At 40.0% G+C, this 288,358-nt stretch overlaps 4 protein-coding genes across 18 annotated transcripts; 3 read left to right on the top strand and 1 right to left on the bottom strand.

Moving 5' to 3' along the window:
- The first annotated feature begins 13,102 nt into the window (after positions 1 to 13,102).
- On the top strand, positions 13,103 to 60,488 carry FAM241A (family with sequence similarity 241 member A). The gene is made up of 2 exons (XM_070372011.1): positions 13,103 to 13,432; positions 53,820 to 60,488. The coding sequence occupies exons 1-2, from the start codon at positions 13,262 to 13,264 to the stop codon at positions 54,063 to 54,065; spliced, it is 417 nt and encodes a 138-aa protein (XP_070228112.1). The 5' UTR covers positions 13,103 to 13,261; the 3' UTR covers positions 54,066 to 60,488.
- Positions 60,489 to 111,713: 51,225 nt separating this feature from the next.
- Positions 111,714 to 150,179, top strand: AP1AR (adaptor related protein complex 1 associated regulatory protein). 3 transcript variants are annotated; one of them, XM_070372009.1, is made up of 10 exons: positions 111,714 to 112,100; positions 123,628 to 123,676; positions 125,205 to 125,231; positions 127,802 to 127,827; positions 130,428 to 130,524; positions 131,707 to 131,805; positions 133,891 to 133,949; positions 134,636 to 134,709; positions 135,802 to 135,930; positions 149,087 to 150,179. In XM_070372009.1, the coding sequence occupies exons 1-10, from the start codon at positions 112,018 to 112,020 to the stop codon at positions 149,272 to 149,274; spliced, it is 831 nt and encodes a 276-aa protein (XP_070228110.1). In that variant the 5' UTR covers positions 111,714 to 112,017; the 3' UTR covers positions 149,275 to 150,179. The 3 variants fall into 3 exon arrangements, with proteins under 3 accessions (XP_070228110.1, XP_070228109.1, XP_070228111.1); XM_070372008.1 differs by lacking the exon at positions 149,087 to 150,179 and adding an exon at positions 138,642 to 146,360 and having other exon boundaries at positions 111,724 to 112,100; XM_070372010.1 differs by lacking the exons at positions 127,802 to 127,827; positions 149,087 to 150,179 and adding an exon at positions 138,642 to 146,362 and having other exon boundaries at positions 112,040 to 112,100.
- Positions 146,745 to 154,487, bottom strand: TIFA (TRAF interacting protein with forkhead associated domain). The gene is made up of 2 exons (XM_014481139.2): positions 154,167 to 154,487; positions 146,745 to 148,076 (listed from the first exon to the last, which is right to left on the bottom strand). Exon 2 carries the CDS (start codon positions 148,050 to 148,052, stop codon positions 147,495 to 147,497), a length of 558 nt encoding a protein of 185 aa, XP_014336625.1. The 5' UTR covers positions 148,053 to 148,076; positions 154,167 to 154,487; the 3' UTR covers positions 146,745 to 147,494.
- A 9,766-nt stretch (positions 154,488 to 164,253) lies between these two features.
- On the top strand, positions 164,254 to 287,255 carry ALPK1 (alpha kinase 1). Of its 13 annotated transcripts, none has more exons than XR_011464450.1 (16): positions 164,254 to 164,452; positions 182,932 to 183,057; positions 223,695 to 223,874; positions 228,264 to 228,418; positions 257,515 to 257,713; positions 263,380 to 263,439; positions 265,846 to 265,932; positions 266,881 to 266,957; positions 268,905 to 269,000; positions 270,756 to 270,860; positions 271,664 to 273,788; positions 275,933 to 276,086; positions 280,478 to 280,640; positions 281,171 to 281,357; positions 282,373 to 282,599; positions 282,683 to 282,815. XR_011464450.1 is itself a non-coding variant. In XM_070372000.1 (16 exons), exons 4-16 carry the CDS (start codon positions 223,754 to 223,756, stop codon positions 282,880 to 282,882), a joined length of 3,729 nt encoding a protein of 1,242 aa, XP_070228101.1. In that variant the 5' UTR covers positions 164,254 to 164,452; positions 166,344 to 166,431; positions 182,932 to 183,057; positions 223,695 to 223,753; the 3' UTR covers positions 282,883 to 287,255. The 13 variants fall into 13 exon arrangements, 10 of the variants coding, with proteins under 10 accessions (XP_070228101.1, XP_070228099.1, XP_070228100.1 ...); XM_070372000.1 differs by lacking the exon at positions 282,373 to 282,599 and adding an exon at positions 166,344 to 166,431 and having other exon boundaries at positions 282,683 to 287,255; XM_070371998.1 differs by lacking the exon at positions 282,373 to 282,599 and having other exon boundaries at positions 282,683 to 287,255.
- The last annotated feature ends 1,103 nt before the right edge of the window (positions 287,256 to 288,358 follow it).

The raw sequence follows: 288,358 nt of genomic DNA, 5'->3' as shown, positions 1-288,358 counted from the left end.
CCAGCCCCATCGCTACCAGACTGAAGTGAGTGACTTACCCTTTCTAAATGTCATTAATAAAATATGGAGCCTGGATGGGCTTTAAGAGAACTTCTAATTCTAGAAATCTATGTATTATTTTACAACACTGATTATTGAATTATTCAATGATGTCCTCAAAGGCTCTTAAAGTTGGCTTTACACTAAGTGGTTCCTGGACATTTCAAGTTCACATGCCTGCTTTCTAGAATATTGCCAATCTATTTCTTAATGTTAAATTATCAGCTATAAAAGTAGTGACTGACAGCATCCCTGCTGAAAGCAGCTCTTCCCTCTTCTAAATTTGCTATTCTAGATGTACACTGTAGGTATGGAAGTTAGGTAGATAAGTAATCTTCCTCTCTTCTGAATTACATAGCACTTCATGTGTAATTCCTTATGACACTTTCCTCATTCTACACTGCTTTATTCTTAGCTGTGTAAATGCTTTATATGGCTTATTTAAGCACCTGAGAATATGAAGAGTCTCAACATTCTTTGCACTACTCCTCATAAATCATTCCATACACAACTACCTTGCATACAAAATTTAGACAATATATAGGTGTCTTTTTGCACCAGGACCGTTAGAATGTGAATAGACTGTGAGTAAGGACCCAAGTAGCATTTTTTTCTGAGTAGAGGAACTATAATATAGTGCTCAAGAGGCTTAACAGTCTTTCAGAAGATCTTTTGCTTAGTTCTTTGTTCTCAGTTGGGTTCTGGATAGATAGGATTGTTAAGAGGCAGAGATAGAAAATAGGAAGACATCGTTAGAGCAAGAAAAATCAAACATATTAAAGTACAACTTGAGAAAAGAGGCAACTACCAAGTAAAATATATAGATGGTCCCCTGCTTTTGCATGTAATGCAGTTCTGAAAATCTATAAGAGGGTTAACTGTGTACATTCTCAGAAAGCTAAAAACTACAAAAAATCTTTAGGTACATTTTATTGGTGTAATTTGAAAAATATGTCTAGCAATATGTATCAATTATTTATTTTTACTTTCCCTGATAAATAAACCTCACAGATAACTGAACAAACTTAAACTAGATAGTGTATTGTTAAGGCCAAAATTGTGCTATTAGGGACATGCCTGATGAGTTTTACTGTTGTTAAATCACGACTAAGTTTATGAGGCCTATACTGCTCATGTTTCAACAGAACTTTAATTTTCTAGCACGTAGCTTTCATATCTATAAAAATTTTATATCGAAGTTCAACTGAATAGTTAAATTGTCACTATTGTGTTCAGAAAAAGAAAGCAATGTGGCCAAAACCGAGTGACTGGCCCTCTTCCTCTAATGGCTCAAAACAATCTTTTTCCAGCTGCTGAATATCACACCACCTGTGTTATCTGTGAGTGTCAATTAATGACATGGAAATTATAGGTTTGACATAATTTCAGAAGTTATGACTTCGAACTACCTATAATTTGAATATTTGAGAAGACATGTAATCATAGAATTTTGACTTTGTTTTTTAGTATTTAATGTATAATGTGTCTATGAGGTAGAAAAGAGCCAGTTAGTATGTACAAAAGATCTAAAACTTTTGCATCTCCAGGGTCTTCTATATCTCTATTTCCTACTTGAATTCTGTCCTACATGAACTCTGTAAAAGGGTTTAGCCATCAGGGGTTTACTGTTCTTTCTCGATTTTTTTTTTAATTGGAGTTTAATTGCTTTACCATGTTGTGTTAGATTCTGCTGTACAATGAAGTGAATCACTATATGTATACATATATCCTCTTCCACTTAGACCTCCACTTAGACCACCCCACCCCCATCCCACCCATCTAGGTCACCACTGAGTTGAGCTCCCATGCTGAGCTCCTATGCTATACAGCAGGTTCCCACTAGCTACCTATTTTACACGTGGTAGTGTATATATGTCAACCCTAATCTCCCTGTTCATCCCACCCTCCCCTTCCCTCCAAGACCACACGTCTGTTCTCTATATCTGTGTCTCTACTCCTGTACTGCAAATTGTTTCATCTGTGCTATTTTTCTGGTTTCTACATATATACATTAACATATGATACTTATTTTTCCCTTTCTGACTTACTTCACTCTGAACCACAGACTCTAGGTCAATCCACACCTCTTCAAATGACCCAATTCCATTCCTTTCTAGGCCTGAGTAATACTCCATTGTATATATGTATCATATCATCTTTATCCATTCATCTGTCAATGGATACTTAGATTGCTTTCGTATTCTGGCTATTGTAAATAGTGCTGCAGTGAACACTGGGTCTCTATGAATGTCTGTTTGAATTATGGTTACTCAGGGTGTATGCCCAAGCAAACATCTTTTTGCTCTTAGTTTACTAGCTATAAGATGAGAATTTTCTAAATGTATTTTTAATAAGAAACTAAGGAAGGCAGAAGGCTTCAAAAGAAGCACAGAAATAGAATGAGTTTTACAGGGTAAGGACTTTTAAGCCAAATCTAATCAAAAGTTAGATACACCCAAATCAGCTCAAACATTGATTTTGTACCCACTACATACATGACTGCAGCCATGAAATTAAAAGACGCTTACTCCTTGGAAGAAAAGTTATGACCAACCTAGATAGCATATTCAAAAGCAGAGACATTACTTTGCCAACTAAAGTCCATCTAGTCAAGGCTATGGTTTTTCCTGTGGTCATGTATGGATGTGAGAGTTGGACTGTGAAGAAAGCTGAGTGCCGAAGAATTGATGCTTTTGAACTGTGGTGTTGGAGAAGACTCTTGAGAGTCCCTTGGACTGCAAGGAGATCCAACCAGTCCATTCTAAAGGAGATCAGCCCTGGGATTTCTTTGGAAGGAATGATGCTAAAGCTGAAGCTCCAGTACTTTGGCCACCTCATGTGAAGAGTTGACTCATTGGAAAAGACTCTGATACTGGGAGGGATTGGAGGCAGGAGGAAAAGGGGATGACAGAGGATGAGATGGCTGGATGGCATCACCGACTCGATGGACGTGAGTCTGAGTGAACTCCGGGAGATGGTGATGGACAGGGAAGCCTGGCATGCTGCATGTCATGGGGTCGCAAAGAGTCGGACATGACTGAGCAACTGAACTGAACTGAACTGAACATTCATAACACTTTATAATGCACAAAGGGTAATAGTGGGTCTTCCTTCTGGAAAGTTCTATTCCAGTTAGAGAGACAAACTCATAAATAAAGGAGTTGCTATAATGCGGTAATGCTAAGACAGACATATGCACATAATACTGGTTTGCTAACAGGCTTGATGGAATATTTCATTTAAATCTAGTAATATTTCTCTCTCAGCCTTAAATGTATTTACTATCCAGTTGTCAACTTCACTTCCCATTTCTGAAACTCGCTCTGTTTGTCTTTCAGACCTAGATCAGAGAGGTAAATGCACAGCACTTGTGCCATCACTCATATCTCTCATGCCACTGCAGTTATTCTTTCCCCAGAAGTTCTCACAAGCTATCTTATACAGTGTACCAGGCAGCCATGAAGAATAATTGGCACGTGAGATGTAACCCATCTGCTACCCTTATCTAGTTTTACTTCCACTAGTACCCTGTTGGCAGAAGCTACTTGAAACTTTCAGCACGGGGTCTAATTTCTTGCCCAGCCAAAAATACATACTCTTTCATTTCTGTTTCAGCTTTTTGCATTCCCTTTTGGGCCAACCACAGATTTATTTCCCATGTGAGGAATCTAAAGGTCCAGCATTATTTGGAGAGCACAGATAACTATGGTTTCCTACAAGAAATGGGTAGCACAGATAACTATGGTTTCCTACAAGAAATGACAAATCACACACATCTCATGTGATCTCTACTCATATAATAATACTAATATGCTTAATATTAATACTAATTAATAGATGCCAATAATAACTGTATTTTGAAAACATGATAACTGAGGATTAGAGAGAGCCAGGATTGAAAATCAGGCAATTCCTTCTAACCTTTTGCTTTGGAGAATAAACCTCTCCAACAAGAACAACTTGACCAATTGGGATAAAAGCGAAGGACAGCAGCCAAGACACTCAGGTTAAACCTGGAGGTGAAGTCACATAGAAACCATAGAGTTTTAAAGCAGGAAGGGGTTTTTCAAATTGCCTAGTTAAACTTGCTCATTTTACTGATGATGAAATCCAGTATCAGAGACTTTAAATGAACTGCCCACATTTCTTCAGCCTGCGAGTAGCAGAAGTACTCATTTCTTTTGTATCCCAGTTTAGAGCTTGTATCACTAACTTTTTCAGTAAGTGACAAAAAGCCAAGCCAAGATGATGTATGAAGAAAGAGATGGGGAAGAAATGGCATTATTGTGATAATTTATTGGCTAGCATATTTGAAAAAACTACAGGATACAGGGATAGCTCAACTTTTGGAGTAGTTAAAAGCTGGCCTTAAGAAACTCATCTCTCAGTCATGAATTCTGCAGGACAGACTTCATTCTCAGGCTCTATAAGGTGGTTCACTTGTAGTTTCAAGCTCATATCATCATGCGCCAATCCTGTAGACAAGATCTGCTTTTTCTACAGTACAAAACCGCCAAAATTGAGTTTCACTGGCCATGATGGACCTGACTGGGGCCATGTGCATATCCTTAAACCAGGTCACTGTAGCCATGGGAGGTAGGAAGGGTAAGATGCATTTGAATTACTTAGTGAAGTTCATATTCTCCACTCCTGGACCCAAGAATAGATTTATCTTTCTCTGAAATCACAGACTGAGAGTGAAAGAAAGTTGAATCAATATTAAAAAAAAAAAAAAGTTGAGGTAATGTTAACATAAGAAATAAGAAGTAGGTACAGATAACAAATGGCAAAATCTACAAATTCTACATCCTATCCATAAATAAGAGTTGAAAGAATAAAGGCTAAGAGAAGACAAAAATTGCCTTTTTAGAAACATCCAAAAGACTGTCTTGAGGGGAAAAAAAAAGATTAATCAATTCTCTCGTATTTCAAGAAAGAACTGAACCAGTAGGCAGAGACAAGAATACAGATTCAACTCAGTAGATGTAAAGAACTTTCTAACAACTAGAGAGATCCAGTAATTGAACAGGTGGCATCATGAAGTAATGAATTTCCCATAGTTGGAAGCCTTCAAACAGAAGGAGGGTGACCATCTGTTAAGAATGTTATAGAAGGGATCCCTATACTGGGTGGGAGTTTGTTCTAAACTGCCTCTTAGATTCCTTCCAACTCTAAGATTCTAAATTATTGAGAACAGCATGAATAAAAGATCCAAAAGTCCATTCAAGAACTAAATTATTCAACAAAAGGTAATAGAACTTTCAGCTATGAAGTCAAGTCAACCAGACTTTTCGTGCCAACCATCCAATTTTACAAAGAAAACAGAAACAGATCTATAAAAATGATTATTTTTAAATTACAACATTAAAATAAATTTTACAAGGAAACACAAAATCCAGAAAGCATTTACAAAATTTCTCTTATGAATTTTATCTATACGTTCACATAATTTCACTTCTGTCAGCTTTATCCCCTAAGTTGAACAGAGTTAAGTTCCATATTACTCTTTTTATCTTCCCAGCTCCTGAGATGTAGGATAGCTAAGTGGCTTTGTTACCATCAGGCTGTGCTTTTTCATTTAACATTTTATTAAATATGTTTACCACAATGATATAAAATCTTCATCATTACTGTTATAAGGTCTCATACATTTAATTGTTGGTATACCATAGTTTTGGAGAAGGAAATGGCAACCCACTCCAGTGTTCTCGCCTAGAGAATCCCAGAGACAGAGGAGCCTGGTGGGCTGCCATCTGTGGGGTCACACAGGGTCAAGCACGACTGAAGTGACTTAGCAGCAGCAGCAGACCATAGTTTTCTCAGCCATGTCCCTATTGAAGGGCAGGCTTCTCTCAATTTTTTACTATAGTTTTGCCTTGAACATCAAACAGTTTTTTTTTAACCTCTTTTCAATTTTTTCCTAGGTCTGCAGTTGGGCAAAAGGGTATGGATATTTTTATGATTCTGAATATATCCCATATTCAGAATCATAAAAAAAGAATACCATCAGTTTGTGGTGAACTAGCAGTAATTGATTTAACCATTTCCCCAAGACATTGTCCACATTAGGCTTTATTCAACATTTTAAAAACTGCTAATACTTATTAAGTAGCACTTTATAATTGTTTACATTTCGATTTTTTTCTCTACTAACAAGTTTGAATAGCCTTCTCAACTCTTTTTTTTTTTTTTTTAATGAAAATGCAATTCTTAATCTACTTTGCTACCATTAGGAGGAAACTCATAGTACATGTGGGTGCCAAGAAGCCACATCAGAAAAAAGGAGTAAAACAGTTAATGTAAACAGATTAGGCCCAAGATGGAATCACTCATGCTAAACCCTACCTTGGCAAACCAAAACTTAATTGCTTTGATCCTTGGAAAAGGCAGGCCTAGGTCAACTGATCAGTGCTTACTTGTCCAGCACAAGTTATCTCACCAGGCTCCAAGACCTCCCTTTGCTCCATGTAAGGGAATAACCCTGCTTTAAATGGCAACCCACTCCAGTACTCTTGCCTGGAAAATTCCATGGACTGAGGAGCCTGGTAGGCTACAGTCCATGGGGTCGCAAAGAACCGGACATGACTGAGTGACTTCACTTTCACTTTCAACCAATCAGCAAATGCCCAGTATAACTTTCCTGTTCCTGCTCACTTTGTTCTATAAAACTCTGTTGTACAATTCTTTGAAGCTTCTTTCTATCTTCTAGATTGGACACTGCCTGACTCATGAATGGCTGAATAAAGCCAATATTATTATTGTTTTTGTTTAGTCGCTAAGTTGTGTGCAACTCTTTTGTGACCCCATAGACTGTAGCCCTCCATGCTGCTCTGTCCATGGGATTTCCCAGTCAAGGATACTGGAGCGATTTGTCATTTTCTATTCCAGGGGCTCTTACCAACCCAAGGATAGAAACTGTGTCTCCTGTACCAGCAAGCAGATTCTTCACCACCAACCCACCAGGAAACAAAGCCAGTAAGATGTACTCAATTGACAGAAGCTCTATAAAGTCAGCAAAAACAAGATTGGGAGCTGACTGTGGCTCAGATCATGAACTCCTTATTGCCAAATTCAGACTTAAATTGAAGAAAGTAGGGAAAACCACTAGACCATACAGGCATGACCTAAATCAAATCCCTTATGATTATACAGTGGAAGTGAGAAATAGATTTAAGGGCCTAGATCTGATAGATAGAGTGCCTGATGAACTATGGAATGAGGTTCGTGACATTGTACAGGAAACAGGGATCAAGACCATCCGCATGGAAAAGAAATGCAAAAAAGCAAAATGGCTGTCTGGGGAGGCCTTACAAATAGCTGTGAAAAGAAGAGAAGCGAAAAGCAAAGGAGCAAAGGAAAGATATAAGCATCTGAATGCAGAGTTCCAAAGAATAGCAAGAAGAGATAAGAAAGCCTTCTTCAGCGATCAATGCAAAGAAATAGAGGAAAACAACAGAATGGGAAAGACTAGAGATCTCTTCAAGAAAATCAGAGATACCAAGGGAACATTTCATGCAAAGATGGGCTCGATAAAGGACAGAAATGGTATGGACCTAACAGGAGCAGAAGATATTAAGAAGAGGTGGCAAGAATACACAGAAGAACTGTACAAAAAAGATCTTCACGACCCAGATAATCACCATGGTGTGATAACTGACCTAGAGCCAGACATCCTGGAATGTGAAGTCAAGTGGGCCTTAGAAAGCATCACTACAAACAAAGCTAGTGGAGGTGATGGAATTTCAGTTGAGCTATTCCAAATCCTGAAAGATGATGCTGTGAAAGTGCTGTCAGTATGCCAGCAAATTTGGAAAACTCAGCAGTGGCCACAGGACTGGAAAAGGTCCGTTTTCATTCCAATCTCAAAGAAAGGCAATGCCAAAGAATACTCAAACTACCGCACAATTGCACTCATCTCACACGCTAGTAAAGTACTGCTCAAAATTCTCCAAGCCAGGCTTCAGCAGTACGTGAACTGTGAACTTCCTGATGTTCAAGCTGGTTTTAGAAAAGGCAGAGGAACCAGAGACCAAATTGCCAACATCCGCTGGATCATGGAAAAAGCAAGAGAGTTCCAGAAAAACATCTATTTCTGCTTTATTGACTATGCCAAAGCCTTTGACTGTGTGGATCACAATCAACTGTGGAAAATTCTGAAAGAGATGGGAATACCAGACCACCTGATCTGCCTCTTGAGTAATTTGTATGCAGGCCAGGAAGCAACAGTTAGAACTGGACATGGAACAACAGACTGGTCCCAAATAGGAAAAGAAGTACATCAAGGCTGTATATTGTCACCCTGCTTATTTAACCTATATGCAGAGTACATCATGAGAAATGCTGGGCTGGAAGAAACACAAGCTGGAATCAAGATTGCCGGGAGAAGTATCAATAACCTCAGATATGCAGATGACACCACCCTTATGGCAGAAAGTGAAGAGGAATTCAAAAGCCTCTTGATGAAAGTGAAAGTGGAGAGTGAAAAAGTTGGCTTAAAGCTCAACATTCAGAAAACGAAGATCATGGCATCTGGTCCCATCACTTCATGGGAAATAGATGGGGAAACAGTGGAAACAGTGTCAGACTTTATTTTTTTGGGCTCCAAAATCACTGCAGATGGTGACTGCAGCCATGAAATTAAAACATGCCTACTCCTTGGAAGGAAAGTTATGACCAACCTAGATAGCATATTCAAAAGCAGAGACATTACTTTGCCAACAAAGGTCCGTCTAGTCAAGGCTATGGTTTTTCCAGTGGTCATGTATGGATGTGAGAGTTGGACTGTGAAGAAAGCTGAGTGCCGAAGAATTGATGTTTTTGAACTGTGGTGTTGGAGAAGACTCTTGAGAGTCCCTTGGACTGCAAGGAGATCCAACCAGTCCATTCTAAAGGAGATCAGCCCTGTGATTTCTTTGGAAGGAATGATGCTAAAGCTGAAACTCCAGTACTTCAGCCACCTCATGCGAAGAGTTGACTCATTGGAAAAGACTCTGATGCTGGGAGGGATTGGGGGCAGGAGGAGAAGGGGATGACAGAGGATGAGATGGCTGGATGGCATCACTGACTCGATGGACGTGAGTCTGAGTGAACTCTGGGAGTTGGTGATGGACAGGGAGGCCTGGCGTGCTGTGATTCATGGGGTTGCAAAGAGTCAGACACGACTGAGTGACTGAACTGAACTGAACAAAAGAAAGAATAGAAATTAATTCCAGGAAGAAGGGCAAATTTTTCCTTCTCCCAATCAGACCGTGTTCTCTGGGATGGCTATAGAATATTGAGAAACTGTTGGTTCCACATATTTCTGATATAGCTTCCTTAAAATAAAGGAACAATAAAGGACATGAGTGTTCTCTAGTAAGTTCCTTTTCCTTTAAACTCATGTTATCCAGAAACAATAGTTTTTCCTGGAATTTTAAGATTCCAAACATCTCAAAAAGTATTTCCCATACTGAAGGCTCTGCTGAACAAGAAAGAACACAAATTTTAAAAATGAGAGGCCAAAATTAAAGTATAGGAAGCATATAATAACATCATAGTATGTCAAAATTAAACTGAAAAAATGAAGTTTGGCTCAATTTCTATAAATAACTGCACTTGCTTCTAACACTATATTACTAAATGAATACAGATCACTCTGATTCATTTTTTCTTCCTAGAAAGATGTACACATGAGTGGAAGAAGATTTAAAATAAGATATTAAAGGTGTGAAAGTGAGAGATTCAAAGTCCTTGTTCCCACAGCAACTGCACAAGACACATTTGCACTACACAGGCCACTCCTGAGAAAAGAATCTGGTTTTTACCACTTACTAATCCCTAGGAAAACACAAGGTAAACACACCAATAAAATCACAACTAAACTACATTACAATTTGAGATCAACAGGTTATAGTTGCCTAGGTAATAAAAAATCTTATATTTCTCATGGGAAACTGGCAGTAATAGCTTTATGTATTTATTATTCATACTATGCAACAGAGTAAAAAGGTCCCCCCGATAAGTTGCACTTGAAAGTATGTGATCTGTGATGCAATCTGAATAATGTCTTTTGTATAAAATGCTTCTACTGGGTTTTTGGGAGAGATGAGCCTCTAAATCTTTAAGAAAGACCAAAGTCTTTATAAACAAATAACAGTTCAAAGAGGAAACTCATGCACTAAATAAAGGATAGCTACTGAGAAAGAAGGTTCTGAAATCAGTTCTAGGCAGGAATCAGAGAATTCTGCCCAACTTTTGCTGAAAATTCTTGGTGTTTGCCAGGAAAAGCAGAATAGAATTCAAAAGAAATAAAATGGAACCTTCACGAGAGGAGGAACCTAGACCTGAGTCTAATGCCTAGAGGTATTCAATAAATATCTGTGAAATAACTGAAAGAATACACTTCTCAAAGAATCAAGAAGCGGGACTCTTCAAAAGATCAGACATATATTCTAAAGCACTTTAATAAGACTTGTCCCCTAAGTTGAACAAAGTTAAACTGTATTATTCTTTTTTCCTGGCCATATACACACCCTGTGCCTTCTGAGTCCTCATGTATACAAGAAGTTTCTGTTCACTCTGTAACCTGAGTGAAGCATGCATAGCTGCTTGATTTACCAAGTTAACAGATAAAAGCCAAAATAGGGTGAACTTCAAAATGTGCCTTAAGCTCCACAGAGTTGGTAGTAAAAGCTGATATTCTCTGTACCACTACACATAATCCTGAAGTTTTCTTAAATATATAAAGTCTTTTTTTTTTTATAAGAAACGCTGCTTCTGCTGCTGCTAAGTCGCTTCAGTCGTGTCCGACTCTGTGTGACCCCAGAGACGGCAGCTCACCAGGCTCCCCCATCCCTGGGATCCTCCAGGCAAGAACACTGGAGTGGGTTGCCATTTCCTTCTCCAATGTATGAAAGAGAAAAGTGAAAGTGAAGTCACTCAGTCACGTCTGACTCTTAGCGACCCCATGGACTGCAGCCTACCAGGCTCCTCCGTCCATGGGATTTTCCAGGCAAGAGTACTGGGGTGGGTTGCCATTGCCTTCTCCGTAAGAAACGCTACTAAGAGCCAAAGCAAAATTTTCACAACAGAATGGCATTAGAGGAAAGCAATGAGGGCCATCAGGGAATGCCCTTGGGTTCCCATGGTGACATTTGTTTCTGATTATATGTATATAACATTAAATACTTTCCTCCTGGAGTCTAAAGGCTTTTAAGAAAGGAAATAAATCAGATTCATTTTCTTTCTAATTTGTGATATCCAAAGGCATATTTCCTGGTTTCTGCAGTCCTAACTACCAAAGCCAGGAAACAGGTCTTTAAAATAAGCCTTTAGGTTCCTGCCTATTTTAATTCCCTTCTCTGGGCCTAAAGACATTTTAATAAAAGAATCAAATAACTCCCTCTTCTCCATACCTAGGCATGTTTACTTTCCATTGAAACATAGTCTGCTATTATATCTATCAATAGTCTATATTTTCTCAAAGTTCAGATAAGAGATTTACAAAATTTGATATGGGATTTAAGTGCCCTGGCTTCCATTTAACAAAATGGATAGGGGAGTCTAATGTGTATTTTTCAACCACACCAAGCAATTAACTCAGTTCTGAAACTACCTATCTGGAGACAAGATCACAGATCTCAGAGGCCAAGGACTCAGTTCCACAAAACTGCTGCCCGCCTCTTCCCTTCCGTCCAACTCCCCTCCACCCCACCCCACACACTTCAGAGGCCAATTGCAAGTCCAGGTTGTAACTTGTGCTTCTATTAATACCAGCCAGCTATATAGTGAAGGTTCCCTTGATCACCCTCTTTGGGTTCCGTTAGTTTGCTAGAGCTGCTCACAGAACTCAGGGAAGCATTTACTTAACCATTTTATTACAAAAGATAGTACAAAGGATATGGGTAAACAGTCAGATGAAGAGGTACCCAGGGCAAGGTGTGTGGGACAAGATGCAGAGCTTCCATGAGCACTCTAAGCTGCCCCTCTCCCCCCATTTCCACCTGTTCACCAACTCGGAAGTTCTCCACACCCCTGTCCTTTGTGTTTCTACAGAGGTTTCAGTATGTAGGCAAGGCTGATTAAATTCTTGAGCTTTGGTGATCGACTCAACCTCAGTCCCTCTGCCCTCCCAGGAAATCAGGGGATGGGACTCAAAGTTCCAATCCTCTAATCACAAGGTTGGTTCTTCTGGGAATAGGACGCATCCTTAAGTTTCATAGGGGCTACCAAAAAGTTACCTCATTAACATAACAAAGGACATCTTTATCCTTCTCACCACTTGGGAAGTTTCAAGGTTTTAGGAGCTCTGTGCCAGGAGTGGGGACAAAGGCTATATATATATATAAATCATAACACCACAAGTAGAAAGAAAAAGAATTATAAACTAAATGTATCCCCCACACTGAGAGTGATAGATTCTTACCATTTATAGAAACATACACAAAAGCAGATACACTACCTATGGTCCCAAGGCTTTGACAACCAACACACACCAGGGAAGCAAGCACTCAACATATACCTTTCAGACCTTCGGAGAGACACCGAAAGGAGGCAAAAGGAACGAAATAGACATAGAATGTGTATTACTTGCAAGGATGGACAGTTTACTCAGGACAGGCAGCCAGCAGCGTACCCAGGCACACCAGTAGTGCCAGGCAAACCCAGAAGGGTCTCGCTGGAGTGTCTGTGTGTGTTTGACACACACACACCAACATACGCTCTCCTCTCTCCCTCACAAACGCATACATCCTGTCTTTCACAGTCTCTCTCTCACAGTTCTGTCTAGTAGGCTCTCAGTCTCTCCTATGCACACACCATCTCTTACACAGTCTCTCACGGTTGTTGTACTGCTCATACACAAAATTTCTCTCTCATAGTCTCTCACACAGTCTCTCATACACAGCTCCTCTCTCTCATACACAATGTCACACACACACAGTCTCTTAACGTACAGAGTCACACAGACTCCCTCTCCTGTCACACTCGCACGCGCGCGCGCGCCCTTGGCCCCGCCCCTCCATGGCCCCGCCCCCATTCGGGCTCCGCCCCGGCGGCTGAGGGCGGGGCGAGCCCGTGACTCGAGGGGCCGAGCCTGGCTGGTACTTGTGGCGCCCCAGCCGGCGGGGCGCGCTCTGGAGGCGCCTGTCAGTGGCAAGCGCGGACGATCCTACGGCGGCCCTCGGGCATTCGGTCGCTGCCTCCGGCTTGGCGGCCGTCCCGGGCGGCAGAAGTTGGCGGCGGGATGTGCTCGGCCGGGCAGCTGCTAGGCGGCGGCGGCGGCGGCGGAGGCAGCGGCGGGGAGCGCGACGAAGACCGAGACGCACTGGCGGAGCGAGCGGCGGCGGGGACAGAGCAGGAGTCCGGGGCGAGCCCGCGGCGGCGCGGGCGGCGGCCGCTGGAGGAGCGGGAGCAGGTGAGCCGGGCGGGTCGGCGCGCTCCGGCCGGTTTCCCGAGCCCCACGCGGCGGCGGAGGGAAGTGGTCCGAGGGAGGGCGGCGCCCGGGCTGTGGTCGGCTCGGGGAGCTGGGCTCCGCGGCATTCCGGGAAGCCGAACAGTTGACCCCGAGAGCAGTTGACGGCGCGCTCGGGGCGGGCCGCGGGGTCGCGTGCCGAGGGCCGACCCGGAGTCGCGTGCCTGGCTGGGTGAGCGCCGCCCTTTCCCACCCGTCTGGCGGAGAGGATTCTCAGGCCAGAGCCCAGGGCTCTGGGGAAGTGCCCTCCATAACGGTCACTTATCTGAAAGCCTTACATGTAAACACTCTTCCATTTGGAATAGGTTCCCCGGGGCTGTGTTTTAGGGGCCAGCGACCCCCTCCCGCCTTCCATCTTGGCATTTCTGAACACACCTAGCGCCTCCGTACGGTGTAGGTGTATTTCTGTAGCCATGCAGTCAGTATCTGAAGGCATGTGTAGGAGCGAGTATTACAATGGATGTCTTGACGGGGACTCTCCCAGAGCAAGTTTTTCACATGAACAGAAAGGAGATCTAAACTTGCATTGAAAAACTGAAAACGCTGGAAAATTGCTTTTAGTTGTTACCAAAGGGGGAAAAAGCATGAGTCCAGCCATAATAAAGAAAAGAGAAGTTGGGCAATTTTTGAAACTCTGACTTTGCTTTCAATAAATAAAATATGGTGATAATAGGCATTATAGCATGTATCTTGACAATTAGGCAAGACGTTTAATGAAAGAAATTGAATTATCCCACATAGTGGGATGAATTTTCACCATCAAATACAGTAGACCTTCAAAAATACCCGAGATTAGTTTACCCTCAGAATCCCATTAAAGCGCAAGAAATAAAATTATCCTTTGCCTTTATTACAGGGTATACTGTTGAGATCAATTGATGCCTGTCTTCTCTCATTATCCTTCAGCATCTTTTTGCCACATTTCACAAACTCCAATATCACTAAATGCATTAATAGGTAATTTCTCTGCCTTGTGTTTAGGAAACAGAAATAACCGTGTGGCAGGCACAAAATATGCCTTAGCATTAGGTTTTCTCACCATGTGGAAGTGTAATTTTTCATTCTTTTGACGATATAGGAGATGGTAACTGAAGCATATAATTGGTAGCTATGAGATCTTCCTAACTAGTTTCCTGATGATTTTCCCCCATTAATTGTACCATGACTCAGTAGCTAAAGGACTGTTTCCTCTTACTTTAGTTGTTCAACTGGCAAAGTGAAGAAAACAGCAACAGAAATTCCCTGGGGCAGGGGAAATATATTTGAACTGAAGGTCCCAAAGTAATTTTCAAGCGGTTGTAAGAGAGTATGTAAAATACTTCATCTAAGCTTTTGTGGATTTTTCATCAGCAGCAGCTCTGGTCTTAACGGAATTGCTTAGGGTACACAAAAAGGGATGAAACAAACAAAAAAAGAAACATATACCCTAGAAAACAGATATACTTTACATACCTGCCTCTATCATTGTATGTCATGGACATTTATTTCCCTATACTCCTGTGAAAAAGTTATCATTTTATTTTTATCACATGGTTTATTTATGTACTCTAAGCCCACATACACAATACTTGAAAATTACACCTGAGATATGCATTCCCTCCTAATAATATATATGCACCAAAGAACTTCTCATAAGTAAGTCAAAAATAAACAAGAAATTGATACAACCCAACCCATTGGTATAAGAAACAAGCTATTGTGATATATCACTTCTTGATAATGAAAAGTGTTAGTCTCAGTCGTGTCCAGCTCTTTGCAACCCCATTGACTGTATCCTACCAGGCTCCTCTGTCCATGGAATTATCCAGGTAAGAATACTAGAGTGGGTTGCCATTCCCTTCTCCAGAGGATCTTCCCAACCTAAGGATGGAAGTCTCCTGGTCTCCTACATTGCAGGTGGATTTTTTGCCATCTGAGCTATCAGGGAAGCAATAAATGTAGCTTTTTTCAAGTGCTGAAAATGAAACTTAAATTTTGTATGCACTGTCTTGTAATGACAGTAGAGACATAAAGATATTTGAGGAAGAGGTAAATGAAATTAACAACTGTAAAACATAACTTAATGAGTTGTTTTAATTTGCTTTTCTTTAGGCAGATAGTGTGTGTGTGTTTGCTGCTTTAAGGACACGTGGACTCCAAATTACAAATGGAGTACTTTTGAAAACTTGGTTTGTAAACTTGTTGTTGATATTTGGAACTTGGAGTGAACTTTTCCATAGAAACAATGATATAAACAGAATCAAAACCAAAACTAATTAGCTGGAAATGAGACAGAGGCCATCTCCTTGCTGTCCGTTCTGCTTGACACACTCAATATTCCAGAATCTGAGTAGCCTCATGGATGTTAAGAGAGAATTGGTAGCAGCGGCTACAGTAATAGCAGAGGCTCCCTTATATCTGGACCAGGGTAATGGGTGGTGTGTTCTTGAATGCAGTAGCTCCAGAAGGCACCTGACTTCTGCTCCTCCAGCTCTTCCCAAGATTTTTGTCAGTCCCTAATTTTCTGTATTAAATCCCTTTCTATTTCTAGTTCTTTCACAGTTTGCCCTTACCTGGTAATTTGATGAAGCAGGTTTCTTCCTTTGGCTCTTTCCCAGGCTAAAGTCTCCTCTACATACATCTTTCCCTTCACTTTTTCTTTACATTGTTGACTCAAAAGCTCTTGCCCTTCCTTCAACCTGGAGGGCTCTTACATCAGCTTTGATTATACCAAATGTGTCTTTGGCTCATTGTTATTATGATACCAAATAAAAATAGTATTTATTTCATGTAGTACCAAAATACTGGTTATTTATATAGGTGTTTTCTCAATAACTAAGATCTTGTCAGCGTTTTTTTGTTTTTTGTTTTTTTTTACAATTTATCCTTAAATCCTACTCCATCTGAGAGAAAAACTAAGGTTCCTCTGTCCTTTTGACCTGAATCTTTCCAGGTAGGATAATTGACAAGGCAGCCTGTGTCCTAGGAAAGGAGGACTTGAAAGACTGGACCAGGTTCCCCAGATGAAGGAACTGTGTTAAGTCTGAAGTAGGAGTTTGGCATCAAAAAGAAAAGCCAGGAGACAGGCAAAATGCCCAAGGAACTGAAGGGACAGGACATAGCTGTCCTGAATGTGTGTTGGTAACTGTGTGCATGCTGCTGCTGCTGCTAAGTCGCTCAGTCGTGTCCGACTCTGTGCCACCCCAGAGACGGCAGCCCACCAGGCTCCCCCATCCCTGGGATTCTCCAGGCAAGAACACTGGAGTGGGTTGCCATTTCCTACTCCAATGCATGAAAGTGAAAAGTGAAAGGGAAGTCGCTCAGTCGTGTCCGACTCTTAGCAACCCCATGGACTGCAGCCCACCAGACTTCTCCATCCATGGGATTTTCCAGGCAAGAGTACTGGAGTGGGGTGCCATTGAGAGATGATCAAAATATGTTCTGACTCTGAATGCCAGGTCCCTTAGAGTATCTGCCCTGCTGTATACCTAGAAGGTTAAAGTTTCTAGTCCTTTTATTACATTTATGTGCGTAATGTGAGTGGCATCCACTCAGACGTGGCATTTACAACCTGAATAACCTAAGATGTCCCTGCCATCTTAGAGCATAGAAAGGTACCACTGTTCTTGGATTGACTTTAGAATCATTATTTCTAGCTTTAAGGTCTTCATGATTATGTGTTATGTACTTTGGAAAATGTAGAAATATAGAACAATCTAAAGAAGAAAACAAGAGCATTTGAAATCTGAGTAATATTGTGCTATAAAATGTGAAATATTTGGTGTTACTGCATTCATATATCTGTGTGTATGTGTGTATATACACACATTTTTTAACAAGGTTTAATGTAATATTTGAATGTGGTATCTTGTTTTATCTACTTAGGCATGTTATGCCATTTTCCAACTTTATCAAAAATTCTTTGCAAAAATTATTTTTAAGGCTGCTTAATTGTCATTCCCTTAATACTACATATTTAATGTGCTTTATACATAATACTGCAGTAAAAATCTTTGCTTATAAAGTTCTACCTTGTTGTCACAGTTCCTCACAGTTCTACCTTAGAATAAATTTCTAAAAGTGGAAGGCCTAGGTCAGTAAGTCAAACTCTTTGAAGTCTCTTGAAACATCCTAAAGAATTACATTCAGGAAAGCCTGCACCAGTGTACATTGAAGTCTCTTGAAACATCCTAAAGAATTACATTCAGGAAAGCCTGCACCAGTGACATTCCCAGAATGTCAGTTAGAAGCCATCCGTGTCAGCAATGATTTAATTGGTAGATTAATCTTTGCCAGTTTCCGTTCAGTTCAGTTGCTCAATCGTGTCCGACTCTTTGCATCCCCATGAATCGCAGCACGCCAGGCCTCCCTGTCCATCACCAACTCCCGGAGTTCACTCAGACTCACGTCCATCGAGTCGGTGATGCCATCCAGCCATCTCATCCTCTGTCGTCCCCTTCTCCTCCTGCCCCCAATCCCTCCCAGCATCAGGGTCTTTTCCAATGAGTCAACTCTTCACATGAGGTGGCCAAAGTACTGGAGTTTCAGCTTCAGCATCAGTCCTTCCAGTGAACACCCAGGACTGATCTCCTTGCAGTCCAGGGGACTCTCAAGAGTCTTCTCCAACACCACAGTTCAAAAGCATCAATTCTTTGGCGCTCAGCTTGCTTCACAGTCCAACTCTCACATCCATACATGACCACTGGAAAAACTATAGCCTTGACTAGATGGACCTTTGTTGGCAAAGTAATGTCTCTGCTTTTCAATATGCTATCTAGGTTGGTCATAACTTTCCTTCCAAGGAGTAAGTGTGTTTTAATTTCATGGCTGTAGTCACCATCTGCAGTGATTTTGGAGCCCCCCAAAAAAAGTCTGACACTGTTTCCACTGTTTTCCCATCTATTTCCCATGAAGTGATGGGACCAGATGCCATGATCTTCGTCTTCTGAATGTTGAGCTTTAAGCCAACTTTTTCACTCTCTTTCACTTTCAAGAGGCTTTTTAGTTCCTCTTCACTTTCTGCCATAAGGGTGATGTCATCTGCATATCTGAGGTTATTGATATTTCTCCCGCCAATCTTGATTCCAGCTTGTGCTTTTTCCAGCCCAGCGTTTCTCATGATGCACTCTGCATATAAGTTAAATAAGCAAGGTGACAATATACAGCCTTGATGTACTCCTTTTCCTATTTGGAACCAATCTGTTGTTCCATGTCCAGTTCTAACTATTGCTTCCTGACCTGCATACATTTCTCAAGAGGCAGATCAGGTGGTCTGGTATTCCCATCTCTTTCAGAATTTTCCACAGTTGATTGTGATCCACACAGTCAAAGGCTTTGGCATAGTCAATAAAGCAGAAATAGATGTTTTTCTGGAACTCTCTTGCTTTTTCCATGATCCAGCGGATATTGGCAATTTGATCTCTGGTTCCTCTGCCTTTTCTAAAACCAGCTTGAACATCAGGAAGTTCACGGTTCACGTTTAGTAGGCAAAAATTATCTTACTGTCATAAGATATTGCTAGAGAGGTTTACTAGACCATTCATATATTTACCGAGCATCTGCACTTTTCCCCTAGATTTTAAAAATGTTATTTATTTATTTATTTTTGGCTTCGCTGGTCTTCCTGGCTGCACACCAGCTTCAATAGTCATGGCTCTGAAGCAGGTGCACTCTTACCATACCAGGGATTGAATTCGTAGCCCCTGCATCAGCAGGCAGATTCTTAACCACTGGACCACCAGGGAAGTTCTGCATTTCTTTTTAATCATGGTCTTTGACCATTTTTTCTTTTGGCATTATTATAAGATATTAATGCCATATTTCACATTGCTTATAATTATTTTCCCTGCTTGCTATTTGCTTTATAATTTTATGATGTTTTTGACTTAGAAATGCTTTAAATTTTTATTAGCCAAAGGAATACTTTTGGAAATTTAATACACACATCTTACACCCTCAAACATGCACACACACACACACACACACACATACACACACATATATTTTTATATATTTCTTTAGAACATTCTTTCTAATCCTACAGTTAATTAAAATATCCACCAATGTTTCCTTTATGTGTGTGTTTATAGTTTTATTTTTATTTTTTTACTCTCTGTATTTAATCTCTTTACAATGACTTCATGTATTGTGTGAGGTATGGAACTAATCTTATTTTCCCCCTAATCACTGAATAATCCACTTTCTCTTTGGGTTCACCATCCTTTATAGTAGTTATAAATACTGAAATAAGCTTTTACATTTTTCTGTTGGCATTCTGAAGGGGGGTTCTTTTTCCATATCACATTTTTCCTGCTGGTTTTTAACTATTGGTTTTTATATATTAGTTTTAAACTAACTACCTTTCTGAATTCTTGTATTAATTCACTTTTTAAGAGTGTTCGGGGGATGAAGCCTTTTTTATATTATGTATTTATTTGGCTGCTCTGGGTCTTAGCTGCGGCGTGTGGATCTTCTGTCTTCATTGCGGCTCGTGGGTCCTTCAGTTGCAACAGGTCAGCTTTTAGTTGCAGCGTGTGACATCTAACCAAGAATCAAACCTGGGCCCCAATGCATTGGGAGTGTGGTGTCTTGGCCATGGGATGATCAGAGGAAGTCCCTATTAATTCTAACACTAATATATACTAATATCTCTTAGACTTCTAGGTGTATAATCATCCACTCTATAGATAAGGTTGATTTTGATTTCTTTCAAATGGTAACGCTTTATTTCTGCTTCTTGCCTTTTGCAGTCTTGGAACTTTCAGATAAGTGTTGGCTTATAGATATTTACATAAATAAATGAAGGAATGTGCATAATAGCATTTAGCAAAGAATGTTCCACAAGATCATCTGTTTAAAAAAAAAGTGGCAGCAGCAGAAAGCCTTATACCTACTCTTTGATCTGTCATTAAAGATATGATTAGCAGTACATATTCTAGATCCAGAATACCTAGGTTTGAATCCTCACTCTGCTACTTACTAACTGTAACTTTGGGCAAGTTAATTGACCTCTGGCCCTCAGTTTCTTCATCTGTCTAAAGGGGAAAATAGTTGTGTCAACCTCACAAAATTGTTATACGTATGTATATACATATATATATGTGTATATATATGCATGTGTATATGTAATACATGTAGAATGTTAGAGTGGTATCTGGCTATAAGCATGTAAGGGTTAGTATTTAGACCTAATTTTCAACTAGAATCCTAACTAAAAAGAAATCTGAGAAATGTTGTTTATAAGTTTTGCACACTCCACAGTTAGAAAGCTGGAATAGAACAGTGCTCCTCAGCTTTAATGTGCAAACAAAGCATCTGTTGTTAAATACAGGTTATGATTTCGTTGTTCTGGGGTGAGGCCTGAGACTTTGCATCTCTCACAAGCGCTTCAAGTGAGGCTGCTGCTATGCCCGTGGACCACACTCTGAGTGGCAGGGAGTAATAAGCATGCCAGCCCACCATACTTTCCCTTCAACATGGTATCAGTAATAGAAATGTAGAAGTTATTTTACTTTTTACTATTTCCCTCGAAGGGTATATTTGAACTCTAGGTAAAGTGTAAGAAGCCAACAAGCCTTGGTTCCCCAGGCCAAGTGATTTGCTCTCAGTCTTACAACTGTCTCGTACTAGAACACACCAGAACCCAGGTCTCCAAACTCCAGAGCCGGTTTTGTTTTTGTTTTCAGAAATAAGAGCCTTCACCCATGATGGAAGAACAGTCTGATAAATCTGCTGCCCCCCTTTAGATTGTGTAGTTCAAAAACAGATATCTGTTTGTACCCACTTCCTTTCACATCTTTTAAAAACAGTCTGCAAACAATACTGTAGCAAGTTCCTTGAGTTTAGATGAACTTGGCCCTAGACGTAATCTAATTTCTTTCCAATGGGCATCTAGTCAGTAGAGTAACTCCTGGGATAATTTTGTATATGGTAGATACCTTTTGTTCATTTTTGTCATTATGCAAGGGTGGAACCTCTAAATCAATGGCTCTTAGGGCAATTAGACTCACAAGGGGCACTTGGCAATGTCTCGAGAGACATTTGAATGTTAAGACTGAGGAGGTATAGTACCATTGGCATCTAATAAGAGTCCAGGGATCCTGCTGAACAGCCTGTAATGCACAGAACAGTCGCCTACAGCAAAGCATTGTCTGACCCAAAATGTCACTAGTGCTCAAGTTGAGAAACTCTGCTCAAAATGAATTATGGTTACCGTGATTTGAGTTGTTGAAAATGCTCTACTGATAGATACTCCAGTGGATACGTAATAATTGTTTATTTTCTTGACACCTACATTCCAAACACGTAGTCTCCCAACAGATCTTTTCTCACATCTTTTCTTCAAGCAACTCCTTATATGCAACTTTCTCCAGTTTTCTTTCCCTCTCTGTTGGAGGATGGAGGGAACAAAAGGTGCTCACCAAACTAAGAAGGTATCTCTAGAGACTGAAAGAAACAAGGCAGGCAGTTCCATGTAATCAGTGGATCACTATATTATAGGGTAACTTGCTTACAGAGTGGGATTGAGGAGACAAGGATATGCGAGCATTTGCAGCTGCACTCCACACTGCCAAGGGGCCACTGAGACAATTTTACAGTTAACCTAGGGTATGGGGGTACATGCTTGGAAACAGGAAGTGCTTTCCTAAGTCAATATTTATGAATAGATAACTAGTCTTGTGGACACAGGGAATAAGTCAGTGAAGGTTTTCATCATTGTTTGGGGACTACAGAGCAAGAGGCCAGCCTGGCCCTAATGATTATTAAACAATGCTGATTAGCTCCAAAGCCCTTGACAACAGAGAAATGACTTACTGCACAGTACAGTCCTGGGTGGGGTCAGCAGAACAGGAGGAACCCTGTGGGCCCACAGTGGAGTCACTTATGCCAATGGCCACATACGTTCATGTTCTTTTTCTGCCCTTCTCTGCTACTACCCATCTCTTTTTCATCTCTCCTTACTGAGTGTCGCACTCTCCTGTTGCCTTTTATTCTTCCTCACCTCCCATCCTAGCCACTTTTTCTTCATTTCCATGCACCTTCTCCACCCCACTGCCGCCTCTCTTCTATAGAAGCTGATGTTGCAGAGCAGTGGAAAAGGTATTGGAGTGTGACTGTTCTAAGTTTGAGTCTTGGCTTTACTGCTTTATGGGTCTTATCATCCTAATAACTTAATCCCTCAGAGACTCAGTTTCCTCATGTGATGGGTATAATTCTATCTACTTAAAATTCTTATGAGGGTTCAGGAACATTTTGTGTTATGAAAGACCTACCATATAGTAAGCCCTCAGTGAATATTAGCTACCTGTTTTACCCTCATCTTCTCTCTCATCTTTTTTCTCTGGTTCCCTTCTTTTTCTTATCTAACCACATCATAGAACTATATTTTTAGTCTCTGCAATTTTCAGATTTATAGAATAAGTATTATTTATTGAATAAAGTATTAAGATTTCCTAATCTGAAAATCAGATAAGTATTTCATATTTCTTTTTTTTTTAAGTAGATTATGTTGCTTTTTGTATAGATCTCTAGTTTGATTTTTTTTTTTTTTTCTTGTTGTGGATCACTGATCCTTGATGGGAAAAATACCCACCCTCCTCTGTTCATGTTGTTCTCAATTTACTGATCAGAAGTGGCAAAGCAAGGCTAAAGGGAAAAACCGAAAGTAGTTCTATGATATTAACCTTGCACCAAAAGACCTAAGTAGAAACTATGTCTTTTTTTCATATTTCCTTTAAGCTTTAGCCACACTATCTTTAATTTCTGTGATCTCTGGAGTCATAGTGTTATCTTGCAATAACAGCCACATATCTTCAAGAAACTTTGAGTCTCTACTAGTCATGTTTTGGTTCCTAAAGAGTGTGGTGTATTCGTGTGTGTGTGTGTGTATGTGTGTGTGTGTTTAGGGGAATTAACAAGATAATCAAAGGGTAGTTTCATTTGGACAAAGAAACTGAATTTCTAATTAAGTTAATGCAAAAGATACTTTCTGTCTTCTGATCTAATTTTTCCCACATCCAGGGGGATTTTTTTCTGTTGTTTTTTGTTTTTCTACTTAACATCATTGGCAGCTATGTCTTGTCTTGGCTTAGGAAGAGGAAATGATTGGCTTTATTTGTGGCTGCTGTTTTCTTATGGCAAAACTAGAGCTTATCTGATCAAAGGGAACGCATGGTCCAAATGTTTTGAACTTTATGGAAAACGAAGGATAAAATTATTATTAATACTTTATATCAAACACAGTGTTAAGAAAATTAAGTTTCCATTTGTGGTTTTTACTATATTCCTTTGATATAATTTTTTCTAACATTGGTGAGTTTTTTTTTAATTCCCTCTTCCAATTAATCCAAAAATTTTTATTTTTGTCTTTTATCCTCTTCATCAAAATTTTACTGGGATGTGTGCACACCACCTACAGAGGCAGGGAATTTAAGGTGTATTTCCCATGGCTGGCAAATTTCATGAGTTTGATTAAATTCAGAATTCCTTATTCCATGGTTTTCAGAGATAATAAAATCTAACAGAAGCTGTTGTCATGCCACAAATTGAGAATTAAGAAAAAATTCATTTTTAAGGAAAAATGTTTGATTTTGGCTTCTTTAAATAAACAAACTGTTCCATCTGTGGTAGCAGCCAGCATACTTCCCTATATGTACAAGGTACTCAATAATGTCACCAGAAACTTCATTTCTTTAAAAAAAAAAAAATTGATTTTAGGGTAAGTACAAAAGGTAGAAAATTTTAACCTGCAGCTTGAATCAGTCATACTCTTCACTTCATGGCCTGTTATTATCTATCGTTAGTTCATTCATAGCATTAACTTTAATTGATTTATTTTTTATTTAATTTAATTAATTTACTTCTTCATTGCAGAAATGTTCTCTTCCACTGCAGTAGGCAACTCTTTTAATATGCTTGGTAGATATGGCTGAAATTGTGTGTATATTTTTTAATACTTGGTTTCATTTGTCTAAGTTTGTAACTATGATTTTAAATACTGAATTCTATTGGTTAAAATGACAATGAAAGCAAATTTTAGTATTTTTCCATTTATAGTAATTTCAAAAACTAATTCAAGAACTAGCTGATATTCTCAATGATTTGTATCCATCCTCCCAAATGGATACAAAAAAAGTTTTTCTCCTTTATTGGTTATATGTAGTTTAGTGTAAGATGAGAAGGCAATGGCACCCCACTCCAAGATTCTTGCCTGGAAAATCCCATGGACAGAGGAGCTTGGTAGGCTGCAGTCCATGGGATCGCAAAGAGTCGGACACGACTGAGTGACTTCCCTTTCACTTTTCACTTTCATGCATTGGAGAAGGAAATGGCAACTCACTCCAATGTTCTTGCCTGGAGAACCTCAGGGATGGGGGAGCCTGGTGGGCTGCTGTCTATGGGGTCGCACAGAGTCGGACATGACTGAAGCGACTTAGCAGCAGCAGCAGCAGCAGTGTAAATAAATGTTAAAACTTTGCATTTAATTTAAAAGTGACAAATTATAAATGTAATAATAAACATGTTATAAATTATATATGGTGCAGCTAGGTGAAGCTTTACATACTTAGTAAAAGTTTATATTTAACATCTTGTTTTTGTACAGTTTGTAGGCAATAAAACCTGCGGTGACATTTAGTATCCAGTAAGGAGGAAAACATGTCCAGCATCACTGGAAATAAAAGAAATGCAAATTAAAACTATTAGAGATAATATTTCACCTAGCAACTTGATCATTTTAAAAATGAATAATGTGGATTTAAAGAAATAGTTTACGAAATAACAATACACTGAAGTTAGAAGTAAAATTGATTTGGTCTTTCTGGAAGGAAATCTGGTATGAAACCTCACAGGTTTGATCTACTGCTGTTGCTTCCCACTTTAAAGTTGTAAACACTGCAGAACAGGGAGGCTAAGTAATATACTGAAAGTATCACAGCTAGAACATTGCAGAGTTGCGATACAAACCCATGCTAAATAACTATCAAGCTAGTGTTGGTTCATGAAATTAATTTAGTGAATTGTGAACAGGATAGGATAGGACAGAAATCATTAGAATGCTTCACATGTGGTATGAATGTCATTTTGTGGAACTTTAGTTTATATGTATTAGGTCAAGAAATAAAATATATCTCTTATTGTGGATCACAGTCAAAATCACTGCACTAGCCCAGACAGCTCAGTTCTGTCTCAAAGCCTCTGCCTGGGTTCTTTTCCCCAGATATTCCTTTGGCAAATCTTCATATCATTGGCTTAACTATAACCTCTCTGAGATCCCAGCTCTGCCTAATGTAGGCAGTCCAACCCATCTTCCTCTCTGCCATTACTCTGTTTTATTCATAGCCCTCACACTACTTGATATTATTTTGTTTGTTTGTTAATATATTTATTCTCTGCAACTTCCCACTCTCCCCTTCACAGGCTCACACAGGAAACGTCATCTCCATGAGAGCAGAAATTGCATATGGCAAATGCTTCAGACAATTATTTTGGCATTTGTGAGGTAGTATAGAGTCTATAAAATTTTCTATCTAAAATGACACTGCTGGTATAAATGCAGTTGATGTTTTTGTTGAAGCAATGTGGCTTCCCAGGGGAAACTTTCATAACAAAAATTAGTTTTAAGAGAGAGAGAACTTTTTGTATAACAGGAACATATTCTATTGTCAGAATCAACAGAAAGGAAATGAATGATGTTAGCTGTGCATTGAGCTAAGTTCAGTTCAGTCACTCAATTGTGTCCAACGCTTTGCAACCCCATGGATTGCAACATGGCAGGCCTCCCTGTCCATCATCAACTCCCAGAGTTTACTCAAACACATGTCCATTGAGTCGGTGATGCCATCCAACCATCTTATCCTCTGTCGTTTCCTTCTCTTCCCACCTTCAATCTTTCCCAGCATCAGGGTCTTTTCCAACGAGTCAGTTCTTTACATCAGGTGGCCAAAGTATTGGAGTTTCAGCTTCAGCATCAGTCCTTCTAATGAATATTCAGGACTGATTTCTTTTAGGATGGACTGATTGGATCTCCTTGCTGTCCAAGGGACTCTTAAGAGTCTTCTCCAACACCACAGTTCAAAAGCATCAATTCTTCGGCGCATTGAGCTAAAGATCCCTGTAAAACAGTTGTAAGAATTTAGGCAAAGATTATGTTCCTTGATGTGCTGTATTTTAAAAACCACAGTATCAAGAAGGTGAAATTTAACAAACAGGATCTTGGAATACTAACTGGCATTAATTTATGTAAGTGGTCAGAACTTGCTATCTTGTTTTTAATTTTTCTTGAACTAAACAGAGGAAAGACAGTAAATGAAATGCATAACTAACATAGGTTAAAATTCAGATCAGCCATTTCAATAATAGCAAAGTTGAAGGATAATTTTCAAAAAGAGGTAAAATTATAATGCTCATTAAATATAAAATGAATACATGTTAAGGGGTTTATTTAGCTCATCAGTAGTGAGGGAACCAGACAAATGTGAAAACTGCTTCAATGGAGAAATCAGTCAGAAATGTATATGGAAAAAGGTATGTTGAAATGAATTTACAAATAGCCGAGAGACTGGCTTTTTCCATAGGTGGGGTGGGAAGACAGTTGAACCTCTAATGGAACAGAATTTGTCTGTCTGTTAATAAAAATTATTTGCATTGCTGTTGGTTATTTATAATTTACCAACTTGTAAAATATCTTGAAAGTCATAAAGGCTAAACATTCTTTTAAACGATGCACAGTTTTCCATGGAGATACCCATAATTTTTTTACTTATTCTTAATTTTCTTATAGTATAAAAAAAAGTCATTTCCAAAATGTGCTACACAGAGTAGATTAAATTGTATATTGTGAGGGCACTTGAACTTTTCCTTTACAATGTCTCGTGTTCTTGTGCTGCTATAAAAGATTAATTCTATTCTAGTCTTCCATGGTAGTACTGTACAATATACATTCAGAGTACATGTGGAAATGCATGATTTATATGCATGTGAAAAGCAAGGGTTGATTTATATTTGAAGTTCTTTCTGCTGAGTTATATAACTGAAATTAACCTGATACTAAGATAACTACTGGGGCTTTCCTAGTAGCTCAGCTGATAAAGAATCCGCCTGCAATGCAGAAGACCTGGGTTGGGAAGATCTCCTGGAGGAGGACATGGCAACACACTCTAGTATTCTTGCCTGGAGAATCCCCATGGACAGAGGAGCCTGGCGGGGTCACAGAGTTGGATACAACCGAGTGACTAAGCACAGCACAGCACAAGACAACTACCAAAAGCAAATTTTAATAAGAACAGGATGGCTGCTCCAAGGATTCCATATTCATGTCTAGTTTTTATTCAGCACACAAATCCCAATTGCTTGTTCCTAGCATTCTAGCATACTTTCTCCATGTGTTGAATGGTTATTGGTTTCACAGACGATTATGTCTTCTCAAGAGTTTCATGGGAGTGTAGATGTTCATTTAGTTTAAGCTTTTAAATTTAAAGGAGGGCAAGAATGAAGTGATTTCTTCATAGAGAATTAGCCAGTTAATTATAACCATTTCTGGTATCCATAAAAATACTCAGTGGAAAACACATGAAAATAATATATGAAGAATAAATTAAAAGAAGACACTAAACTTCCTCCTTCATTATTCAGTATGTGAAGTTTATTTAACAGTAACATCATGAAAATGGCATAATGATTCTTCCATTTCTGGATGACAGCATTTTCCTTTTGGAATTTAAGTGATTAAGCATTTGGAAATCAGTCTTTGAGCACTCTATATTAGGCTACTAATTTAAGACTTCAGTTGCTCCAACAACCTGGCCATACACTAAAGACATTTTCATTATTCATTTGTATCATATGGAACATCAATTGCTTTAGCAACTGGTAATAGTCATTGTATTATAGACAGTTTTCTGTATTATTTGTTTGTATTCCTTGTTATTTATTAAGTATTATTATTTGTTTGTTCCTTATTTTCTTGGTAGTTTTTAATTCATTCATTTAAAACATTTAATGAGCTCCTATTCTTTCCTGGGCAGTGCTGTAGGCACCCAGAATACAAAGAAACAAACAGAAAGAGGCCCAAATCTCTCCTGTCTTTAATCTCCCGTTGTAGGAAGGAGACAAAGACAGTGAGTCAATGAGCAAGTACATCGGTGAGTTATAGTGCTATGGGAAAAAATAAATGGAAGGTGGGTAGAGAGTATGTATAAGGGATAGGGCTGCTATTTTAAATAACATGATCACGGAAGGGCTCACTAAGGTAATGTTTGAGCAGACACTTCCAGGAAGTAGGAATTACTTGGCTATACCACGCTTGCTTTGAATCCCTGGAGGATAGAACCCAATTTGAGGAGAACCCAATTTGAGATGTAATCGTGGTTACATCTTTCCCCAGTCTAGACTCTCAGTTATTTCTTATCCATCCCCCATTCCAGGTTTCTATATTTCATTACTGTTTTATTCATTTGTTCCTACTATAAACAAATTCAACTCCCTTGTAGAAAGATGAGAGGAAAAAGTAAATTAATTATGGACTTAAGTAAATTAATTAAAGACTATATCTTTTAAAAAGTACCTTTCTTAAGTGTTATATAATCACAGCTTATGATGCATTTGTTTAAATATTTTGCTTTCTTCTTAATATACCTGATTCCTTTGTACTAAGGTCTTTAGAGATTTGCAGTACAGTTTATTGAGAAGAGCTTAGAATTTATAGTCAGAAAATTCCTGTTTTCCAAAACTCAAATTCTGGCTGGTTGTATACTTCTGAAAAAGTCACTCGACCTCTAGAGTCTAATAATACCCACCTTATGGTGTTTTTGTGAGGAGCAAACACTTGGAATGTGTATTTAATAAGTTTATTGAACAAATGGCTAATAAGGAATAAAATGGGGATAGGATTTTATTTTTAAATGGGGGAGGATCAAAACTAGAGCAATTTTTTTCTGAAGAAATTAAAAATATTTCACTAATAATTTTCTCTTAGCAAGGGTATGATTTAAAATGAAAGAGTCTTCAGCATATAAACTATATAAGAATTAATAAAATCATTAGAGTACATGAAACCTCCATCAAGAAAGACTATAGGGTAAGAAGAGAAGACAGACTACCCATAAGTTCCTGAGAAGATCCAGCACAGACTCAGAGGGGAATGAGCCGGCAAAAGTAGACCAAAAAGGAGAAGGGTGATGAAGACATCTAGAATAACTAGCAGTCTTCTTGCTTGTACTTCTGGATTGTGCAGTTTACTAAGGTAGTGGACCTGTGGAGGAAAACCAATATTAAGGCAGATGATTATGAGTTTGGGACAGGGGATGCTGAGTTTCAGGTCCTCAGTGAAGAGGAACTAAAGAGCCTCTTGATGAGAGAGAAAGAGGAGTGACAAAACTGGCTCGAAGCTCAACATTAAAATAACTAAGATTATGGCATTCATTTCCATCACTTCATGGCAAAGAGAAGGAAAAAAAAAAAGTGGAAGCAGTAATAGATTTTATTTTCTTGGTCTCCAAAAAGTCCCTGCAGACAGTGACTGCAGCCATGAAATTAAAAGATGCTTACTCCTTGGAAGGACAGCTATGACAAACCTAGACAGTGTATTAAAAAGCAGAGACATCATTTTGCTGACAAAAGTCTGTGTAGTCAAAGCTGTAGTTTTTCCAGTAGTCATGTACAGATGTGAGAGTTGGACCATAAAGGCTGAGCACTAAAGAATTGATCATTTCAAATGTTGGTGCTAGAGAAGACTCTTGAGAGTTTCTTGGACTGCAGGGGGATCCAACCAGTCAATCCTAAAGGATTCAACCCTGAACATTCATTGGAAGGACTGATAACTGAAGCTGAAACTCCAATACTTTGGCCACCTGATGTGAGAGCTGACTCACTGGAAAAGACCCTGCTGGGAAAGACTGAAGGCAAAAAGAGGAGGAAATGGCAGAGGATGAGACAGTTAGATGGTATCATCGATTCAATGGACATGACTTTGAGCAAACTGGGAGATAGTGGAGGACAGAGGAGCCTAGAGTGCTAAAGTCCACGAGGTCGCAGAGAGTCAGACACAACTTAGCGACTGAACAACAAGATCAATTCAGTCACTCAGTCATGTCCAACTCTTTGCAACTGCAGCAGGCCAGACTTCCCTTTCCGTCACCAACTCATGGAGCCTGCTCAAACTCATGTCCATTGAGTCAGTGATACCATCCAACCATCTCACCCTCTGTCATCCCCTTATCCTCCTGCCTTCAATCTTTCCCAGCATCAGGGTCTTTTCCAGTGAGTCAGTTATTCACATCAGGTGGCCAAAGAATTGGAGCTTTAGCATCAGGACTGACTCCTACCTGGGTCCAGCCCCAGTAGGATCCAGGGATTCCCTCCGGAGACGGCGTCAGCGATTAAAAGAATAGATAAAGAGATAAAGATAAGGAAAGAATTTTGCAGTTAAGAAAATAGAGGAGAGAAAAGAGGCTGATATTCCTTGGTTTACGCAGAAAGCCAATAAAGCCCCAGCACGGGACGTGCTCTGTTCACGTAGGCCAAGGTGCCCTCTCGAATCACGGAAGGTGCCCCACCTTAGGCACCTTCTCAAGTGGGTCTTAGGAGCCCAGGCAGGAAAGTGAACACAGAGAGCCCCTGTGCTCCATGGAATCAGCCTGAATAGGAAAAGGAAAGAGAAAGAACGACATGGGGAGACCAAGCTTCAGTGAACAAGGCCCACACTTTATTTTTCAAAGTAGTTTTTATACCTAAAGTTGTGCATAGAGACTAAGGGGTGGGGTGGGGAGTGGGGGTGGCGGGGAGCGGGTAGAGTCATGCAAGGTCAGCAGTCCTTGATTCTTATCGAAGCCAGGCTTTCTTTCTGCAAACTTATATGCAAAAGTTTTAGGTGATTTACATCATCTTCTGGCCAGGAAGCCTGTTAACATTTTATGACCCTTTCTTCAGAAAACTTATTTTTCTCTAAAGGTGATTATTCTAAAGTCAGGCGCCACCCTCTGAAAGCATTAGATAAAGTTGCATTCCTATAGGGCAAAAGTGGTGGACTATAACAAGAAAAGAATTAACTCAAGGGTCCAAGGTTACAAACATTAAAGCTACTACTTACATTTCTATACACCAACTATATGAATCAATACACTCCCAGGGACACAATAGGTAAGGGATATGGAAACTTGGCAGCAAGCATTAGCTCAACAAAGAAATCCTCTACTAGTTCTATTTTAACAATTTTAACTCTCTGAGAAGCTGTGCATTGTTAGAATATCTTAAGCTTTCCGTGCCTCTCGTGGTTGGGAGGCTGTGAATATGAACAAACCTGTCAGGCAAGCTAGAAAAGTCATCAGAGGGGTTTGAATTGAAACACTCCTATTACACCCAGGAGACTTATTATTAACTAGGTTTTAAGTTGATTTTCTTACAGAGAAAGGTGGTCAGGGATAGCCCCCTGTTAATGTCAGAGGAGTTGGTGAAAGTCGTAAAATAGTAAAACAGACAGATTCTGGTTTTGGGGTAGACGCTCAGGCAGGCCCAGAAGGGCACCCCTCGAGTTCTGGCTCGCCTTGCACCAGAACTCTCCCACATGACCTTGTCATGGGTGGAGACTCCCGTGCTGGCTCCCGGTAGACTCCTTTAGGATTGAATGGTTTGATCTCCTTGTAGTCCAAGGAATTCTCAAGAGTCTTCTCCACCACCACAGTTCAAAAGCATCAATTCTTTAGTGCTCAGCTTTCTTTATAGTCCAACTCTCACATCCATATATGACTACTGGAAAAACCATAGCTTGGAGTAGAGGGACTTTTGTTGGCAAAGTAATGTCTCTGCTTTTTAATATGCTGTCTAGGTTGGTCATACATATAAGTTAAATAACAATATAACAAGGGTAACAATATACATTCTTGACATACTCCTTTTCCAATTTGGAACCAGTCCTTTGTCCTACGTCTGGTTCTAACTGTTGCTTCTTGACCTCTATACAGATTTCTCAGAAGACAGGTAAGGTGGTGTGGTATTCCCATCTCTTTAAGAATTTTTCACAGTTTGTTGTGAGCCACACAAAGGCTTTGGCATAGTCAGTAAAGCAGAAGTAGATGTTTTTCTAGAACTCTCTTGCTTTTTCGGTGATCCAACAGATGTTGGCAATTTGATCTCTGGTTACTCTGCCTTTTCTAAATCCAGCTTGAACATCTGGAGGTTCATGGTTCACATACTGTTGAAGCCTGGCTTGGAGAATTTTAAGCATTACTCTACTATCATGTGAGATGAGTGCAATTGTGCCATTGTTTGAACATTCTTTGGCATTGCCTTTCTTTGGGATTGGGATGAAAACTGACCTTTTCCAGTTCTGTGGCCACTGCTGAGTTTTCCAAATTTTCTGGCATATTGAGTGCAGCACTTTCATAGCATCATCTCTTAGGATTTGAAATAGCTCAACTGGAATTCTGTCACCTCCACTAGCTTTGTTCGTAGTGGTATTTCCTGAGACTCACTTGATTTCACATTCCAGAATGTCTGGGTTTAGGTGATTGATCACACCATTGTGGTTATCTGGGTCATTAAGCTCTTTTTTGTATAGTTCTTCTATGTATTCTTGCCACCTCTTCTTAATATCTTCTGCTTCAGATATCTACATAGAAATGTTGAATATGCAATTGAGCATACAAGTCTAGAAATTTGAAAAGTTGCCTTAACTGAGAAAAATAAGAAAACTATGAATCTTTTATAAAAAGTACAGGTCATTTTCATTGTTAGGGGCAGCCTCAGCCGTGTTTGAATATGGTGATTTGAGTGCATATCTTTGCTTATATATTAAGCAGCTTAATAGCAAGGAGTATAGATTATTTGCTTTCTGTACCTCACAGCACTTACCTTGCTTGTGGTAGGCATCCAGTTATTATTTATTGAATTGAACTGAATTGACTAAAGGATTTATTTTGCAAGCCAGATTATTCTGCGAGTCAAGGACTGTGAGTTATGAGAGTTGGAGTTTAGTAATCAAAGACTAGTGGTACTCAGGGAGGACGTGACACACACCAAGAACAAGAGTATGATTTCCTGAAAGTAAGCATCTGTTGGTCTGGCAAATCTTTCAGATCTGTGCAGGCTTGCCACAAGTAGGGCACAGCACATCTTGCATAAAACGCAGGTACAAAACAGGCCGAGAGAAGATTGTAACTTTAGAACATGACTATAGGCTTTATTACAGTAGGCAGAAAACCTGTCATTTTCATTATATTACTATTTACCTAAGATTAAACTAAGTAATACACTTTATTATAAAATAAGGTAGCTTATGTAGATATACTATTTTTCAAAAAAAAATGTTTTCCATAAGAAATTTTATAAACCCACATACTTTTATTTACAAGACTAGATTCCTACAAATTCTTTAGTGTCATAAATAAGGAGAAGCAGTTAAATTTTTCACCACTTAGTCCAAATGGTTGATTGCTAATGCAATAGACATTTATTTCATTTCATAAGAAACTGCACAGAAGCGGTTATTTCAGAATGCAAGGAAAAAATATCAGCCAAGTCACTGAATCAGACAAAAGTGCAGTATATAAAACAAGAAGCTGTTATTATACAGAACACAATAAACCACTCATGAACATTGTTATGTGAGTGGCATTTTCATAGCTTTTTAAAACATTGTCCCATTCGTAAGTACTCTTAGATTTTCTGTGAGACAGAAATCCCATTATAGATCTTAGTAAAAAATTAATGATAAAAAGCTAACCATAGAGGAAAGAGGGAACTTAATTCTAACAAGGATGGTCCATATTTTTGCCTAGTTTTAGTATACATAGCAGCCATATTTATCTTTAAGTCTTTAAATATACTATGGAAAAGATAACGTAATAGCATAACCAAGTAGAATTTTCAAATTTTCATAAAGCTATATACTTCCTTAAGCCTAGGAATAAACTTAAAACTCCTACGATAAAATTTAATTTTAAAAGGGGGCATTTCCAAAGTCATAAATGTTGGCTCTTTCAATAGGTATGGTCAAGCAACTGGGACAACAACAATGGACCCAGTGGTTTTAAGAACCAGCCCTCACCTACTTAGTGCTTCACATTCTGACAAGTGTCTTTGATTTTGTAATGTCTTTTCCTTTCTTGATTTTGTCTTGGAAGGAAGTGTGACTTGCCTGATACACAAATGTTCCAGTTTCAATCAGGATCTCCATATTGCTTCTTTTGCTTTAGGAATTAAAGTATGTTACAGTTTAAATCCATTTTTGTATTTAAATTTATGGATGCAGACATTTGGAATTATGAATCTTGTTTAACCTTAAAAATAATAACAACACCTCTAAGGAGGAATGATAAAGTAGGAAAGATTTGGAACAATAAAAATTTGGAATTGGATGGGTAGTTATCAAGAGGTGACCCCCTCCACTTATGTAGGAGTACCAAGATGCTGAGGCAACATGATTTTGTAAGGAGGCATCTGAGCAGTTTTTACCAACACCACCACCATGTAGCAGCTTAGAAGGAGCAGGGAGACTGGAGGTTGCTGGAAATCTGAGAGTGTGGGAGAACATGTAGCTATGAATTTGTGGTTGAATGTAGACTGTGGGTTCCGCAAGGAGAAAGTAAATAGCTAAATCTAGAAGTAATCCAGAGGCTTTTAAATTTTATAGCTACTTTCTTACTGTCTATTTGTTTATCACAGTATGACACTATCTCTTGAATATCTTTTGCAAATGTGAGACTCCTGCCCATTTAAAAGAAAGCCTCAAGATATTTTTCAAAACAGGTCTTTCTTTTGAGAGGTCTAGTAAGATGGTGAGGTGGATTGAGAGAAACAAAATTCTGATGTTTTGGAGGGGGAGACTTTTCAGGCTAAGTGAAAGTGAAGGTCGCTCAGTCGTGTCTGACTCTTTGCGACCCCATGGACTAGACAGTTCATGGAATTCTCCAGGCCAGAATACTGGAGTGGGTAGCCTTTCCCCTCTCCAGGGGATCTTCCCAACCCAGGGATCAAACCTAGGTCTCCTGCATTGCAGGCAGATTCTTTACCAGCTGAGCCACAGGGAAGTCCTTTCAGTCTAAAACCCCTCTGAAACTGACTTCCAGCTTGTTTCTGTTGTTGTTCTTGATCCTTCATTTTGCCTCTCCTTAATTATAATCAATCAAAAATCATTTTATTAAGAAAGGCAGCCTTTCTGTGATCATTGGAGCACATTCTACTGTATTAGAAATTCATTGTTCATACTGTGAGGACAAGAACATTTCAAGGGGAAAGAAAAGGTGTTTATTTTCTGTCCAAATAAAATACATGTTTCTCTCAAGTGGTGGAATTAAGAATTCGATGTTGGTTTGGTTTTTAGTTTTAAAGAAAGAAAAATTTTAAATCTTAGTCAAATTTTATCACAATGAAGACCAGTTGCTATATTGTACAGTGAGTCAAATGTAAACTAGTCAAAGCTATTTTTAAATGCCATTATTTTTATTGAATATAAATTAACCAAGACAAAGTATAACTTTGAACTGCTGTTAAAACTGATGCATTAAAACAAATAGAATGTGAGTGATTACAAGAGTGATTTTATGTTTATTTATAAGAGAGCTTACAGTATAGGGCTTTAGAACATGGGCTTTAGGGCAGACTGTCTGAACGTGTGTGTTCACTCCACCAGTTATTAGTGATCTTGACTAAATTACATAATCTTTCTTCAGTTTTCTTTATATTTTGAAGATTGAAGTACTTAAAACACTAGCCAACACATAATAGATATTCAATAAATATTAGGGTTTTAAAAATTAATGCTATGTTGTGAAATTCTTTAAAAACTTCATTTAAGCATTATTTATTGTGTTTAAAGCATATTGTGTTTAGAGCATCTCCACAGAGGGCCAGCCTTTGAGATGAAAAGGAATAAAGAGAGGAAAAATGAGTCTCTTCAGGTAACGAAATGCTGAGGTAAAGATGTTTTAACCATGGAGTCAGTTTATAGTGCATTAGTGCTATAAACCACTATTCTGTTATATAATAAGACAAAAGCAGTTAAACATGCTTATATCGTTTTTAAAGACATCATCTAAATATTTGAAAACATTGCAGTCACTTTTTTTGCCAGTTCTCCTGATTTAATTTTTTTTTTTTTTACTAAATTCACCTTTTGTTATCTAAATGCCAAGCATTTTGCAACTCTTAAACACATCATACTTTGCCTTAAAAATCTACTTATTTTTATATAAATATTAACATTTTACTGAATTGTTACTCCAATTGTTCTTGGAGTTAAGGATATAGTCTTATTTATCTAATACATTTTAGGTATCAGGAAAATTTTATTGAATTGGTTCTCAAAGCAGAAGTGTTTTGAAAGTAAAATAATTTTAAATGTTTTATTGAATAAACATGATAGCTTAAGATAGCCTTATTTGTTCTTACATATATTAATATGTTTATTTCTTTATTTACTTTTTTCTTTCTGGGCTGTAAAGATTTATTAATAATATGGGGAGTTAGAAAGGAAGAGATGATTTTAATGCTCACAAAGCATTCTTGATTTACTTCTGACATTTCTGCATCTCTTACAAGCTTTTCCAGAGGGTTATAAATACTGATAACAAAGAATAAGGTATTTTACTATGGTAAAAATTATTTTAAAAAACAAACTTGGGGGTACAAGATTTAATGTATTGGAAGCAAGTAAAGGGGAAAGCAAGACTATTCTGAGATTTGAATTTCCAGTTAACTTTCCTTAGGCTTAATTTTTAAAAAATGAATTAATTACCAACTAAAATATTTGCTAGACTCTGCTGTGTAAAGAAGGAAAACTGCCTCTTTAATGGTTGATATGAGAGGAAATGAGAAAGAACAAAAGAGCCATTGTTTTTTATTCATTTAGGCTTTATGTATAAGTAAATGCTTAAAGTTTTTTTTTAAGTCCTTTTTTAAAAAAATAAAGTGTTAGTGGGACCATATGACTAAATGGGAACTTCAAAAATTGAACTTGTATACCCAGAATTTGACTATCACAGCATATATGAAAAATAAACACTCTTCAAAATGCTTAACGTCCTACAGTTAATTCCAGAAAACATGCTGAGTACTACCCAGGATCCCCTGGCTTATCCTTACAGGAATTATCCTTCAATACACCATCAAAAGTAAGTAATGTCCAGAAACAACTGTGGTAGGACTTCCAGAAAAATGGAGTAAGGAACTCAGCAGACTTTGTCCCAGGAAAACAACAATTTAAGAGGAGAAAATTTAAAATAAAATATCATTTAAAATCTTTGGGAATCACCCTAAAGAGCATACAGCAAGTGAAAAACATTCATTTTAAAAAATCTACCAAATCTAGGTAAGAGCAGTAAGTATTTGTGAGCCACAACCTAATCCATTACCTCCCCATCACAGTGCTGTGTTACAGAAGCTCCATCCCCAGCATGTGTAGCCAAGAAAATTAGGTTCCCCTGTCCCGCTAACTCTCAGTCTAGGGCTATAGTTTCACCCTGGAAGGGTAGGGCTTCTCATGCCTTCCCCGCCTCCCCTCTCAGTTCCGTGTTACAGGAAGTCTGTTTCAGGTCTATGTGGCTGAAGTCTGTTCCAAGTCTCCCTTCCCCCAAGCAACCCCCACCCTAAGCACAGCAGCTGAGAACACTGAGGCCCAGTTACCCTGCCCCATACCACTACAGAGCAGAGGTTCCACACCAAGAGGAGCAAGCCAAGACCAAGAGCGGCTCCCCACCCTCAGTACCTACTTACAGAGCAGGACTGTCACTCTAGGAAAACAGAGTCTCTGCCCCCCAGCTGCAGTGCAGTGGTGCAGGTGTTCTGCCCAGGGGAAAGGCAAATAATAAAAATAGAGAGGTCTTTGGATCTGACTTCGTTGGGAAGAAAGAGTGGAGAACTCCATGCCTAATGGTGGTGTTGAAAACAGTACAGATCTTGCTGAAGCGCAATTGAAAGGAGTCTGGTAGCCCCATAATACATGAAAACAACAGAGCATCCAGAAGTTTTGCAGAAAGAGTCAGGGAGAGTCGGCCATGAAGAACCCTCTTGGGCTCATAGTCACCTGTGAGGATCAGGAAGGCAAGTGTGCAGGTGTGAGGCTGCGTCTACTTGGGAGCATTACAGCAGGATGTGGAGCAGACTTGAAAGCATTCCCTAAGCTGCACAGAGACCCACCAACATAGGGCAGAAGCCTCAGTAAGAACAAGGGGCTTCATTACAACCTGTGACCAAACACTGACTAAATGGTACGCTATGCTGACCCAGGGACAACTCCTAGGAAGCAAGGATCAGAGATTTCACAATCACCTGCGGCAGTCCGGAAAATTGTATACATGCCCAAGGCTGTACCCTCTCATGAGTAGTAAGTGTAGGCACCTCCACGCTACCAGTCCCCTGGCTGAATGTAGGGCAAAGAAGTAAAGTCTCTGAACTATAATAGCAGTTTCCAGTACGGCTAGTGGTGAAGAATAAAAATAAAGACTAAGGAATCATAAGCACAACCTCTTAACCAATAAACGGCTATACTACCCCAGGGGGAGCCTCTAGGTAATGAGAGTAAAAGATGAAAACAAGGGAGAAAACATGAATAGGAACATCAGAGGCTGAACACTGCAAAGAACTAGACTGCTGAATTAGCTCAGCCAACTCACTAAACGAATAAGCAAACCACCACCACCACCACCTCCAGAGTAGTGGTAGGGGTCAGTATCTAGTGTTCCAAAAATATATCAGAAATGTCCAATTATTGAAAAAAGATTATGAAACATGGTAAAAAAAAAAAAAAAAACAGGAAAATACGATCCATCAATAGGAAAAAAAATCAGACAATAGAAAATGTCTTTGATGGGGCCCAATGATATATGGACGTGAGTCTGAATGAACTCCGGGAGTTGGTGATGGACAGGGAGGCCTGGCGTGCTGCGATTCATGGGGTCGCAAAGAGTCGGACATGACTGAGTGACTGGACTGAACTGAACTGAATGATATATACTTAGCAGACAAAGACTTCAAAACAGTTATTATAATATGCAACAAACTAAAGGAAACATGCTTAAAGAACTAAAGTATGATGACAGTGTCTCATCAAGTAGACAATATTGAGAGAAATTGTTTTTCTTTTTAATTAAATGGAAATTCTGGAGTTGCAAGTACAGTTCAGTTCAGTTGCTCAGTCGTGTCCGACTCTGCAACCCCATGGACTGCAGCACACCAGGCCTCCCTGTCCATCACCAGCTCCCGGAGTTCACTCAAACTCATGTCCATCGAGTCGGTGATGCCATCCAGCCATCTCATCCTCTGTCGTCCCCTTCTCCTCCTGCCCCCAATCCCTCCCAGCATCAGACTCTTTTCCAATGAGTCAACTCTTCATGTGAGGTGGCGAAAGTATTGGAGTTTCAGCTTTAGCATCAGTGCTTCCAATGAACACCCAGGACTGATCTCCTTTAGAATGGACTGGTTGGATCTCCTTGCAGTCCAAGGGACTCTCAAGAGTCTTCTCCAACACCACAGTTCAAAAGGATCAATTCTTTGGTGCTCAGCTTTTTTCACAGTCCAACTCTTACATCCATACATGACCACTAGAAAAGCCATAGCCTTGACTAGACGGACCTTTGTTGGCAAAGTAATGTCTCTGCTTTTCAATATGCTATCTAGGTCATAACTTTCCTTCCAAGGAGTAAGTGTCTTTTAATTTCATGGCTGCATTCACCATCTGCAGGGATTTTGGAGCCCAAAAAAATAAAGCCAGCCACTGTTTCCCCATCTATTTGCCATGAAGTGATGGGGCCAGATGCCATGATCTTCTTTTTCTGAATGTTGAGCTTTAAGCCAACTTTTTCACTCTCCTCTTTCACTTTTATCAAGAGGCTTGTTAGTTGAAAGTACAGTAGCCCAATTGAATAAGCAGAAGATAAAAATCGGTGAATTTGAAGTAGAGCAACAGAAATTATGCAACCTGAAGAATGGAGAGAGAGAAGAATAGAAAAAAATGAACAGAGCCTCAGAGAATTGTGGAACATGATTAAACACATCAGTATACAAATAATAGGAATATTAGAAGAGAAGAGACAGAAATATTCTATAGAATATAAGATACTCAGGACTTCCCTGGTGGTCAAGTGGTTAATACTCCATGCTCCCAAAGCAGGGGGAGCAGGTTTGATCACTGGCCAGGGAACTGAGATCCCACATGCCATGTGACATGGCCAAAAATTAAATAAAAAATAAGAATAATAAAGTAATTTTTAAAAATATAAGAAATATTCTAAGATATAATGGCTTAACATTTTTTAAACTTAATGAAAAGCATTAAGCTACACATACAAGAAATAACAATGAAATCCAGACACATTGTGGTCAAAATGTTGAAAGAGCATGAGAAAGTCTTGAAAGCAGCAAAGGAAGAACAACTCATCGCATACGAGGAAAGCCCAGTAAGATCAAGTCAATTGCTCATCAGAAACTTGAAGGACAGAAGGACAACACATTAAAAGTGCTGAGAGTTAAAACCTGTTCACCGTCCTATATCCAGCAGAATTACATTTCAAAAATAAAAGTGAAACATTCCCAGATAAAAACAATTTTTTCCCAAAACATCTATCTTACAGGAACATTTAAAGGCAATCATAAGGATGAAAGCAGTTGATAGCGACAGTGCTTTGAATCCACACACCCAGAAAAAGGATTGATAAAGGCAATTATGTGGATAATTACAAACGATAGTATAATAGCACATCTTCTCTTGATGGATTTAAAAAAGCAATTGCATAGAGTATATATATAATTATATTGTTGAGCCTATCACATACTGAAATATATTTGACAATATCAGCACAAAATACAAAGGTGGAAATCAAGATGTATTGGAGTAAGGAAATGACACCAACTAGTAGCTCACATCCATAGGAAGGAATAAAAAGAACCAGAAAGGGAGGTGTTAAGAAGGCAGACTGTATACCAGTCAACACGGAAGAAAAATTAGAAAACTATAAATGCCTGAAATATTTAGGATTTAAGATCAACAGAACCCATTGATAAATTGGTTACAGGAAATTAGGAAAAAGAAGGCTTTACAGATCATTCTTGAGTTTCTGACTTGTAGAAATTAAGGATAGATTTTATTCCTGAGGGTCTGTTCATTGAATGAAGACCAATTTTGAGGAGGAAAATCAGGTTTGGCCTTGGATGTGTTGAATATTGAAGTATATTCAAGATAAATGCTGCTGTGCTACGAGTTGTGTCAGTCAGTCTTTGCAAGCATGTGGACTGTAGCCTGCCAGGCTCCTCTGTCTACAGGGATTCTCTAGACAAGAATACTGGAGTGGGTTGCCATGCCCTCCTCCAGGGGATCTTCCCAACCTAGGAATCAAACCTGCATCTCTTAGGTCTCCTACGTTGGCAGGTGGGTTCTTTACCACTAGCGCCACCTGGGAAGCCCATATTCAAGATATCCAAGTGTAAATGTTGAATATATGGTTTTAGAGTGCAGAAGAAAGGTCTGAGCTGGATATAATGTTTAAGTAATTAATGTACTGGTGGTAATTGAAACTGTAAAATTTGATTGAGCTTATTTGGGAAGAAAATATGGAGAGAAAAGAGATGAAAGCTTAAGACCAGAGGTTGAGGATCGATACTTAATAGCTAGGTTGGGGATGGTGACCTCACAAAGCAGACTGAGAAAAGCGTGGCCAGAGAGAGAAAAATAGAATAATACCATATAATTCAGAAGAAAAGAAAAAGTTGTTGCTGTTCAGTCGCTCAGTCGTATCTGACTCTTTACGACCTTGCAGACTGCAGCATACCAGGCTTCCCTGTCCTTCATTGTTTCCCGGAGTTTGCTCAAATTTAAGTCAGTTGAGACAGTGATGCCATCCAACCATCTCATCCTCTGTTGTCCCCTTCTCCTCCTGCCTTCAATCTTTCCCAGCATCAGGGTCTTTTCTAATGAGTTGGCTCTTCGCATCAGGTAGCCAAAGTATTCGAACTTGAGTTTTAGTATCAGTCCTTCCAATGAATATTCAGGATTGATTTCTTTTAGAATTGACCGACTTGATCTCCTTACTGTCCAAGGAACTCTTAAGAGTCTTCTCCAACACCACAGTTCAAAAGCATCAATTCTTCGGCACTCAGCTTTCTTTATGGTCCAACTCTCACATCCATACATGGCTACTGGAAAAACCATAGGTTTGACTATATGGACCTTTGTTGGCAAAGTAATGTCTCTGCTTTTTAATATGCTGTCTAGGTTAGTCATAGCTTTTCTTCCAAGGAGCAAGCATCTTAATTTCATTGCTGCAGTCACCATCTGCAGTGATTTTGGAACCGAAGAAAATAAAGTCTGTCACTGTTTCCATTGTTTCCCCATCTATTTGCCATGAAGTGATGGGACCAGATGCCATGATCTTAGGTTTGTGAATGTTGAGTTTTGAGCCAGCTTTTTCGCTCTCCTCTTTCACCTTCATCAAGAAGCTCTTTAGTTCCTCTTTGCTTTCTGCTATAAGGGTGGTGTCATCTGTATATCTGATGTTATTGATATTTCTCCCACCAGTCTTGATTACAGCTTATGCTTCATCCAGTCCAGCATTTCACATAATGTACTCTGCATATAAATTAAATAAGCAGGGTGACAATATACAGCCTTGACATAACTCCTTTCCCAATTTTGAGCTAGTCCATTGTTCCATGTCCAGTTCTAACTGTTGCTTCTTGACCTGCATACAAATTTCTCAGGAGACAGGTAAGGTGGTCTGGTATTCCCATCTCTTGAAGAATTTTCCACAGTTTGTTGTGATGCACAGAGTCAAAGGCTTTAGCATAGTCAATGAAGCAGAAGTAGATGTAATTCTGCTTAGAAGTTGAATCAAATGACAACTGAAAAACTTTTTTCTGTTTGTTTTTTGGGTTTTTTTTTTTTTTTGGCCATGCTGCACAACTTGTCGGATCCTAGTTGCCTGACCAGGGACTGAACCTGAGCCCCCAGCAGTGAAAGCACACAGTCCTAACCACTGGACTGCCAGGGACTGCCCCCTAACAGATCTCTTAATTTATTGATATGGCAGTTTATTGGTAATCTTTACAAGAGCTGTTTTGGTGGTATAAAAGAACAGAAGCCAACAGAAGTTGAGGTCTGATTGGAAAATTGTTAGGAGCAATTCTCCATGGGTCTCTTGCATTGAGAACTTTTGTTAAGGACTGTTTTTCAAAGATGTTTGCTAAATGAACAGACTTGGAAGATAGGAATAGTGTCTCCTTTCAGAGTAGAGGACAGACTGTTTGCCACCCAGTGTAATAAAGATGATGTCTCCCCCGGGACAAACGTCAGGCAGATTTGCTTACAGCCCATTATAAAAGATGAGAGTTCCCTAAGCTCAAAGTCCCTCAGCTGTGACAGAAACGCACTGCATGCAGCATCTGCTTGGCTACTCTGTCACCCTGTGGGACTTAAAGAGAACCAACGTCAACATGAAACTCAGGCCGCTTCTTGTGGCATGAGTAGTGAAGTCATTTCTCTCTGACCCAGGAGACTTGTGTCTGGTACCAATATCCCTGACGCCAAGACAGGGATCCTAACTTGGAGGATAAAACAGGAGTCCCCAGTCCCAGGTCTCAAAACAGGAGGTGAGTGGAGGGCAAGTGAGTGAAGCTTCATCTGTGTTTGTGGCTGCTCCCCATCTCCTGCATTATCACCTGAGCGCCACCCCCATCAGATCAGCAGTGGCGTTAGATTCCATAGGAGCTTGCACCCTAACCCTAAAGTCAAGGCAGAATATCCTGAGATCACCACAGACTAGAAATAAAGCGCACAATAATACAGTGTGCGTGGATCATCCCTTCCCCCACCCCAGCCCTGGTCCATGGAAAAACTGTCTCCACGAAACCAGTCGCTGGTGCCAAAAAGGTTGGGAACTGCTGGGGTGAAACACCAGTCCCTTCACAGTTCCTGACAAAGATTAAAAAAAATCTAAGCATGTCTAAATACTGATGAGAAGGAGCCAACAGAGGGAAAGACTGAATATATATGAGACAGAGGGGTAATGGAAAAGGAATACTTCCTTGTTTCTGTATTTGTAACGAAAGAGGAGAAAAGATGGACATAAACTTTGGTAGCTGATACATTTAGTATCACAAAGTTAAGGAAATTCTTCTGACTTCTCTTTTTCCTGAGAAATAGGAGGTCAAGCAATTTGCTGGAGGAGAGGGCGAAAGGAGTAGGAGGCAGTTGAAGATTTTTAAAAGAGATCTGAAATAGCTCTGTGTAAAGAGCAAAAAAAAAAAAAAAAAAACATTCAGCAGAGAAATGAAATAGGAATGTACTTGAAGATCTGTTTAGGGTTGTCATAAACTGTTGGTACCCTATGGTATAACTTTCTCCAGCACCACAGGTACTCAGGTACAGACATAGAAAATAATTCTTATTCCAAGATTAGAGTTTCCCCGTGAGACAATGGAGTTTTAAATTTTAAAGAGATTTGGGTCATAGAGCTCAAGCTGAAGGAGAAAAGTGAAGAAGTACAATCCCAGTAAAGTTGAAAAGAAGTTAGTGGGAGTACATACAGGTAGTCCCTGCTTTCAAAAATTTGCTTTGCACCACTTCACTTTGTGAAAGTTGGCACCTGTTTTTGATGAGCAAAGAAATCCAAAGAGGATTTTTTCTTATAAGAAAAAAAAAAGTCTAAAGCAAAAACATCATTCAGTTTTTGTTTGTAGTGAACTGTTTGAGGGCAGCACACTCCCAAGTAGCTAGAGTGACCACACCAGGCTCCTTCCTCAGGAACTACACTCAGCATCAGGCCAACAGCGCTCTGAATTGTGTCTGTGAGCATCTGTGCTTTTTCTCAGTTTGTTTTATGTATCTATTATTAATACCAAGATGTGCCCTAAGATAATTGCTTCTTTGCTTTATACCACTTCAGTTTACTGAAGGTTTCATAGGAACACTCTACTTTTGGATAGCAGGGAAAACCTAGAGTTGAAAAAACAGTTGAAAGGAGAAGTTGCAGAAAGATTTAGGAGTTGTTCATTCATTTGTTCATTTCTTCATTCATTTAATAAGCCTCAGTCTACAGGTTACTATGTGCTATCGGTCTAGTGGTTAGGATTCGGCACTCTCACCACCATGCCCAGGTTCAGTTCCCAGTTAGGGAATACCTTCTTCTGGGTTTCCCTATTGGCTCAGCTGGTGAAGAATCCACCTGCAATACGGGAGACCTGGGTTCAATCCCTGGGTTGGGAAGATCCCCTGGAAAAGGGAATAGCTATCCACTCCAGTATTCTGACCTGGTCACAAAGAGTCGGACATGACTGAGCAACTTTCACTTCACATCATCCAAAAATCATTCCCCTTTTGCTCGCTGTGCATTTATAAGTTTACCTTCTCAGTTATGATTTCCATGGACTTGGGTTATTGAGGCTGGCTCTGCTTGACAACTCAGGAAGGTTAACCTAAAGTAGCAAGAAGAAATCAGCATTTTAGTCTTTACTCTTTGTGTTATCTGAATACAGTCACCATTTACCCATTTTTATTTATTTATTTTTTAATTGGAGGGAAATTGCTCTACAGTGTTTTGTTGGTTTATTCTTGTGTAGTTTTTAAAACCTTTCAAGAAGTTATCTAAAATTTTCTACTTGCCTAACCCCATTATTATTTTTAATATTATTAATATATTCTTCATGTTAATTATTGCTAGTAACAATAAAACAAAATTAATGAGGAAGTTCTTGAGCACTATTATTAACACAGGGCTTTGAAATTAGCTAATAATACTTATTATAATAAATAATGATTAGATAGCATAATGAATATAAAGCACTTGGCACAGTATCTAGCATATAGTAGACATTCAGTTAATGGAAGCTATTGCTACTTTTCTTCTTTTTGCGATGCCCTGAGGCATGCCTAATCTTAGTTCCCCAGCCAGGGATGGAACTCACGCTCCCTGGGTTGGAACGGTGGAGGTTTAACCACTGGACCACCAGGGAAGTCTCTAATGGTAGCTGTTAACTACTTTGATCATCATCATCATCATCATCATCAGAACTCTCAGTTCCAAGTGACAAAAATTCAACTTTTACTAGATTTTGCAAAATAGGAATTTATTGGCTCATGTTATTTTTAAAAAACAAAACAAACAAGAAACAGAGGTAGATGCCCTAGCTGGATTCAAGTATTCAGACAATATCCACTATGTCATTTCTTGGCTTTATTTTATATTGACTTCATTCATAGCAAGCTTCCTCCTCATTGTAATAAGAGGCTCTACACCTTAGCAGCTAACCGTTACCAGCTGGGGAGGGGGGATGCCCATTTATCAGTAGTTGCAGCAAACATCTTAGGTAGAACTTTCACTGGCCTGTCTTGGGTTATATGCTCATTCCTTAACTAATCATGTGCTCAAGGAAACGAAATGTTCTGAGTGACCAGGCCTGGAACTTGGGAGTGGGCACACATTCCAGCAGAACACAGGAACCAAGAGTGGGTGGGGGAGGATTTTCCCAAGGTTAAATCAAGATGATATCAACAGAAGAAAGTAGAATAAAAACCAGACAGGCAAAACCAGCAGACTTCCAATATTACACTCGGAAAAAAACAGTTGAAAGTGAATCTTGAATTGTTACCCACTCAGTGAAAACCTGTTTACAAAATGTAGCTTGTACTCTTCTTAAAGTGAATAAGCAGATTCTGCCATACTAATGTGCACAGATTGTTCCATAGATAAGGTTGTGCCATAGAAAACATCCCACCTCACCTTCTATATGATTAAGTTGTCATAACACATGGAGAAAAACACAGCTGAATTTAATTATCACAAGAAAGATAATCACTAAGGTATTAGGCAGCATGTTAAAGTAGAAAGAAAACAAAATAAAAAAAAAAAAATCACAAGATATAATTTCTACCAAAAATGTAGTAATAATATTAGTTACCATACACTGAGTGATGATTGTCTGATTTAACCTCTTATTTCTTGTTTCTGAAGTAAGAGACTTTAATTATCCTTAAAGATCCTTTGCTCTCAAAAATCCTATGATGATTTCAGGGCTCACCTTTAATTTCTCATCACTAATTCTGCATAGTTTTAAGAGATTTTCAGTCAGTTATAACACTCGTATGTCATTAATTATGGACAAAATAATAACATCACTATTTAATGTGCATGTCATGGTCTGTACTATTATATGATCATGAAGTAAACTGTCATTTGGTAAATATTCTTCCATTGGGACCTCACATACAAAGAATAAAATTTGGCAAAGATACAAAGTGATTAATGTTAGGACGGGAGAAATGCCATCTACATTTTCATATTGGTGTGTGTTATGTGTGAAGAGTTTTGTGTGTGTGTGTGTGTATTTGGTTGGTTGGTTTGGGTTTTTGCCTTATTGCAACTCTGCCAAGCGTATCTCCTCATTCTTGCTTGGAGTCTCTCATTTTTGCATTTGAATCTGAATTCTAGTCAATACTGAATAGACTATAAAAAGATTTACTAAACTGCTGCAAATAGCTTTACCTTGTCTAAATTGTTATATAAGACAGAAATTAAAATTTGAGCAATTTTATGCTTGATAAAACTCACCTTCAAGTATGCTATAAACTGGGAAAAGATGTAAAGCACAGAAAGATATTGATGTTCATTTCACTGTGTTAAATGTACTCTTTCTGTGAAAAATGAAAATGTGTTTACATAGTTTTTCTTTTTTCAGAGATCAAATATGTAGAAGTTCTCTGAAAGCTTACATCACACAGATGTTAGCTATTAATAATATAATACCTGGAGAGAGTATAACATAGGGATTACTGGTGTGGTCTCTGGAGTAAGAATGTCGGAGTTCATATCATAGCTCCTTCAATTACTAATATAAGTCAGTGGCCAACATTTAACTCCTCGGAAACTTAGTTTCCTTATCTGCAAATGGCGAAAATCATAGTGCCTCCCTCACAGCCTGTTGGAAAGACGACACAAGGAAACACGCGTACAGCACAGTGCGTGCCACAGAGTAGGCACTGAGCACTCGAAAACTGTAGACCTCTGACTAAGTCAGGGACTTAAGAACTCATCTGTTCCTATTAGCCTCTGCTCTTAAAGTACAGTTGTTTAGCAAATGAACTAAGCATGTAAATTTTAGCTAACAGCTACTATATCTTACAGTCTCTCTAAAATTTATTTATACATATTTGAACAAATTCACAGGTGTACTCATGGGGAAATAAAATAATTGATGTTGTTTGTAAATTTTGTTTTTAATTTTGAGGAGCTTTTTGCCTAATATGTCATTATTATAGAATATTTCTATTGTTCATTCAACAAATATTTATTATGAGCCTGCTAAGGGCCAGGCATAATGCAGTATAATAAGTACTCTTTTTCAAATTTATATGGTTCTTGTCTTCAGTGACCTTACCCCTCCTATCATAGATAGTGACAGAAAGTAGATCTATAAAGAAATAATTTTAAAATTAAATATTGAGGTGGGTAGAATAATGGTTTCTCCCCCCTCAAAGATGTCCACATCTTAATCCTTGGTACCTATGAATATGATATCTTACATGGCAAAAAAGATTTTGTAGATATGATCAAATTTAAGGACTTTGAGATGGGAAAATGAACCTGGATTATCTAAGTGGACTAAACTTAATCACATTGGTCCTTAAACACAGAAAACCTTACCCTGTTATGGTCAGAGGAAAAAGTTAACTACAGAAGGATGGTCTGAGAGTTACAATGTTGCTGGATTTGAAGGTGGAGGAGGGGGACTAGGAGCCAAGTAAGATGGACACCCTCTAGCAGCTAGAAAAAGTAGAGAAATGGATTCTTTACTTGAGCCTCCAGAAAGAAACAAGCCTGCCAGTTTTGACTTCTCACCTGCAAAACAGGTTAGAAAACAATGATACATTCGTGTCATTTTAAGTCACTAAGTTTGTACTAATTTCATATGGCAGTGATGGAAAGCTAATCCAAATATAGTAAATTCTCTTTACTTACTGTCTATCTGTGCAGAAATAGTTCTTCTCTTTCTCCTAAAGTGTTAAGAATCACTGTCCAAAGTTGTATCAGAAGAGCTTGAAAGAATTTTCCCCAGAAGACACTCAAAAGTCATCAGTCCAAAGTAGATCCCATGCCCTTTCCAAGGCCAGCTTCTCATAAAGGACAGGGGATTACTCTTAGACTTGTCATCTCTGAAGCTATAGATGGGGTTTCCTCAGGTAAAGAATATGGACTGGATTAAGGTTTGGTCTGGATTAAGGAAAAAGTAAGTGGATCTTAATAATATCCACAACAAAACATACTGATAATTCCATAAAAATATATAATTGCTTTGAGATTACAAGTATAAATAATACAAATAATATAAATATAAAATATAAATAATCCAAATAATATTTGGAAAAAATAAGGCCGTCTTTTTGTTTGGCAAGAAGTGGAGCAGGTAGGTAAAAATCTGTCAAGATATTGCTCTAATGCTTGCCAGCCACAAGATAAATTCTCCCCATGTATTCAACAGATATTTACTGATACAGAAAACACTGTAGTGAGACTGACTGTAATGTCAGTGATTTAAGAATGCTGCCTGTTTTCTTTTCCATGTCTTTAAGTGTCTTTCCTCTAGGATTATTTGAACCTTTATCCAGTTCTTTGCTGAATATCGTTGATGTTTCCAGAGAACTTTATTTGTGAAGATATGCCACTTTTAGGCATTCTTCTAGTGACTTTTTTTTCTCCTTCAGATTGCCCAGATTAAATGCTTCTGTAAGGTGGCAGATTTTTAGTAATTATTTTATCTGGTTGATAGGTACTTAGGGGTTCATTGTACTATTTTCTCTAATTTTGTGTTTGAAATTTTTCAAATTAAAAAAAAAAAGAAGCAGCAGCAGGCTGCCACAGCCACAGCATCCCCAGGCCAGTTGGCCTCCCATCTCTAGTCCCCATCCCCCTAGCTGCTCCCTGGATCTCAGACTGCTGCCTCTCCCCCTGGCCTCGAGGAGTTAACTGAGCATTGCAACACCTACTTCTTCCCCTGAAAAACCCACAAACAGTTTGTAGAAGAATTTAAAGTGAATCTTCAGAAAGAACCGTTTTAGATTAGGGTACTCACTTTGTACTAAAACCACAAATATACTGAAAAAGTTTTAAAAAGCTTCAGTAACAACAGAAAACCCCAAAGTACAATAAGTGCATAGATTAAAAGAAATTAGAGGTGGTAAAAAAGAAAAAAAGAAATTAAAAAATAAAGAAAGAGGCCAAAAATGATACCAGCAATGATAGACACTGGAGTAGAAGAGAAGTTGAGGGAACAGAAGAATTACAAACTAAATCAAGAACTCTTTGAGTTCTGTCCTAAAGAAAAGAAAGCCTTAATCTCAAGTAAGTACAAAAAAAACTCAAGATTTTTGTTTTTCTTTTTTAATATAGTGTATTATTGTGGAACACATTAAAAAATATGAGAAGCTAAGAAACAAAATTAATCACAGCACATCAGTGAACAAAAATATAATTTAAAAGTTAAAATACAAAAAATAAGGAAAGGTTAACAAATAAATTATAATTCACGAGTATATTATCAGTATCAAAAAGGATTCATAAAATCCCATTTTATGGATTAGAAAACTGAAGCTCAGGAAACTGAAGTAGTTTGATCAAGGTCATTCAGTTTAAGTGTTGGGAGCCTAGATTTAAACTCTCCAAATATCTCAACAACATTTTGTTTTTCTCATTCTTTTTTTGGTAGAATTTAAAATCCAAAAGTAATTTATTAAATTATATGTATAGATTAACTCAAAAGTAATTCTGGCTTAAACTTATATACATTTAACAATGATGCCCCATTGAGTCTCATTTTTTCATTACATCAATGATACTCTGTACTCAACATAAATTACTATTATATGGGAAAACACTGCCTTAAAATGAAACACTTTAAGTGAAACACTTCAGTGAAACACTGAAAATCATTTTTTCTGACTATTGCACATAAAAGTTAGATTTTTTGCATTTTTCCTTATATATGTAAACTATTATGTAGAATAAAAAATAATGCATTTAAGTGAAAAAATATTTTTAGTTATTTACTTATTGATTACTGAAATGATTAAGTTTTGGTTTCTACTAAAGGAATCTAAGTCCAATTCATGTGTTTGAAGTGTTTCTCAAGTTAAGTTAATTAACTATTTTCTGGCCTAGACAGTCTACTTAGTAGCTTTTAATATTTACTTGTTATTATATGAAACTCTATACCCAAAGTCGTCTTTTTCAGTTCAGTCACTCAGTCATGTCCGACTCTTTGCGACCCCATGAATCGCGGCACGCCAGGCCTCCCTGTCCATCACCAACTCCAATTTTCTATCTTGCACCTACTATGAGCAAGTATATGTTCAATAAATAATTACTGATTTGAATCATCATGCCTAAAAGAGATTAGGTTTAATAAATTATAATTACAACTGTGTCACTGTGACATAGGTTTTCTTTTGTGACCAAATTAGGGGCTAGTGAAAAGAGAGAAACTATACCAATTATTTTAACAAAGATAAGTTAATACAAAGAATTGTTAAGCAGGCATTGAAGAACAGGAAAGGCAAAAACATGAAGGCAGTGATAGTCAAAAGATGTAAAAAAAATACCAGCATCATAAGCATTACCTGGAAACTTGTTAGAAGTGCAAATTCTCAGACTCCAAGCCCCAATTGTGGCTTACTGAATCAGAAACCCTGGCAGTGGGCTTTCAGAGCCCTCCAAGGGAGTCTAACATATCAAGTTTTAAAAACCACTTTAGTAGGCTAGAGTGCCACAGGTAGTAACACCAGGAACCAGCCACCACTCCTGGGCCTGAGGAAGCAGAGAAGAGAGAGAATTACTAAAACTGAGAAAACTGGGGAAGGCCCCATGACACGCAGCTGAGACTCAGGCTTCCAAGAGCCAATCACCGCCCACCTGGTACTGGTGTTTCTGAGCTCAAAGGAGGAACACCACAGACCCTGGGGACCAGAGATCTGAGGGAAAGGAACCCACAGGTTTGATCTGGTGTCTCAGGAAGGCACATTGAGATAGTTTCTGCAGGTGCTGGGAAGTCACTAAACTGAAATCAGTAGCTGCTACCAGAAGGACCTACTACCGCCAGAGTGAACTATCACTGGAGACCAAGAGGACCAAGAAACCCATGAGAGGCAAACAAGAAAGAGCAAGCCCCTTCCTCCTCCTCTTGCTGTGCAGTGTCTCTCTAGTTCCTCTACTGGCAGAGCCTAACAGGGAACCAGATATGTTTGTAGAATTTCAAAGAGTAGGGTTGAAGCTGAGAGAGAGTAACTTAATATCTATCTACTAGAAGGCAATGGCACCCCACTCCAGTACTCTTGCCTGGAAAATCCCACGGATGGAGGAGCCTGGTGGGCTGCAGCCCATGGGGTCGCAAAGAGTCAGACATGACTGAGCGACTTAACTTTGACTTTTCACTTTCATGCATTGGAGAAGGAAATGGCAACCCACTCCAGTGTTCTTGCCTAGAGAATCCCAGGGGCAGCAGAGCCTGGTGGGCTGCCGTCTATGGGGTCGCACAGAGTCGGACACGACTGAAGTGACTTGGCAGCAAAGATAGTAGTATAAAGACCCTAATTGTAATAAGACTGAGAGGTAATAGAAATAGTACATAATTTTTGGTATGTATAATTGGGTACACATGGACATTTTCTGGGGAACTGATATGTAGGTAAACTTTTAGGCTTATTATACAAAATTATTCCTATGTGGAAACTGTATGTTTCTTCTAATGAGATTAATAAGCATTTAGGACATCAAGGACCTACACTGAATTCTTAGCTTCCCAGCTAAAATCGAAAGATCACAGACATAATAGCTGAGAATTGCTCAACAGTAGCAGCAAGCTCTACTCCAGAGAGAGGAGGCTGGGTCATTGAAGTCTTAGTGTCAAATGAATGGACTGAAAAGAAGCTTACTTAGCAGGACAGAGCAATCCAGAGCCTGCCTCTGAACAGCAGATTGGTATAAAAAGGTTGTTCAGTAATCACAATCATTGATAAGAACAATACGAACATGATTTTTCACTTAATAAGTTGTTGTGTGCAATTCCAGGGAGCTAGAAAATGAAATGATCAGCTACTTCCTTCATCTTGTAAATCTGTGTTCTAGTAGTTGAGTGTCCAGTCAATGTCAAGGCCACATAAATCAATAAATCAGTGCTTTCCATATTCTTGAAAGGTGATCACAGTCACAGCTGTTCTGGGTGACAATCAAAAGGAACATTCCCAGGTATTATCGAATGGTTATCACAAGTATGCCCAGTACATACTCTGGAAGATAAAGAACTATGAAATGATCATTATTCTTAAAAGACCTTCACCTGTTTCTCATTTTATGTTTATATTTTGTCTTGTTTTTGTTTTTCAAAGGATATTGAAGAATCACAAAACCACACTGGCGAGCCTGTGGGAGATGACTACAAAAAGATGGGAACACTTTTTGGTGAACTGAACAAAAGCCTCCTCAACATGGGCTTCACAAGGATGTATTTTGGAGAACAAATTGTAGAACCAGTAATAGTCATTTTCTTTTGGGTTATGCTGTGGTTCCTTGGCCTACCAGCCTTCGGACTAGTTGCTCTTCTTTGCCTTGTCATTATTTATGTGCAGCAGTAAAATATGGCCAAATGAACATTTGGTTTGACATTTGGTAGCCAGATATGTAATTAGTGAAGTTATATATTTCACTACATAAAGGCTGAAAAGTTTGCCTTGTTTCAAATTGTGTGTTGTTGTTTTGCAATTAAATTTGTAAGTTGATGTTTAAAATTAAATTCAACTTGATTTTAAGAGGGTTGAATATATATAGTAGCTTATTCATAACTCTTGTTTAACTACTGTGATCTGTGCCCACTTTTAAATACTCCTATTCCCATGCCAGACCTTAAATAACACCAAAAAGTGAGCAGGGAAAATAGGATACAAAATTCAAATCAGACAATATAGATCTTGTAAAAGCTCTAATAAAACATTTTAGAAGAAAAAGGGTGAAACAGGGAGTGAAAAATTTTGACTGGAGAATTGCTCTTCACTTACCCCAACCAAATAAATCCATATTTTCTGGGAAATAACTTGAATTTCCATTGTCCCTGCTCAGCCAAAACTAATGTAAATGACAACTTCTATACACTACCTTAATATTTTGAAAATTGGTAAAGCTAGCACATTTTCTAAAGATTGTAAAGAAATATATTTATTATAACTGGGAAAACTTCCCAAGTTAAATATAACTTTTTTATAATGTAATACTTGGGCTTGGAATTACTTCAGTATATCATTTGGAGTTTTAGACAATTTTGGTGCTAATTAGTTTTTGTGAATTTTTAAAGGCTCATAAGCCAGGTCCATAGTTGACTGTACCCCATAGTAGTGAATATTTTCCTTGTATTTTTTCCTAGATAAACATTTTCAGTGTATTTTTTTTAGAAATTTACATTTTTATAATTCTTTTATAGCAATTAGTCTAAGATTTTAAAAATCTATTTCCTATCTTGATATGGATTTTCCCCTCAAAGTTGATTTGTATTATGGCTGAAATTCTTTATTATTCCTTTTTTTAAAAGAAAAAGCTCATTTTCTTTAATATCTGTATTAGACATTACAGTATTACAATATAAAACCAAATGCTTAAATTTGGAACTCAACAGCCAATTGTATCATATTCCTCTAATGCTAAAGTCAAGTCAGTAATTGGCCAGGCATGTTATTAATGTGTCTTAATTCAGCACTTTGGGGTTTTATATTGAAAAATAGCATTTCTGTAAACATATTTAGAAAATGAAAAACGGCTTACTGATATTTTGGATTTTGTTAAAAAAAAAATCTAAAATCTTTATACTTTGGTCTAAAAAAACTTTCTATGTAGACAAAAGATAGGTATTTGAGATAGTTATCTAGAAAGTTAAATAGAGGAAGATGGAGCAATGGGTTATTTTTATCTTTGGCAGGGCAATAACTAAAGTGTGTAAAATGTTTACTATTCTACTTTATAAAGTTTTTACCCAGTCCTGTTTCTAAAATTTATTCTGTATGTCCTCAGCATCTTCCATACTGAAGCAGAAAAATGATGAAAATGTTCAATTTAGATTTCTAAAATTAGATTATCCTGAACAACAGTAGCAATCAGAGGGCACTAAAAAATATTATTCCTTTGTGTAAATACAGATCTTTTAAAGTTTGACTTTGAAAAAAGACTTTGTACTATACATTGTGTTTTTACTGGGTTTGCAGTATTTTTAATAGTAACCTTTATGAACCTGGCATAAGAGCAAGTTATTTGACATTATTCGTGTCCAGTAGAGTTGCGAGGTTTTTAACAGAAGTCATGAGATTTTGTATATCTGCATTCAATATTTAAAAGTGTATTCCTTTGTAATACTACTAGAAGTTTTAATTTCCTTTTGGAATGTAAAAAAAGAAATAGTATGCATAATAGCAGCTCTGGTTCTACCAGAGCTAATATTGAAAATATTTTTAAAAGTAATTTTTAATTGTCAAATATTATACATCTGTACACTGCTGTTAATAGGATGTATATTAAATTCTATAAAGAAATGAGATATTTTGATGCTATCCTTTCTGCATATATTATTAGAAGAGCATACCAACAAATAATTTGCTTTAATAGGGAAAAAACAAACTTTGCTCATTTGATGGAAATAAAATATTTTCTTTTATGAAAGGTATTAGAATGCAAATTATACTGATATCTTGAAATAAAAAGAAACTGGTCATTTCTTTGGTTCATGGTATAAGGAATTGATTCACAAACATTCTCAATCATTTCAATCTCAGACACAAGGCAATTTTAGAAACTACTATTACTATGAATAAAGAGAAATTATAGTGCTATATTATTAGATTTGTGTATGTATATATCACTCATACCTCTATTCAAAAGGAAAAGGTCAAGACCTATAAGTAAACTGACTGTAGATGAATAAATCAATTTTCACTAAAGGAAAAACTAAGTTATGTAGAATTCAGTTGTCTCATATGCTGAACTCATATGCAAGGTATTTTTCCATTCCTGGCCACCAGTCAGATCATTCTTAGTTCACTAGTGTGCTGGAGCCAGCTTACACTGGCTTGCAAAAGCCAACTATATACATTTAATCCCTCTTTGCCTTCAGTGACATCAAGTTGGTAGCCTGACATTGAATATGAAGGGAGTATTTACACTATAATTGGCAAACACAACAAATCAGGGCTCTTTTTTTGTGGGAAGCCAGTTGTTGAACATGTATCATCAGCACATCACTGATTAGCCACTGTAGAGGCCACATTTCCATTTCTACTCTTAAAAACATAAAGGAAGTATATCAAGGCGAATCCCCACAGACCCATCCAAAATTGCATTTGAATCTTTTCCATGTGGGAACTATGGACCATAGTTGTCTTCTGACCAAAGTGTATCTCTATTTAATCACGTTTTGATCAGAGAAAATCTTCCTGGGCTATCACTAAACTGCCAATCTATTAAAGACTATCCAAATGATCAGGAAATAAGAAACAGTTACAGAACTGAGAGAGAGCAAATTACAGCATAAGGTCTGTTGTAAAGTATTAAGCTCAAAATAATCAAAGCTGGGTATTTGAGCAATCAAGGGCTGTTTGTCTGGTTTGTGATTCTATAATATAATTACATATTTTAGTTATTTATTTATTATTTTAATTAGTTATTTTACAAATGTTTATTGATTTCAGTTTATTTTAGAAGTTTTCATTGTGAATTAATGGCTTGACAGGGTGAAATAAGAATTTAAAAAATCAGACTGTCATACTTGTTAGTACTTCTAGTACTAGAATTGGCCAAGAAGAATATCAACTAATGTACAAACTATTGCTTCAGGATTATTGCTGGACTGAATATTTTCTAAGTCCTATTTCTCTGCCGTACAGTTGTGTTCATTTCATATGCTAGTAAGGTTAACACTCAAAATCCTTCAAGCTCAGCTTTAGCAGTACGTGAACCAACAACTTCCAGATGTACAAGCTGGATTTAGAAAAGGCAGAGGAACCAGAGATCAAATCGCCAACATCCGCTGGATCACAGAAAAAGCAAGGGAATTCCAGAAAAACATTTACTTCATTGACTACACTAAAGCCTTTGACAATGTGGATCACAACAAACTGGAAAATTGTTCAAGAGATTGGAGTACCAGACCACCTTAGCTGTCTCCTGAGAAACCTGTATGCAGTTCAAGAAGCAACAGTTAGAACCAGACATGGAATAATGAACTGGTTAAAAATTGAGAAAGGAGTATGTCAAGGCTGTATATTGTCACCCTGCTTATTTAACTTCTATGCAGAGTACATCAAGCGAAATGCTGGGCTGGATGAAGCACAAGCTGGAATCAAGATTGTAGGGAGAAATATCAATAACCCCAGATATGCAGATGATACCACTCTAATGGTGGAAAGTGAAGAAGAACTAAAGAGCCTCTTGATGAGAGTGAAAGAGGAGAGTGAAACAGCTGGTTTAAAACTCAACATTGAGAAAACTAAGATCATGACATCTGGTCTCATCATTTCATGGCAAATAGATGGGAGGAAAATGGAAACAGAGACTAATTTTATTTTCTTGGGCTCCAAAAAATCACTGCAGATGGTGACTGCAGCCATGAAATTAGAATACGCTTGCTCCTTGGAAGGAAAGCTATGACAAACCTAGACAGTGTATTAAAAAGCAGAAACATCACTTTGCCAGCAAAGGTCCGTATAGTCAAAGCTATGGTTTTTCCAGTAGTCATATATGGATGTGAGAGTTGGACCATAAAGAAGGCTGAGTGCCAGAGAATTGATGCTTTTGAACTGTGGTTGGAGAAGACTCTTGAGAGTCCCTTGGACAGCAAGGAGATCAAATCAGTTCAATCCTAAGGGAAATCAACCCTGAATATTCATTGGAAGGACTGACGCTGAAGCTGAAACTCCAATACAGCAGCCACCTGATGGAAAGAGCTGACTCATTGGAAAAGACCCTGATGCTGGGAATGATGGAAGGCAAGAGGAGAAAGGGGTGACAGTTGGCTGGATGGCATCACTGACACAATGGACACGAGTTTGAGCAAACTCAGGAAGACAGTGAAGGACAGGGAAGCCTGGTGTGCTGCAGTCCATGGTGATGAAAAGAGTTGGACACGACTTAGTGACTGAACAGTAACAGTTTCTCTGCCCAACCCTTGATTTTTGATGTTCCAGACTGTTCTTTCATGGGTCTACATATTACCTTGGGCAATACCACCACTCCCATGGCTTCAGTTACCATTTCACACTAACAGCTCTCCAGTCTACATCTCCATTTCAGAGAGTTCTATGCAGAATATCAGATTCATACATTCAACTGCTTGCCCAACATCTGTTCTTGCTTATCCCTTAGTACCCAAAATTTAACATGTCCAGAAAAGGAACTCGGCATCTTTTTCCCATTTTCTTCTTCCTGTGTTTCTAGTCTTAGCAAACGACACGATTGCCTCCTACACAGCCCACATGTAACCTATCACTCTTTCACCTTGTTTTACCTCCTAAAAAATCTTGCCACTTCCTTCCATTCACAGTATCACTAACCTAGTCCATACTGCCATCCATAGATTGCTATCTTAGAATCCTCACTGATCTCCTGCCTTCATTTTTCCATGTTATAATCAGAATAATTTTTCTAAAATGTGACTGACGTCCTTGGCCTAAATCTTTTCAATGACTTCCTATTACCATTATGATAAAATGTTTAGTCCTTAGTATAGGTTTCATGAACCCTTTGTGAACTGGTTCTTAACATACCTTACCTGTCTATGCAGCCACCTTCCCTTCCCAAGTCTCACTATACTGATTGTGTTTTCAGCTGAAAGCTGTACTTTCTTCCAAAATCTTTTACCTTCTTTCTTTAGCTCCTCCCTACCAAATTGACCAGCACATCCACAGCTTTAAGGCTTATTTAGATATTGTGTCCCCTGGGGAAAATTTCGCCACCTCTTTTAAATCCAGTTTTGGTATTTCATAGGGCTTCTCTGATAGCTCAGTTGGTAAAGAATCTGCCTGCAATTCAGGAGACCCTGGTTCGATTCCTGGGTCGGGAAGATCAGCTGCAGAAGGGACAGGCTACCCACTGCAGTATTCTTGGGCTTCCCTTGTGGCTCAGCTGGTAAAGAATCCACCTGCAATGCAGGAGACCTGGTTTGGGAAGATCTCCTGGAGAAGGGAATGGCTACACACTCCAGTATTCTGGAGAATTCGACAGACTGTATAGTCCGTGGGGTCGCAAAGAGTCGGACACGACTGAGCGACTTTTACTTTCACTTTTCACTTTGGTATTTCATGTGCTTTCAGAGGACCCTGTGTTTCCCCTGTCCCCATTTGTCATGTTATATTGTAAAAGTTTATGGTCAGCTTCTTCCATTAAACAATAGGCTTCACAGGCAGAGACATGTCTATCATGTTCATAACTGCATCACCAAACACAATGACTGGCATACAGTATGTCCTCAAAATCTTTGCCAAATAAATAAATCAGCTTCATTTATTCATATTCTCCCTAGAGGGTATTCACAAAGAAGACCTAGAGTTGGTTGCACTTTAAAGTTTTTTTGACTCCAAAAATATACCCTATTTGCATAAAGAGCATGGATTGATTTATGTGTTATCACTTATAAAGTTTATTCACTTTCAATGGAAGAATATTGCTATTTTTTGCATACATATACAGTATTGCTACTCTATGCTTACATTTTTAGAAGAAAAATGTATTTTGATGTCATGCTTGATGAAATCACTATTTCTTCAGAATGCAAATGGTAACTCATGCTACCTAAATTTCATATTTTTCCAGTATTTTTCAATAGATCTTTCTTTTCTAAACGTTAATATTTAAAAATCTCAGAAATGTGAGCAGGAATTCTCAAGTATCTAAGCTTGGTATTTTAGGCTCCTGAATAAATTCACAACTAGAGTGACCTAGCTGCCCAGATTATGTATGTTAAATAACACGTATATAAAATACTTTGTTATTCTTTCTAATAAATAATACCCTTTCACAGCCCTGCATCCTGAGTCTCCCTTCTGACTCCTTATGTTGTTTTCTGCTTGTCAGTTAATTACTGCCACATCAAGTTTGGGTATAGTCACTTGAGAGTAAAAAGAGCGTGTTTTCCTCATCCTTATTGCTGGAGCAGAAAGCCAAGGCCTGATGGATTTACAGCTTCCCAGACGATAGAGTACCAGGAAAATCCAGATCTAGATGAGCCAAACTGTATTTCTTCTTTAAAATTATTGAATGAACTCAGCAGAAGCCAGATCTAAAACTTGGTCATTCAAATGTTTATTAAATTTGAATTGTTATTTTTTTCAGCAAAGTTCAATCACTTACCCTTTCATTGATTTCATCAGCTGGAAATTCTTTGCTAGAATACAGTGATTTTTACCACAAGACCATTGACCTTTTTTGTTATGGGTTTACCCCTGTGTTACAAGAAGCTAGCTGATGGTATATTTTTTAATGTGAGTTTTTTTAAGGAAAGAATGAAAATTCTATATACAGTATAATTATTTATACCATAGTTGGTTCAAAACAAAATCTTCAGAATTATTTTTGTGGGGGGGAGCGGGGAATGAGGTATATAACAACTCAATATTTGAGACTATTGCCATCTACAAAATGCCTTTCTCTGGTCTGTCAATAAATTTTCCCGGTTTTACATTTATAGCAAAAATATTCATGACTATCATTTAATGTATTTTCAGCTTTAAAAGGCACAACAGTAATGTGTAAACACACCATACAAATAAAGGTGAAGAAACAGTTACGAAAGGAAAACACTTGGATGTTGGTTTGTAAAGATTAACCTAAATTAACCCTGCACAAAACCATAATGATGATTTTTCATATAAGGTTTAATATAACATTGTTTAATTGTTAGACCAGTGGCTTTCAAAGGTTTTAGTTTGTTTTGCTTTAAGGGGACTATAAATATATGAGTGATTATGATAAAGCTGAGCTTTATCTACATAAACATAAATGATAAAAGCAGAGCTGTTTTAGTTGATATTGCTGTAGGCGCCAGTTCCCTGGGAAGTTAGGAAAACAGGAAATTTACTAGACAGTGCTCTGGAGTAAGATCCTATAAAGCGAGTAAAAGAAGCAGGATGGGGCAGTTCAGTACAGTCACAGCAAGGCCTCGGTGACGCTACTGGGTGTTCTCAAAGAGGAATGATCCTTCAGGATTGACCTATAGTTGGGACGAGGGAGCTGTCTTCAGCCAGAAGTGACTGCCAGAGAGGACTGGTAGCTGGGGGTTGTCAGCTAGCAGCATTCCAGCAGTCATCAGAGAAAACTGGTTCTTCAGAACTTTGGTTCTAATGGAAGGATCTGAGCAGCACGCACAGCATCCACATACACTCCCTTCTTTTCTCACCTCATCTTCCATAACCCGACTCTTCAGAGTACAGTATAAAGATGACTAATCTAAATCAAACTCAGTAGTCAAGATACTTTTAAAAATTTTTTAAAGGGAGCTTCCCAGGTGGCTCAGTGTAAAGAATCTCCCTGCCAAAGCAGGAGACATGGGTTCAATCCCTGGGTCAGGAAGATCCCTTGGAAAAAGAAATGGCAACCCGTCCTAGTATTATTCTTGCCTGGGAAATCCCATGCACAGAGGAGCCTGGTGGGCTCCAGTCCATGGGGTTGCAAGAATTGAACACAACATAGCAACTAAACAGCAACAGCCTTTTTAGTCTATTGTGTTCCCTGGTTCTGTTACGAGATTTGGCTGTTAGATTATGACAAAGTTTTAGTTGACTAAACAGTATGCCCTGAATTCAGAAAAGGCTTGAGGTTGCTACGAATAGGTGAAGAGATGATTGACAGAAAAGCTCATTACTTAAAATCGGGAGTAGGAAATCCATGAAATTTTTTATACGTAACTGCTTACACCAAACTTATGCTAGTGAGTCCCTCAGGTAGTGCCTCACAAGACATCAGGACAAAGCATCAGGGCGTGTCTTGGGAGCTGAGTAAGTTTAAGCCTACATGTAGGTAAGTGCTTTGTGCTTCCTGGCCCCTTTCTCGAGTTAAAGCAGTTTTAATCCTCAGACTTTGGGAGTGACTTGAAAATAAGATTTCCAATGGTAGAGCAGAACTCACTTGTAAAGAAACCATATTCCCCTTGCCCCCAGCACACTGCTGCAACTGATTTATGAGTTGGAGATTTGGCCCTAATCATGGCTTTTCTATTTATTTTTAGCACAAAAGGTATCAGCAGCCAAATTTGGTAATTCAGTAGGCATGAACTTTCTCTTGGCTCAGAATATTTGGGGGGGCCCTAAGAGTAATTTTACTTACTATTTTTAATCCCTGGAACTTTAGGAGTGAGCAAGATGAAGCAACGCAGTGGCCCCAAGCCAGTTATATACTAAAACTATAACACTGTTTAGGCATGATTTCCCCCTTTGGTTATAGAAAAATATATCAGAACAATGTACAAACTTTCTGAATGATCTCTTTCTGTTAGACCTGACTTTAAGACTTGGTTCTATACTTACTAACTCTACAGTCTGTGTAAGTCATAACCACATCTCTTTTAAAATCCAAGATTCTCGTCTGTAAAATGGGGTAACTTTATGTAAGACTGAATAAATTATTGCATATCTTATCATAGTACCTTACAGCAAGCTTTCAATAAATTCTAGTCATTAAATATAAACATCCACACATAAGAGAGGACATTCTTCACTATCCATGGATATACTTGGAGCCATAAAAGATGAGTATTTTATTGTTGCCAAAAGATAGCTAAATACAAGGGAATTCTGTAATACTGCTATGGTTCATAATTCCTCATGACTAAAATCTTTTGCGAATTGTCTTATTAGCTTCAACTATTAGTGTTTCATGAATCAAAATGATCATAAAAATAATGAATTTAAAAAAAAACAAGAAGTAAAGAACACAAAAACTTGAATAGAAATAAAATATTCTCTGTGCAACCACATCTTCCTTAATGAGATGTCATTTTCTCTAAACACCTATTTACTGCAATACCATCCATTTTATGTGCTCCTTTGCCTTAGTAAACTTAGGTACAGAAACACACTCGCCAATGCATACACAGGCCTGCTGTGGATATGAAGAGTTTACAAAACAAGATCAGTTCTAAAAATACTTCTCTAAATTTTACTCCATTGCATAGGCCAGGTGAAATGAAAGTGTTAGTTCCTCAGTCTTTTTTGCGACCCCATGGACTGTAGCCTGCCAGGCTCCTCTGTCCATGGAATTCTCCAGGCAATAATATGGGCGTGGGGAGCGATTTCCTTCTCCAGGGGATCTTCCCAATCCAGGGATCAAACCCAGGTCTCCTGCACTGCAGGCAGATTCTTTACCATCTGAGCCACCAGGGAAGTTTTTTATAGTTTATAGAATTGCAAACAGTATCTTGCTTTGATTACAAAGAAATTTCAGATTAATCTGTTGGAATTTATATGTTATGTTTTCAATGTGCACCAGGAATGCTGTCACCAAGATAAATATAACTGAACCCTGGTACTCACACATGCTTCCCGGGCGGCTCAGTGATAAAGAATCCACCTCCCAATGCAGGAGACATAGCTGACACGGGATCAGTCCCCGAGTCAAGAGGATCACCTAGAGGAGGAAATGGAAGCCTGCTCCAGTGTTCTTGTCTGGAAAATTCCACGGACAGAGGAGCTTGGCAGGCTACAGTGCATGGGGTCACAAAGAGCTGGGCATAACTGAGCAACTGAACACACACTCTCACATAGGAGAGCTAGCTAGTGCAAGCCAACATGCATGGCTACATTCTGTGCACAGGAGAGGAAGAGCCAGTAAGCATTATTCATATATAATGTTTAAAAGAGTAGTATTAATTTGTTCATAAAGTCTTATCTTTTTAGTCTGTAAAAACACACTGAAGGCTTATTACGCTCTTAATTTTTTTTATTGTAGTAGATCTTCAACTGCATTTTTTCCTTCCTGGGTTTCTCTTTCCTTTTTCTTTTTCTTTTAAGTCATTCTCCCTCCCTGAAAAGTGAACGTTCCTCAAATCAGACATTTGTGGCTATGAATGTTTCATAATAAATTATGGCATATCTTTAGTGCCATCTCCTAGTGTATTTCAAAACTGGTTCTCCCACATTTTCCTTACCTTTCAGTTTACGCTTTCAGATATTTTTATAAGATGCTCAGATAGAGCTTATGTTGGCAAAATACAGCTCTCCTCAGGCATTTCTTCCTTTTTCAACTTATAAGAAACATTTCTTGAGAGCTGCATGTTTAGCTACCTGACCACCACAGACTTCTCCCTCTGTAATGGAAAGATACTGAGCTTTTCCTTTCCTGCCGTATCATTGACACCCTAGTCAATGACACAGGTTTTCTTTCTACCAACTTGGCAAAAGACCTATGCTAACAAAGAAGACATTATTTTTGTAATGCTGAAAGAGTTAGACATAAAAGACCTGAACGTTAATATTTGTTTTAAATTTCAGATGCTTTACTGATAACCACTTACTAGTGCTGGGTGCTGCTGTCTCATCTCTGCCAAAGTAAGACAAACTGCTATTAACATGACCTCTTTACCGTATGAGTCACTTCTCTCTTCATCAAGGCCTGTCCGAAATGGTGATACCAGGAAAAAAGTGATTCCAGTAACTTCTCTAAGTATATCCAAACTTCATATTTAACCTCTTCACTACCACCCAGTCAAAGAGCAGGCTTGTTGCTCCAGCTGCCTGACTTCTCTATTTCTTCTAATGCTGACCGTGCTTCCAGTTCTATGCAGAGCTTTGTGCCTCCAACAACCATGTTTTTCAATGCAGACTGTATTGCAAGATTAGATTAATCTTCAGAGGAGGCCTAGAGAATGGACAATGATTTTTTTAGTAGATTTGGCACATAGCATCAGAGCAAGACTAAAAGGAAACTTTCTGTGAGGCACCATCTGCTGCCAACATTTTTCTTTCCGGAACAAGGAACATCATCAGCATGAACTCATGTTTAGCCTAATATAAATACGGATAAATAAAAACAGATAAAGAAATAAGTATAGATATGAGTACATACAAGGGGTTACTGTTGAAAGAGTTCAGGTCATGCCACCCCTAAAATATATCACTTGTGTACATTGATTATTTTGAGCTGAAAGCACTTAAAAAGCAGCCAATGCTAAGGAGGTTTTCTCTGAACTCCCCTTATCTGCCTAAAGACAGATCCTCTAAAAGGAACTCAATTGTCATAAATTCCCTTGACAGGAGTTCATCAACCAGGGAACACTGACTCCTATCAGACTAGTGGACCTGAGAGCCAGACAAACTTTGTCATAAACCACCATACAATATGTCCCATCTATTCTTCTAAAAGCCCATTCACCTTCCCTGAAAATCATTTCCTAAACTGCCTACATCCCCTTCCCCTATTAAGATGGCATCATGTTCGTGATTAGTTGCTCAGTCCTATCCAGTCGTGTCCAACTCTTTGTGACTCTGGATTGTGGCCCGCCAGGCTCCTCTGTCCATGGGATTTTTCAGTCAAGAGTACTGGAATGGGTTGCCATTTCCTCCTCCAGGGGATCTTCCCAACCCAGAGATCAAGCCTACCTCTCCTGTGTCTCCTGCATTTCAGGCGGATTCTTTACCTGCTGAACCATCAGGGAACCCCAATTAAGAGGGTATGTAAGTTCTCAAATCTCACCAATTTAGGGGCGAGGGTATTCCATTTTATTTTCTGTGTGTGAAATATTAAAGTTTAATGAATTTATATTCTTTTATCCTGTTAGTCTGCCAAGGCTATGGTTTTTCCAGTGGTCAGGTATGGATGTGAAAGCTGAGCACCGAAGAATTGATGCTTTTGAACTGTGGTGTTGGAGAAGACTCTTGAGAGTCCCTTGGACTGCAAAGAGATCCAACCAGTCCATCCTAAAGGAGATCAGTCCTGGGTGTTCATTGGAAGGCCTGATGTTGAAGCTGAAACTCCAATACTTCGGCCACCTTTTGTGAAGAGTTGACTCATTGGAAAAGACCCTGATGCTGGGAGGGATTGGGGGCAGGAGAAGAAGGGGATGACAGAGGATGAGATGGCTGGATGGCATCACTGACTCAATGCACATGAGTTTGGGTGAACTCTGGGAGTTGGTGATGGACAGGGAGGCCTGGCGTTTTGCAATTCATGGGGTCACAAAGAGTCGGACACGACTGAGCAACTGAACTGAACTGAACTGATTGTCAGTTTATTTCATAGACACATATTTCCAAGCTGAGAACACCCAGAAGTAACAACACCCCAGTGGTAACCAGCACACTAGAACACTTTTGTTTCTGAGGTCTTCCTCTCAAGACACCGTATCTCCATACTAATCACAGGGAAAATATTTGACAAATTCAGATTGAGGATTGTTCTAGAACATATCTGACTGGTACTCCTCACACCTGTCAAGGTCATCAAGAACAAGGAAATTCTGAGTAACTCTTCCAGACAAGTGGAGACTTAGGAGACATGATTATTGAATATAATGTGGTAATCTGGAAAGGACTGTGAAAGAAAAAGAACATTAGGTAAATAAAACCAAGGAATTCTGAATAATATATGCACTTCAATTAATAATAATGTATCAATGTTGGTTCATTAGTTGTGACAAATGTACTATACTATAAATATAAGATTTTAATAGGAGAAACTGGACACTGGATATATAGGAACCCTATGCATACTCTTTGCAACTTTTCCATAAATTTCAAACTATTCTAAAATTAAAAGTTTGTTTTAGGGTGGGACGCAGGAAACTGGGAGGGAAGCTCAAGAGGGAGGGTGTATGTGTACACTTACGGCTGATTCGTGTTGTTGTATGGCAGAAATTGACACAACATTGTAAAGCAATTATCCTCCAATTAAAAATAAACTTTTTTTAAAAGTTTGTTTTAAAAAAAAGCAACTTAACACACTAAATCCTTAGTCATGTCAGTGACTGTGTATTATCCCCTTTACTATAAATGTAATTTGTGTCATCAGACAACATGAGTTCCTAAAGACTTCTCCTTTCATCCTCCTCTTTCTATGTATTATTTTATAGCAGCAATACAAAGTTCACAATAATTCACTTTTCTTTGAAAATTTATTGATTCGTTACTTTCCGTGTATCTGATTAATGTTTAGTAAGTTTCCAGGGGAAGGGAATAAATAGGAATCTACATGTCCTAATACAAAGCAATGAGCTCATGCCAAAGAGAGCCTTTGGGTTTGACATATACTCCTGTGCTTCTAGAGGCTCCTGCTGGGTGTGGGGTATGCCTCCAGAGACCCTGAAAGTGGACACACTGCGACTGTGTCAGAGTCTGCTGGCTCAGAGGTCCTGAAGAGCCTCACCCCTGTTGAGAATTCTGACCTGCTCAGGACACAGCAAACTGGAACATCATCTCCTTGCCCCACCAACCCCCAAAGGACAGCCTGAATCTCAGAGCTTACCCAGAAGAGAGTTCCTAGACTAGAAATATCTTTAAAAGCCTTTCCAGAGAGACCTCCCAGGTCCATATTGACATGACTCCGTGGCCTGAAGGCACCTGGAGAGGAAGGATGCAGGATGGGTCCTGCAGCCTGGCAACCTTCTTTCGCACTCATGCCTACCCGTGGGGGCATCCTCAATATATCTGCACCGAGAGGCCCTCCCGGGGGAGGGTAACAGGTGCTGGGTACTCTCTGTAGCGTAAGCCTTTACCAGGTTTGATAACTGCTTGTGACAGCAACACCTGTTCTTCTCATTAAGCTATCCGTGCTTTATGAGAATTTGAAACTATTTCTGCTGAATATCTTCAGTATACTCTCTACCAGCTTTTGAAACAACTTTGAGAAGTATAGAGTCAGCGACTCTGACTATCCATTGGTGATTATGGAGATGATCCATACATTGAACAGGTGAAAAAAGAATTTTGCTTGCAGTCTGTTCTTCACTCCTGCCCTCAAGGAAGCCAGCTGAGCCTGGATTTTGTTGTTTGTCAGTGTCAGTTTAAGCACTCAAAGGGATAAAACATTATCAGGTAAGGTTTAAAAAACATCTTGACCCTAGTTAAATATTAAATTTAAATTAATTGGGTGATAGTTATACATTCTATATATAATTTATTATGAATATTTATTATATTTATTTAATTTTTATACATTTTCCAGAAGACATAGTAAGGTGTTAACAGTGGTGACCTCTGAGTGGTAGGTGTGTTTTTATTTAATCATTTTTGCTTAGTTTATTTTCTACAATGCAGTCCATGTCCACTAAAAACAAAAGGCTACTGTTTTTAATCTATGCTAATTTATGCATTTCTTGCATTGAATTTTTCTACCTTCTATCTGCTTCCTGGCTGACAGAAAAGTGATTTCTTTAAAGGATAATGTATTTAATGAAACAGAAAAGCTGCAAAAATACATATCAAGAATGCTAATAAACTGAGTTTTTACTCATTAAAAAAAATGCTTCTTAAAGTTTTCCATGAGGTACTGGCCTTCAGGATGGAAATTTCCAAACTGTTTTCACTTGCTACTATAAAAATTGCATGAGTGATCAGGCCTGAACACAGATGGGGAAATTTGGCGATGCTTAGATGACAAAAAGGATAATAAGGCCCATACGCTGAGCTGTTTCCTTTACACTGCCCTGGTCCAAGCGGCCCCAAAGTGCTCCAAAGCCAGTGTCATAACTGGTTGTTGGGAAATGAGCTTAATGTCCCAGAAAGGTCAGTTGTAACACTGAAAACCATCTGAACTGAGAACTTCCTAGCACTGTACTTTGAACATAATGTTTATACAGTTATTTTGTTCAACTGTTTGCATTGTTGTTGTTCAGTCACTAAGACATGTCCGACTCTTTGCAGTCCCATGAACTGCAACACGCCAGGCTTCCTGTCCTTCACTGTTTCCAGAAGTTTTCTCAAACTTATGTCCATCGAGTCAGTGATGCCATCCAATCATCTCATTCTCTGTTGCCCCCTTCTCCTCATGCCTTTAATCTTTCCCGGCATCAGGGTCTTTTCCAATGAATCAGTTCTTCGCATCAGGTGTCCAAATTTTGGAGTTTCAGCTTCAGCATCAGTCCTTCCAATGAATATTCAGGGTTGATTTCCTTTAGGGTTGGCTGGTTTGCTCTCCTTGCAGTCCAGGGGACTCTCAAGAGTCTTCTCCAGCACCACAGTTCAAAAACATCAATTCTTTGGCACTCAGCTTTCTTTATGGTTCAACTCTCACATCCATACATGACTACTGGAAAAACCATAGCTTTGACTATATGGACCTTTATCAGCAAAGTGATGTCTCTGCTTTTTAATATGCTGTCCAGATTTGTCATAGCTTTTCTTTCAAAGAGCAAGGGTCTTTTAATTTCATGGCTGCAGTCACCATCCACAGTGATTTTGGAGCCCAAGAAAAAGAAATCTGTCTGTTTCCACTTTTCCCCCTTCTATTCACCATGAAGTGATGGGACCAGATGTCATGATCTTAGTTTTTTGAATGTTGACTTTTAAGCCAGCTTTTTCACTCTCATCTTTCACCTTCATCAAGAGGCTCTTTAGATCCTCTTCACTTTCTGCCATTAGAGTGGTGTTATCTGCATATCTGAGGTTATTGATATTTCTTCTGGCAATCTTGATTCCAGCTTGTGCTTCATCCAGCCCGGCATTTCACATCATGTACTCTGCATAGAAGTTAAATAAGCAGGATGACAATATACAGTCTTGACATACCCCTTTCCCAATTTGGAACCAGTCCATTGTTCCATGTCTGGTTCTAACTGTTGCTTCTTGACCTGCATACAAGTTTCTTAGGAGACAGGTAAGGTGGTCTGGTATTCCCATCACTTTAAGAATTTTCCACAGATTGTTTTGTTCCACACAGTCAAAGGTTTCAGCATAAGTAATGAAGCAGAAGTTTCTTGGAATCCCCATGCTTTTTCTATGGTCCAACAAATGTTGGCAATTTGATCTCTGGCTCCTATGCTTTTCTAAACCCAGCTTGTACATCTGGAAGTTATTGGTTCATGCACTGTTGAAGCCTAGCTTGAAGGATTTTGAGCATTACCTTGCTGGCATATGAAATGAGTTCAATTGTACAGTAGTTTGAACATTCTTTAGCATTGCCTTTCTTTGGGATTGGAAAGGAAACTGACCTTTTCCAGTTCTGTGGCCACTGCTGAGTTTTCCAATATGCTGGCATATTGACTTTAACAGCATCATCTTTTAGGGTTTTTCAAAAGCTAAGCTGAAATTCCATCACCTCCGCTAGCTTTGTTCATAGTAATGCTTCCTAAGGCCCACTTGACTTCACACTCTAGGATGTCTGGCTCTAGGTGAGCAATCACACCACCGTGGTTATCCAGGTCATTAAGACCTTTTTTTGTGTAGTTCTTCTGTGTTTTCTTGCCACCTCTTCTTAATCTCTTTTGCCTCTGTTGGGTCCTTGCCTTTTCTGTCCTTTATTGTGCCCATCTTTGCACAAAGAGAGTATGTAGTTAATGCATTATTAATAAAGCTCATGTTATATTAATTTGGCTCCAAATTTCACTTGACTAATTTTGAAAGTTCTATATAAGGATTCTAATTCTTTTGTTTGAATTTTTTTTCTCTATTTCATGAATCAAAAGAAATTCAAGGCAAAAGCAATGTGACAGAGACTGCTCATCATCATCAAATATGCATGCGCTTCTGCTCATGTCATATCATTCCCTACAGTCAGGTTGGGGCCATATATCAAGTTCTAGTCAATACATTGTGAGTAGAAGTGATGAATGTAACAGTCATGCTGAGATGAGATTGTTAAAAGTTGAGTTGCCTTTTCAAGCCCTCTCTTCTCTCCCAAGCATCTTTGAATAGTACATGTTCCAAACCTATAAGAAGATATCTCAATCATTATTGAACCATGTTGTGAATGCAAAGTAAATATTTATTGTGTTAAGTCACTAAAGTCTGAGGATTAATCTATTAACTAAGCATAGCAAAGCATAAAGTGACTAATTCATACTGCCAATACTTCAGTTAAATATTTAAAAGTACAATTTTTATGTCCTAAGTAAATTATTTTTATCCTTATTAGAAAATAAGCTATTTCCTTTCAAGAATAAATAAAAGCAAATGATACTGGAACATTTAAATCTAGTCATGTAACATGTACTGAACATGTACAATGTAACATCATACTGAACCTCAGTTAATTGTGATCTAATGGGTAAGACTTAAAGAAAAATAGCTTCAAGTACAAAAAAGCTTTGAGAAAAAATTAATGAATGCAAGTCAAGCTCAGAAAAATCCAGGGATTAAGAGAAATGATAAAATAAGTTCATGATTTTATGTGAAATTCATTATCAATTGACATTTCCTTAAGTTAAATCCATAACTTAAAAAATAATTCATGGAAGAAAGAAGAAAAAATTCAGTTAAATAAGCACATTCCTAATCTTTGGAGGCTAAAATCTGAGATAAATAATGTTACACATGGCAAGATTTATGGTTATGTACATACTAAATGATATAAAATTGAATTTCTAAATCCAACCATTATGTTTTAGAAATCTTTTCACATATGTCCGTTAGAATGAAAGATTGCTGAATAAGGGAGGTGAAGAGGATGAAGTTGTCGAAAGAACAAGTGAAAAAAATGGGAATTAAGAAAACTATCAAAAATCAGGAAAGACTTGTAAAGCAGTGGGAGAAAGAAGGAGCTAGATTATTTCATTAATAAATAAAGAAAAAAATGAGTATTGATCACAAATTCAATCTCATTCAAAAAGGAAATAGGCCCAGTGAATGTGTTATTTTATTTTGTGCCAGCAGGTGGCGCTCTTACTAAGTGTATAACGGAGCTGTTGCTGAGTATTTCTGTACTGTTCTCAGACAGGCAATCCTGAGAATTTAATCAGGCTCTCACTTTAAAATGGAAAGAAAGGAAAAAGCCAAAATTTCATATCAGTCACTTCTTTATACAGCACTAAAATAGGACTTTTCAAAATTGTTTAATTGTAAGAAAAATATAAAACAATTACCTTCTAGGGGTACAATAGAAACAAAATAATATTTCCTCCAATAGAACAATTTTCAGTTATTTCCTGAATTTCTTTGTTTGTTTGTTTTTGTAAACTTTGAGTTGTCAGAACTCACTAGTGTACTCTAGGTTAGATTATGAAATGCCAGGATTGGATGCATGGGGCTTCAGTTCAGTTCAGTTCAGTCGCTCAGTCGTGTCCAACTCTTTGCGACCCCATGAATTGCAGCACGCCAGGCCTCCCTGTCCATCACCAACTCCCGGAGTTCACTCAGACTCACGTCCATCGAGTCAGTGATGCCATCCAGCCATCTCATCCTCTGTCGTCCCCTTCTCCTCCTGCTCCCAATCCCTCCCAGCATCAGAGTCTTCTCCAATGAGTCAACTCTTCGCATGAGGTAACCAAAGTACTGGAGTTTCAGCTTTAGCATCATTCCTTCCAAAGAAATTCCAGGGCTGATCTCCTTCACAGTGGACTGGTTGGATCTCCTTGCAGTCCAAGGGACTCTCAAGAGTCTTCTCCAACACCACAGTTCAAAAGCATCAATTCTTCGGCGCTCAGCTTTCTTAACATTATCCTAATCACATAAAAAGGGTTAAACACACACAAAAACTACTGTGTATTTCTCAAGGGTACATATATCTTTAAATAAGTATCAAGAAGGTATATTGAAAGGACATATATGTGTTAGTTCTAATGTTTATGAAGGAGAGGGAATGGGATTAGGGATAGAAAATGGAAAGAAAAATAAAGTATATTTAGCTTTATCCATAAATATGTCATAGTTTCTGTCACTTTAGTAAACAGCATATTTTTATTACACTTCCAATTGCTTGTTATGATACATACAGAAATATGGTTGATTTTTGTGTATTGACCTTATATCCTGAAATTCTGCTGAATTCACTTACTGACATGAGTATTCTTTTGTAGATTCATTCGGGTTTTCTATCTACAGGTTCATGTCATCTTTGAATAAAGACAAGGATTGACTATCACCAATCTGTATATATATATGATTTCTCTCTCTTTTGTCTGCTTCACTGTCTAGAATTTCCAGTTTAATAGAAATGGTGAAAGCTGACATCCTTGCCTGTTTTTTAATCTTAGCAATAAAGTATTCACTCTTTCATCATTAAGTATGATTATAGCTGCAGGTATTTTATAGAGTTTCTTCATCAAGTTGAGAAAGTTTCCTTCTTTTCCTAGTTTGCTGAAAAATTTTTATAACAGATGTTAAATTTTGTGAAATACTTTTTTCTGTGTCTTTGGAAAGGGTTGTATGGTTTTTCCTTTATAGTCTGTTGATATGGTGAATTACACTGTTTAATTAGCCTACAGTCGTGGAGAAGGCAGTGGCACCCTACTCCAGTACTCTTGCCTGGAAAATCCCATGGACAGAGGAGTCTGTTAGGCTGCAGTCCATGGGGTCTCGAAGAGTCGGACACGACTGAATGACTTCACTTTCACTTTTCACTATTCTGCATTGGAGAAGGAAATGGCAACCCACTCCAGTGTTCTTGCCTGGAGAATCCCAGGGACAGAGGAGCCTGGTGGGCTGCCATCAGAGGGGTCGCACAGAGTCAGACACAACTGAAGCGACTTAGCAGCAGCAGCAAGCCTACAGTCCTGGGAGAATCCAACTTAGTTACAATGTTTTATCCTTTTTATATATTTCTGGATTTTATTGGCTAATATTTTGTTGAAAATATTTGCATCCATGTTTACGTGACATAAATTGTCTTTTCTTGAAATGTCTTTGACCTGGTATCAGAGTAATGCTAGTCTCATAAAGTGAGTTGGGAAGTATTCTTTTCTCTTCTATTATCAAAAAAAATTTGAGTAAAATTGGTGTATTTCTTCCTTAAATGTTTGGAGAATTTACCAGTGAAGCCATCTGAATGAACATGGAGTTTTCTTTATGGAGAAGTTTTTAACTATAAATTCAATTCAATCTATTGATAAAAATGTCTGCCATCCAACTGGGATGTTTGAAGCATTTATATTTAATGTAATTATTTATGTGAAGTGTTAAAGTGTTAGTCACTCAGTCATGTCTGACTCTTTGCAACCCCATGGACTGTAGCCCAACAGGCTCCTCTGTCCATGGAATTCTCCAGGCAAGAAGACTGGAGTGGGAATTTAAATCTACCACTGTGTTATTTGGGCTTCCATCATAGCTCAGTTGGTAAAGAATCTGCCTGCAATGCAGGAGACTCTGGTTTGATTCCTGGGTCAGGAAGATCCCCTGGAGAAGGGAAAGGCTACCCACTCCAGTATTCTGGCCTGGAGAATTCCATGGACGAAAGTCCATGGGGTTGCAAAGAGTCAGATGTGACTTTCACTTTCACTGTGTTATTTTTTTCCTTTCTCCCACCAATAAACTGTTATTATTTGTTACTTGATGGGTAGTTTATGATGGGACTTTGTTGTTATTATTGTTTAGTCAGTAAGTTGTGTCCAACTCTTTGCGACCCTCCATGGACTGTAGCCCACCAGGCCCCTCTGTCCACGGGATTTCCCAGGCAAGAATACTGGAATGGGTTGCCATTTCCTTCTCTAGGGCATCTTCTTGACCCAGGGATGGAACCCATGTCTCCTGCATTGGCAGGAAGATTCTTTACCACTGAGCCATCAGGGAAGCCCCATGGTGGAATGAAGAGGGTTCTTATTTCTCCTGCCCATCCTGAGCCTTAGGCAGACCATGTGTACCCGGAGCCTTAGGTAGGCTTTCCCAGTTTTCCCGACCCTGCCAGCTCTTAGAATCAACCTCTTGAGAGTCTTGGGCTAGAGAAGGTTTTCTGCCCCTCCTCCATCACCATATTGCTCCTCTTGTTATTCATTGCAAAATTCATGGTTGGGCAGAGGGGTTTCCTGTCCTTCTCACTATAACACATGGCTTTTGCTTCTGTCCCTTCCTTAATAGCATTGTACCTTTGCCTGGGCCCTGATAGTACAATGGTTTCCTGCTCATCTCCCAGAGGTTTATAGCTTCTGCTTTGGGTGTAAGAAGAGTCTAGAAAATGTGCAGATTTTCACTAAGAAGCATGCTCTTAGATCCCCTGGTCTGTACCCAAGATTGTACTCATAGTCATTTTCATGAATACCAGGTAGAGACCAATGGAAAAGAACTGATAAATGAAAGACTCCAAGGTTCCCAAAGACCCTAAACTGCCACTGTAGTTCATAGTCAGCCTTTAAGGATTTGTTAAAACTTTAGCTGTTTTCTTTTTCCTGCTTTTATGACAACAACCTCTTCCATCTGTGATCTGTGAAAGGTGAAACAGATCGTATGTGCCATTTGTCCTTGGAGACACTTTAGAATTTATCTGTTTGCCTAGCAACCTCACTTCTCTGGTAGGTTTGATAAACTATGATATTACCTGGCTTTTTCTCATTGTTAGGATGCGAGTGACATTTGTGTGTGTGTGTGTGGTAGGGACATACGCTAGGAGATAGATGAAACAAGACTGGTGAGATGTTGAAAATTGTTAAATATGAGTGATAGCAGATGGAGATTAATACTTTTTTTTCCTAATTCTGTATATGTTTGAAATTTTCCAGAATGCCTGGAGAATCCCAGAGACAGGGGAGCCTGGTGGGCTGCTGTCTCTGGGGTCGCACAGAGTCAAACACGACTGAAGCAACTTAGCAGCAGCAGCAGCAGTAGCATATGTTTGAAATTTTCCAGAATAAAAAGTTTTTGAATAATTGCTTCAGGATTGAAACATATTAGAGATTAAGCTTCATATTCTAGAAACTGCTTTATAATTAATATTTATTCTAAAATAGAAAGTCTAACATGCTGCTGAATAACAAACAAATCACAGAAGAAATAAAAAAAAATTCAAAATATGCATAGAAATGAATGAAAATGAAAACACAACAACCCAAAACACTGGGACATTGTAAAATCAGTGCTAAGGGGAAGGTTCATAGCAATAAAGGCATACCTCAAGAAACAAGAAAAAAGTCAAATAAATAACCTAACTCTACACCTAAAGCAACTAGAAAAGGAAGAAATGAAGAACCCCAGGGTTAGTACAAGGAAAAAAATCTTAAAAATTAGGGCAGAAATAAAATGCAAAAGAAACAAAAGAGACCATAGCAAAAATCAACAAAGCCAAAAGCTGGTTCTTTGAAAAGACAAATAAAATTGACAAACCATTAGCCAAACTCATCAAGAAACAAAGGGAGAAAAATCAAATCAATAAAATTAGAAATGAAAATGGAGAGATCACAACAGACAACACAGAAATACAAAGGATCATAAGAAACTACTATCAGCAATTATATGCCAATAAAATGGACAACTTGGGAGAAATGGACAAATTCTTAGAAAAGTACAACTTTCCAAAACTGAACCAGGAAGAAATAGAAAATCTTAACAGACCCATCACAAGCACGGAAATTGAAACTGTAATCAGAAATCTTCCAGCAAACAAAAGCCCAGGTCCAGACGGCTTCACAGCTTAATTCTACCAAAAATTTAGAGAAGAGCTAACGCTTATCCTACTCAAACTCTTCCAGAAAATTGCAGAGGAAGGTAAACTTCCAAACTCATTCTATGAGGCCACCACCACCCTAATACCAAAACCTGACAAAGATGCCATAAAAAAAGAAAACTACAGGCCAATATCACTGATGAACATAGATTCAAAAATCCTTAACAAAATTCTAGCAATCAGAATCCAACAACACATTAAAAAGATCATACATCATGACCAAGTGGGCTTTATCCCAGGGATGCAAGGATTCTTCAATATCCACAAATCAATCAATGTAATATACCACATTAACAAATTGAAAAATAAAATCCATATGATTATCTCAATAGATGCAAAGAAAGCCTTTGACAAAATTCAACATCCATTTACTCTCCAGAAAGCAGACATAGAAGAAACATACCTCAACATAATAAAAAGCATATATGATAAACCCACAGCAAACATTATCCTCAATGGTGAAAAATTGAAAGCATTTCCCCTAAAGTCAGGAACAAGACAAGGGTGCCACTCTTACCACTACTATTCAACATAGTTTTGGAAGTTTTGGCCACAGCAATCAGAGCAGAAAAAGAAATAAAAGGAATCCAAATTGGAAAAGAAGAAGTAAAACTCTCACTGTTTGCAGATGACATGATCCTCTACATAGAAAACCCTAAAGACTCCACCAGAAAATTAGTAGAGCTAATCAATGAATATAGTAAAGTTGCAGGATATAAAATCAACACACAGAAATCCCTTGCATTTTTATACACTAATAATGATAACATAGAGAAATTAAGGAAACAATTCCATTCACCATTGCAACAAAAAGAATAAAATACTTAGGAATGTATCTACCTGAAGAAACAAAAGACCTATATATAGAAAACTATAATACATTGGTAAAAGAAATCAAAGAGGACACTAATAGATGGAAAAATATACCATGTTCATGAATTGGAAGAATCAATATAGTGAAAATGAGTATACTACCCAAAGCAATCTGTAGATTCAATCAATCCCTATCAAGCTACCAATGGTATTTTTCACAGAGCTACAAAAAATAATTTCGCAACTTGTATGGAAATACAAAAAACCTCGAATAGCCAAAGCAATCTTAAGAAAGAAAAATGGAACTGGAGGCTGACCTCAGGCTCTACTACAAAGCCACAGTCATCAAGACAGGATGGTACTGGCATAAGGACAGAAATACAGATCAATGGAACAAAATAGGAAGCCCAGAGATAAATCCATGCCCCTATGGACACCTTATCTTTGACAAAGGAGGCAAGAATATACAATGGGGAAAAGACAATCTCTTTCACAAGTGGTGCTGGGAAAACTCATCAACCACCTGTAGAAGAACAAAACTAGAACACTTTCTAATGCCATACACAAAAATAAACTCAAAATAGATTAAAGACCTAAATGTAAGACCAGAAACTATAAAACTCCTAGAGGAAAACATAGGCAAAACACTCTCTGACATAAATCACAGTAGGATTCTCTATGACCCACCTCCCAGAATATTTCCCTAAATGCAAAAATAAACAAATGGGACCTAAATAAAATTAAAAGCTTCTGCACAACAAAGGAAACTATAAGCAAGGTGAAAAGACAGCCTTCAGAATGAGAGAAAATAATAGCAAATGAAGCAACTGACAAAGAATTAATCTCAAAAATGTATAAGCAACTCCTGCAGCTCAATTCCAGAAAAATAAATGATCCAATCAAAAAATGAGCCAAAGAACTAAACAGACATTTCTCCAAAGAAGACATACAGATCGCTAACAAACACATGAAAAGATGCTTGACATCACTCATTATCAGAGAAATGCAAATCAAAACCACAATAAGGTACCATTTCACACGAGTCAGAATGGCTGGTATTCCAAAGTCTACAAGCAATAAATGCTGGAGAGGATGTGGAGAAAAGGGAACCCTCTTACACTGTTGGTGGGAATGCAAACTAGTACAGCCACTATGGAGAACAGTGTGGAGATTCCTTAAAAAACTGGAAATAGAACTTCCATACGACCCAGCAATCCCACTGCTGGGCATACACTTCGAGGAAACCAGAATTGAAAGAGACATGTGTACCGCAATGTTCATCGCAGCACTGTTTATAATAGCCAGGACATGGAAGCAACCTAGATGTCCATCAGCAGACAAATGGATAAGAAAGCTGTGGTACATATATATGATGGAGTATTAGTCAGCCATTAAAAAGAATACATTTGAATCAGTTCTAATGAGGTTTTTGAAACTGGAGCCTATTAATAGAGTGAAGTAAGCCAGAAAGAAAAACACCAATACAGTATACTAAGGCATATATATGGAATTTAGAATGATGGTAATGATAATCCTGTAAGCGAGACAGCAAAAGAGACACAGATGTATAGAACAGTCTTCTGGACTCTGTGGGATAGGGCGAGGGTGGGATGTGTTGGGAGAATGGCATTGAAACATGTATATTATCATATGTGAAATGAATCGCCAGTCCAGGTTTGATGCATGATACAGGATGCTCGGGGTTGGTGCACTGGGATGACCCAGAGGGATGGTATGGGGAGGGTGTGGGAGGGGGGATCACGATGGGGAACACATGTACACCCGTGGCAGATTCATATCAATGTATGGCAAAACCAATACAATATTGTAAAGTATATAGCCTCCAATTAAAATAAATAAATTTATATTCAGTCAGTTCAGTTCAGTCGCTCAGTCGTGTCTGACTTTTGCAACCCCATGAATCGCATAACGCCAGGCCTCCCTGTCCATCACCAACTCCTGGAGTTCACTCAGACTCACGTCCATCGAGTCAGTGATGCCATCCAGCCATCTCATCCTCTGCCGTCCCCTTCTCCTCCTGCCCCCAATCCCTCCCAGCATCAGATCTTTTCCAATGAGTCAACTCTTCGCATGAGGTGGCAAAAGTACTGGAGTTTCAGCGTTAGCATCATTCCCTACAAAGAAATCCCAGGGCTGATCTCCTTCAGAATGGACTGGTTGGATCTCCTTGCAGTCCAAGGGACTCTGAAGAGTCTTCTCCAACACCACAGTTCAAAAGCATCAATTCTTCGGCGCTCAGCTTTCTTCACAGTCCAGCTCTCACATCCATATATAACCACTGAAAAAACCATAGCCTTGACTAGATGGACCTTTGTTGGCAAAGTAATGTCTCTGCTTTTCAATATGCTATTTAGGTTGGTCATAACTTTCCTTTCCAGGAGTAAGCGTCTTTTAATTTCATGGCTGCAATCACCATCTGCAGTGATTTTGGAGCCAATAAAAAAATAAAGTCTGACACTGTTCCACTGTTTCCCCCTCTATTTCCCATGAAGTGATGGGACCAGGTACCATGATCTTCATTTTCTGAATGTTGAGCTTTAAGCCAACTTTTTCATTCTCCTTTTTCACTTTCCTCAAGAGGCTTTTTAGTTCCTCTTCACTTTCTGCCATAAGGGTGGTGTCATCTGCATATCTGAGGTTATTGATGCTTCTCCCAGCAATCTTGATTCCAGCTTGTGCTTCTTCCAGCCCAGTGTTTCTCATGATGTACTCTGCATATAAGTTAAATAAGCAGGGTGACAATATACAGCCTTGATGTACTCCTTTTCCTATTTGGAACCAGTCTGTTGTTCCATGTCCAGTTCTAACTGTTGCTTCCTGACCTGCATAGAGGTTTCTCAAGAGGCAGGTCAGGTGGTCTGGTATTCCCATCTCTTTCAGAATTTTCCACAGTTTATTGTGATCCATATAGTCAAAGGCTTTGGCATAGTCAATAAAGCAGAAATAGATGTTTTTCTAGAACTCTTTTGCTTTTTCCATGATCCAGCAGATGTTGGCAATTTGATCTCTGGTTCCTATGCCTTTTCTAAAACCAGCTTGAACATCTGGAATTTCACAGTTCATGTACTGCTGAAGCCTGGCTTGGAGAATTTTGAGCATTACTTTACTAGCGTGTGAGATGAGTGCAATTGTGCGGTAGTTTGAGCATTCTTTGGCATTGTCTTTCTCTGGGATTGGAGTGAAAACTGACCTTTTCCAGTCCTGTAGCCATGCTGAGTTTTCCAAATTTGCTGGCATATTGAGTACAGCACTTTCACAGCATCATCTTTCAAGATTTGAAATAGCTCAACTGGAATTCCATCACCACCACTAGCTTTGTTCATAGTGATGCTTTCTAAGGCCCACTTAACTTCACATTCCAGGATGTCTGGCTCTAGGTGAGTGATCATATCATCATGATTATCTTGGTTGTGAAGATCTTTTTTGTACAGTTCTTCTGTGTATTCTGGCCACCTCTTCTTAATATCTTCTGCTTCTGTTATGTCCATACCATTTCTGTCCTTTATCGAGCCCATCTTTGCATGAAATGTTCCCTTGGTATCTCTAATTTTCTTAAAGAGATCTCTAGTCTTTCCTATTCTGTTGCTTTCCTCTATTTCTTTGCGTTGATCGCTGAGGAAGGCCTTCTTATCTCTCCTTGCTATTCTTTGGAACTCTGCATTCAGATGCTTATATCTTTCCTTTTCTCCTTTGCTTTTCACTTCTCTTCTTTTCACAGCTATTTGTAAGGCCTCCTCAGACAGCCATTTTGCTTTTCTGCATTTCTTTTCCATGGGGATGGTCCCGATCCCTGTCTCCTGTACAATGTCATGAACCTCTGTCCATAGATCATCAGGCATTCTGTCTATCAGATCTAGGCCCTTAAATCTATTTCTCATTTCCACTGTATAGTCATAAAAGGGATTTGATTTAGGTCATACCTCAATGGTCTAGCGGTTTTCCCTACTTTCTTCAATTTCAGTCTGAATTTGGCAATAAGGAGTTCATGATCTGAGACATAGTCAGCTCCCGGTCTTATTTTTGCTGACTGTATAGAGCTTCTCCATCTTTGGCTGCAAAGAATATAATCAATCTGATTTTGGTGTCAACCATCTGGTGATGTCCATGTGGAGAGTCTTCTCTTGTGTTGTTGGAAAAAGGTGTTTGCTCTGACCAGTACATTATCTTGGCAAAACTCTATTAGCCTTTGCCCTGCTTCATTCCGTATTCCAAGGCCAAATTTGTCTGTTACTCCAGGTGTTTCTTGACTTCCTACTTTTGCATTCCAGTCCCCTATAATGAAAAGGACAACTTTTTTGGGTGTTAGTTCTAGAAGGTCTTTTAGGTCTTCATAGAACCGTTCAACTTCAGCTTCTTCAGTGTTACTGGTTGGAGCATAGACTTGGATTACTGTGATATTGAATGGTTTGCCTTGGAAATGAACAGAGATCATTCTGTCGTTTTTGAGATTGCATCCAAGTACTGCCTTTCAGACTCTTTTGTTGACCATGATGGCTACTCCATTTCTTCTGAGGGATTCCTGCCTGCAGTAGTAGATATAATGGTCATCTGAGTTAAATTCACCCATTCCAATCCATTTTAGTTCACTTATTCCTAGAGTGTCAATGTTCACTCTTGCCATCTCCTGTTTGACCACTTCCAATTTGCCTTGATTCATGGACCTAACATCCCAGGTTCCTATGCAATATTGCTCTTTACAGCATCGGCCCTTACTTCTATCACCACTCACATCCACAGCTGGGTATTCTTTTTGCTTTGGCTCCATCCCTTCATTCTTTCTGGAGTTATTTCTCCACTGATCTCCAGTAGCATATTGGGCACCTACTGACCTGGGGAGTTCCTCTTTCAGTATCCTATCATTTTGCCTTTTAATACTGTTCATGGGGTTCTCAAGGCAAGAATACTAAAGTGGTTTGCCATTCCCTTCTCCAGTGGATCACATTGTGTCAAACCCGTCCATCTTGGGTGGCCCCACAGGGTATGGCTTAGTGTCATTGAGTTAGACAAGGCTGTGGTCCTAGTGTGATTAGATTGACTAGTTTTCTGTGAGTATGGTTTCAGTGTGTCTGCCCTCTGATGCTCTCTTGCAACACCTACCTTCTTACTTGGGTTTATCTTACCTTGGACGTGGTGTATCTCTTCACAGCTGCTCCAGCAAAGCGCAGCCGCTGCTCCTTACCTTGGATGAGGGGTATCTCCTCACCGCCGCCCCTCCTGACCTTGAAAGTGGAATAGCTCCTCTAGGCCCTCCTGCACCCGCGCAGCCACCACTCCTTGGACGTAGGGTAGCTCCTCCAGGCCACTGCCCCTGGCCTTAGGCAAAGGGTAGCTCCTCTTGGCTGTCGCCCCTTGGGCATGGGGTCCTCCCGGCTTCTGCCCCTGACCTCGGACGTGGGGTAGCTCCTCTCGGCCACGCTTGTGTGCCATCCCAGACGCAATAATAGAACCAGTTCAGTACAGTTCAGTCGCTCAGTCATGTCCTACTCTTTGCGACCCCATGAATAGCAGCACACCAGGCCTCCCTGTCCATCACCAACTCCTGGAGTTCACTCAAACTCACGTCCATCGAGTCGGTGATGCCATCCAACCATCTCATCCTCCGTTGTCCCCTTCTTCTCCTGCCCCCAATCCCTCCCAGCATCAGAGTCTTTTCCAATGAGTCAACTCTTCGCATGAGGACGCCAAAGTACTGGAGTTTCAGCTTTAGCATCATTCCTTCCAAAGAACACCCAGGGCTGATCTCCTTTAGAATGGACTGGTTGGATCTCCTTGCAGTCCAATGGACTCTAAAGAGTCTTCTCCAACACCACAGTTCAAAAGCATCAATTCTTCGTTGCTCAGCTCTCTTCACAGTCCAACTCTGGCATCCATACATGACCACAGGAAAAACCATAGCCTTGACTAGATGGACTTTTGTTGGCAAAGTAATGTCTCTGCTTTTCAATATGCTATCTAGGTTGGTCATAAGTTTCCTTCCAAGGAGCAAGGGTCTTTTAATTTCATGGCTGCAGTCACCATCTGCAGTGATTTTGGAGTCCAAAAAACTTAAGTCTGACACTGTTTCCACTGTTTCCCCATCTATTTCCCATAAAGTGATGGGACCAGATGGCATGATCTTCATTTTCTGAATGTTGAGTTTTAAGCCAACTTTTTCACTCTCCTCGTTCACCTTCATCAAGAGGCTTTTTAGTTCCTCTTCACTTTCTGCCATAAGGATGGTGTCATCTGCATATCTGAGATTATTGATATTTCTCCCAGCAATCTTGATTCCAGCTTGTGCTTCTTCCAGCCCAGCGTTTCTCATGATGTACTCTGCATAGAAGTTAAATAAGCAGGATGACAATATACAGTCTTGACATACTTCTTTTCCTATTTGGAACCAGTCTGTTGTTCCATGTCCAGTTCTAACTGTTGCTTCCTGACCTGCATTCAGGTTTCTCAAGAGTAGTCTTTGATAAACTGGGTTTATATAGGAAAGGATTTTACCTTTGAAAGCAGAAGAATGTTCGAAAGAATGGTGAGGAATTTGCCCTAATAATTAACTCATAGACTCTGATTATTGCATTTGCATCCCATGACCTTTACATTTAGCAATCTTCTTGTTTTCCAATGTTGTTAATTTCACTCAGTGTAAAGGTGTTAATTTTATTGTCAACTGAATTTTGAGTCTTTTTGTTACCAGCTATTACAGATACTTGTAAAGATTTTAATCCTGGGAGAAAGGACCCCAGTGATGAAGAAAACTGATGAAATACTCCAGCCCATAAGAAAAAGATTCTCCCACTCCTCTTTTTTTTTTTAATTGAAATAGAGTCGATTGACAATGTTGTGCTAGTTTCAGGTATCCAGTTTGCGATTGCCACACCCAGCATCTGAGTTCAGGCCTTCATTGTTTAGCCTGCATTGTTGTCATGCACCACAATTGGTTTCCATGATGCTGGTATCTAATATATTGCTGTCAGAATAAGCTTCTTACAGTGCTGCTCTAATTATGTCACTACAGAACATGATTTTAAAATTCTGTATAACTCTATTGCTTGCCAAATTAAATACAAACTTTTCAACTAGCTTTCAAGACCATCCAAAGCATTCCAAATATCTTTCTAGACTTGCTTCACCCTAAACCTTTGTTCATTCATTCAATAATGGGAAGCAGTATCTATGAAGTACCAAGGCTCTGTGCTGGAATGAACTGGTGATCTAATAAAGAAAATGTTTTTTTGAGTTCTGTAAGCCACTCTGCAAATTAATCAAACTGAAGGAAGCAGTCATGGGAACCTTCATTATATAACCAGTTGGTCAGAAGCACAGATAACAACCTCAGCTTGCAATGGGCATAGGAAGTAGGGAGGGATTGGGAAGTCCTGTGCAACTAAGCCCTCTTGTTGTGGAATCCAGTGCTATCTCTGTGTAGATAAGGTAGAAATATAGAATACCCAGCTGGTGTCAAAACATTGCTTGTTGGAGGTGTGGGGAATCAAACTCCTCACCTTGCAACTTAGAATTGTGTGCTCAAAACTAAAAAGAACCCCTATTTTACAAATTGGAAAACTGCGGCAACAGAAGAGCTGTCTTGCCTGAGGCTACGTAAGTAGTAGAACTGTCATTACAAACCAAAGCAACTGGTTCAAGAGTCCACACTCTTAACTATGGAATTAATAGATGAAAAGGTAAGAGGAAGAATTGCAAGCAGATGAAACAGCACATGAAAATACCCTGTGGGCTCGGTGAGAATGGGGACTCAATGTCAAGGGTGGCTAGAGCAGAGAGTGGAAATAAGCATGTCTCTGAGAGGAAGCAGAGGCCCGTCATGCAGAACCTTCTAAACCAGGTTGTGGAATATTGTCTGCTCTGAGAATGATGGGATGCCATTTAAGTATTGTAAGTAGGGACTAATAGGAATTTTGAAGATATTTTGGTCTCAGTGTGGAAAAGAGATTAGAGAGAGGATTAGAGTGGATGTGAATAAACTAGTTATTGCTGATGTACACATGAGATACGTTGATAGGTGGACTATGACAAAAGTCAGCTTGAAGAAAAAATGGCAAGTTGGAAATACACGTCTTATTGCATAACACAGAAGTCCTTTTCTAGACTTTTGTACTTGGTCTAAATACTTCCCACTAGAACTCATCTCCAATCTTACAATGGAATTCAACAGGAAAATAAATTCCTACAATATTTAACTTTAAAGAGATAATATTAGATATTATGTTTTATGGCTACATTCTGTTTTTACAAATGAGAAGACTCATCCAAGCAGTGGTGTTAATACTTTAATAAACAATAAAATAACTTGGAAAAGTACCTGGCAGAACACAGCATGTATTAGTCACTCAGTAATATTTATTGAAACTACAATCACAGACAACTAGCCAATCTGATCACACAGACCACAGCCTTGTCTAACTCAATGAAACTAAGCCATGCCATGTGGGGCCACCCAAGACGGACAGGTCATGGTGGAGAGGTCTGACAGAATGTGGTCCACTGGAGAAGGGAATGGCAAACCACTTCAGTATTCTTGCCTTGAGAACCCCATGAACAGTATGAAAAGGCAAAAAGATAGGACACTGAAAGATGAATTCCCCAGGTCGGTAGGTGCCCAATATGCTAGTGGAGATCAATGAGAAATAACTCCAGAAAGAATGAAGGATGGAGCCAAAGCAAAAACAACACCCAGTTTTGAATGGGACTGGTGATGGAAGCAGGGTTCAATGCTGTAAAGAGCAATATTGCATAGGAACCTGAAGTGTTAGGTCCATGAATCAAGGCAAAATGGAAGTGGTCAAACATGAGATGGCAAGACTGAACATCAACATTCTAGGAATCAGTGAACTAAAATGGACTGGGATGGGTGAATTTAACTCAGATGACCATTATATCTACTACTGCAGGCAGGAATCCCTCAGAAGAAATGGAGTAGCCATCATAGTCAACAAAAAAGTCTGAAATGCAGTACTTGGATGCACTCTCAAAAACGACAGAATGATCTCTGTTCATTTCCAAGGCAAACCATTCAATATCATAGTAATCCAAGTCTATGCCCAGACCAATAACACTGAAGAAGCTGAAGTTGAACGGTTCTATGAAGACCTACAAGACCTTTTAGAACTAACACCCAAAAAAGTTGTCCTTTTCATTATAGGGGACTGGAATGCAAAAGTAGGAAGTCAAGAAACACCTGGAGTAACAGGCAAATTTGGCCTTGGAGTACAGAATGAAGCAGGGCAAAGGCTAATAGAGTTCTGCCAAGAGAACGCACTGGTCATAGCAAACATCCTCTTGCAACAGCACGAGAGATGACTCTACACATGGACATCACCAGATGGTCGACACCGAAATCAGATTGATTATATTCTTTGCAGCCAAAGATGGAGAAGCTCTATACAGTCAGCAAAAACAAGACTTGGAGCTGACTGTGGCTTAGATCTTGAACTCCTTATTGCCAAATTCAGACTGAAATTGAAGAAAGTGGAGAAAACCATTAGACCATTCAGGTATGACCTAAATTAAATCCCTTATGACTATACAGTGGAAGTGAGAAATAGATTTAAGGGACTAGATCTGATAGACAGAGTGCTTGATGAACTATGGACAGAGGTTTGTGACATTGTACAGGAGACAGGAATCAAGACCATCCCCAAGAAAAAGAAATGCAAAAAAGCAAAATGGCTGTCTGAGGAGGCCTTACAAATAGCTGTGAAAAGAAGGGAAGTGAAAAGCAAAGGAGAAAAGGAAAGATATACCCATTTGAATGCAGAGTTCCAAAGTATAGCAAGGAGAGATAAGAAAGCCTTCCTCAGTTTTATGATTACTATTGCTATTTTTGATAACCATTATGTTAACAATAAGAATTCAGTAGATGTTTATTCAGTGAGTTATATGTGTCAGATGTTGGCCTAGGTTTGGAATATAAAAATAACTAAAATACAATCCTATGTTTCAGCTCTTATGTTCATATCCTACTGAAGATTAACTAAGTAAAAGGCTACATTACAACATGGGAGATAATTGCAATATAGTAAGGGTTAAAGCAATACTTTTAGTCCTGTGGGAGTCCAAGCCTTATTACTCTCAATTGGTTTTTTTTTTTTTTTTTAGTGCTTATAATCAACTTTATTTTAATATAATCTAATCAATTGGTTTTAACATAGGGATTTTCATAGCATGAACACAGTAAAAATCAACATTCAAAGCTCAAAGCTTCTGTGGTTCAAAGTTGAGTAAAATAGTTATACTTTTATTTTAAGAGCAATCTGGATCCCAGAGAAAATGTAACCAGATAATAAGTTATAAAACCGAATTTTATTTGGATTTTTATGACTGACTGGGAGAATCCATGCTTATAAGGATTGTTTTTGTTTAGATTAAGACCCCAGCCACTTCATATCAAGTATGCATGCCTGTGTGCTCAGTCGTGTCTGACTCTGTGACCCCATGGACTGTAGCCCACCAGGCACCTCTGTCCACAGGATTCTCTGGGCAAGAATACTGGAGGGAGTTGCCATGCTCTCCTCCAGGGGATCTTCCCAATCCAGGGGATCGAACCTACATCTCCTTTGTCTCCTAAATTGCAGGCGGAATTTTTACCCACTGAGCCACCTGGGAAGCCCCACATTAGGCGCAGTGTTAAACATATTAAACCTGAGAAGGTTTTCTGATAAACGTGGTAGAGGACATTTCATTTCTGCTCAGCATCCTTTCCTTTGGATTAGTGTGGAAGTTCATCCATTCCAAATTAATATTTTCAGTCCATGCAAAGCAGGTAAGATTGTCATGACTCAAACAAAATCAATTAAAATATCTCCAGATAATCAGAGATTTCATATCAGGTCACTAGGAGGGAGTGTGATGTTCTCTTTTTCTAGACAAATGACTTATAAAATGAAGTAGATTTGGAGCAACATTAAGCATTTTTTCATTAAGATCATCTCTTTCTAAGAAGGTCAGGCAAAGATGGGTAATCTGAGTGATGGAGAGAAATAGAGTCCTAAGGACATCATTTCAACCCTTGTATCTATCTGTGCCTTAAAGTTCTAGCTTCTCCCATCAAAATTTCCACATACATGAACCAAAACAGTATGTTTTCTACTTCAGCTTGTAGGACTTGAGTTTCTTTTGTTTGCAACCAAATGGTCCTGACCCCTACATGCTGGTAGTACATAACATTTATTGCTGTTATTATTTCATAATTATTCAGCAGCAGTAATACATTATGTAAAACATTGAACAATATAAAACAGTTTTAGCACCACAATTCCTATCATCTAGGAACTTATTTAAATTAAGTCATAAAAATAAGAAGGATATTCATTTGCCAGGAAAGAAGATAAGATAAACAGAAAGGAAAAGATTGTGATATTACACTGATCTCTCTGATGGGCTTTTCCTTAGATATTGCTCTTACCCATTCAGAGGACAACCCGCAGTTATTTTACTAGATTAAATCAAGAATGAAAAGGTAGAATAATGTCTAACAAGAAGATAATTCAATTGCCATATACTCATAAAAATAGAATACAACAGCAGTAAAATAAATGAACCACAGCTTCACACATTGCATTGATGAATCTCGAACACGATGTTGAGTGACAAAGCCATTTCAGAAAACTATAAATAACACTTAACATACCACTAGAAGTATATAGATAGAATACAATGAAAAGTGAGGAGATAATAAAACTAACATTCAGAATAATAGTTACCCTTGGTAGGCAAGGGGAGAGACGTTATTGGAGAGGCGCAGACAGAGGCTCTCAGAGGCACGGTGAATGTTCTATCGCTTAACCTGGGGTGAGAGCACATAGGTGTATTGATTCCTATTGCTGCTGTAACAACATACAGCAAACCTGGTAGCGTAAAACAATAAAAATTTATTATCTCACAGGTTGAAGTTCAGAAGTCTGAAATGGGTCTTATGGGGCATAAATTAAAGTGTTGGCAGAGCCAAGAGTTTTCTGGAGGATCAAGAAGAGAATATATTTTGGGGCTCTTCCAGTGTTCAGAGGCTGCTGCGTGTCTTGATTTCTAACCATTCTGCTCCAGCCTGCTTCTGTCATCACATATTCTTCTGATTCTGACCTTCCTACCTCCCTCTTTGTAAGAACCCTTACTATTGCACTGGGCCACACAGATAATCCAGCTATATTGTACACAGCTATCACCTATCCACACAAGTGAGGATTTATATGGCTAGGGGAAATACATTATATGAACAGGCAAGCATAGACAGATGTTGCCTGGAAGCACTGAGCCATTTGGTTTGGAGCCAGCCCTAGTAGGAGAGACCTAAACCACCATGGCCTCAGAGACTGGGGGCAGAGTCCATTATGGAGTAAACACTCATTTCTCAGCAAGTGTGTAGTGCAGGATAGATGGCAGACATTTTTTCTGGAAATCTAGCCTTGGCCTAAAAACCCAACACAATTTTAGAACTGTCTAAGTACTTTGATCCACACAGTCAAAGGCTTTGGCATAGTCAATAAAGCAGAAATAGATGTTTTTCTGGAACTCTCTTGCTTTTTCTATGATCCAGCGGATGTTGGCAATTTGATCTCTGGTTCCTATGCCTTTTCTAAAACCAGCTTGAACATCAGGAAGTTCACAGTTCACATATTGCTGAAGCCTGGCTTGGAGAATTTTGAGCATTACTTTAGTAGAGTGTGAGATGAGTGCAATTGTGCAGTAGTTTGAGCATTCTTTGGCATTGCCTTTCTTTGGGATTGGAGTGAAAACTGACCTTTTCCAGTCCTGTGGCCACTGCTGAGTTTTCCAAATTTGCTGGCATATTGAGTGCAGCACTTTCACAGCATCATCTTTCAGGATTTGAAATAGCTCAACTGGAATTACATCACCTCCACTAGCTTTGTTTGTAGTGATGCTTTCTAAGGCCCACTTGACTTCACATTCCAGGATGTCTGGCTCTAGGTCAGTGATCACACCATTGTGATTATCTGGGTCGTGAAGATCTTTTTTGTACAGTTCTTCTGTGTATTCTTGCTATCTTTTCTTAATATCTTCTGCTCCTGTTAGGTCCATACCATTTCTGTCCTTTATCAAGCTCATCTTTGCATGAAATGTTCCTTTGGTATCTCTTCAATTCAACAGTTAGAACTGGACATGGAACAACAGACTGGTTCTGAATAGGAACAGGAGTTTGTCAAGGCTGTATATTGTCACTCTGCTTATTTAACTTACATGCAGAGTACATCATAAGAAACACTGGGCTGGAAGAAGCACAAGCTGGAATCAGGATTGCCAGGAGAAATATCAATAACCGCCAGATATGCAGATGACACCACCCTTATGGCAGAAAGTGAAGAGGAACTCAAAAGCCTCTTGATGAAGGTGAACGAGGAGAGTGAAAAAGTTGGCTTAAAACTCAACATTCAGAAAACGAAGATCATGGCATCAAGTCCCATCACTTCATGGGAAATAGATGGGGAAACAGTGGAAACAGTGTCAGACTTTATTTTTTGGACTCCAAAATCACTGCAGATGGTGATTGCAGCCATGAAATTAAAAGATGCTTACTCCTGGGAAGGAAAGTTATGACCAACCTAGATAGCATATTCAAAAGCAGAGGCATTACTTTGCCAACAAAGGTCCATCTAGTCAAGGCTATGGTCTTTCCAGTGGTCATGTATGGATGTGAGAGTTGGACTGTGAAGAAGGCTGAGTGCCGAAGAACTGATGCTTTTGAACTGTGGTGTTGGAGAAGACTCTTGAGAGTCCCTTGGACTGCAAGGAGATCCAACCAGTCCATTCTGAAGGAGATCAGCCCTGGGATTTCTTTGGAAGGAATGATGCTAAAGCTGAAACTCCAGTACTTTGGCCACCTCATGTGAAGAGTTGACTCATTGGAAAAGACTCTGATGCTGGGAGGGATTGGGGGCAGGAGGAGAAGGGGATGGCAGAGGATGAGATGGCTGGATGGCATCACTGACTCAATGGACATGAGTCTGAGTAAACTCTGGAAGTTGGTGATGGACAGGGAGGCCTGGCTTGCTGCAATTCATGGGGTCTCAAAGAGTTGGATACGACTGAGTGACTGAAATGAACTGAACTGAACTTCACATAAGCCACTTTGTTTGGCTGGGCTTCAGCAGTTACGAATGCATTCATTACTCATTAGCTTGTTTATTCAATAGATGTTTCTTGATCATATACTAAGTGCCAAGCACTGCTTTAGTTGCTAGTGATTCAGTGGTGAGCAAATACAGATATAGTTCCTACCCTCTTGGAGTTAACACTAAAACTTATTTCACTTTGAAAATCAACTATACTTCAATTTTTAAAAAAACAACAAAAATCTATTTCACTGAATAATTGTGAGAAAGAAACAGTTAATATACTCAAAATATTTTGCTGTAATGGGAGAAAAAAAAAAAAGCTTCAGTGTCTACCACTCTTTAATTATTTAAGCATTTAGAAAAGTATGGGAAATGACATAAAACTACTCCAGCTCTAGTCAATCTTGCCATTGTGCCTTGTTTTGTTTCTTTGTTTGGTTTAGCTCTCCTCTGCCTCTATTTTTTCCCAGTCTTATTTCCCATCCTTCTTCCCTATTTGTAGCTACTATCCTTAATGTTGTGCTTAACATTTCTGTGTGTTAAAAAAAAATTTACTATATAAATTAGTACCTTACAGTAGTATTGTATATTTTGCAATTCCATATAAATTGTATTACTCTGTACATATTGTTCACCAGCTTGCCTTTTTTTCATTAAAAATTTTATTGGAGATTTTAAAAAAATGTCACCATGGTACTAGTTCATTCATTTTCAGTGCTATAGAGAAAGGACTGGCAAACTTTTTCTGTTAATAGAAAATATTTTAGGCTTTGCAGGCTATATGGTCTTTGTGGCAATTAGTCTGTGCTGTGGCACAGAAGTAGACATAAAAGACACACAACAAATGAGGATGACCGTGTTCCAATAAAACTTTATCTACAAAAATAGGCAGCTCAGGGCAGTAGTTTGCCAACCTCAGCTGCTGAGCAGTAGTTCTCAACCTTGACAGTAATTAGTATTACCCGGAGCTGCTGCTGCTAAGTCGCTTCAGTCGTGTCCGACTCTGTGCAACCCCATAGACGGAAGCCCACCAGGCTCCCCCGTCCCTGGGATTCTCCAGGCAAGAACACTGGAGTGGGTTGCCATTTCCTTATCCAATTACCCAGAGAGCATTTTCAAAATACCCATGCTTTGTATTGAGACTGAGCTTCCCAGGTGGCTCAGTGGTAAAGAATCCACCTGCCAAGCAAGAGACATGGGTCCAATCCCGGGGTTGGGAAGATCTGGAGAAGCAAAAGGCAACCCACTCCAGTATTCTTGCCTGGGAAATCCCATGGACAGAGGCACATGGCAGGCTATAGGACATGAAGTCACAAAAGAGTTGGACACAACTTAGCAACTAAACAATAACAACAGGTACTGAGACTAATTCAGTTCAGTCGCTCAGTTGTGTCCAACTCTTTGTGACCCCATGGACCGCAGCATGCCAGGCCTCCCTGTCCATCATCAACTCCTGGAGTTTACCCAAACTCATGTCCATTGAGTCGGTGATGCCATCCAACCATCTCATCCTCTGTCGTCCCCTTCTTTCAATAAACTCTGCACTAAATTGAGAGTAATTGGGTGACTTAATAGTCTCAATACATAAAGAAGTTCTCTTAATATTGCTACCAAGCCAGGGCTCGCTGCCTGACATGCAGAGAAGCCAATAATATTGCACCAGCCTTTGAGCAAAAAAAGAGCTTGTGTGCGAGGTCAACTGTCATGGCAGGAGGCAGGGCTCAAGTCTGTCTCCCCAGTCTGGGGTTTGGTTAAACTTTTTTTGAATTATGGACGACAGGCTGGTATGTAGAAGCGCTAACGGGGCAGTTTCGCATTGGAGAGCTCTGTGCTTAGTCACTCAGTCGTGTCTGACTCTTTGTGACACCATGGATTATACAGGCCGGAATACTGGAGTGGGTAGCCTTTCCCTTCTCCAGGGGATCTTCCCAACACTTGGCCATAGATGGTAAGGTACAGAATGGTGGGTTTTAGCACCGAATCTTCCAGGACATTGGAGCCCTCATTTCTGAAAGGGTTCCAGTGTTCAGGTTCCAAGTGGAGGAGATGTGGGTTCTGAGTGCTACTTGAGGGAGACTTTCCTTATCTGCACATGCTCAGGTTCACAACTTGCAATTTTGGCTCTGCTATGTCGGCAAGACAACTAGACATCCATTTATCTATCCACAGAGAAGGACCAATTTGAGCTGGTCCTGAAGTTACATTAACAATTTTAACTGTTAAAATATTGACTTACATTAATTTTTTCCCAATTCTCATATTGCCATCTAAGATTTTTACACAGTTACTAAGTCTATTATCTCTTACTGGATTATTGTACTTAATTAGGTTACACTTAATCCTATAATCCAGAAGAAGCACAATATGGCAGTGATCACAACTGGCTCTGTGTTTAAGCTTCCTGGGTTCAAATCTCAATTCTGCAACTTAAGTTTTGAATATCTTCGTTATGTTTTAGTATTGCCATTTGTAAAATGAGAGTGATAGTAATAATTCTATGACCCAAATGTGTTAATGCACGTTTAAAGTGACACATGGTACCGAGGAAGCAGTATAGAATTTAGTGCTTATTTTTATTACAAGAACAAATGTTGTGTGCCTATGATGGAGGGCGTAAAAATGATGTTAACAAAGTCATCCAATTAAATAGAACTGAAAATAAACAGGGTAACAAAAGGGGCATCCTCTGGCTTCAAACCACTCACGTAGGTCTGCTTATCCTCTCTGGCCTTGTGTCTGTCACTGAATGTCTCTTATGCTGGAAGAACTTGCAGCATCGGAACAGGGCCAAAGGTAGCCTCCATTACTGCTATCAACTGATTTCTCTGTTTCATCAGAGCTTTCTCAGAGGCAAAGTCCTAAGGAGATTACAGGTTCTACAAGTGGTCGTTCAAAGGTGAATCCAAAGGAGCATCAGCCTGCAGCAGGTGGCCACAGCGTTGGGGAGAGAGCCAGCCCGGTGCTGGGTGTTGGTCCCCCAGGATGCCAGCGCTGCTACCAGGGGGACAGACGGCCACTTTGGCCTGGAGAACACTGTATGATGGGTGCTGGCACCTGGGAGCCACAGATACCTGCACATACTGTCAGCGGCGCCCACATGGACCCCACCGCCACAACCAGTGCCAGACAGGCTCAGGCAGAGCGCAGGCCGGTCTTTGGGAGGCTCTCTGGGACATCCAGTGGCAGTGCCTGGGGGGCAGGACACAACTAAACAAATTGGAACCAATCACAGGGCTGGAGCAAGGTCCTGTAAGCCTCTCTCTGTGCCAGGGATTAACCTTTTAATGTTAGATTTTAGAGAGATGGGAGGGAAGGTGCTAAGGGACACTCCGAGGGCTTCTGTGTGTGTGCTCAGTCCTGTACGACTCTTTGTGACCCCATGAACAGTAGCTCACCATTCTCCTCTGTCCATGGAATTTTCCTGGCAAGAATACTGGAGTGGGCTGCCATTTCCTCCTCGAGGAGCTCAACCCACATCTCTTGCGCCTCCTGCATTGGCAGGCAGATTCTTTACACTGCGCTTCCTAGGAAGCCCCCAGAGGGCTTGGAGCAGTAGCTATTTACCAATCATGAAAGTACCCCAGTATCTGAACAACAGTTGTGTGATTTTTTTAATATAACAGGTATAACAGATATTTTTATTTTGCTCTGACTGCTAAACAATGTTTTATCTGGGTATTGGTTTATTTTCTCTCAGCACTTTGAGTATATTACTCCATGGTCTTCTGGTTTTTATTGCTGCATTGAGAAGTCTTTTGAGGGTCATTATTCCTATAAATGTAATATGTTTCTTCTTTGGCATTCTTTTTTTAATATCTTTATGACACGGGTGTTTTTCAGTTTTCATACGATATGTCTAGATATGGATTCTTTTTTCCTCAGGAACTGCATTTTCCAAATTTGAGAATTCATTTCTCATCAAGTATTGATAATACTTCAGCTATTATCTCTGTGAGTATTTCCAAACCTTATCTTTTCTGGTTTTTCCTTCTATAATTCCTATTATACCCATCCATTCTATTTCCTACTCTATTAACTTATTTTTCATATTTCCATCTTTATGTACTAAATCCTGGGCAACTCAGTCAGAACTTTTATTAATGCATAAGTTCTCTTTAAAAAAATTTTTTTGTACCAAGGTAACAATTTACATCACCAGATGGTCAACACTGAAATCAGATTGATTATATTCTTTGCAGCCAAAGATGGAGAAGCTCTTACAGTCAGCAAAAACAAGACCAGGAGCTGACTGTGGCTCAGATCATGAACTCCTTATTGCCAAATTCAGACTTAAACTGAAGAAAGTAGGGAAAACCACTAGACCATACAGGCATGACCTAAATCAAATCCCTTATGATTATACAGTGGAAGTGAGAAATAGATTTAAGGGCCTAGATCTGATAGATAGAGTGCCTGATGAACTATGGAATGAGGTTCGTGACATTGTACAGGAGACAGGGATCAAGACCATCCCCATGGAAAAGAAATGCAAAAAAGCAAAATGGCTGTCTGGGGAGGCCTTACAAATAGCTGTGAAAAGAAGAGAAGCGAAAAGCAAAGGAGAAAAGGAAAGATATAAACATCTGAATGCAGAGTTCCAAAGAATAACAAGAAGAGATAAGAAAGCCTTCTTCAGCGATCAATGCAAAGAAATAGAGGAAAACAACAGAATGGTAAAGACTAGAGATCTCTTCAAGAAAATCAGAGATACCAGAGGAACATTTCATGCAAAGATGGGCTCAATAAAGGACAGAAATGGTATGGACCTAACAGAAGCAGAAGATATTAAGAAGAGATGGCAAGAATACACAGAAGAACTGTACAAAAAAGATCTTCACGACCCAGATAATCACCATGGTGTGATCACTGACCTAGAGCCAGACATCCTGGAATGTGAAGTCAAGTGGGCCTTAGAAAGCATCACTACAAACAAAGCTAGTGGAGGTGATGCAATTCCAGTTGACCTCTTTCAAATCCTGAAAAATGATGCTGTGAAAGTGCTGCACTCAATACGCCAGCAAATTTGGAAAACTCAGCAGTGGCCACAGGACTGGAAAGGTCAGTTTTCATTCCAATCCCAAAGAAAAGCAATGCCAAAGAATGCTCAAACTACCGCACAATTGCACTCATCTTACACGCTAGTAAAGTAATGCTCAAAATTCTCCAAGCCAGGCTTCAGCAATACGTGAACCGTGAACTTCCTGATGTTCAAGCTGATTTTAGAAAAGGCACAGGAACCAGAGATCAAATTGCCAACATCCGCTGGATCATGGAAAAAGCAAGAGAGTTTCAGAAAAACATCTATTTCTGCTTTATTGACTACGCCAAAGCCTTTGACTGTGTGGATCACAATAAACTGTGGAAAATTCTGAAAGAGATGGGCATACCAGACCACCTGACCGGTCTCTTGAGAAATTTGTATGCAGGCCAGGAAGCAACAGTTAGAACTGGACATGGAACAACAGACTGGTTCCAAAGAAGAAAAGGAGTACGTCAAGGCTGTATATTGTCACCCTGCTTATTTAACTTCTATGCAGAGTACATCATGAGAAACGCTGGACTGGAAGAAACAGAAGCTGGAATCAAGATTGCCGGGAGAAATATCAATAACCTCAGATATGCAGATGACACCACCCTTATGGCAGAAAGTGAAGAGGAAATAAAAAGCCTCTTGATGAAAGTGAAAGAGGAGAGTGAAAAAGTTGGCTTAAAGCTCAGTATTCAGAAAACGAAGATCATGGCATCTGGTCCCATCACTTCATGGGAAATAGATGGGGAAACAGTGGAAACAGTGGCAGACTTTATTTTTCTGGGCTCCAAAATCACTACAGATGGTGACTGCAGCCATGAAATTAAAAGACGCTTACTCCTTGGAAGGAAAGTTATGACCAACCTAGATAGTATATTCAAAAGCAGAGACGTTACTTTGCCAACAAATGTTCGTCTAGTCAAGGCTATGGTTTTTCCTGTGGTCATCTATGGATGTGAGGGTTGGACTGTGAAGAAGGCTGAGGGCCGAAGAACTGATGCTTTTGAACTGTGGTGTTTGAGAAGACTCTTGAGAGTCCCTTGGACTGCAAGGAGATCCAACCAGTCCATCCTGAAGGAGATCAGCCCTGGGATTTCTTTGGAAGGAATGATGCTAAAGCTGAAACTCCAGTACTTTGGCCACCTGATGCTAAGAGATGACTCATTGGAAAAGACTCTGATGCTGGGAGGGATTGGGGGCAGGAGGAGAAGGGGATGACAGAGGATGAGATGTCTGGATGGTATCACTGACTCAATGGACGTGAGTCTGGGTGAACTCCGGGAGTTGGTGATGGACAAGGAGGCCTGGCGTGCTGCGATTCATGGAGTCGCAAAGAGTCGGACACGACTGAGGGACTGAACTGAACTGAACTGAACAATTTAAAGTATCAAAGAAGCATCCACTTTAATTTTTTTTACTGATCCCTTTCTATATGACTTTCTTTTTTTTTTTTTTTTCCTTTTTTTTTATAATCAGCAACTATCAGGTATTAGTGTTCGTTTTGTAGAAGCAGATCATGTGCCATCACTTTCACAAGGTTCAATTTTCTAAATTTCAATTAGAAGTCAGGTTATGTCAGAGACCCCAACTCTTGAAGTCAAGCTTGGCCGAACACATCTCATAGAAGGCCTGCTGAAACTGTGGCCCTCATGGATCTCCAGTGTGACTTCGTGGGACTCCCGGTGTGTCCACTGGAGAGACTAGGAATGCAGAACTCCAGCAGCCCAGGAAACTGAGCTATGACAATACCACCAGCCACCTCACCTCCATCATGTCACACCAGGGCACTCCACAACCTTGCCTTAGTCCTTCTGGGTTTCTATAGCAAAGTGCCAGAGACTGGATGGCTTGTAAACCACAGAATTGTTGTTCTCACAGTTTGGTGGCTGGAAAGTCCAAGTCCAAGGTGCTAACAGGTTGGGCCAGTTCAGTGTCTGGTGAGAGCCCACTCCTTGACCACTGTCTTTTCACTATAACCTCATGTGGTGGAAGGAAGGAACAAGGGGTCTTTCTGGGGTTCCTTCTAGAAGCACACTAATCCCATTCATGAGGGCTGCACTCTCAGGACCCAATCACCTCCCAAAGGCCCAGCCCCTAAAATCATCAGCTAGGGATTAAGGATTTCAGCATACACATTTTGGAAGGACACAAACATTCAGCCCATAACAATCTGCAAAATAGATTTGTGTCTTATCTTCACTTCTTTCTCCTTTCATATGCTGTGGGCCAAAGGACAGACTGCAGAAGAAAATTCACAAGAAAGGGAAGAATTAAGTCTGCAAACACACAGAGAAGAGTGTTGTGAATCCTGGAAAACTGCAAATATTCATGAGGTTTAATCAACTTGAGGTAAAATAAATAGTCTTTTGAAATAAAAGGGCAAACATTACTTTTTTGCTTAGCAAGAAAAAAAACAGTAATTTTGATGGAGTTGCTAACTATGGATAAAAGGAAGAGCTTAGCTTTCTCACCTTTTATTATTTTGCCCCAGATGTGTAATGTTTGCCCTTTTATTTCTATATGACTTTCATATCACTAAATAACATGCTTTTATTGCTAGTTCTTGATTTTTTAGATATATAGGTATCGTATCTATTGCTGCACAACAAACCACCCAAAATATAGTGGCTTAAAACAACTTATTATCTTTCATAATTCTGTAAGGTGACATGGTGGTTCTTCTTCATGTGATACCAACTAAGATACTAGATAACTGGAAGGGTTAGATCATTCACTCTTGAAGCTGGCCCTTTGTCTGGGCTGCCAGTTGGAAGCTCAGCCAGAGCTGTGGGCAGAGCACTTCAGCTCTTTTTCATAGGGTCTTACATGGTAAACAAATTTGCAGATTCAGTTATTAAGTACTTAGCACAAGTTAGGGCTTCTCCGGTGGCTTGATGGTAAAGAATCCACCAGCAATGCAGGAAACACAGGAGACATAGTTTTAATCCCTGAGTTGGGAAGATCCCTTGGAGGAGGGCATGGCAACCCACTCCAGGATTCTTGCCTGGAGAACCCCTCATGGACAGAGGAGCCTGTCTGGAGGGCTACAGTCCATGGGGTCACAAAGAATTGGACATGACTGAAGTGACTTAGCACGACTTAGCACACATGCCACACACAAGTTAGGATTGCTATGTCTTCTTGATTAATTCAACTTTACCACAATTAAAACATCCCTCTTTACCACTGGTAATGGTCCTTGTACTGATGTCCAATTTGTCTCATATTAATGTAATCACACCAGTTCTATGGTTTACTTAGTGTTTGTATAGTTATCTTGATCCTTACTTTTAATCTGTTTCCACATTAAAAGTGCGTCTCTTGTGAACAACACATAGTGGGATTTTTTTTAATCCAGTCTGTGAAAAAAATTCTTACTTTTGAATTGAAGTGTTTAGCCCATTTATGGTAATTATTAGTATGGTTGGTTCTACTATCTTGTAAGTTGTCTTTCATTTATCCCATCAATTCTTCCTTCTTTTTTCTTATTTACTGCACTATTTTTGACTGAATTATTTGTTTATTTCCTTGCTTTTAATATTCCTTTTTACTTCTTCCACAGACTTTATAGCTATTACTATTTGGTGTGTGTGTGTATGTTTCCTTCATCGTGTGTCTTCCAATGATTGCCTTAGGGCAGTGGTTCTCAATAGGAGGCAATATTATTTCTCAGGGGACACTGGCAATAACTGAAGGAATTTTTGGTTGTCACACTGGGGGTCATGGATACCATGCATCTGGTGGGTAGAGGCCAATGATGCTGCTAAATATCCTGTAATGTACAGAACAGACCCCCATGACAAAGAATCATCTGGTCCAATATGTCAATGACGCTGAGATTAAGCAATCCTGTTTTAGGAATTATTATATGCATCCTTAATTTGCCAACAAAGGTCCTTCTAGTCAAAGCTATAGTTTTTCCAGTAGTCATGTATGGATGTGAGAGTTGGACTGTGAAGAAAGCTGAGCACTGAAGAATTGATGCTTTTGAACTGTGGTGCTGGAGATGACTCTTGAGAGTCCCTTGGACTGCAAGGAGATCCAACCAGTCCATTCTAAAAGAGATCAGTCTTGGGTGTTCTTTGGAAGCAATGATGCTAAAGCTGAAACTCCAGTACTTTGGCCACCTCATGCAAAGAGTTGACTCATTGGAAAACACTCTGATGCTGGGAGGGATTGGGGGCAGGAGGAAAGGGGGACGACAGAGGATGAGATGACTGGATGGCATCACCGACTCGATGGACGTGAGTCTGAGTGAACTCTGGGAGTTGGTGATGGACAGGGAGGCTGGCGTGCTGCGATTCATGGGGTCGCAAAGAGTCAGACACAACTGAGCGACTGAACTGAACTGAATTTACCATAGAAACTGAAATTATATTAAACTATTTCTCTACTAATAGAGGGCTTCCCAGGTGGCACAGTGGTAAAGAATCCACCTGCCAATGCAGGAGATGCAAGAGACTCAGGCTCTGTCCCTAGGTGGGGAAGATTCCCTGGAGCAGGAAACGGCAACCCACTCCAGAATTTCTTCCCTGGAAAATTCCATGGACAGAGGAGCCTGGTAGGCTACAGTCCATGGGGTCGCAAAGAGTCAGACAAGACAGCACACACACACACACTGCTAACCGATGAATCTTACAACTGAATATTTCTATTTAACCTCTCCATTCCTTTGTGCTACCAAACATATTTAACTAGTACATGCTATAACTCCCACAATACATTGTTGCTCTTTTTGCCTTAAAAAGTCAATTTTCCGTTTTAAAAAAATTTAAAGAAAAGAACCAATGGTTTATATTTATCCACATTTCCAGCACTCTTCATTCTTTCTTATAAATCTGCATGTCCATCTGGTATCATTTCCATGCAGCCTGATGAGCCTGATCAGCACTTTTTATAGTAAAAATCTGTTGCATTAAAAATTGTTTGTGTTTATCAGAAAATCTGCCTTCATTTTTGAAGGATATACTCCCTAAATATAGACATCTAAGTTAACAGTTTTTTTTTTGTTTTTTTTTTGTTTTTCTTTCAGCCCTTTAAAGTATTCCACTGTGGCTTGCACTTGTTCTAGTAAATCAGATGGAGTTCTTGCTATTGCTACCCTGTAAATGAGTGTTTTCTCCCTCAATGCATTTTTTTTTGTTTGTTTTTTTTTTTTAGATTTTCTTTTTATCCTTGATTTTCAGCAATTTGACCAGGATATGTGTAGGTATTGATCCTTTGTATTTATCCTGTTTCAGTTCAGTTCAGTTCAGTCACTCAGTCATGTCCAACTCTTTGCGACCCCATGAATCTCAGCACGCCAGGCCTCCCTGTCCATCACCACCTCCCGGAGTTCACTCAGACTCACGTCCATTGAGTCAGAGATGCCATCCAGCCATCTCATCCTCTGTCGTCCCCTTCTCCTCCTGCCCCCAATCCCTCCCAGCATCAGAGTCTTTTCCAATGAGTCAACTCTTCGCATGAGGTGGCCAAAGTACTGGAGTTTCAGCTTTAGCATCATTCCTTCCAAAGAACACCCAGGGCTGATCTCCTTCAGAATGGACTGGTTGGATCTCCCTGCAGTCCAGGGGACTCTCAGGAGTCTTCTCCAACACACTATTGCACAATTTATCCTGTTTAGGGTTTGTTAAGTTTTTCTGGATATATGGTTTGATGTTTTTGGTCAAATGTAAATAATTTTTTTTGCTATTATTTCTTCTTCAAATACTTTTTTCTACACAATTCTCTCTTTCCCTCTCTTTTGTAACTCAAGTGCAAATTGGCTGAACTACTTGATATTATCTTATAGGCTGTTGGCAATCTGAATTTTTTCCCCTATCTTTTCTTTCTTGGGATTAGTTAATTTCTTTTTAACATTTTCAAGTTAACTAATCCTTTCTTCTACACTATCAAATCTGGCTGTTAAGACTAATGGATACTTTTAAAGAATATTTCTGGTGTTGTATTTTTCAACAATTTTTAGTTCTAAAATTTATTTTCTTACTTTTGATATTTTTCTTTACTAAAATATTATATAGCTTCACCTATTATATCTATGCTTTCTTATATATGCTTCCATATATTTATAATAGTTGTGTTAAATTTCTGGTCTATAGAGTCAAATAGGTGGTTCTTCTCTTTGCTGTTGTTCAGTCACTAAGTTGTGTCTGATTCTCTGCGACCCCATGGACTATAGCATACCAAGCTCCTTTGTCCTCCACTATCTACTGGAATTAGCTCAAATTCATTTCTATGTAAGCATATATAAGAAAGCATAGATATAATAGGTGAAGCTATCTAGGTCTACTTTTATTCACTATGGTCCCATTTTTTTCTGCTTATTTTCACATCCATTTAAAACTTAACTTAGATATTTATTTAAAAAAATATTGAAAACTAAAATGTAATTTGTTTTGTTTTGATTATTCCCAGAGAGTGCAAGCCCATTCCTTAGTTAAGATGAGGGTGATTATTCGTATTATTCTGACTTATGTTAAACACAGTCAAGCCACGGGGTTTATTTTCAAGCTTTAACTCATTCATAATTAGCCTAACTCCCCAACACATTAACTCTATGTCTTTGATTTTCTGTTTTTTTAGTCTGAGTTGGGAGGAGGTTGGGTACTTTCAGATGTTTTTGGCTCATTTTTAGATTCGACTCTGACAAGGTCCAGAATCCAAACATTGTAAGGATGTAGAGGAGTGGTTTTTCAATACCTATTTTCCAGGCTTTACTCCTTATTGCTGTTTTCCTGGTAATATTTGAGTATAAGTGGCATGTAGAGAGGGGAGAACTATCAAGGTGGGTAATTTATTGTCAAATTTGGAGCTTATTCTGGTTATCTATTGCTTCATCACATATTACGCCAAATTTAGAAGTTTAAACATTTGATATACTGACATCTGAACCGAAATAAAACAATAAAAACTGAAATAAGACCATTGTATTACTTTCAGGAACCATGTGAATCAGTCTGGAGGTAACCTGTCTCCAGGGAGCAGGAATCTTCTAGAAATGGCTCCAATCACATGCCTGCTGGTTGATCCCAACTGTTGGCTGAGAATTAAGCTTGGGATGACTCTGAACACCATCACATGACTTTTCCTCACACCATAGTAGCTGTGGACTCCTTACACTGCAGTGAAAATTGCAACATCATGTATCCCAAGAGGGCCAGTTAGAAGCTATAACACTTTTTACAACTTAGCCTCAGAATTCACATATCATTATTTTCACCATTGTCACAAATTTGACCAGATTCAAGGCAAGAATCATGAACACTACTGCTCCATGGAAGGATGTCATTGTCACATTGTAGGAAAGATTCTGCAGGATGGAAGATACTCTTGAGGACATTTTTTTTTGAAAACTCAATCTACTATAGTCTTCTTCCAAATTCCTGTGCATCCCACAAGCCCACATTATTGTCTAAATCTTGGTTGGTTTCTTCTCATCTCCATCTTTGACAAGCTAATTATCCACCCACCTGTATTTAGTCAGTCAGTTAGTTCAGTCACTCAGTTGTATCTGACTCTTTGCAACCTCATGGACTGTAGCATGCCAGGCTTCCCAGTCCATCATCAACTACCAGAGCTTACTCAAACTCACGTCCATTAAGTCAGTCATACCATCCAACCATCTCATCCTATGTCTCCCTTTCTCCTCCTGCCTTCAAACTTTCCCAGTATCAGGGTCTTTTCCGATGAGGCAGTTCTTTGCATCAGGTGGCCAAAGTATTGGAGTTTCAGCTTCAGCATCAGTCCTTCCAATGAATATTCAGGGTTGATTTCCTTTAGGATGGACTGGTTGGATCTCCTTGCAGTCCAAGGGACTCTTTAGAGTCTTCACCACCACAGTTCAAAAGCATCAGTTCTTCGGCACTCAGTTTTCTTTATAGTCCAACTCTCCAGGTGACTACTCCCAAATGGGAAATCACTGAGGTTTTCTGTTTATTTACGAATGCCTCATTTCTCTTTGAAAAGTACTTTCTCGGGGCTTTCTTTCATTCTTCATTCCTTGCTGATCTCATTGAAAAATATGATTTTTTTGTTGAGGTTTTTCTTGTTCCTACAATTTGTCTTTCATGTCCTTCTACATCTTAACTGAAAGCAGAAGTTTCTCCATTAGTTTACTTTTATTATCTTCACTTTTCATGTCTATTAGTTGTTTTAATTAACTATTCTCTTGTATCCCTGCTTTCTTTTTTTATGACATTAAGTATTTAAACATATGTTATAGTATCTGATTGCTTTATTACATTTATTCTATAAAATTCATGGGAATTTTTTCCTCTGCTATCCCTGTGTCTTGCTTATGTCATGGTAGTTTGTAATATGTGACTGCAGGTTCATTTTCAGTATGGTTTTATATTTACAGAAGTCTTGTGCAAACTAGATGTGTTATCTCCCCCCGGAGAGACTCTGTTTTTAATTTGCAAGAAATATCAAGGGTATCATTGCATCAAAACCCACTTTTTATGTTAATGTCTTGGCCTGGCATTTCAAGACCTTGAAGTGAAGTGAAGTGAAGTGAAGTCGCTCAGTCGTGTCCAACTCTTTGCGACCCCATGGACTGTAGCCTACCAGGCTCCTCCCTCCATGGGATTCTCCAGGCAAGAGTACTGGAGTGGGTTGCCAGTTCCTTCTCTAGGGGATCTTCCCGACCCAGGGATCGAACCCAGGTCTCCCGCATTCCAGGCAGATGCTTTAACCTCTGAGCCACCAGGGAAGTCCTCAAGACCCTGATGTTACTGTAAATTCCAGTTCCTTAACTAGTAAGATGATAAGCTTTGTTTGTTTTTTTCCTAACCCAGATCACATCAACATTAACAAACTTCCTTTGTATCTCCCACCTTTCTTTGCCCTGTTTTTTGATGCTACAAATCAATTCTGAAGACTACCTTTCTCTTCCACTGGCAGGCTCTATGTTGGGATCTTTTAATAAGGGTGCTAGAGGAACATCGCAAGGAAGGAAGAAGCAATTCAATCTTTTTCTGCTGTTCTATTCTCCATATGATGGCAAGTAGATCAGCAGGAAGGAACCCTGACAGTGATTACGTAGTGGCCATAGCCTTCCTACTTCAATGGTGGATGCCCCCACCTAAGCCCACAGAAATGGGTTCACAGGCAGACATGTCCCATGTAGCTTCTCAGTTACCACAGTGATGGGTAGCATGTTTCTATGGCATTCACACTGTCTTCTCAGAGGTCTAAATGTCTACCATGTAGGGCCTTCCTCGAAACAGCTAAATTTCTTCTTCATTTTTCCTCAGTCCTGGGCTGGTGGTGGCTCCCTGTAGTACCTACATCTTTTAGACCTTTGAGTTTCCTTCTGGAATTAACCACTGCTTACCTACTTATGATTCCTTCTGTTAAGTTTTTCCTGCTCAGATTACTAGTATAGTTTCTGAACAGGCAAGAGAGATCTGAACCAAACTACCCAATGGAAGCACTCCATATTAATCACATAACTGCTCTTATTAATCCCTCATTTTGTGAACTGTAAATGTTGAACGAGCAAAGAAGGAAGGAAATCACTGTGTGCATTGTACTCAGTCACACTGAGCAACTAATAAAGCTAATTACACAACCAAAAGTGAGAATAAATGGGGCATTGGTGATTCAGCCAAGAGTTAAGTAATTTCCCCTTCTAGTTTTCCTTTTATCTTTAAGCCTGTCTCTGTATTTCTTTGTTCTTGGAAAATCACTTAAAGGGTCCATTTAGTGATTTACCTCTGCAAAAAGACCACTGCAGAAATTAAAGGCATTTGAGAAGAGTGATTTTAAGGAGCTAAGCCTCTCTTGTATGATAATGCAAAGGTGGTCTGCATTGTAGGCAGAGCTGGTTCACTTGGACTTTTTTTGGAGAAATGTTTGTTTTTAAAGTTTGAAGTTAAGCTGTGACGTGCCTGCAAAATGTTAGGACTTAATTTTTTAGAACTATTCTCTTTTCAAGCCATTGTTGAGTATTCAGAGGCTGAAACTAGCTTTAGTGCAACTTAATTTTTCACTTCATAATGCAGGTAAATATGTACCAAAAAACTAGGCAATGTTGGGTTAAGTCAGGCCACACTTTCTTAGAGCCTGACTTCAAGAAGTAACATAGGGTATGCCTGAATGCATGTATAAGAGGCAGAATTTTGAAAAAGCTAACTTTTCTTCATGGAATGCCAAGGATATAGCTACAAAGGAGAGAATACTTGTTAACAAAAATCTCCTTTGGCCTGTGGATAATAGTAACAACTAATATTTATATTACATTTATGATATTACACATAATTACAGCATAATATACAGCACATTACAGGAATTATAGTGTATATTATACTAAGCACTTACTTTTTTGTTACTAAGCATTTGATTAAATACTTAATCATTTCTATTAACAATGCCAAATTTTATTATCTGTAGTGGGCATATGTAGTTATCTTGTACAAATTTTGGTAATTCAAACATGCTCCAGTGAATTAACAGGATGCATTTACCTCTATAAACTCAGTAGGCCAGGGTGCTAATGGGGTGCAGAGAATTCTTCCCAAGCAGGGAAACCCTAGCCCCAAGAACAACATGATGGTAGCAACCAATCTCAAAACAACAAAAAGTGATCAATAGTCAATATAGAAGGAGTTATGAGCAAAAAGAGATTCAAATTTGGAACTACATAATCCAAAAGACAGTTCAAGGTACAGGTTGCATCCTGATTGACTCCAGAGCATCTACAAGAAAAACTCTTGCTTTGACTGCAGGATAAACTACAAGACAGAAAGAACTTCTGAAAGGGATGGCAAAGACACAGAAAGGTCCCACTACCTGGAAGGTGGGCAAGTGGTGTCTGTCTAGAAGGTTGACATTAAGTGGCTATCATTGTAAATAATCTGTTTGTATCTCTTACTGGCAAACTGAATATTGTGTCTGGGTAACTGCCATATGAATAAACTCTTTAGCTATAATGAATAGCTGTGAAAAGAAGAGAAGCAAAAAGCAAAGGAGAAAAGGAAAGATATAAGCATCTGAATGCAGAGTTCCAAAGAATAGCAAGAAGAGATAAGAAAGCCTTCCTCAGTGATCAATGCAAAGAAATAGAGGAAAACAACAGAATAGGAAAGACTAGCAATCTCTTCAAGAAAATCAGAGATACCAAGGGAACATTTCATGCAAAGATGGGCTAGATAAAGGACAGAAATGGTATGGACCTAACAGAAGCAGAAGATATTAAGAAGAGGTGGCAAGAATACACAGAACTATACAAAAAAGATCTTCACGACCAAGACAATCACAATGGTGTGATCACTCACCTAGAGCCAGACATCCTGGAATGTGAAGTGGACCTTAGAAAGCATCATTATGAACAAAGCTAGTGGAGGTGATGGAATTCTAGTTGAGTTATTTCAAATCCTGAAAGATGATGCTGTGAAAGTGCTGCACTCAATACGCCAGCAAATTTGGAAAACTCAGCAGTGGCCACAGGACTGGAAAAGGTCAGTTTTCATTCCAATCCCCAAAAAAAGGCAATGCCAAAGAATGCTCAAACTACCGCACAATTGCATTCATCCCACACGCTAGTAAAGTTAATGCTCAAAATTCTCCAAGCCAGGCTTCAGCAATACGTGAACTGTGAACTTCCAGATGTTCAAGCTGGTTTTAGAAAAGGCAGAGGAACCAGAGATCAAATTGCCAACATCTGCTGGATCATGGAAAAAGCAAGAGAGTTCCAGAAAAACATCTATTTCTGCTTTATTGACTACGCCAAAGCCTCTGACTGTGTGAATCACAATAAACTGTGGAAAATTCTGAAAGAGATGGGAATACCAAACCACCTGACTGGCCTCTTGAGAAACCTATATGCAGGTCAGGAAGCAACAGTTAGAACTGGTTCCAAATAGGTTCCAATATACGTCCAGGCTGTATATTGTCACCCTGCTTATTTAACTTCCATGCAGAGTACATCATGAGAAACACTGGGCTGGATGAAGCACAAGCTAGAATCAAGATTGCTGGGAGAAATATGAATAACCTCAGATATGCAGGTGACACCACCCTTATGGCAGAAAGTGAAGAGGAACTAAAAAGCCTCTTGATGAAAGTGAAAGAGGAGAGTGAAAAAGTTGGCTTAAAGCTCAACATTCCGAAAACGAAGATCATGCCATCTAGTCCCATCACTTCATGGGAAATAGATGGGGAAACAGTGGAAACAGTGTCAGACTTTATTTTTGGGGGCTCCAAAATCACTGCAGATGGTGACTGCAGCCATGAAATTAAAAGACGCTTACTCCTTGGAAGGAAAGTTATGACCAACCTAAATAGCATATCGAAAAGCAGAGACATTACTTTGCCAACAAAGGTCCATCTAGTCAAGGCTATGTGTTTTTCCAGTAGTCATGTATGGATGTGAGAGTTGGACTGTGAAGAAAGCTGAGCGCCGAAGAACTGATGCTTTTGAACTGTGGTGTTTGAGAAGACTCTTCAGAGTCCCTTGGACTGCAAGGAGATCCAACCAGTCCATCCTGAAGGAGATCAGCCCTGGGTGTTCTTTGGAAGGAGTAATGCTGAAGCTGAAACTCCAGTACTTTGGCCCACCTCATGTGAAGAGTTGACTCACTGGAAAAGACTCTGATGCTGGGAGGGATTGGGGGCAGGAGGAGAAGGGGACGACAGAGGATGAGATGGCTAGATGGCATCACCGACTCGACGTACGTGAGTCTGAGTGAACTCTGGGAGTTGCTGATGGACAGGGAGTGCCCCCGCAAAGAGTCGGACACAACTGAGCAACTCAACTGAACTGAACTACCAGGATACATTTGTCTATTGTCTTAGTGATTTCATAACCATTCCCAAATGTAGAGTTGGGAATCTGATGGTGTATCCACTCAGTATACTTTCCTACAGATTCTCTTAACGTGTGTATGGCAGGGAATGTTTAACAGTAGGATTCCTGTGTGCTGTGTCCTGTCTCTCTTGAACCTTCTGTTCCTTATCAGTTCCTGATAGGAGCGAGAGGAGTGGCAAGCCACTCCCAGGACTGAGGTCAAAGAGATGGGATTCTTGCATAGGATTTCCTTCATTAGGTTTTCCATATGGTGAAAGGGATTATCTAAGACCCCCTTTTGATATGGATTGTCTTTTGGCCTTATGGCCTCTATTGCTCCTTGTTTCCTTGGTAACTTGTAAAGCCTGGTCTTTTGATCTTTATCTAAAGAAGCTACCTTGTAATATGGTATATATACTCACAAAGAATTCAATAAAGCACCCTTGTTCCATCAGACTTGGGTCCCGTGTCCATCCTTCTCTCTCTATTTCTGGCTGATTCCCTGGAGTGCGAAGCCCGGCTGCATAACCCAGGGAATATTAGCCTCTTTCCTTCTTTCACTTTCTTATCATCAACTCCGCACCACCAGGTTCCGGTCCATTAAAGGATGCCAACATGTGTATATCAGCGTGCTCTGCTGTGCTTAGTCACTCAGTCCTGTCCAACTCTGTGAACCTATGGACTGTAGCCTGCCAGGCTCCTCTGTGCATGGGGATTCTCCAGGCAAGCATACTAGAGTGGGTTGCCATGCCCTTCTCCAGTGTGTGTATTAATAATATGTTTCTTTTCATTGCTGAGTAGTACTCCATGGAGTGGAAATTCCATTGGAATAGAAATTACAGTTTCTTTAAACAATTAGAGTTAATTTTTAAAGACTGTTTCACAAACACATTTACTTGATTTCAGGGGTGAAAGAGGGAAAGAAAATAGTCATTATTCAGGAAGTTATTAAGTCATTCCACCAACATTCACTGATAGCAAATTATTGGGCCAAATATATCCCTATACACTTGATTACAAAAAATGACTAAGACCAAAATAGGGTCAAAATGAGTTATGTAGCAGGGTTAAGATTGAAACCCAGGTTGGTCTAGAACTCAGGAAGCAAGAAAATGAATAGGTCAAAGAACATGTTTTCATTAATAATAATTTCTTTAATGTAACAATTTTCCTAGGTTAAATTAAGACAGTCTAAAAATGGATACTTCTGGTTAGTTAGCATCCTATCTACTAGACCATGTGTTTACTAAGCCACGCCTTACACCGGTTTTAAGGTCAACAACAGACAAAAACCTATTTGTAAAGCAACACTTGAGGACAGTGGGGGAAACCAAGTCGCATCAGAGTAGCTATCTCTTCCCATCTACTACTGTTCTGGAAAATACGCTTGCACTGGTAAGTCTGGTGTCCCTGAATTGTCTTGGGCCTATAATTTATTTCCTCTAGATCTCCGAAATTATTTGAAGATTTGATTTTAAACAAAGCAAAGCTAGTAGGGTACTGTTTATAAACTTCCGTACAATGCTCACAGTATGGAGACTGAAACGCAAACTGGAGACTAAAGATAAAAAATTCTTGATGCTTCAAAACAACCACAATCAGTTCCCTGACTATTTGCCACTTAGGGTGTAATAAACACAAAACCTAAGCACAGACCTCCCAGAGAAGTGCCCCCTTCACACCTGATGCCTCTTGACCTGGAGGCTCACAAGGCTTTGGTACAAAGTTCGGAAACTGAGCCTTGATCCTACGACACCGGAGACTCTTGGGACCAGAGGCGGGGAACTGCAAGGTGTAAAGATTTCCTAGTCAGGTCAAGGTCCAACAGAACAAAAACACACTCAAGAACTCCCCGGCACACGCCGGTGTTGGCGGAAGTGACGTCAGGGACAGTCGCCGCAGGAGGCGGGGCGGCCGAGGGAACGGCCTATTGGGGCCCGGGAGAGGCCGGGGGTGTGGCGGCGTCGGTGGCGAGGCGCCGGCCCGGGCGCGCCGGAGGGCGGGGACTGCCCTCCTTCGGTGGCAGGAGGCGGTCACTCGAACTGGGCTGGGGGGCTGAGGCGACCGAGGGGCCATGCGGACTGCGAGGGAGTCCAGACCCTGCCCGGCCCTCCTCCCTTGCGCGGCGGCGACTCTGCGGCCGCAAGAGTAATCGCTGTCTTTGTTCCTTCCATCGCCCTCGCCTCTCAGGCCGCCGAGCTCCGGCCGGCCAGCCCTCGGCCCCCGAGCCCCCATTCGGCTCGTGCCGCGCGGATGCGGCTGCCGGGCCTGGGTTTGGGCTTTGAGTGGGAAGAGGAGGAGCGGCAGCGCCTGGACGGCATGCGATGGGGAACTGCTGCTGGACGCAGTGCTTCGGACTCCTCCGCAAGGAAGCTGGGCGGCTGCAGCGTGTAGGAGGCGGCGGAGGGTAAGCCCCCGGGAGGAGGGGCCCGGCGCCCGCTGGCTCCTCCTATTCGGCCCCGGGCGGGGAACCCCAGTCAGTCCCCCGTTGGCTTAGAGGAAGCTGGGAGGCCAGCGACCCTGCGGCTGCACAGACGTCGAGTGGGTGGTCGTAGTGGGGCCCTGGTCTGGAGGGGCCTTCCAGGGGAAGAGCTGAAAAGCGGGCGGGGTGTCGCTTCTGCCGCCTCCAAGCGAGATTCCCGCTGGGCGCGCTGTCACGTGGGGAAAGAGTCACGGGAGGCAATGTGTCTGGGAAGCTCGGGGCACCTTCCCAAGAAAGGGCGGTAGAGCAGGAGGATCCACGGCAGCCTGAGCACACCCTGCGTTGAACTTGGGTTTATTACCGAAGGTGGTAGTAGCTGTGTATTCGATTCTCTCTTTGGCACTGACGGAGCAGGTGAAGAATCTGCTTAAAAGTTGATGTCTCTAAGAGGGGTTTTGTTTTTGTTTTTGTTTTAGTTTTTTAGTAGAAATCATTTGGATGTTGGAGTAAAATTAAGTTCCAGACATTGAGCAATTAATTCTTCGGTATTTACGATTTGCTAGGTTTCCTGAGGGCATTCAGATTCGTAATACTAGTAACAAGAGGGACAGTGTGTAACTCTTTAATATTAACTTTTTGGAATTTCGAGAGGAATGCCATGCCCCGATTGCTAACCACAAATTCTGTGACACCAGGGAAATCGCAGTCCTTCTGAAGTGCTCTTGATTAAATCTGGGATATGCATAGATTTTTCTACTGACACCATCCATAGAATAATAGAATTTCATAATTATGCCATTTTTCTGTGTTTATTTCATAAGATATTGAAAAACTTAAATGCCTTTGAAATTGACTTTGTTGTTGTCTAATATTTCCCAGGAATTCAAACTTAGAATTGAAAATCTGAAGCACACCACTGTATGTAAGAAATGACATTAATTTTGCACTTTCTGAAATAGATTGCCAAGTTTGCAGGATCTGTCCCATTTAACCAACATCATTAGGTAATAAGAGGTTCAGCATACATTGAAGCCAAATGATTTATCATTTGGGTCTTTTGGTGATGTAGATCTAATATGAGTTACTCATTGGTTTTTTGTTTTGTTTTGTTTTGTTTTTTTATTTTACTCGTTGGTTCATCAGGCATTTCGTCACCTCTCTGATTCCGAGTAGCTAGGGCTTTACACTGTGTCCCTTGAATGAAAAAGTAAGGATTTAAAGACTTAGGGCCTAGTTTTGTATTTTGATTTCCCTAAGTTAAGGGCTATTACTGTTACAGGGAAGCATGCAGCTGTTTATCTTCTCAACGGAAGTCATCTAAGTTACTTCTAATTTTTATTTGTGGATGCTCTCATTTAGTCAAGCTGCTTTGATAGGCTTGCCTTAGGACTAGATGTCACAGAATCCTTGACCTTGTTATTGTTTTTATTTATGTTTATATGTATTGTTATATGTATTGTAGGATAATTAAAAATAGGCTCTTATGCCCAAATGAAGTAAACAGCATGTTTCACTTCAGAGTACATTATTTGGTGTCTTTGGGATTTGGGCTTTTTGCTCTTTCCTGTGATTTTACAAACTAAAAATGTTTTCCTTAGAGTATAGCATTAAAATTACAGGTTTTACTCCCTGAGCACATGAACTTGGCAGCTTAGGGAAGATAAGGGAAAAATCAGTGAATCATTGTCAGTGCTAATTGTCTGTAGATGTGCCATAAAATCTTAATAGTGGGATCTGTGGGATCCCTCATTTGGTTGTGGGCCAAACTTGAACAAACAAGTTCTGTTGAGGCAATGAGAGTCTGTGGGTTGTAGACACTGTCATCTAAAACAATATAATGATGCTATCCATCCTTCTGTTTTAATCCTTAAATGTAGCTTTGGACAGTCCACTACTTGAATCTTCAATTAACTTATTGTTGTTATTCATTTTAACTTTATTTTAGGAGCTTCTGATAAACATGCAGAGATAGGTGAATATAGTTTGTTTTTGTTTACAAATAAGGTTAAACTTTACCTCTCATTTTAGTAGTTGCTTTTTTTTTAAATCACCTGGTATTCTGATTTTCTTTCAGGTATAGGTCTAGATAGGTAACTGTTCATCCAAGGACAAAAAAGTTGAGGAGCAATCACAGAAACTTGATTTCTATTTGTCAATGTGATGACTGTAGATGAAGAATCCTGGGCTTTTTTAGGCCACTTTAAGCTGGGCATCACAAGGATACGTTATAATCCAGGGCCTGGTTTTTGAGCCTTACAGGTTTCCCACAAGTATCTCAGAGTCAGATCACTCATTTTTCACTATCCAGGTGCAAAACCAGAATTACCTATTTTTTAATTTGTAAAATTTTAGAGAATTCTGGTATTTTATGTTCTAGAATATGTCGACTAGTCAGAATATAAATATCAGTGTTATGTCAGAAATCTTGATACTAGTAAAGTTATTTGGTGGTTAAAACAAAAGTTAAATATGTTTTAAATATCTTTAAGGGATAACATTTAGACATCCTAATCAGTCATCCTTTTTCACTATAGGGAGTTTTGTCTTACCCATATAGTCTAGAGGGCTCCATCTGCTGGTCAGTTCTTTTTTCTTGAGTGATAGGAGAAATCTGGTGCATAGACACTTAGCATCTTAGATTTTTCTTTCTCAAACTGAAGATCCAATATATTTTGTTGTGTTGTATTTTAATTCCCATTTTTATCTTACCATATAATTCCACATAGTAGTTCCAGCTAAGATGTACTATAAAAAGAAATGGTCATGTTTTATATCCCCCTTGATATTTAATGTGTGTTGGCCTTTTTGGCTCCAGCAGCAAAGTTGCCTTCAGATGATAGTTCACAATGATTTTCTGTTTTGTTTTTTTTTTCCTGGTAAAAATGATTTTAATAATAACTGCCAACATTTGATTACTTCCTGTGTTCCAGGCACTGTTCTTAAGTATTTTGCATTATCTCATTTATTCCTCACCACAATCCTGTGAGGAAGGTGAGTACTGTTAGAGACATGATAGATTGAGAATTAAAGGTTAGGAAGTTTAACTTGCCCAGGATAGCAGAGCTGGGGTTGCAGCCCAGGTCCTTCTGAATTGAGAGCATTTATCCTTAACCACCAATATCATATGGCTTTATATTAAACATTATAAAATTTTGTTAAACATATAAGCATTATAAACATTTAATTGCCATATCTCAGTGCATTATATTATATGTTGTCACTGGAAGATCTTATGCATTTCAAAAACTTGGCTCTTTATTTTGTGTGATAGGCTGTCTTCCTTTTCTTGAAACTATGCACTTACTCCTCTGCAACATTGCTTTTATCTTTTTGTTTCCCTGTTCTGGCTGTATTTACTCTATCTGCCTATTAAATATGGAATTTTTCTTTGTCTTTTCTTTATTTAGTTCCCTTAATTTCGACCACTCCTGTGGTTTTCAGCCACCAACACTTCCAGATCTCACGTCTTCTGAACAGGGTTCTTTTCAGCAGTTCAGCACTGTGTTTTCATTGTCTACTTAACAGATACACTTGGCTGTACCAAGGCTCCTCATATCAGCTTATCTAAAGAATCTAATAGCTGTGTACCATTAAATGTCTGAAATCATGCATTTTCTTTCCCCCTAGATTTCTTCTTCTGCTTCATGTATCCCCTAATCAGGGATTAGGGACTCCCTTAACAGCTCCCATTCACAGTCTCTATGCTACAAACTTTGTGGTCCTCTAGCGGGAGAGGGGTGAAGAATCCACCTGTACTGCAGGAGATTCAGGTTCAATCCCTGGGTTGGGAAGATCCCTTGGAGTAGGAAATGGCAACCCACTCCAGTATTCTTGCCTGGAAAAGTCCATGGACAGAGGAGCCTGGCGGGCTACAGTGCATGGGGTTGCAAAGGATCGGGCCCGATTGAGCCTGCACACACCACTCTAAGTTGCTAGTCAGTGTGTTCTTAATATATACTGAACCTGTGTCCTTCCTCTGTGCTTCTTCCTTAAACTTTGTCTTTCAAATCACCTGCTCAGTGACCTCTAGACTGCTCTCCCTGTTGTATCTCTGTGCTTTGGGCCATCTTCCTTTCCTGTCAGTGGACTTAAACTTTCTAAAACCCATACTTAACAATTTCCATCTGCAAACTATTTCCTACAGCTAAGTTGCCCAGCCTTTTTTCCCTTCTGTGACAGATGATTAGTTGCATGGCATTCAAACATACAACATAATGTCCATCTGAATATGTAGGATTATATGCAGGTCTGCATTTGGGTAAAGAGTGTGATCTCACTCTTTGTTCTCTCATTCAGAAAGTCCTGTCAGAATACAAATCAAAATAACATTAAAAGGAAAACATTGACTATTCTAATCTCAGAAAACTTTAACTCATTCATAAACCTTAGTATTTTAACTTTTTATGATAAATGATAACCTTCCAATTCAGAGTAGGATGAAGTTCAGACACCTGACAAGATAACCTTCATCTATTTTACCAGCCTAATTACATTTTCTATTTATAGTTCCCTTAGAGTACAGCATTAAAATTGTAGGTTTTATTCCTTGTTGACATGAACAGGGCAGCATAGGCAGGGGAAGTCAGTGAAAGGATTCTCTACCGTTCTTTCGCTTGGCGTATGCCAAGTACCCTGTATACCAAATGGACTCTGCCTGTTTCTATTTTCCTAACATGCAGTGTTCTCTCTTCTTGTGCCTTTCTGTATGTGATATTTTTCTTCTTTTCCTGTTCTTGGTGAGCTTTTACTTATCCTTCAACGTTACCTTCCCTATGAAACCTGCTCTAAACCCCTGAAACAATATTATCTCCCTGAGGAAATAGTATTTCCTACAGACTTAAGTCTACTGTGTATTAGGGATTGCAAACTTTTTCTGTAAAGGGCCAACTAATACACATTTTAGGCTTTGCAGGCCATAACACCTCTGTTGCAGCTATTCACCATTGCCATTTTAGCACAAAAGCAGCCGTAGATAATATGTAAATAAATGAAGGTGACTGTGTTCCATTAAAACTTTATTAACAGAAACAGGCATTGGGCCATACTTGGCCTGTAGACTGTGGTCTGTGCCTCCTGGTATACATGGTGGTATGGGCTGAGAGCTCTTCTGGGTCAGGGACTGTGTTTTATCTTTCTTCATTTTTAGTATCTCATGTTTGTCAAATGAATATTACTTGTGAACTTGTAAGATCTAGGAAACAGCATGTATTCTTCTTTTTTATTTTTCAAGCTATCCCCTAACTTTGGAAAAACATTACACAGTGAAACATATATCCCACCAGTTTTGTGTGGACTTTCTTTTTAGAGACCATATAGAGTACCAATGAGAATTTTTAAATATTTTACAATAATGTGTATTACTAAAATATAGTAATCAGTAGTCATTATTGAGAGATTCAGTTTGGTTTTCTGCATATTTGTCAGCTTTGAGAAATATATAAGCGTAAGACGTTTCTCTTGAAATTTCAGAAGTTAGGAAGGAAAACCATGGTAGTCTGAAATGAGTAAGAATTTCTTGGACATTCTGTATTGTACCTTGAGGACTCCCCAAGGCTCTGTTCTGAATCTCCCTCTGTTCTTCCTTAATGTGTTTGCCTTCCATAATATACTTTTCCTGGCTGATGGCAGGAAAGCACATGGTTTCACCTACTACCTACATACTAATGAGCTCAGTCATCTCAGTCTGAGCCCTGAGTATCTTAATTGCCTACTGAGTATTTCCCCTTGGGTATCAAACATAACCTCAAATTCATTTTGTAAAGTTGAGCTCACCTTTCTTTCCTTCTCACAGTTCTTTACTCCTTTTTTTTCCTCATTTTTTTTTAAAACCCCAAGTATTTTTACTACTTTGTGCCCTACTTTGTGAATGGCAAAACGATATACAATTACCAAAGCCATGAGTCTGAGAAGCATATTGAAGTCCTCCCTTTCACTCATCCTCCAAGTCCAAGTTGTCACATTTTGTAGATTATACCTTCTGAATGTCCCCTACCATTTTCTTCAGTGGTTTACCATACTTCCAGGATAAAGACTGAAATCTTCAGTGTAGCTTTCAAGACCTCACATTACCTATTCCTTGCCTTTTTTGTTTGTTTTTGCCTCATTTTGTCACACTCTTCCTTGAATCAATTTCTTCCCTATTTACTTAGATAAATCCTACTTACTCATCTTTTAGTTGACATTTCAAGGATTATTTCTCATGGGAATCTTCCCAATCTGTTTCCCACACTCTGAGAATAAGTTCTCACCATAATGGAACCATCTTCCTTATCCTGTCAGCACTTCCTCAGACTATAGTTTTACCTGCAATAGTGTGCTTATTTGATTAATGTTCGTTTTCTGCTCTCTGTGTAAAGGAACACGTTCATGCTTACTTTGCTTACCATTGACTACCCAACTCCAGGTTATATGCTTAGTATGTAGATGTTTAGTAAATACTTGTTGACAGAATTAATGTATACAGTCTTGATCTTTTCATTCCCCTTCGCTTTTGGTAGCTACTGCTGCTCCCTAAACATTTCTTTCCACTACTGGGGGCCTGGCTGATTCCTTCCTCTTCAGCTGATTTTTGATGCTCCTCTTGAGAACATAGCCCTTTCAGAGCATCACTTCACTTCACTTCAGTTGTTCAGTCATGTCCGACTCTTTGCGACCCCATGAATCACAGCACGCCAGGCCTCCCTGTCCATCACCAACTCCCGGAGTTCACTCAGACTCACGTCCATCAAGTTGGTGATGCCATGGAGCCATCTCATCCTCTGTCGTCCCCTTCTCCTCCCGCCCCCAATCCCTCCCAGCATCAGAGTCTTTTTCAATGAGTCAACTCTTGGCATGAGGTGGCCAAAGTACTGGAGTTTCAGCTTTAGCATCATTCCTTCCAAAGAAATCCCAGGGCTGATCTCCTTCAGAATGGACTGGTTGGATCTCCTCGCAGTCCAAGGGACTCTCAAGAGTCTTCTCCAACACCACAGTTAAAAAGCATCAATTCTTCGGTGCTCAGCTTTCTTCACAGTCCAACTCTCACATCCATATATGACCACTGGAAAAACCATAGCCTTGATTAGACGGACCTTTGTTGGCAAAGTAATGTCTCTGCTTTTTAATATGCTATCTAGTTTGGTTATAACTCTTCTTCCAAGGAGTAAGCGTCTTTTAATTTCATGGCTGCAGTCACCATCTGCAGTGATCTTGGAGCCCAAAAAATAAAGTCTGATGCTGTTTCCACTGTTTCCCCCTCTATTTCCCATGAAGTGATGGGACCAGATGCCATGATCTTCATTTTCTGAATGTTGAGCTTTAAGCCAACTTTTTCACTCTCCTCTTTCACTTTCCTCAAGAGGCTTTTTAGTTCCTCTTCACTTTCTGCCATAAGGGTGGTGTCCTCTGCATATCTGAGGTTATTGATACTTCTGGCAATCTGGATTCCAGTCTAATGGGACAGACACACAGGTGAATTAACGACCACCATGCTAGTTCACCTATGTGTCTGTCCCATTAGACTGTAAAGCTCCTGAATCGTGGGTCAATTTTTACTCATTTTTATGTTTTAAATATAAATACATAGCTATGTCTGTCATTCATCGAGGGAAGTAAGAATTAGAAGGTTCAAAATCATGGACACATTAAGCAGCAACAGTTTTTAAAAGAAGGTTGTTGACAATTTCAGATGCTGCTCATAGACTGCAGAAGATGAGTGAGAAAGAAATGAAAGACCTCTAAGGTCCCTTCTGGTTATTGGTTTCTTCTAAGTCAGGCTTCTCTTAAAGGACAGTGGCTTTTTTTTTTAATCCGTGTTTTCTGTCTTCAAAAGTTTAGCAGGAAGATTTGCCTCTTCTCTTCCAAGGAACACAAGAAGTTTTTTGAACATCCATTCTTCCTAAATTTGCCTTCATTAGCGAGAGACTTATTTAACAGTAAATATTATTACTTTATTATTACCACCTATGTTGATGCTGTTCCTACCTGGAAAATCTGTTGATGGATTATCCCTTGAGATTTGAATGGTTAAACCTGCATTGATGTATTTGATACTACTTGAAAAATGATTTGTCCATCGTCATCAATGTAATAGCTTTTGCCAGGGCTTCTATCTCTAACCTTTCCAATCCTCTGTCCAGAAAAGAAGAGTCCTGGGGAGCTTTTAATTTTTAATAGACTGTGGAACAAATTTACCATGATTCTTCATTAATTATTTATAATGTCAAACAGAAGATGAAAGACTATTATTTTAACAGATATTATACAGTAGAATATGAAGAAAAGGAACTATAAGAATGTAGGATTTATGAGAATTTTTAAGTTATCTTTTACTTAAGTCACTTTGATATAAAAGAGTATTTGCCTGCTTTGCAAAATAACATGTAGAAGCATAAAGAACTGTATTTTCATTCAGTTCTTGATGAGACTGATTTTGTCCTAAATAAATGATTGTCTTGATATCTGCCTTGATAACACTGATAAATAGATATACATACAAGAATCATCGTTTTTGTACCCCTTTACTTTCAGACTCTTACAAGTTCTTTTACTTGCCATGATCATTTGGAGTGGGATAGCCTATCTTTTCTACCTCTTTAATATCCTTTACATACTTGAGTCAACTTTCATATCTTTAGCAACAGTAGAATGGTTATACAGAAACTTAACATTACTTAGAGAAAGCTCTCAGGGACATGATGATTGTGTGTAAAGAAATGTGCAAGGATTGCTTTGGAGAGTTCTAGACTGTATTTAAAGGAGAAGGCGATGGCACCCCACTCCAGTACTCTTGCCTGGAAAATCCCATGGACGGAGGAGCCTGGTGGGCTGCAGTCAATGGGGTCGCTAAGAGTAGGACACGAATGAGCGACTTCACTTTCACTTTTCACTTTCATGCATTGGAGAAGGAAATGGCAACCCACTCCAGTGTCCTTGCCTGGAGAATCCCAGGGACGGGGGAGCCTGCAGGGCTGCTGTATGGGGTCGCACAGAGTTGGACATGACTGAAGCGACTCAGCAGCAGCAGCAGCAGACTGTATTTAAAAAGAGGGAACACAGGCTTTTGTTTTAAATTATTGCTTTTGGAATCTGTTTCAGCAGCTCATTATTAGTGCACCTGAATATACATGCTCTTGAATACAATGGTGGATTGTTCCCCATTTTATTTGTCATCTTCCCCTTCCCTCCAGGGCTTATGACTAAATTCATGATGCACATGTGATGTGACTTTAACCAATTATTTCAGAGCTCAGCTTTATTTTATGCGATACTGTGATTCTAGAGGGCTTTTGCAGTTTTTTACACCACTTTGTCCTTTTTCCTTTTCCCCCTCTGGCATTTAAGTTTTGGGTCTTGGATTTACCACATTTATTTTTTCTCTTGCACCTCCATTCCTGACGCTTGCTTCTTTTCTGTTACATTCCCATTGAGATTATGACACTTCTCATCATCTTGCATTTTCCATTCCATCTCCCTCACTAGATGATTTTTATCTTCTAAATATTTCTTTAATCTATTCATTTCTCTCAATGACACCACTCTAGTGCAAACTGTTTAGGCTCAAATTTTAATTGCATAATTATTCATACATCCCCTCTTTCTCTGTGCCTTTATCCCCACTCATTTCTCTATGATTCACATGGTTCCTGACACTTGCAGGAGCAAATTCTTATGAGGACCCACGTTTTCTCTTAACTTGAAGGAAAATGGTGTTTTAATTCCCCATATAGTCAGAGACAAATTCTTCATTAAACGAAGAGAGTGATGATTGCTGAGGGAGAGCATATAGCACTTTAAACATAAATCATAATACCAGAACACCAGTGGTACTGGAAAACTCAACTCACTTCTGTTTTTATTTGAGAAATGGGAAAGATAGACGAATGGGAGCACTAGATGCCTGGAATATTAGGGTACTTTATTTACGTTGCATATGTTTCATGAATTATTATGATAATGTGATTATTATTATGGTAATAATATTATTATGATGATAATACCAAATGTTTTTGTTTTTATTGATGATCTCTTAATGGGCAATAAAACTGCTTTGCATCTGTTAGCAAATAAAGATTGTACAGGAAAAATTATTTTTTATTCTTTATGATAATAAACATTTAGTCATGGTAGTATACCATTCTCTTTTACTAAACCTGTCTGCCATCTCTGCACACATATACACATAATAAAAAGTATTCTGATCTGTCCTAACTCCTGGATTTTTCCATCTCCCAAAGGGGTGCTTTCTGTTACAGAATCCTGACACACCAGGAACCCACAGTGTGAGTTTGGATCCCCATGGGAGGATGGCGGGTGTTCTCTGCCACCAGTTTAGGCAACAATAACAGGATCCACATTATAAGTGAAAGTTTTAAAATTTCAGGCACTTGCAGTAGTAAAGGACTTTGAGGGACTCTGACCTGTACCAACTTGTATACTGTAATAGTTAGAAGACATACAGTTAATGGAATGTGGTCATATCTTTGGAGCAGGTATTACATAGGAGACACTTATTTGACAGCATGTGAGTTTCACTAGTAGAAGCAGAAAAAAATGATTAGAATGTTTAAATTTCAGCTTTATTCAGATATAATTGACATAATTGTAAGACATATAAAGTATGCATCATGGTGATTTGACATATGTATACATTGTGAGGAGAAATTAAAATTAAAGTCAATATTTGGCCCTAGTTGGAACAGTTAATTTAATGGATTATTTGGTTGATGTATATATGAAGTATATTGTTTTTTCATTTTCTTCCTCTAATTTTTGCAGGCATGGCTTTGTATAAACATATATGATCCCACCGGGGCTTTCCACATGGCACTGGTGGTAAAGAACCTGCCTGCCAGTGCAAGAGATGTAAGAGACATGGGTTCGATCCCTGGGTCAGGAAGATCCCTTGCAGGAGGGCCTGGCAACCCACTCCAGTATTCTTGGCTGGAGAATCCCATGAACAGAGGAGCCTGGTGGGCTACAGTCCATGGGGCCACAGAGAGACACGACTGGAGCAACTTGGCATGCATGCATGCATGTGATCCCACCATCTAGAGATAACCACTCAGCAAAATGGCATATATCTTTTTAGATTTTTGTTGTTTTGTGGAATCTTATATGTTTATACATTTTCTTTAACAAAATTGGGAACATGCTCTTATAGATTATTTAACACACCAGTGTTTTAACAAGATATTTTTCTTGATACAGTAAAAATAATGAGATAAAATTTTAAATTTAATTGTATTCTATGTAATAAATACATATAAATTAACTTACGATTACAAGTTTACAGAACTGTTAGGACCAATAGAAAATTATGAGTTGACTAAACACTTCAACTGCGTTTAAAAATCGGGACTATCTGTATTCTTTTGTAAGTTCGATGTTTCCTTTTTGTAAATATAAGATGCTGTATATTGGCGAATTTAAAGTTGCTTTTGAGGAAATAATTTTTATTATATTATAAACTACAGTAACTCAGTTTTAGCATTAATTGTAATTTTTAAAGTTGTTATTCTGTTTTTCTTCCCAGATCCAAGTATTTTAGAACATGCTCAAGAGGTGAGCACTTAACTATAGAGGTAAGTAGTGTTGTAAATCTGATTGGATAAAAGTACCTTGAGAAGGGCAAGAGGGACTTTTTTTTTTTAATTAAGGGGGAAGGATGTGGACCTAAATTTAGTATGGACTATTGATATTTCAGTATTATCCATGCTGGTGAAGAAGGAAAGAATTGGAGTGGTGGGGGAAGTGTAAATGGGGAAAATAAGTTTGCAGAAGACTAAGGTCCTGTTCTTCTAACAGAATTGCTTAAGAGAGAGTGTTTTTGTGTTTTGTTTTTGTCTTTTCTGCCCTGCACAACTGAGGTTGAGGGTACTCTTGTATCAGTTACAGTGGCTTAGTAGGCTATGAGTCTAGACATCATTGGCCTGTCCTAGTAGAGGTGTGACAGAATCAAAGCAGCAAGTTGATTTGAAGCAACTCTACAAAAAGAGTCACTGAGTTGATTATTCTTTGTTCTGTAAAACATAATGACAGAATCCGCCATTTGCTCAGACCCTACTATGCCCCAGGCTTCACCATATAGTTTATCAGTGTCATTGCACATTCTTGCTACAATTCTGTGGAACAGGTGGATGTCACCTTGCTTTATGGGTGAGAATCAGAGGCTTAGACAGGAGAAGAAATTGGACTACATTACAACACTTATATGTGGCAGAACTTATACCCAATCTACAACTGCCTTTTATATAAAATAAAGAAACATGTGAACCAGGAATTAGGTTTGTTTGTTTGTTTTTAATAAATTAAAAACTGGCACAAAATATAAGTTCAAAGTAATAATGCTAAACACTTTAAAGTCCTCACTTTAGATTCTTGTAGTTTATAAACATTTTGAATTCACTGTTTCCTGATCTTTAAACAACAAAAAAAATATTAACAGTTAAATACATTTTCTTTTCTTTCAAGTAGTCACATATCATATTATTTCTATTTAAAGTATAAATATTTTCATAATATAATTTAACATGATGACTTTCATTTGGTCTTTTGACATGATAGCATTCATCACATTATGATCAAAGTTTTTACATTTGTATCTCTAGAAAGACACTGTATTTAGAAATAGCAACTACCATCTTGATTTTCAGTGAATCATTATATGAATGAATGGATGAATAAATAAAAACATAAGAGAAATTCTTGAATATCTTTTAGTTCTATTTCTTGAGGGACTTACAATATTAAATAATTCTTTCTGAACTCAGGTGAATTAGGAAATTCTAGCAGTGTGGACTTAAAAGATCCATGAAATAGATAATTCACCTAGTTCAGATGAAAGTTTTGGTGTATAAGTTTCTGATTTATGTAGAAAATTGCTGTAATTTTCCATTCTTTTTAATAAAAGTCATAAATGATGTATTCTTGTCTTGGCTATCTTGTTTAATAAATCAAATGAAATGGTGTATAAAGAGATACATTACTTATATTTTATCTTATAAAATAAAGGTATATTATTTTTGAAATGAAAAAATAACTTAAAATTTTTTGTGAGACATGTACCTTACACAAATATTCATCCTAACACTTTCTTTCTTGTTGTTTCAGTTTGAGAATCTAGTAGAAAGTGATGAAGTAAGTATTTTCACAGTAGTAGATAATCCAATTTGTTCTCATAGAGCATCTCACTACTTCTGACAGTTATTTTTTAACATTTTCATTATGTTATCTTTTCTTTTAGAATTTTTAACATTTTAGTTCTTAGTTTTACTTTTTAGTCCCTTATTTCCTTCTCTTACTAATTTATATTAGCAAATTATTCAGAATTTTCTATGATGAAACATATGTAACACAGCCTGTGTATTACATATGTATATACAGCCTCTGTAAAATATCACATATGTATATAATATATATAGTTTCATCTATCATTTATATATGTGTTTATATATACATATATTTAAAACAGGTTTTTACAATATTCTGTAGAACTTGAGGAACTTTAAGAAAAGATATTTCTAACATTTTGCCACTAAGTAGGTTAAATTCCTCAATGATCCAGAGTAAACCATTCTTTGACCCATCAGATCAGATCAGATCAGTCGCTCAGTCGTGTCCAACTCTTTGCGACTCCATGAATCGCAGCACGCCAGGCCTCCCTGTCCATCACCAGCTCCATAGTTTTCACAAATTTCTGAGGGTAGAATTTATATATGTTTGTTTTACAATCACTTTCTGACTTTAGCCATTCTTTTTATCAGTTTTCTTTTTGTTTATTTTTACATTTCACCTCATCTAAAAATCAATTTTAAGATGTATACCAAGTACAGAAATGTTAAAATGGAAAAAAAAAGTACGTTTTAGAATTAGTGCAATGTGGTATATGTTTCTTAGGCACTGGTATAGTTATAGAGTTTTAGTTTGTGTGTTAATTTCCATCTTTACTAATTATATGAGTTTGTGCAAATTGCTTAACCTTCCTTGAGCTTCTCACATCTCTAAAGTGAATGCATATAGAAGAGCATTGCGGGTTTTGTCTTTCTTTATCATTTTTGTTTTCTGAGGAAAGAGGAAAATATATTACATCAAATTTAAATTATTCTTTAGCCCAGCATTTCCCATAGTGTGTACACGATACTAGTCTCAGTATAAATTAGCATTTTAAAGGTTCTGAGAAGAACTCTTAAAGAAATTGCTAAAGAACTGTTAAAATTATTTCAACTTGTCCAATTTAGCATTTCCCAAATTAATTTGGGTATAAATCCATTTTTAAAATAGTAATACATATTTATTATCATCTGATAGAACATATTTGAGAAACTCTTTTAACCTTTTGTTTTCCCAGTAAAATTTCTCCCAAATAGTTTTAATGTTTCATAGAATCTAGTTTCTTTCCCTTTTCAGAAGTAACTTTAATTTTGTGTATTTTTTTAAACAAACACTTACCATGGTATTTTTAAAGTTTCTGACAAGTACTAAATGTAAGAGTTCTCTTAACCTTCAATACAATTCATCCTCACATTTTATTACATTTTTTTAAAAAAGAATGTGATTCCTTGTGTTTTCCTAAGGCACGTTTTGTTGGTTTGAGTTTGTCTGCTGACCAGTCTGTTCCTCTCTCATGTCATAGTGTTTGGTTTAATTGAATGTCATGTCCTGCTTTGTAGTGCTTTTTCCTAAGTTGATGTGACCATTTGGAATTTTCTTTCTGCAGTTACTTAGTCATATATTTTAGTTGTGGGAAGTGAATAGCTCAGATATGTAAGAAATGCATAAATCCGTGGTAATTATGTTCTATAAAGTTGTCATGAATGCTCAATTAGTGAATACCAGAACACTACTCCTAGGGAAAATACAGCATCATCTTCCTGCAAGCTTCTGATCACCTTTTTATCAGCTGAACAACGTATAACCTTGTTTTGTGTTTCTGTTTGACATCTTATTTTTAATGTATACTATTGATTCATTAACTTTGAACTGACTATGCACAGCACTTAATAATTTATGCCTGAATGTAGCTTATCAAACACATATATTTTCTCCATAAACTATATCATAACTTCTCGTGTGATTAGGAACAATAGATAGCACTTTAGCACTACACATGGGGGTCATTTTAAACAGCAAAATCAGCAACCAAAAAAAGCACAAAAAAGTGGCACTGTGTAGGCTGCAAAGAGGGCACCCAGCAAGTGCTGACGCAGGGAGGCAGAGCGTCGCCTTCTGCTTGAGCTGGGGATGTGCACATCAGGCAGCTTGGATTGCTGCTGCTCTGGTCATGCTCATGAACGACCACAAGAGTGCAGCGAGTATTGGTTTTGATGTTACAAATAAATTTTAGCTCATTGGTGAATTTGCAGTTTTGGAATCTGCGAATAATGAAGATCAGTTGTGAACGATCAGAGCATAGAGAGTATCTGTCTAGTACCATCTTGAACCCAGAAGTTCATTTGATATATAGTAAATATTTGTTATTAAAAAATTGGGAAATGCTCAGCAATTGGTTGCTTTTTAATTAAGATAGATATTAAAGTAAATTCTGCCTTTGAGAAATAGTAAAATGTTAAAGCTTTTTATTTAGTAATGAAATCTGTTAAAGATAGATAAGCAGAAAATATTTCGACTAAATAAAAATTTTATTGGCTTGCCTTAAATAGAATTCAGCTAGTAAAATTTGTGTAATTGTTTAATTAATTCTTGTACAGGGAGAAAGCCCAGGAAGCAGTCATAGGTAAGGCGTTTTGTTTTTTTTTTAAACAAACTACTTCTGTGTAAACTATAATAAGCTTCTAAAAATCCAGGCTGTGTCATCTGCTTGCTTTGAGGCATTGAACAGTTTACATTTCAGGACCTTGGTTATTTCTTTCTATAAGATTGAGATAAATAATAACATTTCAAAAGATTGTTTTAAACATTAAAGATTTTAATGTGCTTAAGTGCTTTCTTATTGAACCTAAGTTTTTATGTATATTTTAGTTTAAAAAACTATATTAATATCGATAAGTACATTTCTTTGAATTTTTTTAAACTTTATACCCCTTTTCCTTCCTTAATGACATTCTGAAACTTGTTTTACTAATCATGTTTTTCACTTTGTATAAATAATACCTCAAAACACTAAAAAAAAAAAAAAAAAAGCCCAGCAGAAGTTAGGGCTAGAGGAACAAATGTAGGAGGAGACATTACTATATACAGCGCTGGTTAAAACCATGATAATTTTCAAGACCTAAGGCCTGGCGTGCTGCGATTCATGGGGTCGCAAAGAGTTGGACATGACTGAGCAACTGAACTGAACTGACTGAAGGTTGGAGAAGATGAGCAGGTGGGGTGGTTGGATCATGGAGAGAGAACATTGGTTTAGCAGTTTGAGGATTGAATAGACAGACACTAGAAGAGGATTCAGAAGACAATCAAGGAGCAGTGGGCAAAAGCCATCAGGAGAGCATAGAAAGCCAGGAAGGAGGTAGAGACAGACTGACAGACAGATGGAGGGGAGGGAATGGCCAGCATTGCCACGGAACATGGAAGTAATAGTATAAGGACTTAAAACTGTCTATTATATTTGGCAACATAGAAGCCATTGATTACCTAGTAATGAAAGCAGACTGCCATTTTTTGATGAGAGAATGGGAAGTAAGAACATAGAAGGTAAGAGAAACACAGTAGTTAAGAGCAAGGAGCTAGACTACTTGGGTTCAGATTCTAGCTTTGCCATGAACTATATGACTTACTTTGACATAATCTGTCTTTGTCTCATTTCCCTTATCTTACCTACCTTATAGGGTTGTTGCAAGAGTTAACATTAGTATATGTAAAGCACATAAAAGAGAACCTGACATATAGTAACTGCCAGATGTGTTATCAATCAAACTTAATTTCAGACGTTTTGGCTGAAATGGGAAAGAGAGGGAGCAGTAGTTAGAGATAGGTATGTGAGTGAGTGAAAGTCGCTCGGTCGTGTCCGACTCTTTGCGACCCCATGGACTGTAGCCTACCAGGCCCCTCCCTCCATGGGATTCTCCAGGCAAGAATATTGGAGTGGGTTGCCATTTCCTTCTCCAGGGGATCTTCCCGACCCAGGGATCGAACCCAGGTCTCCCACATTCCAGGCAGACGCTTTAACCTCTGAGCCACCAGGGAAGCCAGAGATAGGTATAGATCAATTGAAAGTTTTTCCTTCTTTCTTCTTTCCTTTCTTCCCGTCTTCACAAGGAAGAGAGGTGAAAACAGATAGGAAGAGTAGACTTAAGAAGAGAAGTGCTAATTGATGGTGCAGCACCCCACAGAATTCTCTGGAGTGGGGCTGGGATAGGAGTAGCACCAGTGACTAATGAATCAAGTATAAGCAGGCTGGGTGACCCTGAACAAACTAAGAATGCGACTTGTGTAGAGGAAAGAGAGGAGAGAAGGGAGGATAGACCGAGGTAAGAGGAGCACTGGCAAGAAATTGAGGGATTTGATGGTTGGAGACATGTTTCCTCATGTCTCATAGTGGGGTGCAATTGACTTCTAAGAGAAGAGTTTTCATGAGGAACTTAAAGAGCGTGTATGTGAAGATTTTGAAGTAATTAGAATAGTATATGCGAGGAAGTTGGCCGCGTATAAGTAAAGGGTTATTGCTGGGGGCAGAGGCCCAGGTGTATGTTTGATTTTTTCTAGCAGCTCTCGGCAGGAAGAGCTAATCTTGGAAATGATCTAGAGTCAGAGAATGAGTAATCTGGGTGAATAAGGCACAAAGAAGGTTATGCAAGAAGGTGAATGTGTGGGTAAGAAAGTACTTCAGATTTGCCATGGGATCCATGTTGGTTGTAAGTGAAGTGAAGCCAGAAGATGATCAGGATAGATAAACAAGAGAGAAAAGGGAAGGATCAAGGGCCTGAGGTGGCCAGGGGGATTGAGCAGGATAAATAGGAGGGCAGTGGGTAAGAGAGTTAAGAATTCCAGAATGACATGAGGGCTGATATCAAGAGTATAGTGTACTGAGGTTTGTATTTTACGATGCACATCTTGGGATATGGTCAAAAAGAACCAGAGCCAAAGTAAAAGCACATGGAGTCCACGTTTCTTTAAAGTTGATTGTAGTGCTAAAAAATACTCTTGATAGTATGTCATCTTCAACTTACGTACCAAATTAGTACATTAAAAAAAGTATTAGAATGTATGATTTCTTTTTTTTAACTCTTAAGAGTTGAAATCAGCATTGAATTGCTTTAACACATTTTGACAGTAAAATTTCAGAATTTCACTGATTTTGTGAGTGTTTTATTTAAACTTGAACTTATCAGCACTTTTTTTTTTTTTTTTTTTCTTTCTTTCTCTTTTTCTGTGTAGGCCTCTTACTGAGGAAGAAATTGTTGACCTGAGAGAGAAGCATTATGATTCCATTGTTGAAAAACAGAAAGATCTTGATATGAAAATCCAAAAAGAGGTAATTAGTCTTATGTTGCTTAATATATTTTATCATGTCTCTGTTTATAGGAGAAAGGTGTTATTAAATAATATATTGCATATGAATAGTCATTGGACCTAAATTTAGATATACGCAGATGAAAATTATTTAAAAGTTAAAAATTATTCCAACCTATAATAATTTGGCTCAGTTTGGTTTATCAGCAATCATATGCTGCCAGTAAGTGAAGAGAATACATCCTTCTGAAAATGATCTTCTGAACTCACAATTAGGCCCTGTGGTAAAATACCTGAACCTTCGTGTTTAAAACTAACATTAAACAATGATTGTGTTTCACAATAAATGGTTCATTTTTTTAAATCTTTCTGTTAGTCTTGGACTTAATTACTCTTAATAAGTGAACCAAGTACTTCTAACAATCATAAATGTTCTATTTTAGTATATTTACAGAAATGGCCTATAATTAGTTTTGCTATTCATTAAACTAAATGGAATTAGTCATATTCCATTATACATTTAAAAATAGTCTGTTTAGTACCTGTTTAATACTAAATTATTTGCAATTAATGATTTCAACAGTGTTAAGCTACACAATAGATGCTAATATTAGGCTAAAGAAAAATATTGTGTTGGAATTTGATTTTTAAATTTGATTTGACTTGCAACAGATTATCACTAAAGCAGTTTGTATGCTACTATGAATGGCAGGAACTTAAATTTGGGATTAATTTTTTAATGATAGTAATAAAATTCAGGACACATGTATTAATATGACATGAACTTTGTGAAAGCTTACTTCACTTTGGTAGACAATGATATGATTGACCTTAGTTTTGAAGACCTTGAACTAACAAGGGCCCAAACAATAAACTAAGTAGGGTGATAGGCATTGGAATGATTGTTGAGAATGAAGATCACCGCATATTCTAAAGAAAGAAACAGTCTTGTATTTATGCAAACAAGATGCTCTACTTTATAACTCAACTTCTAAGAATTCTGTAACATGTTTGATACTATTTGAAATACTTTGTAAAAAGAGAAATTGAAATAGATCACAAAAATTTCAATTCTATTATGCTTTGTAGAGCTCAATTCTTTTTTAATAATTTCTTTTTATTTTATAAATAGAAACATTTTATTTTTAGAGCAGTTAGACAGGTTCTGATTTTCGTTAATCCTTATTGTTTTGTTCATGTACAGTTAGCCTTACAAGAAGAGAAGTTAAGACTAGAAGAAGAAGCTTTATACGCTGCACAGCGTGAAGCAGCCAGGGCAGCAAAGCAGCGAAAGCTCTTGGAGGTGAGGGGAAAGGACCCCAGCATATACTTAGGGCCGCTTTTCTCCTGATTTTCTCTGACAGATCTTAGTCGGGACACTTTTCCCCCTAGAATCAAGGGCTTCTTGTTAACAATGAATGTATTTATTCCTACACTCTTAGGGATTTTAAAGGCAAATTAGTGGGTCTTTAACAACTAGAAATAGCATCAAATTTTATACTTGACATTGACTATTGTTTGGCTTTAAATTAGGAGAAGCTAATTCTTGTTAGGGTTTCCCAGGTGGCTGCATGGTAAAGAATCCACCTGCCAGTATAGGAGACACAGGTTCAATCCCTGGGTTGGGAAGATCCCCTGGAGAAAGAAATGACAACCCAGTCCAGTATTCTTGCCTGGGAAATGCTATGGATAGAGGAGCCTGGCGGACTACAGTCCAAGGGGTTGCAGAAGGTTGGACACCACTTAATGACTGAACAATACCAATTCTTCTTTATCCCAAAGAAGAAATTTACTTTTCCAAAATTCAGTATTCTTCTGGAAAAACAAATATACTCTTCAATGAAACACTGCAAAACTGACCTTTATATACAATTTCTGCAGCATTTTTAAGTTTATTGTGAATTTTTTCCCCCCACCAATTTCTTGAACTGTTAAGAGTTTCTCATGCTTCCTAAAATTGGAGTAAGCTAAGTGGTTTCACCACATAGGAATACTATATTTTTCATCTTTGTACTTTTGTCTTTGGGAAATTGACAATTTGGGTCTTGGGAAACCTTTGGCATATCATCAGAGAAAACAACAGTTTTATCACAATTTACCATGTGGTATTCAAATATGGCATTCTCATAATGCCAGACAAGCTTCATACCAGACATTTATGGAGCCCTGGCAGGAACTGTTTGGATTCGTTTACATGTTTTACCTTATTTAGTCCTCACAACAATCCTGGGAGAAAGACAGTGTTTTTAATCCCCATTTCACAGGTGATGAGACCAAGGAACAGAGATATTGAATAACTTAAGATCCTACAGCTAATAAATGGCAGAGCCAGTGTTCAAGCATCGCTCAGCCAGTTTTCTGCTCAGTGTCTTGCGCCGTCTTTGGCCCACATGAACTCTGCTGCGGTGTCAACTGAAGTGCAGAACAAGGATTATGTCACATAATAACTATTGTAACTTAGAGAAACTAAAAAGCCATGTATCATGTTTCTGTGTGACAAGTGCTCTCTCTCTTTCTCCTGTTTTCGGTGTTTTAACAGTTTAATCAGATTATATGAGGGAGTTTTATTTTGTTTAGTAAGTTCTAAGTAATGGAAAAGTTTTAAAATTAACTACCTTTTACTAAGAAAGTAAATTTTTTTCTGATTCTAATTTAACCATCTCTTTCTACTATAATTCTCTGCTGCTTGCTTTTAAAGACTAAAAAGGATTCCATATGCAGAATCTATTTGAGTTCTTGAGTTTTTTCTTCTTGAATAAGTAGATATGGGAACACATGCAGTCTATACAGCATACACTGACACAGAGGATACACATTATGCAAATTCACTTGATTTTCACAATAGCCCTGTGAATTTGCTAGGGCAGTGCTATAGCCATCTGTAATTTACAGACAAAGAAACAGAAAATATAGGACATGCCAGGGACACATGACTAATAACTGTCAGAGCCACAACTCCTGACAGGTTTTCTAAATCCTTTGTTTTTATTATTTCTGAGTAAACTCAGCCAGATCTTTTAGTTCTTTTATTGCTACTTATTTCACCCAGAATAGAACTTCTTATACTGTTTTAACTATTACTTTCTTCCTCCTCACCTTTCCAGTTATTAGAAGTTCTTAGGTGCAATAAGGAAGTTACCAATATATATCTTTAAAGTTATTTTTAATAGCCCTATGAATATTCTGACCATGTAAGGATTATACACTGAAAAATTAAGAGAAATTCTACCCTTAAATAAGATGATATAGAAGTGAACGATGATGAATTTAAGGAAAAAGACTTCAATAGAGTAACTGTTTAAGTTTTAAAGTTTTGGCATTTCATGAATAGTTTTAGAAAATATAATTTTACAGTAGAGTGATCTTGTGTCGCATTATGTTTCCAAAGCAAGAAAGGCAGAGAGTTGTGCAGCGATGCCGTGCTTCCAACAATGGAGAATATCAAAGGTAAATAATGAAACATACTTCTTCGCTTTGTGGTAGGAAATATTATTTCTAAAGAGAAAGCATTTCATCTCTGGATGTTTATATACATGTTCGTGTGTACGTGCTCCATAAAAAGAACAGTTGTTTCTCGAAGATACTGTCTTGTAAAATACTGAGAACATTTGTTTCTTTATATTGGAAAATCATCATCATTTATTTTAAATTGACTTTATTGCATTCTTAAGAGTGATTACATCTTTCGTATAGAATATGATGCAATAGCACATTGAAATACCTTTGGATAAATTGTTTATGCCTTTCTTGTTTTTGTTTTCCTTAGCTCTTTTCTTAAAATAAAGTTTATGTGTGATCATTTTTTAGAAGATGTAATTTCACTGTCACATTTCCAGGAGTGTTTCCTGCTCATCCAAAGAACCTCGTTCATGCTTCAGTAATGAAAATTATAGTTAGACTTATGGCTGAGCTTTGGATTTGACTTCAACACTAACCAAAATCTAACCAATATTATTTTCAGTTTATTGCTAGCACTAAGAAAAGACCTGTTTTGACTAGGGTATTCTGATTGTAAGTAATTATGAATTTGTGTGGGATATACCTTTTCTAATCAAAATGACATCATTTAACTTTAGCCTGCATTATGTTGTACTGACTATGAATATATTTTTAAAAATTCACTTTTATTACAGTCCAGGACCAGAAGATGACTTTGAATCTTGTTTGAGAAATATAAAGTCACAGTATGAAGTTTTTCGAAGTAGTAGTAAGTCTTTTAAAATATGTGGGTACATTTTAAAGTTACTTTATGCCATGTTAAACAGATAATTGAAGATCCTGACTCTGTTTTTCTCCAACTTCCTGCCCTTCAATTTGTGTTGCCCAAATAACTAGCTCTTAAATATACAGTTTTATTTTTAGTTTTTTAAAGGAGTTGGAGAAACAGAAACAAGCTCAGAGCTATAGAGAACAGATTTATGGTTGCCAAGGGGGAGGAGGGGTGGAGGAGAGATGGGGTGGGTGCTTGGGACTAGCAGATTCAAACTATTATACACAGAATGTGGAAACAGCAAGGCCCTCCTGTATGCACAGTGAATTATATTCTATGTCTTATAATAAACCATAGTAGAAAAGAATATGAATATATATATATATAAAACTCACTTTGCTTTACAGCAGAAATTAACATGACCTTATAAATCAACTATACTTCAATAAAATAAATTTTAAAATAAAAGGAGTTGGAGTAAAGAAAAATCTCAGGCTATTTTTATAGTTACGTATAGGGAGTCTCGGAGAAGGCAATGGCAACCCACTCCAGTACTCTTACCTGAAAAATCCCATGGACGGAGGAGCCTGGTGGGCTGCAGTCCATGGGGTCGCTAAGAGTCAGACACGACTGAGCGACTTCACTTTCATTTTTCACTTTCATGCATTGGAGGAGGAAATGGCAACCCACTCCAGTGTTCTTGCCTGGAGAATCCCAGGGACAGGGGAGCCTGGTGGGCTGCCGTCTCGGGTTGCACAGAGTCAGACATGACCGAAGCGACTTAGCAGCAGCAGCGTAGGGAGTCTGGCCCTCCTTTTTCCATTGAGTTCATCATATTTGAAAAATTTGTAATTCATTTAAATTTGTGTATTTACTGTGCTAGATGACAAAAAAAAAAAAGTAGAAAGCGGGGGAAACCATTTATACTATTTCTAACAGAAGCTTACCAATGTAGTGATTTCAGTAATTGTTTCTTACGATGTTAAACGAAGTAGTATTATTTGAAGAGAGATCATTATTGCAAAATAAATGGTTGTAGTAAAGGAGTATTGTGTCACTGCATCTAATTGGATTTGGTGTATATTCTAGGGCTCTCATCAGATGCCACAGTTTTGACACCAAATACAGAAAGCAGTTGTGATTTAATGACCAAAACTAAATCAACTAGTGGAAATGATGACAGCACATCTTTAGATCTAGAATGGGAAGATGAAGAAGGTATTTGAAATTTTTTATTTAATTTGTGTTAATTTATAGAAATCTGCTTTGTCTTTTACTTTCCTTAAACTAAAATGAATGTAAGGTCTTTAAAATTTCTTAGACTCTTATTGTATTAGTGATTATCATTTGTTGGTGAACTGTTTAGAAAGTTGCTTAATTCTTAATGTTTCTTGAGATTTAGAAAGAAAATGTTATTTTTCATTTTAAGATTTTTGTAATGCAGCCGCTTAACTCAGTAGGAATCACTGCCCCATTGTGAGCAACTGAATTAACTTTTTCTTCATAATGATGTGTGCTGCAGTCCATGGGGTCGCAAAGAGCTGGACACGACGGAGTGACTAAACTGAAATAAATACGCAGTTCGTTAGGTTTTTGGTAGTACAAAAGTCATAACACAGACGTGAATTAGAATTTTACTGGTATGTCTTTCTAGCTGTGGTACTTAAGATAGATTTCTTAATCTCTCTAAGCTGTAGTTCATCATAAAAAGGGAATTATAAAGCTGCTTTAAAGAATGATTATTCACTTATATACTGAGGGTCTAAAAAAACTTGGCACATAATAGGCATCTATAGGTATTTGAAGAAATGAAAACATGAATGTTGTGAGGATTAAATGAAATTTATGTAAAACCTCCAGCACATAGTGTGACACATAGCAAGTACTCAAAATTGTAGCTAAAATGTAGATTTTTTTAAAGCTTTTTCACTGAATAAGGCCCAAGCCTCTATTTTTAAGAAATATATTAGTCGCTCAGTCATGTCTGACTCTGCGACCCCATGGACTGTAGCCCTCCAGGCTCCTCTGTCCATGAGATTCTCCAGGCAAGAATACTGGAGTGGATTGCCATTTCCTTCTCCAATTTTAAGAAATAGGTAATCCAAAAAGGAAGAACCAATTGCAAAATATAGGACTTTAAGAAAAATCATAAACATTAAATATTTCATAGAATTTTGAGATGGAGTAGACCTTAGATATCCTTTAGACAAGCCATTTAGTTTTATCAATAGAGAAACTGAATAACTTTAGCAAAGATTGCATTAAGTCTTCTTCTCAACTAAACACCATTTCTCCAGCCCTATATTTTTCTTATTATTTAGATCCCAATTAGAAAATTTTAAACTTAATTTTATTTTAACAACTTGTTCAATTTGATCTAAAGACTTTTCAGGTCTTTTAATTGCTGATTCTGTCATCCTCGCTGTATGCTAATTAAATTTTTAGATAACATGACTTTCAAGGTTATTTATTATTCAAGTCATTATAATAGAATTATTAAACTAGACTTCATAGAGGACAGAACTCACTAGAAACCTTATGATGTACAATTCAGCTTCCGTTAGACATAGTATTATTCAATTAAAGACAAATCCTCAAAATTATATTAGTTCCCAGCTCCCATTTTTATCATGTCTACAAAGATGATGTAGTTTGCTAGGTTGAGTCTCTGATTTGGGGGGAGTCGTAACAGTGATAGATTAAATATATTTTTAATTATTGTAGGATTCGATTCTTTAAGCTCGGAAAACAAAATTGCTGAACGTGTCTAGGGAGTATTCTCTTACGCTCTCGTCCTTGATTTTAATTCTGTTCCCAGTGTGGATCCAACACACACAGATCAAGGCTCTTTTCTGTCCTCCCTCTCTTCGTTCTGCCAAAATGATGTTTTTTTCTTCCAAGATTTTTGCTACTTTCACTTTACTGACCAGTTTCTTTCTGTTCAGAATTAGATCTGGAACAGTTTCCCCTAGAAATCTCTGTTTTGTTATGCTAGAGTCAGAATAGCAAAAGAGCACAGACTTTGAAGCCCAAGCGAATGGAGTCACATTTTTGCCCCACCGCCCCTGCAGCTGTGTGACCACGGGTGAATCACTGTCCTTCTCCTGCCCTGCTTCCCTCAGCTTCAGAATGGGGTGTAGTGACCGTGCTGTGTGTGTCTTCATAGAGTGGTTGAGGACCAGATCAGCTTCTATGTGTCATTTGCAAACAGTGTTAACTGGAACCTAGTAAGTTCTAGAAATGTGTACATTGTTATCATTATCATTAGAGTTATTATAACTCTGGGAAATGAAATTGTCATCTAGGTAGGAAAGAAGTTTGGCCCACACACTAACTTGGCCATATAAGACTAATAGCAATTGAAACCCTCCATCCATTCTGCTTTACTTACAGTTTTTCAGAAGTTTCATCTTATCAGTGTTACATCGAAACCATCCTTTGTTGAGTGCTAATGTTCACTATAGGATTAGACTTTAACATTTCCCTTAAAAAGTCTTCCATAGGATTGATTATTTTTGAGAACTTGATTTAATTTTTAGGACATTTTTATTTTTGGCTGCACTGGGTCTTTACTCAAGATGCAGCTACTCTGTGGCAGTGCACCAGCTTCTCATCGTAGTGGCTTCTCCTGTTGCAGGGCATGGGCTCTCGGCACGCAGGCTTCAGTAGTTGTGGCTCACGGGCTTAACTGCCCCATGCCATGTGGGATCTTCTGGACCAAGGATTAAACCCGTGTCCCTTGCATTGGCAGGCAGATTCTTGGTTAAGAAGAATCTTAACCAAGGAAGATTGGACTTACTGGACCACCAGGGAAGTCCAGGATTGGTTTTTTTAAGTTAATTCACACGTCAAGCCTGATAGTTTCAGTCTTTTAATAAAAAGTTTTTAAATCTTCACTAAGATTTCTAATAACTCTGCCCATATAATAGGAATGAATCGAATGCTTCCAATGAGAGAACGTTCCAAAACAGAGGAAGACATTCTCCGGGCAGCACTTAAGTATAGCTGCAAGAAGACTGGAAGTAATCCTACATCAGCCTCTGATGATTCCAATGGGCTGGAGTGGGAGAATGATTTTGTTAGTGCCGAAATGGATGATAATGGCAATTCCGAGTATTGTGGATTTGTAAATCCTGTATTAGAACTGTCCGATTCTGGTCTAAAGCAATATGATTCAGATCAACAAAAACGATAGGAAAAAATTGTGTGATCTTGTTTATCAGTTATGACCAAATGTTACAAACCAACTAGAATGTATAAATGGTTGTGCTGAGCCTTTTTGTGAGGGGAGGTAAGAAATTGTTTTGTAAATGCTTTTTAGAAAGGAATAGGAATGATAGGCTGTATCTGAACTGCTTCAGAATTAAGTGCAATTTCATCATCTGCCTTCTGCTTTTCCAAAACAATTGAATGGTTCTGTCATGCTACTAATGAAATTTATTTAACTCTTTAGCAATCCTGTTTACTATTTGTTGCTTTTCACTTTTTAAAATAGTTTTGTTGATTTTACTTCAAATGCTTCCTTAATCCTGTTTCAGTAGCTAACTGTGAAAATATTAAGGCATTTTGTGTTAATTCTCAGCAGACATGAAGGGAGCATGAAGAGGGACTGCCAGATTCAGACAGATTAGTGTTCCCTTTTCCAGCATTATTTATTCCTATGACTTACTTAAATTATGTCATCTAATAGTAAGCACAATTAATTTGAGTAGATGACCCTAAAGAAAGCCTGAAATATCAGTTTCTTCCTACACTTACTGCATATCCTAGTATAAAAATGTTCATTCAGTCTGAACAAAGGATATGATACATTAAAATAATCTTTCAGAATTTGGACACTTGAAGTTACTATCAAAAGATATTTAAGAAAATACATATACTTAGGTTTTTCACTTCCTTTTCTGTGCCACTATAAATGAATGTTGCATTTAGTCAATTGATACATTGAATTTCTAGCTGTCATTTTTAAAAATTCTATATTTCCAGTGAATGGTCTTGAAAGATTTTACATGGAACATATTCTCTGTGCATGGTTTATTAAGAAAGGAAAACCTAAAAAAGATAATACGGGTATTTCAAAGTAAATAAAATCCTTTTTGATATGAAAGAATCTCATTGATTTCATTAAGCTTTCCTTTGCCTTGTAATACAAGGTACTTTAATAGGATGGAACTAAGTAAATCAATATATAACTGCATTTTATGATATACAATTAACTTTTTTTGCTCTAAAGTTTATGTATCAATTTAAGAGACCAAGGATATAGCACACTCTATTGCTTGTCTTGATTTTGCTGAGGATTGAGTATGATTTTAGTAAGCAAACTTTTTTCAATTTTTCCTTAGTGTTTTTTTTTTTTCTTGCAACAATGACAGTGCATGTTCTCAAAAATATAGGAAGGTCCAGATATAAATACTAACTTAAAGTTCTTGCCATACTTTAAAACACAATCATGTGGCCCTTTCAATATTTGAACAGCTGGGCCATGACATCTGTAGTTTTGTCTCCTTTTTTTAATCTCAGAAATAAATATGACACTCTAAATATGTAAATATATTAGGTAATGCTGTTATTTATGTCTCTTAACATAATTTAAGTTGTAGCTATGTCATTGGAAATATTTTAAAGATAATCTATATTCACCTTGCCTGTGTTATGCTTTTTAAAGTTTGTATACATAAGATGTATATTTTTGGTTTGGCATAAGCTACTATTGTAATTTTTCTTGGCATTTTGTTCATAAAGAATTTTTTGAAGGAATGGTGACTTCTCAAAGATTGTGAATAAACACATTTTTACATTTAAAAATAATAAATTATTTGATTATTACTAGTTTTACACCATAAACATGCAACAATTTTGACTCCTGACAGAGCTATTTTATTGAAGACAAAAAGGAATGAATTAGTAAAGCAGGATGGAACTAAAGTTGAAAATGTTTGTGTTTGAACTGCTAAGAAAAGGATATCAATTTATCAATTTTCTTGCTTTATATGTTTATAGAAAACACTAGAATAACATTCATTTATTCAGCAAATATTGGAGAATCTACTATATCCGGTAGGATGTTAGGAAGAGTGAATTTTATTTGATGTATAATAGGAAGCCACTAATTTTTGTAAGCCAGAGTGTGCAGTGATAAGATTTGCATATTTGAAAAATTCCTCTATGGGTGAATGTATGGTACTCCCAGTGGCACATGGAGTGGCTTGGATTGATAATTGCCGTAGGAATGCACAGTACATTAACTGCAGAGGTAGACCAACAAGATTTTTTTTCCAGTTTTATTGAGATGTAATTGACAGCACTATATGAGTTTAAGGTATGCAGCATAATTTGACCTACGTACCTCATGAAATGATTATCACAATGAATTTAGTGAACATTTATCGTGTTATACATATAAAATTAAATAGGAAAAAGTTATTTTTATTGTGATGAGAGCTTAGTATTTACTGTTTTAACTTTCATATATAACATACAGCAGCATTTACTTTATTTATCATGTTGTACTGCTGCTGCTACTGCTAAGTCACTTCAGTCGTGTCCGACTCTGTGCGACCCCATAGACGGCAGCCCACCAGGCTCCGCCGTCCCTGGGACTCTCCAGGCAAGAACACTGGAGTGGGTTGCCATTTCCTTCTCCAATGCAGGAAAGTGAAAAGTGTAAGTGAAGTCGCTCAGTCACGTCCGACTCCCAGCGACCCCACGGACTGCAGCCCACCAGGCTCCTCCGTCCATGGGATTTTCCAGGCAAGAGTACTGGAGTGGGGTGCCATTGCCTTCTCCGTCATGTTGTACATTATATCCCTAGTACTTATTTATCTTACAACTGAAAATTTGTAACTTTTGACTGCCCTCTTCCAACTCACCCTCCCCTTCCCCTCCACTGCTGTTAATCGCAAATCTGATCTGTTTTTTGTTTTGTATTATTTTTGAAGTATAATTGGCGTACAACCCTGTCAGTTCCTGTTACATAACATAATGATTTGGTATTCCTATTATACATTTCAGAATGATTACCACAGTAAATCTAGTTATCATCTGTCACCATACAAAGATATTATTACATAGTTATTGACTTTTCCCCACACTGTGTATTTCATACCCATTACTCATTTATTTTGCAACTGGAAGTTTTTACCTCATAATCTCTCTCGCCTATTTCTTTACTCCCTTTACCTACCCACCCCCACTTTGGGAACCAGTTGTTTATTCTCTATGACAGTTTTTGTTATGTTTGATTATTTGTGTTTTAGATTCCACATATAGTGAAATCACAGAGTATTCGTCTTTCCCTGACTTATTTCACTTAGCATCATACCCTCTAGGTCCATCCATGTCGTTGCAAAAGGAAGACTTTGTCCTTTTTTATGGTTGAGTGATACACACACATCTTTATCCATTTACCTACTGATGGGCACTTTGGGTGCCTCCATCTCTCTGCTATTGTAAGTAATGCTACAGTGAGCACTGGAGTGTATATCCTTTCTAACTAGTGTTTTTATTTTCTTCAGATAAGTATCCAGAGTAGAACTGCTGAATCATATCGTAGTTCTGTTTTTAATTTTTTGAGGAATTTCCACACTGTTTTCTGTAGTGGCTGCACCAATTTCCATCCCCACCAGAAGTTCACAAGTGTTCCCTCTTCTACACATCTATTCAGCTTGTTATTTCTTGTCTTTTTAATAATAGCCATTCTGACAGATGTGAGGTAATATCTTATTGTGGTTTTGATTTGCACTCCCCTAATGATTAGTGATATTGAGCATCTTTTCATGTGCCCGTTGGCCATCTGTATGTCGTCTTTGGAAAAACATCTTTAGATCCTCTGCCCCTTAACTGTTGGGTGATGCAGTCAGCATGGGGCCCTTGTGACCTTGCTCACTTTGCATATCCACATAGCAACACTCAACCATAGCCAAAAACACATCTTGACAGAAAGCCCTATGATCCTCCCTGGAACATGGCAAGACAGGCAGTCTTAGAGGAGCCACACAGGGCCATTTATCATCTGCCTCATATCTTGTAGAAGGCTGCCGTGAAGCAATTTCTGATCCCACTCGCTGGTTCCAGGGTGGCATGGGATTTCCACATTCAGGTACAGTATGTAGGCTAATAAAACTGTTTGGTTGGAGTTTACAGTTGGCCCCTCAATAACAGACCTACCCTCCACTTAAGGCATCTGTCATCCGGCCCCCCTGGTTCAGTGTCAGCTAGGGACATCCCTAGCGACCCGAGATGTGGGTCACTGACTCGACACTGGCCTTGCTTTTGCTGTCAGTGAGTAATAAACTCTCTAAATCTATTTGAGCTCATTGCCTCCCTACTGGCCAAGTCTGTGGAATGATGACAGCCAAACCTAGCGGCTGCAGCTAACTCTTGACAATAACTTCTGTTTTCTGACTTAGATGTAGTAGGAGGTACAGTATGAGAAATGAAAGTTCCGTTTTGGAAAGTTAAATCTGAGGTATCTATAAAAAACAGAAATGAAGATGTCAAGTAGGTGATGGGGGTATATGTGTGCAGCTTAGAGAATGGGTACAAGTTTAGGAGTCAGTAGTAGGAGAAGGAAATGGCAACCCACTTCAGTATTCTTGCCTGGAGAATCCCAGGGACAGAGGAGCCTAGTGGGCTGCTGTCTATGGGGTCGCACAGAGTCAGACATGACTGAAGCGACTTAGCAGCAGCAGCAGTAGGTGAATAGTAATGTTAAGTTATTATTCCAGCTGAGGTCCTCCTGAGGAAGCTGGCAGAGAAGCCCAACTAAGTGCTGACCTTTTAGAAGTCAGGGATAGAGAATGGGTCAGAAGCAGCAGATATGGGAGGAATTTGAGGAACCAAAGAACGGTGTCACCAGAGTCAGAAAAAGAGAGGAGTCAGTGATATCAAGTGTAACTTGGGCGCTGAGAGAAAGGACAGCTGCATCAGGTGGGTCTGGGGACAGGAATATTTGTTGCTTGTGATTATTTTTTCAAATGAAAGGATGGAAACTGAGAAGTATCTTGTAAGAGATGAAGAATACAGAATGGTCAGTGTAGGCAATTTATTTGAAAAGTTGCTGTCAGAGCAAGAAACGGGGTAACTGGAGGGTATGTGGAGTTGTGTGAGGGTTCAGATGCTAGAACTTTTAAAATGATATAATCAGGAATTACACCTGCTTTCACTTTTTTAATCCAGTAATTGGAGAAGTACATCTTTTTAGTACAGGTCCGAATTTTCATTTTACTTTAAAGATGTCCTAGTCATAATTTTAGAACACAGACATCTAAAAAAGACTATATCAAATATATTAATAGTGTTCTCCCATATTCATTTACTTGGTACCTCTGATTAATTATCTGGCAGTAAAGGAGGTCATGAAAGAGTTCAGTATCAAACACAGATTTCCGGTATCTGACTCTTATACCCTCAGGAAGTATTAAAGCTGAAAATGAAATTAAATTGGAAAAATGATATTAAATTTTTATGTGAGACTTTTAATATTACAAATTAAAGGAGTTCTTTCTGACACTCAGAAGTAAGCAGTACTGTCTTTTGTAATAAGTCTTTTATATGCAACCGCTAAATATAAGGGCCTGCTTGTGCTCACTGCTATTCATAATAACATGTACTATGTGTAACAGTGTGGTGAGGTCTCGCCATACTTTAGTTCAGTTGGTTTTCACAGAAACCCTTCACAGGAGGCACTGTTTCCTGCTTTCTCAGAAGAGGAAACTGAAACTCAGAGCTAATGACAAGTTACACAGGAAATGGTAGCTAAACCCAAGCAGTATGATTCAGAGCCCACACTCAGCACTACACAGAATTGTTTTTTTTGAGGCTTTTCTGAAGTTTGGAGGCTTTTTAACTATTAGACTAAGTCTGTCTTACTTTGGATGACTGAAAGATTGTTTTGAGATATAAAAATTCATATTATTGCAAAAAGGCATTTTGACTTAAGGTAAAGTTCCACGATCATTTTTTGGCCACGCTGTGTGGCTGGCAGGAGTCTCACTTCCCTAACCAGGGACTGAACCGGTATCCTCAGCAGTGAAAGCAAGGAGTCCTAACCACTGGACAGCCAGGGAATTCCCACGTCATACCTCATCTTGACTATCTAACCTCAGAAGTTACCTGTTTTAAAACGTTACCACCTTGAGCTTCCCTGGTGGCTCAGTGGTAAGGAATCCATCTGCCAGTGCAGGAGACCAGGTTTGACCCCTGCTCTGGGAAGATTCCCACGTGCCGCAGAGCAACTAAGCCCGTGCACCCAACTACTGAGCCCACGTACCACAACTACTAAAGCCCACGCACCCTAGAGCCCGTGCCCCACAAGTCGATCCACCGCAATGAGAAGCTCGTGCACTGCAACTAGAGAGGAGCTCCTGCTCACCTCAACTGGAGAAAAAGACCACAGAGCAACACAGAGCCAGCACCGCCAGGAATAAAACAGTTTTTAAAAAAATGTTACTACTTTGATACGGACTTTTGAGAAGTGATTCCGCTAACACTATTAAGAAAGGTGTTGTGTTTCCCTGCATCTTACAATGGTCTCTCAGAAGCAGTGCCAAGATGGCTCAGCTCTAGTCCCTCAGTGGCCTTCAACCCACAACAAAATGTTGAAACCAGAAACAGAACTAAAATTACTGCTTTCCTATTTTTTCCACCAGTGTCACTTCTCTAAATGCATTGCTTAAAAAGATACCACTGGCCAAATAAATATTTTTATCTAGGTTGAATAGTAGAAGGGTGAGTGATTGGACTTAGGGAAATTTTGTTTCAACTAGTAGCCCAGGGAATTCCAACCACAGCTTTTTAACACTCATCCTCCATCATCACTTGAGATGGAAGATCTAATTGTTTCAATCAGGGTTCAGAGAGTAAAAGAGTAACCTCACCTGTTGTTTTAACATAACAATTACTATAAGGAATCAAATAGATGTTGGAGAACTGAAAAAGTTAAAAAGGGCCATTACATAGAAAGTGAAAGTCACTCAGTCATGTCTGACTCTTTGAGACCCCATGGACTACACAGTCCATGGAATTCTCCAGGTCAGAATACTGGAGTGGGTAGCCATTCCCTTCTCCAGGGATCTTCCCAACCCAGAGATCGAACTCAGATCCCTGGCATTGCAGGCAGATTCTTCACCAGCTGAGCCACCAGGGAAGCCCAGATAACATAGAAGCAGCTACCAAAGATAAACACACAACATATGTAACTAGTGTTAACACTAGTTTCTCCTGGTAATAAAATACTAGCTCATTTTTCTACAAGGCCTACTAATTAAATACTACACTCATGTTAGAGCATAAAAGTAATGCTTCCCCAGATCAGTCAATGCTGTAGATAGCCGAGACAGAATCTTCTAGAATGTAGTTATATAATCATATAGCATATGAGACTTCACCATTGGAAAGCCCCCCTTGTCATAAAGTTTCAGGTTCAAGAAGACACTGCCTACAACACTGGCACCAATTTATACACCCCTCTACTTAAAGAGCCCAAGAAAAATCAGTCCTGGGACAAATGAGCCCTTGAGGATTGAAAATGTTTCACAACTTAGCTGCAGTGTGTAGTATCAGACACCAATATTTTTCTTCGCCCTCACCCCCAAACCATGTCATACCTTATCTAGACTGTCTAACCTCAGACCCCAACCCACTGTGGCCATTTGTTGAGAAAATGCTTTTCCTTTGCACATGATCACTGATTGGAGCAGCCGTGACTTAACGTGGCCTGAGGAGAGTTGATCCGTAGAATGGAGACCTGGCCGAAGCTGACCCTTTTTCTTTGGACTGGAATTGAGAGTAAGGCTGTCTTCAGGTGGCTGATCAGTAACATATGAAATCTGGGAGCTACTGTTGGCCACCTGCCGCCGTGTGGAGGTAGGAACAAAGGGAGAATGGAGCCAGCATGCGCTGAGGGACACAGCAGGATTCGTCTGAATTCACAGCCTTTGCGTGGCCCCCTGCATTCCTCCCTTACAGACATCAACAACAGTTCTTCCTTCAGAAGGAGTTCCAAAGAAAACGGTTAGAGAATTAGACTTTATTAGGTACATAGTTGTTAAAATTTTGAATTCGTGGAGTTAAAAACCCTGTAGTACATTAAAAAACTAAAATTTGGTACACAAAATAATAATTCTAAACAGTGGTTCATTGAAATGTTTATAAAGTATCAGTTTCACATACTGAATATAGAAAAGGAGAACAGTATTCTTGGGAATAAACACTAATTCTATAGATAAAAAACACAGAAAAGGTATTATTGCTCAAATAATAAGTAAGTCTTCCCATATTAAAACCTCAGTGGCACACACACTAAAACATGCCCTGTTGTAATACTCTGGTACTATAAATCCAACAGGCTACAACACACATAATTTGCTTGTAGCCTTGACCTTGAAAACAAATGGCTGCTGTGAGATAATATGACCAAACCAAGAGATGATAACATACAAATCAAAATGAAACAATACAAAACATAGGGAAAAAATCAGGCATAAAAAGAAAAGAACATAACCTTATTTTGAGAACACTGTTCCTTCATCATGAAGAATACGTGTTGTACATTCATGCTCTCATATACACTTAAGAGAAATCTTTACACATCCAACAATGCGACAGGTGACTCAATCAATTACTAACACAATTTGCAGACTTCAAACAATAATACCAGATCTCAAACTTAGCTTTAACAAATGACAGTACAATACTATACTAAGAAACTTAGTAAGTGGAATGCCTATAAAACGAGTACAGAGTTCTTCGTCCTTCATAATTCTCTTAGCTTTCAGCATTTACCACTCATTTTCACCCACTTCCATGGGAGAATTGTTTTGAGTCAAACAGGATGAATAGCTGCCACACTCAGGTATGGGCTCCTGGGAAAGCCAGTTGTTTTCTTGCAGGAGAGGTTTTTTCGACAAAGAAAACTGAATCTCAAAAAATTCTAATGACTCTCCATCTTCCTTCTCCACCAGGAACTGATAGTCGCCAAACCTAATCATGCATTTGTCTGGCAGATCCATTTTATTTAGGTAGCCCAGCTCCTTGTTGTCCACAAGCAGACTGGTCTTCTTACTCATATTTTTAATTTCAAAAGAGACAACTGAACTATTAAACTTTTTAAACACCTGTAGAGAAAACTGAACTCGAGAAACCTGTTTGTCCTGAAAGATATAATTACAGGTGTGAGAATTTCGGCCAAATTTCACCACTTCGCTGGTGGGGAGTTTCTCTCGGTTAAAAAACTTTATTGATCGGAATATTCCACTTCGCTCGTGGCCAGGATGGTAAAGAGTCATCTGGAGACAAGTTACCATCTCTTCTGTGTCCGCATCCTCAAAACTGGACATGATGAGCACCAGAATCTGACCTGCCTGCAACAATTAAATCAGCACATTAGTTCACCCCAGAGATCAGATTCTGAGATCTTTGATTCCAATATTTTGATGAAAAGCTTTCCAATAGGTAACTGATTTAGACTTTAAGAAAACAATACATAAGCAATATGCTTTCATTTAACTAGTAGATATGTGAAATCTTATACCAAGCCCCATATGAACTGGTACATTATATTTTCTTCTCTTTCATTTCCAATTTGACAGTAAGACATAATCTGGACAATAACAAGGAATGACTATTGATAAAATGATTTAGTGGGGGGAAGCATACAGAGACTTCAGTTCCTTTCTCATTTAAATAGGATGACTTGGGCCCAGACCAAATAGAACAGCTGTCTGTACTTTAGGAAGAAAATCAGGAATAAAGACTCTCTTCGGGGGTGGGAGGTGGGAGGAAGGTTCAAGCGGGAGGGGAAATATGTATACTGATTCATATCGATATGTGGCAGAAACCAACACAACATGGTAAAGCAATTATCTTCCAATTAAAAATAAGTGAATTTTTTTTTAAAAGAATCCCTTTGGTTTAAATCCTCAGAGGATATACATATAAGGAAAACCTACAGTTTACTAGCTAAATTAAAATTTAATGTATTATGAATTTTGTATTATTTTGGATGGAACAGTATGAATAACTGTCAGAGAAAGGCTTCTGTGATTTTTACCATGTATTATCCTGACTAAAGAAATGTAGACATTAGAAACAAAGTAACTGCAACATTTGTCCTTTATATCCTGATTTAGATTTCTAGTAGGTAAAGGGGTAAAAAAGTAAGTGCTTTAAATATTCTACAATTTTTAAATTTAGACATTATACACTTTTTATTTAAAAAAATAATCAATTTCCACAAGGTAGTTCTAAATATCATAGTCTGTACTCATACTGGAGTTATTTGTTTTTGTCAATGGTTCCTAATGACTGGACAGACAAACTGTCATTTACCCCAAGCAGCACAATCTAACTGTTCTTAACCACATCTCTCTAGAGTTGCATGGCCCTGTGGTGACCTTTCCTCCACTTACTGTGCTGCTGCTAAGTCGCTTCAGTCGTGTCCGACTCTGTGCGACCCCACAGACGGCAGCCCACCAGGCTCCCCTGTCCCTGGGATTCTCCAGGCAAGAACACCGGAGTGAGTTGCCATTTCCTTCTCCAGTGCATAAAAGTGGAAAGTGAATGTGAAGTCGCTCAGTCGTGTCCGACTCTTAGTGACCCCATGGACCGCAGCCCACCAAGCTCCTCCGTCCATGGGATTTTCCAGGCAAGAGTACTGGAGTGGGGTGCCATTGTCTTCTCCCCCACTTCACTGTATGTACCTTAAATAGTCAGTGGAGTAGCTTAAGCAGCAAAACAAAACAGTTAGTTACTAAAATCTATGAAAGGTTTGACACAAAACTGCCACTTTAAAACTACTTCGCTTTAAAAGAATTACATGCACATGATTTTAAAAATTCAAATGCTTAAAAAAGGATCTTTTTAAGTATCTTCCCTCTCTGACCTAATCATTTTTTTTAACTCTTTCAGAGCCAACCATTGTAAAAGTTGGTTTTATCCTTACAGAATTATTTACCCAACAAGCAACACTTCGTGTTCAAAGACATACACATTTTCTACAAAGAAAAAATTTTCTTACACAAATAGGAACATACTGTATTTAGTTCTAGACCTTGCATTTTTTTCAGTTAATAATACAAGTGGGTGATTTGTTTCCATTTATCTATACACGTAAATATACCTCAATCTTAAACAGCTGCATAGAATTCCTTTAAACTAGTGCGGTGGTAAATTACACCAGGAGATGGAATGATACTGAGTGCTCCCTGCATTCTGTAAATACTATATAGTATTTATAGTGGGGTTTGGGCAGCAACAGTCTTAAGGTAATCTGGAGTTTTACTGGGTTTTGTCTGCCATCTATATTAGATATTGCTATAAAAATTATGCTTGCTAAACAGGAAAAAAACAGAATGTTTTCTTTCCATGGTGTTTACTTTTAAAGTACAATCTTTTCTTCTGTTTTGCATAGTTGTATTGCTAAAAATCAAACTCAGTTTATTGAATTACTCAACAAATGATGTAACAAAGCAAAATTTTTTATTGATTTAGAAATATATTTTTAATTTGCTTTCATAATAAGTTCTTTCTTAACATTATTATATCATATTGCCTTAGCCAATCAGACAACAAATGCCCAGCTATAAGCAGAAAAAGAGAAGAATACTCAAAATCTTGGGGCAAGAGTAGTAAAAATTGCTATGAAACCAAAGGCAGCAACAGTTAACACACTGCAGTTAGAACTGGTTAATCACCATGATTTGAAAATACTTTAATTACAATAATAAAGTCATTATTCAAGAAGCAGACAGCTTAAAGGAGAATAATTATAACAAGTCATGAGATGATGCAATTAGTGGCTGACAAGAAAAGAATTCGCTGTTAAAAAGTAAAAAGCCTAAAAAGAGCAAGAATCTATCATCATGATGTCCGCCTTGTCTGGGCTACACTGCCATCACTCAAATGCATTCTTGGGCTTTACACAGTAACAGTTCCAAAAGGAGACCTGGATTTTAAAACGCAGTATATTCTGGATACTGTCTTTTGGTAGCACCCAACTTTTGTTCTTGTGATCTTTATATAACCTATTAGCTTAGAATTTAGTCTTTTGAGCAAATCCACCATCAAGAAAATTTTGCCCTATACACTTGATGCCTAGTTACCCAGGGCAGATATATTATTCACTGCAGAGGAAAACTCTGGCATTTTGGTTATAAATCGGGTGAATCAATTCTCAGCTTTTGATGAACTTCTGGTTTCACAACTGTGACCCTCCAGCAAACACTGAGGTAGACTGTGTTACCATCTGCTGCCCCTCACTACCAGACCTATCCCTACTAGTTCTGCCCCTTTGGAAAAATGATACTTCCCATTCCAGTGTCAACCATATTAAAGAAATGTGAATGGAAGGAACATGCAAGCTTATTTCCAAGGGTAGGTTTTAAAAACCACTATGTAGATAGACCTGTCTCTCCTCCTTCCATATGCCACATCAGTGCCACGGAAGGAACAGCTAAGCATGGGGTCTCAAAGGTGAGGGCTAAAGACAGAACCATAGAGACTTATGAGCAGCAAATGAACCCTCCTTCTAAGCAGTTACTGAGCCATGATGTTCCCTAACATACACACTCACCTTTCTTATGAATATATGAAATGATTACAGAGCCCAACAGTAACAAGACTGCCACTTACTGTATGCCTTTCATATGCCAGGCACAGTGCTAGCTCTTTATACATCAGTATCAGTTCAGTCACTCAGTCATGTCTGACTCTGCAACCCCATGAATTGCAGCACGCCAGGCCTCCCTGTCCATCACCAACTCCTGGAGTCCACCCAAACCCCTGTCCATCAAGTCGGTGATGCCATCCAACCATCTCATCCTCTGTCGTCCCCTTCTCCTCCTGCCCTCAATCTTTCCCAGCATCAGGGTCTTTTCAAATGAGTCAGCTCTTCGCATTAGGTGTAGTTTCAGCTTCAACATCAATCCTTCCAATGAACACCCAGGACTGATCTCTTTCAGGATGGACTGGTTGGATTTTGCAGTCCAAAGGACTCTCAAGAGTCTTCTCCAACACCACAGGTCAAAAGCATCAATTCTTCGGCACTCAGCTTCCTTTATAGTCCAACTCTCACATCCATACATGACCACTGGAAAAACCATAGCCTTGACTAGATGGACCTTTGTTGACAAAGTGATGTCTCTGCTTTTTAATATGCTGTCTAGGTTGGTCATAACTTTTCTTCCAAGGAGTAAGTGTCTTTTAATTTCATTGCTGAAATCACCATCTGCAGCAATTTTGGAGCCCAAAAAAATAAAGTCAGCCACTATTTCCACTGTTTCCCCATCTATTTGCCATGAAGTGATGGGACCAGATGCCATGATCTTAGTTTTCTGAATGTTGAGCTTTAAGCCAACTTTTTCACTCTTCTCTTTCACTTTCAGTTCTTCTTCACTTTCTGCCATAAGGGTGGTGTCATCTGCATATCTGAGGTTATTGATACTATCTGCTTTTCAAAATAACCGGTCAAAATCACCACGTCACAGATGAGGGAGCTAAGTCTCAGGGTTTAGCTAGGTAGCCCAGGTCACAAATCCCTGCCAAAAGGAGGATTCAAACACAGCAGAAATGCACACTCTCTTGCCAACTACAAACATCACTACTCCGTTACCAGTTACTTCACAAACTATAGCAGCCAATCAGCAGGGAAGAGGGCCATGGGGCGGGTGTACCAAAACTAGCAAGACACCAGGAATCTAGTGTTGAGAAGAAAAATGTACTGTTACTGCCTCCTCGTAGGAGAAGAGGCTGTGAAACACCAGATTACAGCGAGTATCAGTTATCCTTAAGCCTGATGTATGTATGTTGGGGTGTCGCTAGTAATTATGGTGGCTGGTTAGGGAGCTCCAAAGTTAGTGAACCATGGTCTCAGACTTCAGGGAACTTAGAAACTAAGCTATTCATTAATTTCCAGAGCTGCAAGTTCCCTGTACAAAGTGACCTGAATCTCTGACATTTCAGAGTGGTCAGGAGAAAAACAAAGACAGAAACTAACAAAAAAAAAATCAAAATGATAAAATTGGTGGCTTTTTTATTTAAATAATCACTAGTGTGCAGGTGCTCAAAAGTAGCTTTTTCAAATCTGTTTGGCCTAAGTTATCAAAGAAACCTAAGAACAAGAGCTTATAGTGAGGGAGCTTCTAGAGAGGGAACCTGGAGTAGGGGGTGGAAAGGAGGCATTCCACTGCACACTCTGTACCTGTGGGATTTTATACCATGTGCATCTAATATCTATTCAAACATATAACAAGTATTTTCTTTACAAAGTCAGAAAGTGTTAGTCACTCAGTCGTGTCTGACTCTTTGTGACCCCATGGACTGTAGCCCGCCAGGGTCCTCTGTCCATGGAATTCTCCAGGCAAGAATGCTGGAGTGGGTTGCCATGCCCTTCTCCAAGGGATCTTCCCCACCCAGGGATCAAACCTGGGTCTCCCGCATTGCAGGCAGATTCTTCACCATCTGAGCCAACTGGGAGGTCACAAACCCCCTGATTTTTATGGAACTAAATGGAATTAGAGATTATCATCAAAGCTGGTAAACCATGTTCTCTATCAAAAAGCTGTAAAACACTGGAATGATGTGTGGCATACAGTAATATTTGTGTTAACAAATCAACACAATAACTTTGCTGATACTGAGCTAACCGGTAAGGACGAGAAAACTTGGAAGCACAGCAAAAAACACCTATCCTGACCCTCCGCACCAGGTCATCACCCAGCAGTGTGGCTCTGAAGACAAACGGAACGTTGAGCAGAATCAATACTTAGTTAAGCAACAGGTCTTGCTAAAAGAGTCGTAAAAACCAAAATCAGCAGGAGGAAAGCCTTAGTAAAAGCTCAGGATTTTCCCCCCAGAGATGGTGTCTTTCTCCCACTCTGCCTGATTGGCTTGTTTCCAGCCAAAATTGCTGCGTCGGATTCTCCGTGGCAGCGGACTTCCGCTGCGAGGCTCAGTGTGTACTCAAGCTCCGAAAAATTTGGGAAATTCCTTTCAATCTGAAAGCTAGACAAAGTCCCAGAAAACCACGGATTACGTTATTTTCGTAACCAAGCAGGCTGAAGCAAGGCAGGTGTACACGCAATCGAGCGGTAAGCTACACTTCATAAATGAAGTGTAGCTCACCGCTACACTTATTTTCTATTTACTAAAGGTGGAGGGGGGGTACTTTGCAAAGCACAGAAAAGTACAAGGAACACGCATCCCAATAGTTCCTGTCAGTGCTCCTCCGCTCTATTTATAAATATTCCTCTATATTGTAAAGCTAAAATCACGCCGTAAATAATCGCTCGAGCGTCTGCCCGAAGCCGAGCCAGAGGGAGGAGCAGGTGATGACTTTCCCTGCAAAGCTCCGGAAGACTCCTGGACAGAGCTTCTCTCTCCAGGGGATAAATAGACACGACGCAGCCCCACTTCACCCCGCCCCCGCGCCCCCCAGACCGCCACCTGGCAGGTACCTTGGGTTTCGAGTGTCCGTGAACTTCCCTTCGCTTTCTCAGCGCGGCACGGGGTTAACGCGCTCGAGCCCGCGGAGGCCCGGGATGGCGGGACGCCCACCGCCGACTGCCACGTTCGCTCACCGCGCCGCAGCCGCGGAGGGCGCTCGCCGGCTGCGCTGCACCTACTGAGCGGGGGGCTTGGGGTGGGGGACGGGGCGACAAGACCGAGGGGGAGAGGGACGCAGACGCAGCCCAGTCGGGGGCTACAGGGGCTACGGAAACTGCGGGCTCCAGGACCCGCGGCGCGCGCGGCGACTCCTTCTACCGACCGGCCGAGTGCGCCCCCTCCCCCGAGCCCTCCCTTAAGTAGACCGAAAGCGCGGAGGTTCCCGGACTCCGCCCGGCCCTCCGCCCACCCCGCCCCCGCTCCGCTCTGGCGCCTTCTGCTCTTCGCCAGCCACCTTTTCAGACCCAAAGCCCAGCCTCCAGGTCGGGTATGAAGCGCGATAAGCCCGGCGGGGACCCCGCTTGCCAAACAAGGGCCCCTCCGAAGAGGATGTGAATTTTGAAAAGGAGACGCGATCACCCCAACAGTAAGGGCGACTTTCTCTGGCACCCCTCCCTCCCAAACACACTGCCAAGGGTGGGGAGAGGAGAAGAGCTGAATTAACCTAGCAAGCAAGCCAGGTGCAGGGCCCGTATTATTCTTTTCTAATCGTCACAGTCGGGAGAGTAGGTCCCCCTTACAGATGCGTAAACTGAGGCCCAGAAAGTGGTTAGGTTTCCGGGGGGTGGGGAGGGGAGCGGCAGGATTTAAACTTGACCCAGAGCTCCTAAGCCACCCCTTGTTACCCCATGGTGCCCTCACCTTACACCCTAGCATCCAGGGGCTTCCTCTCCCCGCCATCCACCTGAAGGGACTCCTCACTCAACACCCAGGGTTCCGGGTTCCAAAAGTAAGGGCTGATAACACAACCTCCCAAGAGGCTTTTATAACTTAGGGTGAACAAGCTGATACTATTTTCCTGCCTCAAGGAGAAGATCTGCGATGAACTAAAGGTGGAGAGAGCCTAAAGACAATAGGTGTCTAGAGGGAGACAGGAGGCTGTGTGAGGAGGAAAAGGACCCAGAACAGCGGCAGGAGGACAAAGCTTGCAGCGACGGAGGTCGTACTGGCCCATTTACTCCAGGGCTTGGGAAACCGCCCACCAATTCTGGTAAATGTCTGGTGAAAGCCTTTCATTTGTCTGGGCTCCACCCTTGACTGCATGAGTGCTTGTTTATGGGTCCATTTCTCCAGCAATAAAACAACGGTGATGCTTGCTCTTGCTTCACCACTTGATAAAGAGGTTCTGAGGAGGGGTTAGGTGTTGAGCTCTCAGAGTTACATATAATCGAGAACCATAAGGCTGAGAAAGGATGAGCGCATCTGTAAGTGAAGCAGATTCCTGTAAGGCTGCATTTTGTTCGTTAATCATCAACACTTGCCGTTTCTTCCCTGAAAGAGAGACAGTCACGACCTTTTTTCTGTCAAAGAACATTAGAGCAGATGGAAGATAAGACATGCAATTTGACTACACCAATAAAGTCACACAATAAAATAATGTTTTCTGAATTGCAGCATCTGATCTCTAACCTTTAAAATGAAAGAAGATGTGAAAATGTTCTATAAATTGCAAAGGATTATTTAACTCAGTTCTATTGATGAACTAATAGACAAAATTAAATGATAAAATTCATGATGCTGAACATTATCCCATGTTTCTCTGTCCTTTAAGATGACTTATTTGATTTGCTAAATTACCCAAAGTGAAATTTGAATAAGCCTTCAATTCCAGGTCAGACTCTAAGCTCAGTAATCGTTTTCTCCCTCTGACAACTGGTTAAAAATAATGGGCCTTAAACCAAAAATGGCTTGTGCGAGTTGAGAAACAGCCAAGAGTGCACCTTTGAAAAGTTTTTGTTCCTTAAAGGTTTGAAGAGATGTTTGGTGCTGGCTACAACTCCCGGTTTCTAACTATACCACAAAGCCATAGTAATCAAAACAGTATGGTACTGGCCTTCCCTAGTGGTCCAGTGGTTAAGAATCCACCTGCCGAGGCAGGAGACACAGATTCAGTCCCTGGTCTGGGAAGATTCCACGTGCTGTGGGGCAAATAAGCCTGTGGGCCACAACTACTGAAGCCTGTGTGCCTAGAGCCCATGGTTAGCAACAAGAGAAGCCCCGGTAACGAGCAGCCCACATGCTGAATTAGAGAAGCCCCCACTCAGCACAGCTAGAGAAAGTCCACACACAGCAGCAGAGAATAAATTAATGAGTTAAAAAAATAAAATGAGTGAATGCCTGTTTAAAAAACAGTATGGTGCTGGCACAGAAACAGACACAGAGATCAACGTAACAGAATAGAGTCCAGAAATATGCCCATGTGCCGATGGTCAATTAGTCTAGACAAAGGCTGCAAAAATATACAAGGAGGAGAAGAGCATTTCTTCAATAATTTATGTTGGGAAAACTGGACAGTTTACATGCAAAAGAATAGAACTAGACCATTTTCTTACACCATATATAAAAATAAACTCATAATGGATTAAAGACTTAAATGTGAGCCCTGAAACCTAAAACTCCTAGAAGAAAACATAGACATTACACTCTGACACTGGTCTTAGCAATATTTGTGAGGGGGTTGTGGGGGGAGGGGTCTGTCTCCTCAGGCAAGGGCAACAAGAGCAAAAATAAATGGGAGTACATAAACTAAAAAGGTTTTGCAGAGTGAAGGAAACCATCAAAAGCCAAAAAGGAAACATACTCAATGGGAGAAGATACTTGCAAATGACGTATCTGATAAGGAGCTTACATTCAACATATCCAAAGAACTCATATAACTATTATAATAACATTTCCAAAACCAAACAATCCAATTAAAAATGTATAGAAGACCTGAACAGATATTCTTCCAAAGAAGACATACAGATGGCCAACAGGCACGTGAAAAAATGCTCAGCATCACTAATCATCAGGGAAATGCAAATCAAAACTACAATGAGATATCATCTCACATCTGTCAGGATGGCTATTATCAAAAAAAAACAACAAAAAAATATTGGCAAGGATTTGGAGAAAAGGAAACCCTCATGCACGGTGGATGGAAATGGGCACAGCCACTATGGGAATCAGTAGACAGAGTCCACAAAAATTAAAAATAGAACTGCCATACAGATCAACATTTCCATTCCTGGATATTGATCCAAAGGAAACAAAACACAGATTTGGAAAGGTATATGCACCCCCAATGTTCATTACAGCGTTATTTAGAGTAACCAAGATATATTAGAAGCAACCTAAGTGTCCACTGATAGATGAATGCGTAAAGAAGATATGGTAAATATTTACAATGTAACATAATCATAAAAAAAAAAGAAATCTTGGGATTTATGACAACATGGATAAACCTACAAGGCATTATGCTACATGGAATAAGTCAGACAGAGAAAGACAAATACTGTATAATTGTACTTATATGTAGAATCTGGAAAAGAAAAAAAAAGAAAAACAGTGAAAACGGAAACACTCATAGATACAGAGAACATACTGATTATGGTATGTTTTATAAGTGTCCAGTTATAGAATAAATAAGTCACAGAGATATAATGTACAAGATAAGGAATACAATAAACAATGTCATAACTTAGTTGACAAATGGTAACTGGACTTACCAGAGTGATCATAAAACATAAAAATATCGAATCATTGCCTTGTATACCTGGAAGTCATATAGTATCATAAGTTATTTGTACTTCACTTTAAAAAGGAGATTTTAAATCACTAATATCTAAATTAGGCAAAGTAATTTGCAGTATGTGCTTTACTTTCTTACTGTTTCTGTTTGTGTAAAACCACTAAATGCATTTTTAATAGAAGAGGTTATTTTAAAGTTTTACTACAGGTTTAACTTGTTTTATTGTTATTCAGGGTCAGAGTTTAAATAGAGTAACAATAGCATTTACAGAAAAACATGAAATCATTCTTTGATAAAGAAAATGCCTTCGCTGTTGAAGGAATACAGTAGGACTTTCTGTGGTGGAAGTTTACTAGCTATTACAGGAAGAGGTTTATAAAATACACTCATCTCAAGCTATGATTTCTCTGAAAACAATGAATCATAAGAAGTGCCCTGTGAAAATACTTCAGCTGAAGTCACATCGGACTGAAGAAAGGTAAGAATTCTAGCACGTGCTCACAAATGTGCTCGTGAGAAGGGTCCCGCTAAAAGTCACTTTTGAGGCCCTCTTATTTGCAGATTTCCTCTCTGGAAAGGAACAAAATCATTTTTGTTTTTGTTTCAATGTGGTTTTGTCATTTTGACAAACCCATTCTTCAATTCTGAAGTTTCAAGCACTTTCTCTTGCACTCACAACTACTCATGGACTGTCAACATCTTTCGAATTACACATAATGTGGTTAAACCCCTTTCCAGTAAGTTTAATGAAGGAAGACTTGAGGTGGCTTTAAAGCTTGGTTAGGGCTTCCCAGGTGGCTCAGTGATAAAGAATCTGCCTGCCAAGCAAGAAACTCAGGTTTGATCCCTGAGTGGGGAAGATACCCTATAGAAGGAAATGGCAACCAACTCCAGTATTCTTGCCTGGGAAATCTCATGGACAGAGGAGCCTGACAGGCTACAGTCCGTGAGGCTGCAAAAGAGTTAAACATGACTTAGCACTAAACAACAATAGCAAATTTGACACAGCCAAATGCTGTGAGTGTTGCTCACAGATATACAGAGTAAGCTAAATGCTTTCTGGATGGTTTAAGCATTCCTAGGCTACTAATTGAAGAAAGTAGGGAAAACCACTAGACCATTCAGGTATGACCTAAATTAAATCCCTTACGATTATACAGTAGAAGTGACAAATATTTTCAAGGGATTAGATCTGATAGAGTGCCTGAAGAACTATGGATAGAGGTTCATGACATTATACAGGAGGCAGTGATCAAGACCATCCCCAAGAAAAAGAAATGCAAAAAGGCAATTGGTTGTCCTAGGAGGCCTTACAAATAGCTGAGAAAAGAAAAGACACAAAAGCCAAAGGAGAAAAGGAAAGATACACGCATTTGAATGCAGAGTTCCAAAGAATAGCAAGGAGAGATAAGAAAGCCTTCCTCAATGATCAATGCAAAGAAATAAAGGAAAACAATAGAATGGGAAAGACTAGAGATCTTTTCAAGAAAATTACCAAGGGAGATACCAAGGGAACACTTCATGCAAAGATGGGCTCAATAAAGGACAGAAATGGTATGGACCTAACAGAAGCAGAAGATACTAAGAAGAGGTGGCAAGAATACACAGAACTATACAAAAAAGAACTTCATGACCCAGATTACCATGATGGTGTGATCACTCACCTAGAGCCAAACATCTGGAATGTGAAGTCAAGTGGGCCTTAGGAAGCATCACTACGAACAAAGCTAGTGGAGGTGATGGAATTCCAGTTGAGCTATTTCAAATCCTAAAAGATGATGCCGTGAAAGTGCTGCACTCAATATGCCAGCAAATTTGGAAAACTCAGCAGTGCCCACAGGACTGGAGAAGGTCATTTTTCTTTCCAATCCCAAAGAAAGGCATTGCCAAAGAATGCTCAAGCTATTGCACAATTGCACTCGTCTCACACACTAGCTAAATAATGCTCAAAATTCTCCAAGCCAGACTTCAGCAGTACGTGAACTGTGAATATCCAGATGTTCAAGCTGGAATTAGAGAAGGCAGAGGAACCAGAGATCAAATTGCCAACATCTGTTGGATCATTGAAGAAGCAAGAGAATTCCAGAAAAACATCTACTTCTGCTTTATTGACTATGCCAAAGCCTTTGACTGTGTGGATCACAACAAACTGTGGAAAATTCTGAAAGAGATGGGAATACTAGACCACCTGATCTGCTTCCTGAGAAATCTGTATGCAGGTCAAGAAGCAACAGTTAGAACTGGACATGGAACAAGAGACTGATTCCAAATAGCAAAAGGAGTACATCAAGGCTGTATATTGTCACCCTGCTTATTTAACTTATATGCAGAGTATATCATGAGAAATGCTGGGCTGGAAGAAGCACAAGCTGGAATCAAGATTGCCAGAAGAAATGTCAATAACCTCCGACATGCAGATGACACCACTCTTATGGCAGAACGTGAAGAAGAACTAAAGAGACTCTTGATGAAAGTGAAAGAGGAGAGTGAAAAAACTGACTTAAAACTCAACATTCACAAAACTAAGATCATGGCATCTGGTCCCATCACTTCATGGGAAATAGATGGGGAAACAGTGGAAACAGTGACTAACTTTATTTTTCTGGGCTCCAAAATCACTGCAGATGGTAACTGCAGCCATGAAATGAAAAGATGCTTGCTCCTTGGAAGGAAAGTTATGACCAACCTACACAGCATATTAAAAAACAGAGACATTACTTTGTCAACAAAGGTCCATCTAGTCAAAACTATGGTTTTTCCAGTAGTCATGTATAGATGTGAGAGTTGGACCATAAAGAAAACTGAGCGTCAAAGCATTGATGCTTTTGAACTGTGGTGTTGGAGAAGACTCTTGAGAGTCCCTTGGACTGCAAGGAGATCCAACCAGTCCATCCTAAAGGAGATCAGTCCTGGGTGTTCATTGGAAGGACTGATGTTGAAGCTGAAACTCCAATATTTTGGCCACCTGATGCGAAGAGTTGACTCATTGGAAAAGACTCTGATGCTGGGAAAGATTGAGGGCAGGAGGAGAAGGGGATGACAGAGAATGAGATGGTTGGATGGCATCACCGACTCAATGGACAAGAGTTTGAGTAAACTCCAGGAGCTGGCGATGGACAGGGAAGCCTGGCGTGCTGCAGTCCATGGGGCTGCAAAGAATCGGACACAACTGAGTGACTGAACTGAACTGAAAGGAGCAATCGCACACGACAGAAAAAAAATTATGAAGTGGCGCTCTTTTGTGTTGCCTCATAACCGGGTTCTATGATACTCCCCTCTCCTCAGTGCACTCTAAGCATCTTGGATACAGACTCATCTAACTCTCCCCAGTCCAGCTCAGATGTTCAGATTTGGACTAACTCAGTTCGAAAGTGCCCCATCTCAGGCTGATCCTCTCTGCCAACCTGTGAAAACATTCAGGATCAACTGAGATAACTCAGCTCTTTTACTATTGTCCCCTAAATGGGGGACAAGAGTAGGTCCAAAGTATTGAGAATGAAGATAAGCTACTCTGGACTTCACTTTCTCGCTGTTTGTGGGGTTAAGCGACTGCAGTTAAAACAATTTAGATCTAAGTGGAAAGATCTGCTGGATGCACCACTAAAGCAAAAAACCAAAGTGCATAACAAAAATGCTATATTTGTGATGGTGAGGGGGGAGATATCTGTAAATGTGTGAACTATCTACAAAGAGATCCAAGAAATGGAACTGTAATATTGGTTAATCTGAGAGAAAGAATTTGGGAGACAGAGGGCAGAAGGTGGAGATGGAACAGATTTTTCATTGGGTACTTTTCCAAACTGTTTGAATTTCAGTCTCATTTGCATGCAGTATGGCTACATGCACACACACGCACACACACACAGTTTTTTTTAAAGAAAAACCAAGGCTTCCCAGGTGGCTCCAGGGTAAAGAATCCTCCTGCCAATGCAGGAGATCCAAGAGACACAGGTGCATTGCCTGGGTTGGGATTTCCCCTGGAGTAGGAAATGGCAACCTGCTCCAGTATTCTTGTCTGGAGAATCCCAGGGATGGGGGAGCCTGGTGGGCTGCCGTCTATGGGGTCGCACAGAGTTGGACACAACTGAAGCGACTTAGCAGCAGCAGTAGCAGCAGCAGCAGGAAATGGCAACCTGCTCCAGTATTCTTGTCTGAAAAATCCCATGGACAGAGAAGCTTGTCCACAGAGGTTGCAAAGTATCAAACATGACTAAGCACACACATGAAAGAAGTCTCCTGAGAGAAAATTCTCACTTAATTTTTTGATGTTTCAATATTTTTCACATGTGGAGAACTGCAATAAAATTCAGGTTGTCAAGAGAATGATCAGATGGTGAGAAGGAAATTGGCAGGGCCCTTGAAGGATGGAGAGAGAGGAGTTGGCCTGTCCCAGGGCATCGGTTCTGCCCCTCCCTGGACACTTGAGGGGAAGTTGTGTGGTAGGCAAGATTCTGAGATAACCCCCAAGTTTCCCATCCCCAGATATACACAGCTTGTAAAATCTCCTTGCCTTGAATGTGGGCAAAATCCATGAATATGACAAGATGTCTCTCATGTGAGGAGAGGTTTCTAATCAGTTGTCTTTGATTCCAAAGGGAGATTATCTGGTTGAGCTTGATCTAAACATGTGAATTCTTAAAAGGGCTCAGCCCTTCAGGCAGTCGGGTCCCTGCTGGCCTAGAAAGCAAACATCCATGTCAGTCAATAAAGAATCTGCCTGCAATGCAGGAGATCTGGGTTCAATCCCTGGGTCGGGAAGATCCTCTGGAGAAAGAAATGGCAACCCCACACCAGTATTCTTCCCTGGAGAACCCCCTGGACAGAGGAGGCTGGCAGTCTACAGTCCCTGGGGTCACAAGAGCTGGACACTCTTAGCACTTTCCTTTTTCATATCAAGAACTGCCTGCAGAGACCACATGTGAGGAACTGTGGTTGACATCCAGGAGCTATGAGTGGTCCCCAGTCAACAACGACCAAGAAAATGGCAACCTTGATCCTTCTCTGGAATTCTACCAACAACCCGCATGGGCCTCAAAGGAGCCCCTATTCCAAGCTTCACATGAGAACTGTAGCATTCTCAGCTCTAATGTGCCCAGATTTCTGTCGGACAAGAACTTGAAATAATAAATGGGAGCTGGGTTGTTTTTGGGTTTTTTTTGCTTTTGTATACCGAAGAACCTTTATAACTTTTCTTTGAAATTCTTAAATACTTATAAAATGTCGATGCTCTAGTTATAATATCATTTTATAAACATTTAAATGCATCTTCATTTATAAATATATTTACTTCATAGAACAGATTGTTTAATGGGTGTTAAATTTGTGTTAATTTTTAGGTAACAATAGAACACTAATATGGTTTTTTTGGTTAGAGGAGCCCAGTGGATTATGAGATCCCCAGTTGATCTGATCCTGGAATCCCCAATCACTTATTATGAGAGCCAGAGGCTATGGAAGCAGGAAGAAAAGGGCCAGTTTGGGAGAGTGAATTGTTCTACCAGGGCTTCCCTGGTGGCTCAGACTGTAAAGAATCTGCCTGCAATGCAGGAGACCCAGATTCAATGCCTGGATCAGGAAGATCCCCTGGAGAAGGGAATGGCAACCCACCCCAGTACTCTTCCCTGGAGAATCCCATGGACAGAGGAGCCTGGTCATGGGGCCGCAAAGAGTCGGACATGACTAACAATTAAAACTTTTTTTTTTCTTTTTATTAGTCATTTACTTTCTCAGTTTTGGGGAAATATATCAAAAGGGCTCTACCAAGATTTATCAAATTACTACTAATGAAATCTTTTATTCCTTCACTTGAGAGGATACTTCTTTAACCCAGCAGGCTCAAAAAGGACTGAGAAAATTAAAAGTTATTGATATCAATAATTTTTTCAATAAAATGTTAAGCATTTACCAACCTTTTCATGTACTTTTGTTATTTTTTGTCAGAATTTGGAGCGCAGATTTGTACTGAAGGATGATGTCCACTATGTGATGCAATTAGACAGTCCTCACTGTTAAATCAAGCAGCCCGACGAGATTTTCTATGAGATAAATTCCAACCTCATTTTTCAACCCCCCAAAAACTTGGTAATATAGGTGTCCCTGTGACAAGCTCAGCTGTACACACTAATTCTAAAATAGAGTACTGACTGGAGCCTTAACAAGAATTTCTTTTGATAATAGATCAAAAACAATGTCATGCTCATTTCTTCTAACTGACATTCTCTCAGTGGACTGGCTCTCCATTCTGACTCAATCCAAATAAGGAGTTTTCTTACACTTTCTTAAGACGAAGGAAATTCTCTGTAGCAATACAACTCCCAGAATACCTTTCACTAAAGCAATTCCTAAAGGGGAGTGTCTTATGGCACAGAACTGCTGAAAAGTGCCCGAGCTGAATTACACAATCAAACTCTGAGACAATAACAGGCCATGTTTTCTTTTAAATTCCTACTTCCTGAAATGGAGGCTGTTTATAAAAAACAGTATATTTCAGGGCACTTGTGCTGTAATTAACTTTTTAAGAGTTAGATTTGCTGGTTTAAAGTGTATTTCCTCTTCCTCGAGATAATGGTGAGTATCAGCCTTTTAATGACAAAAGCGCAGTATACGTAGGTATAAAAGAATAATTTTTAAGGAAGTATTTTCTTAAATTGTGATCCTGTTTCCATCCGGTGGTCTTCTCTACATTTAAATAACTTTGGAGTTTCTAGAACATTTGCACTTCTGAAAACTCCCTAGAAAGGGAGGGGGAGTGGGGGGCGGGGAAGGGTCACCTATAGTGGTGTTAGGTTATTAGGAAGAGAAGAAAAGAAATGGGTTTTTTTTTTTTTAAGGTTTAAATGATAAAGTCCTCAAGTCCAGAGGCATGCTAGAGCTGTTAGTGAAAATCTGGCTTCATTTATCACTGAATTGAGGTGTTTGATTAAGTAGTTGGGATTACTTATTTGAAAAATTAACCCTGGGACGTTTGGCTGGAGTATGTAGGTAGTGATAACAGCAGCTATCACGTTTATGATGGCTTCAATAATTTCTCCAGGAAACAGATAAGGCTGGAGAATTACTCTTCTCATTTGGGAAGAACCGAGGGGAATTCTACATATAAAGAAGTATTATGTAGAGGGAAAATATCTAGAAAAATTAAAATTCTTTCGTATTTGTATTCCAAAGAGTCTTTTCATTCCAAAGCGTTTTCATTAAAAGCATTATTCTTTAATGCCAATTTTAGCATTTAAAATTAAGGCTCCAAATGACTTTGGAAAGCCACAGATTAAAAACCTTTAGAATTGTTTGGAATTTGCAGGTGGGTGAGTGTGCAAAGAGGCAGGATCAGAAAGGAGGGGACTTTATGTCACAACGTAATGGCATCTCTGTAGTGTCCGCATCTATCTGCCTCTTCTTTAGACTTGGTGCAGCTAGTACTCTTATGAGAAACCGTATCCACTTTTGGTTGGCTGATACTTTATTGTTATAAACGTTAATAATTCCTCACTTGGAATCACTTGCTGTACAAGTCTATACTGGTGTTTCAGCACGGTCTCCACATTCTTTTGTTTCTCCTCTTTCTTCCCTGCGAACTAAAAAGAGCAATAGCAGTCGTACCACAGAAGCTGTGTTCCCCTAGGAACTGATTGGTCTGTCAACAGATTATGTGACTGTATGGTATGCATTATTTGGGGTAGGGGTGGGTGTAGGTTAATTTACCACTTAGAAGACACACAGACCTAAACAATTGTCAAACCAAGTCTTTCTATCCGCTTTATATCCAAAAAAATTTGTCTCTCTTCGCATCTCTTCTGTCCAAATTCTATCAACCTGTAGCCTCAAGGAAACAAAAGACTTTGAATTATTCTAGCAATAATTTACTTTCTACTGCAAATGTCTTTCTGAGCCTGAGATGAATTCTTCAATTCTTCCCCCAGCAAGACACCAGAATTTTATACTCATCTACTTGCATGAGTAGGGAGACAATAAATATATATAAATATTTTTTGAAGTTGAAAAAGCCATATGTAAATTATGATGGACATTATAAAATCCCACACAAAATAATACTGTGTAATGAGTGCACCTGACTTGTTAAGCTGTAACAGTCTCCCTTCAAGTGCTGTGTGATTTAAGCTTGGGTTTAGAAGCTGGAATTTTTATTAAGAGTAAATGTGTGCATTTCAAGATATTTCTGAAATTCCATGGCTTCTCCCATTCCAAAAGAATTTCACTGACCCTTTTCCCAGAACATAGCACATACACTGCTTTTCCTGTCCTTTAATCTATTTCAGAAAATGATGGCTTTTCAAAATAAAATGTTCATTGGAAATGCTTTTATTTCCTGAGTTTTAAGTCTCTAGCTTGAAGAACTTTAACAGGACTGTACATTCAAACTTTTGGTGTAAACTAATTCCTATTTCTTTTTATTGTATTTGCTACCTCTCTCTATACTCTGGTCTTTGTTACTGACGCGCAGGCGTGCTCAGTTGCTAAGTTGTGTCCGACTCTTTGGTGACTCCATGGACTGTAGTCCACCAGGTTCCTCTGTCAATGGAATTTTCCAGGTAAGAATACTGGAGAGGTTTGCCATTTCCTCCTCCAAGGGATCTTCTCAACCCAGGGATGAAACTCTCTTCTCCTGCATCTCCTGCATTGGCAGGCAGATTCTTTACCACTGAGCCACCTTCTTATTGACAGTGACATCTATTTTTGCCATGTTGCTTTGCAAATCACAATGAAGATGTTGTGATTTCCTTTGTTTCTAGAGTTCTATGGGACAGACAGATTTAAAAGTAAGAATATTATCTGATGCCGTCTTTCTTCTATGGCTGAAAAAACAGAAAGAGATGATCGCAGCTTAAATATCAGTTACATATTCATTTAACTTGCCCAAAGTATGGTATACAAATCACCGATTTTAGGTGACACATATCCCTACTTTGAAACTTTGAGTTGTGCTTAGTTCAAGGTACATTGAAAATGTAATTAGCTTTTAAAATCTATAATTTCATGGATATTATTGCTCAGGAAGATGTTAAGTAAAAATAAATTTACTATTGATTTTAAGAAAATGATTAAATAAAAACTATTACAGGTAATACGCAGATATAGTAAAGATTGTGAAGGTGGCATGTGACTGACGAAAGTTTTGGAGATACTGCCCTATCATGTTTGAGAAGTGGATATTTTCTGAACCAGTGAAGTATCTTTGAATTTCACTGGTCCTTGGTGACAGATTTCAATGTTAACACGATCTGTTGAATTGCCTAATTATAGATGTACAAAATATAGATAGATAAAGAAATGCTTTATCAAACTTTTATCAGACCTGCAGCCCTCACCACTTGTCATAAAATTGAAGAGATGCAGAATCTAGCTAATAGTTTTTGAAATAAGAATCATAGAGAGGATGAATTACTCAGAGTAAGGATTATGGCTCCATTCTGCCTGTTTCACTGAGACACCATTAACTCTGAAATTGGGGTGGGGTTGGGGCTGGAAGGTAGGAGTTTGGGGAGGACATGATAAACATCTTGCAGGTCCAGGGCCATTAATATATCATGGTATGTGCCAGTGACCATTAAAATAGTCATACTGGCAATTTTAAGGGATTCATTCTAGGGAGGAAATAATTCTAAGTCCCATGGAGAACATGTAGCTGCTATGCTAGCAAACCAGGCTGACACTGATCCTATTACTTGCTGCTGAATTTTGAGAGATGTGAAATAGTATTGTAGAATCACAGAGTTGGAAAGGACTATGGAGTCCTTAGCAAACCCTCCTAATTCAAAATTGTTTCTTTTCCTAACATTCTTTTTTACATTTTATTTTTAAATAGATTTTTAAAAAGAATACATAAAATTGTTTTATGCTAGAGTGTAATTTACAATGTTGTGCTGGTCTCAGGTGTACACAAAGTGATTCCATTATACGTACATAGATACATGTATATGTATTCTTTTTCAGATTCTTTTCCCATCGAGGTCATTACAGATATTCAGTAGAGTTCCCTGTGCTATGCAGGGGGTCTCTGTTGATTATCTGTTTTATATATACTAGTGTGTATATGTTAATCCCAATCTCCTAATTTATCCCCCACCACTCCGCCTTTCCCCTTTGGTAACTTTAAGTTTGTTTTGGAAGTCTGTGAGTCTGTTTCCGTTTCGTAAATAAGTACTTTTGTATCTTTTTTTTAGAGATCACATGTAAGTAATGTCATACGATTTTTATCTTTCTGTGTCTAACTTACTTCACTTAGCATGATAATCTCTAAAACTCCCCCAGTTTTAAAGGTGAGGAAATTGAGGTCTAGCAGGGAAAGGTGACTTGCCTAAATTCACACAACTAGTTTGTGACACAGACAGAATTAGAACCAGATCTCCTAATGTGTGATGAACGGAAAGCAACTGGGAAGAGGGGACTACTGTGTGGCTAGGATTCAACATGAAGTGAACAGATCCCAGAGTTCAGGAATTCACAAACAGGCAGTATCTAAAGGTCTGATAAACCAAGGAAACATGTCTCTCACTCACCATAAATGACATTCAATCTGTTCACCGCTGCTAAATTAATAAATAATAATATGTGCTCTGTTGCTTCAGGCGCGTCTGACCCTTTGCAACTCCATGGACTGTAGCCCGCCAGGCTCTTCAGTCCATGGGATTCTCCAGGCAAGAATACTGGAGTGGGTTGCCGTGCCCTCCTGCAGGGGATCTTTCCAACCCAGGATTTGAACCCGTATCTCCTGAATTGCCTGCATTTCAGGTCGATTCTTTACCGCTGAGCCACCAGGGAAGCCCCTGTAAATAATAATATAAATGTTTATTATTCAGGCTTCCCGGATGGCTCAGGGATAAAGAATCCATCTACAGTGCAGGAGATGTAGGAGATACAGTTTCAATCCCTGGGTCAGGAAGACCCCCTAGAGAAGCAAATGACAAACCACTCCAGTATTCTTGCCTGGAAAATCCGATGGACAGAGAAGCCTGGTGGGCTTACAGTCCACAGGGGTCGCAAAAGAGTTGGACATGACTGAGTATGCACACATTCATTGTTTATTAATGCATATTTATTAAGCATATTCTGTGCAGTAGTCCCCCCCCCACTGCTTATCTATGGTTTTGCTTTTCATGGTTTATTTACTCTTGATCCAGAAATATTAAATGAAAAAATTTCAGAAATTCCTAAATTTTATTTTTTTAATTCTTTTTAATCTAAAAAGAAAACTTTTTAGCTGTGCTGGGCCTTCATTGCTGAGCGGGCTTTTCTCTAGTTGCTGGGGGTGGGGGAGCTACTCTTCTCACTGCATTGTCTTGCACCGGCTCTAGGAGTGTGGGCTTCAGTAGCTGCAGCTCATGAGCTCAGTATTTGCAGCTCCTAGGCTCTGGAACACAGGCTCAACAGTTGTGGTGCCTGGGCTTAGTTGCTCCTCAGCATGCGGAATTTTCTCAGAGGGAAGGGATCAAATGTGTGTCTCCTGCAACAGATTTTTTACAACTGAGCCACCAGGTACTTGCTAAGTTGCTTCAGTCATGTCTGCTGCTGCTGCTAAGTCACTTCAGTCGTGTCCGACTCTGCAACCCCATAGACGGCAGCCCACCAGGCTCCCCCTTCCCTGGGATTCTCCAGGCAAGAACATTGAAGTGGGTTGCCATTTTCTTCTCCAATACATGAAAGTGAAAAGTGAAAGTGAAATCAGTCGTGTCCAACCCTTAGCGACCCCATGGACTGCAGCCTACCAGGCTCCTCCGTCCATGGGATTTTCCAAGCAAGAGTACTGGAGTGGGGTGCCATTGCCTTCTCCTCAGTCATGTCTAACTCTTTGCAACGTTATGGACTGTACCTCCCAGGCTCCTCTGTCCATGGGATTCTCCAGGCAAGAACACTGGAACGAGTTGCCATGATCTCCTCCTGGGGACTCTTCCCAACCCAGGGATGGAACGCATGTCTCTTATGTCTCCTGCACTGGCAAGCCAGTTCTTTACCTTTGACACCACCGGGACGCCCCCAAAATATGAAATTACCTTCCCTTTTGAGTAGCGTGATGAAATCCTGCGCTGTCTGGCCCGCACGTGAATCTCGTGATTTGAGTGTTTGTGGAGTGTTGCCCACTGTTAGTCACCTAGCGGCCGTCTTGGTTATCCAGCACATCGTCACAGCAGTGAGTCAGCCTTGTTCTACTTCATAATGGCCCTGAAGAGCCAGAGTAGTGACACTGGCAATTCAGGTATGCCAAAGAGATCCCATACAGTGCTTCCTCTAAGTGAAAAGATTAAAGTTCTTGACTTCATAAGGAAAGGAAAAAAAATTGTATGCTGAATTTGCTAAGATCTACTGTAAGGACAAGTCTTCTATTCATGAAATTGTGAAGAAAGAAAATAAAATTTGTGCTAGTTTGGCTGCCACACATCAAATTGCAAATGTTTTGACCATAGTTTGTGATTAATATGGAGTTAAAATAGAAAGGCATTAAATTTATGCAAAAAGTTATTTTGAGAGAGAAACAGAGAGAGGCCACATTCGTGTAACTTCTTTTATAGTATATTGTTACAATTGTTCTCTTTTATTGTTATTGTTATTCTTCTGCTGTGCCTAATTTATAAATTAAACTTTGTCTTAGATATGTATGTAGGGTATATATAGGATTTGCTACTGTCAACCAAAATTGAATTCACAATAAAGTTAAGAAGAAAACATTGTTAGCATTGAAAAAAGGAAAAACTTGATCTTTGCATTCCCACCTTTGAGGTCTGGTTAATGTATTGGGCTTCCCAGGTGGCTCTAGTGATAAAGAACCTGCCTGCCAACGCAGGAGACATAAGAGATGCAGATTCGATCCCTGGGGTGGGATCGAATGGATGCCTCCAGGGGGCATCCCTTCATGCCCCCTGGAGGAGGGCATGACAACCCATTCAAGTATTCTTGCCTGGAGAATCCTGAGAATCCCATGGACAGGGGGGCCTTTATAATGCAGGTGAACATTGCACACTAAACGGGGAGGGAGAAGGCCCAAATGGAGAGAGAATTTTATGCTTAACTTTTCTTGTCTTCCTTTAACATATAAATTTTATCCCATCAATTCTATCCATGGTTTCAGGCATCCACTGGGGTGTCTTAGAAACAATCTCCTGTGGATACGGGGAGACTGCTGTATGTCAGTCTTATTGCTACAAGGCTTATATACATTTATTTTATTTAATACTCACTACAGTTTGTGAGACAGGTACTATTATTCATCATATTTACTTAATAAATGGTAATAATTATTATTGCCACCTCTTTGCTATGCTGTTAACATCACTTCATTACTCTGCCTCGTGCAATACCCTTCCTCTACCTCGAATTCCAACCATTTACTAGAACTCTGCCAATTGTCTCTCGATATCCCTTCTGAGTAAGATGACACACGTGCCAAACCAGACCTTCCCCGGTACCTGCAACTGTGTCTGTCCTTCACTTGCCTTCCTGACTTGAACAAGTAACTCCAAAGGAGGTTCTAGCCTTACCCCAGGCTCCTGCGTCCTGCTATTAAGTGAACATGCCTGCCACATATGCAGTAGGAGAGATCTTTTCTTAGGAACACTTTGATAAAAGTTAACAGTTACTACTGAGGGTTGGGATTAGTCATCTGTGTTAGGTGGGATGTGGGGGCAGGCAAAGTGGTGAGAAGTCTAGTTCTGAAGTAAGGCTGACAGAGAAACAAGAGATAACACATGCAGAAACTGCCCCCAAGTTAACCATAGGATATGAGTGAAACAGAGGAAGGCAACGGCAAGCCGCTCCAGTACTCTTGCTTGGAGAATCCCATGGGTGGAGGAGACTGGTGGGCTGCAGTCCATGGGGTCACTAAGAGTCAGACACGACTGAGCAACTTCACTTTCACTTTTCACTTTCATGCACTGGAGAAGGAAATGGCAACCCACTCCAGTGTTCTTGCCTGGAGAATCCCAGGGACGGGGGAGCCTGGTGGGCTGCCGTCTATGGGGTCGCACAGAGTCGGACACGACTGAAGCGACTTAGCAGCAGCAGCAGCAGCATGAGTGAAAGAAGCGCCACCGAAATATGTACGGAGTTACAATGTTTAGTTAAATCACTTCTGAATGTATCTAGGCATCACAGTTGAGAGACAAATATCAGACTGCTTGATTATGGTCAAAGAATACTTAAATTTTGGGAACTTACAGTTTTTAAAACTTCATCATAAATATTATAACTATGCATAGAAATAATGCTATCAAACTACAATGCTTATTTCTTAGTGCGACCATGGGTAATTCTTCTTTTCTTTTTTACCATATTTTTTCTCCGAACTTTTTACAGTAACACTGTTTTGCTCTCACAATAATAAAATGTTTCAAAATTCTAGAGTCTTAAAAAATATATCAGAAATAACTGTGGTACAACCTTAAAATCGTTTATGATCTAAATACTTCTTGATCATGGCTTCTGGGAAGCATCTGGTAGGCTGGTAATAACTCTCATTTGCAAGCTAGTAGCCACCATGTGTGAAAAGGGAAGTTAGAGTGAAAGAAAAGCATTGCTTATTATGCAACAGATTTCAGAAGTTCCACAGCATCTTAACACCATAATTCCCACAAGTCACAGTTGTCAGAGGAAAAACTTCTTAGACTGAAGCTGCACACATACAAAGAAAAAGACTCAGCGGACATGAGGGAACCAAGGAGTTCCCCTGGCCAAATTTTCTCCAAAGATGTATCCCTTCCAATCACCCCATCTGCTTCCACTCAGCCTCTTCTGAACACACAGTTCCTCTAAGAGCTGGCCTTTCATTTCACTTTCCTGGAAATGGGGAGTCATTAGCTGAGGCAGATCAGGATTTCAATGTGGACATTTTTGAAAATGTGATGCTTATTGAATATCCAAATGCACATAATAAAACAAACAATTGAAAATATGCTTCTGTAAAGTTCAAGAGAGAAGTTTGAATGGGAGAGAGGAAATAGATGATTTTCAACCAATACATGTTATTTAAAGTATTAATCACTCAGTCGTGTCCAACTCTTTGTGACCTCATGGACTGTAGCCCACCAGGCTCCTCTGTCCATGGAATTCTCCAGGCAAGGATACTGGAGCGGGTAGGCATTCCCTTCTCCAGGGGATCTTCCCCACACGGGGATCAAACCCATGTCTCCTGCATTGCAGGCAGATTTTCCATCTGAGCCACCAGGGAAGCATATGTTATTTAAAACCATAAACTAAATGAAATCACCAAGGAGTGGATTTAGATGGAGAAAGCAGGAGGACCAGAGACTGAGCCTTTGCACAGTCCAACCGGATGGGATTTAGGAGAGGAAGAGAACCAGTCAAAAGGCCATGAAGGAGTGACCCGTAATGTTGGAGGAAAGACAAAAGACTGTGGTGTCCTGGAGGGCGGTAGAGGAGGCAGGGTCTGCATCACATGCTGTTGGTGTGTTGACTAAGATGAGGAATGAGAATGGACCACTGGATTTAGGTATATAGAGTTTATCAGTGACTTTGATCAAGGCATTTTCAGTAGAGTGATGGAACAAAAGTCTGATTGGAGTAATAGTTGTCTTCCTGTGTAATCGAAAGCGAGGAAGAGTGATGACCAATTGTAACTTCTCCACTCTCTTGGGGGACAAAGGAACATGAGTTTCCTCTGTCCACTTATCTGGATGTTTCAGATAGCAAACATGCAGCAATACCTATGACACAATGCAGGAAATAAAAACTTAGAGACTATTTCTTACTGTGTTTGTTCAAAGGCCTCTGCGTTTAAAAATTTTTTTTAACTAGGAGGTTCTTCTAAACCAGAAATGGATTGAAATCTAATAAACACAGATTTGGGGTAAGTTTTCATATGAAACTTTTGAATTCTTTTTTTCCTAGTGCTATAACTCTATATAGTCACTGTAGAAAATATGAAAAGAGGAAAATAATCAAAAAGTATGACTTTAGAGGCAAAAGCTCAATATGTTGGTGTATTTCCTTCTGATTAATTTTTTATGTTTCCCTTATTTTTTAATTGGTGGAAAATTCCTTTACAATTTTGTACAGCAGTGTGAATCAGTCATAATTATATGTATATCCCTTCTCTCCTTAGCCCCCTGCACTTCCACCCATCCCACCCCTCTGGGTCATCGCAGAGAGCCAGGTTGGGTTCCTGGCCTACTGACTATTTTTAAATTGTTTGCATGAATTGTGGTAAAATGCACATCAAGTTTACTTTTATAACTATTTTTAATGTACACATTTAAGTGGTATTAATTTACATTCACCTTGTTGTGCTACCGTTATTCCCATCCATCCACTGAATTCTTTTTACCTTGTACAGTCAAACAATCACTTTTCATTCTCCCCTCCACCCAGCCCTGGCAAGCATCATTCTACTTTCTGTCTCTATGAATCTGACAACTCTAGGTACCTTGTGTGAGTAGAATTGTTCTCTTGTGACTTGCTTATTTCACTTAGTATGATGTTCTCAAGTTTATCTTATTGTAGCCGTTATCAGAATTTCCCTTTTAAGGCTGAATAGTATTCCATCATATGTGTATACCACATTTCTCATATCCATTTGTCTGTCAATGAACATATAGGTTGCTTACATCTTTTTTGGCTATTGTGAATAGTGCTGTTATTAACATGGTGCACGGATATCTCTTCAAGTCTCTGCTTTCAGTTATTTTGGGTATGTACTTGGAAGTGGAATTGCTGGATCATATGATTTTTCTACGTTTTAATTTTTTTGAAGAACCATCATGCTGTTTGCCATAGCAGCTATACCATTTTGTATTCCCACCAACAGTGTGCTAAGGTTCCAACTTCTCCACATCGTGGCCAACACTTTTTCTGTTCCTGTTTTTTTTTTTTTTTTCATAGTAGCCATTCTAATGGATGTGAGGCAGCATCTCATTTCAATTTTAATATTCATTCCTTTATGGTTAGTACTGGTGAGCTTATTCATTTCCTTAATGGTTAGTAACAGGGAGCTTCTCTTTTCCTATGCTTATTGAGCTTCTCTTTTCCTATGCTCGTTGGCCATTTGTACATCTTCTTCGGAGAAATGTTGAAGTCCCTTGACTAATTTTTCAATTGGATTGTTTGTGTTGTTGGGTAGTAAGAATTCCTTGTATATTCTGGATATAAACTCCTTATCAGCTATATGATTTGCAAATGCCTGCCCCATTCCATGGAGAAGGCAATGGCACCCCACTCCAGTACTCTTGCCTGGAAAATCCCATGGATGGAGGAGCCTGGTAGGCTGCAATCCATGGGGTCGCTAAGAGTCGGACACGACTGAGCGACTTCACTTTCACTCTTCACTTTCATGCATTGGAGAAGGAAATGGCAACCCACTCCAGTGTTCTTGCCTGGAGAATCCCAGGGACGGGGGAGCCTGGTGGGCTGCCATCTCGGGTCCCACAGAGTCGGACACGACTGAAGCGACTTAGCAGCAGCAGCAGCAGCAGTAGCACCATTCCGTGGGTTTCCTTTTCACTCTGTTTACTGTGTCCTTTGATGCACAAAAGTTTTAAAATTTTGATGTAGTCCAATTTTTCTAAAAATGGCAGCCCCCAGTTTTATTCTTCTTTTTAAAGATTGTTTTGATTATTTAGGGTCCCTTGAGATTTTGTATGAATTTTAGGGTGTATTTTTGCTATTTCTGGGAAAAAAATCATTGATCCTCAGTGACTTTTTAAAATATAATTGCTATCATGTGGTATGAACTAATTTATATTCTATTTTTTCTTACTTAACATTATAATATAGTTATTCCATTAAAATATAAACACTAGTTCATTTTATGGAAACACTTCACAGGCATACTTTACAATGACTACATGAAAGAAAATAAATAAATGGAAGTATCCCCAAAAGATTAGAAAATATTTATGCTTCAAATTGTGTGACCTCTGTATACTTTGGATACTATAATCATAAAAATGAGAAAAATTTTATCTGAGCCATGTCAGAGTATTAAGATGCAATATTTACACTAAGTGAGTAGGAATGACAAGCAATTGTATTAGTTTAAAAGTCTGTTAAAATATGTATTTATATCACTTTTGACCAAAGACAACTCTGGAATTCATTTATTTACTCAGGAAATATTACTGAGTCTCTGTAGTTGTTGAAGCCCTGGAAACCTAGATTTAAATTGGATATGGTCTGAGAATTCCATGGACTGTACAGTCCATGGGGTCACAAAGGAAATGACACGACTGAGTGACTTTCACTTTCACTTTCACCCTCGGGGAAAGGGAATAAATACTAAAAGTTCATGCAAATCTCAATGTGTCATAAGCAATGCAGGATCTTAGTTCCCAAACCAGGGCCAGAAACTGCGCTCCCTGCAGTGGAACCACAGAGCCTTAACCCTGGACTGCCAGGAAAATTCCTCGATTTCTCTTTTAATCTTTGCATTAAACCTATGGGGAAGTGGTCTTAGCCTCATTTGGGGGGAGGGCGGGGGAATGTTCATTTTAGAAAAGCAGATGATGAAATAGAATAATTGGGGCATTCGCTGGCAGTCCAGTGGTTAGGACTCTGCTTTCACTGATGAGGGCACAGGTTCAATCCCTGGCCAGGAAAGTAAGATCCCTGTAAGCTGTGTGACACAGCCAATAGATAAAAAATGACATAATTTAACAATAAGGTCCTATGGTGTAGCACAGGAACTGTGTTTAATACCTTGTGATAAACCATAATGGAAAACAATATGAAAAAAAAGAATATATGTGCCTAACTCAGTCACTTTACTAAACAGCAGAAATTGGCACAATATTGTAAATCAACTATACTTCAATTTTTTTAAATTAAAAATGAGCTGAGTTACCCATCGAAGGTGACAGGAAGAGTGAGTGGCAGGACTACAAGCTCAGGGTTGTCTACCTCCAGCTCATGCCCTCTTCACTCTCCCAGGCTGCCTTTCAGCGAGTATGACCTGAAAGGAGGCTGGAGCATATATAACTAACTTATATGAACAAAAAACTGTGACAGCAATTACTTACGCCAGGTAAGAGTCAAGAAAGGTTTTAGAGAGGTGGCACTATAAAACTCAAAAACTGAAGAATTCACTAAAGATGGGGAGAACAGCCTTCGTCCATTCATTCATTCATCTATTCACAAACCTGCACTGAGCTTCCCCTGTGTGTTCGTCACAGAGCGAGCTCCAGCTGCGTGCTGGAGATTCAAAAGAGAAGCAGGGAGACACTGGCCACTCTCAGGACTCACAGTCTCTTGGGAGACGATTAAGTAACCGATGTATGGCACAGCCTTGGACCAAGCTCTGCCACAGAGTCAAAAACAACAGAGTGCTGTGGGATGCTCCTCCAGGACACCAAAGGCAAGTGCTTAAGGGCAGAAACTACGCTCCATTGCTTGCAGAGCTGAGCAAGGCAGACTGGACTCTCCCTGCCAAGATCAGAGGCCTAGACTTCATCCTACAGGCAACAGAAAGCCAGCAGACATTTTTAAGTAGAGAAGCGACACTGGTCTGTTTTTAAGAAGCTATCTGCAGTCCATGAAGGGTAGAGTGTGGAAACAGAGAGAGACAGATAACAGGAAAACCAGTGTAGAGGCTGACAGTATGAACTGGAGAGGACCTGTACCGGCAGCAGCAGGAGAGACAGAGTGGAGACCTCATTTATGGGAAGTTTGTCAGTCTTCGTCGACTGTAGGATGTGTAGTGAGAATAAGGTAGGAGTCAAGACAAGCGCATGAACAAAGGCTTCAGTTCATGTGTATGTTCAGAACCACTACATTATTTGCTAGTGAAGGACCTCTGGAGCATTTCATAAACAGATAATATTCTTTGAATTATCAGTATTTCTTTCATATATTTAGCCACTCTAAAATACCCTAATAGTTTAATAGATGTTTTTCTTCCTCAAGCCATTTGAACATGCCTTGCAATGCTGCTGCTGCTAAGTCACTTCTGTTGTGTCCGACTCTGGGTGACCCCATAGACGGCAGCTCACAAGGCTCCCCCGTCCCTGGGATTCTCCAGGCAGGAACTCTGGAGTGGGTTGCCATTTCCTTCTCCATTGCAATGCTAGTGAGTGAATGAAAGTCGCTGAGTCGTGTCCAGTTCTTTGTGACCCCATGGACTATACAGTCCATGGAATTCTCCAGGCCAGAATACTGGAGTGGGTAGCCTTTCCCTTCACCAGAGGATCTTCCCAACCCAGGGATCAAATCCAGGTCTCCCACATTGCAGGTGGATTCTTTACCAGCTGAGCCACAAGGGAAGCCTTTGTTAGCAAACTCTTTCTCCATAGCACAAGTGTAATTTTTATTGTTGTTACAGTGGAATATCATAGAGATGAAACAATGGATTATTTTTTCTATATTGAAATTCAAAACAATTAATGGATTTTTACTGAAACAGTTAAAAAAAGATTGTTGGTTAGGTAAATGGTATGTGTCACTATTTTAATGTTTCAAAAAAGCTTTCCAGTTTCTTACACCATAACTAAGTCTTGTAGTTTATTTATAACTTTTTTGTTTTATGGAGCGCCACATTTGTTTTCATTTATAAGTAAAAATATGCATGCGTGCTCAGTCACTTAGTCATGTCCAACTCTTTGCGATCCCGATAACTGTACCTCTCCAGGCTCCTCTGTCCATGGGATTTCCCAGGCAAGAATAGTGGATTGGATTGGAGTGGAGTGGATTGTGCCCTTTCCTTCTCCAGGGGATCTTCCCGACCCAGGAACTACACCTGTGTCTCCTACATTGCAGGTGGACTATTTACCCCTGAGCCCCCAGGGAAGCCCAAGTAAAAATGAACATCTATTAATAGTTATCTCATGCATTGGAGAAGGAAATGGCAACCCACTCCAGTGTTCTTGCCTGGAGAATCCCAGGGACAGGGGAGCCTGGTGGGCTGCCGTCTATGGGATCTCACAGAGTCGGACACGACTGACGTGACTTAGCAGCAGCAGTATATACCTAAGCTGTTATGTACCACCAGAAGAGGGCAGCAGTGAGGCGCTATAAAGACTAATATTTACAGATTCTTCAATTTCAGATAGTTAAGACCATGATTTGAATGAATGGATACTTTCCTTCTGACTAACATCCTAATTAACTGGCTTATTTTCTGAGCTAGAGACTATGACATAAACATTGCTACAGAAATTTCAGAAAATCTGAAGATGATCTCATAATGCAATGCAATGAGAAATTTATGGAAATTTCTATTAAAACTGATGAGGATTAACACTAAGAAATACTCTGAAAATTTTACATCAGTTTGAAAGGAAGAGATTGGAGGAAGAGTTAAAAGCAAGCATGTTGTTTCTTGTCATTTCAACAGTGTATGCAGAGAATGTAATAGTTTACAGAGACAATAAAAGGCATCTTATCCTCTTTGAACATTAAAGATATTCATGAAATAAAAAGAAACATTTCCAGTTTATCATATATGCAGTAAGCAATGAGTAGCACTAATCAACTAACAGAGGCTGCCCGTATTTAGCCAGTATCTTCTTTTAGAAACATTTAACAACCACAACTTTTACAATTGAACTAGAGTCGATTTACAATGTTGTGCTAATTTCTGCTGTACAGCAAAGTGATTCAGTTAAACATATATATCCAGATATATATCTATTCTTTTTTAAAAAATATATGCTTTTCTATTATGGTTTGTCACAAGATATTGAATGTAGTTCTCTATGCTATGCAGTAGGTCCTTGTTATCTATCCATCTAAATGTAATAGTTTGCATCGGCTAACCCCAGAATCCCACTCCATCCCTCCACACACCTCCTTCCCCTTGGCAATCACACGTCAGCAAGTATTTTTGGAATACCTTTATGTGCTAGGAATTGTTTTAGGTGTTGAATATTCCAGGCTATAGTACAGAACGGAACAGGCACATTCCCTGACTTGTTGAAGGGTATAATATAGTGGGAAGGAGAGACTTTAAACAAAACCTCACAATTAATTCATTAGTTATAGTTGAGAGAAAAAACGGAAAGCAGTCTACCACAGGGCCATAAATAAATTAGTTTGGGCTCAACCCCCAAATTGGAAAGTAAATAAAATTTTTAAAAGGACTCAAGAACAACTTCTCTGAAGTTCTTAACACCCATTTATATTATCCCTGTGTTTTAACAATACATAAAGTGGATAAGGTGAAATTTACAGATGTGTGAAAACAATTTTGCAGAAGAGTATTTGGGTAGTTGATAAGCAGCAATAAAACACTTTGCTAATTTGAAGTGTTATAAAATGCCCCGGGCCTCCCTGACCACCTCAGTCAACTCCACCAGTCATCAGGCTAGCCTGAGCTGGAGCTGCCGCTGAGACTCTGTCCTCTCTTGATCCACTCTAAACTACAGATCCCTATCAAACCTGAAAAACAGGTGTGTGAATATAATCCCCCCTCTTCTTTTTCATTCGTCTTCATTGGCAGTTTTCCCAGGCTGTGAGTCCACTTCTAGACTCTCTAGCTTCCCTGTGAGTCTAGACCCCTTGGTTAAATAAGGTGATCTAAATTTCTTCGAGCACTATAGACTTCTGTTCTGTCTCTTTGACCTCCATTGTATGCACTTTCCAGACCCGGGTTCGCTCAGCTCTCTAGGCCCGAGCTAATACAGTGCCCCAGCTGACTCTGATGGGATCCATTATGATGAGCCATAGCTGAGCTCTGAGAGATGCTTATCAATTCTTTTCTTCATTTTTAATTGTCTTTTCAATTCTCCACAGCACTTGTTTCAATCCAGGTTCTCTCTTTTCAAGTTGAATTTATGCCTGCCAAATTTCCTTGTATCTGACTCATAAGTTACCAGATTATACATGGAGAATGCTCAGATTTTCTCTGAATCATTATCCATTTGTTTCTCCTTCCATTCTGTCTCAGAAAAACAATATTCTACCTTGTATTCAAGCCTATCCCTTCTGTGTTAAAGTGACATCTTTTTACCTACTTTGTGACTTGTCTCATTATTCCTTGTCCCTTTCTTTCACTTCTCCTTTTGAAAAATTTTGCCTTCTGACATCTTCTCCTTAGCCTACACACATATTCAAATTGAATGACTCTTTATAAAATTTCCTTTGAGACTATATTCTATCTTTTCCCTTCTTTTAACAGCAGCACTTCTTAAAATAGTAGTCTATATTTAAGTCTACATTCATCCCTTTCACTTCCTTGTTTGACACTCATCCATCAACTTCTGTCCTCCTCTGAAACCTCTATTTACAGAATCAATGGGAATTTCCCAATCATCCAATCTAGTTGCCTCTTCTTCTTCATGGGAAATAGATAGGGAAACAGTGGAAACAGTATCAGACTTTATTGTTTGGGGCTCCAAAATCACTGCAGATAGTGATTGCAGCCATGAAATTAAAAGACGCTTACTCCTTGGAAGGAAAGTTATGACCAAACTAGATAGCATATTCAAAAGCAGAGACATTACTTTGCCAACAAAGGTCTGTCTAGTCAAGGCTATGGTTTTTCCTGTGGTCATGTATGGATGTGAAAGTTGGACTGTGAAGAAAGCTGAGCGCAGAAGAATTGATGCTTTTGAACTGTGGTGTTAGAGAAGACTCTTGAGAGTCCCTTGGACTGCAAGGAGATCCAACCAGTCCATTCTAAAGGAGATCAGTCCTGGGTGTTCATTGGAAGGACTGATGTTGAAGCTGAAACTCCAATACTTTGGCCACCTCATGCAAAGAGTTGGCTCATTGGAAAGACTCTGATGCTGGGAGGGATTGGGGGCAGGAGGAAAAGGGGATGACAGAGGATGAGATGGCTGGATGGCATCACCAACTCAATGGACATGAGTTTGGGTAAACTCCAGGAGATGGTGGTGGACAGGGAGGCCTGGCGTGCTGCAATTCATGGGGTCACAAAGAGTCAGACATGACTGAGCAACTGAACTGAACTGAACTAAACTGAGTCACTCCCTGGGGCTTCCTGTAGAACTTGTTATGCAGTATCACATCTCCACAGTCTCCTGGTTCTCACACTTGGCCGGCTACTTCTTTTGCAGGCTACTGTTTTATTGCTTGGCTCCTGGAAATCTAGAAGTCCATGTCCTCTGCATACCCTACCTTTGCCTCCTTTATTCTCTTGTAAAAGCTTCAAGGATTGCCCCTTATTCCCAAATGTATCTCCTGTTCTAATCTCTCTCCTGAGTTTAACTCACATTTCCCACCTCTTGTAGAGAACACGGTTTCTCTGCAAGCTTTCATGGGCACTTCAAACAGAACTCGTCTGAACTTACCATCTCTCAGTGGCGTCCAGGCACCCTGAACCAGCTGCTGACTCCAGTTAGGATCTGCAAGATCATTTCGCCCTTTGCTCTGGCTGTGTCCCTATCCCACACCATCTGTCTGCAGTGCATCTCCTCACACCATTTCCCTTGTTTCCTACACCCTGCCTCTTCCCCATTTTCCCACTTGTTAGAGTTGCCATCCTTCAATGTTTGACTCTTGTTTTACCTTCTGAATAAATAATAACTGAACTAGATCTCCTCTTCCCTATTCTTCACCCACTCTTTGCTTAGAGTTCAGCTGTATCTGACCATACTCAGTCTTGTATTTGAGATACACCTTTGTGCTTGCTGTCTCTATCAAAGCTGGAGCCCTAAAAGTATGGGACTGTGTCTTATTCACCTTTATATCTCTACTGCAAACCACGACACATAGCAGAAACCCCGAACATTTTGGTTAGTTTGTATTGCTGGAAGAAAAGTACCACAGATCTTAATTTTTAAGAATGGTTTCTTTTGAAGAACACAGTTTGTAATATGCAGGCTACAAATTTAAACAAATATATTGAATAAAGTTGACATTTTTGCCTTTATCCTACTTTAGTTAACAGATTTTTTGGCAATTCTACTCTGTGAGAGGCTTGTTTAAGGGCGATGAAATTCTTGGAAATCAAGATGAAGTCTCAGGGTCTGGGCTTTTATTTTACTTTCCTTAGAGTTAGTACGTTAGCCTGCTACTTCTCCATGGATGCTGACTGAAGACGTGAGACTCTTGGGTCAAGGACAAAGGACTTCACTACTCAGAGCCGGCAAGTAGCATGACCATCATATTGACATCAGTTCCTCATGTCTTCCTAGGTCGAGGGAGTGATACTGAGCAGTCCAGGTGGATGTTGGTGGGTTTGTGTTGCAGCCAAGTAACACTGAATTTGAGGAATCCTCTTTGGCCCAGAGGGAGACATTACCTCATTCCTCACAGTTGCTGTAAGTACAACCTGATAGATAGCCCAGAAAGGAGAGATTGGTCAGGCATTCATAACATACCCAGAGTCTGCCTGCAATGCAGGAGACCCGGGTTCAATCCTGGATTGGGAAGGACCCTGGAAAAGGAATTGGCAACCCATTACAGTATTCTTGCCTGGAGAATCCTACAGACAGAGGAGCCTAGTGGGCTACAGTCCATGGGGTCTAAAAGAGTCGGACAACTTTATTTTTCTGGGCTCCAAAATCACTACAGATGGTGACTGCAGCCATGAAATTAAAAGAAGCTTACTCCTTGGAAGGAAAGTTATGACCAACCTAGATAGCATATTCAAAAGCAGAGACATTACTTTGCCAACAAAGGTTCGTCTAGTTAAGGCTATGGTTTTTCCTGTGGTTATGTATGGATGTGAGAGTTGGACTGTGAAGAAAGCTGAGCGCCGAAGAATTGATGCTTTTGAACTGTGGTGTTTGAGAAGACTCTTGAGAGTCCCTTGGACTGCAAGGAGATCCAACCAGTCCATTCTGAAGGAGATCAGCCCTGGGATTTCTTTGGAAGGAATGATGCTAAAGCTGAAACTCCAGTACTTTGGCCACCTCATACGAAGAGTTGACTCATTGGAAAAGACTCTGATGCTGGGAGGGATTGGGGGCAAGAGGAGAAGGGGACAACAGAGGATGAGATGTCTAGATGGCATCACTGACTCGATGGACGTGAGTGTGAGTGAACTCCGAGAGTTGGTGATAGACAGGGAGGCCTGGAGTGCTGTGATTCATGGGGTCGAAAAGAGTCGAACACGACTGAGTGACTGATCTGATCTGATCTGATCTGAGAAGAAGAAAAAAAAATCAGAGGATTAATGAGAATAAGATTTAGTAGTCTACCCGGTTTTATAACAAATAAAATTTCTAAACACTTTACCTCATGAGAAGTGAATCTAGGACTCATATATAAAATAACCACCAACTAAATCCAAATAACCTAAGGCAATGTCTGTAACTTGCTAAGTCAGTAGTATAGTAACTGTAGTTCTTTATATCTGCAGCCTTTTGCCACATACTGAGTTTCTTTGAAAGTTTTAAGAACTTTATACTCATCAGAGGATTTTTATCAGGTATGACTTTTACTCTCTCAAAATGGTAAATTGAACTGTAAATTAGAGTATGCTAGTAAATTGGATTAGCATTAAATACTTCCTTGGATATGTGCAGTTGAGCAAATGAAATACCTTTTCTTCTCAAGATTCTCTTTAAATATCTTATCAGTGTATAGAGGTGAGGTACTTGAGACGGGAGAAAGGGACAACGGAGGATGAGATGGTTGGATGGCATCACCGACTTGATGGACATGAGTTTGAGCAAGCTCCGGGAGTTGGTGATGGACAGGGAAGCCTCGCGTGCTGCAGTCCATGGGGTCGCAAAGAGTCAGACACAACTGAGCGACTGAACTGAACTGAACTGACTCGAGACATGCAAGGTGGCAGCCCAGACTTGAGAGGGGAGTTACTTTTTACATTGATGATCGTAACTCCTGTTTCCCAAGATCATATTAGCCCTAGTGACTAAAAAGCTTAGGCAACAGTCACAAAAATTTTGTTATTGCCTATTTCGACTTTCGGCCTCTCCACTCCCCGTTTTTCAGGATGCTTTCCAATCTCTACAAGCAGTGTCACTGTCGCTCTTAAAATTGGAGATCGACTGCCTCCAAGGTTCACAAATGTTTCAGCCACCCTAGGTTACTTGAACTTCTAGGCTGCCACAAGTTGTTCAGACTTTTCAAGGAAGGCCTTGTTTTTTACGAGCTCTAATTCCCTTGCTCCCTTTCTCTCCCCTTGCAAGGAAAGTCACCCAGGCTCCCCCGAGGCAGAGTTACAGGGCTTTTCAGTAACTCATTCTTCACTTGGAGCCTTCCACTCCGACTCAAACTGGTTTCCAACATAGGCCATATGCCTGGAGACCCTACCACACCTCATGGTGAGTTTTCAGCCTTCCTGAGTTGCTTTCCTTTCCTCCCCTCGAGTTTATGGAAACTTTCATCACCCTTCTATGTTTGAAAATCTTTGCAGTAGAGATGATCATCACTTCTTTTCCAGCCATATGCTCTTTACCAACATCCCATTTTCACACGGTTTGCTCTGTTATTCTTCCCTGACAACCCCCACCACCATTAGAGTCATTGCTGTTTTAACCGATTGGACCGTGCGTGGACAGATGACGCCCACAGGTCATGAGCTGTGTGTTGCACTAAGACTTTGTCTTTGAACTAAGGATGCTGAGACTGGGCCATTTTCTATTAAGCGGATGAATCAGGAGGGCAGGTAAAGCCAGGGTCAGTGGATCAGATAAGGATGGTTTACAGAGAGAAATAAATCAGATTCTTATCTATTCCATTCACCTCTGTGGTCTTTGCACCTAGCATGGTGCGGGAAATAGCAGGCTTTCAGTAAGTCTTAGTGTGAATGAATAAAGCAGACTGTGGGGGGGTGGGTGTGTGTGTGAGAGAGAGAGAGACTACTTTTGCCTCCTACAGCCTTCCATTTCCTGATTCCAACCCCACATGAAGACAACCTTCATTTTCTGACCTATGTCCATGAGATATCCCTGTGTCCATCCAATAATTTTTCCTTTATGCTAAAGTTAGTTTGGGTGTGTTCTGTTCCTTTGCAGCTAAATTAAACCTAAGAATCTCCCACTTCAGTGGGCATGTTTCCACTTGGTCCAAGTGAACCTCACCTTTTGGGGATGAATAGAAACTCAAATTCAACTGAGAATAAAGAAAATACCTCCCAAAATAAAGCTTCTTGATCTTCCTAAAAGGCAACCTCTGAAGAAAAACATGATAGAAACTGCAAACTGAGGATCCTTTTGGAGACAGGATCAGACTTTAGGCATTGTTGAGTGAACGTGACTTTATTTAAAGTCAATGGAGAGTGTCAGATATGATCAGGACACTCTTGCCAACCTAAGCTCCAGGTAGAGGAAGAAGAACAGTGAGTCACAGCTTTACCCTGAACTCTGGAATGCTCCTGGAGTGACTTGGTGATACAGAGACTTCTTTACAGTTTCTGGTTATACTCTTGGCTGTTGTATAGCACACTGTAGAAAAAGGTTGTTCTTTCCTGCTCCCTGCCTTGGGAGGACACATATAAACCTGAGAGGCAGAAGAGTAGTTGAAAAATTCATTGGCAACCATCATAGGCTTGAAACAAGGAAAAATGAGATACTGGAAGCAGTATGGTGTATTTTTCAAGAGCATAGTTTTGATGTGAGACCAATGTCAAAAACCAACTCTCCAACTTACTAACTAGCTCTGTGTCCTTGACTAAGCTGCTTAACCCCTTAGAGCTGCAGATTTCTCATCTACAAAGTGCAGATAAAAAATACTTATAAACATGCTGTAAGTATTAGATTAGATAATGTCTGTAAGTTCCTAGGCCAACAGTACCAACCAAGTGCTCAGTAAGTGGTAAGGGTGGTTAGGATAATTAGTGCTTTGTAATACAAGGATCAATGAAAAGTGTGTTATTTTCCTGTTAACTGGAAGGGAGGTTACATTTTTTTTAAGTTTGTGTATGTGTAAGCACGTGCTCAATCATGTCCAACTCTTTGCGACCCCGTGGGCTGTAGCCTGCCAGGCTCCTCTGTCCATGGGATTTTTCAGGCAAGATTATGGAGTGGATTGCCATTTCCTACCCCAGGGGCTCTACACAGGAGTGAACCCGCTTCTCTTGTGTATCCTGCATTGGCAGGCAGATTTTTTACCACTAGTGCCATCCGAGAAGCTTAAGTTTAGAAACTTAAACATACTAAAACATGTATTTCATAGCTCTTCTTTACTGTTATCTTTTCCAAATAAATCCCTGCATGTAGACAAATCTAAAAGAAGAGTCCAGGAAACATCTAACAAGAGTGTCAGTCAGTCAGTCAGTTCAGTCGCTCAGTCGTGTCCGACTCTTTGCGACCCCATGAATCGCAGCACGCCAGGCCTCCCTGTCCATCACCAACTCCCGGAGTCCACTCAAACTCACGTCCATCGAGTTGGTGATGCCATCCAGCCATCTCATCCTCTGTCGTCCCCTTCTCCTGCCCCCAATCCCTCCCAGCATCAGAGTCTTTTCCAATGAGTCAACTCTTTGCATGAGGTGGCCAAAGTATTGAAGTTTCAGCTTTAGCATCAGTCCTTCCAAAGAAATCCCAGGGCTGATCTCCTTTAGGATGGACTGGTTGGATCTCCTTGCAGTCCAAGGGACTCTCAAGAGTCTTCTCCAACACCACACTTCAAAAGCATCAAGTCTTCAGCGCTCAGGTCTCTTCACAGTAGTTATGCAATAGATAGCCATCGGCTGTGGTGTCAGTCAACAGCAGAGTTCAGTTTAGTTCAGTTCACTCGCTCAGTTGTGTCCGACTCTTTGTGACCCCATGGACTGCAGCACGCCAGGCCTCCCTGTCCGTCACCAACTCCCAGAGTTTACCCAAACCCATGTCCATTGAGTCAGTGATGCCATCCAACCATCTCATCCTCTGTCGTCCCCTTCTCCTCCCGCCTTTAATCTTTCCCAGAATCAGGGTCTTTTCAAATGAGTCAGTTCTTCGCATCAGGTGGCCAAAATAGCAGCAGAAGCAGAGTAAACTCCCCCAAAAGGAGGCACATGTGAATTCTCACATGTGATCTTCTCAAGACCTTAAAAGCAACTGTAAACCATATGACCTGTAGATGGCGAACTTGGATAGGGTGAATATCAAGCAATGACTACATAGAAAGGAAAGCAGTGGGTTTTGTTTTGTTAAAGGGAGGACTAAGAAAAGCGGATACATTATTAAAAAGTTGCACAACCCACACCGAGCCAAAAGCATCCTTTGCCGACACACTGGGTTCTTTCTCCCAAGGGGACCATCAGCCTGAATGTCAGAGTGAGGCCACCCTCAGTCATGAGTGCTACTGAGAGACAAGACTGCATTTGCTGGTAGAAATGTTTTGGTTGAGTAGTCATGCTGGTTGCTAGTTAGCAATACAAGGAAAAGGACTGTCAAGTAGGGAACATAAATAGATTTCTTGTAAATCTCTTGAGTGATATAGAAACGTTACCTTCACTCTGTATCTGAACCCATTGTGCATGTCCAAAATAGCCACATCTTTTGATCTGAATATTATAAATAATTATATCCTCCCTTGCTCGATTACTGCTGCTGTGGTGTATTTGCTCTGTTACCCTCCTCAAGGCAATTCTTTAGGGACCAATTACCATTCTTTATTGATATCATTTCACTGGCCGAGGATTTCTAGAGCACCATACGGGGCATTCAGGGCTACTAAGGGAGCTCTGTAGTACTTTGTACAATGTATGTGCCCTGCCTACTGGGTACATGTGGGGTTTTCTCCCTTAAAATTCTATTTTGGAGTACAGATTTTACTATCCCAGGTCTTAACTACCTATAACACTTGAGTTTATAGGGAAATGAGTGTGACTTTCCAAAACTGCCTGCTCCTACAGTGGCCTGAGATGTTCTGCTGGTTCTTTCAGTTGTGAAAAAAGCTCAGCAACTCCCCCAGCATGACGGACTGATGACCACGTGCTGCCTTATAAAACAGGGTCACTGTCCCTAAAGGGCTGCTCAGCTTGTTGGTCAGGTGGAGGGACATCTTCAGACTTCTAAGGTGCCTCTGCCCTGTCATTTATTATGAGGCTGACATTATTGTCTGCACATTGGCCTCCCCACAACTGTGGACTTCCAGAGTCCAGAAACAGCATCATATTCATCTCTTTATCCTTAAACTGTTTGTGTTTGGCACACAGTAGGTACTTGCAGAAATGTTGAAAGAATTAAAGAATATATGTGCTTGGGTAGGATAAGCATGCAGAAAGGTGGAAATGTCAATTTAGAGCAAAAAAAAAAAAAAAAGAAGGAAGATAGGCAACCTACCCATGAGGAATTGTACCAGTGTCAGACAAATATTCAGGGAAGGCAATGGCACCCCACTCCAGTACTCTTGCCTGGAAAATCCCATGGACGGAGGAGCCTGGTAGGCTGCAGTCCATGGGGTCGCTAAGAGTCAGACACGACTGAGCGACTTCACTTTCACTTTTCACTTTCATGCATTGGAGAAGGAAATGGCAACCCACTCCAGTGTTCTTGCCTGGAGAATCCCAGGGACGGGGGAGCCTGGTGGGCTGCCGTCTATGGGGTCGCACAGAGTCGGACATGACTGAAGCGACTTAGCAGCAGCAGCAGCAGCAGACAAATATTATTCCTAAAGAATAGAAGAAGAGAAAAGAGCAGCAGACTGTGTACAGCCTAATCCATTTATTTATACTAACCAAGAGATTGTTAGTAACTCTCAAGAGATTGACTAACATCCTGTTAACTGTTGCCAGCGGAGAACACACCTCTCCAGAGAGCTCAGTGTTTGTGTCCTAATTTTATGTATTTCATTTCTTCATTCATTTTACTACACAGAGGCCTAACCACTATACGATCACAGGATCTTCACTCTACGATCACAGCATCTTCATGCATTTCAAAAGGAAGAAAGTCACTAGCTCTCGGGATGAGGTAGTTCTGGTGTTCAGGTAGCTTCTAAAAGGTTGCAGTTAAGCTAAGCTATGGTAAAAAGAGAAGTAATTTGAAATCCAGAAATTGTAAAGTCTTACGAAAGAGTGGATTTGGGTATAAAGGCACCCACTGGTGAAACACAGACCCTAGAGGTTGCGAGTGACAAACAGTGAGAAACAGACTGAGAGAGACAGTCCAGCTACGAGGAGCCACACATCACCCCAGTGCTGCCCGTGGAACTGACAGTGACCATCTAACATAAAATAGCAGGGATAGTCGAGGACATGGGGACCGTGTACGGTGATGGGAGTAGGACTGTTGTGTCTGCGTGTGATAAGCACTGAGGAAACACTGGCGGAATGAACAGGCCATTCTAAGGCTGAGCTGCTGCTAAGGGAAGTCATGAACGGCTTCACTAATGGAGCATTCATTTATAAACAGAAACTGAAGTGGAAAAAATGGGTAGAAACCAGTGCAGGAAAAGATGAAATGAAAAGCACTAATCAGAAACCATTCAGAAGAAAGGAAGGAAGCAATGTCTGGAAACCTGAATGAATGGATCATTATAATGGTGCTTATAAAAAGCTCTGTTTCCAGACAACCAGCTTAAAGGAGAAACATGCTATATAGTATGGTTTTCATCAGTCAGCAAAGTGTGTAAATTCATCTGGAAATGCAGATTCGTCCTTAGAAATTAATTTTACAAAGAGTTTATTGCATAGACTCTTAAATAAGATAAATAAGAGGACATTTGATAGATTTTGTAAAAGCTACATACATGTTATTCATGTACTAAGCTGTAAAGATAACCACCACCAATACAGCCTATATAACAGGTGAAAAGGAGAGCAGGGCAAGAAATAGGTTACTGCATGAACATATACACTGCCATGCAAGCAAGAAAATATAAATATTGACCACAGCCCCCATAGCAACTGATTATGAGATTACAATTATAACTTTCTTAATGTACTTTGCCAATAAAGATCCTTCTAGTCAAGGCTATGGTTTTTCCAGTGGTCATGTATGGATGTGAGAGTTGGTCTGTGAAGAAAGCTGAGCACCAAAGAATTGATGCTTTTGAACTGTGGTGTTGGAGAAGACTCCTGAGAGTCCCTTAGACTGCAAGGAGATCCAACCAGTCCATTCTGAAGGAGACCAGCCCTGGGTGTTCTTTGGAAGGAATGTTGCTAAAGCTGAAACCCCAGTACTTTGGCCACCTCATACGAAGAGTTGACTCATTGGAAAAGACTCTGATGCTGGGAGGGATTGGGGGCAAGAGGAGAAGGGGACGACAGAGGATGAGATGGCTGGATGGCATCACTGACTCAATGGACGTGAGTTTGAGTGAACTCTGGGAGTTGGTGATGGACAGGGAGGCCTGGAGTGCTGCAATTCATGGGGTCACAAAGAGTCGGACACGACTGAGCAACTGAACTGAAACTGAATGTACTCTCATTAAGGAGGGGGAAGGGTAGTGTGAGAGGCCTGCTCCTTCCCATAGAGAAAGCTGAGCATGGAAGAATTGACGCTTTTGAACTGTGGTGTTGGAAAAGACTCTTGACAGTCCCTTGCACTGCAAGGAGATCAAACCAGTTAATCCTAAAAGAAATCAGTCCTGAATATTCATTGGAAGGACTGATGCTACAGCTGAAACTCCAATATTTTGGCCACCTGATGTGGAGAGCTGACTCATTGGAGAAGACCTTGATGCTGGGAAAGATTGAAGGAGGGAGGAGAAGAGGACGATAGAGGATGAGATGGTTGGATGGCATCACTGACTCAATGGACATGAGTTTGACCAAACTCCGGGAGATGGTGAAGGACAGCAAAGCCTAGCATGCTGCAGTCCATGGGATTGCAGAGAGTCAGACACGACTGAACAACAACAATGATGATCCCATCTGATCTGTCCTTGATGAAACATGCCATATATTGGTTATTGATTTGGAGCGTACAGCATTTTCTCTAGGCTGGTACCCCCACTTTGTAAGGTGTCCTCCAGCTGGCTCTGTAACCAAGCCTTCAACAGACTATCGCACTGCTCTGCAAGGCCAGCTGCTCCTGGTTTATGGTAAAACCAATGAATTCTGTGGGAATCCTATAGCATTCTTGACCAGAAGCAGTGCTGCATGCATTACTGTGGGTGAAATTAACTTTCGGTAAGTCCACAGAAAGTTTTGCTAATAGAACATAGCAGGGGGGTTGAATCTATATGCAGAACATAGATCCATTTTAGTGAGAAAAATTGCTACCAAGTCCACAATGAAAGTGGCTCAATATAATCACTCCACCCCATTCACCACACTGGGAGCTGTATGGAGGGCCCAGCATGGGTTTCTACTGCTGGCATTTAAAGCGTTCATTTATGGCGGTAGTAGCCAGATCTGCCTTGGTAAGAAGTTGTCGTGGTTGAGCCCTTGGATAACCTCTGTCTTTGCTTTTGAACCTACAGAGAAATAGTGATTCTTGGGGAAGAGGACAGCTGACATTTGCAGTCCTGATCATCCTGCCCATTTGGTTATTGAGTCTCCTCCGTAGTGAGAGCCCTTTGCTGACCATTCACATGGGGCACAATATTCTCACGCCCGTGAACCTATTTTAAGAGGTCCATACATGTACCTCTACCCTAAACCTCCTGTCAATCCAATCTTTTTCCTTCCTACTTGCTCATCATCAAAGGAAACCTTTAGAATCTATGTATATACCTTCACTATGGTGATCTTTCTCTCTAGGTAAAATGTACAAATAGATGTACTTCTTAAAGTTCTGCTTATTGTGAAGATTTATCTTCCTACTTGTCCTTCATCGTGACAGTGTGAAGAACTCTAATGCAGCATGAACTTTTTTATGGCTCTGCCTGTATATTGTGCATGCTGCTGCTGCTAAGTCACTTCTCCAGGCTTCCCCGTCCCTGGGATTCTCCAGGCAAGAACAATGGAGTAGATTGCCATTTCCTTCTCCATAACCATTTGTAAATCAGTCTTGAGCCATTTCTTCCCTGTCCATATGTGTGGGTCCAGGTAGAGGTGGACCTTGCAGCAAGACTAGGTGCCACAAGACTTGGAGCCATTTGCTCATGAAAGCTTCTTGTGCATCTAGAACTTGATTGAGTGTGATCTTGTATGTGCTGTTTCATCTTGATGATGAAGAGCTGCTCTGCCCCTCCAAATTTAACAAGTCAGAGACCTTAGTTCAGTCACTCAGTAGTGTCCATCTCTTTGCAACCCCATGGACTACAGCACACCAGGCCTCCCTGTCCATCACCAACTCCCAGAGTTTTGTCAAACTAATGTCCGTTGAGTCAGTGATGCCATCCAACCATCTCATCCTCTGCCATCCCCTTCTCCTCCCACCTTCAATCTTTCCCAGCATCAGGGTCTTTTCCAATGAGCCAGTTCTTCGCATCAGGAGGCCAAACTATTGGAGTTTCGGCTTCAGCATCAGTCCTTCCAATGAATATTCAGGACTGATTTCCTTTAGGATTGATTGGTTTGATCTTGCAGTCCAAGGGACTGTCAAGAGTCTTCTCCAACACCACAGCTCAAAAGCATCAATTCTTCAGTGCTCAGCTTCCGTTATAGTCCAATTCTCACATCCATGCACGACTAGTGGAAAAACCTTAGCTAGATGGACCTTTATTGGCAGAATAATATCTCTCTTTTGGTCATAGCTTTGCTTCCAAGGAGCAAGCATCTTTTAATTTCATGGCTGCAGTCACCGTCTGCAGTGATTTTGAAGCCCAAGAATATAAAACCTGTCACTGTCATTGTTTCCCCATCTATTTGCCATAAAGTGATGGGACCAGATGCCATGATCTTAGTTTTTTGAATGTTGAGTTTTAAGCCAGCTTTTTCACTCTCCTCTCTCACTTTCATCAAGAGGCTTCCTCTTCACTTTCTGCCATAAGGGTGGTGTCATATGCACATTTGAGGTTATTGATATTTCTCCCGGCAATCTTGATTCCAGTTTGTGCTTCATCCAGCCCAGTGTTTCTCATGATGTACTCTGCATATAAGTTAAATAAGCAGGGTGACAATATACAGCCTTGACGTACTCCTTTTCCTATTTGGAACCAGTCTGTTGTTCCATGTCCAGTTCTCACTGTTGCTTCCTGACCTGCATACAGGTTTCTCAAGAGGCAGGTAAGGCAGTCTGGTAGTCCCATCTCTTGAAGAATATCCCACAGTTTGTTGTGATCTACACAGTCAAAGGCTTTGGCATAGTCAATAAAGCAGAAGTAGATGTTTTTCTGGAACTCTCTTGCTTTTTCGATGATCCGATGGATGATGGCAATTTGATCTCTGGTTCCTCTGCCTTTTCTAAATCCAACTTGAAGATCTGGAAGTTCATGGTTCATGTATTGTTGAAGCCTTGCTTGGAGAATTTTGAGCATGACTTTACTAGCGTGTGAGATGAGTGCAATTGTGTGGTAGTTTGAACATTCTTTGACATTGCATTTCTTTGGAATTAGAATGAAAACTGACCTTTTCCAGTCCTGTGGCCACTGCTGAGTTTTCCAAATTTGCTGGCATATTGAGTGCAGCACTTTCACAGCATCATCTTTCAGGATTTGGAATAGCTCAACTGGAATTCCATCACCTCCACTAGCTTCGTTCATAGTGATGCTTTCTAAGGCCCACTTGACTTCACAGTCCAGGATGTCTGGCTCTAGGTGAGTGATCACACCATCGTAGTTATCTGGGTCATGAAGATCATTTTTGTGTAGTTCTTCCATGTATTCTTGCCACCTTTTCTTAATATCTTCTGCTTCTGTAGGTCCATACCATTTCTGTCCTTTATCAAGCCCATCTTTGCATGAAATGTTCCCTTGGTATCTCGAATTTTCTTGAAGAGATCTCTAGTCTTTCCCATTCTGTTGTTTTCCTCTATTTCTTTGCATTGATCACTGAGGAAGGCTTTCTTATGTCTCCTTGCTGTTCTTTGGAACTCTGCATTCAGATGGGTGTATCTTTCCTTTTCTCCTTTGCCTTTCACTTCTCTTCTTTTATCAGCTTTTTGTAAGGCCTTAGACAACCATTTTGCCTTTTTGAATTTCTTTTTCTTGGGATGGTCTTGATCACTGCCTCCTATATGATGACACAAACCTCCATCCATAGTTCTTCAGGTATTCTGTTTATCAGATCTAATCCCTTGAATCTATTTGTCATTTCCACTGTATAATCATAAAGGATTTGATTTAGGTCATACCTGAATAGTCTAGTGTTTTTCCCTACTTTCTTCAATTAAAGTCTGATTTTTGCAATAAGAAGTTCATGATCTGAGCCACAGTCCGTTCCTGGTCTTGTTTTTGCTGACTGTATAGAGCTTCTCCAATGTCAGCTGCAAAGAATATAATCAATCTTATTTCAGTGTTGACCATTTGGTGATGTCCATGTGTAGAATCATCTATTGTGTTATTGGAATAGGGTGTTTACTACAACCAGTGCGTTCTCTTGGCGAAACTCTGTTAGCCTTTGCCCTGCTTCATTTTATACTCCAAGGCCAAACTTGCCTGTTACCCCAGGTATCTCTTGACCTCCTACTTTTGAATTCCAGTCCCCCGTGATGAAAAGGACATCTTCTTTTTTGGTTTTAGTTCTAGCAGGTGTTGTAGTTCATCATAGAACCATTCAACTTCAGCTTTTTCAGCATTACTGGTCAGGGCATAGACTTGGATTACTGTGACATTGAATGGTTTGCCTTAGAAATGAACAGAGATCATTCTGTCATTTTTGAGATTGCATCCAAGTACTGCATTTTGGACTCTTGTTGACTATGAGGGCTACTCCATATCTTCTAAGGGATTCTTGCCTATGGCAGTAGTTATAACGGTCATCTGAATTAAATTCATCCATTCCCGTGCATTTTAGTTTGCTGATTCCTAAAATGTCAGTGTTCACTCTTGCCAGCTTCTGTTTAACCACTTCCAATTTGCATTGATTCATGGACCTAACATTCCAGCCTCCTATGCAATATTGCTCTTTACAGCATCAGACCTTGCTTCCATCACCAGTCACATCCACAACTGGCTGTTGTTTTCACTTTGGCTCCGTCCCTTCATTCTTTCTGGAGTTATTTCTCCACTGATCTCCAGTAGCATATTGGGCACCTGCTGACCTGGAGAGTACATCTTTCAGTGTCCTATCTTTTTGCCTTTTCATACTGCTCATAGGGTTCTCAAGGCAAGAATACTGAAGTGGTTTGCCATTCCCTTCTCCAGTGGACCACATTCTGCCAGACCTCTCCACCATGACCTGTCCATCTTGGGTGGCCCCTACACAGCATGACTCATAGTTTCATTGAGTTAGACAAGGCTGTGGTCATGTGATCAGATTGGTTAGTTTTCTGTGATTGTGGTTTTCAGTCTGTCTGCCCTCTGATAGAGAAGGATAAGAGGCTTATGGAAGCTTCCTGATGGGAGAGACTGAGGGGGAAACTGGGTCTTGTTCTGATGGGCCACCAGGGAAGCATTTAACAAGAGGTCCATCAAATAACATCTAATTTGGAAGAGAAAGCACCAATCTCACTATCAGTTCATTCTCCATGACCAGATATTCAGTCTTTATCAGGATACAGCAGGAAAAAAAAAAAAAACACAGCAGCTGTTTCTTGATGAAAATAGTTATTTGTCTAAGAGGTATGGCTTTTCTCTCAGTTCTAGGGGCTGTACTATTTTATTTGGGAATTCTGTAAGCTCAGTGATCTGCTACAGAATATTGTACACATTAGATTTCCTGGGTCACAAGGTCTAATGGCTGGTAAAAACGGCTTACTCTTTAAACTGAACTGACTGAAGACTACCCCTTTGCTTTGGGCCCTCTTTAAATATAGAATCTTTATGGTTTATTCAGTAAGTAGGAAGGAGCAACTTGCCTGGAAAATCCCATGGAGGAGCCTGGTGGGCTGCAGTCCATGGGGTTGCGAAGAGTCGGACACGACTGAGCTACTTCACTTTCACTTTTCACTTTCATGCATTGGAGAAGGAAAAGGCAACCCACTCCAGTGTTCTTGCCTGGAGATCCCAGGGAAGGGGGAGCCTGGTGGGCTGCCGTCTATGGTGTCACACAGAGTCAGACACGACTGAAGCGACTTAGCAGCAGCAGAAAGGAGCAACACAAATATAATATTATTTTTCCTGTCTTATACTAAAATCCCATGAAATGTGTGGGATTTCTTCATGGAATGAGATACAAGGTGCAGTAAACTATCTTTTAGTTTGGAGGAGATCCCTAAGTGCACCCCCTGATATCTAGACTCCCGGCAACATCAGTGAGTTATTAGATCTCTGAACTCTCATGGAATTTATCTCTTATCCTCAGTGACATATGTGTCTTATCAAGGTGTCTTATGTATTTTACACTTTCTGACCAAATTGTGGTACCCAACCCCACCTCATGGATAGCACAATGAATCTAAAGTCTCTGGTAAATGTTCCCATGTTAATTGTTTTGACCCAGGGGAGCTATGTTCCTTTTTCCCATCTTAGTTTATCATTTTAGAATTTATTTACACACACATTCCCCTGGTTCCTATAGGGAAAAAGCTAGAAAAAATCATATAATTTTTTGTGGGGGTGTGTGCAGAGTACATCATGAGAAACACTGGACTGGAAGAAGCACAAGCTGGAATCAAGATTTCTGGGAGAAATATCAATAACCTCAGATATTCAGACGACACCACCCTTATGGCAGAAAGTGAAGAGGAACTAAAAAGCCTCTTGATGAAAGTGAAAGTGGAGAGTGAAAAAGTTGGCTTAAAGCTCAACATTCAGAAAACTAAGATCATGGCATCCGATCCCATCACTTCATGGGAAATAGATGGGGAAACAGTGGAAACAGTGTCAGACTTTATTTTTCTGGGCTCCAAAATCACTACAGATGGTGACTGCAGCCATGAAATTAAAAGACGCTTACTCCTTGGAAGGAAAGTTATGACCAACCTAGATAGCATATTCAAAAGCAGAGACATTACTTTGCCAACAAAGGTCCATCTAGTCAAGGCTATGGTTTTTCTAGTGGTCATGTATGGATGTGAGAGTTGGACTGTGAAGAAGGCTTAGTGCCGAAGAATTGATGCTTTTGAACTGTGAGGTTGGAGAAGACTCTTGAGAGTCCCTTGGACTGCAAGGAGATCCAACCAGTCCATTCTGAAGGAGATCAGCCCTGGGATTTCTTTGGAAGGAATGATGCTAAAGCTGAAACTCCAGTACTTTGGCCACCTCATGTGAAGAGTTGACTCATTGGAAAAGACTCTGATGCTGGGAGGGATTGGGGGCAGGAGGAGAAGGGGACAACAGAGGATGAGATGTCTGGATGGCATCACTGACTCGATGGACGTGAGTCTGGGTGAACTCCGGGAGTTGGTGATGGACAGGGAGGCCTGGCGTGCTGCAATTCATGGGGTTGCAAAGAGTCGGACATGACTGAGCGACTGAACTGAACTGAACTGAACTGTAAACCTATTCCTTGAGGTATGACTTGGTCAGACTCTTCCTGGTATTAAGTACCTCCGTTTCAAGAGGTTAGACCTTAAAACTCGCTGATATTTTCCCTTTCCCTTCCTTCCTTCCTTTCTCTCTCCCTCCCTCTTTTCCTCCCTCTCTTTTTTCCTTTCTCCTTTCTTTCTTCTTTTGGAAAACAGCATAAATTGGCTTTATTTTTATTTCTTTTTTAACCTAACATACAGTAAAATTGACCTTTAGTTTGGTCTTTATTTCATCATCTTAACACATATATAGATCTGTGTAACCATAATACAGTGGAGATAGATAAGAAAGTACCCACATAGACTCACTCATAGAGTGGGTCAAGGGAGATTCAGTAGGAGTTCAATCAGTTAATTCAATCAGTGAGGCACAGGCAGACAGAAATTACAGTTGAAGGTATGAATTCTATCATGTAAAACAAAAAGCTCTAACAACAAGCAGGTTACTTCCTTGAGTCTCTTTGCCTTGAGATGCAATTTCCTTGAGTCTCATTTGCCTCTTGTAAATAGAGATGATGATAACTTAATGAATGAAACTTTGCTAAATATAGTTTTAACATCTTTGTATGTCTGCTCAGTCACTTCTGTCGTGTCTGACTCTTTGTGACCTGTGGACTGTAGTCCACAGGCTGCTCTGTCCATGGAATTCTTCCAGGGAAGAATACTGGAGTGGGTTGCCATGCCCTCCTCCAGGGGATCTTCCCAACCCAGGGATTGAACCTGTGTCTCCTGCATCGCAGGTGGATTCTTTACTGCTGAGCCACTGGGGAAGCCCCTTTAACATTTTAGTTAAAGGGGCTTCAACTAAGGGGAGTTAAAAGCTTCCTTTTAACTAAGTTCCCTTTAACTAAGTGTCCTTAGTCACTCAGTCATGTCTGACTCTTTGTGACTCCATGGACTGCAACCCGCCAGGCTCCTCTGTCCATGGGGATTCTCTAAGCAAGAATACTGGAGTAGGTTGCCATGCCCTCCTCCAGGGGATCTTCCCAACCCAAGGATGGAAGCCAGGTCTCCCACATTGCAGGCGGATTCTTTACCATCTGAGCCACCAGGAAAGCCCTTTAAAATCTTTATTGAGATACAATTTACATACCATAAAATCTACTCATTTTAACAGTACAATTTAATTCTTAGTAAATTTACCAAGTTGTGCAAATGAAACTTCAACCTGAACTTATGTATTGCCAGGATTAAAGGTGTGCAGCTTGAAAATTTATAGCAAAATTTTCTTTTGTGTATGGAAATGCTGAAGTTGCCCACAGTGAGAGAAATAATTGGTTGCCTGCCTCACAGCTCAGTCACCTTAGAAGGGAAGAAATGTCCCTGCCACGTAGCTGGTATACAGTAAATCTAGGCCCATTTATTAATAACTCCAGATGCTGAATTCTGTCCATTGTTCTGTAAAGTCTATCTGGCATATGCTTGTAAAGAAAATGGCCAAGTTAAATAAGGAACTCTATTGTGAAATGTAGTTAACTTGCACACATGTTCAAAATTATTTGAAAATTGCCAAAAAGAGATGCATTCATCTGTCTAAAACTACTCAGGCAACAGTAAAGAATGTGGACCAAGTAATGAAGGATTTGTGTTAGATGGTTTATAAAGATTAGGTTTTTGTAGTCTAATAAAAAGAAATATTTCCATTTGGCATGAAAATCAAAAAAATCTAAACCTCATCATACTGTCCCTTTTCGCCTTTACTCCCAGGAAACTCTGATTCTGTAATCAGTTCCACCTTAAGTAAAACTGGGCTTTGCTGGTGGCTCAGAAGTTGAATCTGCCTCCAGTGCAGGAGAACCTGTTCCATCCCTGGGTTGGGAAGATCCTCTGGAGAAGGAACTGGAGCAACCCACTCCAGTATTCTTGCCTGGAGAAATTCCATGGACAGAGGCTTGACGGGCTACAAAGTTCATGGGGTCGAAAAGAGTCAGACACGACTGAGCAACTAACACTAAATAAAATAACATTAAGCAGTACACTAGACATCTTCAATAGCAATTTTTACCAAATGATTATTTTCCAAATTACAACTTAAAAACCATTTTTGCAAATTAATTACAATAAAACAAATAAGATCAATTTTATTTACAGTATAATGTAAGCATTAATAAGGGAGTATCCTCAGTAGAGGGATGTACTCACTTCTTTTCTTTGTTTTTAACTAAAAACTTACATTTTCTGCAATTACGTTTTCTGCAATTTCAACAAAATATAACAAACTAAAGTTTGTTATATTTTGTTGAAATTGCATTACTGGATTATCTATTTGCTGCATAAATAATAGCAGCTAAGGCATCTTTGTCTATAGGAAAGTGAGCTACTACAGACTACTGCACCTACATGTTTAATGCTATCCCGTAAAAATAAGGGTAAAAAAAAAAAAGACCTGTGGCATCACTGAGTCTCTTTCCTCTGATTAACCAAGGTCAGATTCCCCAGATGAAAGATGTGGTTAGAACTTGAAGCTAATCAAAGGACCAGAAACACTTGAATATAGTTCATTTTAATCTTAGTTGAAAAGATTGTGGATAGACACTTAGGAAAAAGTGAAATCAGCATAATATCTCTTCTTCAAGTACAGTCCAGCTTTCAGACTGGTAACGTGGATTTCAGCCTCCTCGTAATTCTCCTTGATGAAAACAGAAGGATTTCACAGCACAGAAAGCAGAGGTTTATGAGTCTGGATACAGACGGACGCACAAGAGAACTCTGTTCATCGTCTTCAAAGTGATGCGGCGATGGCAGGGCTGCTGCTGTGGCCACATGTAATATAGCCTGTAACTCTTTAAAGAGGATTAGCTTTAGCGCGCTGGGAGCATTCAACGCTGGATTTCACGTGGAGTAGAATATGCTAATGAAATGTAAATGTCCATGGCAAACATTGCATAATATCGAAAACCTTCAAAACTGAGCTTTGTCTCTTGCACAGTGGGAAACCAAACTTTATCATATCAGAAGGACGAGAAAAGGGAAACAACCTTATACTTTCTGCCTATGCATCTGCTGCTAGATAAATGAATTTAAATATTTATTCACATATATTTATATTTAAACTAAGTTGCTATGTCAGTAGAAAAACCAAAGTTTAGTCATTCAAAAGCATCCTACTAGATCTTTGTCCAGAAATAAAATAATTTATCTTTGTAGAAAAAGATAATTCATAATATAATATGAATTTTTAAAAAAACATTTTAACTCTATTTTTTAAACACTATTTTAGGATTACAGAAGGCTTGCGGAGTGGGTCTTTTCCCCATTTCACCTTAAAATTTCTTGCTTGTGGTCCTTTTGCCTGCACAATCTTTCTGCTCAATATTGGACAACTGTATCTTTATCATAACTTTCCATATAGTGTTTTTACTACTTTCATTGAAAGCAAATGTGAGATTTGATTAGTTTCTTAAAACTGTATGTATACTCAGTTAATATGAAAATTATTTTCACATATTTAGAATTCCAGAATATATCTGGCATTGGGAAGGTGAATTCATTATAAGGTGTGTGATTTGCAAGCCATGTAAACTGTGTGTAGCTCTCAGAATCCATACATGTGGTTCCCAGAGACTGAAAGCCCCCTAAAGATTTCATCTCAATTACTAGGAAATAAAGACCCTGCACACACATGCAACCGGGTGACTGTGGCTCGATTTCCAATGCGTGATCTTTCATTAGTTACTAGCATTTCACTGCACTCGACCGAATAGCTTAGGTTCTCTTGGTTTTTGTTGTTCAGCAGTGTGTGTGTGTTTTATATCTCAGTTTTGAAGGGTTTGTCTCTGTAGGCTTCAAGGGATGGTAATACATATTCATGAAAGAGCACTCTTTCCAGCCCTTGCCACCACTGACAAAGCCTTAGCTGTTTCACACAGCAAGCTGACTGGGATTGTGTGTGGGGGCTGCATGGCCAGATTAGTGCAAACAGCAAGCCCACTTCTCTGCTTGTTAGGCCTTGCCTTCCTGACAATTTCCCCAATTGTCATTTGTGACAAGGCTGTCATTAGGTGATGGCTTCTTTTGGCCATTTTCAGATAAAGATAATTTCCTTAACTTCCATTTTATTTGACAACAAGCAGTTTGGGAGAGAAAGGAAGTGCTTCAGTAGTTTATGGATTAGGGTTTTGTCACTTCAAAGGCATCTTTGATCTAAAAATATGTGCTGTACCAAATTCATTATGTCTTTCCTTAAAGAGCTTTTAAATTTATTGATCTTCTCCTCAATTATTCTCTTTTTACGTCCAGTAATGATGTGTGAGATGGTAGTGTTGGGAAAAGCCTAGGGAGGAGTGTGGGGAAAATGCAGCCAACTGGTCACTTCTGAGGCTATTACGAGAACCAAACAACAGGTGCTTTTGTTTAGGGTCAATTCTCTTCTGAATCTCTATGCAGACAAAGGCTCCTCTGCTGTCTATAGATGAACATGAAGATATTATACCAACAGAGTAAGACAGGATTATGTTTGGCATTGCAGCCTAGGAAAGATTTTGAAAACCTCACAATTTGTGCAAAAACTGTGCCCACAATTGTCTTCATCCTCGTCACTGAGTCCATGGGTTTTGAAAGCCAGCAAATGAGTAAAGAAGAAAGAGCAAGTGCTTCTTTGTGAACCAATAATTTGGCTTTCTCTAGAAGCAATCCTTGAGGCTCAGCTTGCTCAAGTTCTTATAATTGGATCATTAGAAAAATCATACACAGCAGAAAGTAAGAGGTTAAGAATCCAAAAGTGAAAATAGATGAGCTTGTACGGTTAGACACTGGTTCTCTTGTTCAGAAGGTCCACTTACCCTTTTTGCCTTTTTTAGCGGTTGTTCTAAACAATTGTTACATGGAATTACTGTGTTTTAAACAACACCATGGACAAAGGAGTAAACAGTTTATATCCAAACTATCACAATTAACCATTGTCCTCTAAAACCTCACATATAATCATCTCAATTGACTGTAGCACAAGCCACTCACTTCCATTTCTACAACTAGGAAAAGGGAGTTAAATGGCTTAAATTAGGGGGAGGTGACTAACTATACTATTTTATTAGCCTCTTGACAGGCTATTTTATAATTTTCAGAGATATCTAGATGCTATTGATAGTAAGTTCATTTCAGCAAATCATAATTTCAAAATCTTACACACTAAAGGAAAGGTATAATTTTAAAGCATGATAAAGTTCCTAAAAGCAATACAAATTTTTTCCTTTGCAAATCAGTTTCCTGAATTTCTAAAAACTAGTAGCACATAATGCCTTTCACTTTGAAAAATCAGTTGAGAGGTTTGGGATTCTACCCTTGGGCCCTCAATACTCCTCTCTGTAAAGTCAGGATAGAAATAGCTGTCAAACAATGTCAGAAACATTTTCCATGTGTGAGGTTATTTTATCTTTATTAAGGGGTAGATATGATTATTAGCTTGATTTTACAGATGAGGAACTGAGGCTCAGAGAAGGTCAGTAACTGGCCCATTGACTCATATCCAGGAAGTGGTGGAGCCAGACGTGGGTACTTTGGGTTCAAAGCCTCTGTTCTTAGCCCTAGGGCCTGGAAGACACAGGATCTAGAATACTCAAATAGTCATCGCCTGATTCCCCCGGTACTGCACAAGTACATGTAGTACTCATCTCCCTGCTGTCTCCAGCTCCCCAGTCCTCCCCATGGTTGTTTGCTCCATGCTATCCAAGGCCCTAAGAGGGTGCAAGGGGATTCTTACTCTCTGCTTAGGTTCATCCAGTTTTCCTTCCGCCTGCACGTTAAACACAGGGGGACTGGCCTGCCAAAATCTGATAAATTCAGACAGTAGGGTTCAGGGTTCATTTTGCTGTCTTTTCAAGGACTCCTCCACCACTTCTTGAAAGTTCTGTGATGTAATTTATCTTGACTTTCTTTTAACCAGAAGACCTTGATTATTCACTTCCTTGCAAAATCAGTAAAAGCTCCTTTGGAGGAGGAAAGAAATAGATTTTGAAGAAGAACGTTTTGAAGAAAGATCTCTGTTTTGTCTTAGAGTTCACCTGCTTTGTGACACGTGAATGCACCACATTAGCTGGCAGACAGCAACACCATCAGCCTGCCTCGAAGAGACCAAAGTAAACACCCGTCTCAAAGAGACTGCACTGAAATATGATATCAGCTGCAAGAGAGGGCCATCTCCTCCGGTCAAATGAGAAAAATCATATTATCCTCACTGTGGTATACAAATAGCTTGTAAGCCACATTCTCCATTTGAATGCTAACAATAAAGTGCTAACCTCACCGCTTAGGGCCAGCCTGATCCCATCTCCAAACACAAACACTCTGCCTCGGTTTTGGCTGGGGGCTGTGTCATGGCCTCCCCACCCCCCACCTTTTCTTCCCCCCTGTTAATTGGCTGAGACCACCAGAATTTGGAGGACACAGATGTCACTGATAGTTTTCCTAGGGAGCACATTCATGCCCATCTGTTGCTGCCTAGAAGGCTGTTCATATATCCACAAGGCCTTCATTTAATTCTTGTCAGAAAGTAATGTAAATCCAGTTTACCTCAGAGGTCGCAGCCGAGATTTATGCCAATGAGCCTGCAATTTACACACACTGTAGTTGTATAGGATGAAAAGAAAGCCTTTCATGTTGGTGCATATTAACAAGAAAGCCTGCCTTCCGAGAGGGGCTTTTTGATTGAGGTTTCTCCTGATTTTAATACAGCCGATGCCAGTTGGTATACCCAGCTTTAGAAAAAGAAAAAAAATCTAATCTTTAAAGTTTCTTCTTTTATAAGAGGTAAAAGAGAAGAAGAGAAATCCGAGCAAGTGGCACTCCCATGTCTTTCATTATCTTTGCGAAACAAAACTCCCGCGAACTTGGAGAATAGAGAGTGTGACGGGAGAGCCTGTTCTGGCCTGAATTACTGCTGGTTGAAACCTAGAGAGAATTCAGTTGTGAGCAATTGTCTCTCCGATGTGAAAATAGTAGGAGTGACCATCTCAATTAGTCTCTGGCTTTTCAGCTCTCTCTAGTGTATTTAGAGGAAATTGTGAAATTTGATCAACTTTCTCTGGACCAGGCTGGGTAGAAATTGATTCATTAGTAAAATGGAAACATACATATGTAATACACACATATATATTGATAGAATTGTTTATAGGAAGTCCAAAAAGAGTACCTAGAAGGGCTTCTGTTAATCCTATCTTTCTATGTATTAATACGCTCTGAAATATTTAGGACTATGTCAGTAAGCTGGAAGGCAAATGGCTTTAAAAACACCCATGGGGTCAAAATCTTCTTGAAAGTTTGAATATGCCCCCTTATTCTTTATGTGATCTTAAGACAAATTACTTAACCTCCATGACCCTCAATTTTCTTATCTCTAATGTGGGAATAATAAAGCCTACCTCACAAGGGATTGTGTCTGAGGTATATAGTACAAAAAGCATAGAAAGTATTCAACCAATGAAAAATTCCCTCTCCACTCTGCCTTTTGGGGTCAGCAAACTGTGGATTTAGAATATCAGTTAACTTAGTCCAAATACCTAAACATTCAAATAATCAGACTAATGTTTCACATTTAAAAAGTTTTTGAAGGCAGATGAAGTTGGAGATTTTTTTCTTCCATGGTTTGGAATTTTTGTTTTGCTTAACTTTTTAATTCTTTAAAAGTAGAATAGGAGCATGTCACTCAGTTTGGCAAAAACAGGCACGGCCTCTCTACTTACTCATAGTAGCTTAGCTTCTGCGTCCCCAGGACAGTGTTAATAGGGGATGAGCTTCTTGTGTTTTTATAGACTGAATTCATTTACCTGTGCTAATAGCTTTGAAATATTTGGTATGATTATTTTTGCACTACATTTGCCTTTTTGTTTATATTTTGCTTAAGATAATATTAAACTTGGGATGTGATTTCAAAGTACAAACTAACAGAGAAATACAACAGCATACTCTACAAATTTATATGATGGGTGTATAGGTGGAATAGAGCTGTGATAAAACATACAGTGTGGCACTGGTAACTCATTAGGCAGACACTCCAAATGTACGATCACAGTCTGGGCTTGATTATGGAGCTGGATAAAGCCATTGCCTCACTTTACGGAGCCTTACTCCACATTAGGGAACTGAAGCCCAATTTTGCTGGCTATCTAAAGCTGGGACTAGGCAGAATTAAAGTAATTTCAGAATTGTCTTTTGCTGCCTCTCAGAGTTCATGAAAGCCATTCCTTTTTGCCTGGGTGCTGTGCTCAGTTGCTCAGTCATATCTGACTTTTTGCAACCCCATGGACTATAGCTCACCGGGCTCCTCTGTCCATGGGATTTTCCAGGCAGGAATACTGGAGTCGATTGCCATTTCCTTCTCCAGGGGATCTTCCCAGCTGAGGGATCAAACCCAAGGCTTCTGCATTTCCTGCATTGGCAAGTGGATTCTTTACCACTGAGCCACCTGGAAAGCCCTCCTTTTTGCTTTACAGTCCTCAAAACAAAATCTTTAAAGAATTTTATAAAGAAAGATTTCAAATATGTGCAGAAGTGGTGGGGGCAATATACAAAGTCTAATGTAATTTGATTCAGCCTCAACATTTATGACCTATGGCCAATCTTGCCTAATTTACATCCCCACTTCCATGAGAGAACTGCACTTCCATGCCCTACACCTCAGATTCATATAATTTTATCTGTAAATATTTCCGAGTGTTTCCTTAAAAGATATGAACTTCTATTTAAGGTAACCACAATACTATTATCTCACCTTAAAGATTAAGACAGACTCCTTAATATCATTTATTGTGACTTAATATTATCACAATATTATATGACTTAATATTTTGCCCCCCTCCCTTTTAAAATAAGTTTAATTACTTGGCTCTCATGTTCCAAATTAGTTGTTTTGCTTCCATGACACAGTGGTTTCGTGAATACTCTTTCATAATGACTTTCACTGGGGATATGTGTAGTTGGTATATTTCGTGGTATGTGGTAGTATCTTCCTAGAATGAGAATTTATCTCCTGATTGAAAAATAAAATTTGAATCATTATCCTGCTCCTACCCCACCCTCATTGATTCAGTTGGGTAAGTTTTCTAAACTTCTTAGCTTCAAATGAAACTGTTAATATATGTGAAGGCCACTGTAGAATATGGACGAAAATGATACCGCTCTGGGGAGATCTTGCTGACCATTCAGTCAGACTATTCTTTCCCCGTGTGGGGTCTTGCAGATTTTGGTATGTGAGTGCTTTTTAAATAAATGTATAGCATTTTCCCATTTTGATCAGGGCAGACAAATTGCCGTATGAAGCAGTAAAAAGAATAAGAGAGGACTGCATTTATAGCCAGTATAACAAAACAAAACAAAAAAAGACAGTACAGTGCTTAATTTTTAACTTTACTACCGCTAAAAAAAATGTTTCACTTAAAGAAATTCAAATGCTTACTGTAATCAGAAAAATCCACTGTGCTCATAAATAATGACCCCACTTCTCAGTTGGCTGTATTGAGGTCTCCTGGGAGGAGATGTATTTCCTCCCTGTCAGGATTAATCTATAAATGCAATCACCACTTAGACTTCATCAGATCTTTCCTTTCTCTTCATTGGTCCCCCCGGAATTATATCACTGCTTGAATAAGGTCAAATTAGGATATTTTTTTTCCCCAAGAAAAAACATAGCTGCTGTGTTTTCAGTGCTTTAAAATTTAAGAATCATTAAAAATTTACTTTTTAAAACAAATAAGGTTATACATTTCTGTCACAGTATCACCATCTACCTAAATAATACATTTTTTTTTCAGTGTGTTTACTGGTTTCTTCCCCACAAAATCCAGGACACAGAGTGGTCTCATGAAAAACCAGTGGACTGAATGTTTAAAAGCTTGTGTCTAATTCCGGTAGATAATCCCAGTGACTTGCCATTTGAACTTGGACAAATCACTAAACTTCTGACTTTATCTTCAAATTGGCACCATATTACTTGCCACCTTCCCCACTGTAATCTTATAAAATAATCAACCCAATTCTTCTGTTTCCTCTTGTCAATATGTACTATGAAATACCTTTTTTTCTATAATAGTGGGAAAGATAGAGTCAATTCTCTGACTTGTCTAAATGTAAGTAAACTCATCCTGTGGGTCAGAATGTTGCTTCGGAATTGTTTGTAAGTTGAATTAGACACTCATTTTATTTCCCCAATGAGGTTATCTTTGAGGATTGGAAATATTTATTCTGTTTCTTGGTAACTTTCAAAAGTTTGAAGTATAGTATATAATGGATACTCAGTAAATGCTTAACTACCACTCAGGAGTTTGCAAATACTAGTCAGTATGTATTATTTTATATTTACAACTCTAAAAGTTAGTTATTAAAGCAAAGCATTAAGGAAACAGTAGTAAAGAAAAAATTGTTCTGCCAGTAATAGAATGTGTAAAAAACTAGTGCGTTTCACTTGTCTTTTTATGATTTACTAGTTTTTTTAAAAACTTGTTTCTGTATCACTGTTAACTCTATACTGGCAAATATTCCTTCATTAGCTGAAAGCAAAGGAGTTAACACCAAGTCTCAGATCTCTATCCTCTTTATTAGAGAAAAGAGGAAATGAGTGTTCTTCCCCTTGAGGAACTACCAAAGAAAGTGAGTACAGTGGCTTAAAAACAATCAAGTTGTCCCCCAGATCAGGTGATTGACACACTGAGCTCATTAGTTCCGAGACTGAGTGGCATTTTACTCAGTAGCAGAACTCTTACAGAAAGCACAGAATCCTGAGATTCTAAAACGGTACTCATTTTCCACGTCAGCCTGATGAAGAGAGGGCCTTCAGGTTCTCTGCAGGTTCAGAGAGAGCAGAGTGGGCCTGGTTTTTTAACTGAGCCTTTTTATTTTTTTTTTAATCCATTTTTTTAAATTGGAGAATAATTGCTTTACAGTGTTGTGTTGGCTTCTGCCAGACATCAACATGAGTCAGCCATAGACTTCAATGTGTTCCCTCCCTCTCGAGGCTCCATCCCACCTCCCACCCCATCCCACCCCTCTGGGTTTTCACAGGGCACCAGGCTGAGTTCCCTATGCTGCAGAGCAACTGCCCACTGCTGCTGCTGCTGCTGCTAAGTCGCTTCAGTCGTGTCCAACTCTGTGCGACCCCATAGATGGTAGCCCACCAGGCACCCCCGTCCCTGGGATTCTCCAGGCAAGAACACTGGAGTGGGCTGCCATTTCCTTCTCCAGTGCATGAAAGTGAAAAGTGAAAGCGAAGTCGCTCAGTCCTATCCGACTCTCAGCGACTCCATGGACCTCAGCCCACCAGGCTCCTCCGTCCATGGGACTTTCCAGGCAAGAGAACTGGAGTGGGGTGCCATTGCCTTCTCCGAACTTCCCACTAGCTAGCTATTTCACACATGGTAATGTATATATTTCAATGTCACTCTCTCGATTTGTCCCACCCGCTCCTGCCCCTGCTGTGTCCATAAGTCTGTTCCCTATGTCTGAGTCTATTCCTGCCCTGCAAATAGGTTCATCAATACCATCTTTCTAGGTTCCACACATATGTGTTAATCTATACTATTTGTTTTTTTTTTTTTTTCTTTCTGACTTATTTCACTCTGTACAACAGTACTTTAGACTTTCCAGCTAGGATGAGCCATGCTGAGGACTCTGTGGTTGCATGTGTGGTGGGATACCTCCCTCAAGAGGTGAAAGCGAAAGCAAAAGTGTTAGTCACTCAGTCGTGTCCAACTCTTTGCAACCCCATGGACTAGAGCCCGCTGGCTCTTCTTTCCATGGCGTTTCCCTGGCAAGAACACTGGAGTGGGTTGCCATTTCCTGCTCCAGGAGATCTTCTCGACCCAGGGTTCGAACCTGCATCTCCTGCCTTGGCAGGTGAATTCTTGACCACTGGCTGAGCCCCCAGAGAAGCTACACCTCAACAGGTGAATATCCCCAAAAGTAATTATGCTATCTTTCCTTTTCTGACACTTCTTTTTTCTTTACCATCAGACAAAAGTAGCAAAATTCCGTTGTAAATTCCTTGTCCTACAGAGCCCCGTGCCGCTGGGCTGTCACTGCGTTAAAGCGGTTTGGTGTGTGGACGTTTGCCCCACTGAACAACACTTTTGCCTTTTGGCCCTCAAAGCACGCGAATATCTGAGTGCTGCTCTGTCACGGCCACTTGCCCCTGGAGGAAACACAAGTCTGTGCTTGTTCCCAGGCCAGAAGGAGGCTCCCTGCCAAGATCCATCGGTTGCTGGTGACATGCACACGCTGTGTGAATCCCACGACCACATGGTGGACTTTTATTATGTCCGTCCAGCAGTGTGGTCTGCCAATCCCCGGTCTGGAGGCCCACCCCCACGCGCCTTTGACACTGCAAGTGTAAAATAAATAAGGAGCTTTGCCTGTGTCTCAGAGCAAAGAGGAAGATAAGGGGCCAGGGGTGTTTCTGTCTGATCTGTAATCCGATGGCCGCCCTTTCCCTTAGCGGCTCCTGGGCTCACTTTTCTGACACCTCAGACAGATGACTAAACCAAGTTAGCTGGGTTTAAGAGGTTCTTTTTAAAAAATTCACATCTTTCTTCCTGAAGTTTTCTGACTGGTCATAATATTTCAATTTTCTAAGAGCATTTTATTGCTTAATTGAATGTGGATCTGGAGAATTATTTAGGGGATAATCCCATTATTACATGGCTTTATACTGAGGAAATGATCAAGAACCTGAAGACTTTACACAGCCAAGCAATTTTTTTCTCAAAACCATAAACTCTAATGAAGCCAACAAGGAAACCAAATCCAAAGAAAAGCAGATTAAGGAGGAACTGGGTGACCTTTTAAAAATAAAATTTTATTTCTTGAAAATTGTATTGATAACAGTAACTGATACCTACAAAGCCCTTTTTACATTCTAAGTAACATTCTTCATATTTTACAAATATTAACCCTTTTAGCACTCTGTGTGATTAGTCCTATTACTAGCCCTTTTTTAGAGATGAGGAAACTGAGACATGATTTGTCTAAGGCTGCTCAGCTGGCAAGTAGTGGAACTGAAATTTAAACCTAAGAACCCTGACTGCAAACCCAAGTGCTTCACTTGGCGGCCTCTCGATGACTTAGACAGTGAAACTGCAGTTCTTCATATCAGTACCTTCGTTTTTCTCTTCCAACAGTTTCAGAGTCCCCGCATTCCTTTTCTCCAATACAGACTGCTTCTTTGTGGGCCATCTCTAACTTCAAAATCCACATGGTTCTTTGAAAAATAACTCTTGGCTGTGGGAATTATATATACAGATTTGAAAATATTTTGCTGCAAAATTAATCTTAATCTTCACATTTGCTGGCCTCATCAAAAGTACATAATGCTTCATAGCCCTGGCAATTTATATCATAGTACGCTTTTGTTCTTTGGAAGGAATGATGCTAAAGCTGAAACTCTAGTACTTTGGCCACCTCATGCTAAGAGTTGACTTATTGGAAAAGACTCTGACACTGGGAGGGATTGGGGGCAGGAGGAGAAGGGGACGACAGAGGATGAGATGGGCATCACTGACTCGTTGGACGTGAGTCTGAGTGAACTCCAGGAGTTGGTGATGGACAGGGAGGCCTGGCGTGCTGCGATTCATGGGGTCGCAGAGAGTCGGACACGACTGAGCGACTGAACTGAACTAAACTGACGCTACATGCGGGGTTTCCCGGGTGGTGCTAGTAGTAAAGAGCCTGCATGTCAACGCAGATGACAGACATGGACTCGATTCCTGGTGTGGAAAGATTCCCTGGCGAAGGGAATGGCAACCCACTCCATACTCTTGCCTGGAGAATCCCATGGAAAGAGGAGCCTGGTGAGCTACCGTCCATAGGGTCACAAAAAGCTGGACGTGACTGAAGCAACTTAGCACGCATGCAGGTATGCATGCTTCTTGCCATTTCCATATACATACCATAGCATCACCTGGACTTTCTCCCCATTCCATCCCTGGAGACTTCCAGTAAGTTTGCCATTCTGACTCTGTAGGAGTAAACGGAGCACTTCAGCTGCCTCATCCACCACAGCACAGACTACTCCATTTCTTCTTATAATGAAATTTCTCTTTTAAAAGATAATTGTTTCTCTTCTAGCAAATTACACTTGCTGTGTTAATCTCCAGAACTCTAATACTATTTAAAAGGTTAGCAAAGTGTGTTTTGAGGACAAGTCAGAACCCCTGAATTCTTATCCTGATCTCTGCTTGTTACTCAACCTCTTTCTGCCTTTTCACTCCTCTTCATGGCTCAAATTCTTTACCTAGAGTTTGAGTAGACAATATCTGCTTCCCAAAAGATATGCCTCAGATTGAAGGCCCTTCAAATTTGTAAGAATAATTTTTCCTACTCTGTGACTGGCTCCCAGTATCATGCAGTTCTGGATTTGAGACATAACAGAGTCCATATATGGGACTGCTCTTCTTCTATTTGGGGTGCAGAAATACAAAGAAAACTCTCCTAGAAGGATCATTTGGAAGTCGTAAGCACAGGAGCCCGGAGCAGGACCAGATGGCAGGCCTGACTCACCTTGACCTGAGAAGTTGCTTTTCTCGCCATGTGGGCCAGGCTAATAGTTCTTCAGATGTCACCGTAGCTGATGAAGTGGGTAACTGTAGCCGGGGAGTAACAGCGGCAGGCCCTGAAACAATGGCTTTTTCTTTTTCCTCTTCTTTCTTCCTGAGGCCAGCAGGTAACCTGTTTGTGACCCGGAACACTCTCATTGCACTTTTCTGTGCAGTCAAGTTTGATAAACACATGCAGGGAACTGGAGAGGGTGGTGTGCAAGAGCAGGAGAGAAAGAGGGAAGAGGCAGCTCTCGGCTCCAATCTCCCGCTTTAACAAGGCGTGGCCCTGAGGTTGGAAACCTTGGTACAAAAGAGCCATAGCAAAGACCTTCATTTTCACTTATAGAATTTTCTGAAGTCTATTTCACTATTTTTTAGAAATCACAACACATTCCTTTATCAGTGGAATGAAAGATAAATCTCTGTGCAATCTAGTGTTTATTAAACTAACGGTTCAAGTTGCCTGTCTCATAAATTCTTTCAGTAGTCTGTGCATACTCATGGCTTCCCAACATAAGAGGAGGATCTCTTCCTTGAAGTCGAGCTTCATTCCCCAACTAGATTTCTTTCCTTCTCTTCTCTCTTCAACTATTTCAAATCCTACCCTGGAGAAGCCCCTGTGTAAGTGTGCCTCCCTGCTCTGAAATCCTGAGCCTTTTACTCTCTTTTGATGAAATCCCTGGCTCCAGTCCTAAGGGTTTGTTACCTATGCAATACGCCTAGACTTGAACTTCCATCTTATTGTTTTTAGTTTTTTCATTAAATGTCAATAGGTATCAAAAACTTGTGAAGTAGGTGCAATATACACAGAACACAGTGAATATCCATAGATCAAACAACCAAGTTAAGTAAAAGAACCTATCACTTCCTTTGAAATCTCCCGTGTCCATATACCTGCCTCCCAACTTCTTCACTCATAAATCCAGTGTTCTAAATTTTTAGTTTATCGTTTCCTTACTTTTATTTGTAATTTTACCTTATGTATTTGTATCCTATGTATGTTGTTTAGCTGTGAATGTTTATAAATTTTATGCATGTATTCATCTGTGGCCTCCTTTTATATTTCCAAGATTCATCCATGTTGTTGCACGTAACTGTAGTCATTCATTTGCTTATTCTATTCCAGTGTATAATTACACTTCAGTTTTCTAATTCATTCTCCTGTTGATGGGTATTCAAATTGCCTCCTGTTGTTTGCTATTACAAACTGTGTCACAGTGAACATTTTTATACGTATTTCCTCAACCCAGGTCCAAGAACTTCCCTAAACCAGAGTATATGCCTAAGAGTGGACACTGAGCCACAGTGTGTGAGCATCTTTGATTTTACTGGATAATACCAAGCAGTGGTGGATGGGAATAGAACAGTGACTGTTCTTGACAACTATTATCCAACTTACATTTTTTTTTTCCAATCAAGAAGTTGTGAATGTTTTTTCATTGTGGTTTGAGTTTATATTTCTTAATTACTGATGAGCAAACTCTGGGAGATAATGAAAGACAGGTAAGCCTGATGTGCTGCAGCCCATTGAGTCATAAAGAGTTGAATATGGCTGCGTGACTGAACAACAACAATTCCTGATGAGGCTGGATACTTTTCATAAGTTCATTGACCATCATGTTTCCTTGTGTGAAGCATCTGTTCAATTTTTCGCTCATTCTTTTTCTTCTATGATCCTTCTCTCACTGGTTTACAGGAATTCTTTACATACTCTGGATAGAAATCTTCTGTCAGTTACATATGTTATAAATACTCTCTCCCAGTTTGTGACTTGTCTTTTCATTTCCTTTTTGATGTCTTTTTATTGATCAGAAAAGTGTCTTTCCAGTTAATTAAATATATCAATCTTTTCCTTTACAATTTGCTATTTTTGTGTTTAAGAAATTCTTTCCTAACCAGAAGTCATAAAGATAATCTTTTAGGTATTTTTTTAAGTTGAATGGTTTTGTTTTTCACATTTTGGTCTTTAATCTGACTTGTATTGATTTTAAAAAAACAGTGAGCTCAAAGTTATATCTTGAGCTCTGTAATAATTCAAGTTTTCATATGTATTGGACTCCTGATTTTATTTAGAAGATCAATTTGGTCTCTCTTAGTGCCAATAATTTTTGTATTTAAGGTAATTTTTTATTATTGACATTGTCTCTACTAATGCTTTTTGCCTTAAAGTCTGTTTTATCTATTAGTACATCAGCTTTTAGTATTTTTCTAGTATATCTTTTTCCATCTTATTACTTTTACCTTTTCTATATTCTTATGCTTTCCTAAATCCATGTAGCTATTTTTAATCTAGTCTATCAATATCATTTTACTATAGTATTTAATTCCTTTATCTTTATCATAAGCATTGATATGTTTATGTTCTACTTTGAATTCCACTTGGAAATAGATGGGGAAACAGTGGAAACAGTGTCAGACTTTATTTTCTTGGGCTCCAAAATCACTGCAGATGGTGATTGCAGCCATGAAATTAAAAGACGCTTACTCCTTGGAAGGAAAGTTATGACCAACCTAGATAGCATATTCAAAAGCAGAGACATTACTTTGCCAACAAAGGTCCTAGTCAAGGCTATGGTTTTTCCAGTGGTCATGTATGGATGTGAGAGTTGGACTGTGAAGAAAGCTGAGTGCCGAAGAATCAAAGCTTTTGAACTGTGGTGTTGGAGAAGACTCTTGAGAGTCCCTTGGACTGCAAGGAGATCCAACCAGTCCATTCTAAATGAGATCAGTCATGGGTGTTCTTTGGAAGGAATGATGCTAAAGCTGAAACTCCAGTACTTTGGCCACCTCATACAAAGAATTGACTCATTGGAAAAGACTCTGATGCTGGGAGGGATTGGGGGCAGGAAGAGGAGGGGACGACAGAGGATGAGATGGCTGGATGGCATCACCGACTTGATGGACATGAGTTTGGGTGAACTCCGGGAGTTGATGACGGACAGGGAGGCCTGGCGTGCTGCAATTCATGGGGTCGCAAAGAGTTGGACATGACTAAGCAACTGAACTGAACTGAACTGAACTGATGTAGTATTTATCATTCCATAATAATGACTTCTTTGAGTTGAGTCATTTAGAAGTATATTTCTTAATTTTCCTTTTTCTTGCCTTCTTTTAGATCTTTTTTTTTTTCATTTTTTTTCCTTCTACTAGTTTCAAAGTTATATGTTTTATTTTAATTTTTTAGGGATTATCTTAGACATTTTATCAGAGTCTAATGTTAATGTCTCCAATCCTTCTGACCAACTCAAGGATCTTAGAAAACTTAAATGTCAATCACTGTCCTTCTAACATATATGCTTGTTGTTTGTGTTTGTATATATATTTTTTCTATTTTTCACCCTACAAGGCAGACATTGTTGTAACTTTTTGCAATCACTGTTTGTTTATACTTAGCCAATAACATACCACTTTTACGGTTATTATTTCTCCTTGAATCTCTGGCTCTTCACCTGTAATTAGTTTCCTTCTACCTAAAGTACTAACTATAGATGTGTGCTTGGAACTATTGATGTTTATTATTATTTTGCAGGGTTTTCCCCTTCTAGCATATATTAAAGCTATCTTTTCACTGTCTCCTAGTTTCCATTGTTGCTTTTAGGTAGCTATCTATAAATTTATTGTTATTTCTTTGATGGTAATCTGCCTTTTCTCTCTGGCCATTTTAAGGATCTTCTCTATATCTTTTTTGCTACCTAGTTTCACTGTGATATTTCTAGGCATGAATTTTTATATGAGTATTATGGGAATTCTGATTATTGTCTTTCTCCTGGCCTAAAAGTTGTTAGTCATTATCTCTCCAAAGTTGTTCTGTTTCTTTCCATCTAGGACTCTGAGTATATGTTAGAGCTCTTCCTCGGTCCTCTGTGTTTCTTCATCTCTCTGGCATTTTCCATCCCTTTGTCTTTTTTCTGTTGCCTTCTAGGTGGCATGTTCTGATGTATCATTCAGTTCAAAAGTTCTGTCTTCAGCCAGAGCTAAATTTGATCAGATATATCCAGTTCCTTACATTTAAAATTTTTAATTATTATTAAAATTAAATAATAGAAATTTTATGATTTTTAATATGCCTTTTTATAGTTTCTCGATCTTTATTCATACACTCAACATACTCTTTCAGTTCTTGAAACGTGCATATTTGTAGTATCTATCTGAAATTCCCTCATCTATAGTCTTTTGTGGGTCTAATTTTACTATCTGTTGTTTCTGCTTTCATTCATTGTTTCTTTTTACCTTATGTATTTTGACAGCCTTGATCTGGAGCTCATATTTCTTGGTATTTTATAGGTGAGCATCTTTGAGACTTGGGTTGAAATCAGATTTCTTTAGAGATGATTATGTTTCAGTCAACCAGTTGGCCAAGAAAACCACCAACCTGGGCTTATTTGTAAATAATTTACTTAAAAGAATTATCAGCTAGAGGTTTTTTTGGATCTGCGGCTTCAGATTTGCAAGAGAAAAACATTTTGCTCTCTTCCTTGAAGCTGCCTATCTTACCATAGACTGTTTTCCTGAAAGGTGGGGGAAGCAGATGAGAAAACACTTTTAGCTCACCCCTATGCTAAAAGTTGGAGAAGGCAATGGCACCCCACTCCAGTACTCTTGCCTGGAAAATCCCATGGATGGAGGAGCCTGGTAGGCTGTAGTCCATGGGGTTGCGAAGAGTCAGACACGACTGAGCGACTTCCCTTTCACTTTTCACTTTCATGCATTGGGGAAGGAAATGGCAACCCACTCCAGTGTTCTTGCCTGGAGAATCCCAGGGACGGTGGAGCCTGGTGGGCTGCCGTCTCTGGGGTCGCACAGAGTCGGACACGACTGAAGTGACTTAGCAGCATGCTAAAAGTGCGACCTTTTAGGATCTCAGTTTTATGCCAGAGGGGTGGGGGCGGTGGTCTCTTATACTTCCCTACTGGGTAGGCCTTTGGTTTTATTTCCTATCCTCGCACATTCTAAAATAGTGAAAACCAGTTTCAGCTCACAATGTTTGGCAGATGTACTCAAGGCAAAGGTTAGCTTCTGTGTTAACTTTCTGGGTTCCAGTTTTTACTTGTTTTGTCTTCTGTGCAGTCTTTCCTCTCTTGCTATTTCTCTGATACACTTTAGGGATTTTAACATGCTTCTCCAGTGTTATTAGTTGTTTTCAGCAGGAATGTTGGTCAGAGCATAGTCTTCCATACTGCTAGAAATATAAGTCTACCCTTTAGCTGTTTGGTGGCTTAGAAGTTGGCTTCTCTTCCCTTTTTATGCAGTTTTTAAATGCTAACAAATGTCTGTCATGCAAACATATCCAACCAAGCTACACAGTTGTGTTACACTCCAATCAGATGTTTTTCTCTTTTTATTTACCCATTTCCACCACCAATCGCTTCCCTTGCGGCTCAGCTGATAAAGAATCCACCTGCAATGCAGAGACCTGGGTTCAGTCCTGGGTTAGGAAGATCCTCTGGAGAAGGGAAAGGCTACCCACTCCAGTATTCTGGCCTGGAGAATTCCATGGACTGTATAGTCCATGGGGTTGCAAAGAGTTGGACACAACTGAGTGACTTTCACTTCACTTCACCACCAATCAGTACAAGACGTATTATGGTCAGAGGGGACTTGTGGTGTGGCTCAAAAGAGGGTGAAAGTGTGGGAGAGACTGGATTGTCATTGCTAGGGCCTGATAGGAGAAACTTATTCTTTTTGTTTTATGTTGGATACCAGAATGTATTTTCTCCTAAAAACAATATGATAAATAATTTTGAATGTAGATGAAAAATATTTTTAGTATAATTATTCATGTGCATATGAATTAAATGAGTTCTGTAAGCTTGCTTATAAATTTAACCAACCATTAATTGAATTCCAAAGATAATTTAAATTGAGCATTTAGAATACAATCATGTGTGATATGCTTTGTATAGTTAATTTTTATATATGTATGTGTTATTCCTCTAATTAATTGTAAATTCCCTAATGGTAGAGACCATCTCTTTTACTTCTTTATGCTTCCCCACATCTTGAAGCCTAAGATTCTCAGTAGTTGGCTGGTCAATTATTACCGAGGTGGTAGCCAGTAGACCATGGAGTTCTTTCATTTTCCCTAATTTATCCCCTAGTAGAGGCACTGATCATACAGTGGAAAAAACTCAAGCATAAATACCAAAAGAAATGGGGCTTTGAATAATTCCCTCATTTTCTTCTTTCTAATGATGGCCAACTTGCCAGTTATTCTGTAACTTAGCCACTCAGCTAAATTCTTATTCGTGGATAGAACTAAAGTATCAATATGCCAAAATCAAATGCAGAATGTATGAACACATAGCCATTTGGCTATAGGTATGGATGTGTGTTTTAAACTATATGATTCTAACTTTGTTATTCTAGAGTTATCTGTTTGCATGTTTCATTGCTTTTTCTGTCCTCTTTCTATTAGATTTTTAAGGAAAAAAATATAGGGGACATTAAAATAGAAAAAATAATACATAGATTATAAAAAATATTGGGGAAAATCCATTTTCCAATTTAGAAATAATGTATAGCTCATAGAGTGTTGCCGTTCAAGGGGGAAAAATTGATATGTGTTAAAATTGAAAATGATTTTTCAATTTTACATGAAGCTGACCAAAATTTTCAGTGGGACTGTTGCCTGAAGGAAAATTTCCTGGGCTCCAGCCTCTGTTATGTCTAACAATGAACCATACAAATCTGGACAGATGGTTGGATTCCAAAGTGTTTCTCATATTACAGTATTTTCTTCCTATTGTCTCTCCTGAATTCTACAGGGAAAGGGGGAAATGCTGTAACTTTCAAAAAAGTATGAAGCATATCTTCAGTACAGTTTGGAAATTCATAAGTAACAAACATTCATTGTCTTGGAAATATCGCCCTCCTTTTTAGACATGCTTTTTTGATTAAAATCTGGTTGCTTATGTTGGACAATATGATTTATCTTCCTTACTATATTGCTAGAAGTAGATGTATTTATGTCTTTTCTTGTCTGTATTTGCTGTCTCAAAGTATGTTAACATCATCTATTCAGTTTTGAGCTATGGTGAGGCAGACATTTGGGACTAATCCTTAAGAGTATTCCTAGCCATCCAACACCAAAGCTGCACCTACTCCATAAACAGCTCTCAAATCTGTCCAATTTTCTGTATTTCTGATATCATTACTCTAGTCTAGAGTCCTGTTATCTCTCACCTGGATTATTGCAATAAGTACTTCACCTGCCGTTTCCTCCCTGCCCTCAATACACAAACTATGTTCAAAACAAGATGATCATTCCCAAGTGTAAAGCTGGTTGTGTTCTTATTGCTACTACTAGTTTTCTATGACTCTTAGGGTAAGCACGAAATTCCTTATCTAGTACACAAGGCCTTTCACAGTCCCTGCTTACCCTTCTAGCATCACTTTATATCAACTTTCTCCTTTTATGTATAGTTCAGCCAACCTGACCTTCTTTCATTCCCTCTATACTTCCTTCTACATTAGTTAGGGCTGTTCCCTACCATTTTAACTTCATTAAGCCCTGTTCCTCTTTCAGAGCTTGATTCAGGCATCACATCCTCCGAGAAGCCCCCAGTAATCCACCCTGTCCTTACCCAAATGATTAGGTCAAATCCTGCTGTTTGCCCTCACAAAACCATGTATCTTATCTCTCTTTCACAGCACTTAGACAAAGGGAAGAGATTTATGATCTTGTGCATCAGGAATTAGGGTTTCAAGTGAGGAAACAAAAGCAAAGAAGAATATTCAGCAATAATCTAGCCTCTAAGATTCAAGCCAACACTTCTAAACCACAGAGGAAAGTATGCATAAAAATATTATATTTCAGGGTTTTGAAAAGAGCCAAGAATTTTTCAGTAAATAAACATCAGATGTTATTTAGCAATAGACAACCTTTGCTGCTGAGTATGGAATTTAAGACTTGGAAAGATTTTAACAACTGTTCCTAATCAATCAGCTCAAAATATAGATGAGAAAAATGAATCTCAAAAGTGAATCTCAGAGGTCTCAGGCACAGATAGTTAATGGTAGAGAACGAAGTGGAATTAGTCACTGAACATTATTACATATATATGTTTTCCTATTTCTAGGTCCTCTTTTCTTTGCTACATACTCTTTCAGCTTAAAATATTAACAGAAACAAAGCAAATAAAATTTATAGTGGAAGATGACTGTCTGCGTTAAGAGGATGATACAGCACCAATAAAACATTACTATAAGCCCTTAGACAAAGGCGTGATGTGCTAGTAAAGTTTTATATAGTGCAGTTTTATTTCTTTGCACACAAGCTCTTGTATTTTCTTATTACACCTCTCTTTGGGCTTCCCTGGTGGCTCAGATGATAAAGAATCTGCCTGCAGTGTTAGAGACCTGGGTTTGATCCATGGGTCTGGAAGATCCCCTGAAGGAGGGAATGGTTACCCACTCCAGTATTCTTTGCTGGAGAATCCCATGGACAGAGGAGCCTGGTGGACCACAGTCCATGGAGCCCCAAATAGTCAGACACGACTGGGCGACTAATGCTTCTATATGAAGTCCTTAAAAAAGGGAGAAAGAGAATCCCTTTCTTGATTTAACTTAGGACTTGAAGAAAATTGTGTCCTACTCACCCATAACTCATCCTGAGCAACGTTTGTTCTTAACCTTCTCATCCAGCAACTGCATTTCTCAGTCTCCACATAGCTTCCCATGACAGTCACCATCTCCTTTTTTCAGACAATGGTGGGAATGGGATATCACTGCTACGTGGCCTCTTGCTCACTCTAGTCTGCTAATTAACTCTGACCAGTCATTATTGTTTAGTTCTTTTCATAGAAAAGCAAGTTAATGGTCAACTTGTACCACAGAAACACTGACTTACAAACACTTGAGCTAAAACGGACACTGAAAACGGGTTAGTCCAACAACCCAATCCAAGCAGGAATACTTTCTGAAACATCTTAAACAGAAAAGAAGTTAGATTTATATTTACATTTAAATGCTTCAAGTAACTAATTTCATGACCTCACTTGCGTGAATGCTCTTTCAAGTAACAAGAACATTGCATGAAAAACCTCTGCTTGTGTTCTTCAACAAATACACGGTTGTCTTCGCCAAACAAGTCTGTCATGTTCTAAAATTTTGCTTTGGCAGTTCCATCTGTGTGAAGTATGTGTGCGTATCTCTTTTAAAACCTAAAGCATAACAATTCAGGTTAGAATGAGAATTACAAAATTTAGATTTCAGGCTTATCCTTCATTTTCTATTCCTTTTAAGTCATAAAATAGAAAAAAGATAGAAAAATGCTTTCTTGCAATTTCAAATTCAAAACCAGCTTCTTAAAGTGAGGGTAGTAGAGCACATTTTCCCCAAGAACAACACGATAACTCACCACTTTAATATTTTTAATGATTACTAAAGCAGTAGATTATTGTGTTGCATGGATCTGCTAGGTGACAGCGGGAGTCGAGTCATCCATACATCTGTTGTACCTTCTTCCTTTTCAGATTCTCTTGCATTGGTAATAAGATTCTAAGTGCCATACAAGAGTGCCTAAGCCAAATGGCATCTCCACTGTCTATTCTGGCAAATTCAGAAAGATAATAACTTCCGTTGTTTTGTTTATAATGTACATTTTTTTAAAAAAGGAAAGCAAAAAGATTTGTCAACTATTACGCATAAAATAGATAAACATCAAGGATCTACTGTATGGCACAGGGAATATATAGATGAAATTGAATCACTTTGCTGTATACCAGAAATGAGAAGGCATTGTAAATCAACTATGCATGCATGCATACTCAGTCACTGCAGTTGTGTCCGGCTCTTTGTGACCCTATGGATTATATATAGCCTGTCAGGCTTCTCTGTCCATGGGATTCTCCAGGCAAGAATACTGGAGTGGGTTGCCATGCCGTCTTCCAGGGGATCTTCCTGACCCAGGAATCAAACCTGTGTCTCCTGCATTGTAGGCGGATTCTTTACTGCTAAGTCACTGTGGACACCCAAATCAACTATGCTGCTGCTGCTGCTAAGTCGCTTCAGTCGTGTCCGACTCTGTGCGACCCCATGGACTGCAGCCCACCAGGCTTCTCCATCCATGGGATTCTCCAGGCAAGAACACTGGAGTGGGTTGCCATTTCCTTCTCCAATGCATGAAAGTGGAAAGTGAAAGTGAAGTCGATCAGTCATGTCCGACTCTTAGCAACCCCATGGACTGCAGCCTACCAGGCTCCTCCATCCATGGGATTTTCCAGGCAACTATACTTCAACTTAAAAATGATTTGTTAATCAAGAGACTTTTGGGTATTTATTTGTCAGGCATTTTTTTATACTGTCAGTGAGTTATTTTGTTCTTGAAATTACCTTGACTGCAATAGCTCGTTACAACATACTCATATTTACATAAGAAGCCTCTCAACTGTATGTGTGTTAAATAGGATGTAAGTAGATCTTATCCATATGATGGATCTAGGAAATTGGATTTTCTGGGATTTCATTTCTCCATTTTATTTGGCAATGTGCCTGGCAGTGAAGAGCTTTAAATTTGGCATCTGTCATTGCCTATTTTGGTCCAAATTATATGATGCTAAATACCACAAGGGATGCTGCACAGGGGAAGTCAGCAGCGGGTTATGAGAGTGGTAAACTTCATATTACCACGTGCTTGTGTCTGGATATTAGAACTGCTAGCCAGATGCTTCCTGTAGACTTTCAGAGAAGCAGAAAGTGGTGTGCCACTGGGATCCAGAGGCACTGATGTGAAGTATGCAGAAGATACATAAATCATAGGGTATATTCATTTCATTTGACTCCATGTGATTCCACTGACTACACTGTGGGTGACTGAGGTCTGCCCCAGGACCCTCTGCCTTCTGCTCTCTGATGCCTTCGAGGTGCTGCCCATCTAGACCAGGCCTGCAGTAATTTCACACCCTCCCCTAATAAAGTCCTCAGGGGCTGTCATGTATTTTCATGTGTTTGCTCTATTATCCCTCCCTGCTTGAGTCTTACAGATAATTGATGATGCTTCAGTTAATCATCTTTCCCCTTCTTTTGTTCACCAGGTACCTAAGGCTTGAAGGGGCTCTTTTATTGAGAATCGATGTCTTCTCCTAGGTAATTGATCACCGTAGACCCAGGGACACTCGACTCATCATCAAGAGAGGGTAATCGTCATGAATAATCAAAAAGCTGTAGCTACGCTGCTGCAAGAGTGCAAGCAAGTGCTGGACCAGCTCCTGTTGGAGGCGTCAGATGTGTCAGAGGAGGACAAGCGGGAGGACCAGAGATGCAGAGGTGAGGTCCAAGGGGAGGCGCTGGGGGCAGCGGGGAGCAGCGGGTTCGCTCTCCTTTACCCTGTCTGAACGACACGGTCTCATCTCTGCCCTATTTTTCTTCTCTTGGCAGATGACCACCGAGAGATGAGTGGATTTCTAGGGCATGAATGGGACATGGGCTGCGGGTGGACGGGCAGGGGAGGAAGCCCACTTTGTTGCAGTGAATTGCTGTCAGTTTGAATTTTAAGCTTCAGTAAACATGAGGGCTACAAGAAACAGTTTAGTTCAAGAAGAACAAAAGGCCCAAGTGGGCTGGTGCACGTAAATTTCAATTATTAAAAAATTGAAGCAACTTCTGAATGGTGGTGCGTACTTTTGTTTCAAACTAGGTTTTTGTGCCTCATCAGTTTGCATAGACATCTACAGTTTCCACAAATATGTCATCTCATCAGTCCCATCTCTCTTTTTTGACCATCAATACATTTCTCATGTTGTATTTACATACCATTTATAAATAAATTTACTCAAACTGATAAATACTTATTACATCATTACCAGGATTTGAGAATTTGGCCTTTCTGCTCATTCATGGTTTGTACCATACATAGTTTTAGATGAGTCATTGGGAAATTTCAATCACAAAATCTAGAGAGTTAAAGCAGTTCTAATTTCTTCTCTAGCTAGTTTTCAAGAGGCAACCTTCTTTCCTTAGATTTCTTCCTCGCATTCAGATAAATTTCCTTCATTGCTATCAGGGTATCTGTCTAATGTGCTTTAAATATTTTTCTTTGTATTTTTAGTTGACTGCTATTTGTTACAGAAACAAGATTCCCATATAAAATGCACACTCCCCATCTCTTTTGTTTCTGTTAATTATGTAATGGGAAAAGTTTCTGGGAGAGCCTTTTTCCCACATCCTTGTATAGGAGTGCATATGTTTTTACAGGGGAACTTTAAGGTGCCTTTAGAAGTCTAGTTTTTTCTAACCTGTCTGTCATCCGTGCTCTTTTCAAGATAAAATGCCCTGTGTCCAGTTGTTTCCTAACCTTAGTGTTTTCTTTCTTTACTGGCCAGAAACATCAGTGTCTGATTTTGCTCACCCCAGTGCTGGTCCTCGTTCTCCCCGGGGGCAGTGTGTTGTGTTCTGTTATTTCTCCTGAACGTTTTCTCTTCTCCTTTTACTACATCATGTCCTTTGTCCCTTCAGCTTAAATTCCTTTAAGTTTTGTGTTCTCCGTAGTGAAGACTCTGAACCCCTAATCGGGGAGCGTTTTCTTTTTCTTTCTTTCTCTAGTGCCACAGAATAGGAGAAATAATCAGTTTAGTTCCAGATAAGGCAAATCACGACTGCAAAATCACTCGATTAGCCATGGCCCTCCAGGTAAGCTGCTTGGGGAAGTAAGGGATCAGAGAGCCAAAGGAGGCTCCTGCTCGGTCAGGGGCTGACTGCTGGTGTTGGCTGAATCTGATCAACCAATGCGGGAGGAATCCTATGTGAGCCATTGACAAGCTCGGCATTTGCCCATCGCCGCTGCATGTTGCACGGTCCACCCAAGCGCCTTCAGTGCATCTGCACGCGGTCTGAGCATAGAACCTGTCCCTCGGCAGCTGGTTCCTGAGCAGCTCTAGCTCACGGTCGGGCTGCCACTGCCACTGATGTCTCCTGCGTGGGCTCACAGAGAAAGGCATTAGCACAGGGTCACTTAAGGCGATGGGGTAACAGGCGGACTCGAAAGTTAACACTGTGGGTTTCATTCTTTTCCCTCCTCCTCTCAACCCCATCGTTTTCCCTCAGAAGTTGTCCCAGTCAGCATGGGTGGCTAGCCTTAGAGGCTCTAACCCCCCAAGACAGAGAAGGAACTGAAATCCAAACACATAGATATTTTAAAAACATATTTCAGGGGCATCTTTTATTTCAGTGCTCCCCACTGGACAATCCATGTTCTGGCACGACCTGTAGGGAAAGAGTGATATGAGGAGGAAAAAAAATTACTTGTAACAAACAGATTTTCCTCATCACCATGAAGAAAAGTTAAAAGTACTTAAAGCTATTTAGTGCCAAAATATAGTGAAATTCCATGAATCCAAAAAATCACATTTCTTTTGTCATTTAACTACTCCTCTGACTCCTGAGCTTGACACTCATAGACAGAGTGTCCAAACAATTTATCAGAATTGAAATACTTTTGAGAGTGAAAAGGCTCTGTTAACAAGCATGCTATGACTACATGCTGCTGCTGCCGCTAAGTCGCTTCAGTCATGTCTGACTCTGTGCGACCCCATAGACGGCAGCCCACCAGGCTCCTCTGTCCCTGGGATTTTCCAAGCAAGGATACTAGAGTGGGTTGCCATTTCCTTCTCCACTATGACTATACAGGACTGTCCTAAGCAAACAGAACTGGGTAGTCATCCTATCCAGCTCGTGACTACTTAGAAATATCATTTAAGAAATTTTCTCTACATGTACATTGAAAACATTTTCAGACATTGAAAGTACGTCAGTGGTGGTAAGAAGAGATTGTGAAATCAGGTTGGTCTCCAACCTCCTGTTTTTGCTTTCATTAGAGGAGCGCCATTGCACAGAGGAGGCTCAATAGTTCTGGGTTACTGAATGGGCCAGGCGGGGACAGTGGTTTCACTGTGATATTTGTAAGTCATGCTTAGTAGCCAGTCCAGATCAGTCATTCATTGATGTAGCCCATGAATTATCCCCTCAATGCAAGCAGTCCCTCTCCATCGGGAGGCTTCCTTACATTTGCCCAGTTGGTGGCAAGGACACCAAAAGGCATCATGAGCCAAGGCAGAATTAGGTTTTCTCCCTTCTCTTCTTTTTTCTTTTTTTTTTTATTCTCTCTCACACCTCTTTTGTCTTATTTAGCGTATCTCATGTAAACATAAGACTAACCTTTCTTTTAACCACCATGGTGGGATTTACAAACATGGTGAGACATGATGCCTGTCTTCAGGAGACTCCCAATCCACAGTCCAGTGAAAGGACAGATATGGTAGAGAGCAGTGAGGCGGATGCTGAAAGTGTGCCCCTGCGGGCTTGAGAATGCTCCTGAGGAGCATCTCAACTCCACTGGGAGATCATGGCAGGGCTGATGAGAAGAGCTTGCTCATTAGGCAGCTGAGGGAGGACAATGCCTAATATGAAGGCAGGATATACAGAAGCATTAAAGAATTTTACGCAGAGCAATATCCTAGTCCATCTTGTTTTTGGAAAAATGGGACTCAACAATGTGGAAGATCAAATGGATAGGAGGAGATGGAAGACAATGAATCAGGCAAGAATTACTGATGATTAAAAGAAAGAAATCGATTTTAGGATCCACAGAATGTGATAACCAATTAGACTCAGGGAGGAAGAGCAAAAAGTCTAGACTGACGTCTGGGTTTCAGACTTGGGTGGCTCAGTGAATGGTAGTAGCATTCATCAACAGAGAATAGAAAGGGAAATACAATTTTTAGGAAGAAGGTAATGAATTCAGTGTTAGATAGACTGAGTCTGAGGTGTCTGCAAGACAAGCACTTAAAGATGTATAGCTGGCAGTCGTGTATACAGGCCCATGATCCCTTATTCACAACCCTGGTGGTTACACGTGCTTCAGAATTCAGAGTTTTTTCAAATGTTAGAAAAGGTAGTATGGTGCATATACCATCTGTTATACTAACACTGCAGTAGAAGCTAGGAGCAGCACCACCAAACATTAAAATTTTCAGGGCAAAACGGTGACTAATCTCATCATAGCAAGATTACAAATAATCTCAAGTCAATTCAAGTCTGGTTTGGGGCCAAAGTTTTTTTAAAAAAATCTAGTTTCCAGAGCTTTCTAGGTTTCCCAAGTTTGGATAAGAGATTATTGACTTATATTTTTAATGAAATTTGATGTCTATTAAGAGATTAAATATATCTCCTAAAGTGATATTATTTCATAATAAATTGATGTGGGATTGTCTATATTCAGACATAGTCCACGGTGAGAGTCTGAGGCAAGGTGAGGTCTTACAGGAGTAAAAAAGAGATTGATTTGCTGCATTACCCAGCCACAAGCCCCAAATGCCATTCCATCTCAGGCCCTTTCTCATTTTACAGGAAAAATAATATTTCCTTCATTCCTTTCTCTGATTCTTCATGCAGAGACAGTCACTGAAGTGCTTTACTTCCTGCTAAAACCTTTCTTAATGCCTGACTAACCCAATTTACCTGTAGGGCAAAGTAGACCAGAGCCACCCTCTGACAGATAGCTTTTTGCTATTATTCTTTGAGTCAGAACACCAGGTTAGGCCAGCCAGTGAGAAGTAGGAAAAAAAAAATTGTGCCACTGAGGTGCTTCATCATAACATAGGTAACTCAACAACCTTTTCTTCAACTGCAATTTCCTTACCTGAACTCTGACCTTTTCAGCCTCACTCCCCAGCGAGTTAAGAACCCTGATCCAGGAGGCAAAGGAAATGAAATGGCCCTTCGTGCCTGAAAAGTGGCAATACAAACAAGCTGTGGGCCCAGAGGACAAAACAAACCTGCAGGATGTGATTGGCGCCAGCTTGCAACAGTTACTGGTAGGAAGACCCACACCACCTGCTCCTTGACACCCCCAAGTGAGGCATTTAGCCTCTAAATGGTCTAATAGATTAAATTTCTTTGAAGCATAAGACAGCCCCTACCCTTATGGTCAGCTCTGCCAAATTGACTAATGTTGGGGGGGGTAGCTTTTCAAAGAGCTCCATTTGCCCATAAGACCTTCTGTTGGAAACGCAAATCAAGTAAAAGTGGAAAAGTGTGGTCAGTGGGCCAATGAGAACCTGTCATGCTGAAATATCTGCATGTTCTTGGTGGGCTGGAAGCAGTAGTTTTGGTTTGTTGTTGTTTTTTTTTTAAATTTTTTTTTGTGTGTGTGCCTTTTGGTTTTTATTTATTTATTTATTTTAAATTTTATTTTATTTTTAAACTTTACAATATTGTATTGGTTTTGCCAAATATCGAAATGAATCCACCACAGGTATACATGTGTTCCCCATCCTGAACCCTCCTCCCTCCTCCCTCCCCATACCATCCCTCTGGGTCATCCCAGTGCACCAGCCCCAAGCATCCAGTATCGTGCATCGAACCTGGACTGGTGACTTGTTTCATATATGATATTATACGTATTTCAATGCCATTCTCCCAAATCATCCCACCCTCTCCCTCTCCCACAGAGTCCAAAAGACTGTTCTATACATCACTGTCTCTTTTGCTGTCTCGTATACAGGGTTATTGTTACCATCTTTCTAAATTCCATATATATGCGTTAGTATACTGTATTGGTGTTTTTCTTTCTGGCTTACTTCACTCTGTATAATAGGCTCCAGTTTCATCCACCTCATTAGAACTGATTCAAATGTATTCTTTTTAATGGCTGAGTAATACTTCATTGTATATATGTACCACAGCTTTCTTATCCATTCATCTGCTGATGGACATCTAGGTTGCTTCCATGTCCTGGCTATTATAAACAGTGCTGCGATGAACATTGGGGTACACGCAGTAGTTTTGATTCCACCATGCTTCATTAGCATTTTTATTTTGAAATGCTACTTTCCAAGAGTTGGGTAACTTAAAAAAATAAACTCACCACTATTTCATCCATATGACTTGGTGTCTAAGCTGTTGAAGCCTGGCATGTCCCTTCCTGAGTCCTGCCTGAAATCCTGTTCTCTCCCTTATCTCCTCATGATTCACACTGTTCGGGAAGTATCGTCAGAGTCATTGGCATTATTATTCCTTAGCTCACTTAATGGAAATGAGTCCATTGGGTACCTCTACCCCAGAAAGGAGAGACCCTCAAGAATAACACATGAATTCAGATTGGAGCCCAGATTTTAGGCTTAGGTTCTGGGGATGCTTCTGTAAGTGCCAATTTGCTTTTTGATAGTGTTCCCCCCTCCCACATTCTCTTAGATGATTATCAAAGAAGGGACTCTGTTAGGTTTTTTTTTTGTTTTTTTTTTACATAAAATACAGACATTTGTATGGGACCAAGCATTACAAGCAATGATAATCTCTTAAAATATTTATTTTATTGGTTTACATGGGAATGTGTTTGGGGGTCATCCCAAAATAAATATATAAATAGACATTATCTTTGTCTATCAAAACAAAAATCCAGAAAAGATCCCCCTGATCTATGCACACATAACAGCATTGTTGGAGACTTCATAGAAACAGTAACCTCCTCATCAACATTTCCCACTCTCCAAAAAATCAGACTGAAGTTAAACAGACTGAGGACCACAGGCAAAGGAAAGTGAATACTTTGAACAAATCTGGTGGCGAGCCAGGGTTTTTAAATAAGTGTGCTTGTTATTAGTGGAGAAGTGGAATGGAAAACAATTATAGTGTATATATAATTTGGGGTTTATAGAATGCTCGTATGTGCATGATCTTACTTAATTTTCAAAATAGCCCTCCAGTGATCATTACCATTATCATACCCATTTTGCAGATGACAAAGTTAAGGTACAGGGAGATTAATTTTCTCATGGGAGCAGATCAGTGAGTGGTGGAGCTGTGACTCAGCTCCTTCCTCTGTCCTATTCCAATTCTCCCTCTAGAAGCCCCAAGGGATGAACTTGAGAGCCCAGGTGGAAGCCCTGAAACTCGTTTACTCTAATGCAAGCTGTAGGCTGTCGGGTAGAACTTTCTGCAATGATGGAAATGTTCTATATTTCTGTTGCCCAGTACGCTAGGCCCTGCCCTCATGTGACTCTTGAGCACCCGAAATGTGGCTAGAATGACTGAAGAACTGAGTTTTTAGTTTTATTTCATTTTTAAAATGAACTACATACACATTTCCATGTGGCTAGGGCTACTATTCAGAGAAGGCGATGGCACCCCACTCCAGTGCTCTTGCCTGGAAAATCCCATGGATGGAGAAGCCTAACAGGCTGCAGTCCATGGGGTTGCTAAGAGTCAGACACGACTGAGCGACTTCACTTTCACTTTTCACTTTCATGCATTGGAAGAGGAAATGGCAACCCACTCCAGTGTTCTTGCCTGGTGAATCCCAGGGACGGGGGAGCCTGGTGGGCTGCCGTCTATGGGGTCGCACAGAGTCGGACACAACTGAAGCAACTTAGCAGCAGCAGCAGCAGGGCTACTATTTAATTAGATGTGCTCAGTCTCTCAGTCGTGGCTAACTCTGTGTGACCCCATGGACTGTAGCCCACCAGGTTCCTCTGTCCATGGAATTCTCCAGGCAAGAATACTGCAGTGAGTTGCCATTTCCTTCTGCACTAATTGGAGAGTGCAGCTCTAAAGCAGTGGGGCTTAAAGTTAGACTTCCAAACAACAGCACTTAGTATCACCCAAAAACTGGCTCAGATTCTTGGGCCGTATACTGCTAAGTCACTTCAGTCGTGTCAGGCTCTGTGCGACCCCATAGACGGCAGCCCACCAGGCTCCCCTGTCCCTGGGATTCTCCAGGCAAGAACATTGGAGTGGGTTGCCATTTCCTTCTCCAATGCAGGAAAGTGAAAAGTAAAAGTGAAGTCGCTCAGTCGTGTCCAACTCTTCACAACCCCACAGATTGCAGCCCACCAGGCTCCTCTGCCCATGGGATTTTCCAGGAAAAAGTACTGGAGTGGGGTGCCATTGCCTTCTCCAATACTAGTCTTACCAAATCAAAAACTCTGGGGGCGAGGGTTTAGCAATCAACATTGACAAGCCCTTCAGATGATTCTGATGCATGTTTGAGTTTGAGAATGACTGTTGAAAAGAGAACAGGATGGCAATTGATTGGGCAGCTCAAATAAGTCCATTAGGCTGCTTTAGCCCATAATGTGTTTAAACTGGCAGCTTTTTGAACTCTGAGCATCATTTTCCTTATCTTACCCAGGAAGCTATAAATTAAAGACACAGAGCCTGAACAAAAATGCGAGAGAAGAGCTTTGAAAGCCCTGTGTGCTTCAGCCAGTGAACCATATATAAGAACCATATATAGAACCATATATAGAACCATATATTAGCTCTATATATGGTTCCAAGGAGGGTGAGAGCATGGGAGCTTCACAGAGGAAGAGAAACCCCTGCTTCGACCTTTGAGGCTTAGAAAGTTCCTCCGGATTTCCAGCATAGGCTGAGATGCAGCACATCTCTGTAACCAGGGTTTTACTCCCTTCATTCCACCCACACTTACTAGATCACCCTAGGTGCATTCAAAGCTGGTAGTGACATTGGCCAAAAAACTGAAAATGGCGTTTTAAAGTCTTGCTGCATTTGGGGGTTAATGTGAGTTGAGAGACAAACTGCTTATAGTTGTAAGGCTGTTTCAGGAGTCCAGTCATTATTCCTTCTACTTTCCCTCTATATATTGCACAGATATCACAATTGGGGGAGCACAAAGGCACAGACGAAGAATTGATGCTTTTGAACTGATATTGGAGAAGACTCCTGAGAGTCCCTTGGACTGCAAGGAGATCCAACCAATCCATTCTGAAGGAGATCAGACCTGGGTGTTCTTTGGAGGGAATAATGCTAAAGCTGAAGCTCCAGTACTTTGGCCACATCCTGCGAAGAGTTGACTCATTGGAAAAGACTCTGATGCTGGGAGGGATTGGGGGCAGGAGGAGAAGGGGACGACAGAGGATGAGATAGCTGGATGGCATCACCGACTCGATGGACATGAATTTGAGTGAACTCCAGGAGTTGGTGATGGACAGGGAGGCCTGACGTGCTGTGATTCATGGGGTCGCAAAGAGTTGGACACAACTGGGCAACCGAACTGAAAGGCACAGAGAATTTAAGAAGTTTATGCCCTGCTCACAAGGTCACTCAGGGGCAGCTCTAGGAATCAGCCCATTAGGCTCGTTTAGCTCATAATGTGTTTAACCTGGGAGCTTTTTGAATGCTGAGCATCATTTTCTTTAGCTTACCCAGCAAGCTATAAATTAAGCAACCACACCTCCCAAAGAGCCTTGAGATGCTTTCTTATTGTGTCAGGCCCCAAGTGCACAATTGCTAAACCACTCTGTTTTGTAAATACGGAGAACTGTAGTGCTATCTTAGCTTGTCAAAAGTATCTCAAGGAAATACCATGATTTGTTTTTGTCCCGTTATCCACTGGTTTCAATATCACATTTTACCAAGGCTGGATGGCCACATTATTATAATAATCAATTAATTGTGAGATTTTATTCTTACATTAGAAAATAAAGGTTGCTGAGGTTTTATTCAGTTATTTGTTCTTATAGATATTTTTTCATAAATCTGAATTCCCATGATACTTTTATACCTTGAAACGAATCCTTCTCATAAAAAATTTTCCTTCCATTTAAAAACTTAGCATTACATTTGGAGTGTAAACACTGTCTTTAATTCCATAGATAACAGAGCAAAGTTACGTGAAACTGTGCTGAGTGCCTGAGTTGGTAAAACAAAGGGTCATTTCTAATGTTCCTCACTTAGGCTTAACTTAATTAGCAAAAATCATGTGTTTTGTGCTCTGCTTTCTGCTCTCCACAGCCTCCTCTGTTTCCTCCCTCGCCTAATTTCCCATCCCCCCATCTTTTCTCCTTTGGTGTGTGGCCACAGACAGAAATTTATGGCAGGGGCCAACCTCCTTTACACTCCACACAAAGCTTGCTGACTTGAGAGAGTCTGTCCTCTCTCTCCCAGAAAAAACACCTGCAGTATGCTCCCCGAGAAACCTGGAGAGATGGGAGATTAATGTGGCTGTGATAGCCGGGCAGTGTTTTTGGTATTATGCCCTCTCCCCAGGTAGATGGGTCTTTTCCGAGATGATACCAATTATTTATTGCTGAAACATCTGTTGATAACTGCAGCTGCCCTTGTGAGACAAAGCATATCACAGGGTCACAGGCTATAGGGATGTAAAATCTTACCTCATGCTAGTTTTAGACTATTCAGCAACACCCTCGAGTCCATGGGTTACCGTCCTCTGTAGTGTCTCATCGTGCCATAGAAAATACTTTGTAAACATTGCCCTGCCCTGCCCTATAAGCTTTGAAGTGTTATTTCATCTTCATCGGTAATTTATATTCCAGTGCCATTGTACGGTGGGAAAAAGAGGGGGAACCTTTTTTGTTTTCTATCTAATTGTATATCGCCTGACACTCTGACCTGTATTATTAGTATTAGTCAGAAAAAGGATTTTCTCCCTCTCTTATTTAAAAATAAAATTTCAAGGGAAAGTAAGCGCTCCTTCAGCTCCTTTCACTCAAAACAATGTTTACACTCTGAGAGGGAAAGATGAAAAGCACAAGCAATTTTTTTCAAGTGTCCGAGAAGGGCATTTCAGTTTTTGAAAGAGAACAGTAAGGCCCTTATAAATATCATTCAGAAAAACCTTTGATGGATTTTTCAAAAAGTATTGAAAGCTTTTAGCGTTAGCTTATGTTTAGCTTGGTTTGGATAGACACAGTAGAATTCTAACTAGTAAAACTGTCCTTGCTTGTGAGATGCCAGAACACGAAGGCACTGGCCTCCATGTGATTGCCAACTTGTGTGATTTCTTCAGTAACTTGTACACTCCTGAAAAGTACAATTTCTACCTAATTTAGAGAAGATATGAAAAGGAAACTTCTGAAAGGGAGATTAAGGGCATGTTTGGATTTGCATGTCAGTGGCATTTGGGAAAAGATGAGGTTGCCAGGCCAAGACTTGTTTCGTAGACCGCGGTTTTGAGCATTCCCTGCAAATTTGGGGGTCCTAATGCTGGAAGGGACTGGCCTCTCCCCAGCTCTACTTCTGTGGGGGAGGAAACCTGAATTTAGCGTGACACCTTTGTAGGAAGACACACTACAGTCTTCACAGGCTGGCTGATTACAAGGGGATGAAGCAGGCTCAGAATGAGGATTTTTTTTCCATTTCCTTTTCAACTTTACAATCATAAAAATGGGTAATCTGATAACTTTTATCCAGCAGACATTTTTGGAAATATCTGTGCTACCTTGCAGTAATTTTAAGAGAGATAAAAAAATTATTACTGATTTTCTTGTGCTAATTATGTTGAAAAATGTTTGTGAATGGAGGTTGATAAATTTAGCTTTCAGAATATTTTTTAATAAGTCTCTTTAGATATTCTGGGTGCCTTTAAGTTGACATTTTAGATTTTGAACTACTTAAAATACTAAATGGTCCAGAATTAAAACACGAATAAATGTAAGAATTGCTCATTACAAGATTGCAGGGAAATATTTTTTAAAGTCTAATTACTTTACAATATTGTATTGGTTTTGTCATAAATTGACATGAATCTGCCACTGTAAAGTAATTAGCCTCAATTAAAATAAATAAATTTATATTAAAAAAATTCTAGTGTGAGTAACCTGGGAGTAGAAAGGTGAAAAGGAGCCTTTAGCAAAAGATAACTAAAGTATGAATTTATTAGAAAATGAAATGTCAAGTCAAAGAAAGATATGCAGGGTATGAAGACTAGGTAAGAGGGTGAGATGCTTTCCATGGGAACAATAAAATTTCTTCCATGAATAAGTTCTGGGTTAAAAGATTGTCTTAAAAATCATTTTAAAAGCATTTATTTCAGATAACAGTTTTCATAGTAATAATAGAGAACTCAACACCCATAATAGATACATTTGGGATTATGATTTGTTCAGCAACTGATTTTTCTCCAGTGAGGTTTTCATCTTTAACTATGGCCTTGGGACTTTAATAACTGAAATATTCTTCATGAGGATGCAAAAAGCAAAGTGAATATAAACTGTATATTTGTTCATTCATTCAGTAAAACTTCACTGAGTGTTAACACATGCCAGGCATTGATATAGATCACCCAGAGTAATGTAAGAGAAATAGAAGACCTAATTCATGTTCTGGAAAAACTGCAAGAATTAAGAGATAGGGCAACGCTTTGTCAAAAGTCTGCTTATTGGAATGGTCCCTTCCATTTATTGAACACTAAATGTGTGGCAGGTACTCAACACATGTTCTTCTAATCCCTACAAACTTGGCCATACAACCTGCCCTACCTGTGAAAGGTAGATTGTAAGTGATGACGTATCTCAGTCCCAAGCAGTATAAGCCATTGTGTAGTTCAGCAGTTCGAAGCTTTCCTTTGCTTCATAAACAGGAGAAGAGAAGACCATCTGTTGTCCAGTTGTCCTTAAATCTAAATAGGATCAAATATTAAAAAACCTAAGTAAGGACAGTAAAGTAATGGTGCATCACTTCTCTAAAAGCAAATACAAATACTGAACTTAGATTCTAATGGAAAAGCTAACATCATTAATTAAATGACATCGACCATGCATCTTTCCACTAATAAGGTGAGGATTCAAAATGCAGTGCTCTTGTTACTGAATCTTTCCTTTTCCCATTTGATGGCCTGCTATAAGCTAAGTTCTCCTGTTAAGTTTTTGGAGATCATTTTAGCACATTTGCATGCATACACGTACAGACACCTATGGAATATACATATGTATCTATATAATTGATATTCATGAGTACAAGTTATTTCTTTATTGAATGATAGAATACCAAAACTGGAGGGAAACTTTGTTGTTCAGTCATGTCCAACTCTCTGCAACCCCATGAACTGTGGCACGCCAGGGTTCCTTTCCTTCACTGTCTCCCATAGTATACTCAAACTCATGTCCATTGAGTCGGTGATGCCATCCAATGATCTCATCCTCTGTAGCCCCCTTCTCCTGCCCTCAATCTTTCCCAGAATCAGGATATTTTCCGTGAGTCGGTTCTTCACATCAGGTGGCCAAAGTATTGGAGCTTCAGCTTCAGCATCAGTCCTTCCAGTGAATTTTCAGGGTAGATTTCCTTTTGGATTGACTGGTTTGATCTCCTTGCTGTCCAAGGCACTCTCAAGAGTCTTCTTCAGCACCAGTTTGTAAGCATCAGTTCTTTGGCATTCAGTCTTCTTTATGGTCCAGCTCTCACATCCATACTTGACTACTGGAAAATCCATAGCTTTGACTATACAGACTTTGGTTGGCAAAGTGATGTTTCTGCTTTTTAATACACTGTCTAGGTTTGTCATAGCTTTTCTTCCAGGGAGGGAAATTTAAAGGTCATCTATTTCAAGCCCATCATTTGATAGATGGGGAAATGAAACCCAGAGAGCGTAAGAAGTGACTTGCTGTAAGTTACACCACCTGTTAGTGGGAGCAGCAGGACCCAGCACCCAGGTTTCTGAGCCTGAACCTGGCATGTCTTCCCTGAGTCTACACAATTCCATCCTTCACACACGGCTGTTATGGGGCCAGGGCAGCCTTTCCCGGGTGCATTCCTATTGTCTCAGCTGCCCTGTAACCTGCCCTCTTCCCTCTCTGTCAATGTGATTTCACTTTTTTACTTAGTGCAGAATTAAGACAGAAATCTTATAATTTTCAGTAATCAACATTTAAAACTTTAGTTTCTTCTGCTGAACATTATAGTTCTTCTTTTGAAAAGGAGCCAGACAAAAGGTTCGGGTCCTTCAAAAATGAATTTCATTTAATATGTAAAATTTAGGCACCAAGAGAATGAAACCTTCAGAGGATAAATATTAGTCCCAAGGCCTATGCGAATTCAGACTTTAAGATAGAATATGATTAAAATCACCAAGGATTTAAACCCTGCTCTAAAACTGTGCCAAAAAACTACCCCTTTTAATACGGTACTTTCAAGTTTCAATGGAAGATAAATTAAAATGGTGACTTGTCCTTAGAATTCTACCAATGAAACTTTGGTTGCCACAGAATCAGGCATGCAAGTTATCCCTTTGATGAGGACTAACCCTATGGCATGGATTTCATGTCTCCTCATAATGAGGCCCAAAAGCTGAGCCAAGTCTTGGTGGAGTTGATCAAACTAAGACAAGTGGGCAGAGCAATCCAGTTCAAAATGCAGAAAATGAGCAGATTGAAGTGCTGGGCAGAGAGAAGAAAGTGATGACCTTCAGAAAATGATCAGTCCTAGGGATGTGCTTATTCTGTCCTGCCAGCAAGAAAGAATAACATCACCTCCTACATTTTATGTTAAGTAAATTAAGGAGGTTGAACAATATTATCTCTAAATATATATCAGATCAGATCAGATCAGATCAGTCTCTCAGTTGTGTCCGACTCTTTGCGACCCCATGAATCACAGCATGCCAGGCCTCCCTGTCCTTCACCAACTCCCGGAGTTCACTAAGACTCACGCCCATCGAGTCAGTGATGCCATCCAGCCATCTCCACATATCTGATGCTGTTGATATTAGTTGAACCACAGTGTTTTGTTGTATATCAACAAGCACCAAATACTGACAACTTCATGTGATTCTGCATGATATGCTTTTAACAACATATTAATTTGATGACAACCCTGCAAATAGAACTGATGATGTCCATTTTGCTGATGAGACAGTTGGCTCAGAGAGCTTGAGAGATGTTCCCAATCCACACTACAAAGTGCGGTTAAGCTGGGATGTGACCCGAAGCCTGCCCTCTGTGCCACCCCCCTTCGCCTGCCACCATCCCTTCATGATGTAGAATCACTTGCCTTGCTTATTAAACCAACTTGCCTCAGAGGGCAGAAACCAAAACATTTTAAGCTCAACAAGTTCAAAGATATTTGGAATTACTTGTTTCTTTTTTCGGGTGTATTTGTATAGAACAAAAGAAAAATCTTTCACTATCTCATTGATTAACTCATTGTGAATCAGTTGTCTTTAATTTTTTTTACTGAGCATCAGTAAAAATTTTGAGCAGGCACTCTAATACACATTTGTTTGTTTAATAAAGTATATGCATGTACTATGCATTCCTGTGTTATATATTTCTATAGGATAGAAATTTAAGAAAAACAAAACACATATTAAATGAATATTTTAAAATAATTTTTTAAACTGAATTATTGGCACAAGAACCTTTCTGTTTGTATTAAAATTATAATTAAATATCATTAACTATTTTTTTAAACTCAGCTTAGCACTGCCCATTGAAGATATAGCTAACACAGTTTATTTCAGTACTTAGTTCTAATGACTGTAATAGTTGAAAAAATTATGTCTCAAAGGTGTGTTGATCCAAATAAAAGAGGTAGGCTGTGATTGCTAATTCACACTATTCATATTTCAATCCGTCCACCAATTATGAAAAATCATTTGTTGAAATTCAGCTAGCAAATTTCCACTTTCCTTAATGTCAATGGTGTGCTTCTGTAAGGTAATCAGAAGACGTTATGTTTTAACAAAGGATGTCGAAACTTATTCAGATTCTTCATTTGGAAGATTTTTAAACAGGTTGAAAGTTTCCCGTTTGTGTGAGTGTTTTTAGTATAGATACTTTCTTTTAAAATCACAATGCTGAAAACACTTCCAGTATCATTATCTGAAAAATATTTTCAGAATACCTGTTGGATAACATACTGTTGTCAGCTACTTGTCATCACAGAAAGGCTAGTAAATTTGGAGCACTTGTCTGTTTCCATTAGCAATAATCACACCTCAGATAAAATTTATTGGCTGTGATACTACCAAAGTGGGCTTCCCAGGTGGTTCAGTGGTAAAGAATCCACCTGCCAATACAGGAGCACAGAAGACATAGATTCAGTCCCTGGGTTGGGAAGATCCCCTGGAGGAAGAAATGGCAACCCACTCCAGTATCCTTGCCTGGAGAACCCCATGGACAGAGGAGCCTGGTGGGCTACAGTCCACGGGGTGGCAAAGAGTCGGACACGACTGAGCACACATACACACTGCCGAAACACAAAACTAGCACTTGTCTGTTTATAAAGCTACGATGTCCAAACTCTTTACATTTGACTATTGTTTAAAGAACTTTGCTTTGAGCTTTTTGCAGTCCTCCCCCCCTCTTATTATGAATTATTCTGAAGTGTCTTTGATTTGTGATAATATAAACTGCGAATCTATTTAACCAGGTATAACTGCAATATCGAAGAAGGCAATGGCACCCCACTCCAGTACTCTTGCCTGGAAAATCCCATGGGCGGAGGAGCTGGTGGGCTGCAGTCCATGAGGTCGCTAAGAGTCGGACACGACTAAGCAACTTCACTTTCACGTTTCACTTTCACGCATTGGAGAAGGAAATGGCAACCCACTCCAGTGTTCTTGCCTGGAGAATCGCAGGGACGGGGAGCCTGGTGGGCTGCCGTCTCTGGGGTCGCATAGAGTCGGACACGACTGAAGCGACTTAGCAGCAGCAGCAGCTGCAATATAATAAACTGAAAACAGTTCAGTGGGTGCGTCCTCATCATCAGCCCCTCCAAGATGAGGAATTCCTCTGTGCAGTTTGTCATGAGTCACCATTTGACACACAGGCAAAGGAAGGGGCTAGGGCCTACCCACTTTTTAAAATGTTATAGTAAAGCTTTCTTTCTTTCTCATTGGTAAACTTTGGTGGAAACTTTTTAAATTTTCATTATATTTTGAGATATGAGGGACTGATTCCACATACCTACCATCAGTCCACTCTCAAAATAATGTTACTCATTGAGTATCTACTAAGTGCAAGGCACTTTACATATATATTTTTTTAATTTTCTCAGTAATCTCTGTGGTTTTACTATCCCTATTCTATACACAACAGAATGAAATTTAAAAAATTAAGTAGCTTACTTAGTTTGGACAATGAGATCCAAAGCAAATACTGCCTCAGCTCAATCCAAGCCCAGTATTTTTCACTTTCCCACAGTATCTCCCCCTAGTAACTGATTTGACTCTCTTCCTCCTGAGAATAGTCTCAAACTGACTCTTTTTCCATACGTAGGTACAATCCATCACATTTTAAAAGTATTACCAACCCAGTTCTGGAACTTTTTATATTTCTTCACTGTGTAAATACTGAGAACAATGTATGTTTCTTTCATGGTCACTGAAAACCTTCCATCGTGTTAGGCATGACTTATTCCCACTGGCGCTGTATATGAAATTGAAACCTCTGCGCCTCTGGAGTCATTGTCAAGTAGAATGTTAAAGGGGCATCGGAGTCAGACCTCTAACGTTCTCTCTCAGTAAGTCTCACATTTTATGATTTGAACACAGGACTACAGCAGCTTCTCGTCATCCTTTGTGTAAGGCCAAATCTTTGCTTAATGTGCTTAAAATGCACATAACTTAGACTTGCTTATGATTTTAGTGACTTATGGTTGAGATTCTAAATACTGCTCAAGGGACTGACTGAATCAGGATTACCTGTGCGTCTGTGTATCTGTGTGGGAATGTGCATTAGCTGGGGAGAGAGAGAAAGAATGAGGAAAAGTTTAGCTTCTAAAATTTTTTTTCACAAGGTCTACTATCCAGAGATTCTGACTTAGTGAATAACCATTCATACTTTGAGAATAACTTCCTAGTAGTGAGATTTTTTTAATGAGGTTTTATTGTAGCAAGGCTAACCCTTACTGTTAAAAAATTTATTTCTGCTTTGCTTATATAAATGTGATTCTCTTGGATAATAAGGTTCTAAAGTGAAATATCAGTCTATTTGTTTCTCTAATCGTGCATAGCTCTTAAAATTGCAACAGGCACAATTAACCTCTCAAACCTTTCAATGATAATTATTACTTTAAGAACAAATGAAAAGTCCTAGGGACAATGAGGTCCAAACAGTTCTCTTTTTACTCTGCATCTCCCACTATTCTAGTATGTGGTTTTGATAACAATGACAATGACAGTCTTGATGAAATTAAGGTCATAGAGGTAGGGATTAAGGAAGCTGACTTGGGCTGGACTACCTGGGGGGAGAGGTCTGACAGAATGTGGTCCACTGGAGAAGGGTATGGGAAACCACTTCAGTATTCTTGTCTTGAGAACCCCGTGAACATTATGAAAAGGCAAAATGATAGGATACTGAAAGAGGAACTCCCCAGGTCAGTAGGTGCCCAATATGCTACAGGAGATCAGTGGAGAAATAACTCCAGAAAGAATGAAGGGATGGAGCCAAAGCAAGCACAATACCCAGTTGTGGATGTGACTGGTGACAGAAGCAAGGTCCAATACTGTAAAGAGCAATATTGTACAGGAACCTGGAATGTTAGGTCCATGAATCAAGGCAAATTGGAAGTGGTCAAACAGGAGATGGCAAGAGTGAACGTTGACATTCTAGGAATCAGGGAACTAAAATGGACTGGAATGGGTGAATTTAACTCAGATGACCATTATATCTACTACTGAGAGCAGGAATCCCTTAGAAGAAATGGAGTAGCCATCATGGTCAACAAAAGAGTCTGAAATGCAGTATTGGATGCAATCTCAAAAACGACAGAATGATCTCTGTTCATTTCCAAGGCAAACCATTCAATATCACGGTGATCCAAGCCTATGCCCCAACCGGTAACTCTGAAGAAGCTGAAGTTGAACGGTTCTATGAAGACCTACAAGACCTTTTAGAACTAACACCCAAAAAAGATGTCCTTTTCATTATAGGGGACTGGAATGCAAAAGTAGGAAGTCAAGAAACACCTGAAGTAACAGGCAAATTTGGCCTTGGAATACGGAATGAAGCAGGCCAAAGACTAATAGAGTTTTGCCAAGAAAATGCACTGGTCATAACAAACACCCTCTTCCAACAACACAAGAGAAGACTCTACACACGGACATCACCAGATGGTCAACAACTAAATCAGATTGATTATATTCTTTGCAGCCAAAGATGGAGAAGCTCTATACAGTCAGCAAAAACAAGACCAGGAGCTGACTGTGGCTCAGACCATGAACTTCTTATTGCCAAATTCAGACTTAAATTGAAGAAAGTAGGGAAAACCACTAGACCATTCAGGTATGACCTAAATCAAATCCCTTATGATTATACAGTGGAAGTGAGAAGTAGATTTAAGGGACTAGATCTGATAGATAGAGTACCTGATGAACTATGGACGGAGGTTCATGACATTGTACAGGAGACAGGGGTCAAGACCATCCCCATGGAAAAGAAGTGTAAAAAAGCAAAATGGCTGTCTGAGGAGGCCTTACAAATAGCTGTGAAAAGAAGAAAAGCAAAAAGCAAAGGAGAAAAGGAAAGATATTCCCATCTGAATGCAAAGTTCCAAAGAATAGCAAGGAGAGATAAGAAAGCCTTCCTCAGGGATCAATGCAAAGAAATAGAGGAAAACAACAGAATGGTAAAGACTAGAGATCTCTTCAAGAAAATTAGAGATACTAAGGGAACATTATTTGCAAAGATGGGCTCAATAAAGGACAGAAATGGTATGGACCTAACAGAAGCAGAAGATATTAAGAAGAGGCGGCAAGAATACACAGAAGAACTGTACAAAAAAGATCTTCATGACCCAGATAATCACAATGGTGTGATCACTCACCTAGAGCCAGACATTCTGGAATGTGAAGTCAAGTGGGGCTTAGAAAGCATCACTACGAACAAAGCTAGTAGAGGTGAGGGAATTCCAGTTGAGCTATTTCAAATCCTGAAAGATGATGCTGTGAAAGTGCTGCACTCAATATGCCAGCAAGTTTGGAAAACTCAGCAGTGGCCACAGGACTAGAAAAGGTCAGTTTTCATTCCAATCCCAAAGAAAGGCAATGCCAAAGAATGCTCAAACTACCACACAATTGCACTCATTTCACATGCTAGTAAAGTAATGCTAAAAATTCTCCAAGCCAGGTTTCAGCAATACGTGAAGCATGAACTTCCAGATGTTCAAGTTGGTTTTAGAAAAGGCATAGGAACCAGAGATCAAATTGCCAACATCTGCTGGATCATCGAAAAAGCAAGAGGGTTCCAGAAAAAGATCTAGTTCTGCTTTATTGACTATGCCAAAGCCTTTGACTGTGTGGATCACAACAAACTGTGGAAAATTCTAAAAGAGATTACAATACCAGACCACCTGACCTGCCTCTTGAGAAATCTGTATGCAGGTCAGGAAGCAACAGTTAGAACCGGACATGGAACAACAGACTGGTTCCAAATAGGAAAAGGAGTATGTCAATGCTGTATATTGTCACCCTGCTTATTTAACTTATATCCAGAGTACATCATGAGAAACACTGGGCTGGAAGAAGCACAAGCTGGAATCAAGATTTCTGGGAGAAATATCAATAACCTCAGATATGCAGATGACACCACCCTTATGGCAGAAAGCGAAGAGGAACTAAAAAGCGTCTTGATGAAAGTGAAAGAGGAGAGTGAAAAAGTTGGCTCAAAGCTCAACATCAGAAAATGAAGATCATGGCATCTGGTCCCATCACTTCATGGGAAATAGATGGGGAAACAGTGAAAACAGTGTCAGACTTTATTTGGGGGGGGCTCCAAAATCACTGCAGATGGGGATTGCAGCCATGAAATTAAAAGCCGCTTACTCCTTGGAAGGAAAGTTATGACCAACCCTAGACAGCATATTGAAAAGCAGAGACATTACTTTGCCCACAAAGGTCCATCTAGTCAAGGCTATGGTTTTTCCAGTGGTCATGTATGGATGTGAGAGTTGGACTGTGAAGAAAGCTGAGCGCTGAAGAATTGATGCTTTTGAACTGTGGTGTTGGAGAAGACTCTTGAGAGTTCCCTGGACTGCAAGGAGATCCAACCAGTCCATTCTAAAGGAGATCAGTCCTGGGTGTTCATTGGAAGGACTGATGGTGAGGCTGAAACTCCAATACTTTGGCCACCTCATGCGAAGAGTTGACTCATTGGAAAAGACTCTGATGCTGGGAGGGATTGGGGGCAGGAGGAGAAGGGGACGACAGAGGATGAGATGGCTGGATGGCATCACTGACTCGATGGACATGAGTCTGAGTGAACTCCGGGAGTTGGTGATGGACAGGGAGGCAGGCGTGCTGCAATTCATGGGGTCGCAAAGAGTCGGACACGACTGAGCGACTGAACTGAACTGAACTGAACCTGGGTTGGAATCGTAGTGCTGCCTCCTTAGCTTTGTCATCTTGGGCACCTTACCTAAACACTTGGCTCCCATTTTCTACCTCTACAATGGTCTTTATAGGTTGTTTAGAGGATTCAGTGAATGTATAACATGGAATGCTTAGAACAGTTCCTGTTGTTCAGTTGCTGAGTCATGTCCGGCTCTTTGCAATCACATGGACTGCAGCATGCCAGGCTTCCCTGTCCTTCCCCAACTCTTAGAGCTTGCTCAAACGTATATCCATCGAGTCAGTGATGCCATCCAACCATCTCATCCTCTGTTGTCCCCTTTTCCTCTTGCCTTCAATCTTTCTCAGCATCAGGGTCTTTTCAAATGAGTCAGCTCTTCGCATCAGGTGGCCAAAGTACTGGAGCTTCCGCTTCAGCATTGTTGCAGGAAGGGGGACCCCTTCCAGGGCCAGAGAGTGGCCTCTTGTTTAACACTTGGAAATGAGTTGTCTGAGGAGACACACATGCTGATAAAGCAAGAGACTTTTTGGAAAGAGCACCCAGACAAAGAACAGCAGGATAAGGGGAGGCAAATTTATAATAATGGCTTGAATTAAAGTGGTTGCTCTAGAGGAGGTGAAGAGTGGTCAGAGCTTGTGCATATTTTAAAGGTGGGAACCGACTGTATAGCTGAGCTGTATAGTTCAGCTCAGTAGTCTGTGATGACCTAGAGGAGTGCGATGAGGGGGTGGGAGAAAGGCTCAAGAGGGAAGGGATGTATATATATATTTATAGTTGATTCATGTTGTGTCAGCAGAAACTAACACAACATTGAAAAGCAATCATGCTCGAACTTTTTAATTAATTAACTTATTTTTTGCCTGTGCTGGACTTTCTCTGCTGCAGATGGGGACTCCTTTGTAGTTACGGCATGCAAGATTCTCATCGTGGTGGCTTCTCTTGTTGCTGAGTGTGGGCTCTAGGGTTCACGGGCTTCAGTAGTTGCGGTTCCCAGGCTCCAGAGCACAGGTGCAATAGTTGTGGCTTAGTTGCTCCGCAGCATGTGGGATCTTCCCACCAGGGATCAAACCTGTGTCCCCTGCACTGACAGGCAGATTCTTAACCACTGAGCCACCAGCGAAGCCCTATATGCCAATTTTTTTTAATAAAATTTTTTTAAAGGTGTAGCCAATATCATTTGCAGATGGATTCAATGTAGAGGGTGAGAGAAGAAGAGCCACCACAGAGTGAAAACTCTAAAGTTTTGTCCTCAGCAAATGAATGAATGAGTTGTCATTAATGAAATGAAGAAGCAAGTACAGAAGAGAAATTAAAGTGTTCTGTTTTAAACATATTAGGTTTGAGATATGTAACTGACATCCACATCAGGCTATTTATTGTGTAAGCAATTTTGTATACCTCACAGCACTGCAGGAAAGAGACTCAGAAGAGTTTTTTTTTTTCTTTTTTAACTTAAATTTATTTATTTTTAATTGGAGGATAATTGCTTAACAATAAGATAGTATTTTAGTTTGGAGTTATCAACACGAGTCATATTTGAGGCCAGGGGCCGTCTAAATGAGTGTGTGGTAGAGAACGGAAGCAGTCTTAGGACTGACTCCTTGGGCCGTCAACATTCAGAGGCTGGAAAAGGATGTGCCAGCAAAGTAGAGTGAGCAGTCAATGAAGGAGAAAGAAATCCAGGAGAGTGTGAAATGCCAGAAGTCACATGAATAAAAAAGGAGGGATTGATAGTCACAGCCAAATGCTTCTAGGAGTTTGAATAAGATGAGGATTAATAAACGATCATTGGATTTGGAGGTTGTTGGCAACGTTTAAAAGAATGGGTTCAGTGGAGTGTTGGGGATGAAAGCTATAGATTTAAGAAAAAGTGGGAGGTGAGAAAGCATGACAGTGAGTTTAGACAACTCTTTTGAGATGGACTGTAAGGAGGGACAGAGAAATGGGACAGGTGCTAGAAGGAGAATGCTGGGGACTGGCCATTTGTATGTACCCTCACCTCCCACATTCATAGGTTGAAATCCTACCCTTCAAGGTGATGGCTTTGGAGGAGGTGCTTTGGTGAAGTGATTAGGCCTTGAGGACAGAGTCCTCATGAATGGGATTACTGCCCTTAAAAAGAGGTTCCAGAGAGACACAGAGAAAAGATGCCACCTGTAAACCAGGAAGAAGGCCATCACCCAGCATCAGATCTGCTGATTCCTTAATCCTGGACTTCCCAATCCCCAGAACTATGAGAAATAAGCTTCTATTGCTTATAAAATACCCAGTTTTCGACATTATTGTTACATCATCCTGAAAGGACTAAGAGATATATGGTTAAGGAAGGACTTTTTAAGGTGGAAGATACAATGTTTGTGTGCTGATGAGAATGATCCAGCAGAGATGAGGAAATGAATGATGCAGAAGTGAAAGGAAGTGTTTACAGGCATCATGTCCTAGAGTAAAGCAGGCGGGATAGATTTGAGTATAGAGTGGCAACTGGTCTTAAACATGCCAGTAGGAGTAGGGAGGACACATGAGTTATAACATAAGAGGGTTGGCAGATTTGGGAAAGAGAATAAGGAAGCTCTCACCTCACTGACTATTATCCTAGTGAATTCAGAAGCCAGGTCATCAGTTGAGTAGAGGAGGTTAAAGGGGCTGTGGCAGCTTTAGAGGAGAGCAAAGGTGTAAAAGCTGGATTGTCTGACCATGCTGAGGGCAAGCTTCAGGTTATGGTCATAAATTTAAAGTGTTACAGTTGTGTGTTTTTCTCCAGCCACATTCATTTGCTTGGGTAGAAGCCCAGGTTAGGCAGAGAATTAGATAGAATTTGGAAGTACTAAGTGACAATAAATAACATTCATCTTCTCCTGTGTTCAGAACCTACTGAAAGACAGATGTAAAAGAGCAACCTTTATTATTCTAAAACAGGAGAACGTAGCTTTAGGTTTTTGGGCAAGTAGTTGGAAAATTCTTCACGCATCTTGCTGCTGCCAGGCCCCTTCCCTTTTTGTAGAACAGGGAAGAAGATTCGAAGAGAGGAAAGAAGAAGGTCTGAGCCTGCTATGCCACTCCCATCAGAAGATTCACTCCATTCCCATCAGGGAGGAGGGAGTGAAGGGTGAGGAAAGAGGCTAAAGGTCAGGGACAGGTGGTTTCAAAGCTGGAAGCATTGGAATCACCTGGGGATCGTTGGTATCACCTGGGCATTGTAAGGCAAAACTGATGCCTGGGCACACGTCCAGAGATTCTGATTTAACAGGCCAAGGGTGCCATCTGGGCATCTAGATTTTTAAAAAGCCTCCTTAGGTGATTCTAACATGAGGTCAACATTTTCCTTTAACAGTAAACATGGTTAGAATTGCCAGACAAATATGGCGGAAGTAGAAAGTGGCAGAGGAGTCAAGAATGCTTATTAAAAGGCTGTTATGTTGATGCACCATGGAATTTAAACAGGCAAGTGAGGACATGAGGGACTGATGGCATAGCCAAACAAACAAATAAAACAGTAGGGTTAGCAGACAGTGTGAATATCCCCAAAGTGTTGCAGGATCACTGAAGTTGGGCTATCCAGGAAGAAAGCTGGGAGAATAGCAGATAAATCAGAAAATCAAATGGCAAATTCTGGCCATGAGAGTGACTAAAGTTGAGTGTAGAGCAAGCTCACTGGAGATAAGGAGGCAAGAGAGGGTAAATCATCTGCGCTGGGTAAATGATCAATATGGATGCTGAAATCACCAAGAATGATGACGAGAGTCATTGTGGCCATAGCAACCTGGAATCCAGAAGACAGGGGCAGGTCCATGGACTCAGGGGCCATGAGCTTCACCAGGATCCTGGTGGATCTATTTTGATATTGCTTTTTCTTTCAACAGACAACCCAGTTCCATTCATAGTAGATGTGTGAGAGGGAGGGTAAGAAAGCAGGGATAGATGATCCAAAATATTATCTTCAGGTATTGGGATCAAGAAAAAGGTTATATCAATAACTATTTTCTGCAAGTGCTTGAATCTGCATGTTCCACTGGTAGAATGAAGGAAAGATTGATGAAATATTAATAAGCCCTGAGCATAAATTGTAGGAAAGTTCAGGTTCTTTCCCCTCCTCCTCCTCCTCACGGTTCAGTGGGTGGACAAACGTGGAGCATTTGGGCTTGGTCTTCCCTTGACCTGGAGGAGTCCAGTTGGATTGGTTGATTCTTACTCTGCTTTATTGTTGACACATAACTATGTAGGCGTCAATCACTTTTCATTTGTTTATTCTGCTAATTCCTCACCTCAGGACATTTCCCCCTCTCCCTTTCCGCTGCCTTTTCCTATCTCCCAATTTGCCATGCAGCAATAATTTCCCTTTACACTGCGCCTGCCAATTGCAATGCCAGATGGCTTTGGTTCTGAGTCCCCTCACCCAGCCCCCCTTGAGAACAGCTGCCATTGTCATTGCTGTGAACACATCACGGCTTTGAACCCATAGCTGGGACCCAAACTTGGTGCTCAGCATTGGGAGGGGCTAGCGTTAATGCAAGGAACTATGAAAACAGCACACACTTTTCCTTGCTGCTGTTCAGCAAAAGCCCTTAGAGCAGGCTCTTTAGCATTTTTTCAATCATCTGTGTATTGAAATCTCATTGTGGAGTTTAATTCCTTTACCACCTGACTCAGCTTCCTCGCCATGAAGTTCCCTTTGTACCACAAACTCAAATAGAACCCCATATTTCCCATCCTGAAAACAGATGTAAAAAAATGTAGGGTATGTGTGTGTGCACATTTGTAAGCCTATCTTTAGAAATCCAGCATACACACTGCCTTATCTGTGTCCATATATTTTCATTTAAACAGGTCCACTCAACAAGAAAAACAGAATTTAGTGACTATGTGGACAAGCTTTCTCTTAAGCCAGCCTCTGAGCAAAGATAAAGGAATAGAATTCCTTTTTTAAAAAAATCTTGAGTTATGCTATATTGGTTCTATCACTAAAATTCTGTTACTGTGACAGCATCTTAAAAGATTTTATTTTTGAGTCCTCTGGGATGGCAGGTCAGTCGCGGGCCTAAAAACCCAAACAAAAAGAACCCTGAATCAAATACCATGTAGACCAATATGCATTTCAAAGGCACTGCCACGTAGTCAGTGGGTTAGGGTTTTTGTGTTGTTTTCTTTTTCTTTCTTTTTTGGGGAGTGGGGGAGGGAAAGGGACTCTCTTTCATGTTAATCTAATTGTGCATAACCCAGGCACAGTTTGCCGTGTAGGGAAACTTTCTCTTCAGCGTCTTTCCCTACCACACACCCGGGGCTCCTTTCATTCCTCCCCTTCTGAAGTCAGAGTGCTCCCCGGGCAGACACTTGGGGGAGATTCCCAGGATGGTGATGTATTCGCTTTGCTGCGGAGGAATTTACTATCCCCTCACTTGGCAGCAAATGAAAGTGGGTATTAATTTCTCAGAGTGCTGGTAGAAACACGAGAGCGGACTGCAAGCGTGATACCCACCCAAATCTGTATGTGACGCACAGCAGGCCGCCGTTTCAAAGGAGGGAGAGGAAAGACAATGACAAGAAAGAAAAGATTCTCCGGAGTTGACTTTCTCTGCATTTTGCGTCGTTAGGTTTTGGAGAGAGATGCGAGAGGTTCGGGCCCTGAGCGGAGTTAAATTATGCAGCTGTGGGGACGCCAGGCCCTCCAGAATAGGATGCTTCGTTTAGATTTTCCACAATGCTATTGAAGTGCTTATTTTCCTCCTGAAGAGACACAAACAGATGCAAACTTCTGTAAACACTTTAGAAATGAATTCAGAGAGTTTGGCCTCTCAGCAGTGCTCAATAGCTGACAGAAAAATGTCTAATTAGTGCAAGTGGAAATAATAGGGCCACTTGGATTCCTTCCATCCTCCTCCAAGTCTACTTTTCCAAGGAACTCAAAGGGCCTTTGTCTGGCAGGTCACCCTCTCTCAGGCTTTTGTGCTCCAAACTATTAAGAGTAGAAGGGGGAAAAATAGATGAGGCAATGTTCTCTGCTCAAATATATGGCGTGTTCACGCGGGATGCAGAATAGGGTGTTTGCAGCATCCTTTACAGGTGCTCGGGAGGGATTCCTCCATTGGCCACAGCCAAAAGCAGCTCGCACGTGCATGCTGAGAAAGCTGCCTTTCAAGCACCAGCTTTCCTTCACCAACTGCCATGGAGCCTGCTCATTTTCCTTTTCTTTCCTTTCTTTTCTCAGTTTCTAGTAACATCATTCCTTAGACAGGGCAAAGAGAAGACAGAAATTAAATGAGAGGCTCCACCATTTTCTGAGATAAACCTTAGAGATGGTATAGGAATGATCTGTTACTTCCTTTTTGCTCTATTGAAAATTCCACTGACATTTCTTTTAGGAGTCTATCTTCGCTTGTCGCTATTTTGGCATACAGGGGAATGGGAGCACAGGAACTAAGCTCTCTTCCCTATTTTGTTCCCCTTCATTTATTTAGCACCCATAATGTGCCAGGCTCTGTGCTGAACATTTGACCCACGTTTCTTCTAATTCTCAAACAGCACCAAAAATCGATATTATCCACATGTCACAGATGAGGAAACTGAGACTCAGAGAGGTTAAGTAACTTGCCATGGCAAATGAATGGAAGACCCTGGACACAATCCAGATACTTACGGTTTCATCTCAGACATTTTTTATCCCTAGAAGTGGATTTGCATAGTTTTTATATCTCTGATGTCCCTGCTACTGCTGCTGCTGCTGCTAAGTCACTTCAGTCGTGTCCAACTCTATGCAACCCCATAGACGGCAGCCCACCAGGCTCCCCCGTCCCTGGGATTCTCCAGGCAAGAACACTGGAGTGGGTTGCCCTTTCCTTCTCCAACTCCACCTAATTTTTACTGTACCTTCTTGAACTTAAGAAATACAGTTTTAAGTGTCATTTGGGGTTCAACTTCTATTTATTTCTTTTCCTCTTTAGTATAGGCTTCTTTCATGCCTGCTAATTTTTGACTGGATTCTAGGCATTATAAATTTTACCTTATAATATGGCAGATTCTTTGTGTGCCTGTAAATATTCTTGAACTTTTTCCTGGAACTCAGTCCAGTTAGTAAATAGTTTGATCCATTTCAAGCTTGCTTCTAAACTTTCAGAGTGGGCCAAGAGCCACTTTCTCTGAAGTTAATTTTGTCTCACTACTGAAGCATTACACTTCTGAACATCCTACCCCATGCCCTGTGAACGACATGATTTCCTACTCTGGCTGGCAGAAACACAAACTACATGAGGCTTGGGGATTGTTTCCTCTGTTCCAGTCAAGTGGTTCTTTCCCCAGCATTGGGTGGGGATGAGCTGATCAGTATTCTGCTGAAGATTCAAAGGGACCTTCTGCAGATCTCTGAATTTCTTTCTTTGTGCAGCTCTCTGCTTTTGGTACTTTGCTCTGTGAACTCTGGCCACCTTATCTTCCACAGACTCTTAGAAGCTCCATCCCCTCAACTTGGGAAGACCACCTCATTAGACTCACAGAGCATCCTTTCAGCTGTGTAAGGAATGCCCAGTTGGAATAACCTCCAGTTAATAACCAAATTATCATTTGGTCTCATGGTACCTACCAGCTTTCACTAGAGAGTTTTAAAATACTGAAATTAAAGGTCAGAGATGACCTGGAAAGTTTTCTTTCTCTTATTTTAAAATACATAACAAGAACACTCTTTTCAATTGGGATTTGTTTTTATTTGCCCCAGTTTTTCTTTTTTTCTTAAAAATATTTTTATCATAATATAGGATACAGCGTCCTAAGAACCACTGTTTGAACTCAGTAAGTGATGAGTTCAGCCCTAGCTCCAAAGACCCAGATTCCTATGCCCAGATTACTGTGCGGATTAGGCCCTGCCCAGAACCACCTTGATCAGACACAGGGGGAAAGCAGAAGAAAGACTGGCCCTCAAGAGACTTGAGTTCCTCAAGGATCAGCGAGGTTGTCAAGAAACTGAAGCTCTGTGCCCTGTTGGTGGTATTGTAAAGTGGTGTAACCGCCATGGAAAACAGTATGGCAGCTCCTCAGAAAATTAAAAATATAACTACCACTTAATCCAGCTACCCCAGTTCTTGGTATAGATCTGAAAGAATTGAAAGCAGGGCCTCAAAGAGGTATTTGCACACCCATGTTCATAGCAGTACTATTGACAATACTCAAGCGGTGGAAGCAACTCAAATGTCCACTGACAGATGAATGGATAAACAAAAACTGGTATATTGTGTAATATTCTATACAACATTTTAAAGGAAGGAAATTTTGTCACATGCTACAACACGGATGAACCTTAAAGACTTTATGCTAAGTCAAGTAAGCCAAAATCTGTATGATTCACTAGTATGACATACCTTAGAAAAGTTAAATTCATAGAAACAGAAAGTAAAACGGAGGTTACCAGGGGCTAGGGAGAAAGGGTTTATTTAATGTGTATTGAGTTTCATATTTGCAAGATAAAAAAGTTCTGAAGATCTAATTTACAACAATATGAATACACTTAACACTACTGAATGCCATACTTTAAAAAAGGTAAGATGGTAAATTTTATGTTCTGTGCTTTTTACCACAACAGAAAAGGAAAGAAAAAAAAATGATAGAGACTTGAGTTCCTTCCTGCCTGACCCTGACCCTTTTGACTTTGTAACTTTGGAAAGTCGACCTCTCAGTCTCCGTTTCCTTAGCTTACTTAGATTTTGTAGTTCCTATAAATATAAATGAAATCATGTGTGTGAATGTTTTTCATAAACTATATGGTACTACAAAGATGGAAACCATTATTGTCAAGGAGGAAAGGGAAGAGAATCAGCCCTGGAGAACAGCTGCTGCTGCTAAGTCACTTCAGTCGTGTCTGACTCTGTGCAACCCCATAGACAGCAGCCCACCAGGCTCCCCCGTCCCTGGGATTCTCCAGGCAAGAACACTGGAGTGGGTTGTCATTTCCTTCTCCAATGCATGAAAGTAAAAAGTCAAAGTGAAGTCGCTCAGTTGTGTCCGACTCCTAGCGACCCCATGGACTGCAGCCCACGAGGCTCCTCCATCCACCGGATTTTCCAGGCGAGAGTACTGGAGTGGGGTGCCATTGCCTTCCCTGGAGAACAGACCTGCCTCTAAACATTGCATCCCACATAGGTACTCTTACCCAGAAAACTGAAGTGAGACCCCTATGAGAATGAAGAGCAGAACTAAACGTCAGGCATGCACCTCAAAGAGAAGGGGCTCACTGTGGCTTGCTGAGTACCCTCCACGGGGTCATGAGCAGGGTGACAGGAATAGAGTCGCTGTTTCAAAGAACGGTTTAAGAGAGCCTGGCCGTGGCGGACGCCGCACGTTCTGCAGACAGCAGCTGAGGTCGCAAACCAGAGGGCCGTGTTGTGCACCTACCATAGAGAGGACTCTTGATCAGAGACTCCGTGTTAAACAGAGCTGGGCAATAAAGTCAGCAATTTCCTTTTCTATCTCTAAATTTACGTTTTACAAATGTCAGATGACTGGCTTGTTCTCATTTTAAAACTTGTGTTTTCAGATTAATGGTTTACTTGATAATCCTCAATAGAAGTTTTGAGCATTTCAGCTTTAGTTAGGCATTTTGGGTTGAGTTAAACAGAGGCTCACACAAGGAAATTCTTAGAATAGGGTGTACATCATTATGAACATACACATGGGATGGTAAAGGAAGCCTGTAACTCTAATAACAGCATTGGTGAAAATGTGGATCTGGATTCACAGTCACATTCTTGGACTTCACGCGGGTGTTATACATAAATGTAGCTTAGCTAAACTCTACTCTCTGCTTCTTCCTATCCTGCAGCAACTGGAAAATTCTGTGTTTCTTAGTTTAGACTGATAAATTCATTTTTCAATTCAGACCACAGAGTCATGGGCTAGGTATGAGGTAGGTACTCTTAGGTTAGCCTTCAGCTGGTGGTAAGATGGGGAGAGGGGATCAAGGTCAACAAAAAACGTTGCTGCTTCAAAGGCAGGAGCTGTGAGCAGAGCAGTTTCCTTTAGAAAGGGCTATGGTGTGTTAGGTGGACTTCCCAAATGGCACTCATGATAAACAACCCACCTGCCTATGCAGGAGACCTAAAGAGATGCAGGTTCGATCCCTGGGTGGGAAAGATCCCCTGGATGAGGGCACTCTAGTATTCTTGCCTGGAGAATCCCTTGGACGCAAAGACTCACAAAGGTTTCGGACACGACTGAAGTGACTTAGCACACAGCACACGTGGTGTGTTAGGTAATGATTGACATTGGGGTCTTTACGCAGATCCAATAAATAACACCTCTCTTACCCTCCTAGAGCAAACTAAGAAATAAAACAAAAGAGTTAGGGAGACAAGAGATTAAATATTACCTTTAATTCTGACAAAGGCTAACTTGGAAGATACAGCTAGGTTTTAGGGCAAGGGGTTCTGCTAGATGAACCCCAGAATTATGTTGACTTCCCTATTCAGTCACAGAAATTACTGAGCCAAGCAGAACACCGCATAAGGGGTGGTTTTCTAGATAAGGCATGACATAGAAGAGCAGATAAGAATCCCTGTTTCCTTTAGACACTCTGATCCCAAAAGAAAAAATTGAGGAGCTAAGTAATGCATGCCCAGTTTCTTCCCAAGTCTACCAATCAAAATCGTCCACCTCTCCTGGGGCAGAATAAGTAGAAAGAGGCCAGGAATGCTACAGTAACTGAGCTCCCTGCATGTGGAAGGAACCATCAAAAGGAGAGAAGAGATATTCCCCCTAACAATTGGTATTACTATTAATATCACAATTTCAATAGTGATCAACTAAGAACAAAAGGACAAATACAAGAGCACATTATCACTTTTTAAACTTAAAAAACACAGTAATAGGTTAAAAGCCTTAACAAGAATTCATTCGTTTGAAAAGAGGATTATTGTGGTGGTTCTTGGTAGCAAGGTATAAATGAAAAGAAATATTGAGTTGGCCAATACATTCATTTGGGTTTTTCATAAGATGTTCTGGAGAATCCAAATGAACTTTTTTGGTCAACCCAGTAGGATTTTAGGAGTCAGAATGGGAGGAATAATTCAATTGGATGATTAAAATACTGATTTTGACAATTAAGTAAATAGAATCTGCCTCCTAGGATTTTTGGTGATGATTAAATTAATACATATAAAGCTCTTAGCACTGTGCCTGGTACCTAGTTTTACCCAATAAATGTTAGTACTTATGTGATGAAGAAAGCAGTGTTTGTATAAAAAGATTGTGGTAGGAAAATGGACAATGCTTATAATGCTTTCTAGGCTTCATATTCGGAGAAGGCAATGGCACCCCACTCCAGTACTCTTGCCTGGAAAATCCCATGGACAGAGGGGCCTGGTGGGCTGCAGTCCATGGGGTCGCTAGGAGTCAGATACGATTGAGTGACTTCACTTTGACTTTTCACTTTCATGCATTGGAGAAGGAAATGGCAACCCACTCCAGTGTTATTGCCTGGAGAATCCCAGGGATGGGGGAGCCTGGTGGGCTGCCATCTATGGGGTCGCAAAGAGTCAGACATGACTGAAGCGACTTAGCAGCAGCAGGCTTCATATGTGAACTGAGAAGCCCAGTAAACATTCTACTTGGTTTAGCAAATGGGTGGTAAATTCATTTATGTTATCAGCTGTATGACTTTTAGTGTCTTTAGTGTAATAATGTCTTTAGTATAATACCTTAGGCTTCCGTGATAGCTCAGTTGGTAAGGAATCTGGCTGAAGGTCTGCTGGAGAAGGGATAGGCTACCCACTCCAGTATTCTTGGGCTTCCCCTGTGGCTCAGCTGGTAAAGAATCTGCCTGCAGTGAGGGAGACCTGGGTCGGATCCCTGGGTTGGGAAGATGCCCTGGAGAAGGAAAAGGCTACCCACTCTAGTATTCTGGCCTGGAGAATTCCATGGACTGTATGGTCCATGGGGTTGCAAAGAGTTGGACATGACTGAGCAACTTGCACTCACAGTATAATACCTTAAAAGCCCTAAATATGGTGTTTTTCCATAAAAGTTTGCCTCATTTATATCTCTATTTCTCACTCTTTGTTATACTTTCATGTCTGCTTCTTTTCTTATTTTATTCATTAACTAAACATGATCATATAAATATAAAATATTACCTAGAATTCTGTATTTCTTATTAATTAAAATGTAGGCAATAAATGAAGCAGGGTGTTATGAACTGATGTGGAAAGCTATGCTAGATGTTATGGTGACTGAAGAAACCAAGTAACACAACACTATGTCTAGTGTAATTTCATTTAGGAAGGAAAGGAAGGAAAAGAAAGGGAGAGAAGAAAGAAAAAGAGAGAAAAGGAGAAAGGGAGGAGGAAAGGCACCACAAGGAATCAATTAATGTCTAAATATACATAAAAGGGTAGAGGAAGTTCTGGAAAGATCTCTGTGAAACCATTATCAGGAAGAACAAGAATGCAATTGGTGGGAGTCAGGGAGAAAATAAGGTAGGGAATCAGGAAACAAAGGGGCACATTTAATTTTGACTGGGTATTGTTTGGACTTTTAATAATGGGATATATGCATTTTATCACCTGTATAACTTTAGAAATGTAATAGGGAAAATGGAATAAAAAATATTTAATCCCACAAATGAATTGGGATGACGACGACGATGATGACTGTCTTTTGGTTCAGTCTCCTCCTAGACGGGGGAGCCTGGTGGGCTGCCGTCTCTGGGGTCGCACAGAGTCGGACACGACTGAAGCGACTTAGCAGCAGCAGCAGCCTCCTAGCTCTCCTAGCTCTAGGTTTTGTTCTTTTGATCACAATACCTAGAAGACTAGCCTGGTCCCAAGGCTGCTCTCTTTTCTGCCGGGCGCTCTTTCGGTTCTGTTGATGGTGTCTGGTGGATGTTCCCCCAGGCGTCCCTGAAAGCCTCCATCCTCGCCCGGGACTGCGCCACGGCCGCCGCCATCGTGTTCCTGAGCGACCGTCTCCTGTACGGGCTCGACGTCTCGGGCCAGCTGCTGCAGGTCGCCAAAGCGCTGCACAGGCTGCAGCCCGCGACGCCCATCGCCCCGCAGGTGGTCATCCGCCAGGCCCGAATCTCGATGCATGCAGGTAGGCTTCCTCCGGCGGGCCCCCTTGTCCCGGAGTCGTCCCGTCCGGGCTCGTCTGCACTCGGGGCTCCTTGACTTCCACGGGGCCGAGGGGAACCGCGGCCCGCGGGCCTCCCTTTGCAGCCTCCCGCGCTCCCGCCTGCCGGCCTGCCGCGGCGCCCTTCCACCCGCCTCTTGCCAGCACAAAGGCCCTGGCATAAAGGGTTTCAGAGCCAAAAGCAATAGAGAAAATTGTGAAAGGGGGTGGAAAATACTAATTGGAGCTTTTGTCGTCTAACAAATCTGTCCCGCTGCTTTCAAACAGGGGTATCTGAATTGCTGTACTTCTGACCAAGAGCCTTTAAAAAGCAGATTAGAATTCTACTATTTTCTCTTAGCTCTGCTGTCTCCTTTCTGTAGGGCCACTTGACTATGCTAACAATAGAGCTGACAAACCCACTGAAGTAATTTGAGATTTTTTTTTCCATCACTAGGAGCACCGGTACAGTACCTGATTAGGCCTTAAAGTATCTTTTTTTTGTCCTTCTGTCACTTTGAATGAAATGAAAAATGAGGCTGACATTCTAACTGAGGCTGTAATGTAGAGGAGCGCTGGTGGGGGCAGGGGCCTGCTCTGTGTTACAGCAAAGTTCACTTCCATAGAGTTCTTGAATTATTTAAATTACTGATAACCATAAGGTTTAGAAACGTGTAGCCTGCTGTACTCATTTCCAAGAGTGAAAGAGTAAAGGACAAAAGTAGAATGCCAGTGGCCTCTCCCAGAAACAGAACTGGCTCACTTTAAAAACTGGGTTTAGCTATTGCTATTGTTTTAATAACTCAGTACTTGAAGAGGTCAAAAATATCTTTTAACTACTTCATTTCCTTTGAAAAGGAACTGTACTGACTATACTGAATGAGACAGTTGCTGAATACAGAGAGGGGCAGAGATAAAAGGACAGAGAAATGGGCTTGTGGAGGCTAACTTTTCAAAAAGCCCAAGCTCATTCACTCTCAAGTTCTTGCAGCTGTGTGTAAATTGTACCCGGGTCTTATTATATAGCGGAGAAGGCAATGGCACCCCACTCCAGTGCTCTTGCCTGGAAAATCCCATGGATGGAGGACCCTGATGGGCTGCAGTCCATGGGGTCGCTAAGAGTCGGACATGACTGAGCGACTTCACTTTGACTTTTCACTTTCATGCATTGGAGAAGGAAATGGCAACCCACTCCAGTGTTCTTGCCTGGAGAGTCCCAGGGACGGGGGAGCCTGGTGGGCTGCCATCTATGGGGTCGCACAGAGTCGGACGCTGAAGTGACTTAACAGCAGCTTATTATATAGTTTTCTAAAGTAACTACATCAACAGAGTTGAACTTGGGGAAAAAAAGTCTTACTTCAAATGTCCATAATTGGGGACATTTTTATAATGTTTGGGGTTTATCATCTTTAAGGTATGAGAGAAACCTAACCACTAATGTTCCTCCTGACAGCATCAGAAGGAATGATGTGTCAGCAGAATGTTCTCCGATGAGGGGGCGGTGGCACCGAAACATGAGGGCTGGGTATGGGCAGGCAGTGTCCTAATGTTTGTTCTCACTAAATAGAACTTGGAACAGAGGGCATTTTGTATAATACATGGATTTGCTGTAGTGTGACGTGTTAATCAAGGTCAAGTCGGTAGGCTAGCGTGTTGATAGCTTTGCTTTACACGAGCAAATAATCTTTTCACTTATTTGGTTGGTTGGTTGGTTGTCTCTCACATCTCTAACCAAGGTAGTATAGAGTTTTTCTCCTGATGATGGGTTAAGCCTTGCTACCATCATGAACAGTACACTTCTCTGCCCACATATCATATGTCTAAGGTAAAAGTCCTAGATCTTATTCTCCAACAGTTGGAGTTATCATTTCCTCAAAGATACTACCAGAAGTGCCACAAGAAGACAAATTCAGTCTCAGGATTAGGTGCTTACTTGTGAACATCTGCCCCCAAACATCTCTTGAGCCTCTACCTACGCTGGGTTTCCCAGAGAGAAAGGGGGCTTAGAGCAGGGGTGGTGTCCTGGAAAGCAGAGAAGGTATGGGGGAAGGGCATCTCAATCCCCAGCATTTGGGAAACCTGATGGAGCAGAAGTGTGTGTGATACCATAAGGGTAAGGAAAAGGAATGAAAAGAATACGAGGGGACAGCACAGTCTTCCTGTTTTGCCCTTTGACCTAGCCTTCCTGGTATCCACTCAAAACGCATTCCAAAGGTCTGAGTATTCAACATCATGAGATTTCAGAGGCAAGAGAGGATGCCCTGGGCCTGCTCAGCTCACTCTTGTCTGAAATTAGACAAAACCTTTCAAGCCACAATTAGAGATAAAGATTCAGACTTACAGTTCCATCAACATGGAGAATGCGGAATCTTCTCCCATTACATAAATATAGTAAACTCAATGTTTTTAAATGCACGAAATATAGATGTTCAAAGTCAGAATAGTAGATTACTGCTCCTGACACTATAGCCAAAGGGATTTACACTTGGATACACTCTAAGGGAAGGGATTGCCGCTTTAATTCCTGAGCAGGGACAGGGCGTTGGGCTTCGTGGGGTGAAATATTTGCATAAAGCTGGAATTCTTAAAAGTTTGCACAGCTATGAAATGGGACTAAACAGCTCTATCAACCCAACCAGAGAAGTGGGGGAGGGAAGCCTGCTCTCTGCCCAAGCTCTGAGATGGAAGCCAAATATATATATATTTTGTTGTTGTTGTTCAGTCACCCAGTCGTTCCTGACTCTGCGACCCCATGGACTGCAGCACTCCAGGCCTCCCTGTCCCTCACCATCTCCCAGAGCTTGCCCAACTTCATGTTCATTGCCTTGGTGATGCCATCCAGCCATCTCATCCTCTGATGCCCTCTTCTCCTTCTGCCCTCAATCTTTCCCAGCATCAGAGACTTTTCCAATGAGTTGTCTGTTTGTATCAGATGATCAAAATACTGGAACTTCAGCTTTAGCATCAGTCCTTCCAGTGAATATTTAAGGTTGATCTCCCTTAAGATTGACAAGTTTGATCTCCTTGCTGTCCAAGGAATTTCAGGAGTCTTCTCCAGCACTGTCGTTCAAGGGCATCAATTCTTTGGTGCTCTGCCTTCTTTATGTCCAGCTTTCACAACCGTACCCAACCACTGGGAAGACCACAGCCTTGACTATATGGACCTTTGTCAGCAGAGTGAAGTCTCTGCTTTTCAACACACTGACTAGGTTGTCATTGCTTTCCTGCCAAGAAGCAATTGTCTTCTGATTTCATGGCTGCAGTCCCTGTCCACAGTAAATTTGGAGCCTGAGAAGAGGAAATCTGTCACTACTTCTGCCTTTTCCCCTTCTATTTGCCATGGAGTATGGCAAAAAGTGAAGAGGAACTAAAAAGCCTCTTGATGAAAGTGAAAGTGGAGAGTGAAAAAGTTGGCTTAAAGCTCAACATTCAGAAAACGAAGATCATGGCATCCGGTCCCATCACTTCATGGGAAATAGATGGGGAAACAGTGTCAGACTTTATTTTTTGGGGCTCCAAAATCACTGCAGATGGTGACTGCAGCCATGAAATTAAAAGACGCTTACTCCTTCGAAGGAAAGTTATGACCAACCTAGATAGCATATTCAAAAGCAGAGACATTACTTTGCCAACAAAGGTCTGTCTAGTCAAGGCTATGGTTTTTCCTGTGGTCATGTATAGATGTGAGAGTTGGACTGTGAAGAAGGCTGAGCGCCGAAGAATTGATGCTTTTGAACTGTGGTGTTGGAGAAGACTGTTGAGAGTCCCTTGGACTGCAAGGAGATCCAACCAGTCCATTCTGAAGGAGATCAGCCCTGGGATTTCTTTGGAAGGAATGATGCTGAAGCTGAAACTCCAGTACTTTGGCCACCTCATGCAAAGAGCTGACTCATTGGAAAAGCCTCTGATGCTGGGAGGGATTGGGGGCAGGAGGAGAAGGGGATGCCAGAGGATGAGATGGCTGGATGGCATCATCGACTCGATGGACGTGAGTCTGGGTGAACTCCGGGAGTTGGTGATGGACAGGGAGGCCTGGCGTGCTTAGATTCATGGGGTCGCAAAGAGTCGGACATGACTGAGCGACTGAACTGAACTGAATGTATGTATATATCCATCCAAAAAGAAAGAGCAGCAAATCTGTGCCAGGTGTCTATGTTGAGTCTGAATTTACCCACAATTACCCCAGCAAGTAATTAAGAGAAAACTAATTCAGTACTGAAATTTCTGGGGCCTCTCAGATCAAGTACAAACCTCTGCTCCAGAGAAACATCCACACTCCAGAGGTGTCTCTTAATGTCCCGACCAGAAAGATACACAGTGTCACTTCTGCCACGTCTTTTGTCCACAGTAGGTCACAGGGCCAGTTCAGGCTCAGGGGAAGGAAAATAAATTCTAGATTCCACTTCTTGTTGGAGGAGTGGCAGGGTCACATTGCAAAAGAACATGTGGGTCGGAAGAGATTGTTGTGACCGCCTCTGGATCACACTCTGCCACAATCAGGCATATGGCTGTGTGTGCACTTTGAAATAGGGTGGTCAGGGAAGGCCTTATGAGACAGCGAAGTGACATCTGAGCAAAGACCTGAAGGAGAAGGGAGCAAGCCTTGTAGATATCTGAGATAAAAGCATTCCAAACTAAAATAAGTAAATACAAAGACCCTGACGTGGGAACAAGCCTGACAGGTTCAAGGAATAGTCGGGAAGCCACCATCACCAAACTAAGAGTGAGGATGAGGGAAAGAATGGTAGAGATGAGGTCAAAGAAGTCCCAGGGGCCAGACCATGTAGGGCTTCGAGGGACCTGGAAGCGGAAATGGACAAAAGGATAAATGATTGAGATTCCTACTTACATTCATAGGTTAGGCCTATGAATTAGATTGGGCTTATGAATTCATAGGTTAGGCCCCTCCTACGTGGTGTTGATGAAGTCAGTGAAAAGTTTACAAAGAACTTCTTCTCTACCAACCCCCTAAAAAATTCCCTCCTGATAATTCTGTTATGGTCTAGTCACTAAGCTGTGTCCAACTCTTTGCGACTCCATGGACTGTAGCACACCAGGCTCCTCTGTCCATGGGGTTTCCCAGGCAAGAATACTGGAGTGGGTTTTTTGTCTCCTTCTCCAGGGGATCTTCCTGACCCAGTGATTGAACCTCGGTCTCCTACATTGCAGGCCGTCTCCCGCATTGCTGGCGGATTCTTTACCAATTGAGCCACTAGGGAAGCCCTAATAATTCTGTAAATAGTCTTATTCACTTCACAGGCAACTCAACTCTACTTTTGGAGTAGAGTCCTGGCATAGTTTGCACAAGAAGGAGATGCAGCCTCTGAGAAAGATTTGCCTGTACTTCTCAAGCCTTACTCTGTATGAACGGATTATTTATTTATATAAATGAACACGTGTGTACACATATACACATGTGTATATACTTGGGAATCTAATTGCAGTTTCAGTTACTACATAACTTCCCATCTTACCAGTTCCTGAAAACTGCATCTTCTTTTTTACTTTTGTGTGTGATGTAGTTACTGATTTTAAATTTTAAAATATGATGTTTCCCTGTTATAATGTGTTTACCTTAGAGCATGAACAGCAGTAGTATTTAAAGCACGTGTTCAGAACTAATTATGTGGCATTTGGTTGCTTCTTTTCAGGGAAACTTTTAAAAGCAGAGTATATCCTGAGCAGTCTAATAAGCAACAACGGAGCAACGGGTAAGGTGCTGTCATATCGTCACCATAACCGTCACGCACTGTCCCTACCAGAATTCCAGTTCAGAAACAACTCAATGACCTCGTAGTTACTGTGCACTGAATATTCCCGAAATCCCTGGAACTGGCTCTGCCCCAGTGAAAGAAGTGGCTTTGGTTGAGCAGTTTACTTCTCTATGTTTCCATTTTCTCTTATTAAAAAGGAAAACAAAACAACCAAGTCTTCTAATATTGCCCTGCTCTATTGTGGAGGGTGTTACCTAATCTGCATTAGTTGTGGAAGTAGGTAACTCCCTGGGCTTCAGAAAAGGCTCAGCTGAAGCTTTGTAAAGAATTGTGAATGGAAATTGAGCCTGTAAGTTCAGGAGAATACACTTACAGCTTTATGTATTTCAGTGATCTGAAAAATAAACTGTATTTGGCTATAGAGAAAATGTAATAAAACTTATTTTGAAATGGATTTCTTAGAATATTTTAACATACATGAAAGGAAGGAAGTCCTAATAGTTGAGTAACAAGTAATTTAAGCCTCAGATATCTTGTCTGAATTTCTAGGCATTCAACAAGTTTCCCAGCAAGTTGAACACAATTCCCAGTCAACTTTTTTTATTCCTATTTTTTGGCTGTGCCATGCATGGCATGTGGGATCTTAGTTCCTGGACCAGGGATTGAACTCATGCCCCCTGCGTGGAAGTGCGGTGTCTTAACCACTGAAGCTAGGGAAGTGCCCTAGTTGACTTTTAAGCTCAATATACTTGGATATAAGGTCCCAAACTCCTTGAAACTTGTAGACATTTCCAGGGGGAAGCCAATTGGAAATAAAAATATTGACGATAATACCTCTTTTCTGTGGCCACCATCACTAACCTACAATATGCATTATTTCCCATCTTCTGCACTCCCCGACACACACACATATAGATTAAAAGCCAGGGAGAAAGTAAGGGGGTCAATGCGGTAGAGAATAGTGAGAGATTATGATAAAGAGCCTGACTATTTTTGATGTTTGGCCACTGGCAGTTATCAGGTCCCAGCTTCTTGCCCTTGTGCCCCACATCTGGACAGGCTGAGTTTTTTTTTAAAGCTCATTTATCAGTAAACCTTGGCCTAGCTTGTGGGAACCTTTACCCCAGCCCCACACCCTAATCAAAATAAAAAGAGAAGCCATCCACCACTCCCTTCACTTAAGTCAAACAGACCAGCTTAGGTGCCTTCCCTGCCCTCCTCAGAAAGGCTCATTATGTGAGCACTAAATCTTTTCATATCCTCCCGGTGCATGTGTGGGATCATCAGTTTCAACATCCAAACCAATTTTGGGTGAATGGAATGGATCCCGCCCTCCTCTCAGGAACCACAAGACAGTGGAAGTGACACTGTAGTTAATTAACCTGGGAAGCCTTGGAGGCAAGACCACTGAGGATGAGCCCTGGAGTAGAAGGAGGAGGGAGCAGAATCCCAAGTAGTGGGAATGACAAGTGCAGATACCATGAAGCAAGTAAGTGTGTGTGTGTGCATGCACGCATGCAGGTGTTCAGTCATGTCTGACTGTTCATGACCCTGTGGACTGTAGCTCACCAGGCTCCTCTGTCCGTGAAACTTTCTAGGCAAGCATACTGGAGCAGGTAGCCTTTTCCTACTCCAGGGGATCTTCCCGGTCCAGGGATCGAACCCACATCTCTTGCATCTCCTGTACTGACAAGCGGATTCTTTACCACTAGCAAGAGTTGGCTGCTATTATAAGGAGAAGGCAATGGCACCCCACTCCAGTACTCTTGCTTGGAAAATCCCATGGACGGAGGAGCCTGGTAGGCTGCAGTCCATGGAGTCCCTAAGAGTCGGACACGACTGAGCGACTTCACTTTCACTTTTCACTTTCCTGCATTGGAGAAGGAAATGGCAACCCACTCCAGTACTCTTGCCTGGAAAATCCCATGGACGGAGGAGCCTGGTGTGCTGCAGTCCATGGGGTTGCGAAGAGTCAGACACGACTGAGCGACTTCACTTTGACTTTTCACTTTCATGCATTGGAGAAGGAAATGGCAACCCACTCCAGTGTTCTTGCCTGGAGAATCCCAGGGACGGGGGAGGCTGGTGGGCTGCCGTCTATGGGGCCGCACAGAGTCTGACACGACTGAAGTGACTTAGCATAGCATAGCATAAGGAACACAAGCAGAGCCCAGTTGGTTATCGGGAGAGGTGGGGACCAGGCAGGAGTCAATTCCTGTGAAGCCTTGTAGGTTATAGCAAGGAGTTTAGACCTTATTCTACATACAGAGAAGAAACTGTTTACCAAATCTATGTCACATGTGTTCATGAAGGCTTCCATGAACATAGTTTTATTTCACCAGGCTTTTTCTTTAATAATTCAAGGTCAAAAATGTTTTTCTTTCCCCCTCTCTTTTATTGTAGGTACCTGGCTATACAGAAATGAAAGCGACAAGGTCCTGGTGCAGTCAGTCTGCATACAGATAAGAGGGCAAATTCTGCAGAAGTTGGGTACAGTCATCCTCTCAAGTCTCATTTACCAAGTCTGGCTAAGAGATTTCACTGTGGGCTTTTCTCATTGGATCTGGTTGATATTGTTTCACTTCCCTTAGTTTCCTCATCAAAAAGAGACTGACACTTAAGATGCCAGGAATATTATGAGCATTAACAAAACAAAAGTTTTCTGTTGAGTTTTGTTAAAGAAACTTGCGTTTCTATATTGTGACTTTTCTTGGTACTGTTTCTGGCATCTGGCTGTCAGTTCAGCAGGACTCCACGTGATAAGTGATACTCTTATTCTAAACCTATGCTGGGCTTTCCAGATGGCGCTAGTGGTAAAGAATCCACCTGCCAATGCAGGAGATACAAAAGACACGAGTTCAGTCTCTGGGTCAGGAGGATCCCTGGAGTAGGGAATGTCAACCCACTCCAGTATTCTTGCCTGGAAAATTCCATGGACAGAAGAACCTGGCAGGCCACATACAGTCCATGGGGCTGCAAAGAGTCAGATATGACCGAGTGCACACACACACCCTGATAACTTACCCATTTGTTCCCCGGAGGGTATTTCTGAGTTTTACTAGCAAAGCTTAGAGGACCTTAATTGTATTTTAAAATGCAAACTAATGTATTTGAAAATTTTAAACAGAAGATGGTAATTGTTGCCTTGAAAATAATGGAGATAATCACTTATATATTAATATAGTTCATATGTACACATGTGATATGTAATATTTCTTACTGTTTCCCTGTGAAAGGGAAAAATTATCTGTATTAAACCAACCAGAAAAGCAGATTGTTGTATTTCTAGCAGGTTGCTATCTGCTCATTGCTGTCAATCTAGGCTAGTTGTAAATTTTCTTACAAAATGCAAAATCATCTTTCTGTATTAGTTTTTAAAAGTATTTTCTGACACAAGAGCACAGATACTAGCCGTTTGTCCTGTCTCCTTTTTTCCAGGGATGTGGTATGAAGCAGCTGAGTTAATATGGGCCTCAATCATGGGATACCTGACACTTCCTCAGCCAGACAAAAAGGTTGTTTGTCTTGTGTTTATTTTCTCATTTCCTATATTTGCCTTTGGAAAGTTATTACCTTATGGCACAATTGAGTTTCTCATTTATCAATTTTATTGGTTATATTTTTGTTGATTCTTCTGGTTTATTGACTGCCAAAGCCTTTGACTGTGTGGATCACAACAAACTGTGGAAAATTCTGAAAGAGATGGGAATACCAGACCACCTGACCTGTCTCCTGAGAAATCTATTTGCAGGTCAAGAAGCAACAGTTAGAACTGGACCTGGGACAACAGACTGGTTCCAAATCAGAAAAGGAGTACATCAAGGCTGTATATTGTCACCCTGCTTATTTAACTTATATGCAGAGTACATCATGAGAAACTGGGCTGGATGAAGCACAAGCTGGAATCAAGACTGCCAGGAGAAATATCAATAACCTCAGATATGCAGATGACACCACCCTTATGGCAGAAAGTGAAGAGGAACTAAAAAGCCTCTTGATGAAAGTGAAAGAGGAGAGTGAAAAAGTTGGCTTAAAACTCAACATTCAGAAAACTAAGATCATGGCATTCGGTCCCATCACTTCATGGAAAATAGATGGGGAAACAGTGGAAACAGTGTCAGACTTTATTTTTGGGGGCTCCAAAATCACTGCAGATGGTGACTGCAGCCATGAAATTAAAAGATGCTTGCTCCTTGGAAGAAAAGTTATGACCAACCTAGACGACATATTAAAAAGCAGAGACGTTAATTTGCCTACAAAGGTCCATCTAGTCAAAGCTATGGTTTTCCCAGTAGTCATGTATGGATGTGAGGGTTGGATTATAAAGAAAGCTGAGTGCTGAAGAATTGATGCTTTTGAACTGTGGTGTTGGAGAAGAGTCTTGAGAGTCCCTTGGACAGCAAGGAGATCCAACCAGTCCATCCTAAAGGAGATCAGTCCTGGGTGTTCATTGGAAGGACTGATGCTGAAGCTGAGACTCCAATACTTTGGCCACCTGTTGCAAAGAACTGACTCATTGGAAAAGACCCTGATGCTGGGAAAGATTGAAGGCAGGAGGAGAAGGGGACGACAGAGGATGAGATGGTTGGATGGCATCACCAACTCAATGGACATGAGTTTGAGTAAACGCCAGGAGTTGGTGATGGACAGGGAAGCCTGGTGGGCTACAGTCCATGGGGTTGCAAAGTCAGACATAACTGAGCACAAGCATGAATGAACGCACAATAAGACCAGAAATATTTAAAAACTCCCTCTCTGTTTTGCCCATCCTTACTCACAACTAGACTCCTGGCATGTAGTTAGTGTTTCTCTATATATTTGCAACTGTCTGTTTGTATATTTATTTTACTGATCCATTTATTTCTACTGGTATTGATTTTATTATATATTTAGCCTTTACCTCATTCAACAGCAAAGTTGGGATGGCTCAATTGCATTCTGTAAAATCATTCTCCTTTGGTTAGGTGGGAAAAGACCTCAGCCATTTACATAGCATCTTTATTTGAGAAACTGAGAAGCAACATTAGCTTTCCTTGATGTACTCATCCTCTGTGACTCTGTGAGAACATTCTCCTCGTTAACTGAAGCTTTGGGTTATACATTTCCCTGAACTCTGTTAGCAGCGCTGCTGCCTACAATCCTTTTAACAACACAAATGGAGTTGGGGGTAGGAACTCTTGCTTGGGTCAGTTCTTTATACCTAGCATTGTGGACACGTTCATGTTGACGAGCAAGCAAAGCCCTGCTAAGAAATAGGTGAGTTTACACTATGCCCATGTCCTCAGGATGTGATCATCTTTCAAGCCCAGTGACACCCAGTCAAGAAGTATCTTCAGAGTCATAATAACAAATGATAATAATCAGCACTGGTTCATCTGGAGGGCCAGTCGTTGACTTTGGGCCTTGAGAGCGAGAGTTGACTGTAAGTTCCTCATCTGTGTTTTGTTCGTATTTCGTTACAGGGCATTTCCACATCACTAGGTATATTGGCAGACATCTTCGTCTCCATGAGCAAGAAAGATTATGAAAAGTTTAAAAGCAATCCTGACATTAACCTGGTAATCATCACTTGGCAAAACTACGGGGCAGAGCGGCATCACCTACAAAACTGTCAGCGTTATTCTTGGTTAGTGCTCTCTCCAGGAGTCAGGAGTCAGAGGATCTCCCTGTATCTCCCCTCACAGTATCTCAGAGTATCTCCCCTCTTCGAGTAATGTGAACAAGCCTGAGGAACAGTTCCTATGTTGCCCCATTTGGCTTTATTACCCCAGCATCTAGCACAGCACCAGACCTACAGAAGGTACTAGGGAAAAAAAAGAATGAATGAAATCAAAGTGATAAATGCTTTGAACCTCATGATTTCCTTTCAGATTATCACAAAATTCAGTTTCTACACTTGAACTCTCTCAGTGACAAAGTAAAAGGGTAATACCTTTAAGACTTTAATGACAGTCTGTTCAAATCAGGGCATCAGTTGCTTGTCTGGGCTCCTATCTATAATAGTAATGATTATAAATAGTTATTTGTTGTTTTATAACTCAAGAAGTGTGTGTACATATGTATGTGAGCCACACACACCACATCTACCTAGGCATAAGGTGGAGCAGAATGTGTCACTCCCATTTTAGAGGAAAGTAAACTGAGGTCTAGAGAAACTAGGTAACCTCCGCAACCTGCGCAGTCAGTAAGAAAGAGAACTGGGAGCCGAAACCAGGTCTCTGACCAGTTCAGAGCATTGCACAGACATTGACTGCTCTCCTGCACTGCACTCAAATTGACATTTTAATAGTATCATCAACATTGCCTTTTTTCAAATACCAAAACAACAATAGTAACTGTACTCAGTACTAATTAGTGTAGCATAAGAACACATATCGGAGAAGGCAATGGCAACCCACTCCAGTACTCTTGCCTGGAGAATCCCAGGGATGGGGGAGCCTGGTGGGCTGCCGTCTATGAGGTCGCACAGAGTCGGACACAACTGAAGCGACTTAGCAGCAGCAAAAATATGTATAGCTTGCTGCTTGTACTCTGAATCTTAGCAAAATGTTGCATTTGCTATCAGACAGACCAAAACACAGGAAAGGGGTTATGTTCTTTGTCCAGTGAAGTTATCTCTGAGGATTGTTTAAAATTGCAAACTTCCCTTCGCCTTGGACCTCCTTGACCTCTTCTTACTGTATTTTTCTCTGGAACATTTATTGCCATCTCAAATATTACACACTTTACTTGTTTTGTGTGTTTTTGATCCTCTCCCCTTAATAGAAAATAAGCTCATTGCAGGCTTACTGTCTCCTCTCTCCTTCGTGGCTAGAACAGCGCTTGGCACATGGGGATACTCAATACATATTTCTGGAATAAATGAATGAATCTTAATTGCCATGAAATTGTACATTAAAGCCTTCTTTGCCAAGAACAATGCATAAATCATTAGTGAATCTGACTGCAAAACGCTCAGAGTTCTGTGAACAGAGAGCTGCACGATCCTCTGAAGAAACTAGTCTGAATTACTTTGCGTGGGCAGGCACTGCGAATGTTGGCACACGTGAGGCTCTCTGTGTGGTGCTAGTTGGGGATGGATGGTGTATGGGTGTGGGGGAAAGGATGGTCAATGCCCTGGGGTCTTTACCCACTTACTCTTTCTTGGCACTGTTCTGAAATGGTTGTGGTGAGGCGCAGGGCACCCCTCAGAATCTTGAAAGAAAAGCAAAGGAATTTTATAGCCTGCCTTTTGCTAATGGGTAAATAATTGTCAACAGTACACTCGGCCTCTTGTTTTCTCACAATACACTTGGCCTCCTGTTCCCTCGCAGGGCTTGCTGAAGGAGTTTGACCACCACTTGCTGTCAGCCGCTGAGGCCTGCAAGCTGGCGGCTGCCTTCAGCCCCTACACGCCCCTGTTTGTGCTCACGGCTATGGTAAGCAGGGCATAGCCCCTCCTTGCTCCTCGCCCAGTGACAGACATCACCAAGGGGAGGGAGGAGTCTCACCTTAAGATAGGATTTGTGTGCATCATTAGATAATTGTGAGCGGACTTCATATATGTAGAGGTCATATCAGTCAGAGTAGTGACATCCTGCTGATGGGGAGCTAAGTTACTGCAGCCAGGGCATATGATGTTATTTGCTGTAGAACAAGGGTTCCCAAGCATGTCAGAATCACCTAAAAGCCCTTTCAAAATACATATTTTTGGGCTCTACCCTAAATCCACTACATGTAAAGGCCTGGGATTCTTACCCAGAAATCATTCATTATGGAATATCTCCCAGGTGATTCAAATACCCAGAGGGATTTGGAAGCCACAAGTCTATTGTTTTGACCATCAATAAACAAATTACGTGTTTGTACATAACAAAATTAGTACATCCATGTCCCATGTAGAGACTCTGTTTGCTGAAACTAACATTAGCAACAATGACAGCAATTTTATCATCTTTGATCAAAAGCATCAGGGCTGCAGTAGAATGGAAGCTAAAGCTAATTTCTTACCCTTTTAGCCAACCAATCACATATGTCCCAGTCCCTCCTCCTGAGGCATCAAAAAGACCACAGGTCCTTGACTCAATGCTTATGTATTTTTATTAGAATATCCATGGCACATGTTTCTTTTTTTTTTTTAAATACTATTTCTAATGACTGTCCTCTAGGAATGAAAACTTTTCCCTGATTCACTTCCAGTTTCTAATTCAGTGTCTGATTTTGTATCTGATGTTTTCCTCAGAATATCCGTGGCACGTGCCTCTTGTCATATAGTAGTTCTGAGGACTGTCCTCCAGGAATGAAAAATTCATATTTATATGAAGCCAAAGAAGCCTTTGAAATTGGCCTCCTCACCAAGAAACGTGATGAACCAGTTACTGGAAGACAGGAGCTCCATAGTTTTCTTAAAGCTGCTTTTGGTCTCACCACTGTGCACCAAAGACTCTATGGGGAGATGGAGACCGTCCGAACAGCAAGTCAGCTCTGTAGTGAAGCTATGGGAAAGCTGTATACTTTCAGCAATTCCTCCAGAAGTCAGGAGAGAGAAGCTGTCTCTCAGGAAATCATGTCTGTTATCACCCGGGTGAAGGAACAGTTACAAGTTCAAAGCTTCTCAAATTTAGATGACAAGTCTTACGTTCCAGAGGGATTCAAGCGTGGGTTAGAGAAGCCCATCTTACATGGGCAAGTGGATTTCCCAAAAATCCTTGAAGCCTATTCACAGCACCACACTTCAGTTTGTGAACTATTTGAAAGCACTTGTGGGAACAACAAAAATAAACAGAAAGGTATGAAAACAGGAGTCTGTATCACAGATCTAAAGACAGAAACACAAAACACAGATACCGTGAGTGCCATGGAGGACAAAGCACATTTTGAAAAAGGCAGGGTGATATCTTCTTCCCGAATGGCGATGAACAGTCAGGAGAAACTCAGGAGGGCGGGAAGGAGAAACTGGGCCGGTTCTGATGCGTTTCGAGTCTCCGTGGATGAAGATGTGGAGACCGAAGCTGAGTCAACAGACCACAGCAATGGTGGGGGAGCTGTCCTGAACAAGTCTCTGAGTGACAGCCTGAGCTCCAGTTCTTGGAGCCAGTTATCAGGGTACAAATCTTCTACAAGCTGGGAGGAAGTGAATTATCATGTTGATGATATGTCTGCCGGAAGAGAGCTGAGCAAGGAGGGGCATCTTGTGGACACACAGTGTTCCACTGCTCTGTCAGACGAGCAGGAGGTGAATGGGGCGAGCAGAGCTGAGCACCCACTGTCTTCAGAGCTGCATGGTCTCTCTCTCCAGGTGCCCAGGGATGACAGGTTAGAGTCTTCTCAATGTCAGCTGCACAAGTCCACGCCCTTGGCAACCTTCCCACCTCTCAGCACAACAGGCACTTCATTGGCCTCTGGTGGAGGGTGGTTTAAAGGAGGCATGCAGGAAGTTGAAAATGTGGGGTCCAGAAATACTTCTGCTCATTCCAGACCCTTATTTTGTTCTGCTTCTTGGACTTCTGATTCTGGTTGGCCTAAGAACATGACCACATATCCTTCCATCCAAGAAGAAGAAACCTTTGAAACAATTGGTGAGTTTCAAGAAATCAACGGAGATGCCAAGGATGGGGATGAAGAAGAGAAGAGAGAAGAAATCAAAGGAGGCACAGGTCCTCCATTTAAAGATAGCCCCTGCTGGGTTGACCCAGAAGGAAAAATAGCAGAAAGAGCAGAAGATGTTCCCGTAGGCTTCCACTCAGTCGTGGACGAGTCTCTGGACAAAAGCTCCATGGTAGCATGTAACTCCTACACTCCTCATTGGCTTGTTGAAAACCCTAACTCGGGAAAAAATGGTCTCTCAGTCAAAGAGCAGGGCATTGACCCTGATGCCTCCACGGTGGATGAGGAGAGCCCACTGCTGGGCAGCGCAGATGTTCACACCACGAGCACATGTGGCTCCCTGAGACCGTGCACTTGGAAGCAGCCGCACGTTCATGGAGCCCAGATCCCCAGTTCCTCAGTAAGCAGAAAGACTTCCACCCCTGTCCTCAGCGAGGACTGCACTACCACGGAGGAAGCAAATGAACCTGGAAACCTGCTAAACTGCAGCCAGAACTCCAGCTTATCCTCATCTTGGTGGCTGAAATCACGGGCAATCTCCAGTGGTTCTTCTGAGGGAGAAAATCCATGGTCTTTTCTGAATTCCAGTGGAAGTTCTTTTGTTTCATTGCCAGGAATGACAAAGCAGGCGATCCTTGAGGCCCGCACCCTGCAGCCTGATGACTTTGAAAAACTCTTGGCAGGGGTGAGGCATGATTGGTTGTTCCAGAGACTGGAGCATACAGGCCTTTTTAAATCCAGACAACTCCACGGAGCACATAGTAAGTACACCCTTTCAGGAAGCATCTCTGTATGTTGAGGGCCCTCTGTCGTTTCTGTTCTGTGGATCACTTAAAGCTTGTGGAAGATATAGACAGCTGTGATGCTTTGTGAGTACACAGAGAAAGATGTAGTTCGGGGGCCTTCTTCACTCTGTGTGTGATGGACTCTAAAGGTTGCATAGAGGCTCACTCAGGCTGCTTCAAACATTAGACATTTGCTACACAGGCAGTAAGGGAGGATCTTACAGACCATGGGAGCAGTCATCAGTCAGGGTTTGAAACAGCTCTGGATGCCACATATACTCAATATCTATCTCCTCTGTCGATTCTCATTGCCACAGCTGATTTTTCTGTTTCCCATTCAAAACCCCAGGGAATGGAGTTTGACCTAGTTACACATCATCCTCCTGGTAGGCACTCGTCATGTTCACGCCTATGCTGAGTGGTTTCTTGCCAGGCACTGCGTTGATCATGTGCGTTTAGCAGCTGCTTCCTGCCTCAGGAACAGCGCAAGGAAGCCTGAGCTGGGGCCACCCAGCCGTCAGTGTGTCTGACACAGCCTAGAAGTGGTGGAGAAGCTGGGGAGAAGACCAAAGAAGGTTCTTCTCTTAGCCCAGAGGATCACGTGGTAATACCCTCCAAGGTACTGAAGAATTATTTGAATGAGGAAAAATACTATTGCAAAATGCCTTTCAGAGGAAACAAGCTATGTGGATTGCTAAGCACTGGATGCTAAAGTAGTAGTTCTCGACACTGGTGCTGCATGAGAATCTCCCGAGGCTTTTTAGCTCTTTGAAACTTCCAGTACCTCACCCCAGAGATTCCAGTCTCGTGTGTCTATGGTGTGGGTCCAGGCATCTGTATTTTTTAAGAGCTCCCCAGTGATTTTTTTTGTATAAATGTTAAGAACTTTTGCCTCAAAGTATTTCAGTGTTTTACCTGCCACCTTGAAGTCAGACTAAAAGATCAAGTTGTGGCCCAAAGAAGCAAAATGTTCTAATAATAGGGTTTCCCTGCTTACTGTGAGTTTATGCAGTTTCAAAGGCACATTTCTGAGAGTTAGGTAGCGGCTTCATTGTTTTGTCTGTGTGCCATTTTATGGGTGAAAAAGCACATGGGAGGGAGCAAGCCCCAAAGTTGAAGAAACTGGACAAGTTGTGCATCCTCTCCTCGCTTCTTCCCTTCACTCACGCCCTTTCTACATGTGTACATGCAGCTCACCTTCATTTCCTTCCCCAGCTTCTTGGAGTCACCCAGCCCTGAGCATCATCTCTCCACAGCCTCAGTCGTCTCCTTCCTCCCCACCCCAAACCTGCAGGCTTATCTCGCTTTAAGTATTCTCTTCTCCTGAGTCTCCTGTTCATTTATTCATTGCCACAACCTAGTCACTGGAGATCCTTGTTCACTTTATTTTAACTTGGGTCTCAAAATGTTACATTTCTTCCTTAGGGTTCATGTTGGTCTTCCCCCTCAAAGAGATCCTTTCTTGCTTGCGCTGGTCTTCCTTTCTTTAAGGTGAAAACAACCCTTATTTTTTCCTCTTTATCTTTTTCTTTTTCAGCTGAGTTTTCATCTTTGTACAGTATCTACATTTTCTCAGTAATTCCTGGAGTTTCACAACTTAAAATATGTAAGAGAAAATCAGGTTGGACTTTCATATGTAATCTAGGATCCCTGGAGTGGCCAGGAACTTTTGGAGTAAAATTATTCAACTTATTTCTACCTATGTGATCTCACATAGGTAGCAGCCTCTTTTATTTGAGATTCCCAGATAATCAGAAGAAGATGGAGTCACATGTCACTTGTTCTAAGATGGTCTATGGGCTTTTGCTGTTTGAAAAGCCCTTTTATTTTTCATAACTTCCATACTGAAGCTCTGGCCTTAATACCTTGCCATCACAAACAAGAGATTTTGTGAATCAAAGGCAATTTTCATTGTAATTTCTCAAACTTTGCCTTTTTATTGTACTCCACTAACTTTTTAGTAATAGTCATAGAACAGGATAAAATTTGAGAAAATATATTAAAAAGTTGAATATTTCAAATGAACACAGATTGGTACCTGTGTTACAATTCATCTTATCCGTGAATTGCAAGATCTTTTTGAAAAATAAGGTCAGTATTCATCTTATCTTTTATTCAAGGTGCTCTTTTGTTAAAATATTCCAAGAAATCTGAACTGTGGACAGCCCAAGAAACTGTTGTATATTTGGGGGACTACCTACATGTGACAAAGAAAGGCAGACAAAGAAATGCATTTTGGGTACATCATCTTCATCAAGAAGAAACTCTGGGCAGGTATTGCTTGAAAACATATATAATAATGTATAATGGCTTGATTTGTCCCCTCTGTTAAGTAATTGTTTATGAGACTATAAATGAGCTGGAAAAAGTGGCTAAATGTTTTTTAATTCAGGTCCTTTTCCTCTTCCTCATTAGCTAATTAATAACAGTTACCATAGATGGTTGGATGGCATCACTGATTCAACAGACATGAACTTGGGCAAACTCCAGGAGATGATGAGGGACAGGGAGGCCTAGTGTGCTGTAGTCCATGGGGTCACAAAGAATCGGGCATGACTTAGCGACTGAGCAACAACCACCATAGATAGAGAATCCACATTATGTCAGCCATTGGGCTGGATGTTTTATATACATGATTTTAAATCCCTTGGAGAACATTAACCCCATGGTACAGATAAGAAAAATAGAGTTTCTTGACATATGACAAGTCAGAGACTCTTGAACACTCTCATTGAAAATGCTGGCATAAAAGGCTAGTTAAACCATGCAAGCCACACTTCCGAGTAAATGAGTGAGCCTGGAAGAAAAGGCATAAAACTCCTCTGAGGCCAATAATGAAACATATTCAGGGATAAAAGTTAATGCTGAATCCTTAAGACACTTCTCTGTAGAAGTTTTGGGCAGGGGTGAGATGAGGGAGCCACTACTGACAAAAGTTACACATGAAAGGGGATGAGTGGAGAGACCACTGATACAAAGCATTGACTCAGGAATGGCTATATCCTCAAAAACAAAAACAAAGGTTAACATAAATGCCATGTCACTGAAGCAAATAACCTAGAAAGATTTTTTGCTTGGCCTTAATTCTTGATGGGATTGGAATGAAAACTGACCTTTTCCAGTCCTGTGGCCACTGCTGAGTTTTCCAAATTTGCTGACATATTGAGTGCAGCACTTTCACAGCATCATCTTTCAGGATTTGAAATAGCTCAACTGGAATTCCATCACCTCCACTAGCTTTGTTCGTAGTGATGCTTTCTAAGGCCCACTTGACTTCACATTCCAGGATGTCTGGCTCTAGGTGAGTGATCACTGGACATGGAACAACAGACTGGTTCCAAATAGGAAAAGGAGTACATCAATGCTGTATATTGTCACCCTGCTTATTTAACTTATATGCAGAGTACATCATGAGAAACGCTGGACTGGAAGAAGCACAAGCTGGAATCGAGATTGCCGGGAGAAATATCAATAACCTCAGATATGCAGATGACACCACCCTTATGGCAGAAAGTGAAGAGGAACTAAAAAGCCTCTTGATGAAAGTGAAAGTGGAGAGTGAAAAAGTTGGCTTAAAGCTCAACATTCAGAAAACGAAGATCATGGCATCTGGTCCCATCACTTCATGGGAAATAGATGGGGAAACAGTGGAAACAGTGTCAGACTTTATCTTTTTGGGCTCCAAAATCACTGCAGATGGTGACTGCAGCCATGAAATTGAAAGACGCTTACTCCTTGGAAGAAAAGTTATGACCAACCTAGATAGCATATTCAAAAGCAGAGACATTACTTTGCCAACAAAGGTCCATCTAGTCAAGGCTGTTGTTTTTCCAGTGGTCATGTATGGATGTGAGAGTTGGACTGTGGAGAAAGCTGAACGCCGAAGAATTGATGCTTTTGAACTGTGGTGTTGGAGAAGACTCTTGAGAGTCCCTTGGACTGCAAGGAGATCCAGCCAATCCATTCTAAAGATCAGCCCTGGGTGTTCTTTGGAAGGAATGATGCTAAAGCTGAAACTGCAGTACTTTGGCCACCTCATGAGAAGAGGAAAAGACTCATTGGAAAAAACTCTGATGCTGGGAGGGATTGGGGGCAGGAGGAGAAGGGGAGGGCAGAGGATGAGATGGCTGGATGGCATTATTGACTCGATGGACATGAGTTTGAGTGAACTCCAGGAGATTGTGATGGACAGGGAGACCTGGTGTGCTGCAATTCATGGGGTCGCAAAGAGTTGGGCATGACTGAGCAACTGAACTGAATTGAACTGAATTCTTGATGACAACTTTAAGCAAAAACTCACCTGCAAATTAGTGATCACAGGTGGTCCTCGTTTGGTATAAGGCCTAATTTTATACCATATGTATATTTTAAAGAACCTATGGAGCAAAATTTTTAAAGTAGACCTTGCTCTTTTCCCAAATCCAAAAATTTTAAGAAATAAATAGGAAGAGAAAAAAAGAGAGAAATCGGGAAATTCTTAAATAATAGAAATAATTGAAAAGGGTGTTGATAATAATAACAATAGTAAACATGTAAATTTCATGTGCTAGGCCCCTGTTTTAAGTCCTTTATATACTAACTTAATCCTCACAAAACCCAATGAGGTAGGTGTTATTGTTATCCTCATCTTACAGATGAGGGAGCTGAGACACAGAGATGTTAAGAAACCTCCCCAAGTTCGCACATCAAAGTGGTGGAGACAGGTGATACAGGTATAATTGTGTCCCCCCCTACTCCAAATTCAAGTTGAAGTTGTAACCCTAAGTAACTTAGACTGTGATCTTATTTGGAAATGAAGTCACTACAGATGTAATTAATTAAGATGAGATCAAGCTGGAGTAGGGTAGGCCCAGAATCCACTACAACTGGTAACCTTATAAAAGAGAGGAAATTTGGAGATAGACACACACAGGGAGGATGCATGTGAAAATTGTAGCTACGTGGCCACCAAGCAGGAACCGTCTGGAAAAGCTGACAGTCTGGAAAAGCTCCTTCTCTTGCGTCTTCAGAGGGAGCATGACTCTGCTGACACCTTGACTTTGGACTTGTAGACTCTAGAACTATGAGGAATCAATTTCTGTTGCTTAAGCCACCCAGTTTGGGCACTTTGTTACAGCAGTCTTAAGTAACTAACACACCAGGATACGTGATAGGAGGATCTGAGATGGGATATAAAAGAGAGAAGAAGAGACATGGAAGATGGAGCAAGAGGGTCTAACATACATCTGATCAGAAAAAGATAACACAGCAAATAGGAAAGAATTATTATTTTAATAAATCATTTCTGATAGTTTTCCAAAATTGCCCAAATATATTAATCTTCAAATACAGGAATCACAGTGAATCCTGGATAGTATAAAAAGTGTTGTACATATATTAGGTGATGATTGAAAGCAAGTATTTGTAGAGATGAAGTAATCACAAAAGGAAGGGGGAAAAAGGCTTCTGATTGATCTGTTGACCTGTATAAGGTCATGTTGTAGGCAGTGAAAGATCTGGTTCCAGAGTCCATGTGTTTTCCAGTATCCTGGCTGGCTTTCTTGACTTAGCCACATCTGGTGAACTGCTACAACAAGTGGATACTTTCTCATATAAGGAGAAAATAAATCGGTATCACCACTGGGTCGATGTATTCACCAGGGTTCTCCAGAAACACAAAACCAATAAGATGTATATGTTTGTGTGTGTGTGTGTGTGTGTGTGTGTGTGTGTGTTTGCTGTGCTGTACTTAGTCACTCAGTTGTGTGCAACTCTTTGTAACTCCATAGACTACAGCCAGGCTCCTCTGTCCATGGGGATTCTCCAGGCAAGAATACTGGAGTGGGTTGCCATACCCTCCTCCAGAGGATCTTCCCAACCCAGGGATTAAACCTAGGTCTCCCACATTTCAGGCAATTTCTTTACCATCTGAGCCACCAGGGAAGCCCAAGAATACTGGAGTGGGTAACCTATCCCTTCTCCAGAGGATCTTCACCACCCAGAAATCAAACTGGGGTCTACCGCATTGCAGAAGGATTCTTTACCAGCTGAGCTACCAGGGAAGCCCATATGTGTGTGTGCGTGTGTGTGTGTGCATACAGAGATTTATTATTAGGAGTTGACTCACATAATTATGGATGCTTTCAAGTTTCAGCATCTACTGTTGACTGGATATTCAGGAGAGCTGACGATATATATAGTTCCAGCCCAAAGACCAGGGGGATTGAGACCCAGGAGGAGATGATGTTTCAGTTTAAGTCCAAAAGCAGGAAAAGACCAGTGTCCTGGGTCAGAGGCAGTCAGCAAGAAAAATTCTCTTTCACTTGAAATAAGCTCAGCCTTCTGTTCCATTTGGCCCTTCAGCTGATTGGCTGAGGCTCACGCAGTCTAGGGAGGGCAATCTTCTTTACTCAGTCTATTGATGTAAATGTTAGACTCATCCAAAACACCCTCGCAGAAACACTGTGAATAGTGTTTGACCAAATATTTGGGCACCCCATGGTCAAATCGAGATGACACATAAACTTAGTAATTTATGTTATTAAGTTTATGTTATCAACAGCTAGTATGAATTGTGTTCCATTGTTCAGGTGGCTCTTACAAAATTATCTGAGTCATGAGATAAGATAATATTAACTAAGATAGATCACTTTGCATTTCTTGCTGTGGCTTTTTTGCATTCACAGATATGTCGGGAAAGAATATAAGGAGCAAAAGGGGCTCTGGCACCACTTCACTGATGTGGAGAGGCAGATGACCGCACAGCACTACGTGACAGAATTTAACAAGAGACTTTACGAGCAGAAGATTCACACGCAGATATTCTACATACCGTCCTCAGTATTGCTGGTAAAGTGAAAGAAATCAGGGGGATGATTAAACAGGTCTAGAAATATATATGGGGGCTTCCCAGATGGCAGAGTGGTAAAGAATCCACCTGCCAACGCAGGAGACTTGGTTTCGATTCCTGGGTCGGGAAGATCCCCTGGAGAAGGAAATGGCAAACCACTCCAGTATTCTTGCCTGAAGAATCCCATGGACAGAGGAGTCTGGTGGGCTGAAGTCCATGGGGTCGCAAAAGAGTTGGACATGACTTAGTGACAGAACAACAGTGCTCCTAAGTGGCAAAGCCTGAGTTCAAAGGCTGAGATCTACTGACCTCAAAGTGAGATCTGCTGCTGCTGCTAAGTCACTTCAGTCGTGTCCAACTCTGTGTGACCCCATAGACAGCAGCCCACCAGGCTCCCCCATCCCTGGGATTCTCCAGGCAAGAACATTGGAGTGGGTTGCCATTTCCTTCTCCAATAAGGTGAGATCTACTGACCTCAAAACCCACGGCTTTCACCATTGTTATACTGTCTCCTGTTCCTATTTTTCAGATTTTAGAAGGCAAGACAATAAAAGGATGTGTCAGTGTGGAACCTTACATGCTAGGGGAATTTGTAAAATTATCAAATAACACAAAAGTGGTGAAAACAGAATACAAAGCCACAGAATATGGCTTGGCGTATGGCCACTTTTCTTATGAATTTTCCAATCATAGAGATGTTGTGGTTGATTTACAAGGTATGTGAAACTGGGAATTATTTTTTGCTTTAGTATTATTTATATGTTAATGTGAGGTTTTATAACTAGCTTTGCTAGTCATTATTTAATAGGTTGTTTAGTGCACAGGCTACTATTTGAAATTAATCAGTCTTGCTGTATATAGCAAATGATGGATGGGAAAAATTTCTAAAGCTTCTACAACTGTCTAAGGGCGTCAGATAATCAGTGAGAAGATCTGGCTCACATTTTATTGGGCTTAATTCTAGAGCAAATCCATAACAGTTTTCTTTTTTAATTTTACTCAGGTGGATTTGGGTGATGCAGGTTTCTTAGGATTGTGTGTTTTAGTATGTCACAGTCTTCTCACACTTTCTTTGCTCTAGCCCTTTACCTTCACTATAGGTGTGATATTGGGTTTCATAACTGGGATCATTATGGAACAGCAAGCTGTATACCCAAATCTAGCTTCCTTTAAAATCTGCATTAATATGTAAATTTTGTTTCAATTTGGTATTTTATCTAACAGAATTATTAGCCATCATTCTGTACTTTATTTAAATGATAAATGAATTTTGTTATGATTATTTCTAATAATAATCCTCCAAGATTTTTCTATCCCCCATCCACTGCATTTATCATCACTCTGTATTATGTATTTTGCTTACTTATATCATTTATTGATCTTCACAAGAACGTGACACCGAGTACAGAGATTTTTTTACTAACTTGTTCACAAAACACAATAGTGTTTTGTACAATGTGTATACTCAATAAATATTTGTTAAATGAACAGAGGAATGCATGAATTGATGAGTAAGGCATTAAAGAAACTTCTGAATCATGAAAGAAAAATATTCAATGTGATTTAATAATTGCACTAAGTGCATGCTATTGCTAATTCCTTGAAAATTGGTTGTCTGGGCATGTCATATTTGACAAATTTAATTACCCAATATTCAGTTCTTCTTAGACCAGGAATTGGAATATGCCACACCAGATCCCTTAGCAGAAATTTATTAATCATCAACCATAGGGCTTCCCTTGTGGCTCAGCTGGTGAAGAATCCACCTGCAGTGCGGGAGACCTGGGTTCAGTCCCTGAGTTGGGAAGATCCCCTGGAGAAGGGAAAGGCTACCCACTTCAGTACTCTGGCCTGGAGAATTCCATGAACTGTATAGCCCATGGGGTCACAAAGTGTTGGACACGACTGAGCGACTTTCACATGATAGCATGACCAAGTTACCAAATGTCCATTTCACTGTATGTATATTATATTTTTTCTGAAACACTTTGCTGAAATTTATAGAGGATTTAATCCTTAAACATATTTATTTCTTTTTTAGGTTGGGTGACTGGGAATGGAAAAGGGCTCATCTACCTCACAGATCCCCAGATTCACTCTGTTGATCAGAAAGATGTCACTACCAATTTTGGAAAGAAAGGAATTTTCTACTTCTTTAATAACCAGCATGTGGAATGTAATGAAATATGCCATCGTCTTTCTTTGACAAGACCTTCGATTGAGAAACCAAACAATTCATAGACTGTCTGGAGTGGTAATGACCACTCAGTGCTGCTCACCAATGATGGCTCTCCTCTCCTTCCAGACACAAATTACGGCACAGCCTGGTCCTTGGGTTCAGGTGGGGCCATGGGACTGGTTCTAGCCAATAATTTTTGAGAGGAATTGAAGAGTATCTTCTTCAGGCTGATATTTACCAGTGCAACACTCTACAAAGTCTCCCTCTGCACAATTGCCAAGAATACATCAGAAGTCCCACAGTGAGAAGAACACAGGAAAGAGCTCCAGTTGACCCACGATGAACACGAAGCACATATCAGAAATAAGCTTTTCTAGCTGAAGCCATCGAGATTTGGGGACTTTAGTAATTATCCATCAAGACTGATACTTTTAGCATTTTTCTTATTGATTTAGGAATTCTTTATAGATATATATTAAAGAATTCAGGGGCTTCCCTGGTAGCTCAGCGGTTAAAGCGTCTGCCTAGAATGCGGGAGACATTAAAGAATCAGGCCTTTGTGGTATGCATTCCAATTTTTTGTCTTTTGACTTTGTAAGAAACTTTTATTTCCATGCAGAATTTGGTTTATACAGGTGAATTCATTAGTCTTTTATGGTTTCTAGGTTATATGTCATCCATAGAGCTTCACTACTCTGAATTTTGTTGTTGTTTTTTCTCTTTTTTTAATATTTATTTGTTTTTAATTGATCAATAATTGCTTTATAATATTGGGTTGATTTATGTCATACATAAATATGAATTAACCATGCTGCTGCTGCTGCTGCTAAGTCGCTTCAGTCATGTCCGACTCTGTGCGACCCCATAGACGGCAGCCCACCAGGCTCCCCCGTCCCTGGGATTCTCCAAGCAAGAATACTGGAGTGGGTTGCCATTTCCTTCTCCAATGCATGAAAGTGAAAAGTGAAAGTGAAGTCGCTCAGTCGTGTCCGACCCTCAGTGACCCCATGGACTGCAGCCCACCAGGCTCCTCAGTCCATGGGATTTTCCAGGCGAGAGTACTGGAGTGGGGTGCCATTTCCTTCTTCAGAATTAACCATAGGTGTTCATATGTCCCCTCTCTCTTGAGTCTCCCTCCCACCTCCCGCCATTTCCACCCTGTCTAGGTTATTACAGAGCCCCAGTTTGAGTTCTGTGAGTCATACAGCAAATTCCCATTGCTACCTATTCACGTATGTTAGTATATGTGCATCCAGGCTACTCTCTCCATTTTTCTCACCTTCTCCATCTTCTCCCTCAACTCTTGTCCATAAGTCTGTTCTCCATGTCTGGGATTTTGTTGTTTTTAACCCTTCATATTTTCTTCTAGTACATTTACACTTGCAGGAGGTGTGAGGGAGGTGGCCACCACAGTCCGCCCTTGGCCCACACAGATGTGCTGCTTCACACAGGTTTGGAGAGCAGTGCTTCCATGATCTTGCTGAAGTTTGCAAAAGAGATGGATGAGATACTCCCTCACTATACTTAGTCTTTGGGACTGCGCCTAGTACACACTCTCTCCTTCCTCCACTACTCATTCTCAACTTGTCTTATCTATTACCTCAACAAATCTTAGTGCCTTATGTAGTGATGTAACTCAGACCCACGTGCATGAACATCCTGAGTTCTGAATTCTAGGTAGGTGCACCTTTCTCAGTTTGAGGTTCCTGCACATGTCTGTTTACAACTGCAGCTAGCGCTGCTGAGAGCCACTGGGTTCTCTTGCTGTGAACACAGCTGACAGGAGCCTCCAGCCTGCCTCACTGGACCGACCACTGTGTACCCTCAGCCAGTGCCTGAGTGAGAGATGGGTGCCAGGCTCAGAATGCTTCTGCCAGGTGATGCGCAAAACCTTCCCATTGGCCAGACCAAAACTCTCTCAGAGCTCTGCTGTAATCTCTGCTGTGCCTTCTCCTCTGCTTGCCCTCTCCTCGCACAATGCCAGACCTACATCGTGGTCTCCCTGCATACTCCTGTTCTCGCTCACTTACCCTTTACAGTCATTTCTCTCAATAAATACCTTGTATGTTTTATATTCCTTCTCGGCATTTGCTTCTTGAAAAACCCAAACTTAACTAAACTTTATTAAAGAAAATTTAAAAATTTTATCCTATTAACAAAATAAAGGGGGAAATTTGTAATTTCAAAGATGCAGAAAAAATTAATAGTGTTGAAAATTAATTTATGGTTTAAAAAAAGCTCTTTGCAAATTAGATGCAAATTAGACATAAAGAAAAACTTCCTGAATCTGAAAAAGGTATTTTAACTTTTCTTTTGAACAGCAATATCATAATTAATAGTGAAACACTTAAAAGTTTTCATCTGAGAAAGGGAGCAAGCAAATGCGCCTACTATCCCAACCCTATCCACATCTGGAAAAATCAGAATATATATATATATATATATACACACACACATATATATAGTCTCTGCCCCTGATTCCTGGCACAGAGCTCTTAAATCCCTTGGAATTTACTGATAGGCTGGTCTCCTGTTATAATGAGGTGACTCTATACCTCTATAATAAATCAATAATAAAATAACATTTTGGGGACAATTCGGGATTTTTTAGTTTGTGTTGAATATTAAATAAAAGTTAATGAAGTGATGTATTTTAAAAATACAAAAGCCAAAGAGAAGTGGAGAAATGAAAGAAGCTTGGCTCTTTCTTGATAATGTTGAAGCAAGGAGAAGGGTATATAAGAATTCATTACACTAATCTTTCCCCTTTTATATATATTTTTAAATCTCCTCAAAAATTTTTTAAAATGTGAGATCATATAAAGGAAAAAATATCAAGAAAAATCCAATATATGTTGGACTGAGTAATTCCACTTCTACAAACCTCTAATGAGGAAATAAACAGAAATGTGAACAAATGTTTATATACAAGTGAGTCTATCATAACTTTGCTTATGATAGTAAAAAAGACACAACTTTTCAACAGCAGAGAAATAGTTTTATATATTTAATTTATCCATATGACTATTATTCATTTGTTTAAATTGTATATTTTAAAAAATATTTAATTACATACAAATTTTGAAGTAAACAAGCAATCTCTAAAACAGCATTATAGTATTGATTATAATTTCAGTACATATATGTATGTAAATAGAAAAAACAATATATGTATAACACATGGAAATCTTCACTGTGTTTTTCCCTGGCTAGTGAATTTGTGGTAGGGAATTTTATTTTCTTCTCATCTATTTTTTCCAAGCTTTCTGCAATAAGCATGTATTACTTATTACCAAAAAATAGTATTTAATGAGAAATTCAAATGATTCTCTTTTTCAATAGAAAATCCACATTATCCGACGATCACACAGTGCTTTCTCCTTTAGCCCAATGCTACTCCCAGTCTTGTGATACGCTCTTTCGGAACACCTAGCTGCTTAGCGTGTCAGTTTGTAATCCACCCTGCCTCCTTCCACCGCAGCACAAAGACGCTTCATGACTTGATAAGTGTTTTCATGCTTTTCTTATACCGACGGGGACAATAACCCCCCCTATATCTTCTCATCCTTGAACACTCACCTCAACCAACACCTCCTTCAGAAAATCCTCCCTGATATCCGTCATCCTCATTCCCTCCCTTTCCACCAGCTCGGTGACTAACCCCCCTGTGACCTCCGCAAATAGCTATACAACTATCGCTGTGCAGGCTCAGTTATCATGGAAGCTAATACACTCTTGTGTCATATCACCTACACTATAGGTAAATTATAATTATCTGTTATATTATTTATGTTTTGCTACATGACAAATTACCCCAAAACGTAGAGGCTAACAACCACATTTATCTACCATCTCAAAGTTACTCAAGATGAAAAATTGGCGAGTGGCCCTGCTGAGTAGTGCTGACTCAAAATCCCTCCTGAGGCTGCTGTCATACGTCGTGAGACTGCAGTCACCTCAAAGTGTGACTGGGACTAGACGGTCTGCTCCCAGGCTCTCTCCTGTGACTCTTGGCAAGAAGCCTCTTCCTTGATGGCCGTTGGCCAGAGGCCTTATCTTCATCACATGGGCCTGTCCATATGACAACATGGCAGCTGGCTTAAGCCAGAGCAAAAAGTCCAAGAGTGAGAGAAACAGAAGTCACAGTCTTTTATAACCCAGCTTCAGAAGCGACAGACCATCACTTTCATATTCTATTAGTCACACAGACGAGCCCTGGTACCGTGTGGGAGGAGGTCAAAGGGCATGACCAGCCAGGGGCAGGAGTCGCTTGGAGGCCAGTTCGAAGGTGACTCTGTCTGTCTCACTGGCCTAAACTGAGTCTTGGGCCCCTTTGTATCCCCACCGCACACTTGGGTATTATAGAGCCTGCTTAACAGTTGATAGTTCATTTTTATTTAAATAAGTGAGTAAATGAATGAGACATCACTGGCAATTCTATGTATTTTCTATGCTCAATAAGTGCTTACTAGATAACTACCTCTTGCTACAATAAGGCAAGAGGCAATAATAATCAATGTCTTAATTACAGAAGAAAAGAACGTCTGAGCTCTCCAGCCTTCAGAAGGCCGTTCTCCAATAAGGTGAGTTGTAGGTAGGTAAGTCGATGGACAGAAGGATGGGGAAAGTTGGAAGGAAAGAAAGGCACAATTCTTTCCAATCCTACCTCTCTGTTTAAAAGGAAAATTATTTAGCTTCATTCTGTTTACCTTTTTCTAACTTCTTTCCCCCATTCTTTAATTTCTCATAGCAAAGTCGATATTAGGAAATTTTCAAGTAATTTTTAGAAAATTTCCATTATAATTTTTCTAAATCAAACTAAATAATTTTCATTATACTCTCCTGTGTATAAAGTTGTGAAATGACAATATTTTAAAAGCTGAGTTTGAGGAGTTGAGTTCAATGTAAGGAGATTTAATTTCTGTCCCTTCAGACATCAAAAATGTCAGACTTTTAATACTGTCTTTCAGCACTGCTATTGTTTTGAAGATGATGCTTGTTCTGTGCAGTTTGGATATACAGATGTCCTCTGCCTGAACAGTTCAGTAGAAACTAGGTGTAAAAGTGTAAGAAGCCAGAGAGAGTGAGAGAGAAAAAAAAAATAAATCTCTTTATTATGGTGCATAAACCTTCAGTGTGAGGGAGCTTTGCAGCTGCACAAGGAGAAAAATGCATTCAAAACTATAATGCCAGTGTGAATAATCCTTTCTCGAATGCTGCTTGCAGACTGCCTCAGCTTTGTCAGGTGAACTTGAACCAAGCCATCGGATTGGCCCCATTCCTATTGCACACCCTGTCTATCACCCCAGGGCATTCACCGTCTTGACTGTTGTTTAAAGAGAACAAGCAATCCATCATTGAACCAGGGAGTCACTTTCTCATAGAAAAGTAAAATCAGCATGTGACACTACTCAGCCCTAGTGTTTTGCAGATTAAAATGATACATGGCGACTCACGTGTTCCTAGGAAGATTAAGTCAGTTATCTTGTTCCGCTGCCCAGACAAAAGAATTCCCCTCAAGCAGTGAGTGGAAGCTTT

The sequence above is a fragment of the Bos mutus genome, chromosome 6 (assembly GCF_027580195.1).
Source record: "Bos mutus isolate GX-2022 chromosome 6, NWIPB_WYAK_1.1, whole genome shotgun sequence".
In the NCBI taxonomy this organism is placed as follows: domain Eukaryota; kingdom Metazoa; phylum Chordata; class Mammalia; order Artiodactyla; family Bovidae; genus Bos; species Bos mutus.
Note: the sequence above shows the minus strand (reverse complement) of the source record. Positions and strands in the feature narration are given on the sequence as shown.

Excerpts from the sequence above, each read along its gene's own strand:
- FAM241A (XM_070372011.1), top strand. The coding sequence starts at position 13,262 with ATGTGCTCGGCCGGGCAGCTGCTAGGCGGCGGCGGCGGCGGCGGAGGC. Across the intron at positions 13,433-53,819 it reads CGCTGGAGGAGCGGGAGCAG|GATATTGAAGAATCACAAAA; the intron begins GTGAGCCGGGCG and ends TGTTTTTCAAAG.
- AP1AR (XM_070372008.1), top strand. The coding sequence starts at position 112,018 with ATGGGGAACTGCTGCTGGACGCAGTGCTTCGGACTCCTCCGCAAGGAA. Across the intron at positions 127,828-130,427 it reads AGCCCAGGAAGCAGTCATAG|GCCTCTTACTGAGGAAGAAA; the intron begins GTAAGGCGTTTT and ends TTTTCTGTGTAG. Across the intron at positions 133,950-134,635 it reads AACAATGGAGAATATCAAAG|TCCAGGACCAGAAGATGACT; the intron begins GTAAATAATGAA and ends CTTTTATTACAG.
- TIFA (XM_014481139.2), bottom strand. The coding sequence starts at position 148,052 with ATGTCCAGTTTTGAGGATGCGGACACAGAAGAGATGGTAACTTGTCTC.
- ALPK1 (XM_005904782.3), top strand. The coding sequence starts at position 223,754 with ATGAATAATCAAAAAGCTGTAGCTACGCTGCTGCAAGAGTGCAAGCAA. Across the intron at positions 223,875-228,263 it reads GGAGGACCAGAGATGCAGAG|CCTCACTCCCCAGCGAGTTA; the intron begins GTGAGGTCCAAG and ends TGACCTTTTCAG. Across the intron at positions 270,861-271,663 it reads TGTTTGTGCTCACGGCTATG|AATATCCGTGGCACGTGCCT; the intron begins GTAAGCAGGGCA and ends TGTTTTCCTCAG.